At 45.0% G+C, this 288,358-nt stretch overlaps 1 protein-coding gene and 1 non-coding gene across 3 annotated transcripts; one reads left to right on the top strand and one right to left on the bottom strand.

The window, feature by feature from the left end:
• Positions 1-79,988: 79,988 nt before the first annotated feature.
• Positions 79,989-247,635, bottom strand: LOC121571628 (unconventional myosin-XVI-like). Of its 2 annotated transcripts, XM_041883206.2 has the most exons (36): positions 247,351-247,635; positions 230,153-230,425; positions 208,512-208,582; positions 208,005-208,148; positions 195,785-195,893; positions 186,041-186,165; positions 185,573-185,698; positions 179,793-179,868; positions 176,868-177,018; positions 176,575-176,719; positions 176,290-176,400; positions 173,602-173,667; positions 170,806-170,933; positions 168,371-168,476; positions 166,915-167,032; positions 165,652-165,799; positions 163,947-164,067; positions 161,646-161,763; positions 160,418-160,489; positions 160,125-160,266; positions 157,985-158,057; positions 155,005-155,157; positions 154,482-154,682; positions 154,261-154,336; positions 149,908-150,095; positions 136,392-136,472; positions 134,342-134,547; positions 114,172-114,274; positions 111,979-112,075; positions 111,632-111,893; positions 106,562-106,941; positions 104,932-106,203; positions 102,708-102,863; positions 99,860-99,945; positions 97,107-97,196; positions 82,981-83,067 (listed from the first exon to the last, which is right to left on the bottom strand). In XM_041883206.2, exons 1-35 carry the CDS (start codon positions 247,376-247,378, stop codon positions 97,149-97,151), a joined length of 5,760 nt encoding a protein of 1,919 aa, XP_041739140.1. In that variant the 5' UTR covers positions 247,379-247,635; the 3' UTR covers positions 82,981-83,067; positions 97,107-97,148. The 2 variants fall into 2 exon arrangements, with proteins under 2 accessions (XP_041739139.1, XP_041739140.1); XM_041883205.2 differs by lacking the exon at positions 97,107-97,196 and having other exon boundaries at positions 79,989-83,067.
• trnac-gca lies at positions 110,615-110,690 on the top strand. The gene has a single exon. It is a non-coding gene; the product is annotated as a tRNA-Cys (tRNA).
• Positions 247,636-288,358: the final 40,723 nt, after the last annotated feature.

Raw genomic sequence — 288,358 nt, 5'->3', positions numbered from 1 at the left:
CGTCTGATGTGGGAGTTGGCGCCATCCTGTCGCAGCGATGCTCCACGGACAGTAAACTCCATCCCTGCGCCTACTACTCTCGTCGCCTTTCGCCTGCGGAGAGGAATTACGATGTGGGTAACCGGGAGCTTCTCGCGGTGAAACTTGCCTTGGAGGAGTGGCGCCACTGGTTGGAGGGGGCGGAGCAACCGTTTATTGTCTGGACTGACCACAAGAATCTTGCTTACGTGCAATCGGCTAGACGTCTCAACTCCCGTCAGGCCAGGTGGTCGTTGTTTTTCGGACGATTCAATTTTTCCCTGACGTTCCGACCTGGATCTAAGAACGGCAAGGCGGACGCCTTGTCTCGGATGTTCTCCAAGACGGAGGAGAGTGGGTCCAAGACCGAGACAATTCTCCCCCGGAACTGCGTCGTGGGAGCTGTTAGGTGGAAGATTGAGGAGGAGGTGATGGCGGCTCTTCGGACGCAGCCCGGTCCCGGTAACGGTCCACCCGGTCGGTTGTTTGTGCCTGAGTCGGTTCGTCCTGCGGTCCTCAAATGGTCCCACGCCAGCAAGATGGCTTGTCACCCTGGCGTGGCTCGGACGATGGCGTTTCTTCGCAGACGTTTTGGTGGCCTGCCATGGCCGAGATACTCGGGGTTATGTTGCTGCCTGTCCAGTGTGTGCGCAGAATAAGGGTACCAATCGGCCCAGCTCTGGACTACTTCACCCCCCTTCCTATTCCCCGGCGACCATGGTCGCATCTGGCCCTGGACTTTGTCACTGGGTTGCCCGCTTCTGAGGGGAACACGGTCGTTCTGACTATCGTGGACAGATTCAGCAAGTTCGCCCACTTTGTGCCAATTGCCAAGCTTCCCTCTGCCTCGGAGACGTCCGAGATCCTGGTTAGGGAGGTTTTCAGGGTCCACGGGTTGCCCAGTGATATCGTTTCCGACCGTGGCCCTCAGTTTACCTCTGCTGTCTGGAAGTCCTTCTGTTTGGCCATTGGAGCTACAGTCAGTCTCACATCTGGTTTTCACCCCCAGTCTAATGGTCAGGCGGAGAGAGCCAACCAGAAGATGGAATCCACGCTACGCTGCCTGGCCTCTTCCAACCCCACCTCCTGGGTCTCTCAGTTGCCTTGGGTTGAGTATGCCCACAATACTCTCCCTACATCTGCCACTGGGATGTCTCCCTTCCAGTGCCTGTATGGCTACCAACCTCCCTTGTTCCCTTCTCAGGAGAAGGAGCTCTCAGTGCCTTCTGTTCAGGCCCATATTCGTCGTTGCCACCGGACCTGGCATCGGGCCAGAAAGGCACTCCTTAGGAGTTTCGGACCGGTATCAGCTCCAGGCGAATCGTCGCCGGATCCCCGCTCCCACCTACACCATCGGAGATAGGGTCTGGTTGGCCACACGGGATCTTCCTTTACGGACTGAGTCTAGGAAGTTGTTACCGAAGTTCATTGGTCCGTTTGTGGTGGAGAAGGTGATCAATCCGGTGGCAGTTCGACTCAAACTCCCGAGGACGCTCAGAGTCCATCCCACCTTTCATGTCTCCTGCCTCAAGCCTGTTTTCCTCAGTCCTCTGTTGCCTCCTCCGCCTCCTCCTCCTCCTCCTCGGATGATCGGAGGTGGTCCTGCCTACACGGTGCGGCGCATCATGGATTCCAGACGGCGGGGCCGGGGTTTCCAGTATCTCGTGGACTGGGAGGGGTATGGTCCTGAAGAGAGGAGTTGGATTCCGCGGCGACAGATCCTAGATGCTGACCTCATCCGTGACTTCTACCGCCTCCATCCTGGCGCTCGGGAGTCCGCCCGGTGGCGTTCGGTCGGAGGGGGGTACTGTAACGATCCCGGCAGTCTGAGTCGGGTCCTGTCTGTGGACTAGTCTTTCTGCTCGGGATCTCCAGTTTCCCGAGGGTTCTGGAACGCTCCGGGGAGCTCTCTTGATTTCCGCACCTGCATCCCATCAGCAATCTGCACACCTGGTCCTGATCATCACCCTTCTTAGGCTCTGGCCTAACATCCATTCCCTGCCGGATCGTTAGCCATGAACAGTAGGTTTACCAGAGTATCAGTCTTAGAGCTTCTAGCGTTAGTTTTGTTGTTTTTGCACCTTGTTGGTTTGTTGTTTACTTACCTCCGTTTTGTTCCATCTGCAGTCACTCGTCCGGAACCTTCATCCAACCTCTGCCTGGTGGTCGGCGGCTGCCGAGCCATGATGGGATCAACCACTGCACCCCCAACAACTAATCAACGCCGCCCGCTCTGTTCCCTGGATTATTCAGCATCACTCTTGAATTTGTAAATAAACACTCACCTTCGTATCAACTTACCTTGTCCTGGTCTGCTTCTGGGTTCTGGCTTTGTAACTCGTGACACTTCTCTCTCGTCTCTTTCGCTCTCTCTCTCTCTCTTTCCCTCCAATCAGTCCCTATCTCTCCTCTCTTCTACTTTCAATTAAGACACTACCTCACCTGTTAATTAGATCCCTCACGACTCCTAGCTGGGAAAATTAGGAGATTTAATTAAACTAGGGAATCATGGAGATCTGTGGATCTTCATATTCTATGTTGGGGAAGGTGTTTGTTGATGGAGCCTCATTCAACCATATAGAGCCTGGTCTAATCCAGTCAGACAGGCCTTATCAAACCCAGCATCTATACATATAGAATGTGGCAGAGGAATGCAACCAATTCAATGCAAGGGTGTTTCCCACAAATTTCTACTTCTCATCTCAGAAAATGTGGCTTGATTGCAGCCTTGTCGGGAAACTGAAGGAGAGAGATGCTGCTTATAAGCACGGCAACGAGACCGGGGACAATTGTATGGTTAAACCGTACACATACGACCTACGCAGATCGATCAAGATGGTGAAACACAAGTATACAATAGGGACAAAGTGGAGGAGCAATTCAGCAATTCAATGGGTCGGACACAAGGCGTATGTGGCAGGGATTACAAAAAGAAAGCCTGTCACATCACAGACACCAAAGCCGCCCTACCGGATGAGCTAAATACCTTTTTCTCCCACTTCGATCATTACAACTCTGAGCTGCCGAGGAGAGCCCCTGAGGACAATGAGGGCTATGTGCTTACGGTCTCCACGGAGGACGTATGGAAGTCATTCAAGCATGTTAATCCTCGCAAGGCTGTAGGCCCAGACGGTATCCCTAGCAGCGCCCTCAGAGCATGATTCAGATGATTCAGATGACCATCCTACCCATGCTAGATTACGGAGACGTAATTTATAGATCGGCAGGTAAGGGTGCTCTCGAGCGGCTAGATGTTCGGCCATCAGATTTGCCACCAATGCTCCTTATAGGACACATCACTGCACTCTATACTCCTCTGTAAACTGGTCATCTCTGTATACCCGTCGCAAGACCCACTGGTTGAAGCTTATTTATAAAACCCTCTTAGGCCTCACTCCCCCTATCTGAGATAACTACTGCAGCCCTCATCCTCCACTTACAACACCCGTTCTGCCAGTCACATTCTGTTAAAGGTCCCCAAAACACACACAACCCTGGGTCGCTCCTCTTTTCAGTTCGCGGCAGCTAGCGACTGGAACGATCTGCAAAAAGCACACAAACTGGACAGTTTATCTCCATCTCTTCATTCAAAGACTCAGTCATGGACACTCTTACTGACAGTTGTGGCTGCTTCGCGTGATGTATTGTTGTCTCTACCTTCTTGCCCTTTGTGCTGTTGTCTATGCCCAATAATGTTTGTACCATGTTTTGCGCTGCTACCATGTTGTGCTGCTGCCATGTTGTGTTGCTACCATGCAGTGTTTTCATGTGTTGCTGCCATGCTATGTTGTTGTCTTAGGTCTCTCTTTATGTAGTGTTGTGGTTTCTCTCTTGTCTTGATTTGTGTTTTGACCTATATTTTATTTAGTTATTTTTAATCCCAGCCCCCGTCCCCGCAGGAGGCCTTTTGCCTTTTGGTAGGCCGTCATTGTCAATGAGAATTTGTTCTTATCTGACTTGCCTAGTTAAATAAAGGTTAAATAAAAATTAATAATTAAATAATACAGCCTCCTCGTCCTCCTCCTTCTCCTCCCTCTCATCATCATCATCATTAACATCATCTTCACCACCCTTCCATGCTCATGTCATAATGCCATATTAAGTCAGTTTGTCCTCAGGGTCCTGCAGACCAGCTGTGTTTTCTCTAGCTCAGGCTGTTATCCCCACCTGCTTCAAGATGTCCACTATCATCCCCGTGCCCAAGAAAGGAAAGTAACTGAACTGAATGACTACCGACCCTTAGCACTCACTTCCGTCATCATTAAGTGATTCAAGAGGCTAGTCAAAGACCATATCACCTCCTCTCTCCCCGACACATTTGACCCTCTCCAGTTCACCTACCGCCTTGACAGATCCACGGACGACGCAATCCCCAATGCACTGCACACTGCCCTCACCAACCTGGACAAAGGAATGCATATGTGAGGATGCTGTTCATCGACTACAGCTCGGCCTTCAATACCATAGTGCCCTCTAAGCTCATCACGAACTCATGGCCCTGGGTCTGAACTCCTCCCTATGCAACTGGGTCCTGGACTTCCAGAAAGGCCTTCCCCAGGGGGTGAAGATAGGCAACATTACCTCCTCCACACAGGGTCCCATAAGGTTGCGTACTCAGTCTCTGCTGTACTCCCTGTATATCCACAACTGCGTGGCCTCACACAGTTCCAACTCCATCATCAAGTTCGCTGACGAGACGACAGTAGTAGGCCTGATTACCTACAACGATGAGACAGCCTACAGAGAGGAGGTAGGCACACTGATGGTGTGGTGCCAGGTAAACATCCTCTCCCTCAATGTCAGCAAAATAAATTAGCTGATTGTGGACTTCAGGAGGAAACAGGTTGGGCACGCCCCCATCCTCATCAACGGGGCCACCGTGGAGACGGTCAAAAACTTCAAGTTCCTTGGTGTACACATCTCCGATGAGCTGAAATGGTCAAACCACACGGACACCATGGTGAAGAAGGCACGGTAGCGACTCTAAACCCTCAGGAAGCTGAAGAAATTCAACCTGTCCCCAGGGGCCCCCAATATTCTACAGAAGCACCATCGAGATCATACTGTCGGGCTTTATCACGGCCTGGTACGGCTCTACAGAGGGGTGGTACGCTCAGCCGAACGCACTATTGGGTACTCATTGCCTGCCCTTCAGAACACCTACAACACTAGGTGTCGCAGGAAGGCCAAGAACATCATGAAGGACCTCAGCCACCTGAGCCACGGCCTGTTCTCCCCGCATCCATCATTCAGACCCGGCCGGTATAGGATTATCATGGCAAAAACTGTCAGACTTGCCAATAGCTTCTACACCCAGACTGTCAGGCTGCTGAATAGCCACTAGGCAGCTACCTGCTCCCTCTGTCCCCTTCCTTCCCCCTGGACTTCATACCCCCCCTTGCTGCTCCTCCTATGGATATTCTATCCCCCTCCTCCCAACAAACATTTGCATTGCCCCCACCACCAATGGACATTTATCATGTTACAGCTGTAAATATGTATATATTATTATTTTGTATTATTGTTTCATTCACTTCCCCCTGCTGCTCCCCCTATGGACATTCCACACCCCTCTTTTTTTTCCTGCACTGTTGGAGCTCGGAGCATAAGAATTTCACTGTACCCTGCGATTACATCTGCGACCCTGTGCATGTGACTAATAAATTCATCTAATCTAATCTAAATCTCATATTTACATTACTCCACTCCCCCAACTCATGATTGACAGTTGATGTAAGAGCAAACCTTTCAGATTACATCTGACAGTGTAGACGAATGTAAAAAGAGTATTTACAGAAGCTATACAGAAGCACAAAGATCTTAACTGTGTGTCTTTGACAAACTGTTTTGCTTGCAAAGCGTTTCCACATTGCCATGATTTTATAAAACAAACCCGGCAAAGATATGCACAATGAATCATATTTCCAATGCATGGGTTCTACTGTAGTAAAATCTCTACCCTGCTGAAAATGTATAATCTGGAATGATTTCTGGCATTTCTGCCAGGAATACTCCTTTGGAATATTGGACATGGAATATAGCACCGTGTGTGTGTCTGTGTGTTTGTGTGTGTGCATTATGATATACCTCATACAGTAAATCCATATAGTGAAATGCCATAGGAAAGAAAAACAACATTGCTATACAAAGGCTACACAGCACGCAATATAATTCCAGTTGCCAAGGAAATTACATTGTTATTGACATTATTTATTATAATTCCCAGATATGTTTTTTTCCATAGATTCCCATGTCCTGACTCGCTGAACAGCAAACCAGGAGGAAGCTGACTACCTGAGACATTCCCTTTTATTCAGCAACCGTTTTAGCTTGACAGTATAGAGACCATTGGAGGCTGCTGAGGGGAGGATGGCTCATAATAATGGCTGGAATGGAGTCAATGGAATGGTATAAAATACATAAAACAAGTGGTTTCCATGTGGTTGATACCATTCCACTGACTCCATATCCAGCCATTATTATGAGTAGTCTTCCCCTCAGCAGCCTACACTGGTAGAGACATTTTAGTAAAATCAGGCATCAGACACTCTTTCACCTTTTTTTTCTTTTTCTCTCTCTCTCTCTCTCTCTCTCTCTCTCTCTCTCTCTCTCTCTCTCTCTCTCTCTCTCTCTCTCTCTCTCTCTCTCTCTCTCTCTCTCTCTCTCTCTCGCTCTCTCTCTCTCTCTGACAGTACTAGACAGCTGCAGGTGTTATCTCAGCCAAGTATGTGTCTGCAATCACAGGAACATTCTCCCGTCATGTTTTAACTAATTACTGCACACATTAGCATCACAGGGTTCCTAGTGTGTGTGTGTGTGTGTGTATGTGTGGGTGTGTGTGTATGTGTGGGTGAGAAACATGTGTGTCTGCATGTTTGAAACATTAGTGTGTGTGTCTGTGTGTGTGTGTGTCTCTGTCCGCCTGGTCAGCAGTATAGAATCTCGTTAATTGCTGTGTTAATTAGCTTCATTATCAGACTCGCCCTCTCTTTCTCCAGACCTGCTGACCAAATGAAGAAGGGGTGAAAAGAGGAGTATTTGCTGTGTTTCTACCATTCCAGCCGAGGTTAGGAGTGTAGCACGGGTTCATCTGTTTCCACTGTGCAGTCTTTGATTTATCACTCTGTTTTTCTATCTGAAAAGCACAAGAAAGCTCTGCATTGACATACAGTATATCAAGACAGGGGGGAGGGGAGGATTGGATTGGTGTTTGTAGGCAGTTAGGGGATACGTGTGTGTGACGGTGTGCAGAGTGTTTGTGTAGAATGTTGAAGGGTGTATTTTATAAGGGTATGTCTGAGTGTGGGGAGGGGATATTGGAGGAGTGTGTGAGTCTGTGTGTAGAGTGTCAGGTGGAAGTGTCTTCATGTGTCTGTCTGTATGTGTCTGCGTCTCTGTGTGTGTTGTAGCAGTCTGGTCCGTGGTGATGGATCTGTCTGGAGAGACAGCCCTGCTAGGGAGAGACAGCCCTGCTAGGGAGAGACAGCCCTGCTAGGGAGATATGGCCCTGCTAGGGAGAGACAGCCCTGCTAGGGAGAGACAGCCCTGCTAGGGAGAGACAGCCCTGCTAGGGAGAGACAGCCCTGCTAGGGAGAGACAGCCCTGCCAGGGAGAGACAGCCCTGCTAGGGAGAGACAGCCCTGCTAGGGAGAGACAGCCCTGCTAGGGAGATACGGTCCTGCTAGGGAGATACGGTCCTGCTAGGGAGAGACAGCCCTGCCAGGGAGAGACAGCCCTGCTAGGGAGAGACAGCCTGCTGATCTCTAGTTGAAAATTGAGACAGTGCTGAGATGAAATGATTGATTTCCACCACGCTGCTATCCCAAGCAACACCCTGGGTGGCCCGTAGGATTTGGGGAAATGGGAAGAGAGGAAACGAGAACTGGGTTAGTAGAGGGACGGAGGGACGGAGGGATGGATGGATGGATGGATGGATAAAGGCAGTCTGTGTGTGGTGATGGGGTTATGGGTGTGTGGGGGGTGGTGGGGGGTGAGGACACTGAAAAGGGCAGTAAATGTGGGGTGGAGAGGGGGACATTAATGTGCCTCTATAAAGGGGTGGATTGGGTGGGGAAAGGATATGGCTCTGGATTAGTGATCCTCGCATATGGCCCCAACCATGTTAAGAGCCTATAACCCTAACCCTCTTATAAATCCTGTACGAAAAACTACTAAAGAAGAATTTATGTAGTCTTTTCAACACAGCATTTCCAAGGAACATCTATTGAACAATCCAGATGAATAGCAGTGAAATACACCAGTAGCCAAGCAGCTTTTAAACTGGCACACTGGTAAACCCTGAAACCAGTTACACAAGTAAACCCTGAAACCAGTTACACCAGTAAATGGCTGTAGTAAACCTGCATTTCATGGCTTCTGTAACATTTATTCAAGGGAACCTCTCTCTCAGACACTCAAGCACACATCGTGTACACACACACACGCACGCACATATGCAGGATATTAATTTGATCACCCTGTTGCAAGAGAGTTTCCTGCAATGTAAAACATTTACAACTTGTAGTGCAGTTGAGGTTTAAACAGGCTTCTGCAGTTTGTAATTTCCACTTTGAAATTTCAGACTTGATTTTCCCTTTTCGAAAAATGTATCGACCCCTACAAAAATGTCCGCAAATAATATTCCACATAATAATTATAATTTCCTCCAACTTTATTGAAGGGATGCGACACCATACTTCCGCAAGATCGTAAACATAGAAATAATAACATAGAACTTCCACACCCTGACTCAACTAACAAGAGTTCTATACGTCAGGGCGTGACAGGATGCGACACCATACTTCCACAAGAAATTCCATAATTTGGTGTTTTGTTGATCGTGGTGGAAAAAGCTGGCTCCACAATCTCCCATAAGTGTTCAATTGGGTTGAGATCTGGTGGCTGACACGCACATACACATGCACACCATTTAAACACCCTATGCTTCTTTGAGACCCCTCTTTGAATGTCACTGAGATCGCTTCTTCTAGCCTGGTGGCCAAAATAATGGGCAACAGGGCATTTTTATACATGACCCTAAGAATGATAGGATGTTAATTGCTTAATTAACTCAGGAACCACACCTGTTTTGAAGCACCTGCTTTCAATATAATTTGTATCCCTCATTTACTCAAGTGTTTCCTTTATGTTGTAAGTTACATGTATATCTGTATGTCATGTGGTAGTAGTAAACGTTGTTTATAGACCAAAACAGGGGTGCTTATGATCCGTATCTGTTCCCCTAATTTCATCGCTTCCTCCTCTTTGCAGGTAGCCCCCCCTCTCTCTCTCTCTCTCTCTCTCTCTCATTTCCTTAATTATATTTCAAGGAAAACAGACTTGTTTTGATCCAGCATCCGTGTTAGTCAGAGAAAACACTTGTTAATCAAACAGGATAGAAACATGTTATGCCAATATGGCAAGTGTGAATCCCACATGTTCCCTGTGCTTACCATGTGCATGCAAGCATAGGGACTTTCTGACAAAATCAATGACAACTGTTGCTCTTCATTGAATCTGCCTCAGGTACATCTAAAAGCCGTTAGAAATATGTAACATTTCTTCCTGGGGAAATCCTCTAGAAGTTATTTCTCTAGTCAAACATCAAAGTTCATAATACATTCTCTGTGGTGCTAGAGCCTTAGGATCTGAGAAGGGCATATTTATGTGCTCCGTTGCGTGCTATTCTGTTCTCACATGAACATGTAATATAGTGTGTGTGTGCGTGTGTGTGTGTGTGTATATGTATGTATGTATGTGTGTGTGTGTGTGTGTGTGTGTGTGTGTGTGTGTTGCACGGCCATCTGCGGGTGGTCCTCTCTAAGTGGAAAGGATGTCCCTGTTGTGACAGTGATGATACAATAGGGACATTGTTCACCACACACCTATTACCCTGAGTGGTGTCATGTCACAATCATCACTATCATCTTCGTCACACTTTCCTCACAGGCCAAAGTGGGCCATCCATCCTATACACAAACTTCTACACCATCATGGTCTGGGTGAAAACTACTCCTCAAAGTAGTGCTTGGGGAGTGATGGAGGGAACCAGGAGATTTGGGGAATATATGGCAAAGGTGACCGACATGCAAGAATAGGAGAGGGGGAGAGAGGGGTTGGACATTGCCTCAGCATCAGGAGGCAGTCAGGGCCAAATTACCCCCTTGGTCTGTAACCCCCACCCTCTGTCATGCTCTTTGTAATGGTGGACCTCTCAACGCAGACAAACTGACTGGATGACCCCTCTGCCATAGTCAAACTGGGGATAAATCAGGAGGAGGAGCCAGCCCATAAGGCCTCAGCTCTCGATTAGAGGAGAGGATATGGATTAGGGCTTGGAGTGGGGTCAAACAGTATGGAGTGGGGCAATGTTTTTGTGATAGTATTGGCAAACTGGTAAACCCTGAAATCAGTTACACCAGTAAACCCTGAAACCAGTTACACCAGTAAATGGCTGTAGTAAGCCTGCATTTCATGGCTTCTGTAACATTTATTCAATGGAACCTCTCTCAGACACTCAAGCACACACCGCGTACACACACACAATAAGGGTACAGATGTAGGATCTTAATTTGATCACCCTGTTGCAAGAGAGCTTTCCTGCAATGTAAAACATTTACAACTTGTAGTGCAGTTGAGGTTTAAACAGGCCTCTGCAGTTTGTAATTTCCACTTTGAAATTTCAGACTTGATTTTCCCTTTTCGAAAAATGTATCGACCCCTACAAAAATGTCCATTAATTATATTCCACATAATAATTATAATTTCCTCCAACTTTATTGGAGGGATGTGTCACGATCGTTGAGAGACGGGTCAGACCAAGGTGCAGCGTGCGATGTGAACATGTTTATTTAACTCAAATAAACTCACGACAAAACAACGTAACGTGAAGTCCAAGGCTATACACAATACAAGCCTAACACAGGAACAAGATACCCACAAACATAGTAGGCAACTGGGCTACCTAAATATGATCCCCAATCAGAGACAACGAGCGACAGCTGCCTCTGATTGGGAACCATACCTGGCCAAGCATAGAAATATACATCCTAGATCGTAAACATAGAAATAATAACATAGAACTTCCACACCCTGACTCAACTAACAAGAGTTCTATACGTCAGGGCGTGACAGTACCCCCTGGACTGGAAACCGGTGGAGCGGACTGCTCTGACTCCGGAATGGATCCGCTGACCGGGGCTGGATTGGGCACCGGTGGAGCGGACTGCTCTGGCTCCGGAGTGGAGCCGCTGACCGGAGCTAGACTGGAAACCGGTGGAGCGGACTCATCTGGCTCCGGAATGGATCCGCTGACCGGGGCTGGATTGGGCACTGGTGGAGCGGACTGCTCTGGCTCCGGAGTGGAGCAGCTGACTGGAGCTGGACTAGACCTCGGTGGAGCGGACTGCTCTGGCTCCGGAGTGGAGCAGCTGACCGATGCTGGACCAGGCACCGGTGGAACGGGCACGGGCCGTGCCGGACTGGGAACACGCACCACTGGTCTGGTGCGAGGAGCAAGAACAGGCCGGGCCGGACTGGAGACACGCACCACAGGTCTGGTGCGAGGAGCAGGCACGGGCTGGGCCGGACTGGGGACACGCACCACTGGTCTGATGCGAGGAGCAGGCACAGGCCGTACCGGACTGGGAACACGCACCACTGGCTTGATGCGAGGTGCAGGCACGGGCCGGGCCGGACTGGGAACACGCACCACTGGCCTGGTGCGGGGAGCAGGGTACGGGGCGTACCGGGCTGGCGACACGCACCACTGGTTTGGTGCGAGGAGCAGGGACGGGCCGTACTGGACTGGGAACACGCACCACTGGCCTGGAGCGGGGGCAGGTACGGGGCGTACCGGGCTGGCGACACGCACCACTGGTTTGGTGCGAGGAGCAGGCACGAGGCGTACCGGACTGGGAACCGGCGCTGGAGGTCTACGACTGTACCAGTCCTTTACTCTCCACGCCCAGCCCTCCTCCAGTGAGGACTCCTCCTTGAGCCCCCACGAATGCAGTGGTCGGGACTCTTCTCTATCGATCCCCGACCACCCTTTTAGCCCCCTCAATTTTTTTTTATTGGGGCTGTCTCGTGGGCTTCCTCCTCGGCCGACGCCTTCTGTATTCCTCTCCTGCCTGGGCCTCCTCCTTCGCCCAGGGTCCTTTTCCTGCCAAAATCTCCTCCCATGTCCAAAAACTCTTCCCCACCTGTGTCCAGGGTGTCTGCTGCTCCTGGGCACGCTGCTTGGTCCTCGTTTGGTGGGATCTTCTGTCACAATCGTTGAGAGACGGGTCAGACCAAGGTGCAGCGTGCGATGTGAACATGTTTATTTAACTCAAATAAACTCACGACAAAACAACGTAACGTGACGTCCAAGGCTATACGCAATGCAACGCAACGCAACGCAACGCTAACACAGGAACAAGATCACACAAACATAGTAGGCAACTGGGCTACCTAAATAGGATCCCCAATCAGAGACAACGAGCGACAGCTGCCTCTGATTGGGAACCATACCTGGCCAAGCATAGAAATATACATCCTAGATTGTAAACATAGAAATAATAACATAGAACTTCCACACCCTGACTCAACTAACAATAGTTCTATACGTCAGGGCGTGACAGGATGCGACACCATACTTCCACAAGAAATTCCATAATTTGGTGTTTTGTTGATCGTGGTGGAAAAAGCTGGATCCACAATCTCCCATAAGTGTTCAATTGGGTTGAGATCTGGTGGCTGACACGCACATACACATGCACACCATTTAAACACCCTATGCTTCTTTGAGACCCCTCTTTGAATGTCACTGAGATCGCTTCTTCTAGCCTGGTGGCCAAAATAATGGGCAACAGGGCATTTTTTGCCAAGATGGCGTAGTAGTGCAGTCCTGTTTTTGTCTGAATCCTGGCTTAGGAAGGCCACCAAAAATTCTGAAATTTCCATCCCCAACAACAACATTTTCCGTCTAGATAGAACTGCCAAAGGGGGTGGAGTTGCAATCAACTGTAGAGATAGCCTGCAGAGCTCTATAATACTATCCAGGTCTGTGCCCAAACAGTTTGAGCTTCTACTTCTAAAAATCCACCTTTCCAGAAATAAGTCTCTCACTGTTGCCGCTTGCTACAGACCCCCCTCAGCCCCCAGCTGTGCCCTGGACACCATATGTGAATTGATTGCCCCCCATTTATCCTCAGAGTTCGTACTGCTTGGTGACCTAAATTGGGATATGCTTAACACCCCGGCCATCCTACAATCCAAACTAGATGCCCTCAATCTCACACAAATTATCAACGAACCTACCAGGTACAACCCTAAATCCGTAAACATATGTACCCTCGTAGATATCATCCTGACTAACTTACCCTCTAAATACACCTCCACTGTCTTCAACCAGGATCTCAGCGATCACTGCCTTATTGCCTGCGTCCGTAACGGGTCCGCGGTCAAACGACCACCCCTCATCACTGTCAAACGCTCCCTAAAACACTTTAGCGAGCAGGCCTTCCTAATTGACCTGGCCCAGGTATCCTGGATGGATATAGATCTCATTCCGTCAGTAGAGGATGCCTGGATGTTCTTTAAAAATAATTTCCTCTCAATCTTAAATAAACATGCCCCATTCAAAAAATACAGAACTAAGAACAGATATAGCCCCTGGTTCTCCTCAGACTTGACTGCCCTTGACCAGCACAAAAACATCCTGTGGCATACTGCATTAGCATCAAATAGCCCCCGCGATATGCAACTTTTCAGGGAAGTTAGGAACCAATATACACAAGCAGTCAGGAAAGCAAAGGCTAACTTTTTCAAACAGAAATTTGCATCCTGTAGCACTAACTCCAAATAGTTTTGGGACACTGTAAAGTCCAAGTCCGGTAAGAGAATAAGAGCACTTCCTCCCAGCTGCCCACTGCACTGAGGCTAGGAAACACTATCACCACCGATAAATCTACAATAATCGAGAATTTCAACAAGCATTTTGCTACGGCTGGCCATGCTTTCCACCTGGCTACCACTACCCCGGCCACCAACTCTGCACCCTCCGCTGCAACTTGCCCATGCCCCCCCCCGCTTCTCCTTCACACAAATTCAGACAGCTGATGTTCTGAAAGAGCTGCAAAATCTGGACCCCTACAAATCAGCTGGGCTAGACAATCTGGACCCTTTCTTTCTAAAACTATCCGCCGAAATTGTCGCAACCCCTATTACTAGCCTGTTCAACCTCTCTTTCGTAACGTCTGAGATCCCCATAGATTGGAAAGCTGCCGCGGTCATCCCCCTCTTCAAACGGGGTGACACTCTAGATCCAAACTGTTACAGACCTATATACATCCTGCCCTGCCTTTCGAAAGTATTTGAAAGCCAAGTTAACAAACAGATCACCGACCATTTCGAATCCCACCGTACCTTCTCCGCTATGCAATCCGGTTTCCGAGCTGGTCATGGGTGCACTTCAGCCACGCTCAAGGTCCTAAACGATATTATAACCGCGATCGATAATAGACAGTACTGTGCAGCCGTCTTCATCGACCTGGCCAAGGATTTCGACTCTGTCAACCACCGCATTCTTATTGGCAGACTAAATAGCCTTGGTTTCTCAAATGACTGCCTCGCCTGGTTCACCAACTACTTCTCAGATAGAGTTCAATGTGTCAAATCGGAGGGCCTGTTGTCTGGACCTATGGCAGTCTCTATGGGGGTGCCACAGGGTTCAATTCTTGGGCCGACTCTTTTCTCCGTGTATATCAATGATGTCGCTCTTGCTGCTGGTGACTCTCAGATCCACCTCTACGCAGACGACACCATTTTGTATACATCTGGCCCTTCATTGGACACTGTGTTAACAAACCTCCAAACGAGCTTCAATGCCATACAACACTCCTTCAGTAGCCTCCAACTGCTCTTAAACACTAGTAAAACTAAATGCATGCTCTTCAATCGAACGCTGCTGGCACCCGCCCACCCGACTAGAATCACCACTCTCGACGGGTCTGACCTAGAGTATGTGGACAACTACAAATACCTAGGTGTCTGGTTAGACTGTAAACTCTCCTTCCAGACTCACATTAAGAATCTCCAATCCAAAGTTAAATCTAGAATCGGCTTCCTATTTCGCAACAAGGCCTCCTTCACTCATGCTGCCAAACATGCCCTCGTAAAACTGACTATCCTACCGATCCTTGACTTCGGCAATGTCATTTACAAAATAGCCTCCAACACTCTACTCAGCAAATTGGATGTAGTCTATCACAGTGCCATCCGTTTTGTCTCCAAAGCCCCATACACTACCCACCACTGTGACCTGTACGCTCTTGTTGGCTGGTCCTCACTACATGTTCGTCGTCAAACCCACTGGCTCCAGGCCATCTATAAATCACTGCTAGGCAAATCCCCGCCTTATCTTAGCTCATTGGTCACCATAGCAGCACCCACCCGTAGTCTGCGCTCCAGCAGGTATATCTCACTGGTCATTCCCAAAGCCAACACCTCCTTTGGCCGCCATTCCTTCCAGTTCTCTGCTGCCAATGACTGGAACGAATTGCAAAAATCTCTGAAGCTGGAGACTCTTATCTCCCTCACTAACTTTAAGTATCAGTTGTCAGAGCACCTTACCGATCACTGCACCTGTACACAGCCCATCTGAAATTAGCCCACCCAACTACCTCATCCCTATATTGTTATTTATTTTGCTCTTTTGCACCCCAGTATCTCTATTTGCACATAATCTCTTGCACATCTAGCATTCCAGTGTTAATACTAATTGTAATTATTTTGCACTATAGCCCCAGATGCCTTACCTCCATAACTTGCTACATTTGCACACACTGTATATTTTCTGTTGTATTTTTTTGACTTTATGTTTTTTTACCCCATATGTAACTCTGTGTTGTTGTTTTTATCGCACTGCTTTGCTTTATCTTGGCCAGGTCGCAGTTGTAAATGAGAACTTGTTCTCAACTGGCTTACCTGGTTAAATAAAGGTGAAATAAAAAAATACTTTTTTTTTATACATGACCCTAAGAATGATAGGATGTGAATTGCTTAATTAACTCAGGAACCACACCTGTTTTGAAGCACCTGCTTTCAATATAATTTGTATCCCTCATTTACTCAAGTGTTTCCTTTATGTTGTAAGTTACATGTATATCTGTATGTCATGTGGTAGTAGTAAACGTTGTTTATAGACCAAAACAGGGTGCTTATGATCCGTATCTGTTCCCCTAATTTCATCGCTTCCTCCTCTTTGCAGGTAGCCCCCCTCTCTCTCTCTCTCTCTCTCTCTCTCTCATTTCCTTAATTATATTTCAAGGAAAACAGACTTGTTTTGATCCAGCATCCGTGTTAGTCAGAGAAAACACTTGTTAATCAAACAGGATAGAAACATGTTATGCCAATATGGCAAGTGTGAATCCCACATTACCATGTGCATGCAAGCATAGGAACTTTCTGACAAAATCAATAACAACTGTTGCTCTCCATTGAATCTGCCTCAGGTACATCTAAAAGCCGTTAGAAATATGTAAAATTTATTCCTGGGGAAATCCTCTAGAAGTTATTTCTCTAGTCAAACATCAAAGTTCATAATACATTCTCTGTGGTGCTAGAGCCTTAGGATCTGAGAAGGGCATATTTATGTTCTCCGTTTGCGTGCTATTCTGTTCTCACATGAACATGTAATATAGTGTGTGTGTGTGTGTGTGTGTGTGTGTTGCACGGCCATCTGCGGGTGGTCCTCTCTAAGTGGAAAGGATGTCCCTGTTGTGACACAGGTAGCTTAGTGGTTAAGAGCGTTGTGCCAGTAACCAAAAGGTCGCTGGTTCTAATCCCCGAGCCGACTAGGTGAAAATCTGTCGATGTGCCCTTGAGCAAGGCACTTAACCCTAATTGCTCCTGTAAGTCACTCTGGATAAGAGCGTCTGCTAAATGACTAAAATATAATGATACAATAGGGACATTGTTCACCACACACCTATTAACCTGAGTGGTGTCATGTCACAATCATTAATCCTATACACACACTTCTACACCAGCATGGTGTGGGTGAAAACTACTCCTCAAAGTAGTGCTTGGGGAGTGATGGAGGGAACCAGGAGATTTGGGGAATATATGGCAAAGGTGACCGACATGCGAGAGGGGGAGAGAGGGGTTGGACATTGCATCAGGAGGCAGTTAGGGCCAGTTATAACCCGCACGCTCTTTGTAATGGTGGACCTCTCAACCCAGACAAACTGACTGGATGACCCCTGCCATAGTCAAACTGGGGATAAATCAGGAGGAGGAGCCAGCCCATAAAGCCTCAGCTCTCGACTAGAGGAGAGGATTTGGAGTGGGGTCAAACAGTATGTGTGTTTGGGGCAATGTTTTTGTGAGTGTATTAGGGGGGTTGCTAAATACTGTGTGTGTGTGTGTGTGTTTGCATGCTGATGAGGTATGTATGGTCAAATGCAGGTGAAGGGATAAGCACAGGTCACAGTCGTTGTTAGATGGAGGGCTGAATTGTGTTTCGCCCCTTCCCCCTCCTCTTCTTCCCCACCCCCTCACTGTCAATACAGCAACCACATGTCTGGAGTTTTTAGCTCTTAGTGCTCGGTGTAAGTAGTTGTGTGAGATACCTCTCCATTCCAGACATTATTATGAGCTGTCCTCCCCTCACCAGCCTCCTGTGTTGTGTGTGTACGTGTGTGTGTGTTTGTGAGAGAGAGACTGCGTGTTTGTGTGTTCCTAATGATGGCCCAAAAAAGGTTTATGGATTTTTCCAGGGACTTCGTGCTTGTTTACCCTCGTTCAGTGTGTCCCTGGACAGTATATCAAATGCTACCTCCTTCCTCCCTCCCCCTCCCTGTCTATCTCCCTCTCCTCTCTCATTTCTCTCTCTTCAGGGAACAACAAAGAGAACAACAGCTAGACACTTAACTAACCCCCCCCCCACACACACACACACACACACACACACACACACACACACGTGCAGGCACTCCTCTAAATGTAATCTGCCCACAGCTCCTGAAGGTAAACACCTGCATAGGTTTCTTCGCTCGTAAAGAAAAAACACCTTTAGGACGACACAGAGCAAACAAAGACTCACTCACACTCTAAGCTGAGGCCCTGTGGTAGTGTAACACTCACATTCCTTCCACGCTACTCTTGCTTGTTTGCATATACACTCTTAGACAAAAAGGTGCTATCTAGTATGAAAATGTATGCACTCACTAACTGTAAGTCGCTTTGGATAAGAGCGTCTGCTAAATGACTAAAATGTAATCTAGAATCTAAAATGGTTCTTCGGTCGTCCCCATAGGAGAACCCTTTGAATAACCTTTTTTGGTTCCAGGTAGAACCCTTTTGGGTTCCATGTAGGACCCTTTCCACAAAGGGTTCTACATAGAACCCAAACGGGCTCTACTGGATCCAAAAAGGGTTCTCCCTGAAACCAAAAAGGGTCCTCTTATGGGGACAGCCGAAAATCCTTTGTTCTAAGAGTGTAGTGAGAGATGTAAATAAGTATCTTCAATGTGGGAAGCAAACTGCGGTCTCTCCCACCTGCCTGCTGTGACCTGAATGTGCTACAGAAACTACCTACATCTCAAATACCTGGCAGGTCACTTACTTATCCCTGTAAATGTCACCATCAGAGAGAGAGACTCCAGGCAATGTTGATAGTATAGAGGCCTGGCACCTGGGGGAGGGGGATGGCTACTCACGCAAATGTCATGGATAATAATCTGTGAATGAATGTGCTGCAGGGAAAATCCCTTCTCTCCTTCGTGACCACAGGGAAAACGGCTGCTTCTGAGCAAATACACAGATCACGCTCTCTCTATGTCTCCCTTCTCTCACTCTCATTCTGCTATTCATGGGTTGCGCGTTTCATCACAATATCGCTTGAATGATCATTCTACTTAATACATCCTTAGTAGGCGCTGATTTGGTCTAAAGTGCATTACTGTGGTTTGAAAACACAATGCCATTTCTAAAGAAGGTAAAATATTAGTAGCAAAACCTTTTGTCATCATTTTGATGTCTCTAGATTGACTTTAGTTGCAGTATAACGTTAGCTAGCTAGTTAAGACTGAGGGGAGACAACCAGATTTTAGCTAGCTAAAGTTAGGATTTCTAGTTATTTTTGCTAGCTAATGTCCACATTGCCATTTGTCTAAAGTAAATGTGACAACAAGATGATGATGGTAAAGTTGTTTCCTACTAAATGCCTACTTTAGCAAAGTAATCGTATTTCCAAGCCACTATAGTGTAATTTAGGCGAAACAGTCATAGCTCCCATTCAAAGTCAATAGCCCCTGTTGTACTTTTGGTGGTCAATGTAGCTGTGGCGTCTGTAGAACGTTGATAACAATGGCAACGAGATGAAAGCCATGAATAGGCTACACATATAAATGCATTCATGTACAGTACACATGCTAGACACACACACATACATGCACAATAATAATAATGGTGGCAGAGGGAATGGCAGACATTTTACGGGTTCCCGACCATTTGTGCTATTTTGTGTCTTTTTTTGCACTGATCTTAACTTTTTTTGTACATATTGTTTCTGCCATCGTTTCCTATGACCGCAGGGCCCAGATGGATTACCAGGATGCGTTCTCAGAGCATGCGCTGACCAGCTGGCAAGTGTCTTCACTGACACTTTCAACCTCTCCCTTATCCAGTCTGTAATACCTACATGTTTCAAGCAGACCACCATGGTCCCTGTACCCAAGAATGCCAAGGTAACCTGTAGCACTCACATCTGTAGCAATGAATGGGTCACATCAACACCATTATCCCACACACCCTGGACCCCACTCCAATTCGCATACCGCCCCAACAGATCCACAGATGACGCAATCTCTATTGCACTATTGGACAAAAGGAACACCTACGTGAGAATGCTGTTCATTGACTACAGCTCAGCGTTCAACATCATTGTGCCCTCCAAGCTCATCCCTAAGATTAAACACCTCCTTCTGCAACTGGATTCTGGACTTCCTGACGGGTCGCCCCCAGGTGGTGAGGGTAGGCAACAACACATCCGACGCGCTGACCCTCAACACGGGGGCCCCTCAGGGGTGCGTGCTTAGTCCCCTCCTGAACTCCCTGTTCACCCACGACTGCGTGGCCGCGCATGACTCCAACACCATCATTAAGTTTGCAGATTACACGACGGTGGTAGGCCTGATTACCGATGACGATGAGACAGCCTACAGGGAGGAGGTCAGAGATCTGTCAGTGTGGTGCCAAGACAACAACCTCTCCCTCAATGTCAGCAAGACAAAGGAGCTGATCGTGGACTACAGGAATTGGAGTGCCGAGCACGCCCCCATCCACATCGACTGGGCTGTTGTGGGAGAGGTCGAGAGCTTCAAGTTCCTCGGTGTCCACATCACTAAGGAACTATCATGGTCCACACACATCAACACAGTCGTGAAGAGGGCACATTTACATTTACATTTAAGTCATTTAGCAGACGCTCTTGTCCAGAGCGACTTACAAATTGGTGCATTCAATTTAGGATAGCTTGTGGGACAACCACTCCTTTTTTTTCCTTTTTAATTTTTAATTTTTATTACAATAATGCCTCTTCCCCCTCAGGAGGCTGAAAAGATTTGGCATGGGCCCTCAGATCCTCAAAATGTTCTACAGCTGCACCATTGAGAGCATCTTTATTGGCTGCATCACTGCTTGGTATGGCAACTGTTTGGCATCTGAACGGAAGGCGCTACAGAGCATAGTGCATATGGCCCGGTGCATCACTGGGGCTGTGCTCCCTGCCATCCAGGACCTCTATACCAGGCGGTGTCAGGGGAAGGCCCTAAAAATGGTCAAAGACTCCAGCCACCCATGTCATAGACTGTTCTCTCTGCTACCGCACGGCAAGCAATACCGATGCACCAAGTCTGGAACCAACAGGACCCTGAACAGCTTCTACCCTAAAGTTATAAGACTGCTAAATAGTTGGTTAAATAGTTAACCAATAGCTACACGGAATATCTCTTTTGACTCATGACATACGCTGCTGTTACTGTTTATTATCTATCCCGTTGCCAAGTCACTTTATCCCTACCTATTTGTACATATCTACCTCAATTACCTCGTACCACTGCACATCGACTCGGTACTGTTACCCTGTGTATAAAGCCAAGTTATCGCCACTCATTGTGTATTTATTCCTTATATTATTATTGTCGTGATGTGACTTTAACATTAATCTGAAAACGGTTATTATCTAATTAACTAACTATGTTTAATTTTTACCCGATTAAATTAATCATGTAACAATTAACTCATTAGGATCTGGGGCACCACGAGAGCGGTTCTTAAAGAGTAACCATCTCCCGAATTAAACTCTAAAAGGTCTTCACCTATCACATCTATAAACAATCAACTTATAAATCATAACCTCGTATCATATCATCATTCTGAACGTCGTAACCTCCTTGCATCTGCAAAAACCCGAGCCGTACTTATGATTCAGTACTACACAAATTGGTTTAATTATTTATTTACTAGCTAATTAAATGGAAAAACAGGATAAACATACACACTCTGCACATGTTATTGACTGGAGAAAACAGGTCCCTAGCGGAATGACAACAACATAGCTGCTTGTTAACAAGAAGAGATGGAGAGGGAGCGCGAGAGAGGGACAGAGATAATACTTCGATACATTCAGAAACTACGCTCACCTACAGTACCCATATACAGTTGAAGATGGAATTTTGCATACACCTTAGCCAAAAACTAAGTTTTTCACAATTCCTGACATTTAATCCTAGTAAAAATGCCCTGTTTTAGGTCAGTTAGGATAACCACTTTATTTTAAGAATGTGAAATGTCGGAATAATAGTAGAGAGAATGATTTATTTCAGCTTTTATTTCTTTCATCACATTCCCAGTGGGTCAGAAGTTTACATACACGCAATTAGTATTTGATAGCATTGCCTTTAAATTGTTTAACTTTGGTCAAACGTTTCGGGAAGCCTTCCACAAGCTTCCCACAATAAGTTGGGTGAATTTTGGCCCATTCCTCCTGACAGAGCTGGTGTAACTGAGTCAGGTTTGTAGGCCTCCTTGCTCGCAAACACTTTTTCAGTTCTGCCCACACATTTTCTATAGGACTGAGGTCAGGGCTTTGTGATGGCCACTCCAATACCTTGACTTTGTTGTCCTTAAGCCATTCTGCCACAACTTTGGATGTATGCTTGGGGTCATTGTCCATTTGGAAGACCCATTTGCGACCAAGCTTTAACTTCCTGACTGATGTCTTGAGATGTTGCTTCAATATATACACATAATTTTCCTTCCTCATGATAGCATCTATTTTGTGAAGTGCACCAGTCCCTCCTGCAGCAAAGCACCGCCACAGCATGATGCTGCCACCCCCGTGCTTCACGTTTGGGATGGTGTCCTTCGGCTTGCAAGCTACCCCCTTTTCCTCCAAACATAATGATGGTCATTATGGCCAAACAGTTACATTATGGCCCAACGCACTAGAAGACCAGTTCTTAAAGCCTTTAGCCGTATCCTTATTCTAGTCCTCCTCTGTTCCTCTGGTGATGTAGAGGCTAACCCAGGCCCTGCAGCCCTCAGTATCACTCCTACTCCCCAGGCGCTATCATTTGCTGACTTCTGTAATCGCAAAAGTCTTGGTTTCTTGCACGTAAACATCAGAAGTCTACTTCCTAAGTTTGAGTTATTCACTGCGTTAGCACACTCCGCCAACCCTGATGTTCTAGCAGTGTCTGAATCCTGGCTCAGGAAGGCCACCAAAAATTCTGAAATTTCCATCCCCAACTATAACATTTTCCGTCTAGATAGAACTGCCAAAGGGGGTGGAGTTGCAATCTACTGTAGAGATAGCCTGCAGAGCTCTATCATACTATCCAGGTCTGTGCCCAAACAGTTTGAGCTTCTACTTCTAAAAATCCACCTTTCCAGAAATAAGTCTCTCACTGTTGCCACTTGCTACAGACCCCCCTCAGCCCCCAGATGTGCCCTGGACACCATATGTGAATTGATTGCCCTCCATTTATCCTCAGAGTTCGTACTGCTTGGTGACCTAAATTGGGATATGCTTAATACCCCGGCCATCCTACAATCCAAACTAGATGCCCTCAACCTCACGCAAATTATCAACGAACCTACCAGGTACAACCCTAAATCCGTAAACATGGGTACCCTCATAGATATCATCCTGACTAACATACCCTCTAAATACACCTCAGCTGTCTTCAACCAGGATCTCAGCGATCACTGCCTTATTGCCTGCGTCCGTAACGGGTCCGCGGTCAAACGACCACCCCTCATCACTGTCAAACGCTCCCTAAAACACTTTAGCGAGCAGGCCTTCCCTAATTGACCTGGCCCAGGTATCCTGGATGGATATAGATCTCATTCCGTCAGTAGAGGATGCCTGGTTGTTCCTTAAAAGTAATTTCCTCTAAATCTTAAATAAACATGCCCCATTCAAAAATACAGAACTAAGAACCGATATAGCCCCTGGTTCTCCTCAGACTTGACTGCCCTTGACCAGCACAAAAACATCCTGTGGCGTACTGCATTAGCATCAAATAGCCCCCGCGATATGCAACTTTTCAGGGAAGTTAGGAACCAATATACACAAGCAGTCAGGAAAGCAAAGGCAAACTTTTTCAAACAGAAATTTGCATCCTGTAGCACTAACTCCAAATAGTTTTGGGACACTGTAAAGTCCATGGAGAATAAGAGCACTTCCTCCCAGTTGCCCACTGCACTGAGGCTAGGAAACACTATCACCACCGATAAATCTACAATAATCGAGAATTTCAACAAGCATTTTGCTACAGCTGGCCATGCTTTCCATCTGGCTACCACTACCCCGGCCACCAACTCTGCACCCTCCGCTGAAACTTGCCCATGCCCCCCCGCTTCTCCTTCACACAAATTCAGACAGCTGACGTTTTGAAAGAGCTGCAAAATCTGGACCCCTACAAATCAGCTGGGCTAGACAATCTGGACCCTTTCTTTCTAAAACTAGCCGCCGAAATTGTCGCAACCCCTAATACTAGTCTGTTCAACCTCTCTTTCATAACGTCTGAGATCCCCAGAGATTGGAAAGCTGCCGCGGTCATCCCCCTCTTCAAAGGGGGTTGACACTCTAGATCCAAACTGCTACAGACCTATATCCATCCTGCCCTGCCTTTCGAAAGTATTTGAAAGCCAAGTTAACAAACAGATCACCGACCATTTTGAATACCACCGTACCTTCTCCGCTATGCAATCCGGTTTCCGAGCTGGTCATGGGTGCACTTCAGCCACGCTCAAGGTCCTAAACGATATTATAACCGCGATTGATAATAGACAGTACTGTGCAGCCGTCTTCATCGACCTGGCCAAGGCTTTCGACTCTGTCAACCACCGCATTCTTATTGGCAGACTAAATAGCCTTGGTTTCTCAAATGACTGCCTCGCCTGGTTCACCAACTACTTCTCAAATAGAGTTCTGAGTGTGACAAATCGGAGGGCCTGTTGTCTGGACCTATGGCAGTCTCTATGGGGGTGCCACAGGGTTCAATTCTTGGGCCGACTCTTTTCTCCGTGTATATCAATGATGTCGCTCTTGCTGCTGGTGACTCTCAGATCCACCTCTACGCAGACGACACCATTTTGTATACATCTGGCCCTTCATTGGACACTGTGTTAACAAACCTCCAAACGAGCTTCAATGCCTACAACACTCCTTCAGTAGCCTCCAACTGCTCTTAAACACTAGTAAAACTAAATGCATGCTTTTCAATCGAACGGTGCTGGCACCCGCCCACCCGACTAGAATCACCACTCTTGACGGGTCTGACCTAGAGTATGTGGACAACTACAAATACCTAGGTGTCTGGTTAGACTGTAAACTCTCCTTCCAGACTCACATAAAGAATCTCCAATCCAAAGTTAAATCTAGAATCGGCTTCCTATTTCGCAACAAAGCCTCCTTCACTCATGCTGCCAAACATGCCCTCGTAAAACTGACTATCCTACCGATCCTTGACTTCGGCAATGTCATTTACAAAATAGCCTCCAACACTCTACTCAGCAAATTGGATGTAGTCTATCACAGTGCCATCCGTTTTGTCTCCAAAGCCCCATACGCTACCCACCACTGTGACCTGTACGCTCTTGTTGGCTGGTCCTCACTACATGTTTGTCGTCAAACCCACTGGCTCCAGGCCATCTATAAATCACTGCTAGGCAAATCCCCGCCTTATCTTAGCTCATTGGTCACCATAGCAGCACCCACCCGTAGTCTGCGCTCCAGCAGGTATATCTCACTGGTCATTCCCAAAGCCAACACCTCCTTTGGCCGCCATTCCTTCCAGTTCTCTGCTGCCAATGACTGGAACGAATTGCAAAAATCTCTGAAGCTGGAGACTCTTATCTCCCTGACTAACTTTAAGCATCAGTTGTCAGAGCACCTTACCGATCACTGCACCTGTACACAGCCCATCTGAAATTAGCCCACCCAACTACCTCATCCCTATATTGTTATTTATTTTGCTCTTTTGCACCCCAGTATCTCTATTTGCACATAATCTCTTGCACATCTAGCATTCCAGTGTTAATACTATTGTAATTATTTTGCACTATAGCCTATTTATTGCCTTACCTCCATAACTTGCTACATTTGCACACACTGTATATATATTTTCTGTTGTATTTTTGACTTTATGTTTTTTACCCCATATGTAACTCTGTGTTGTTTTTATCGCACTGCTTTGCTTTATCTTGGCCAGGTCGCAGTTGTAAATGAGAACTTGTTCTCAACTGGCTTACCTGGTTAAATAAAGGTGAAATAAAATAAAAAATAAATAAATAAATAAAACAGTGAGGGAAAAAAGTATTTGATCCCCTGCTGATGCTGATTTTGTACATTTGCCCACTGACAAAGTAATGATCAGTCTATAATTTTAATGGTAGGTTTATTTGAACAGTGAGAGACAGAATAACAACAAATTAATCCAGAAAAACGCATGTCAAAAATGTAAGAAATTGATTTGCATTTTAATGACGGAAATACGTATTTGACCCTCTCTCAATCAGAAAGATTTCTGGCTCCCAGGTGTCTTTTATACAGGTAACGAGCTGAGATTAGGAGCACACTCTTAAAGGGAGTGCTCCTAATCTCAGTTTGTTACCTGTATAAAAGACACCTGTCCACAGAAGCAATCAATCAATCAGATTCCAAACTCTCCACCATGGCCAAGACCAAAGAGCTCTCCAAGGATGTCAGGGACAAGATTGTAGACCTACACAAGGCTGGAATGGGCTACAAGACCATCGCCAAGCAGCTTGGTGAGAAGGTGACAACAGTTGGTGCGATTATTTGCAAATGGAAGAAACACAAAAGAACTGTCAATCTCCCTCGGCCTGGGGCGCCATGCAAGATCTCACCTCGTGGAGTTGCAATGATCATGAGAACGGTGAGTAATCAGCCCAGAACTACACGGGAGGATCTTGTCAATGATCTCAAGGCAGCTGGGACCATAGTCACCAAGAAAACAATTGGTAACACACTATGCCGTGAAGGACTGAAATCCTGCAGCGCCCGCAAGGTCCCCCTGCTCAAGAAAGCACATATACATGCCCATCTGAAGTTTGCCCATGAAAATCTGAATGATTCAGAGGAGAACTGGGTGAAAGTGTTGTGGTCAGATGAGACAGAAATCAAGCTCTTTGGCATCAACTCAACTCGCCATGTTTGGAGGAGGAGGAATGCTGCCTATGACCCCAAGAACACCATCCCCACCGTCAAACATGGAGGTGGAAACATTATGCTTTGGGGGTGTTTTTCTGCTAAGGGGACAGGACAACTTCACCGAATCAAAGGGACGATGGACGGGGCCATGTACCGTCAAATCTTGGGTGAGAACCTCCTTCCCTCAGCCAGGGCATTGAAAATGGGTCGTGGGTGGGTATTCCAGCATGACAATGACCCAAAACACACGGCCAAGGCAACAAAGGAATGGCTCAAGAAGAAGCACATTAAGGTCCTGGAGTGGCCTAGCCAGTCTCCAGACCTTAATCCCATAGAAAATCTGTGGAGGGAGCTGAAGTTTTGAGTTGCCAAACGTCAGGCTCGAAACCTTAATGACTTGGACAAGATCTGCGAAGAGGAGTGGGACAAAATCCCTCCTAAGATGTGTGCAAACCTGGTGGCCAACTACAAGAAACGTCTGACCTCTGTGATTTCCAACAAGGGTTTTGCCACCAAGTCATGTTTTGCAGAGGGGTCAAATACTTATTTCCTTCATTAAAATGCAAATCAATTAATAACATTTTTGACATGCGTTTTTCTGGATTTTGTTGTTGTTATTCTGTCTCTACCTGTTCAAATAAACCTACAATTAAAATGGTAGACTGAGCATTTCTTTGTCAGTGGGCAAACGTACAAAATCAGCAGGGGATCAAATACTTTTTTCCCTCACTGTATATTTTGTTTCATCAGACCAGAGGACATTTCTCCAAAAAGTACGATCTTTGTCCCCATGTGCAGTTGCAAACCGTAGTCTGGCTTTTTTATGGCGATTTTGGAGCAGTGGCTTCTTCCTTGTTAAACGGCCTTTCAGGTTATGTCGATATAGGACTCATTTTACTGTGGATATAGATACTTTTGTACCTGTTTCCTCCAGCATCTTCACAAGGTCCTTTCCTGTTGTTCTGGGATTGATTTGCACTTCTCGCACCAAAGTGCGTTCATCTCTAGGAGACAGAACGCGTCTCCTTCCTGAGCGGTATGATGGCTGCGTGGTCCCATGGTGTTTATACTTGCGTACTAATGTTTGTACAGATGAACGTGGTACCTTCAGGCATTTAGAAATTGCTCCCAAGAATGAACCAGACTTGTGGAGGTCTACAATTTTTTTCGGAGGTCTTGGCTGATTTCTTTTGATTTTCACATGATGTCATGTAAAGAGGCACTGAGTTTGAAGGTAGGCCTTGAAATACATCCACAGGTACACCTCCAATTGACTCAAATGATGTCAATTAGCCTTTCAGAAGCTTCTAAAGCCATGACATCATTTTCTGGAATTTTCCAAGCTGTTTAAAGGCACAGTCAACTTAGTGTATGTAAACTTCTGACCCACTGGAATTGTGATACAGCAAATTATAAGTGAAATAATCTGTCTGTAAACAATTGTTGGAAAAATTACTTGTGTCACGCACAAAGTAGATGTCCTAACCGACTTGCCAAAACTATAGTTTGTTAACAAGAAATTTGTGGAGTGGTTGAAAAACGAGTTTTAATGACTCCAACCTAAGTGTATGTAAACTTCCGACTTAAACTGTACTTTGCACACAAACCGCTGCCCCCTTTGAGTAAGAAATCATGAATGTATTTATTGAAATGTCTGGTTCGCCGTGTATCTCTCGGTGGACAGGACCGCCCTCGAAAGGGAGTTGGGCCTTCTCGCGGCCCGCTTGTAAGGCTCTGATTGTCCAAAAAGTTCCAACAAGTCTTCTACTATTGTTCTCCTCTGTAGTTGTCCGGTATTCGGTGACTTGTCATGTAGTCCTGAACAGAACTACAGAATGGATTTTCCTTCCATTCGCTCTTGAAGTTGCTTCTTTGAATATAGGCTAGCCAGCCGTATCGATGGTCCCCAGTTGGGTGATGAGAGCAGCATAACACGATGGCTTGAACAGAGTAACAGACGATGGTCCTACTTAAATTCGCTTTCGAAGATACTTTACTTAGGACAGCTAATCAGCCGTACCAGTGATTGTCCGGGAGGTGAGTTTATTATCTCCACCTCGTGTTGCGATTCAAAGTTCCAACCATTTTAAACGTGTGCCTGCCGCCTCACGCTTTTCTGGTCTGATATGTTAATTCATAACACATCCTTTTATACACTCTGCTCGAAAGGGGGTGGTTCCGTCAGGCTGACATGCTTTCTGATCTCACTTTGGGCGGTGACTACTAACTGTGCCAAGTTATGAAAACAATTATCTCTTATGGCTCCTAAAATCACATCCCTCTCTTAACATATTACATGCACAACTCATCATATGGAAACTTCGCATATGTAGGGGTATACTTTCCAAGTTACAGTATTTCCTTTATAACATTTTTAATGACATCACAAAATAACAACCCAATTGACATTAGTGTCCTATAGATCGCCTCTGACCATTCCCCACGTTCTATGTTAATAATATTGTTACAGTATTCGCTTTAGAACGTATTAGAGTTTAGGCGGGAAATGTTTGTGGAAACAAAGGCACATTCCTCTGGTGAACATTGGAGAATCGTCTCTCCTTGATTTACAACAGGGCGTGAGGTGTCAACCCCTCCACCAGTTCCCTCCCTTCTGTGGGTGAGAGGGGGACTGGTTGAAGTTATTCATTGCAAACCTGATATGACCTAATTTATTTGGATCCTCACAGGACAGTCATTACTTTTTCTTTCTCTGCATTGTTGGGAAAGGCCCGTAAGTAAATATTTCACTATTAGTCTACACCTGTTGTTTACGAAGCATGTGACAAATAAAAATGTGTTTGATTTGAACATACACACTTTTATGTGTGTGAGACGTTCTGTGAGAAAACAGGTGATCAGTTCACAACCTTGTTTGTTTTTCTCATATTTACGTTCCCGGACAATAAGGACCAATATTACACAACCAGCTACACCTTACCACAAACAGCCTCTGTTATCACCGCCTAGTCAGGCTGTGTGTGTATGTGTGTGTGTGTGTGTGTGTGTGTGTGTTAATGTGTGTACCTGTTTACAGCACTGTAAATACATGGCTGCCTTTGATGTTCTTTGAACAGTCTTTAACGCTGGGTTAAGTTCCCATGAATCCTTGAGGCAATGTCTTACTTGACGTGAGGAGAGATGGCAATGTGGGCGCGTTTTTGTGTGACAGAGTGAGTGTGTGTGTGTAACTGAGTGTGTATTTCTGTCAATTGCTGTATTTCTGGCAACCTCGAACAGGTAATGACGCTGATGGTGTAACCCGCGGTAACCTGCCGAAAACCAAAAATCACCTGCATGCTGGTGGCTGTGTCACAACGTGCTAATCTCTCTTTTACCTTCTGTAATGTATACACAACAATGAGCTGGTTAATATTGTCATGGTAGAGGGTCTGCCTACAAACACACAAACATAAGTACATGGATTCAAACAAGCGAGCAGGTGCACACACGCACACAGACACCCACACCTCTGAGAATTAAAAGATGTACAATACAGAAACATATGTAGCAACACCCAAACACAAGACTTAGTCAGGTCAATACCCGTAAGGCCCAATGGTATTCCAGGGCGCGTTCTCAGAGTATGCGCAGAACAGCTGGCAGGCATATTTACGGTAACTGTCAACCTCTCCTTGTCCCAGTCTGTAATCCCCACAGGTTTTAAGATGACCACCATCATTCCTGTTCCCATGAACTTTAAGGCTTTGTGCCACAATGACTACCGCCCTGTAGCACTCACATCTGTAATCATGAAGTGCTTTGAGAGGCTGGTTATGGCACACATCAACTCCATCATCCCAGACACCCTAGACCCACTCCAATTTGCATACCGCCCCAACAGATCCATAGACGGCACAATCTCAATTGCACTCCACACTGCCCTCACCCACCTAGATAAGAGGAATACCCATGTGAGAATGCTGTTCCCTCCAAGCTCGTCACCAAGCTTAGGACCCTGGGACTGAACACCTCCCTCTGCAACTGGATCCTGGACTTCCTGACAGGCCGACCCCAGGTTGTGAGGGTAGGCAACATCTTATTAATTTTTTTATTGTCCTATCATGATGGAACGGTACCCAACCCTATACCCTAGACACCCAACTGAGCGACCCATGCACCAAAGAGAAGTCCTTATCTGTTTTATGGGCCTGCTGTAAGTTGCCTATATGCAGCCAAAACAGAAAGATAAATGTGGTCAGAGACCTACTAGAGCAGCACCGCACCCTCAGGATTCTGAGGCTGTCTGGCAGGGTTGGTCCTACACAGCCAGAGCCCCCTGATGGGAGAGCATAATATACAAGGAAATTCTCAAAGCTGCTAATGAGAACCTTGACAACCTTGTATCTAGCAGGTGGGGATTCCGGTGGGGTACCCCCACCCAGGAAGTGGCAGTGCTGGCAACACTGGCTGCAGTAACCCATGGGGAGGGGATCACACTCAGACAATCAGAGAGGGGGCATATTATTGTGGCCCTGGTGGAACAAAATAATCAAAGGTCTGACTGCACAGAGATGCTTGGGAAAATGGTCACAACAGGGGACCAGCGTGTATGTGTTTCAGGGGAAGGGGAAGGATCTGATCTCCTTCACCTAGGACTTGACATCAAATCTCACATTTTTGCCAATTTTAGCTCAATCTTGCATGCTTTCTCAAACAGCTGTGACTGTATATGTACTCGTAAATCAGGTCCTTTCTTGAGTTGGGCTCTGGGATGTAACAACCGTTGAGCATCTGAGCTTATGGTTGATTGTGGGGGAAAGGGGTTGAGTGTGTAAGAGTATGTGTGTGTGTGTGTATGTGTCCCACATCTGTTGCAAGGGGGTAAGGATGTTATGGACAATATAGGATTAATCACAATAATTGCTTGCTACAATAATAATTGCTTGACAAAAATGTAATGTAATGCAATGGCAATCCTGGTTATAGGTAACAATCATTTGCATGAACTGCCGACATTATTACGCATATTAATTGTTAATGATGGAAATTAAGATAAGCAAGATATTTGAATAGATACACTACCGTTAAAAAGTTTGGGGTCACTTATAAATGTCCTTGTTTTTGAAAAAAAAACAATATTTTTGTCCATTAAAATAACATCAAATTGATCAGAAATACAGTGTAGACATTGTTAATGTTGTAAATGGCTATTGTAGCTGGAAACGGCTGATTTTTTATGGAATATCTATAATATAATAATAATATAATATAATAATATAATATAATAATAATAATATGCCATTTAGCAGACGCTTTTATCCAAAGCGACTTACAGTCGTGCGTGCATACATTTTTGTGTATGGGTGGTCCCGGGGATCGAACCCACTACCTTGGCGTTACAAGCGCCGTGCTCTACCAGCTGAGCTACAGAGGACCACCATCTACATAGGCGTACAGAGGCCCCATTATCAGCAACCATCAGTACTGTGTTCCAATGGCACGTTGTGTTTGCTATTCCAAGTTTATCATTTTAAAAGGCTAATTGATCATTAGAAAACCCTTTATGTTAGCACAGCTGAAAACTGTTGTGCTGATTAAAGAACAATAAAACTGGCCTTCTTGAGACTAGTTGAGTATCTGGAGCATCAGCAATTGTGGGATCGATTACAGGCTCAAAATGGCCAGAAACAAATAACTTTCTTCTGGAACTCGTCAGTCTATTCTTGTTCTGAGAAATGGAGGCTATTCCATGCGAGAAATTGCCAAGACACTGAACATCTCGTACAACGCTGTGTACCCGCAAAACACCAGTCTCAACGTCAACAGTGAAGAGGCGACTCCGGGATGCTGACCTTCTAGGCAGAGTTGCAAAGAAAAAGCCATATCTCAGACTGCCCATCTTAATCTTTTCTTTTTATTGGCCAGTCTGAGATATGGCTTTTTCGCCTCTTCACTGTTGATGTTGAAAACTGGTGTTTTGCGGGTACTTTTTAATGAAGCTGCCAGTTGAGGACCTGTGAGGCGTCTGTTTCTCAAACTAGACACTCTAATGTATTTGTCCTCTTGCTCAGTTGTGCACCACTGTATTTGTCCTCTTGCTCAGTCATTTCTCCCACTCCTCTTTCTATTCTGGTTAGAACCAGTTTGCGCTGTTCTGTGAAGGGAGTAGTACACAGCGTTGTACGAGATCTTCAGTGTCTTGGCAATTTCTCGTATAGAATAGCCTTCATTTCTCAGACCAAGAATAGACTGACGAGTTTCAGAAGAAAGTTATTTGTTTCTGGCCATCTTGATCCTGTAATCGAACCCAAAATTGCTGATGCTCCAGATACTCAACTAGTCTCAAGAAGGCCAGTTTTATTGCTTCTTTAATCAGCTCAACAGTTTTCAGCTGTGCTAACATAATTGCAAAAGGGTTTTCTATTGATCAATTAGCCTTTTAAAATAATGAACAAGGATTAGCAAACACAAGGTGCCATTGGAACACAGGACTGATGGTTGCTGATAATGGGCCTCTGTACGCCTATGTAGATATTCCATTAAAAATCAGCCGTTTCCAGCTACAATAGCCATTTACAACATTAACAATATCTACACTGTATTTCTGATCAATGTGATGTTATTTTCATGGACAAAAAATGTGCTTTTCTTTCGAAAAAAAAAAAAAATTCTAAGTGACCCCAAACTTTTGAACGGTAGTATATACATTTGTAATCGTTTTATATGAAGGAATTTGAGGTAAGAGCATTGGAAATACTTTTAGCGGTTGATCTGCTTCTGTTCTGTGGGTGGCATTGTGTGCTGTTTTCGAAGTATGGGTCCTGGCCTCTCGGGGGGCCTAGGGATCCAGGGGGATGGGGTGGTCTGCCGGTCACTGGGATGACAACCCAACTTGGGATGGGGAGGGGCTTTAGTGGGTGGAATAGTGGAGAACAATTGTAGGGTTACTTAGTAGCAATGCAAATATCATGGTACAGCTATATGGACACTCAATCACTTTTTTATGGTAAATTTACAAATATATATCATGATAGATAGATTTGAAACTTGTATCTCATTATGGTAAATGGTGAAATAAGTATAGCCAGTTATAATTGTAATGGCTTAGCAGATAATAAGAAAAGAAGAACAATATTTACCTGGCTAAAAGTGAAGGAATATAATATACACTGCTCAAAAAAATAAAGGGAACACTAAAATAACACATCCTAGATCTGAATGAATGAAATTATCTTATTAAATACGTTTTTCTTTACATAGTTGAATGTGCTGACAACAAAATCACACAAAAATGATCAATGGAAATCAAATGTATCAACCCATGGAGGTCTGGATTTGGAGTCACCCTCAAAATTAAAGTGGAAAACCACACTACAGGCTGATCCAACTTTGATGTAATGTCCTTAAAACAAGTCAAAATTAGGCTCAGTAGTGTGTGTGGCCTCCACGTGCCTGTATGACCTCCCTACAATGCCTGGGCATGCTCCTGATGAGGTGGCGGATGGTCTCCTGAGGGATCTCCTCCCAGACCTGGACTAAAGCATCTGCCAACTCCTGGACAGTCTGTGGTGCAATGTGGCGTTGGAGGATGGAGCGAGACATGATGTCCCAGATGTGCTCAATTGGATTCAGGTCTGGGGAATGGGCGGGCCAGTCCATAGCATCAATGCCTTCCTCTTGCAGGAACTGCTGACACACTCCAGCCACATGAGGTGTAGAATTGTCTTGCATTAGGAGGAACCCAGGGCCAACCGCACCATCATATGGTCTCACAAGGGGTCTGAGGATCTCATCTCGGTACCTAATGGCAGTCAGGCTACCTCTGGCGAGCACATGGAGGGCTGTGCGGCCCCCCAAAGAAATGCCACCCCACACCATGACTGACCCACTGCCAAACCGGTCATGCTGGAGGATGTTGCAGGCAGCAGAAGGTTCTCCACGGCGTCTCCAGACTCTGTCACGTCTGTCACGTGCTCAGTGTGAACCTGCTTTCATCTGTGAAGAGCACAGGGCGCCAGTGGCGAATTTGTCAATCTTGGTGTTCTCTGGCAAATGCCAAACGTCCTGCATGGTGTTGGGCTGTAAGCACAACCCCCACCTGTGGACATCGGGCCCTCATACCACCCTCATGGAGTCTGTTTCTGACCATTTGAGCAGACACATGCACATTTGTGGCCTGCTGGAGGTCATTTTGCAGGGCTCTGGCAGTGCTCCTCCTGCTCCTCCTTGCACAAAGGTGGAGGTAGCAGTCCTGCTGCTGGGTTGTTGCCCTCCTACGGCCTCCTCCACGTCTCCTGATGTACTGGCCTGTCTCCTGGTAGCGCCTCCATGCTCTGGACACTATGCTGACAGACACAGCAAACCTTCTTGCCACAGCTCGCATTGATGTGCCATCCTGGATGAGCTCCACTACCTGAGCCACTTGTGTGGGTTGTAGACTCCGTCTCATGCTACCACTAGAGTGAAAGCACCGGCAGCATTCAAAAGTGACAAAAACATCAGCCAAGAAGCATAGGAACTGAGAAGTGGTCTGTGGTCACCACCTGCAAAACCAGTCCTTTATTGGGGGTGTCTTGCTAATTGCCTATAATTTCCACCTGTTGTCTATTCCATTTGCACAACAGCATATGAAATTTATTGTCAATCAGTGTTGCTTCCTAAGAGGACAGTTTGATTTCACAGAAGTGTGATTGACTTGGAGTTGCATTGTGTTGTTTAAGTGTTCCTTTATTTTTTTGAGCAGTGTATATTGTTTACAGGAAACTCATTCAACAATTTTAGATGAAGTTGTGTGGAAAAAGGACTGGGGGGGAGGAATATACGAAATATACTTCTCCCATGGGCAAAGAAACTCAAAAGGGGTGATGATGTTAATGAACAGTCATTTTGACCCGAATGTGCAAATTGTCCAAACAGATCCGCAAGGTAGATGGATGATTTTAAATATGTTATTGGACCATAAACAGATATGGCTCATTAAACTTTATGGACCAAATAATGATGATCCGCGCTTCTTTGAAAAAATATATAATAACTGATCAACCCTGAAAGCAATACAAGACTCGATTATTATTATTATGGTGTGTTACGACTTCCTCCGAGGCTGCCTCCTCTCCTTGTTCGGGCAGGCTTCTGCGTTCGTCGTCACCGGTCTTCTAGCCACTGCCGCTCCTAATCTCATCATTCCATTTGTTTTGTCTTGTTTATTACACACACCTGGTTCATATCCCCTCATCAGTACCTGTATAAGTGTTCCTTCTGCCCCCTTGTCTTTGTGTGTGATTGTTTATTGTGAGGTTAGTGAAGCTCGGTGGAGCTCCTTTATTTTGTATCGCCGGGGTTATTTTCCCCATGTGCCTTGTTGGTTTCAGTGCGCCTGTTTTGCGCACTGGACTGTTGTGACGTTTGTTGCGTAACTCTGTATTCTGGAATAAATCAAGTTATTCTGTGATTTACCCTCCTGCGCCTGACTCCTTCAAATGACCCATCACAGAATCACACACCCGCCATGGAGTCAGCAGGAGAGGAGCACATGCCTGGAGTCGTAGTACGGGTCCGGGAGCATTAGACGATGCTAGCCAGCTTGGGAGAAGCGATGGATCAGGTTCTCCAGGTCGTCCAATGCCTGGAGAGGAGAGGACCCGATCTGTCGGGACCAGCTGGGTGACCGGATCCAGCCACCCACACCCCAGCACCCAGAGGGATCCATATATCCCGACCACGGGATTTCGACGGGACAGCTGTTCTCTGCCAGGGATTCCTCCTACAACTGGAGCTATATTATTCAAACATCAGCCCGGCTCCATCGGAGTGGGAGGAGGTGTCCGCCCTCGTCTCCTGTCTCTCGGGGAAATCTCTGGAGTAGGCCAATGCAGTTTGGAGTGAAGGAGGAGCCGCGCAGGACTTCGCCCTGGAGTTTCGGCTGGGTCCAGGTGGAACAAGCGGGCCCTCATCGACCACTTCCGGTGCCATCAGCGAGAGGACATCCGAAGGGAGCTAGCCTGCCGGGACACCATGTTGTCCTTCAACCAACTGGTGGACATGGCCATCCGGTTGGATAACCTGCTGGCTGCTAGAAGACATCCTGGAGGGGGCCTGCCCGTCCCGTCCCCCCCCCCCCCAACCCGGATCACAAGATGATGGAGCTGGGTGGAGCGGCGATCCGGGAGAGCGGAGGACGACAGTGCCAGTGTCACTCTCATGGCGCAAGAGGAAATTCTCCTTCATGATGTCTTCAGCGTTCTTTTGAGTCTGGAGGCGGCAGGCAGGGCACTCTCGCGTCACCCTAGGTATCGAACACCCACACTTGTTCAGAGCCCTGTGCTGCGCACTGTACCCTACCCATCCACTTTCCTGAACACATTGAAATTCCCCAGTGTGAGACGCTGGTCGATTCAGGCGCAGCTGGGAACTTTATGGACAGGGCGTTTTCACATAGTCGAGGCATAACATTGGTTCCCCTATCCATTCCACTCCCCATCAGAGCACTTGATAGTCGACCATTAGGGTCCGGGTTCGTTAGGGAAGTTACAGCACCAGTCACTATGGTTACGCACAAGACTCATTGAGAGCAAGTCTGAAAGGAGGCTATGGAGACATACGTCTCCGAGTCCCTGCGCTAGGGGTTCATACGTCCCTCCACTTCACCCCCCTCCTCTAGTTTTTGTGAAGAAGAAAGACGGAGGTCTGCGCCCTTGCATTGATTACTGAGCACTGAACAAGGGGACAATATGTTATAGTTATCCTATACCCATCATTCCATCTGTGATCGAGTCAATGCATTGGGAGCGCTTCTTCACAAAATTTGATCTCTGGAGTGCGTACAACCTGCTGCGTGTCCGAGAGGGGGACGAGTGGAAGACAGCATTCAACGCCTCCACGGGGCATTACGATTACCTGGTGATGCCTTACGGTTTGATGAATGTTCCACCCGTCTTCGAGTCCTTTGTGAACGAGGTGTTTCGGGACATGCTTGGTCGCGGTGTAGTCGTCTAAATCGATGACATTCTGGTGTATTCCGCTACGCGCGCCGAGCATGTGTCCCTGGTTCGAAAAGTGCTGGCCCGACTGTTGGAAAATCACCTTTATGCCAAGGCAGAGAAGTGTATGTTTTTCCAGCAGTCCGTCTCCTTCCTCGGATACCGCATTACCACCTCAGGTGTGGAGATGGAGGGGGATCGTATTTCAGCCGTGTGTAATTGGCCGACTCCCACCACGGTTAAGGAGGTGCAACGCTTTCTGGGCTTTGCCAACTTCTATCGGAGGTTTATCCAGGGCTTTGGCAAGGTCACAGCTCCCATCACATCACTACCGTATTTTAGTGGAGGTGGATGCATCCGAGGTAGGGATAGGCGCTGTCCTATCTCAACGCTCGGGCACACCACCCAAGCTCCACCCCTGTGCCTTCTTCTCCAAGAAGCTCAGCCCGGCGGAGCAGAACTACGACGTTGGTGATCGGTAGCTGTTGGCTGTTGTCCGAGACCTGACCGTGTGGAAGCACTGGCTCGAGGGGGCGAAACACCCTTTCCTCATCTGGACGGACTACCGTAACCTGGAGTACATCCGGGCAGCGAGGAGGCTGAATACTCGCCAGGCCAGGTGGGCCTTATTCTTCACCCGGTTTGATTTTACACTATCTTACATCCCGGGTATGAAGAACGTGAAGTCAGATGCACTGTCACGGCTGTATGACCCAGAGGAGAGGCCCATAGACAACACCCCCATTCTCCCCGCCTCCTGCATTATGGCGCCGGTAGTATGGATGATGGACGCGGACATAGAGCGGGCGTTACGCACAGAGCCATCTCCACGTCAGTTTCCAGCTGGTCTGATCTATTGGGCACACACGTCCCCCTCCTCTGGTCACCCAGGTATCGGTCGTACAGTGCGCTGCCTGACCGGAAAGTACTGGTGGCCTACCTTGGCTAAGGACGCGAGGGTGTGTGTCTCCTCCTGCTCGGTGTGCGCCCAGAGTAAGGCACCTAGGCACCTCACAGCGGGTAAGTTACAGCCCTTACCAGTTCCACAATGGCCATGGTCCCACTTGTGTATTGACTTCCTTACTGATCTTCCCCTCTCTCAAGGTAACACCACCATCCTGGTCGTTGTGGACCGCTTTTCCAAAGCCTGCCGCCTCCTTCCTCTGCCCGGTCTCCCAACATCCCTGCAGACTGCGGAGGCCCTGTTTACACACATCTTCTGGCACTACGGGGTGCCAGAGGACATAGTGTCTGACCGGGGTCCCCAGTTCAAATCCAGGGTCTGGAAGGCGTTCATGGAACGTCTGGAAATCACACTACAAACTATCTCCCTAATGCTCTTAAGGAAATCATGAATGTCATGGATATATTGGAACTAGTGGATGTTTGGAGGCTTAAATATCCTGACCTTTTGAGATATACATGGCGGAGGCTCAATCAAGCTAGTCGTCTTGACTTCTTTCTTATGTCATTCTCGTTGGCACCAAAAGTTTAAAAAGTGTTGATAGGGGACAGAATGCGGTCGGACCATCAGATAATTGGCATATACATTACTCTTACTGAATTTCCACGTGGGCGAGGATATTGGACATTTAATCAAAGCCTATTGGATGATAACTTGGACAGAGGAATTTATAACTGAAATTTTCCTACATAACATACAGTGGGGAAAAAAAGTATTTAGTCAGCCACCAATTGTGCATGTTCTCCCACTTAAAAAGATGAGAGAGGCCTGTAATTTTCGTCATAGGTACACGTCAACTATGACAGACAAAATTAGATTTTTTTTCTCCAGAAAATCATATTGTAAAATTTTTAATGAATTTATTTGCAAATTATGGTGGAAAATAAGTATTTGGTCAATAACAAAAGTTTCTCAATACTTTGTTATATACCCTTTGTTGGCAATGACACAGGTCAAACGTTTTCTGTAAGTCTTCACAAGGTTTTCACACACTGTTGCTGGTATTTTGGCCCATTCCTCCATGCAGATCTCCTCTAGAGCAGTGATGTTTTGGGGCTGTCGCTGGGCAACACGGACTTTCAACTCCCTCCAAAGATTTTCTATGGGGTTGAGATCTGGAGACTGGCTAGGCCACTCCAGGACCTTGAAATGCTTCTCAAGAAGCCACTCCTTCGTTGCCCGGGCGGTGTGTTTGGGATCATTGTCATGCTGAAAGACCCAGCCACGTTTCATCTTCAATGCCCTTGCTGATGGAAGGAGGTTTTCACTCAAAATCTCACGATACATGGCCCCATTCATACTTTCCTTTACACGGATCAGTCGTCCTGGTCCCTTTGCAGAAAAACAGCCCCAAAGCATGATGTTTCCACCCCCATGCTTCACAGTAGGTATGGTGTTCTTTGGATGCAACTCAGCATTCAAACACGACGAGTTGAGTTTTTACCAAAAAGTTCTATTTTGGTTTCATCTGACCATATGACATTCTCCCAATCCTCTTCTGGATCATCCAAATGCACTCTAGCAAACTTCAGACGGGCCTGGACATGTACTGGCTTAAGCAGGGGGACACGTCTGGCACTGCAGGATTTGAGTCCCTGGCGGCGTAATGTGTTACTGATGGTAGGCTTTGTTACTTTGGTCCCAGCTCTCTGCAGGTCATTCACTAGGTCCCCCCCGTGTGGTTCTGGGATTTTTGCTCACCGTTCTTGTGATCATTTTGACCCCACAGGGTGAGATCTTGCGTGGAGCCCCAGATCGAGGGAGATTATCAGTGGTCTTGTATGTCTTCCATTTCCTAATAATTGCTCCCACAGTTGATTTCTTCAGACCAAGCTGCTTACCTATTGCAGATTCAGTCTTCCCAGCCTGGTGCAGGTCTACAATTTTGTTTCTGGTGTCCTTTGACAGCTCTTTGGTGTTGGCCATAGTGGAGATTGGAGTGTGACTGTTTGAGGTTGTGGACAGGTGTATTTTATACTGATAACAAGTTCAAACAGGTGCCATTAATACAGGTAACGAGTGGAGGACAGAGGAGCCTCTTAAAGAAGAAGTTACAGGTCTGTGAGAGCCAGAAATCTTGCTTGTTTGTAGGTGACCAAATACTTATTTTCCACCATAATTTGCAAATAAATTCATTAAAAATCCTACAATGTGATTTTCTGGATTTTTTTCCTCAATTTGTCTGTCATAGTTGACGTGTACCTATGATGAAAATTACAGGCCTCTCTCATCTTTTTAAGTGGGAGAACTTGCACAATTGGTGGCTGACTAAATACTTTTTTTCCCCACTGTAGGTACAGCAAATCCCATTTATGTATGGGACACTTTTAAATTTACCTTTAGAGGCCATGTAATTCAGTACTCATCTCTAAAACAAAAGCAATTTAGGTCAAAAGAGTCCATACTAACAAAATAGAAGGTCTAACAGAACAGATAGATAGCAATATAAACTGTACCATAGAGGCTCAGAATAAGTTAGAGGAAAAACAAAAATAAATGGAGGAACTTATTCAAGAAAGATCAAGTGAATATATATTATATAAAATAAAGCAAACTGGATGGAATATGGGGGGAAATGCACCAAATTCCTTTTTAATCTTCATCATAGAAATGCTACCAAAAATAATTTACTGAAACTGGTTACAAATGACAGTCACCCATGATTCACCAAATTATATTTTGAAAGAGGAAGCAAAGTACTTTAAGCATATGTTTTCGTTTCAGTCTCCTCCATCTCCTGTAACCGAAACTAATTGTATGGATTTGTTTTCTATTGATAATGTAAAATTAACAGCCATACAGAAAGATTCATGTGAAGGCAAAATTATAGAAGAGGAACTTTTTGATGCAATTAAAGCCTTTAAGTCTGGGAAAACTCCAGGGCTGGATGGCATGCCAGTTGAGGTATACCAAACCTTTTTTTATATACTCAGAGGACCGTTATTAGCATGTTTTAACCACTCCTATGTAAATGGTAGATTATCAGACACTCAACAAGAAGGTCTGATTTCATTATTACTGAAACAGGATAGAAGTGGGAAATATAAAGATCCAGTCCATAAAAAATTGGAGGCCCCTAACACTTCAACATTCTAGCAAAATGTATAACGCATAGAATTAAAAAGGTATTGTTGGAAATTATTCATTCTAATCAGACAGGTTTTTTACATGGATGATAGATTGGAGATAATATATGGCAAGTACTGGAAACATTAGAACACCATGAGAAATCTTAAAAACAAAGGTGTCATTGTACGCTGATGATTCATGTTTTCTTTTAAATCCACAACATGGATCTCTCCACAGCCTCATAGAGGATCTAGATAATTTTTCTAACCTCTCTGGATTACAACCAAATCATGATAAGTGTACTATATTACGTATTGGATCACTAAAAAATACAACTTGTACATTACCGTGTAGTTTACCAATAAAATGGTCTGATGGTGATGTGGATATACTCGATATACATATCCCTAAATAAATACATGATCTCACTCCAATACATTTTAATAGAAAGTTAGCAAAAATAGATAAGATCTTCCTTCCATGGAAATGTAAATTGTAACGATCCCGGCAGTCTGAGTCGGGTCCTGTCTGTGGACTAGTTTTTCTGTTCGTGATCTCCAGTTTCCCGAGGGTTCGGGAACGCTCCGGGGAGCTCTCTTGATTTCCGCACCTGCATCCCATCAGCAATCTGCACACCTGGTCCTGATCATCACCCTTCTTAGGCTCTGGCCTAACATCCATTCCCTGCCGGATCGTTAGCCATGAACAGTAGGTTTACCAGAGTATCAGTCTTAGAGCCTAGCGTTAGTTTTGTTGTTTTTGCACCTTGTTGGTTTGTTGCTTACTTACCCCCGTTTTGTTCCATCTGCAGTCACCCGTCCGGAACCTTCATCCAACCTCTGCCTGGTGGTCGGCGGCTGCCGACCCAGGATGGGATCAACCACTGCACCCCCAACAACTAATCAACGCCGCCCGCTCTGTTCCCTGGATTATTCAGCATCACTCTTGAATTTGTAATAAACACTCACCTTCGTTTCAACTTACCTTGTCCTGGTCTGCTTCTGGGTTCTGGCTTAGCAACTCGTGACAGAACGATCCGGCCAGTAATGAACCCAGCGGACCTGGACTCTGTTCGCCATGCCATTACCCATCAGGAGAAGATGTTGGGCCATCATAGCACGGTACTACAGGAGATCGCGTTGTCAGTTCGGAACCTTTCTACCGGTCTGACGGAGGTCCAGAACCAACGCAAGTTTCCGGTGGAGGATTCACTACCGGTTTCACCCATCTCGCCTGCCGCTTCTGGAGCTGTGTCCTTCCGTGAGCCCAAGGTTCCGACGCCGGATAAATATGAGGGGGAGCTGGGAAGATGCCGTTCCTTCCTTATGCAGTGTGGATTAGTGTTCGATCTACAGCCCTACTCTTATGCCACAGACAAGGCTAGGATAGCCTTTGTGATTGCGTTGCTGCGTGGTCGAGCGCTGGAGTGGGCTTCAGCCGTTTGGGAACGACAAGACCCCTGCATGGCTTCATACCAGGGGTTCACGGCCGAGATGAGGAAGCTCTTCGACCATTCCGTCCGAGGGAGGGACGCAGCTAGGCGCCTGTTTTCGCTTCACCAAGGAACTCGCAGCGTGGCCGACTTCGTGATCGAGTTCAAGACGTTGGCTGTGGAGAGTGGGTGGAACGAGGAGTCTCTGCAAGCGGTCTTTTACCAGGGTCTGTCGGAGCAGCTCAAGGATGAGTTGATCTCCTATCCGGAGCCTAGTGACCTGGACAGCTTGGTAGCCTTGTCTATTCGGGTGGATAATCGAGTCCGAGAGCGAAGGAGGGAGAAGCAATGGGGTCCGTCCAATCGATCAGCTTCTCAGTTCCCAGTCGGGTCGGGTGGTGGACCAGAACACGTCGATCATTCTCCACCACAAAGGATTAGTGGAGAGGTCCTCTCTCCCGATTCTGAACCCATGCAAGTGGGGCGGCACGGGTTAACCAAGGAGGAGCGTCAACATAGACGTAAGACCAACTGCTGCCTCTACTGTGGTAGCTCGGGACATTACATCTCCACTTGTTCCCGGCGGTCGTCAAACTGCCCGGCTCGCTAAAGTTGGGAGGACTTTTAGCGAGCCAGTTTCAACCTCTCAGTACCTCTGTCAGACCCCGTTTCCCGGCTACCCTTGTGAACAGGAATCAGAGCTTAGCGATTAACGCTTTTATCGATTCAGGTGCCGATGGAAGCTTTCTTGATGCCGAGTTGGTGGAACAGCTGGGGCTTTCCAAGGAGCAATTGCCGGAAGCCATTGAAGCGACCACTCTGAACGGCAGTAGTCTGGCACGTATCACGATGAGGACTGAACCGGTTAAGATGCGGTTGTCGGGGAATCATTCTGAGATGATTTCATTCTTCATTCTGCCGTCTTCCCATGTTCCTCTGGTCCTTGGATACCCCTGGCTGAAGGAACACAATCCCACGTTCGATTGGGTGACGGGCAAGGTAACGAGTTGGAGCCTTGATTGTCATGCTAACTGTCTCAAGACTGCCTGCCCCCATTCGGTTCCCAGTCAGGTGATTGAGGCTAAACCCCCAGATTTGTCCCTGGTTCCCGAGACATATCACGATTTGGGGGAAGTTTTCAGTAAGCAGAAGGCTCTGTCACTCCCTCCCCACCGACCATATGATTGTGCCATCAACCTGTTCCCTGGAGCTGTCAAATAAAATTACCTGCTGTCTACCCCAAGGGAAGGTTATACAGTATCTCCCGACCTGAACGTGAGGCTTTGGAGACCTACATCAAGGAGTCCCTAGCTGCTGGTCTCGTTCGTCCCTCGTCATCACCCCTGGGGGGCAGGATTCTTCTTTGTGGGTAAGAAGGATGGCTCTCTTCGACCGTGTATTGATTATCGGGGGTTGAATGACATCACGGTCAAGAACAAGTATCCCCTGCCCTTGATGAGTTCTGCCTTCGACTCCTTACAGGGTGCTACGGTGTTCACCAAGCTAGACCTACGTAATGTCGTATCACATGGTCCGGATCAGAGAGGGGGACGAGTGGTTGACGGGTTTCAATACACCGATGGGTCACTTCGAGTATCAGGTGATGCCGTTTGGACTGACCAATGCTCCAGCGGTATTCCAGAGTATGGTGAACGACGTCCTGAGAGATATGATCGGTCTCTTTGTGTTTGTTTACCTGGATGACATTCTGATCTTCTCGAAGGAACCTTCCGACCACGTCCAGCATGTCCGGCAGGTTCTGCAGCGATTGTTGGAGAATCGCCTGTTCGTGAAGGCCGAGAAGTGCGAGTTTCACGCCCACACGACATCCTTTCTCGGGTACATCATCTCCAGGGGAGAGATTAGGATGGACCAGGAGAAGGTTAGAGCGGTTCTGGAATGGGCCCAGCCCGGCACGAGATTGCAGCTCCAGAGATTTTTGGGGTTTGCGAATTTCTACCGCAGATTCATCCGGGATTACAGCCGTGTGGCCGCTCCGTTAACTGCCTTGACTTCCAGTATCAGGACCTTCAAGTGAAATCCGGAGGCGGATCGAGCGTTTCTGGATTTGAAGAGGCGATTCACCAACGCACCGATTCTCTCTCAACCGGACACGGCCCGTCAGTTCGTCGTTGAAGTGGGACGCGTCTGATGTGGGAGTTGGCGCCATCCTGTCGCAGCGATGCTCCACGGACAGTAAACTCCATCCCTGCGCCTACTACTCGTCGCCTTTCGCCTGCGGAGAGGAATTACGATGTGGGTAACCGGGAGCTTCTCGCGGTGAAACTTGCCTTGGAGGAGTGGCGCCACTGGTTGGAGGGGCGGAGCAACCGTTTATTGTCTGGACTGACCACAAGAATCTTGCTTACGTGCAATCGGCTAAACGTCTCAACTCCCGTCAGGCCAGGTGGGCGTTGTTTTTCGGACGATTCAAGTTTTCCCTGACGTTCCGACCTGGATCTAAGAACGGCAAGGCGGACGCCTTGTCCCGGATGTTCTCCAAGACGGAGGAGAGTGGGTCCAAGACCGAGACAATTCTCCCCCGGAACTGCGTCGTGGGAGCAGTTCTGTGGAAGATTGAGGAGGAGGTGCTGGCGGCCCTTCGGACTCAGCCCGGTCCCGGTAACGGTCCACCCGGTCGGTTGTTTGTGCCTGAGTCGGTTCGTCCTGCTGTCCTCAAATGGTCCCACGCCAGCAAGATGGCTTGTCACCCTGGCGTGGCTCGGACAATGGCGTTTCTTCGCAGACGTTTTTGGTGGCCTGCCATGGCCGAGGATACTCGGGGTTTTGTTGCTGCCTGTCCAGTGTGTGCGCAGAATAAGAGTACCAATCGGCCCAGCTCTGGACTACTTCACCCCCTTCCTATTCCCCGGCGACCATGGTCGCATCTGGCCCTGGACTTCGTCACTGGGTTGCCCGCTTCTGAGGGGAACACGGTCGTTCTGACTATCGTGGACAGATTCAGCAAGTTCGCCCACTTTGTGCCAATTGCCAAGCTTCCCTCTGCCTCGGAGACGTCCGAGATCCTGGTTAGGGAGGTTTTCAGGGTCCACGGTTTGCCCAGTGATATCGTTTCCGACCGTGGCCCTCAGTTTACCTCTGCTGTCTGGAAGTCCTTCTGTTTGGCCATTGGAGCTACAGTCAGTCTCACATCTGGTTTTCACCCCCAATCCAATGGTCAGGCGGAGAGAGCCAACCAGAAGATGGAATCCACGCTACGCTGTCTGGTCTCTTCCAACCCCACCTCCTGGGTCTCTCAGTTGCCTTGGGTTGAGTATGCCCACAATACTCTCCCTACATCTGCCACTGGGATGTCTCCCTTCCAGTGCCTGTATGGCTACCAACCTCCCCTGTTCCCTTCTCAGGAGTGTCACGAACCGGCTCAAGTTCGTAACAAAAGGGAGACACGTGGAGACAAGGAGTACTCAAAGTATATATTTATTAATTAAAGTAAACTAACTGAAATAACAATGGGGTGTGTAATCAGTAATCAGTAGTGTAAGTGAGTGTTTGCTTGCATAAATGTAATATAGAAAAGTGTTGAGAAGTGCCAAAGCAAACAACCCAAAAAGGCCACAAAAATATCACAACCAAAATCAAAGTATCTGCCTGGAGAGAGTCTCCTCAATGAATGTGGAAGAGGTCCATTTATGCTGGGACACACCCGGCCCAGGTGTTTCCCATGTAGCTGATGACCCTCCCAACTCCGCCCACCGGCATCCTAATAAGGAAACAAGAGCAAAGAGAGAATACGGCAGACAGAGTGGGAGGGTCGTCACACCCCCCCCCATAAGACCGGGGACCAACAAGGACCCCGGACCAACGTACCAGCCCCTGCGTCCCAAACCGACAAATTGTACATGTTCACACCTCCACTTGCCCCACCCATCATCCTCCTCTCCAGACCTCAGCAACCTTTAAACAGGAAGCAACCTTTAAGAGGAAAGAAGAACACAAGACTAGGAGGGGACAAACAGGAAAGATAGAACATGACAAAATCAAACAATGGTCGGTCACATCAATATTCATGAACAGGGCGCACGTCACCCTGCCCAACCACCTTTCCAAGGTATGCAACAGTCGCCTGAGCAAACTCACATTCAGCCAAATTCATCGTGAGGCGACCCGCAGCCAGACGTCCGAACAAGGCCTGAATACGGGACAGATGCTCCTCCCAAGCATCTGCATATATCACTACATCGTCCAGATAAACAGCGCACCCGGCCAGACCAGAGACAACCCTGTTCATAAGTCGCTGAAAAGTTGCAGGCGCATTACGCAGCCCGAAACTCATAACCGAATACGAGTACAGACCAAAAGGTGTAATAAAGGCAGAGATTTCACGTGCCCTACTCGTCAGTGGCACCTGCCAATAGCCCTTTAACAGGTCAAATTTGCTCACAAACTTAGCTGCGCCGACTTGATCAACGCAGTCCTCCATCCGAGGAAGAGGAAATGAATCCGGCTTAGTGACATCGTTTACCTTACGGTAGTCCGTACAAAATCTGTTTGTTCCATCCGATTTACTGACCAAGATACAGGGAGAAGCCCAACTGGAGAAAGAAGGCTCTGCTATTTTACTCTCCAGCATGTACCTGACCTCAGCATCCAGACAACACAGTTTCTCTGAAGAAACTCTATAGAACCGTTGACGAATGGGGTCAGCATCTCTAATGTCAATATCATGTTCTATTAAGTTTGTACGTGTTGGTGTATCAGAAAACAACCCTGGAAATCTCCGAATCAGACCCACCATCTCTTTCCGCCCATCAACAGGTAGATGAGTAAGAAGACTATCTAAAATCTCCAGTGTCTCTGAATTCTTCAATCTACCCTGCAGTATGCAATCGTCAGGACCAGAAACATCTTCCTGCTCCTGCACAGACCTAGCATGACCAGAATCCAGGGAATAAACAGTATCAGCCAAAAGAACAGCCTTACCGTCCTCTGTAGACTCCCCCTGTTCATTCTCAGAGGAACGTGCATAATAGGGTTTTAACAAATTTATATGGCACAGTTGGTGTGCTTTCCTCCGTTCTGGTGGCAACTAGATAATTTTGCTCAGTGTACTGGCGCACCACTGTATATGGACCTTGAAACTTGGCTTGAAAAGGAGAACCAACAATTGGCAGCAGAGCCAGAACCTGATCACCTGGACTAAAGTGACGAGGCTCAGCTCGCCGATCATATATGCTCTTCATCCTGTCCTGTGAAGATGATAGCTTCTCTTTAGCCATTTCACCAGCGGCATACAAGCGTCGCCGAAAATCACACACATATGATAACAGGGACTGAGGAGGCTCGGGAGACTTCCAGTCATCCTGGAGAACAGATAAAAGCCCACGCACCCTATGTCCAAACACTAGGTCATTTGGGCTAAAACCTGTGCTCTCCTGTGAAACCTCCCTAGCAGCTAACAGTAACCAAGGCAACCCCTCCTCCCAATCCTTATCCATCTCAGTACAATAAGCTCTCAACAAAGACTTAAGCGTTTGATGGAAACGTTCCAGTGCTCCTTGACTTTGGGCATGATAAGCGCTAGACAAGTTGTGTTTAATATGGAGTTGTTGGAGAACCTGTCCAAAGAGATTAGAGGTGAAATTAGATCCTTGATCACTTTGAATGACCTTAGGGATTCCAAACAGTGAGAAAAACTGAGTCAAAGCTTTTAACACAGACTTAGTCGTGATAGACCGGAGAGGATAGGCAACAGGAAACCTAGTGGTCTGACACATCACAGTCAACAAATAATTACTACCCTTTCTGGAACGAGGCAGAGGACCAACACAGTCAATAATCAGATACTCAAAAGGTTTACTGAGTACAGGAATAGGGAACAGTGGTACCGGCTTAATAGCTTGATTAGGTTTACCAGTTAATTGACAGGTGTGACAAGTTTTGATGAAATCAGAAACATCCCTCTTTAATCTTGGCCAAAAAAAATGTCGTAATATGCGATTGTAGGTTTTTCTCACACCCATATGCCCAGCAACGTCGTTGTGAGAAGTTGTCAGCACCAACTCACGAAGCCTAACTGGTACCACAACCTGACTAATCGCCTCCCCCAGAAAACAACTACCATGAGACATCCACTTTCTCATCAGGACCTCCTCTTGGAGAAAATAGCCCTGTGCGACATCTCCCAACTGTTCCACAGGCACAATTTGGTCCCGCAACTCTTCTAATGTAGGGTCAGCCCGTTGCGCCTCGATTAAATCGGAGCGGGATACAGATAACGGGATAACAGGGAAAACAGTAACAGACTTCTTTATGGTATTCTCGTTAGCCAGTTCCGTGACCAAGTCATCAGGGATCATAGAACGCGTCACTGCACACGCAGAAAACACCTCTGGGAAATTCTGCGCACTCTCATCAGGAATCCCTACAATTGAAGGCTTAGTAGAAACCACTAAAGATGGAAACACGATAGGCCACACACGCTCCCCAGCCAAGTTATTTCCAAGGATCATGTCAATACCCTCAATAGGCAATGAAGGACGCACACCCACAACAACCTCACCTTTCACCAGTCCACAATCCAACATCAGTTTATGCAATGGAACTGACAGAGTGTTCAAACCTATTCCCCTAATTAGAACACTATTCCCCGAATCAGTCTCCGCAGAGAAGGGTAACACAGATTCCAACACAAATGATTCAGAGGCACCTGTATCTCTTAGGATCTTTACTGGCACTAGGTTCTTACTTCCTACCATAGACACAAAACCCTCCGTAACAAAAGGTAAATAGTCGGGATCAATATAGCCCTTCACATGGCTCTGGGCATGAGACAATGCGTCAGGAGTGAACTGATGTGGAACAGGCGCTGCTAACGCTATAGGCCTCGATTTACCATAAGCACCTGTACTGAATTTACCCCTAGACCTAAGAATCGGACATTCATTTTTCCAATGACCTAATTCTCGACAGTAGTGACACTCTTGACCAAAGTCAGTTTTACCACGGGTATCAGGCTCAACCCCAGTTGAATGAAACTCTGCCCGGGAACCGAAGTATCTCGGCGAGCGAGGCCCAAATCTCTGCGAACACCCCCACTCACTCCGAATACGGGGTTCTGCAAAAAAATGTGTGTGAGTCAACACATATTCATCTGCCAAAACCGCAGCTTCAGCGACAGTCTTTATTTTTCGTTCGTTAATGTACGTCGCTATACGATCAGGGATTGTGTCCTTAAATTGTTCTAACATAATCAGATCACACAGCCCTTGGAAAGTCATAACTGCAGAGGCAGAACACCAGCGATTGAACTGTGAAGATAATATTCGCGCAAACTCAACATGAGTCTGCTGATCATCCCTTTTTAAAGTTCTAAATCGTTGGCGGTAAGCCTCAGGGACCAATTCGTAACTCTGTAACACAGCCGTTTTAACCTTCTCATAACTAACACTGTCTGCTACGCTAAGAGCTGAATATGCTTCTTGCGCTTTACCAGTCAGCACACACTGCAACATCAAAGTGCGATCAGAATCAGGCCAACTCCTAGCATCAGCAACACGCTCAAACAACGAAAAGAATGTCTCCGGGTCCTTTTCATTAAACTGGGGCAACAACCGTAAATTCCCAACAATATCAAATGTGTCTGGATTACGACCAAAAGAGGAACGACCCCTAGGTAACTCTGGGTCACCTTCCCAGAGCAAACTCTCCCCTGAGAGCTTTCCTTCCCTAACCAACTCTAGTCGCTCTTGTTGCAGCTTGATTTTAGCACGCTCCATATCCTGTTTAAATTCCAATTCCCTTTCATATTTTACACGATCATGCTCCATTTTAGCTTGTTCATGCTCCATTTTAGCTCTCTGTCCATTTCGTTCATGCTCCATTTTAGCTTGTTCATACTCCATTTTAGCTCTTTGTCCATGCTCTAGCTGTAACAGAAGCAGTTCTTTCTGCTGTTCAAAAAGAAGACTACTATGACTAACCGATGGAGCGGTCATTGTAACATATCGGGGAGACAACGTGTCCTCAGCAGAGGCTGCCCTAGTGGCAACATCCAGAATACCACTCTCCATCAAATTGGCCTTCAATATTAACCTAATAGAATTTTTTAGGCGTTTATCACTAATTTCAACCTTGTAGTGTTCAGCAACCTTCAACAGCTGTTCTTTAGTACATAATTCTAACAGTTCTTCTGATGGAAAGCGAATGAACTCATCTACATTAGACGCCATAATCAGAAAAAAAAAAAAATATATATATATATATAAAAAAAAAAAAAAATGCTGTTTTCCCTGTTATCCCGTTATCCGTATCCCGCTCCGATTTAATCGAGGCGCAACGGGCTGACCCTACATTAGAAGAGTTGCGGGACCAAATTGTGCCTGTAGAACAGTTGGGAGATGTCGCACAGGGCTATTTTCTCCAAGAGGAGGTCCTGATGAGGAAGTGGATGTCTCATGGTAGTTGTTTTCTGGGGGAGGCGATTAGTCAGGTTGTGGTACCAGTTAGGCTTCGTGAGTTGGTGCTGACAACTTCTCACAACGACGTTGCTGGGCATATGGGTGTGAGAAAAACCTACAATCGCATATTACGACATTTTTTTTGGCCAAGATTAAAGAGGGATGTTTCTGATTTCATCAAAACTTGTCACACCTGTCAATTAACTGGTAAACCTAATCAAGCTATTAAGCCGGTACCACTGTTCCCTATTCCTGTACTCAGTAAACCTTTTGAGTATTTGATTATTGACTGTGTTGGTCCTCTGCCTCGTTCTAGAAAGGGTAGTAATTATTTGTTGACTGTGATGTGTCAGACCACTAGGTTTCCTGTTGCCTACCCTCTCCGGTCTATCACGACTAAGGCTGTGTTAAAAGCTTTGACTCAGTTTCTCTCACTGTTTGGAATCTCTAAGGTCATTCAAAGTGATCAAGGATCTAATTTCACCTCTAATCTCTTTGGACAGGTTCTCAAAGAACTCCATATTAAACACAACTTGTCTAGCGCTTATCATGCCCAAAGTCAAGGAGCACTGGAACGTTTCCATCAAACACTTAAGTCTTTGTTGAGAGCTTATTGTACTGAGATGGATAAGGATTGGGAGGAGGGGTTGCCTTGGTTACTGTTAGCTGCTAGGGAGGTTTCACAGGAGAGCACGGGTTTTAGCCCAAATGACCTAGTGTTTGGACATCGGGTGCGTGGGCTTTTATCTGTTCTCCAGGATGACTGGAAGTCTCCCGAGCCTCCTCAGTCCCTGTTATCATATGTGGGTGATTTTCGGCGACGCTTGTATGCCGCTGGTGAAATGGCTAAAGAGGAGCTATCATCTTCACAGGACAGGATGAAGAGCATATATGATCGCCGAGCTGAGACTCATCACTTTAGTCCAGATGATCAGGTTCTGGCTCTGCTGCCAATTGTTGGTTCTCCTTTTCAAGCCAAGTTTCAAGGTTCATATACAGTGGTGCGCCAGTACACTGAGCAAAATTATTTAGTTGCCACTCCAGAACGGAGGAAAGCACACCAACTGTGCCATGTAAATTTGTTAAAACCCTATTATGCACGTTCCTCTGAGACTGAACAGGGGGAGTCTACAGAGGACGGTAAGGCTGTTCTTTTGGCTGATATTGTTTATTCCCTGAGTTCTGGTCATGCTAGGTCTGTGCAGGAGCAGGAAGATGTTTCTGGTCCTGACGATTGCATACTGCAGGGTAGATTGAAAAATTCAGAGACACTGGAGATTGTAGATAGCCTTCTTACTCATCTACCGGTTGATGAGCGGAAAGAGAGGGTTGGTTTGATTCGGAGATTTCCAGGGTTGTTTTCGGATACACCTACACGTACAAACTTAATAGAACATGATATTGACATTGGAGATGCTGACCCCATTCGTCAACGGTTCTATAGAGTTTCTTCAGAGGAACTGCGTTGTCTGGATGCTGAGGTCAGGTACATGCTGGAGAGTAAAATAGCAGATCCTTCTTTCTCCAGTTGGGCTTCTCCCTGTATCTTGGGCAGTAAATCGGATGGAACAAATAGATTTTGTACGGACTACCGTAAGGTAAACGATGTCACTGGGCCGGATTCATTTCCTCTTCCTCGGATGGAGGACTGCGTTGGTCAAGTCGGCGCAGTTACGTTTGTGAGCAAATTCGACCTGTTAAAGGGGTATTGGCAGGTGCCACTGATGAGTAGGGCACGTGAAATCTCTGCCTTTATTACACCTTTTGGTCTGTACTCGTATTCGGTTATGAGTTTCGGACTGCGTAATGCGCCTGCCACTTTTCAGCGATTTATGAACAGGGTTGTCTCTGGTCTGGCCGGTTGCGCTGTTTATCTGGACGATGTAGTGATATATGCAGATGCTTGGGAGGAGCATCTGTCCCGTATTCAGGCCTTGTTCGGAATTCTGGCTGCGGGTTGCCTCACGATGAATTTGGCTGAATGTGAGTTTGCTCAGGCGACGGTTGTATACCTTGGAAAGGTGGTTGGGCAGGGTGACGTGCGCCCTGTTCATGAATATTGATGTGACCGACCATTGTTTGATTTTGTCATGTTCTATCCTTCCTGTTTGTCCCCTCCTAGTCTTGTGTTCTTCTTTCCTCTTAAAGGTTGCTTCCTGTGTAAAGGTTGCTGAGGTCTGGAGAGGAGGATGATGGGTGGGGCAAGTGGAGGTGTGAACATGTACAATTTGTCGGTTTGGGACGCAGGGGCTGGTACGTTGGTCCGGGGTCCTTGTTGGTCCCCGGTCTTATGGGGGGGGTGTGACGACCACTCCCACTCTGTCTGCCGTATTCTCTCTTTGTTCTTGTTTCCTTGTTAGGATGCCGGTGGGCGGAGTTGGGAGGGTCGTCAGCTACATGGGAAACACCTGGGCCGGGTGTGTCCCAGGATAAATGGACCTCTTCCACATTCATTAGGGAGACTCTCTCCAGGCAGATACTTTGATTTTGGTTGTGATATTTTTGTGGCCTTTTTTGGGTTGTTTGCTTTGGCACTTATCAACACTTTTCTATATTACATTTATGCAAGCAAACACTCACTTACACTACTTATTACTGATTACACACCCCATAGTTATTTCAGTTAGTTACTTTAATTAATAAATATATACTTTGAGTACTCCTTGTCTCCACGTGTCTCCCTTTTGTTACGAACTTGAGCCGGTTCGTGACAAGTAACCGGCTCAAGTTCGTAACAAAAGGGAGACACGTGGAGACAAGGAGTACTCAAAGTATATATTTATTAATTAAAGTAACTAACTGAAATAACAATGGGGTGTGTAATCAGTAATCAGTAGTGTAAGTGAGTGTTTGCTTGCATAAATGTAATATAGAAAAGTGTTGATAAGTGCCAACGCAAACAACCCAAAAAAGGCCACAAAAATATCACAACAAAAATCAAAGTATCTGCCTGGAGAGAGTCTCCTCAATGACTGTGGAAGAGTTCCATTTATGCTGGGACACACCCGGCCAAGGTGTTTCCCATGTAGCTGACGACCCTCCCAACTCCGCCCACCGGCATCCTAATAAGGAAACAAGAGCAAAGAGAGAATACGGCAGACAGAGTGGGAGGGTCGTCACACCCCCCCCCCATAAGACCGGGGACCAACAAGGACCCCGGACCAACCCCTGCGTCCCAAACCGACAATTTGTACATGTTCACCCCTCCACTTGCCCCACCCATCATCCTCCTCTCCAGACCTCAGCAACCTTTACACAGGAAGCAACCTTTAAGAGGAAAGAAAAACACAAGACTAGGAGGGGACAAACAGGAAAGATAGAACATGACAAAATCAAACACTGGTCGCCCATCAACAGGTAGATGAGTAAGAAGACTATCTAAAATCTCCAGTGTCTCTGAATTCTTCAATCTACCCTGCAGTATGCAATCGTCGGGACCAGAAACATCTTCCTGCTCCTGCACAGACCTAGCATGACCAGAATCCAGGGAATAAACAGTATCAGCCAAAAGAACAGCCTTACCGTCCTCTGTAGACTCCCCCTGTTCAGTCTCAGAGGAACGTGCATAATAGGGTTTTAACAAATTTATATGGCACAGTTGGTGTGCTTTCCTCCGTTCTGGAGTGGCAACTAGATAATTTTGCTCAGTGTACTGGCGCACCACTGTATATGGACCTTGAAACTTGGCTTGAAAAGGAGAACCAACAATTGGCAGCAGAGCCAGAACCTGATCACCTGGACTAAAGTGACGAGGCTCAGCTCGCCGATCATATATGCTCTTCATCCTGTCCTGTGAAGATGATAGCTTCTCTTTAGCCATTTCACCAGCGGCATACAAGCGTCGCCGAAAATCACACACATATGATAACAGGGACTGAGGAGGCTCGGGAGACTTCCAGTCATCCTGGAGAACAGATAAAAGCCCACGCACCTTATGTCCAAACACTAGGTCATTTGGGCTAAAACCTGTGCTCTCCTGTGAAACCTCCCTAGCAGCTAACAGTAACCAAGGCAACCCCTCCTCCCAATCCTTATCCATCTCAGTACAATAAGATCTCAACAAAGACTTAAGCGTTTGATGGAAACGTTCCAGTGCTCCTTGACTTTGGGCATGATAAGCGCTAGACAAGTTGTGTTTAATATGGAGTTGTTGGAGAACCTGTCCAAAGAGATTAGAGGTGAAATTAGATCCTTGATCACTTTGAATGACCTTAGGGATTCCAAACAGTGAGAAAAACTGAGTCAAAGCTTTTAACACAGACTTAGTCGTGATAGACCGGAGAGGATAGGCAGCAGGAAACCTAGTGGTCTGACACATCACCGTCAACAAATAATTACTACCCTTTCTGGAACGAGGCAGAGGACCAACACAGTCAATAATCAGATACTCAAAAGGTTTACTGAGTACAGGAATAGGGAACAGTGGTACCGGCTTAATAGCTTGATTAGGTTTACCAGTTAATTGACAGGTGTGACAAGTTTTGATGAAATCAGAAACATCCCTCTTTAATCTTGGCCAAAAAAATGTCGTAATATGCGATTGTAGGTTTTTCTCACACCCATATGCCCAGCAACGTCGTTGTGAGAAGTTGTCAGCACCAACTCACGAAGCTTAACTGGTACCACAACCTGACTAATCGCCTCCCCCAGAAAACAACTACCATGAGACATCCACTTTCTCATCAGGACCTCCTCTTGGAGAAAATAGCCCTGTGCGACATCTCCCAACTGTTCCACAGACACAATTTGGTCCCGCAACTCTTCTAATGTAGGGTCAGTCCGTTGCGCCTCGATTAAATCGGAGCGGGATACAGATAACGGGATAACAGGGAAAACAGTAACAGACTTCTTTATGGTATTCTCGTTAGCCAGCTCCGTGACCAGGTCGTCCTGTATCATAGAACGCGTCACTGCACACGCAGAAAACACCTCTGGGAAATTCTGCGCACTCTCATCAGGAATCCCTACAATTGACGGCTTAGTGGAAACCACTAAAGATGGAGACATGATAGGCCACACACGCTCCCCAGCCAAGTTATTTCCAAGGATCACGTCAATACCCTCAATAGGCAATGAAGGACGCACCCCCACAACAACCTCACCTTTCACCAGTCCACAATCCAACATCAGTTTATGCAATGGAACTGACAGAGTGTTCAAACCTATTCCCCTAATTAGAACACTATTCCCCGAATCAGTCTCCGCAGAGAAGGGTAACACAGATTCCAACACAAATGATTCAGAGGCACCTGTGTCTCTTAGGATCTTTACTGGCACTAGGTTCTTACTTCCTACCATAGACACAAAACCCTCCGTAACGAAAGGTAAATAGTCGGGATCAATATAACCCTTCACCTGGCTCCGGGCATGAGACAATGCGTCATGAGTGAACTGATGTGGAACAGGCGCGGCTAACGCTGCAGGCCTCGATTTACCATAAGCACCTGTACTGAATTTACCCCTAGACCTAAGAATCGGACATTCATTTTTCCAATGACCTAATTCTTGACAGTAGTGACACTCTTGACCAACGTCAGTTTTACCACGGGTATCAGGCTCAACCCTATTTGAATGAAACTCTGCCCGGGAACCGAAGTATCTCGGCGAGCGAGGCCCAAATCTCTGCGAACGCCCCCACTCACTCCGAATACGGGGTTCTGCAAAAACATTTTTGTGAGTCAACACATATTCATCTGCCAAAACCGCAGCTTCAGCAACAGTCTTTATTTTTCGTTCGTTAATGTACGTCGCTATACGATCAGGGATTGTGTCCTTAAATTGTTCTAACATAATCAGATCACACAGCCCTTGGAAAGTCATAACTGCAGAGGCAGAACACCAGCGATTGAACTGTGAAGATAATATTCGCGCAAACTCAACATGAGTCTGCTGATCATCCCTTTTTAAAGTTCTAAATCGTTGGCGGTAAGCCTCAGGGACCAATTCGTAACTCTGTAACACAGCCGTTTTAACCTTCTCATAACTAACACTGTCTGCTACGCTAAGAGCTGAATATGCTTCTTGCGCTTTACCAGTCAGCACACACTGCAACATCAAAGTGCGATCAGAATCAGGCCAACTCCTAGCGTCAGCAACACGCTCAAACAACGAAAAGAATGTCTCCGGGTCCTTTTCATTAAACTGGGGCAACAACCGTAAATTCCCTACAACATCAAATGTCTCTGGATTACGACCAAAAGAGGAACGACCCCTAGGTAACTCTGGGTCACCTTCCCAGAGCAAACTCTCCCCCTGAGAGCTTTCCTTCCCTAACCAACTCTAGTCGCTCTTGTTGCAGCTTGATTTTAGCACGCTCCATATCCTGTTTAAATTCCAATTCCCTTTCATATTTTACACGATCATGCTCCATTTTAGCTTGTTCATGCTCTAGCTGTAACAGAAGCAGTTCTTTCTGCTGTTCAAAAAGAAGACCACCATGACTAACCGATGGAGCGGTCATTGTAACATATCGGGGAGACAACGTGTCCTCAGCAGAGGCTGCCCCAGTGGTAACATCCAGAATACCACTCTCCATCAAATTGGCCTTCAATATTAACCTAATAGAATTTTTTTAGGCGTTTATCACTAATTTCAACCTTGTAGTGTTCAGCAACCTTCAACAGCTGTTCTTTAGTACATAATTCTAACAGTTCTTCTGATGGAAAGCGAATGAACTCATCTACATTAGACGCCATAATCAAGAAAAAAAAAATATATATATATAGATCATAATAATCTTGCTCAACCCCTCTGCTGAGCACACCAGACACAAGAGAAATGACAATCACACCGAGCACCACAGAAGAGAGCTGGGATATGGAGCTTCCCCAACCTACAATACCTCAACCCTAGTCTTCGTGCAGATTCGCGGTGGGTAATTACGCACTGTAGCCCACTGGCAAGGAATTAAACCCCCCAGCACGCTGGTAGATTTCCCCAAGCCACGGATGTGCCCCCGAGACAACTGCTCAGTCCACTGACACCACACAAAAATAACAAACATTTAACCATGCCCAACGTATCCCAAACAAAACACGTCACTAAGCCTATCAGGGGAAAAAGCTATAGCTCCGGGTAGCAAATGTCACTACCCTACCCAATCTCCCACTGAGGTACACAGCCGATTGTACTCACCTCAGACCGATGTCCCAACAGCGAGTAGAGCAAGAGTTTCCAAGGGCTTTCCAAGGGCTGTGTGATCTGATTATGTTAGAACAATTTAAGGACACAATCCCTGATCGTATAGCGACGTACATTAACGAACGAAAAATAAAGACTGTCGCTGAAGCTGCGGTTTTGGCAGATGAATATGTGTTGACTCACACACATTTTTTTGCAGAACCCCGTATTCGGAGTGAGTGGGGGTGTTTGCAGAGATTTGGGCCTCGCTCGCCGAGATACTTCGGTTCCCGGGCAGAGTTTCATTCAACTGGGGTTGAGCCTGATACCCGTGGTAAAACTGACTTTGGTCAAGAGTGTCACTACTGTCGAGAATTAGGTCATTGGAAAAATGAATGTCCGATTCTTAGGTCTAGGGGTAAATTCAGTACAGGTGCTTATGGTAAATCGAGGCCTATAGCGTTAGCAGCGCCTGTTCCACATCAGTTCACTCCTGACGCATTGTCTCATGCTCAGAGCCATGTGAAGGGCTATATTGATCCCGACTATTTACCTTTTGTTACGGAGGGTTTTGTGTCTATGGTAGGAAGTAAGAACCTAGTGCCAGTAAAGATCCTAAGAGATACAGGTGCCTCTGAATCATTTGTGTTGGAATCTGTGTTACCCTTCTCTGCGGAGACTGATTCGGGGAATAGTGTTCTAATTAGGGGAATAGGTTTGAACACTCTGTCAGTTCCATTGCATAAACTGATGTTGGATTGTGGACTGGTGAAAGGTGAGGTTGTTGTGGGGGTGCGTCCTTCATTGCCTATTGAGGGTGTTGACGTGATCCTTGGAAATAACTTGGCTGGGGAGCGTGTGTGGCCTATCGTGTTTCCATCTTTAGCGGTTTCTACTAAGCCTTCAATTGTAGGGATTCCTGATGAGAGTGCGCAGAATTTCCCAGAGGTGTTTTCTGCGTGTGCAGTGACGCGTTCTATGATCCCTGATGACTTGGTCACGGAACTGGCTAACGAGAATACCATAAAGAAGTCTGTTACTGTTTTCCCTGTTATCCCGTTATCCGTATCCCGCTCCGATTTAATCGAGGCGCAACGGGCTGACCCTACATTAGAAGAGTTGCGGGACCAGATTGTGCCTGTAGAACAGTTGGGAGATGTCGCACAGGGCTATTTTCTCCAAGAGGAGGTCCTGATGAGGAAGTGGATGTCTCATGGTAGTTGTTTTCTGGGGAGGCGATTAGTCAGGTTGTGGTACCAGTTAGGCTTCGTGAGTTGGTGCTGACAACTTCTCACAACGACGTTGCTGGGCATATGGGTGTGAGAAAAACCTACAATCGCATATTACGACATTTTTTTTGGCCAAGATTAAAGAGGGATGTTTCTGATTTCATCAAAACTTGTCACACCTGTCAATTAACTGGTAAACCTAATCAAGCTATTAAGCCGGTACCACTGTTCCCTATTCCTGTACTCAGTAAACCTTTTGAGTATTTGATTATTGACTGTGTTGGTCCTCTGCCTCGTTCTAGAAAGGGTAGTAATTATTTGTTGACTGTGATGTGTCAGACCACTAGGTTTCCTGTTGCCTACCCTCTCCGGTCTATCACGACTAAGGCTGTGTTAAAAGCTTTGACTCAGTTTCTCTCACTGTTTGGAATCCCTAAGGTCATTCAAAGTGATCAAGGATCTAATTTCACCTCTAATCTCTTTGGACAGGTTCTCCAACAACTCCATATTAAACACAACTTGTCTAGCGCTTATCATGCCCAAAGTCAAGGAGCACTGGAACGTTTCCATCAAACACTTAAGTCTTTGTTGAGAGCTTATTGTACTGAGATGGATAAGGATTGGGAGGAGGGGTTGCCTTGGTTACTGTTAGCTGCTAGGGAGGTTTCACAGGAGAGCACGGGTTTTAGCCCAAATGACCTAGTGTTTGGACATCGGGTGCGTGGGCTTTTATCTGTTCTCCAGGATGACTGGAAGTCTCCCGAGCCTCCTCAGTCCCTGTTATCATATGTGGGTGATTTTCGGCGACGCTTGTATGCCGCTGGTGAAATGGCTAAAGAGGAGCTATCATCTTCACAGGACAGGATGAAGAGCATATATGATCGCCGAGCTGAGCCTCATCACTTTAGTCCAGGTGATCAGGTTCTGGCTCTGCTGCCAATTGTTGGTTCTCCTTTTCAAGCCAAGTTTCAAGGTTCATATACAGTGGTGCGCCAGTACACTGAGCAAAATTATCTAGTTGCCACTCCAGAACGGAGGAAAGCACACCAACTGTGCCATGTAAATTTGTTAAAACCCTATTATGCACGTTCCTCTGAGACTGAACAGGGGGAGTCTACAGAGGACGGTAAGGCTGTTCTTTTGGCTGATATTGTTTATTCCCTGAGTTCTGGTCATGCTAGGTCTGTGCAGGAGCAGGAAGATGTTTCTGGTCCTGACGATTGCATACTGCAGGGTAGATTGAAAAATTCAGAGACACTGGAGATTGTAGATAGCCTTCTTACTCATCTACCTGTTGATGAGCGGAAAGAGAGGGTTGGTTTGATTCGGAGATTTCCAGGGTTGTTTTCGGATACACCTACACGTACAAACTTAATAGAACATGATATTGACATTGGAGATGCTGACCCCATTCGTCAACGGTTCTATAGAGTTTCTTCAGAGAAACTGCGTTGTCTGGATGCTGAGGTCAGGTACATGCTGGAGAGTAAAATAGCAGATCCTTCTTTCTCCAGTTGGGCTTCTCCCTGTATCTTGGGCAGTAAATCGGATGGAACAAATAGATTTTGTACGGACTACCGTAAGGTAAACGATGTCACTGGGCCGGATTCATTTCCTCTTCCTCGGATGGAGGACTACGTTGGTCAAGTCGGCGCAGCTACGTTTGAACAAATTTGACCTGTTAAAGGGGTATTGGCAGGTGCCACTGATGAGTAGGGCACGTGAAATCTCTGCCTTTATTACACCTGTTGGTCTGTACTCGTATTCGGTTATGAGTTTCGGACTGCGTAATGCGCCTGCCACTTTTCAGCGATTTATGAACAGGGTTGTCTCTGGTCTGGCCGGTTGCGCTGTTTATCTGGACGATGTAGTGATATATGCAGATGCTTGGGAGGAGCATCTGTCCCGTATTCAGGCCTTGTTCGGACGTCTGGCTGCGGGTCGCCTCACGATGAATTTGGCTGAATGTGAGTTTGCTCAGGCGACTGTGGTATACCTTGGAAAGGTGGTTGGGCAGGGTGACGTGCGCCCTGTTCATGAATATTGATGTGACCGACCATTGTTTGATTTTGTCATGTTCTATCTTTCCTGTTTGTCCCCTCCTAGTCTTGTGTTCTTCTTTCCTCTTAAAGGTTGCTTCCTGTGTAAAGGTTGCTGAGGTCTGGAGAGGAGGATGATGGGTGGGGCAAGTGGAGGTGTGAACATGTACAATTTGTCAGTTTGGGACGCAGGGGCTGGTACGTTGGTCCGGGGTCCTTGTTGGTCCCCGGTCTTATGGGGGGGGGTGTGACGACCCTCCCACTCTGTCTGCCGTATTCTCTCTTTGTTCTTGTTTCCTTGTTAGGATGCCGGTGGGCGGAGTTGGGAGGGTCGTCAGCTACATGGGAAACACCTGGGCCGGGTGTGTCCCAGGATAAATGGACCTCTTCCACATTCATTAGGGAGACTCTCTCCAGGCAGTTACTTTGATCTTGGTTGTGATATTTTTGAGGCCTTTTTGGGTTGTTTGCTTTGGCACTTTTCAACACTTTTCCATATTACATTTATGCATGCAAACACTCACGTACACTACTGATTACTGATTACACACACCATTGTTATTTGATTTAGTTTACTTTAATTAATAAATATATACTTTGAGTACTCCTTGTCTCCACGTGTCTCCCTTTTGTTACGAACTTGAGCCGGTTCGCAACCGTCACATAGTAGTCTTCTTTTTGAACAGCAGAAAGAACTGCTTCTGTTACAGCTAGAGCATGGACAAAGATCTAAAATGGAGTATGAACAAGCTAAAATGGAGCATGAACAAGCTAAAATGGAGCATGAACGAAATGGACAAAGAGCTAAAATGGAGCATGAACAAGCTAAAATGGAGCATGATCGTGTAAAATATGAAAGGGAATTGGAATTTAAACAGGATATGGAGCGTGCTAAAATCAAGCTGCAACAAGAGCGACTAGAGTTGGTTAGGGAAGGAAAGCTCTCAGGGGAGAGTTTGCTCTGGGAAGGTGACCCAGAGTTACCTAGGGGTCGTTCCTCTTTTGGTCGTAATCCAGACACATTTGATATTGTTGGGAATTTACGGTTGTTGCCCCAGTTTAATGAAAAGGACCCGGAGACTCTCTCCAGGCAGATACTTTGATTTTGGTTGTGATATTTTTGTGGCCTTTTTGGGTTGTTTGCTTTGGCACTTATCAACACTTTTCTATATTACATTTATGCAAGCAAACACTCACTTACACTACTGATTACTGATTACACACCCCATTGTTATTTCAGTTAGTTACTTTAATTAATAAATATATACTTTGAGTACTCCTTGTCTCCACGTGTCTCCCTTTTGTTACGAACTTGAGCCGGTTCGTGACAAGTGGTTCGCAACTTGTCACGAACCGGCTCAAGTTCGTAACAAAAGGGAGACACGTGGAGACAAGGAGTACTCAAAGTATATATTTATTAATTAAAGTAACTAACTGAAATAACAATGGGGTGTGTAATCAGTAATCAGTAGTGTAAGTGAGTGTTTGCTTGCATAAATGTAATATAGAAAAGTGTTGATAAGTGCCAAAGCAAACAACCCAAAAAAGGCCACAAAAATATCACAACCAAAATCAAAGTATCTGCCTGGAGAGAGACTCCCTAATGAATGTGGAAGAGGTCCATTTATCCTGGGACACACCCGGCCCAGGTGTTTCCCATGTAGCTGACGACCCTCCCAACTCCGCCCACCGGCATCCTAACAAGGAAACAAGAACAAAGAGAGAATACGGCAGACAGAGTGGGAGGGTCGTCACACCCCCCCATAAGACCGGGGACCAACAAGGACCCCCGGACCAACGTACCAGCCCCTGCGTCCCAAACCGACAAATTGTACATGTTCACACCTCCACTTGCCCCACCCATCATCCTCCTCTCCAGACCTCAGCAACCTTTACACAGGAAGCAACCTTTAAGAGGAAAGAAGAACACAAGACTAGGAGGGGACAAACAGGAAGGATAGAACATGACAAAATCAAACAATGGTCGGTCACATCAATATTCATGAACAGGGCGCACGTCACCCTGCCCAACCACCTTTCCAAGGTATACAACAGTCGCCTGAGCAAACTCACATTCAGCCAAATTCATCGTGAGGCGACCCGCAGCCAGACGTCCGAACAAGGCCTGAATACGGGACAGATGCTCCTCCCAAGCATCTGCATATATCACTACATCGTCCAGATAAACAGCGCAACCGGCCAGACCAGAGACAACCCTGTTCATAAATCGCTGAAAAGTGGCAGGCGCATTACGCAGTCCGAAACTCATAACCGAATACGAGTACAGACCAAAAGGTGTAATAAAGGCAGAGATTTCACGTGCCCTACTCATCAGTGGCACCTGCCAATACCCCTTTAACAGGTCGAATTTGCTCACAAACGTAACTGCGCCCGACTTGACCAACGCAGTCCTCCATCCGAGGAAGAGGAAATGAATCCGGCCCAGTGACATCGTTTACCTTACGGTAGTCCGTACAAAATCTATTTGTTCCATCCGATTTACTGCCCAAGATACAGGGAGAAGCCCAACTGGAGAAAGAAGGATCTGCTATTTTACTCTCCAGCATGTACCTGACCTCAGCATCCAGACAACGCAGTTTCTCTGAAGAAACTCTATAGAACCGTTGACGAATGGGGTCAGCATCTCCAATGTCAATATCATGTTCTATTAAGTTTGTACGTGTAGGTGTATCCGAAAACAACCCTGGAAATCTCCGAATCAAACCAACCCTCTCTTTCCGCTCATCAACCGGTAGATGAGTAAGAAGGCTATCTACAATCTCCAGTGTCTCTGAATTTTTCAATCTACCCTGCAGTATGCAATCGTCAGGACCAGAAACATCTTCCTGCTCCTGCACAGACCTAGCATGACCAGAACTCAGGGAATAAACAATATCAGCCAAAAGAACAGCCTTACCGTCCTCTGTAGACTCCCCCTGTTCAGTCTCAGAGGAACGTGCATAATAGGGTTTTAACAAATTTACATGGCACAGTTGATGTGCTTTCCTCCGTTCTGGAGTGGCAACTAAATAATTTTGCTCAGTGTACTGGCGCACCACTGTATATGAACCTTGAAACTTGGCTTGAAAAGGAGAACCAACAATTGGCAGCAGAGCCAGAACCTGATCATCTGGACTAAAGTGATGAGGCTCAGCTCGGCGATCATATATGCTCTTCATCCTGTCCTGTGAAGATGATAGCTCCTCTTTAGCCATTTCACCAGCGGCATACAAGCGTCGCCGAAAATCACCCACATATGATAACAGGGACTGAGGAGGCTCGGGAGACTTCCAGTCATCCTGGAGAACAGATAAAAGCCCACGCACCCGATGTCCAAACACTAGGTCATTTGGGCTAAAACCCGTGCTCTCCTGTGAAACCTCCCTAGCAGCTAACAGTAACCAAGGCAACCCCTCCTCCCAATCCTTATCCATCTCAGTACAATAAGCTCTCAACAAAGACTTAAGTGTTTGATGGAAACGTTCCAGTGCTCCTTGACTTTGGGCATGATAAGCGCTAGACAAGTTGTGTTTAATATGGAGTTGTTGGAGAACCTGTCCAAAGAGATTAGAGGTGAAATTAGATCCTTGATCACTTTGAATGACCTTAGAGATTCCAAACAGTGAGAAAAACTGAGTCAAAGCTTTTAACACAGACTTAGTCGTGATAGACCTGAGAGGATAGGCAGCAGGAAACCTAGTGGTCTGACACATCACAGTCAACAAATAATTACTACCCTTTCTGGAACGAGGCAGAGGACCAACACAGTCAATAATCAGATACTCAAAAGGGTTACTGAGTACAGGAATAGGGAACAGTGGTACCGGCTTAATAGCTTGATTAGGTTTACCAGTTAATTGACAGGTGTGACAAGTTTTGATGAAATCAGAAACATCCCTTTTTAATCTTGGCCAAAAAAATTTCGTAATATGCGATTGTAGGTTTTTCTCACACCCATATGCCCAGCAACGTCGTTGTGAGAAGTTGTCAGCACCAACTCACGAAGCTTAACTGGTACCACAACCTGACTAATCGCCTCCCCCAGAAAACAACTACCATGAGACATCCACTTTCTCATCAGGACCTCCTCTTGGAGAAAATAGCCCTGTGCGACATCTCCCAACTGTTCCACAGACACAATTTGGTCCCGCAACTCTTCTAATGTAGGGTCAGTCCGTTGCGCCTCGATTAAATCGGAGCGGGATACAGATAACGGGATAACAGGGAAAACAGTAACAGACTTCTTTATGGTATTCTCGTTAGCCAGCTCCGTGACCAGGTCGTCATGGATCATAGAACGCGTCACTGCACACGCAGAAAACACCTCTGGGAAATCCTGCGCACTCTCATCAGGAATCCCTACAATTGACGGCTTAGTGGAAACCACTAAAGATGGAGACACGATAGGCCACACACGCTCCCCAGCCAAGTTATTTCCAAGGATCACGTCAATACCCTCAATAGGCAATGAAGGACGCACCCCCACAACAACCTCACCTTTCACCAGTCCACAATCCAACATCAGTTTATGCAATGGAACTGACAGAGTGTTCAAACCTATTCCCCTGATTAGAACACTATTCCCCGAATCAGTCTCCGCAGAGAAGGGTAACACAGACTCCAACACAAATGATTCAGAGGCACCTGTGTCTCTTAGGATCTTTACTGGCACTCGGTTCTTACTTCCTACCATAGACACAAAACCCTCCGTAACGAAAGGTAAATACTCGGGATCAATATAGCCCTTCACATGGCTCTGGGCATGAGACAATGCGTCAGGAGTGAACTGATGTGGAACAAGCGCTGCTAACGCTATAGGCCTCGATTTACCATAAGCACCTGTACTGAATTTACCCCTAGACCTAAGAATCGGACATTCATTTTTCCAATGACCTAATTCTCGACAGTAGTGACACTCTTGACCAAAGTCAGTTTTACCACGGGTATCAGGCTCAACCCCAGTTGAATGAAACTCTGCCCGGGAACCGAAGTATCTCGGCGAGCGAGGCCCAAATCTCTGCAAACACCCCCACTCACTCCGAATACGGGGTTCTGCAAAAAAATGTGTGTGAGTCAACACATATTCATCTGCCAAAACCGCAGCTTCAGCGACAGTCTTTATTTTTCGTTCGTTAATGTACGTCGCTATACGATCAGGGATTGTGTCCTTAAATTGTTCTAACATAATCAGATCACACAGCCCTTGGAAAGTCATAACTGCAGAGGCGGAACACCAGCGATTGAACTGTGAAGATAATATTCGCGCAAACTCAACATGAGTCTGCTGATCATCCCTTTTTAAAGTTCTAAATCGTTGGCGGTAAGCCTCAGGAACCAATTCATAACTCTGTAACACAGCCGTTTTAACCTTCTCATAACTAACACTGTCTGCTACGCTAAGAGCTGAATATGCTTCTTGCGCTTTACCAGTCAGCACACACTGCAACATCAAAGTGCGATCAGAATCAGGCCAACTCCTAGCGTCAGCAACACGCTCAAACAATGAAAAGAATGTCTCCGGGTCCTTTTCATTAAACTGGGGCAACAACCGTAAATTCCCAACAATATCAAATGTGTCTGGATTACGACCAAAAGAGGAACGACCCTAGGTAACTCTGGGTCACCTTCCCAGAGCAAACTCTCCCCTGAGAGCTTTCCTTCCCTAACCAACTCTAGTCGCTCTTGTTGCAGCTTGATTTTAGCACGCTCCATATCCTGTTTAAATTCCAATTCCCTTTCATATTTTACACGATCATGCTCCATTTTAGCTTGTTCATGCTCCATTTTAGCTCTTTGTCCATTTCGTTCATGCTCCATTTTAGCTTGTTCATGCTCCATTTTAGCTTGTTCATACTCCATTTTAGATCTTTGTCCATGCTCTAGCTGTAACAGAAGCAGTTCTTTCTGCTGTTCAAAAAGAAGACTACTATGACTAACCGATGGAACGGTCATTGTAACATATCGGGGAGACAACGTGTCCTCAGCAGAGGCTGCCCCAGTGGTAACATCCAGAATACCACTCTCCATCAAATTGGCCTTCAATATTAACCTAATAGAATTTTTTAGACGTTTATCACTAATTTCAACCTTGTAGTGTTCAGCAACCTTCAACAGCTGTTCTTTAGTACATAATTCTAACAGTTCTTCTGATGGAAAGCGAATGAACTCGTCTACATTAGACGCCATAATCAGGGAAAAAAAAAATTAAATATATATAGATCATAATAATCTTTCTCAACCCCTCTGCTGAGCACACCAGACACAAGAGAAATACAATCACACCGAGCACCACAGAAAAGAGCTGGGATATGGAGCTTCCCCAAAACCTACAATAACTCAACCCTAGTCTTCGTGCAGATTTGCGGTGGGTAATTACGCACTGTAGCCCGCTGGCAAGGAATTAAACCCCCAGCACGCTGGTAGATTTCCCCAAGCCACGGATGTGCCCCCCGAGACAACTGCTCAGTCCACTGACACCACACAAAAATAACAAACATTTAACCATGCCCACGTATCCCAAAACAAAACACGTCACTAAGCCTATCAGGGGAAAAAGCTATAGCTCCGGGTAGCAAATGTCACTACCCTACCCAATCTCCCACTGAGGTACACAGCCGATTGTACTCACCTCAGACCGATGTCCCAACAGCGAGTAGAGCAAGAGTTTCCAGGCTGGGCAGGGACTGGAAACTAACCAATGTACTCTCTCCAACGCAGTACAAAACCCAAAGGCAACCAATAAAGGCCTATCAAACTCAAACAAACTAACAAAATTTACAAAGAAAAACCCTACAGAATTGGACATTAACTCCACGTTCTCCCAAACACAACCAGTTCAAGATCCCGGACGAACCCCCACATTTTTTTTTCCCTGATTATGGCGTCTAATGTAGACGAGTTCATTCGCTTTCCATCAGAAGAACTGTTAGAATTATGTACTAAAGAACAGCTGTTGAAGGTTGCTGAACACTACAAGGTTGAAATTAGTGATAAACGTCTAAAAAATTCTATTAGGTTAATATTGAAGGCCAATTTGATGGAGAGTGGTATTCTGGATGTTACCACTGGGGCAGCCTCTGCTGAGGACACGTTGTCTCCCCGATATGTTACAATGACCGTTCCATCGGTTAGTCATAGTAGTCTTCTTTTTGAACAGCAGAAAGAACTGCTTCTGTTACAGCTAGAGCATGGACAAAGATCTAAAATGGAGTATGAACAAGCTAAAATGGAGCATGATCGTGTAAAATATGAAAGGGAATTGGAATTTAAACAGGATATGGAGCGTGCTAAAATCAAGCTGCAACAAGAGCGACTAGAGTTGGTTAGGGAAGGAAAGCTCTCAGGGGAGAGTTTGCTCTGGGAAGGTGACCCAGAGTTACCTAGGGGTCGTTCCTCTTTTGGTCGTAATCCAGACACATTTGATATTGTTGGGAATTTACGGTTGTTGCCCCAGTTTAATGAAAAGGACCCGGAGACATTCTTTTCATTGTTTGAGCGTGTTGCTGACGCTAGGAGTTGGCCTGATTCTGATCGCACTTTGATGTTGCAGTGTGTGCTGACTGGTAAAGCGCAAGAAGCATATTCAGCTCTTAGCGTAGCAGACAGTGTTAGTTATGAGAAGGTTAAAACGGCTGTGTTACAGAGTTATGAATTGGTTCCTGAGGCTTACCGCCAACGATTTAGAACTTTAAAAAGGGATGATCAGCAGACTCATGTTGAGTTTGCGCGAATATTATCTTCACAGTTCAATCGCTGGTGTTCCGCCTCTGCAGTTATGACTTTCCAAGGGCTGTGTGATCTGATTATGTTAGAACAATTTAAGGACACAATCCCTGATCGTATAGCGACGTACATTAACGAACAAAAAATAAAGACTGTCGCTGAAGCTGCGGTTTTGGCAGATGAATATGTGTTGACTCACACACATTTTTTTGCAGAACCCCGTATTCGGAGTGAGTGGGGGTGTTTGCAGAGATTTGGGCCTCGCTCGCCGAGATATTTCGGTTCCCGGGCAGAGTTTCATTCAACTGGGGTTGAGCCTGATACCCGTGGTAAAACTGACTTTGGTCAAGAGTGTCACTACTGTCGAGAATTAGGTCATTGGAAAAATGAATGTCCGATTCTTAGGTCTAGGGGTAAATTCAGTACAGGTGCTTATGGTAAATCGAGGCCTATAGCGTTAGCAGCGCTTGTTCCACATCAGTTCACTCCTGACGCATTGTCTCATGCCCAGAGCCATGTGAAGGGCTATATTGATCCCGAGTATTTACCTTTTTGTTACGGAGGGTTTTGTGTCTATGGTAGGAAGTAAGAACCTAGTGCCAGTAAAGATCCTAAGAGATACAGGTGCCTCTGAATCATTTGTGTTGGAATCTGTGTTACCCTTCTCTGCGGAGACTGATTCGGGGAATAGTGTTCTAATTAGGGGAATAGGTTTGAACACTCTGTCAGTTCCATTGCATAAACTGATGTTGGATTGTGGACTGGTGAAAGGTGAGGTTGTTGTGGGGGGTGCGTCCTTCATTGCCTATTGAGGGTGTTGACGTGATCCTTGGAAATAACTTGGCTGGGGAGCGTGTGTGGCCTATCGTGTTTCCATCTTTAGCGGTTTCTACTAAGCCTTCAATTGTAGGGATTCCTGATGAGAGTGCGCAGAATTTCCCAGAGGTGTTTTCTGCGTGTGCAGTGACGCGTTCTATGATCCCTGATGACTTGGTCACGGAACTGGCTAACGAGAATACCATAAAGAAGTCTGTTACTGTTTTCCCTGTTATCCCGTTATCCGTATCCCGCTCCGATTTAATCGAGGCGCAACGGGCTGACCCTACATTAGAAGAGTTGCGGGACCAAATTGTGCCTGTAGAACAGTTGGGAGATGTCGCACAGGGCTATTTTCTCCAAGAGGAGGTCCTGATGAGGAAGTGGATGTCTCATGGTAGTTGTTTTCTGGGGGAGGCGATTAGTCAGGTTGTGGTACCAGTTAGGCTTCGTGAGTTGGTGCTGACAACTTCTCACAACGACGTTGCTGGGCATATGGGTGTGAGAAAAACCTACAATCGCATATTACGACATTTTTTTGGCCAAGATTAAAGAGGGATGTTTCTGATTTCATCAAAACTTGTCACACCTGTCAATTAACTGGTAAACCTAATCAAGCTATTAAGCCGGTACCACTGTTCCCTATTCCTGTACTCAGTAAACCTTTTGAGTATTTGATTATTGACTGTGTTGGTCCTCTGCCTCGTTCTAGAAAGGGTAGTAATTATTTGTTGACTGTGATGTGTCAGACCACTAGGTTTCCTGTTGCCTACCCTCTCCGGTCTATCACGACTAAGGCTGTGTTAAAAGCTTTGACTCAGTTTCTCTCACTGTTTGGAATCTCTAAGGTCATTCAAAGTGATCAAGGATCTAATTTCACCTCTAATCTCTTTGGACAGGTTCTCAAAGAACTCCATATTAAACACAACTTGTCTAGCGCTTATCATGCCCAAAGTCAAGGAGCACTGGAACGTTTCCATCAAACACTTAAGTCTTTGTTGAGAGCTTATTGTACTGAGATGGATAAGGATTGGGAGGAGGGGTTGCCTTGGTTACTGTTAGCTGCTAGGGAGCTTTCACAGGAGAGCACGGGTTTTAGCCCAAATGACCTAGTGTTTGGACATCGGGTGCGTGGGCTTTTATCTGTTCTCCAGGATGACTGGAAGTCTCCCGAGCCTCCTCAGTCCCTGTTATCATATGTGGGTGATTTTCGGCGACGCTTGTATGCCGCTGGTGAAATGGCTAAAGAGGAGCTATCATCTTCACAGGACAGGATGAAGAGCATATATGATCGCCGAGCTGAGACTCATCACTTTAGTCCAGATGATCAGGTTCTGGCTCTGCTGCCAATTGTTGGTTCTCCTTTTCAAGCCAAGTTTCAAGGTTCATATACAGTGGTGCGCCAGTACACTGAGCAAAATTATTTAGTTGCCACTCCAGAACGGAGGAAAGCACACCAACTGTGCCATGTAAATTTGTTAAAACCCTATTATGCACGTTCCTCTGAGACTGAACAGGGGGAGTCTACAGAGGACGGTAAGGCTGTTCTTTTGGCTGATATTGTTTATTCCCTGAGTTCTGGTCATGCTAGGTCTGTGCAGGAGCAGGAAGATGTTTCTGGTCCTGACGATTGCATACTGCAGGGTAGATTGAAAAATTCAGAGACACTGGAGATTGTAGATAGCCTTCTTACTCATCTACCGGTTGATGAGCGGAAAGAGAGGGTTGGTTTGATTCGGAGATTTCCAGGGTTGTTTTCGGATACACCTACACGTACAAACTTAATAGAACATGATATTGACATTGGAGATGCTGACCCCATTCGTCAACGGTTCTATAGAGTTTCTTCAGAGGAACTGCGTTGTCTGGATGCTGAGGTCAGGTACATGCTGGAGAGTAAAATAGCAGATCCTTCTTTCTCCAGTTGGGCTTCTCCCTGTATCTTGGGCAGTAAATCGGATGGAACAAATAGATTTTGTACGGACTACCGTAAGGTAAACGATGTCACTGGGCCGGATTCATTTCCTCTTCCTCGGATGGAGGACTGCGTTGGTCAAGTCGGCGCAGTTACGTTTGTGAGCAAATTCGACCTGTTAAAGGGGTATTGGCAGGTGCCACTGATGAGTAGGGCACGTGAAATCTCTGCCTTTATTACACCTTTTGGTCTGTACTCGTATTCGGTTATGAGTTTCGGACTGCGTAATGCGCCTGCCACTTTTCAGCGATTTATGAACAGGGTTGTCTCTGGTCTGGCCGGTTGCGCTGTTTATCTGGACGATGTAGTGATATATGCAGATGCTTGGGAGGAGCATCTGTCCCGTATTCAGGCCTTGTTCGGACGTCTGGCTGCGGGTCGCCTCACGATGAATTTGGCTGAATGTGAGTTTGCTCAGGCGACTGTTGTATACCTTGGAAAGGTGGTTGGGCAGGGTGACGTGCGCCCTGTTCATGAATATTGATGTGACCGACCATTGTTTGATTTTGTCATGTTCTATCCTTCCTGTTTGTCCCCTCCTAGTCTTGTGTTCTTCTTTCCTCTTAAAGGTTGCTTCCTGTGTAAAGGTTGCTGAGGTCTGGAGAGGAGGATGATGGGTGGGGCAAGTGGAGGTGTGAACATGTACAATTTGTCGGTTTGGGACGCAGGGGCTGGATACGTTGGTCCGGGGTCCTTGTTGGTCCCCGGTCTTATGGGGGGTGTGACGACCCTCCCACTCTGTCTGCCGTATTCTCTCTTTGTTCTTGTTTCCTTGTTAGGATGCCGGTGGGCGGAGTTGGGAGGGTCGTCAGCTACATGGGAAACACCTGGGCCGGGTGTGTCCCAGGATAAATGGACCTCTTCCACATTCATTAGGGAGACTCTCTCCAGGCAGATACTTTGATTTTGGTTGTGATATTTTTGTGGCCTTTTTTGGGTTGTTTGCTTTGGCACTTATCAACACTTTTCTATATTACATTTATGCAAGCAAACACTCACTTACACTACTTATTACTGATTACACACCCCATAGTTATTTCAGTTAGTTACTTTAATTAATAAATATATACTTTGAGTACTCCTTGTCTCCACGTGTCTCCCTTTTGTTACGAACTTGAGCCGGTTGCAAGTAAGAGTGGGAGGGTCGTCACAGGAGAAGGAGCTCTCAGTGCCTTCTGTTCAGGCCCATATTCGTCGTTGCCACCGGACCTGGCATCGGGCCAGAAAGGCACTCCTTAGAGTTTCGGACCGGTATCAGCTCCAGGCGAATCGTCGCCGGATCCCCGCTCCCACCTATACCATCGGAGATAGGGTTTGGTTGGCCACACGGGATCTTCCGTTACGGACTGAGTCTAGGAAGTTGTTACCGAAGTTCATTGGTCCGTTTGTGGTGGAGAAGGTGATCAATCCAGTGGCAGTTCGACTCAAACTACCGAGGACGCTCAGAGTCCATCCCACCTTTCATGTCTCCTGCCTCAAGCCTGTTTTCCTCAGTCCTCTGTTGCCTCCTCCGCCTCCCCCTCCTCCTCCTCGGATGATCGGAGGTGGTCCTGCCTACACGGTGCGACGCATCATGGATTCCAGACGGCGGGGCCGGGGTTTCCAGTATCTCGTGGACTGGGAGGGGTATGGTCCTGAAGAGAGGAGTTGGATTCCGCGGCGACAGATCCTAGATGCTGACCTCATCCGTGACTTCTACCGCCTCCATCCTGGCGCTCCGGGAGTCCGCCCGGTGGCGTTCGTCGGAGGGGGGGTACTGTAACGATCCCGGCAGTCTGAGTCGGGTCCTGTCTGTGGACTAGTTTTTCTGTTCGTGATCTCCAGTTTCCCGAGGGTTCGGGAACGCTCCGGGGAGCTCTCTTGATTTCCGCACCTGCATCCCATCAGCAATCTGCACACCTGGTCCTGATCATCACCCTTCTTAGGCTCTGGCCTAACATCCATTCCCTGCCGGATCGTTAGCCATGAACAGTAGGTTTACCAGAGTATCAGTCTTAGAGCCTAGCGTTAGTTTTGTTGTTTTTGCACCTTGTTGGTTTGTTGCTTACTTACCCCCGTTTTGTTCCATCTGCAGTCACCCGTCCGGAACCTTCATCCAACCTCTGCCTGGTGGTCGGCGGCTGCCGACCCAGGATGGGATCAACCACTGCACCCCCAACAACTAATCAACGCCGCCCGCTCTGTTCCCTGGATTATTCAGCATCACTCTTGAATTTGTAATAAACACTCACCTTCGTTTCAACTTACCTTGTCCTGGTCTGCTTCTGGGTTCTGGCTTAGCAACTCGTGACATAAATACCTGTCTAATTGTGGAAAAATCACCCTGATGAACTCTTTAGTAATATCCCAGTTTACCTATTTGCTTATGGTCTTGCCTACACCTAGCGAACAGTTTTTTTTTTATTATATGAGAAAAAAATATTCCATTTTATTTGGAATGGCAAGCCAGACAAAATAAAACGGGCCTATTTATATAATGAATATGAATTCGAAGGGCAGAAATGATTAAATATTAAAGCGTTAGACCTCTCACTAAAGGCTTCAGTCATACAAAAGTTATACTTAAATCCGAACTGGATCTCTAGCAAATTAGTAAGAATGTCTCACCCCAATGTCAAGAATGGCCTTTTTCCCTTTATTCAGATTACAACCTCTCACTTTCAGTTATTTGAAAAGGAAATAATCTCCCAAATATCACTATTTTTAAAACAAGCCATAGAATGTTGGTTGCAATTTAAATTTAATCCACCAGAAAGGACAGAACAAATAATGCCACAAATATTGTGGTTAAACTCAAATATACTTATTGATTAAAAAAAACATTATTTCTTGAAAGAATGTTTTAAAAAGGTATAATCTTCGTAAATGATATCATAGGTAGGACTGGTGGAGTTATGTCGCACATGATGCTAACACAAACATATGCTTTACCCAAAATTACAACAAACTAATTGCAGCATTACCGCAAAAATGGAAGGGGAAAGTAGAAGGGTGAAAAAGTAAGAAACTTGTCTGTCGGCCCTGCATTAAAGACCATAATTGGTTAAAGAAAATTGTGATAAATAAAAAAGTATACCAGTTTCATTTAAGGACCAAAAAATTGACAGCAGCGCTGTATAGATTGCAAAATAGTTCTGAAGAGATTTTTGACGTACCGATTCCATGGCACATACGCAAAACGACACCGGATTCAAAACTTACAATTTTTCAATTTAAATGATTATACAAAATTCTTGCAACCAATAGAATGTTATTTATATGGGGGATACAACCTTCCCAGCTCTGCATTATTTCTTGCGAAGAGACAGAATCATTAGATCATTTGTTTTGGTACTGTCCATACTGTATGTAGCTTGTTTTTGGTCACAGGTCCAGGAATGGCTGAAGAATTGCAATATTCACCTGGAGCTAACCCTGCAGATAGCACTACTGGGTGATCTGAAAAGTCATAGTCAATCGATCAATAATATAATAATACTTTTAGCAAAAATGTTTATTTTCAATTTACAATCTGTAGAAACAATGAGAATAGAAAGGTTCAGAACTTTTGTTAAACATCACAGCACAGCCAATATATGGCAAATAGAAATCCAATATGCATGGTGTTAAGAGATAGATGGGAGGGGTTGAATAGAGCTGAAGGTTGGGACTAATAACAACTAATAACAACAAGATAACTAATGTAAAACGTAAAACGTATATAGGTTATAGGTTAATTTTGTGAAAGAGCACAGTTTGAAAGATATGTGTCACAACTTCGGCCGAGGCTGCCTCCCCTCCTTGTTCGGGAAGGCTTCGGCGTTCATCGTCACCGGCTTACTAACCACTGCCGCCCCCATCATCATCACATTTGTCTTGTCAATCGCACACACCTGGTTCTAATCCCCTCATTAGTCCGTATATAAGTGTTCCCTCTGCCCCCTTGTCCTTGTGGGTGATTGTTATTTGTGAGAGTAGTGTAGCTTGGTGGAGCTACTCGTAACATTGTGTTGCCAGGGTAGATTTTCCCCTGTGCCTATGTATTATTGGATATTCGTTACAGTGTATTTGCCAGGGATGATAGTTTCCCCTGTGCCTGTTTCGTTGATCGCTATTTGAGCGCATGTGTGTGTCTATGAAGGAATAAACTCTGTATTCGGTGATTTCCCTCCTGCGCCTGACTCCTTTCCATCACACACATCACAATATGGCAAGTTGAAATCAAATTGGATTGACATCAGAAATAGATGGGAGAGGTTGAGGGTAGAGGAAGGACAGGAGTAAAAACAAACAAAATATAACTATTGTTAAATAGACTGTGTCCATAAAACGCACACCGATACTCCAACACACATACAAATTCTAACTCCATAATATTCACATACAGTTATACTGACTCTACACACACCAACTCAAATAAAATCATCATATACGCTGCTGCTACTCTTTTTATCATATATCCTGATGCCTAGTCACCTTACCCCTATACATATCTACCTCTAACAATCCAGTATCCCTGCACATTGTATATATGGTACTGGAACTGTCCCTGTATATAGTATGCTTACTTACCTTATCGTGTTCTTCTTATTTCTTATTTTTACATCTCATGTGTTTTTGTTCTACCTTGTTATTTTTAGTATGACATTGTCATTGATCACTGCATTGATGGGGTTAGAAAGGCATTTCACTGTACTTGTGCATGTGACATTTAAACTTGAAACACACACACTCACACTGCAGGTAGCCTAGTGTGGGCCAGTAATTTAAAGGTTGCTAGTTCGAATCGCTTATCCCGAATTGCTCCAGGGTCAATGTCAATAATGGCTGATCCCTGGCCGTGAACCCACTCTCCGAGGGTGTCTCAGGGGGAGTGGGATATGCAAAAAACACATTTCCATTTCACACCACACACCCCTATTTGTCCTTCCACACACACACACACACACACACACACACACACACACACACACACACACACACACACACACACACACACACACACACACACACACACACACACACACACACACACACAAACAGATAGATAGAGGACAAGGGAATGGACACAATTGTGCTTTATTGCTGTACAGGTATTTATAAAACATTGGAAACAAAACATGAAACAACACATTTATAATTTTTTTTTTTCTTATTTTATCCACAAACACAATGTATGCAGGTAAAATATACTGTATGTCTGACAAAAAGAGGGGGAAGAAACAGGAAAACAACAACAACTATGAAAACAAGGCAGTGATATGCCTATGTGCTAAAATATACAGTGTGTCATTGGAATACTGTACATGGACTGGGAACCGTAAAATACCCCTTCTGCACTGGCTGCAGCACCAGACATCTGATCTAGGAACATTATGATAAAGGGATACCTGACTATGAATGAAAAATGGCAGTGTCTAGTTCTGTAGGTCAGTTGTGAAATCAGAAAACACATTGGGGATCGGGGGGGGGGGCAGTGTGAAATGGCAGTGTGAAATGTAAGTGTGACATGGCAGTGTGAGACAGTGCAGTGATTCACAGTGTAAAGGGTAAAAGGATATTCAAATATAAAGTGTTAATTGCCGTGCATCGGTGGGCAGGAGGAAATGATGAGTGGTCAGATCATGCAGAGACAAAGCACTAACATCCTGTCTAAATGCCTTAAAAAAGTATCCATACCTCTTCATCCTCATCATGTTTTCATTGCGTTACTAAATAAATCATAGTAGTATGGGATAAATAAACACAATACATATATGACAAACCTTAACCCTGTTTAGTGGTGGACCTCAGCACATTAGAGTAGGAGTGGTATACCTACCTATATTAATTGATTTATTTTGTGTGTACGATACTGGTATTGACTGGTACTTTCTCAATGTAAGTACTGTATACTGTGTGCACTGTTGCAGCTCTGTCCAATAGTCATATGTACATGATGTAGAACTACAGTGTGACCAACTGTATTGTTCTTTCCAGACGTGATGTTTCACCTCAGTTCCAATCCTAAAGCATCGTCCAATCACATACAGTGAGGGAAAAAAGTATTTGATCCCCTGCTGATTTTGTACGTTTGCCCACTGACAAAGACATGATCAGTCTATAATAATTTTAATGGTAGGTTTATTTGAACAGTGAGAGACAGAATAACAACAAATTAATCCAGAAAAACGCATGTAAAAAAATGTTATAAATTGATTTGCATTTTAATGAGGGAAATAAGTATTTGACCCCTCTGCAAAATATGACTTAGTACTTGGTGGCAAAACCCGTGTTGGCAATCACAGAGGTCAGACGTTTCTTGTAGTTGGCCACCAGGTTTGCACACATCTCAGGAGGGATTTTGTTCCACTCCTCTTTGCAGATCTTCTCCAAGTCATTAAGGTTTCAAGGCTGACGTTTGGCAACTCGAACCTTCAGCTCCCTCCACAGATTTTCTATGGGATTAAAGGTCTGGAGACTGGCTAGGCAACACTTCTTCTTGAGCCACTCCTTTGTTGCCTTGGCCGTGTGTTTTGGGTCATTGTCATGCTGGAATACCCATCCACGACCCATTTTCAATGCCCTGGCTGAGGGAAGGAGGTTCTAACCCAAGATTTGACGGTACATGGCCCCGTCCATCGTCCCTTTGATGCGGTGAAGTTGTCCTTTCCCCTTAGCAGAAAAACACCCCCAAAGCATAATGTTTCCACCTCCATGTTTGATGGTGGGGATGGTGTTCTTGGGGTCATAGGCAGCATTCCTCCTCCTCCAAACACGGCGAGTTGAGTTGATGCCAAAGAGCTCGATTTTGGTCTCATCTGACCACAACACTTTCACCCAGTTCTCCTCTGAATCATTCAGATGTTCATTGGCAAACTTCAGACGGGCCTGTATATGTGCTTCTTGAGCAGGGGGACCTTGCCGGCGCTGCAGGATTTCAGTCCTTCACGGCGTAGTGTGTTACCAATTGTTTTCTTGGTGACTATGGTCCCAGCTGCCTTGAGATCATTGACAAGATCCTCCCGTGTAGTTCTGGGCTGATTCCTCACCATTCTCATGATCATTGCAACTCCACGAGGTGAGATCTTGCATGGAGCCCCAGGCCGAGGGAGATTGACAGTTCTTTTGTGTTTCTTCCATTTGCGAATAATCGCACCAACTGTTGTTACCTTCTCACCAAGCTGCTTGGCGATGGTCTTGTAGCCCTTTCCAGTCTTGTGTAGGTCTACAATCTTGTCCCTGACATCCTTGGAGAGCTCTTTGGTCTTGGCCATGGTGGAGAGTTTGGAAGCTGATTGATTGATTGCTTCTGTGGACAGGTGTCTTTTATACAGGTAATAAACTGAGATTAGGAGCACTCCCTTTAAGAGTGTGCTCCTAATCTCAGCTCGTTACCTGTATAAAAGACACTTGGGAGCCAGAAATATTTCAGATTGAGAAGGGGTCAAATACTTATTTCCCTCATTAAAATGCAAATCAATTTATAACATTTTTGACATGCGTTTTATTGGATTTTGTTGTTGTTATTCTGTCTCTCACGGTTCAAATAAACCTACCATTAAAATTATAGACTGATAATTTCTTTGTCAGTGGGCAAACGTACAAAATCAGCAGGGGATCAAATTATGTTTTCCCTCACTGTATAGACATGATACCTTAACGCTATCACTTTGAAGTACTGTATTCCATTGTCGTTAGCAGTTTGGACGGTTCCATCTATACATTCACACTGTCAGTCAGTCAAATGCAGAGCTTGGGTGTTCAGAAGGTTTGGTTGAGTGGCTCAATGTTTGATGTGGTTTTTGCCCAATTTCTGTAGAACATTTAGTGTTTCTTATCACACTCACACACACTCATACGCACACACACGGCTCAATCAACAACCAAGGACGCGCTTGTGATGGCGTTGCTAATTCCTAATACAGGATCAATCAGACTGTTGGAGGGTGATCAGTGTAAATGAGAAATCAATCAGCGCTATTGATACTTCCTGGCTTTTACAGTCAAACCAATCTTCTAAGATACATCAGCTTGCAGAGGCACACTCATCCAATTTACCATGGCCAGTGTAGCCCCTTAGCACAGATCTAGGATCAGATTACCCTCCTCCAATCATAACCGTAACCATTAGGGGGATGTTAAAATATCTGATCCTATATCAGTGGTTAGGGGCAACTTCCAGCTACTCCTTTACAATGTGGACACAACACCACACATCAATATTGTGCAATTTAACATCCAAACAACCATCAGACAAATAATGGAAACATCAGTCTTTCTTCACTGGAATATTGACAGTCTTACAATGGTGTTGCAGGGAAACAAACAAACAAACTCAATAAATACAGTATAAAGAAGTTTCATATTAGTAGAGAATCATTCTGCAAAAAAGGTGTTCACATTATAAAATAAACCTCTTCTCTTTGCCTCAGTCATTGCATTAAACCCAAGACATTCATATAATTCTCCATCTGCCATATAGACAATTCTCCAGTTCCCTATTCATCTTCCCATTTCTGTGCTATTCTGCTATAGTAAATTAAACAATTTGAACATTAAACATAGGCCATTATTTACAGGGAGATTACCCTGGCAACTCCCTCTGACCCCTACAGCATCTTGGAGGGGGTATTGGGATATTGGAGGGGTTGGGAGGGAAATAAAGAGAGGGATTGAGTAGGATGGGGTAGCTTTACATGAGAACTCAGTTGTGCTCGAGTTGCATCCTTGAATTCTACAGAAAAGTGTATAGGCTCCTAACATTGATTTACACAAGATAGAACATATCAAATAATTCAGGTGCCTATGGGACACTAATATGAAGAAAGTACCATTGTGGTTTAGAGCTTATTTCTCTGAGATGTTTGAAGAAGAAATCTAGATAAGTAGTTCATTGAGGGACTGCGAGAGATAGTTGTGCGTTGGTCATGTACACTCTTCTTTATTCAGTCTGTTTGTGTGCTCTACACAAACACATCAGTAAAATACATCAGCCATAGCTGAGGTTGACTGGCCTCGAGTCCCGTTGTATGGCACTAAGCCCAGTAAAAACCTTACAGGACATTGATACCATCTGATCACAGGTGTTCTAGCTACATGAACTAGCTACTATGGCCATTGTTGTAAAATACAGCTCTGTTATTGTCTTGCCTAGTCAGTAATATCTTTACAGTGTTTTTTTACTGTTGTGGCTGTTCCATTCAGTTTGCGCTAAAGCGAACGGCTAGTGGCTAGCTGGGGATGAAACAAGTGCAGCATGGGATATCGCTGAGGTTTCCCTGACCTCTGAGCTATTGTTGCCAGGGTTACAGAAGCACCTGAAGCACCTAGTAGCGTGAGGCTAAAGCGGTAGCTAATACCTGAAGGAGTCCAGAAGACTAGAGACAGGAGTTTTCCCTGGTCAGATCACATGGTCAGGAAAACCTCCTGGTCATAGAGATGATGACTGGTCTGTAAGCCAGAGCAGTGAGGTTCAACAGAGGATATGTTAAAAGGCCTTGGCTCGCTTGTAAACTTCAGACATGTCTGGAGGGGAGGGTACACACATGTTCTGATCTGCCCATAGGCACAGATCTAGGATCAAATTACCTTCCCCATGCGCATCAGAGGGGAAAGACAAAAACAGACCCTAGATCAGTGTCTAGGCCGGGGCAGCTTCATCCAACTGTATATCACACCTGACACATGTAACATCACACAGAGTGACATCAGCACCATGTTTTGGGGTTTGGGCTGGGAGATGTTGCGTATGCAGTAACAGCATGGTAGGCTTTGATAGAGAGAGAACATGCACCAGATTTAATACAGACAGAAAACACACAGGCAAACCTCATTCCACATAGCAACTATTGTATGTACAGTCCTCTCCTCTGTTAGCCTACATCCATCTAGTGTCTGTAGATTTCAGCTGGTCAATGTAATTTAGTAGTTCAGTAAACACCCTTGAGTGAGCTTTGGATCTGGAATAGCTGTCTGGTTTTTTGTCTCTGGGTTTTTGTAGAGCAGGAGGCTGGGTTCAGTAGGAGGGGGGTGTGTTGGTACATTCAGCCCAATGATGAGGGTCCCTCTCTGGGGTCTGAGCTAGAGGAGAGTCCCTTGGCCTCCAGTCTTCTTGGTCCCTTTTGGCTGTGTTCTCAGAATCTCTGCAGTCCCTATCCTGTCATGCCCCCCTGCCCCCCGCCCACTATCGGATGTGAAAGAGAGAAATGGGGGGATATCAGTCAGTCTATCAGCGGAGAGAGAGAGAGAGAGAGAGAGAGAGAGAGAGAGAGAGAGAGAGAGAGAGAGAGAAAATAAAATGGATCCTGATTGCTATTCCCTTTCTCCCTGCTTTATCTGTTTATGCTCTTGTGGGTTGGGCAGTCCTAGCCAATTAAATGCCTCTCTCTCTGACCTGTCCTTTGCCGAATGGGGTGACAGACATGGGCAGGAGGGCAGGGCAGGAGGCAGGGTGCAGACTAGAAAGGCATCCTCCCACTATGGAGAAGACTTCCTATTGGCCCAGACCAGCGTGGTGGGTGGGGTTTGTGGTGTTCCGTTGGCGTCCCGTTGGTGCCTCCAGTCGGCCCGCCCCTCACACAGTGTCCTGCGCCAGCGGAGCAACTCCCCTAGGGCGGCGGCCTCGTCCCCCCCACACCCACGCAGACGCTGGATCACCTGGCGGAAGGAGAGGGGTTAATTAAATAATGTAAAAAATGTACTAATGATCTCCTATCAATCTCATCCTATAGAAAGCAATAAACAGACAGTATAGAGTACAATACAGTACAGTACATATGGCCAGGGTGAGTATGACCCAGAAAGATGCTGAGTGGTCTGTAATGACCAACAGTGTGGTGATGGAGCAGGATAGGGAAGACTAAAAAACCTCATTTTATCTCATATCTCAATGGGTCTCAATGGGTCTCTAAAAGAGCTGGAGGAATAACTCTGTCATATGTCATATAATCATATTCTGATCATGATCTGTTTGGCGCAAGTCTCCACATCAGCTGAAAAGAAATAGGTCACAACGAAAGAGTAATCTGGGCCTGATCCATCATTCTGAAAGGAGCCATAATCATTGAGCTGATTCCCTCTGCTCACTCTCAGTGGGCCAGTTCCCTTCCAGGCCCATTAGAACAGAGGCAGAGGAAATAAACCTGTGCTCATCAACTGTGGCCCACTTTGATTGAAGATTTAATGATAAATCATTTCCATATACTGCTTCTGGAGAGTCTATATATCAACACTAACAGGGACAAACACAAGGTGTGTGTGTTTGTGTGTGTGCACACTAGTGTGTTTGTGAGATGGCAATGGGCTCTGACAGAATGGTGGCATGAAGCAGCAACCCCTCACACACTTGCTTCAACCTTAACCCCCTTAACCACCCCCCACCCCCAGCCTCCCGTCAGTGTCTGTGCAGTACGTCATCAGTCATCAGCCAGTCAATACGCAGGCAGATCAATCAGACAGGAATTCCAATCATCCACAGCCACTTAATGCCAGCGACCGACCAGCAACCAGCCGATTGTTGCTAAGGGCAGAAACTGAAACTCACTCCTCATATAGCTTTAACACTGTATAAACTGGAGTTGAGTGGTGTCCAAAAATGGTTGGTCTAACCCCTTTCCCCCGGTTACAAACTCACTGTTTCACTGACTTGGGAATAGAAGTGAACCTGTTGGGTTACTGCAGTAAACAGAAGCTAAGACACAGATATGCACACACAGTCCGTGTTGTGGTTAAGCTATTGCTGCTATGCTGATGATGTTGAGGTGATGGCGATTCCTGTCTGTGTTTTCCATCTCTGTTCTATTCAGAAGGGGAGCAGAGCGTCACGGCTAAATAAAACCACAGCAGGGACTCATACCGCAACATTTTCCCTGCACTCCGCCAAGCACACAGTACAGCACTGACGCACTCTAGGAATCCAGGCCACACACACACACGCACGCACACAGACACACACAAATGCACAGTAATGCGCGCACACATCGACAGACACAAGCACATGCACACACACACATATTGATAGCCTGTACCAGCACAGTGCTCAGTGACCTAATCCATAATTTACACATCCCTGCCAGGCTATTCTGAGCCCTGATGCCAGGAACACCGGCTACTGGAACAGCAGACAGGCACACTGTGTCCTACTGCCGTATGCACGTTAGGGCTGGGCGATATGGAAGAAATATCATGTCATTACATTTTTGACGGTATTTGTCAGTATTTTATGTTTTTGAATAATGAAAGTTCTAAATATGCTTTATGATTAGTTCATGACCCTTGGGTGGCAACACATACATTATAAGTGATTTCAATTGTGTTTTCTCCATTTATACTGTTCAATTCAACTCCAAACAATTTTTTTTTTGTTGCATTTTCATCCATTTCTGCATTTCCTGCACATTTATTACATTTCCAAAATGTGCCACGCAGCATGATATGGGCAAGTACTATAGGCCTAGTTAATTGTTAACTGTTGGAATCATGGAAATATAATGATTATTCAAATTATACAGTTGGAATATAGTGGGCAGCACCTTGAACACATTGTTGTTTGACATTACAACAAATTAATAAACCAGGGAGGAATTAACTGACAGGGTAGGAACCAAAGTGTTGGTCAGTGTTTTCAGGTGACCCTAATTAGATGTTACATTACATGTTTTCTTACTCATGTAGCTAGCTAGCCAACATATTAATGTTTTGCCTATTCCTCTCTGACAAGATACCGTTGCACAAACATGCTTATCTAGGCCTACACAAGCACTGGTACCAGGCAGTATTAGCTAGCTAGCTATGTTTGCTCTGACTCTTAGTACATTTAGCAACTAACTAGCGGTTAGTATTAGCGGCTAACACTAATTATTTTAGCAACACCTTGCTAAAAAAAGACAAATTAGCAGATAGTAGTTTGCAGACAGTAAGATACACAAACTAATAGTGTATAGAACACTTGTGGAAAGCAGCATGTCACCAACATTATTACATTCATCTGACCATGGAGAGTGAACGGCAAGAAAGTACTTGTGACTCAGTGGTCAAGCAACTGCTCTCTCCTTGAGTGAGAGGGGCAGGGTTTGGTGTGGTTAGCAGCATCCAGCAGCAGGACGAGAGGGAGAGAGATTACTAGTAGTAGCAAAGAGAGTAAACTATAAAAATTGGCATTATTTGCACCGAAGTTGCGTATCACATTTAACAACCTAAATATTGAAATAGCATTATAGAAGGTAAAGTAAAAACTCAAACTGGTCTGTGCATCAATACCGATATACACTACCAGTCAAAGGTTTGGACAAACCTATTCATTCAAGGGTTTTTCTTAATTTTTACTATTTTGTACATTGTAGAATAATAGGGAAGACATCAAAACTATGAAATAACACATATGGAATCATGTAGTAACCAAAAAAGTGTTAAACATATATATTTTATATTTGAGATTCTACAAATAGTCACCCTTTGCCTTGATGACAGCTTTGCACACTCTTGGCATTCTCTCAACCAGCTTCATGAGGTAGTCACCTGGAATTCATTTCAATTAACAGGTGTGCCTTCTTAAGTTAATTTGTGGAATTTCTTTCCTTCTTAATGCGTTTGAGCCAATCAGTTGTTTTGTGATAAGGTAGGGGGTGTACAGAAGATAGCCCTATTTGGTAAAAGACCAAGTCCATATTATGGCAAGAACAGCTCAAATAAGCAAAGAGAAATTACAGTCCATCATTACTTTAAGACATGAAGGTCATTCAATATGGAACATTTCATGAACTTTGAAAGTTTCTTAAAGTGCAGTCGCAAAAACCATCATGTGCTATGATGAAACTGGCTCTCATGAGGACCTCCACAGGAAAGGAAGACCCAGAGTTACCTCTGCTGCAGAGGATAAGTTAATTGGAGTTACTAGCCTCAGAACTTGCAGCCCAAATAAATGCTTCACAGAGTTCAAGTCACAGACACATCTCCACATCAACTGTTCAGAGGAGACAGTGTGATTCAGGCCTTCATGGTCGAATTGCTGCAAAGAAACCACTACTAAAGGAAACCAATAATAAGAAGAGACCTGCTTGGGCCAAGAAACACAAGCAATGGACATTAGACCGGTGGAAATGTGTCCTTTGGTCTGGAGTCCAAATTTGAGATTTTTGGTTCCAACTGCCGTGTCTTTGTGAGATGCGGTGTGGGTGAACTGATGATCTCCGCATGTGTAGTTCCCACCGTAAAGCATGGAGGAGGAGGTGTTATGGTGTGTGGGTGCTGTTCTAGTGAAACTGTCAGTGATTTATTTAGAATTCAAGGCACACTTAACCAGCATGGTTACCACAGCATTCTGCAGCGATACGCCATACCATCTGGTTTGGGCTTAGTGGGACTATCATTTGTTTTTCAACAGGACAATGACCCAACACAACTCCAGGCTGTATAAGGGCTATTTTACCAAGATGGAGAGTGATGGAGTGTTGCATCAGATGACCTGGCCACAATCCCCCGACCTCAACCCAACTGAGATGGTTTGGGATGAGTCGGACGGCAGAGTGAAGGAAAAGTAGCCAACAAGTGCTCAGCATATGTGGGAACTCCTTCAAGACTGTTGGAAAAGCATTCCAGATGAAGCTGGTCGAGAAAATGCCAAGAGTGTGCAAAGCTATCATCAAGGCAAAGGGTGGCTATTTGAAGAATCTCCAATATAAAACATATTTTCATTTGTTTAACACTTTTTTGGTTACTACATGATTCCATAGGTGTTATTTAATAGTTTTGATGTCTTCACTATTATTCTACAATGTAGAAAATAGTAAAAAATAAAGAAAACCTCTTGAATGAGTAGGTTTGTCCAAACTTTTGACTGGTACTGTATAGTAAATTACGGCATACAGCCCAGCCCTAATGCGCATGCACGTACCCACGCACACACGTGCACACACGCACGCACACACAAGACAGAGGTGAATGGAGACCCACAAACAAACAAACCCAATGACATTATGCTATTCACATAGACACATTCAGTAGTCCACAGTGACTGATTGTGATTCTATGACTTTCTCTACTCCTTAATGCGTACCATCAACCACATCTGGTAGTCTGATGTTACAGTAGCCACTGTAAAGATGATGTAATTAATTTACACCTACACACAGCCAACACAGACAGATAGACAGACAGACAGACAGACAGACAGACAGACAGACAGACAGACAGACAGAGAGACAGACAGAGAGACAGACAGACAGACAGCTCATTCACTCTATTGATGGAATATTGAGTCATTTTGTTTTTGCAATTCAAATGAGACAAACGATCAATTGCCACAACTGGCAAGCACACATACAAACATGTTCAATCGAACACACGCATACACTCAGACAGACACGCACACATGACTGCAAGCGCTCGCTCGAACACAAACAAACACACACACACTCTCTCTTTCTAGCTTAATATTTATCTCTCTCTCTCTCTCTTAAATGACTCCTCCGCTAGCGAGAGACGGGTATGAAGCAATATGGTAATAGTATGGTAATGATATGGTAATAAAATAATAATCTGGGATGAACAGTGGTCATTTTCAACTGTCAATCAAAGGTTAGTGGTGACCACCTCCCACTGGGGTAAAACACTTGGGGAGCAGATAGAACAGCAAAGTCATGGTGGGAAATCAGAAAGAACAACATAGACCAGTACACATCAACACACCCTGGGATTTAGAAAACTGAGAGGGTATGGTGAAGACAGTCAAATAGGTTGAACAGTGTTTTTTATTTTACCTAGCCATTTAATATGTGCTTGTATCTCAGGGATTCTTGAAAGTTGGGACAATCCTGTCCGGCAAGGAAACTGATGATTTTGTTTAATTATTTTAGCATAACGTTTATATTTAGGGGAAATGTATAAGGAAAAATATTTGTTTTTATAATTTCCTAAATATTTTCAATATTATTCATTTCCATGTCAGCTCTGTGCCAGGAAACATTCTTGTCCAGAGCAAATGATCACAATTTCAAACTCCCTAAAAAAGTGTTTAAAATTCTAAAAACGGTCAAAAAAGAATAATGACTGATAAAGGATCTCATGTAGTTTCTTGCAATAGCCCTCTCTGACTTTAAATAATATTTCTCTCAAAACTGTGATTCCTAAAAAGTGTGGTCAATTCCGTCAGATTTGTCTAAAATCCTAAATGAATCAGAAATTTGCAGGGTCAGCTATACTATGACAACCTGTTCTTCATATCCTGATTACATGTAGTGCAACAAGACAATGCATGGTCCTGAAAGTCCTCTACTTTGATTGATTTAAACAAACAATATTGAAATCACCATGGTCACAACCATAATCTGTCAACTCCATCTCCCTTATAAATTAAAATAGAATATGAGGTATGGTTCAAATATGTTACATTTAATTAGGTTTTAGAGTCATAAAACAACTGAGGAAAAGCAACATTGATACTAATTTGTCAGCTCCGTAAGATTTTTACTAACGTCAACTCCGTCAGAGTGCTGTAAGATCTAATAGAATGCTTATTTTTATTGGGGTTTTCAAATGAATCATTTTCCATATTTTACAAATGTTTGTATTAAACTTAACTTTAGAGGCAAAAATGTGTTTCAAATCAAATCAAATCAAATTGTATTGGTCACATGCGCCGAATACAACAGGTGCAGACATTACAGTGAAATGCTTACTTACAGCCCTTAACCAACAGTGCAGTGCATTTATTTTTAACAAAGAAAGTAAAAATAAAACAACAACAAAAAAAGTGTTGAGAAAAAAAAGAGCAGAAGTAAAATAAAGTAACAGTAGGGAGGCTATATATACAGGGGGGTACCGGTGCAGAGTCAATGTGCGGGGGCACCGGCTAGTTGAGGTAGTTGAAGTAATATGTACATGTGGGTAGAGTTAAAGTGACTATGCATAAATAATTAACATAGTAGTAGCAGCGTAAAAAGGATGGGGAGGGGGGGCAGTGCAAATAGTCCGGGTAGCCATGATTAGCTGTTCAGGAGTCTTATGGCTTGGGGGTAGAAGCTGTTGAGAAGTCTTTTGGACCTAGACTTGGCACTCCGGTACCGCTTGCCGTGCGGTAGCAGAGAGAACAGTCTATGACTAGGGGGGCTGGAGTCTTTCACAATTTTGAGGGCCTTCCTCTGACACCGCCTGGTATAGAGGTCCTGGATGGCAGGAAGCTTGGCCCCAGTGATGTACTGGGCCGTACGCACTACCCTCTGTAGTGCCTTGCGGTCGGAGGCCAAGCAGTTGCCATACCAGGCGGTAATGCAATCAGTCAGGATGCTCTCGATGGTGCAGCTGTAGAATTTTTTGAGGATCTGAGGACCCATGCCAAATCTTTTCAGTCTCCTGAGGGGGAATAGGCTTTGTCGTGCCCTCTTCACGACTGTCTTGGTGTGTTTGGACCATGATAGTTCGTTGGTGATGTGGACACCAAGGAACTTGAAGCTCTCAACCTGTTCCACTACAGCCCCGTCGATGAGAATGAGGGCGTGCTCAGTCCTCTTTTTTTTCCTGTAGTCCACGATCATCTCCTTTGTCTTGGTCACGTTGAGGGAGAGGTTGTTGTCCTGGCACCACACGGCCAGGTCTCTGACCTCCTCCCTATAGGCTGTCTCATCGTTGTCGGTGATCAGGCCTACCACTGTTGTGTCGTCGGCAAACTTAATGATGGTGTTGGAGTCGTGCCTGGCCATGCAGTCATGGGTGAACAGAGAGTACAGGAGGGGACTGAGCACGCACCCCTGAGGGGCCCCCGTGTTGAGGATCAGTGTGGCAGATGTGTTATTACCTACCCTTACCACCTGGGGGCGGCCCGTCAGGAAGTCCAGGATCCAGTTGCAGAGGGAGGTGTTTAGTCCCAGGATCCTTAGCTTATTGATGAGCTTAGAGGGCACTATGGTGTTGAATGCTGAGCTGTAGTCAATGAATAGCATTCTCACGTAGGTGTTCCTCTTGTCCAGGTGGGAAAGGTTAGTGTGGAGTGCAATAGAGATTGCATCATCTGTGGATCTGTTGGGGCGGTATGCAAATTGGAGTGGGTCTAGTGTTTCTGGGATAATGCTGTTGATGTGAGCCATGACCAGCCTTTCAAAGCACTTCATGGCTACAGACGTCAGTGCTACGGGTCGGTAGTCATTTAGGCAGGTTATCTTAGAGTCCTTGGGCACGGGGACTATGGTGGTCTGCTTGAAACATGTTGGTATTACAGACTCAGTCAGGGACATGTTGAAAATGTCAGTGAAGACACTTGCCAGTTGGTCAGCACATGCTCAGAGTACACGTCCTGGTAATCCGTCTGGCCTGCGGCCTTGTGAATGTTGACCTGCTTAAAAGTCTTACTCACATCGGCTACGGAGAGCGTGATCACATAGTCATCCGGAACAGCTGGTGCTCTCATGCATGCTTCAGTGTTGCTTGCCTCGGGCGAGCATAGAAGTGGTTTAGCTCGTCTGGTAGGCTTGTGTCACTGGGCAGCTCGCGGCTGTGCTTCCCTTTGTAGTCTGTAATAGTTTTCAAGCCCTGCCACATCCGACGAGCGTCAGAGCCAGTGTAGTACGATTCAATCTTAGTCCTGTATTGACTCTTTGCCTGTTTGATGGTTCGTCGGAGGGCATAGCGGGATTTCTTATAAGCGTCCGGGTTAGAGTCCCGTTCCTTGAAAGCGGCAACTCTACGCTTTAGCTCAGTGCGGATGTTTCCTGTAATCCATGGCTTCTGGTTGGAGTATGTACGTACGGTCACTGTGGGTACGACGTCTTCGATGCACTTATTGATGAAGCCAGTGACTGATGTGGTGTACTCCTCAATGCTGTCTGAAGAATCCCGGAGCATGTTCCAGTCTGTGCTAGCAAAACAGTCCTGTAGCTTAGCATCTGCGTCATCTGACCACTTTTTTATTAACCGAGTCACTGGTGCTTCCTGCTTTAGTTTTTGCTTATAAGCAGGAATCAGGAGGATAGAGTTATGGTCAGATTTGCCAAATGGAGGGCGAGGGAGAGCTTTGTATGCGTCTCTGTGTGTGGAGTAAAGGTGGTCTAGAGTTTTTTTTCCTCTGGTTGCACATTTAACATGCTGGTAGAAATTAGGTAGAACGGATTTAAGTTTCCCTGCATTAAAGTCCCCGGCCACTAGGAGCGCTGCGTCTGGATGAGCGTTTTCCTGTTGATTTATGGCCTTGTACAACTCATTCAGTGCAATCTTAATGCCAGCATTGGTTTGTGGTGTTAAATAGATAGCTATGAAAAATATAGATGAAAACTCTCTTGGTAAATAGTGTGGTCTACAGCTTATCATAAGATACTCTACCTCAGGCGAGCAAAACCTCGAGACTTCCTTAGTATTTGATTTTGTGCACCAGCTGTTGTTTACAAATATACACAGACCGCCACCCCTTGTCTTACCGGAGTCAGCCGTTCTATCCTGCCGATGTAGCGTATAGCCCGCTAGCTGTATGTTATCCATGTCGTCGTTCAGCCACGACTCGGTGAAACATAAGATATTACAGTTTTTAATGTCCCGTTGGTAGGATAACCGTAAACTTAGGTCATCCAATTTGTTATCCAATGATTGAAGATTGGCTAATAGGATTGATGGAAGAGGCAGTTTACTCGCTCGCCGTCGGATCCTTACAAGGCACCCGGATCTACGTCCACGATATCTCCGTCTCTTCCTCACGCGAATGACGGGGATTTGGGCCTTGTCGGGTGTCTGTATGATATCCTTCGCGGCCGCCTCGTTGAAGAAAAAAGATTTGTCCAATACGAGGTGAGTAATCGCTGTCCTGATATCCAGAAGCTCTTTTTGGTTATAAGAGATGATGGCAGAAACATTATGTACAAAATAAATTACAAATAACGCGGAAAAACACACATAATAGTACAATTGGTTAGAGGGCTGTGAAACGGCAGCCATCTTCTCCGGCGCTGTTACTGAGATCAATTTTTATGTCAATATTCTGAATAAATATTTCAATCACTGTTCTGCAACATATGCTTAAACTATTGAAGTATTTGCTGTGCTAGAACTAAGGGATAATGTTTGCTTTATAAATGTTGTTTTATGTTATGAATCTAGAAAAACATACCAAAATGCTAGCGAAATTAGCCCTGAAGCATTATATAGTGCTATAAAACAAACAAAAATAAGTTTGGAGATTTATATTACATATTTGAATAATCTGATGTTAGAATGAAACAATGACATATTTCAAAAATCCCTGATGTGTATTTGGTATACTGTATATATCTGTATCTATACTATGCTGATATGTTCAAAGCATTACACGACAGAGACAAAATAACAGAAATACAGCTATGAGCAAGATGAGTCTGGAGGAAAATCTATAGTCCACAGGCGGGACACCCACACCAGTGGAGGCTCCTCAGAGGAGAAAGGGTAGGACCATCCTCCTCAGTGAATTTCATTTTTTTTATTTTTATGTAAAGCATTGAAAAAGTTATCCTTTTTAGATAAAACTATACTAAATATATTCACATGTCACCAAACAATTGATTAAAACACACTGTTTTGCAATGAAGGTCTACAGTAGCCTCAACAGCACTCTGTAGGGTAGCACCATGGTGTAGCCGGAGGACAGCTAGCTTCCGTCCTTCTCTTGGTACATTGACTTCAATACCAAACCTAGGAGGCTCTTGGTTCTCACCCCCTTCCATAGACTTACACAGTAATTAGGACAACTTCCGGAGGACTTCCTCCAACCTATCAGAGCTCTTGCAGCATGAACTGACATGTTGTTCACCCAATCAAAGGATCAGAGAATGAATCTAGTACTAAAAGCATAAGCTACAGCTAGCTAGCACTGCAGTGCATAAAATGTGGTGAGTAGTTGACTCAAAGAGAGAGAAAGACAATAGTTGAACAGTTTTCAACAAATGAATTTCTTCAGAAATGAAGGAGAAGCAAGAGAAGGAGAGAGAGAGATAGAGAGAGAGAGAGATTGTCTTTTTTTTCAGTTTCACTTACTTAGCTAGCAAATGCAGCTGGCTAGTTTAGCCTACTCAAACACCCGGCTCAAACAGAGGGATGCTATGTTAGTTAGCTGGCTATGACTATCCAACACAATACTGGAACTCTTCCAAGTCAAGGTAAGCTTTTGGTTTTATTAATTTATTGCCACCAGCGCCTGCTGGTGTAACTGCTTACTGACTATGCACTGTAACGTTACTGTGTAGCGGGTTTACTTATGCATTAGTTTTATTAGCTATGTTGACTGGGATGTTACTTTAGCTAATAGGCTGTGTGTAGCGGTTATGACATGGTTTGGCTTGGAAAGGTTTTTCACATACAGCTGATGTGTTGTGCATTTAAGTCCACAAACGAAGGGAAAATGTGAGGGGAAGAGAGTGCATAGAGGCGAGGAGGAATACAACGTGGCTGCTATGAAAGTGAACTGTGTTTACACGTGATCAGGTGTGTATTCATTCCGCCGATTCGGTTGAAAAACATTTCTTAAACGGAAGCAAACGAAACAGGGATAAAAATACCTGAATTTGCCTAATAGAAACTCTCGTTTGCAACTGTTGGACTAATAATTACAGCCTAGATAAGCTAGATACTGGCAAGAGTGTGCAAGGCGGTATTGAATGTGTCACTCTCTGTCCATGTGTCACTGTATGTCATTTCTAATTCTTCTCTCGACCTGTGTGCACCTACATTGTAAACTTTCATTCATAGGCTAGGCTGTAGCAAACTCATGATGGGTGTAGGGAAAATTTGAGTATCATATAGTAGCCTAAACCTATTGATGTTACATTGAACTGGGTGAATGGAACATGAATGACACTCATCCAACATGCTGTAATAGAAATAAGGCCATGCTCATGAAAAAAAAATGTGTCCTCCCTCATCATAAACGGCACTGACCACCACTGACCCACACACAGACTGTGTCCCAGAGTAATAATCCTAATAACAGAAAGGATAAGGGCCTTGCTTATATTCTCTCTAAATAACACACACATACACACAAGAGAGAACGAGTGACCGCTAATGACCTGCATGTGTGGCCTCCCTGCTCCACACGCATGGCTTAGGGAAACAGAGATATTTCAGGGAACCCAGCAGGACACAATCACACACACACTTCAATTCTGAGAAAGCTCTGTGTGCGACAGGTCAACAACACCAGACCTGCATATACACACAAACATACACATACAAACATACACACACAAACAAGCATACACACACAAACATACACACACAAACATACACACATAAACATACACACACAAACATACACACACAAACACACACAAACAACACACACTCTCATGTAAGACTGGGATTATCCTGAGTGGATTGGATGTGGGGAGACAAGCTCTCATGCCTTTCCGCCCCATCCTCTCCATACCTCTTTCAATCACTCTCTTTATCCCTCTCTCTATTCTTCCCTCCCTCCTTTCTGTCCCGTTCCATGCCTTGGGAGAAGAACCAGAATACCCTTTGGGTGCCTCCTAATCCCTCTCTATTGGTCAATCACTCTACTGAACTGACCAATGGGAGAAAACAAACAAACAATCATGTGTTTCCTTATGAGATCAGTGCAGAGCACCACTGTCTACACGCACTCAACTAAAGCCCACCCATTCATTACCAATTAAAAGCTATCCATCCCCCTCTTCCCTCTCTTCCCCATTTATCCCTCCTTCTCTTCCCCCGCTCTTCTGATCTGCTAATCCTACATAAACACAGTTTGGAATGCGGCTAATAGAATGGGATTCTGGGTCGCGGAGTCTTTCGCACCTCTTCAATGAACTCATCATAATGGAACTGGGACCGGGTTCCAACCATCCAGAGAGGCAGGCCTGATTAGATAGGGGATGGAGAATGAAGTCACTTCAGTCCCTATTGAGTTTTCAACACCAGTTAACTTATCATAGGAATAATGAGTTCCCAAGGTTTAAAATGAAGGGCTTTTCAGGGCAATGCTAAATGAATCTTTTGTTGCGTTGTTACAAAGACAGCAGGTGCCCTGAGGGATATCCATGGAGGATACAGGAGCTACTTTAATCTAGAACTATATGACTGTGGTGTACCAGTCTCTGTTACATTTTAATGGTGAATGGAAATTCACTATGGATGCTTTCATGATCCCGGGAACAATGCTAGGCTGTCTTTTGAAATATACAGTATAACCCAATTCTCAATGATAATGCATTTGTCCATAGTCGCCCTACATTCGTCTTTGTGCTCATTTGCGTGAATTGCAGCAAACTTATTTTTATTTTTATACTGAAACAGAAATCAAGGGTTATCAAAGAGACAGAGATGTAGGTTAAGGTCCTCCATATCACCTCCATCACATAGAAGCAATGTATCAATCACAAGCAATTTCCATCATGAAATAATCTACGCCAATCCTTTCAACAATTGTTTTTCAATCATAGTCAAAGAAAATAAAGCGATTGATGAATGCCACTGAGAAGGAAAAGGAGAAGCTCCATGAATTCAGCATCAAACAGAAATAATCCAGCAGATGAGCGGAGAAACTGCAGCTCTCTGTTTGAGAAGATTCCGGACGTGGACAGGAATATACACCCACCTTTAGCACACTGTTGTGAATGAGTGTGTGTGTGTGTTTGTCTGTGCTTGTGTGAGTGTGTGTGTGTATGTGGTCCAAGGACAACCTCCAAGAGCATCCCTCACCCAAGGACGTCTGACAGAGAAGCTGAGAACCAAGGTCTTCACCCAAACATATGTTTAACGTTCTCCAAACGTCCGTCTTTGAGTGGGGCCTGTCCACATATTTACTGAGGCTGTGATTATGTGGAGGCAACTCCCTAAGCTACTTATATTGAGGTTAGCCTGGGGTCACTCCACTGAGCAGTACGACAGGTTGGTTTACACCTCAACTCTCACTGACCTGCTCTCTAGGATAGAACCACTCACTGACAAACTACCTAATCTAAACTCTACGTAATGCTAGCCATTTATCTCCACCACCTAATAATCTAACCCCACCTCACCAACTGGGAGAATTTATACCATTAACTCTCTCACTACCCTTTCCTGGCTTACCCTATAGACTTTACCCACTACGGGCCACTTCTCTGCACACTTCTCTACTCTGCATGTGTGACCTTCACTAACTAACTCCACCTCATCTTTCTACCTAACTCTACACACTTCCTTCTCTAATTCATGCCCTAAAACATGAGTAATAATTTACCCCCTCCCCCATAGGAATTTCATGGAATTAACAATACAGTAATTGCTTTAGCTTTCCCTCCTATTGGCTTGGTGGAGTTTTCGCCATATTGCATAAACCTGTCCAATCCTTTCAGATTAACATATTGTAGTAGGTGACTGAGGGTTAGGGGTTTAACTAGGGATCACTCCCCCCCCCACCCCCACCCCCACCCCTTAGCTCAGACCAGAGAGTGGAGCACATAGTCTAAACCCAGAGCTGCAGTTTCCTTTCTGAGCGATGAGCGGAAGAGAGTAGGATGAAGTTGCCCCTTATACACGCTGATTCAAGATCAGTTTTCCCCTCCTAATGGTTAAGATTAGGATTACAGGGATGACAGTCTGATCTTAGATCTGTGGTTAGGGATAACTTATCCTGGGAGCAGGGTGACAGGATACAGGAAGTGGGTTGTACAAGAAGAGGAAGTGTGGAAGGGAGAGGGAGGGAGAGCAGCGAGGTAGGGTACGATACGGTCAACCACACTCACCCCTTCCCTAATGTGAGGGGTGCTCCCCGTGCCTGCCCTGCCTTAGAGTGCAGCCCCCGCACCGAAGGGCGAGAAGTTGAGATGACCCCTCTGGAAGAAGATAAAGAGAGAAAGACAGCCATATCCTTTAGTAGGGAGGAGAGAGAGAGAGAGAGAGAGAGAGAGAGAGAGAGAGAGAGAGAGAGAGAGAGAGAGAGAGAGAGAGAGAGAGAGAGAGAGAGAGAGAGAGAGAGAGAGAGAGAGAGAGAGAGAGAGAGAGAGAGAGAGAGAGAGAGAGAGAGAGAGAGAGAGAGCAGAATTCCCCAATACACTCCAGTCAAGATTCAATGGGGCCAAAGACCCATTGAGGACATACAGTAAGAGCAGTAAGCACTGCATGGCACCTGACATATGCTGAATGCATACCGTGTTCTTTGACTATCACATGCCGGTGTCATGGAATGCTTCCGTGGATTTGTACCATGGCATATTCCAGTCATAAAAAAGGGAATGCATGTTCCACATGACACCATGTTAGGGAGACATTCAATGTTCAGAGAAGGAAAGAATACATGTTTAGAGACACCAGAGAGTAGCTTAGAGAGTGAAAGAGAGTACTTCCAGAATGAATCCGTCTAGAGAGTGCTACTCTGTCAGGAGCTGTTTTAAGCCAGAGTAAGAATAACTAAAAGGGCAATCTGCAGTTGCCACATCCATTTTTGGACATGTACACATTGATTCTTGAAGAATATAACTTGTAAATATAAGCTTGTTTTACTCCAATGTTTATAAACGAAGTAAATGTAAACAAACACTATAAAACCTCAAAACATGGTTAAAAGTATAATTTTGATATCATGGATGGTCAGTCCTTGCATCCATAGCTCTTTCCATGAATTATAGAGTGGTTACGTTTTTCCAGCCCATCCCTAAGCTTTTTACCAAAACAGGGGCGGGGATTATGCCTTGTTATTGTTTCAACAGCTGCTTTAACAGAATGTGCTGGAACATCAATCTTTTACACTACACACTAAGGAGCTCCATAGATCTAGTCAGTGATGCCCCTGTCTCTCTCAGTCATACAAAACTCGCATCCCTCTCTCACACAAGACAGGGGGCATCTTCCAGCCTTTTCAGGAGCAATCACTCTGTGTGTATCTCTATAATGGATAGAGCCCATACTCCATTAGCTATCACAGGGAACGGGAACATCGTGTGCCTCCTCAGCATTCCAGGGAATCTCATGGGAATACTGTGCCCTGAGCCGTTCGGAATGCCGCTAGGAATATTCTTGTTCGCTTCCTAGCTATGTGCACCTAATCTTAACTCGCATTTTAATCCCTATCAGATCCAATCAATAATTATGTAGAATGATTTTCCCTGTGTTTTAACAATGTGGATTATGGGGAGTGGTTGCATCCTGGAATCTCCTGATGAGGACACATTGAGGACAGGTTGAGAACAGGTTGAGGACAGGTTGAGGACAGGTTGAGAACAGATTGAGAACAGGTTGAGGACAGGTTGAGGACAGGTTGAGGACAGGTTGAGAACAGATTGAGAACAGGTTGAGGACAGGTTGAGGACAGGTTGAGAACAGGTTGAGGACAGGTTGAGGACAGGTTGAGGACAGGTTGAGGACAGGTTGAGGACAGGTTGAGTACAGGTTGAGGACAGGTTGAGGAAAGGTTGAGGCAGACAATGTCAGGGTAAACCGGAGGAAAGATGAAATATTGGTCGGTTTTAACTGATGTCCATTATATTAAATTGAAATCTTGTCATTATGACTTGAGTCCTGCTCTACATCAGCCTATGGATTTGACCTTGGCTATGTGAGAAGTCAGTCAGAGAGGACAGTTACAGTGATGTGGGTTATGTGGAGCCAGGAGTCTTCCCTCCTGAACATGTAACCTGACCAGGAAACTCTCTGGGTCCTGGTCAGGTTTACATTGTCAGGAAAAATACATGTATCCTCCACTAGTTTGTGGTGGTGGTAGTAGTGGTGTGTGTGTGTGTGTGTGTGTGTGTGTGTGTGTGTGTGTGTGTGTGTGTGTGTGTATGTGTGTGTGTGTGTGTGTGTGTGTGTGTGTGTGTGTGTGTGTGTGTGTGTGTGTGTGTGTGTGTGTGTGTGTGTGTGTGTGTGTGTGTGTGTGTGTGTGTGTGTGTGTGTGTGTGTGTGTGTGTGTGTGTGTGTGTGTGTGTGTGTTTATTAAGAGAACTGGTTTGGGATAGTTGTAGTGGTAGAAAAGAGAGTTAGTCCAGGATCTGGTGTCAGGGAGTAAGGTTGTGTCTTGTTTACTGCCTAGGTGTTATTGGTGTTGCGATCGTCTCTCGCAGTAGGATTGATTCTGTCTCAGTGAATATTTCATGCCCTACTTGAATTATTAAGTCTCACAGCGCAGGTGTGTGTGGGTGTGTGTGTGTTTATCAACTGTCAAGGCGCTTCATGGTTTCCGCTTGGTTATGTGACCTTGATCCTAGGGGAACTAGGATACTGCTACTGTTACTCTTACTGGAAAACAACAACACCCAAAACAGACAAGCGGGCCTGACACACATCCCAAGTGTGAGTGTGTGTGTGTGGGGCAGGCAGGTCAGTTTCACTCTCCACAATGAAAGGGCAGTGCTGTAATGCCAGCATATTCACAGAGAGTAAATCCTAAATAAGGTTACACAACAGAAGGGCCAGGGCTACTGTAACCACCAATACAGTAAGGAGGAGAACCTCAGTCTCACAAACAGTGTGTTTGCGCCTGTAAGTGTGTGTGTGTGCTTACCTGAGTGTGATGGCTGTCCATATGCCTGTGCAGAGACGATGAGCTGGAAGAGTTTGACTTGGTGTGACCCTCATCTTCCATTGACCCTGAACAGACAACAAGTACACACACACACACAAACAAACGTAAAACACACACACACACACACACACAGGAGAGAAAGCCATCAGCCAGTGGAGCCACTATGTAAGACAGAAGTGGAGAGATGGATAAACAGACTGCCTGAGGAAGGAAACAGCCGTACAGTGGAGGGGAGGAAAGTACTCTGTCACTCTAGACTTACACTGTAATACTGAATCACTCTCAGCTTCTGGGTCAACCCATTTAATACCTCCTGTCTACTCTCTTGTATCTATCTCCTCCCTTCATCTTTGTCTGTCTGTCTGTCTCTCATTCTTCATCTCCCAGCATCCACTCTATCTCTCCTCCCACCCCTCTCCCTCCTGCCTTTTCTCACTCACTCACTCAATCACTCACTCACTCACTCACTCACTCACTCACTCACTCACTCACTCACTCACTCACTCACTCACTCACTCACTCACTCACTCACTCAATTTAAATTCAAAGGGCTTTATTGGCATGGGAAACATGTTTACATTGCCAAAGCAAGTGAAATTGATAATAAACAAAAGTTAAATAAACAATCAAAAATAAACAGTAAACATTACACTCACAAAAGTTCCAAAGGAATAGAGACATTTCAAATGTCATATTATGGCTATATACAGTTTTGTAACGATGTGCAAATAGTTAAAGTACAAAAGGGTGTTACAATGGTGTTTGTTCTTCACTGGTTGCCCTTTTCTTGTGACAAAAGGTCACACATCTTGCTGTTGTGATGGCACACTTTGGTATTTCACCTAATAGATATGGGAGTTTATCAAAATTGAATTAGTTTTCAAATGTTTTGTGGGTCTGTGTAATCTGAGGGAAATATGTGTCTCTAATATGGTCATACATTTGGCAGGAGGTTAGGAAGTGCAGCTCAGTTTCCACCTAATTTTGTGGGCAGTGTGCACATAGCATCTCTTGAGAGCAAGGTCTGCCTACGGCGGCCTCTCTCAATAGCAAGGCTATGCTCACTGAGTCTGAGTCTGTACATAGTGAAAGCTTTCCTTAATTTTGGGTCAGTCACAGTGGTCAGGTACTCTGTCACTGTGTGCTCTCTGTTTAGGGCCAAATAGCATTCTAGTTTGCTTCGTTTTTTTGTTAATTCTTTCAAATGTGTCAAGTCATTGTCTTTTTGTTTTCTCATGATTTGGTTGTGTCTAATTGTGTTGCTGTCCTGGGGCTCTATGGGGTCTGTTTGTGTTTGTGAACAGAGCCCCAGGACCAGCTTGCTTAGGGGACTCTTCACCAGGTTAATCTCTCTGTAGGTGATGGCTTCGTTATGGAAGGTTTGAGAATCACTTATTTTTAGGTGGTTGTAGAATTTAATTGCTCTTTTCTGGATTTTGATCATTAGCGGGTATCGTCCTAATTCTGCTCTGCATGCATTATTTGGTGTTTTACATTGTACACAGAGGATGTTTTTGCAGAATTCTACATGCTGAGTCTCAATTTGGTGTTTGTCTCATTTAGTGAATTCCTGGTTGGTGAGCGGACCCCAGACCTCACAACCATAAAGGGCAATCGGTTCTCTCTCTCTCTCTCTCTCTCTCTCTCTCTCTCTCTCTCTCTCTCTCTCTCTCTCTCTCTCTCTCTCTCTCTCTCTCTCTCTCTCTCTCTCTCTCTCTCTCTCTCTCTCTCTCTCTCTCTCTCTCTCTCTCTCAGTGTTGTGGTGTTAGGGCTGACTCGTCTAAGGTTAAACAGTGATCATATGACCCTCAATTGTCTCTTATAAACAACCACCCTCCTCCCTTCATCCTCCCTCCATCCTCCCTTCATCCTCCCTTCATCCTCCCTTCATCCTCCCTCCATCCTCCCTTCATCCTCCCTCCATCCTCCCTCCATCCTCCCTTCATCCTCCCTCCATCCTCCCTACATCCTCCCTTCATCCTCCCTTCATCCTCCCTCCATCCTCCCTTCATCCTCCCTCCATCCTCCCTCCATCTTCCCTCCATCCTCCCTTCATCCTCCCTCCATCCTCCCTCCATCCTCCCTTCATCCTCCCTCCATCCTCCCTACATCCTCCCTTCATCCTCCCTTCATCCTCCCTCCATCCTCCCTTCATCCTCCCTCCATCCTCCCTCCATCCTCCCTTCATCCTCCCTTCATCCTCCCTCCATCCTCCCTCCATCCTCCCTTCATTCTCCCTTCATCCTCCCTTCATCCTCCCTCCATTACAGACTCCAGGTGGGCTGGTGGCTTCATCACACTCATAACTCCAGAGTTAGTGTCTAGTATGGCCTAGACCTCCTACTCATCATATCCTATATGTCTATGGTCTCTTACCTTATACACCCCTCAATCCCCCGGGTCATATTCCAATAGTATTTTTAACAGATTCCTCTCCTCATCTCCTCTTCATGGTTATCACCAGTCTGAGAGGCCAGATATGGCCCATATGTGATAGAAGCAATATGCAATAACATAAGATCTATGTGATTTAGTACGCTACTACACATCCTGAAAAAGACCGGTGGTCGTGTCCCAATAGTCTTAAAGTGTCCCCTTTATGTCCCTGTGGGTTCACCAATGTGACCTTGCTGGCTAATGTAGGTGACAGAAGTCATATTGGTATCACCCCTCAGTGATCATGAGGGAGAGGAGAGGAGACGAGGAGGAACCAAAGGAATTATTGGGATCGTTCTCCTCTCTTCTCTTCTCCTCCTCCTCTTTACCCCCTACCGTTCACCGCTTCACCTGACCCCACCATGACCCCAACCCCTCCATCGGCGCTTACCGTTGGACAGCCGGTTGCCGTTCTCAATGGGGGTGGGGCTTGGGGAGGGGGGGGCGTGGTTGTTGGCGTTCTTGTCCTGTAGCTGCGGAGACGAGGAGGTGGGGGTGGAGCCTGGGTGCTCCTCTCTACCTGGCAGGTTGATGTTGGAGTTGAACCCTGGGAGGAGACACGCGCACACACACACACACACACACACACACACACACATACACACGCATGCATGCACATTACACTTTTACTGCCATTGGTTTGTTTCCATGCATTTAATTGGATGTTTAATATTAAACTGTAAGTCTAGTCTAGTCTAAAGCCCCCCAAAAGCCCATGCCTCTTCTGCATCCCAGAATCCGTGGACGATAATCCAGAATCAACTGCCCCCCTACCAGGCCCACCAGCTCAGAGGACCCTCTCAGACAGAATGTGTGTGTGTTTGTCGTGTGTATGTGTGTTGTGTGTGTTTGTGTGTCTGTGTGATGGGAATTCTGCCAACCCATATTGGGAATGCCTGACTCCTGGTCACAAGAGGACTAAATATAACCACCAGAATTCTCCCACAAAACAGGTGCCACTGTGTGTGTGTGTGTGTGTGTGTGTGTGTGTGTGTGTGTGTGTGTGTGTGTGTGTGTGTGTGTGTAGGGGATGAGGAGAGAGAGAGAGAGAGAGAGAGAGACAGAGAGAGAGAGAGAGAGGTGTGTGAGTGAAAAGTTAAATGAAAGAGTGGTATGTGTTTGTTTAATTGTGTGTAAGTGTGTGCATAAATCGAAGGGAATGTTTCTCCTGAGACAGAAGATTCTTTGGGAATGCCCCGTCGCCACCTGCCCTTTCCCCATGGCATTCCTGCAGCGTTCCTATATCTCCCAGGAGGAGCAGGCAGGGGGGAAACAGCTGCTTGTCACAGGCATGGCTGGGATACTTCCCCTAATCCCTGGGGCCACCCCGGAGCGTCGGGTATCACAGATAACTGTTTAGCGCAGGGGAGGGAACGGAAGCAGGCTGTCCCGTTAAGCCCAGCGGCATCTCCCGTTCTCAGATCCCCCGCCATCACTCCTCAAAATAACACAGGGGTCAAGACCCTGACTACCAGCCTCCTCTTGCATGCAGACTGTTTCCATGACGCCAGGGGTTTCACTGGACAGATGAAGGGTTAGGGCCCTAATGTAGACCACTACCGGAAGTAATCACATGACCACAGAGAAATAATAACTATAACAGGCATCCCCATTCAGGTCAATTTGCCTTGATGGTTCATTCTATTTCTATGTATGTGACATTGAGCGGGAAAGAAGTGACACGTCAGCCTGTGTGTTTCTGTTTCTATCTGGGTTCTAAGGCCCAAAGCATTCTGGGGGATATCTCATAAGTAGAGTTAGTGCCATTCTTCAAGTCCTCAATTACTTATTTAGATTAAAGAAGGATATCTCTGCTACACTGTATTCTGTCCTCAAGTCATCTCCCCCTTCATTGTGTGAGGAGTGACTACAGTAGTGAGTGTATTCCTGTGTCCAGAGTGTTAACAATGAGAAAGAGTCTAATGTTTCTTAATGATCTAACAGTTATGGCTTGTGTTCATAAATCATATCATATTTAGTGTTGAAGGGAAGAGTTTGAACATACGTTTGTTTTGTAAAATTGTCTCTTTAAATCACTGCAGTTATAGGCAAAGTACGAACACATTGTACTCATTTCAAAATGGAGGGTGGCAAAAAGGGGCGGTCCCAGGGGAATGGGATGGGGTTCGGGGAGGTGCCAACCTATCAACACTTCTGTTCTGCCCCCTATTTGAGAGGGATTGCTCTGTTGCCTTTACACACATACACACACACACATGGTTCTGGGGTGTTCTGGGTCAGATGTGTATGTGTGTGTGTATAGGCCGGGGGGGAGGGTCAGGAGGAGTATGAGACAGTGTGTGAGTGATTACATAGAGAGGTAGAGGAAATCTGTCTGCCTCCCCCTTTCTCCCTTCCTTACGGTGGGGCAGTGTCCAGGCGTGGTCAGGGTCGGCCCAATGCTGCCTCATAAATCTGACTGATGGAGCACCTTCAATGAAAAACAAAGGTTAACGCCGGGAAAGCAGAGAGGAGAGAGGGACGGGGAGAGCTTCTCGCTGTTAAAGAACTGTTGGGATACGCTCTACGTTATGTAGCTACCTTTTAGGCTCAGGAGAAGTGTGAGAAGCAATGGAAAGAGCTTGAGAGTGTGTGTGTGTTACATTCTGACTCACCTCCCTCCCTCATCTTGCGTCCTGTAGTGGTCTTCTTGAGCAGGCTGCGTCCGGAGCTGAACAGTGTGTTGAGCTCGTCCAGGGCTGGCTGAGGGCTGGTCAGGGGTCTCCCGTTGGCTGGGTTGAACAGCAGGGGCGAGGAGGAGCAGGAGTGGGCGCGGCGTGGCTCTGGACGGGTGGACTTGGCCGGAGAGTAGGGAGGGGGCTTTTCCCCTCCTGCCCTATGAGAAGAGGAGGAAGAGGAGGAGGAGTAGGAGGGTTTGGGAGAGTCCGAGCTGCCACTGCCCGTGACGGAAGCAGCCCGGGTAAGGGAGAGGATGCTGGACTCTGGGGGGAAAGGGAAGTGGGAGGGTGGGCGGTAGGGGGGAGGCAGGGCGTTGGGGAGAGGAGGAGGAGGGGTGAGAGGAGGAGTGGGCTTGTCTGGGAGGAGGAGGGAGAGAGAGGGGGAGGAGTCAGCGCGCTGGCGGGAGTACTGGGGGGAGAGGGGGCTGTCTGGGCCGACGTAGTTCAGGTTGGTCTCAAACACAGGCAGCTTCTTCACCTCCAGCGGGGTGAGGGGCGACTCGTCAGACGCAGGGGAGCAGGTGACGGGGGAGGGGGGGAACACCAGGAGAGGGGGGCGGTGTGGGAGCAGGTTGGGGAAGGGTGCAGGGATATTGCTGGCCCCTCCGGTGGCTGATGTTTGGGCCTCCATAGTGGTGGCTACACCCCCCAACGCTGACCTCTTCCCCTCCCCACTCTGAGGGGGAGACAAGCCCAACCCTAACCCTCCTAACATCAACCCTAACACCTCCAGATTCCCAGCGGCCGTCGCCACGGCAACCGCGCCTCGCACAGGAAGTCCCACCGGAAGTCCCACCTCCTCGGGCAGGAAGTACTTCATCTCCTCGTAGACGGCCTCGGCATCTCCCTGCTGGGGGCTGTCGGGGGGGTCCTGGTGGCCCCCTCCCAGACTGTAACTCCTGGCATGAGCCCCCACCATCTCTATGTACACATCCTCCTCATCATGGTACAGGCTCAGTGTCACCCCCTGTGGGCCATCCACAGACGCTGTGCGTTGCATCAACCCCCCCAGACCCCCCAGACCCCCAGCGCGGGACAGTAGGGCCAGTTTGACATCGGCAGGGCGCAGCTGGAGGAGGTTAATGCCGGCAGCGTTGATCTCTTCGTAGGAGCCTGTGAGCTTGGTGTTTGGGCTCCTCTTGGGCTTGGGAGGAGGCACCTTCCTCATGGTGGTGTAGTCATCACTGTGGGGCCGCGGCTTGGACAGAGCTGGGGAGAGATGAGAGGAGAAACAGTTCACAACAGTCACACTGACAGCTGTGTTTTGGGGTTCAAAGAAGCTTAGATTATATGAGTTGGGCTGTTGGAGTGTGTATATGTACCATCAGTAGGTGACAGCTGTGTTTTGAGGTTCAAAGAAGTTTAGATTATATGAGTTGGGCTGTTGGAGTGTGTATATGTACCATCAGTAGGTGACAGCTGTGTTTTGGGGTACATAAAGGCTGAGGTAATAATAGTTGAGAAGTATGTCAGAATTGTGTTTACCATCCGTAGGTGACAGCTGTGTTTTGGGGTACATAAAGGCTGAGGTAATGATAGTGGAGAAGTATGTTAGAATTGTGTTTACCATCCGTAGGTGACAGCTGTGTTTTGGGGGGGCTCCCTGCAGGCGACCCATAGTTCTCGGGGGTGGGACTCTCTCTCGAGGGTCCCAGGGTCAGTCCGGCACTGACCGCCTCGTACGACGCACTCAGACGAGTGTTGGGGTCCCGCTTGGGTTTGGGGGGAGGTTGTTTCCGTGGCGACGCCAGGCCCCCACCTCCTCCCCCGTCCTCAGTGTTATAGACCGCCTGCTGCAGGGCTGTTTTGATGGATGGGCCAGGGCTGGAATGTACCAAGTTCTCCATAGCCAGGGGGATGGGCACCGAGCTGGAGCGGAAGTGGCCGGTAGTCCGGCTCCCCCCACTAACCGAGCCATCTTGGTTTCTCCCGCTCTTCTCCACAACCCTATTGGAGGGGAGCAGGAAATCATATCCACATGATAAATAAATGAACATAAATGAAAAAAAAAATCAATTTTCAACACCATTGCTTTCTTTCCCTCTATTGCTCAATTTCTCTCTCTTCCTCTCTTTCTTTCCATCCCATCTCATTATATCTCTCCACCTCTCTCTCCTTCCCCTCACCATGGACCAACACACCTTCTGGTGATGTTTGATCCTGGTTCCAAACCAAACATTACATGCTGTAATATTGGACGAAGATTTTTCGCGAAGGATATCATACAGATACCCGACAAGGCCCAAATCCCCGTCATTCGCGTGAGGAAGAGACGGAGATATCGTGGACGTAGATCGGGGTGCCTTGTAAGGATCCGACGGCGAGCGAGTAAACTGCCTCTTCCATCAATCCTATTAGCCAATCTTCAATCATTGGATAACAAATTGGATGACCTAAGATTACGGTTATCCTACCAACGGGACATTAAAAACTGTAATATCTTATGTTTCACCGAGTCGTGGCTGAATGATGACATGGATAACATACAGCTAGCGGGCTATACGCTACATCGGCAGGATAGAACGGCTGACTCCGGTAAGACAAGGGGTGGCGGTCTGTGTATATTTGTAAACAACAGCTGGTGCACAAAATCAAATACTAAGGAAGTCTCGAGGTTTTGCTCGCCTGAGGTAGAGTATCTTATGATAAGCTGTAGACCAAACTATTTACCAAGAGAGTTTTCATCTATATTTTTCATAGCTATCTATTTACCGCCACAAACCAATGCTGGCATTAAGATTGCACTGAATGAGTTGTACAAGGCCATAAATCAACAGGAAAACGCTCATCCAGATGCAGCGCTCCTAGTGGCCGGGGACTTTAATGCAGGGAAACTTAAATCCGTTCTACCTAATTTCTACCAGCATGTTAAATGTGCAACCAGAGGAAAAAAAACTCTAGACCACCTTTACTCCACACACAGAGACGCATACAAAGCTCTCCCTCGCCCTCCATTTGGCAAATCTGACCATAACTCTATCCTCCTGATTCCTGCTTATAAGCAAAAACTAAAGCAGGAAGCACCAGTGACTCGGTTAATTAAAAAGTGGTCAGATGACGCAGATGCTAAGCTACAGGACTGTTTTGCTAGCACAGACTGGAACATGTTCCGGGATTCTTCAGACAGCATTGAGGAGTACACCACATCAGTCACTGGCTTCATCAATAAGTGCATCGATGATGTCGTCCCCACAGTGACCGTACGTAAATACCCCAACCAGAAGCCATGGATTACAGGAAACATCCGCACTGAGCTAAAGGGCAGAGCTGCCGCTTTCAAGGAACGGGACTCTAACCCGGACGCTTATAAGAAATCCCGCTATGCCCTCAGACGAACCATCAAACAGGCAAAGAGTCAATACAGGACTAAGATTGAATCGTACTACATTGGCTCTGATGCTCGTCGGATGTGGCAGGGCTTGAAAACTATTACAGACTACAAAGGGAAGCACAGCCGCGAGCTGCCCAGTGAAACAAGCCTACCAGACGAGCTAAACCACTTATATGCTCGCTTCGAGGCAAGCAACACTGAAGCATGCATGACAGCACCAGCTGTTCCGGATGACTATGTGATCACGCTCTCCGTAGCCGATGTGAGTAAGACTTTTAAGCAGGTCAACATTCACAAGGCCGCAGGGCCAGACGGATTACCAGGACGTGTACTCCGAGCATGTGCTGACCAACTGGCAAGTGTCTTCACTGACATTTTCAACATGTCCCTGACTGAGTCTGTAATACCAACATGTTTCAAGCAGACCACCATAGTCCCCGTGCCAAGGACTCTAAGATAACCTGCCTAAATGACTACCGACCCGTAGCACTGACGTCTGTAGCCATGAAGTGCTTTGAAAGGCTGGTCATGGCTCACATCAACAGCATTATCCCAGAAACCCTAGACCCACTCCAATTTGCATACCGCCCCAACAGATCCACAGATGATGCAATCTCTATTGCACTCCACACTGACCTTTCCCACCTGGACAAGAGGAACACCTACGTGAGAATGCTATTCATTGACTACAGCTCAGCATTCAACACCATAGTGCCCTCTAAGCTCATCACTAAGCTAAGGATCCTGGGACTAAACACCCCCCTCTGCAACTGGATCCTGGACTTCCAGACGGGCCGCCCCCAGGTAGTAAGGGTAGGTAACAACACATCTGCCACACTGATCCTCAACACGGGGGCCCCTCAGGGGTGCGTGCTCAGTCCCCTCCTGTACTCTCTGTTCACCCATGACTGCATGGCCAGGCACGACTCCAACACCATCATTAAGTTTGCCGACGACACAACAGTGGTAGGCCTGATCACCGACAACGATGAGACAGCCTATAGGGAGGAGGTCAGAGACCTGGCCGTGTGGTGCCAGGACAACAACCTCTCCCTCAACGTGACCAAGACAAAGGAGATGATCGTGGACTACAGGAAAAAAAGAGGACTGAGCACGCCCCCATTCTCATCGACGGGGCTGTAGTGGAACAGGTTGAGAGCTTCAAGTTCCTTGGTTTCCACATCACCAACGAACTATCATGGTCCAAACACACCAAGACAGTCGTGAAGAGGGCACGACAAAGCCTATTCCCCCTCAGGAGACAGAAAAGATTTGGCATGGGTCCTCAGATTCTCAAAAAATTCTACAGCTGCACCATCGAGAGCATCCTGACTGGTTGCATCACCGCCTGGTATGGCAACTGCTTGGCCTCCGACCGCAAGGCACTACAGAGGGTAGTGCGTACGGCCCAGTACATCACTGGGGCCAAGCTTCCTACCATCCAGGACCTCTATACCAGGCGGTGTCAGAGGAAGGCCCTCAAAATTGTCAAAGACTCCAGCCACCCTAGTCATAGACTGTTCTCTCTGCTACCGCACGGCAAGCGGTACCGGAGTGCCAAGTCTAGGTCCAAAAGACTTCTCAACAGCTTCTACCCCCAAGCCATAAGACTCCTGAACAGCTAATCATGGCTACCCAGACTATTTGCACTGCCCCCCACCCCATCCTTTTTACGCTGCTGCTACTCTGTTAATTATTTATGCATAGTCACTTTAACTCTACCCACATGTACATATTACTTCAACTACCTCAACTAGCCGGTGCCCCCGCACATTGACTCTGCACCGGTACCCCCCTGTATATATAGCCTCCCTACTGTTATTTTATTTTACTTCTGCTCTTTTTTTCTCAACACTTTTTTTGTTGTTGTTTTATTTTTACTTTCTTTGTTAAAAATAAATGCACTGTTGGTTAAGGGCTGTAAGTAAGCATTTCACTGTAATGTCTGCACCTGTTGTATTCGGCGCATGTGACCAATAAAATTTGATTTGATTTGATTTGATATGATATTCACTCTGGAGTTTGATATTTCCTTCTATAATCTGGAGGAAGCCATCTGTTGGTCCCTCTGGACCATGTGGGGGTGGGGGGGTCTGTCTGTCTGTGTGTAAAAGTGGGAGTAGCGTAGTAATCTGGCATGGGACACTCCCACAGGGATCCCAGCGAACCCCCCACCCCTCCCCTCCCCACCATACCCCCCTTCCCCCACACCTTCTCTCCCCATAACCCCCTTCCTCCTCTCCACATACCATCCCTCCCTCACCTGTTCACCCCTGATACTCCCACAGGGGTCCCATGTAGCTCAGTTGGTAGAGCATGGCGCTGCAAGCGCCAGGGTTGTGGGTTTGATTCCCACGGGGGACCAGTACAAAAAAGTATGAAAATGTATGAACTCACTACTGTAAGTTGCTCTGGATAAGACTGTCTGCTAAAATGTAAATGTAATACTGATGATGACAGAATGAGTGAGAGAGAAAATGATGCCTGAAAGGGGGGGTTACCAGTTGTGTCTGTGTTTCCTTCCTCTTTCTGCAGGATGTACACCTCAGTGTTAAATTGTATTTTCAAACACAATCAGACAGGCCAATTGGAGGCTTATCTCTGTCTTATTACCATGTTCAGAAGGAATACAGGAATATATTCTAAAATGACAGCCTCTCTCCTTCCCTACTGCCTAGACTTGAGAAAATGGCCACCAAGCTTTAAACGATGGTTGCCATGCCAACTAAAAGCTGTATAATGCAAGGAGGCCAGAATGTCGTCACGGCGACAGAGTTGAAACATTACCACATGCTGATGGTTTATCTCATTATCCTACTATCAATCATCATATGCAATTAAAGCCACCAGCCAGCACAGGCTCAATGACACCATTACTCACATCACATGACACACACATTGTACACACACACAGGCACATAGACACACATTTAACACACACATGCACACACGCACACACCTTGTGACCTTGAAATCCTTACAGTGTCTGTGAAGGTTTGGAATTACTTACATTGATGCAACAGCTACAGAACATAGTCTAAATCATTATATTACATGATACAATTAGAGTGGTCCTCTGTAGCTCAATTGGTAGAGCATGGCGCTTGTAACGCCAGGGTAGTGGGTTCGATCCCCGGGACCACCCATACGTAAAAATGTATGCGCACATGACTGGAAGTCGCTTTGGATAAAAGCATCTGCTAAATGGCATATTATATTATTATACAATTAGCTTCAAACCAATGAAGAAACACAAAACCACCACAAGCAACTTCTCTACAAGGGGCGAAAGGGTTGGTCTCCTACCTCTTGGGTGTGTCCCCCTCTTTCCCAACTGGCTCGGGCCTCTCCCCAAGGGGTGGGCTGTTGCCGTGTGACCCATTGCCATGGCAGCACTGGTGGTCGCTTTTGCGGGAGATGTTGGAGGCGTTCTGGATGACCAGGTGGTCGTAGGTGTGCAGGCCCTGGTCTTCTGCCCCCTGGAGGAACCTCTGGACACTGCAGTCCTCCGTCTGTTGGGATGACAGTCTACGACGCACACGCTGCTTGGCAAGCCAACCACGGATCACTGACAGAGGATAGGGGGAGAGAGGGGTTAATAATACATACGCACATGTACACACACACACACAGGGATACAAGTTGTGTTGTACCTTTCTGGCAGGTGATGATCTTCCTGTGTAGTTGGTGGCAGCGGTCGTTGAGATGGTCAGCCTGCCAGTACCTCAGAAACACCTTTCTACTGCTCATCTGAGACAGAGAGAGAGAGAGAGAGAGAGAGAGAGAGAGAGAGAGAGAGAGAGAGAGAGAGAGAGAGAGAAAGAGAGAGAGAGAGAGAGCGAGAGAGAGAGAGAGAAAGACAGAGAGACAGACAGACAGAAAGAGAGAGAGAGAGAGAGAGAGAGAGAGAGAGAGAGAGAGAGAGAGAGAGAGAGAGAGAGACAGACAGACACAGCGAGAGAGAGAGAGAGTGAGCGAAAGAGAGACAGACAGAGAGAGAGAGAGAGAGAGAGAGAGAGAGACAGACAGACAGACAGACAGACAGACAGATAGAGAGAGAGGTGGAGGGTTGGGGTTCAGTCAGTTCCAGGATTAATTACGTTTGTTTTAGTTATCCATGTGTCCCGACAGGTGCACAGGCCAAGGGGCCGACATGCTCCAACACACCCAGACTATTCATTCCTATACTCACCACTTCTCAGAAATGTTTGTGTGTGGGTCTGGCCTGGGTACGAGTGAGAAAGTGTCTGGGAGGCATTGTGAGAGAACGTGTGCGTTTGCGTGTGTGTGAACCGGAGCCACCATGACCCAAAGAGGTCACACACACAGGGAATGGAGGGGGGAGATGCCATTGGCCGCTCCAGACTGCTTATTGGTGTGTGTGTGTGTTAGAGTCCTGCATCCGTTCGGATACCCACTGTTCCCCGTGGGTCACCCGCAAAAAAAATCAGATGGCGGGTGGAATGAAAACATTATTTTAAAACCGCGGGTCAGCTCGAAATGTTTTAAAACAAGATAACAGGGCCTACACTTTTTACAAACCGAGGAGCTTGTTGTGTTGCAAATTCCATTCTGTGAGCGGCAAGGCTACTAGCCACACACGCGTTGAGAGAGTGTGGAGCAGGAAACTGTCCATTATTTGTGTGTCTTGAAACATTCTAATTGTCCACGTGGAGAGCTTATGTTCCCTCCCCCCGTGTGAGAATAGGCAACGACACATAGCCAAGTTTACTTTCCCTGGCTAGCCTACCTCACGTCAAAATGGCTAATGTAGGCCTAACTAGAGAAATCAAAAGAGAGGTTATGATGGGGGAATAGGCTATACCATTTTTTGGAAAATCCCCGGTTTGGAAGGACAACAAGACAGTAGATGGATACACAGCCTGCAAAAAGTGCAAGCAGGTATTTATTTATGATATGTAATTTAGTTAATTATCAGTTAATTATTAGCCTACGTTATTCAGGCTTTCGTTCATTTAGACCATAGCAGGCCATATAAAGTGTAAACCGGTGCGGCTGGTTAAAGTTTGAGTAGGCCTATATGCTACTAAATAAAAGTAGCCTATTTTTGCAGCCTATATTCAATTCTGGGAATTGTTCATTTAAATTGAACTTTATGATTATCTAAATAATATTGAATGTAAAGATATTGTTGTGTTATGTCGCCTATATGCTTTCATTAGGTAAGAAGGCTAATTGGAAGGCTATTTTTCTTAAAGCGATTTAAGTTGTCAATGTGACGCATTGCATTGTGAAAATAAAAAAGATAGCCTATCGTTCTTAATTCATGGCATGGTTTACTTTTATCCAAATGTTGAATAGACATGCAGACAAATTAATTCATGCAGGGAAGGGGAAACATAGCCTACTACTCAGGAATCATGATAACAATTAAATAAATTGATGTTTGTCATATGGCTGGTAATAGATTGGCTCTTAGAACAGTTCCATGCGGGTGTGACGGGTTGCGGAGAAAAATCTATCCTGATGTCGGGTATCGGGTGGGGCTTGGAATTGATGTGGCCGGGTGCGGCTCCAAAAAACTTACCCATGCAGGACTCTAGTTTGTGTCTGTGTGTGAAGGCTAGTGGGGTTGGTTGCGGGGCAGCTGTAATAGGATTTAATGAGGAGTCCATGGGATTTCAAAGTATTTCATTCTGGGCTCAAATTATTTATCTTCCCATACTATGTTTTTGAGCAGAGAGTGTGGAGAGAGAGAATGTGAAGAGAGAGAGAGAGAGAGAGAGAGAGAGAGAGAGAGAGAGAGAGAGAGAGAGAGAGAGAGAGAGAGAGACAGAGAGAGAGACAGAGACAGAGAATAGGGGAGCAGTGACACCAGTATGCACCTGCCATCCTTGGAGTTTGCACTGCTGCAGAACAAAGCGACATTTCTCCTCCGAGGACAGCTTCTTGTTGTCAGCTAGAGTGGTGTCCACTAGGTCTCTGTACCTGTGACACACACAATAGAGAAACCATCAGCACACAGGAAGTACACATCTTATTACATCGGATCAATGCATCCATAACATCTGGAGGGGAAGGATTTCAGTGTGACACGGCCTTTGTGTTTGTGAGAAGTAGGCTGTAAGTCTCCGGCCACCCTAACAGAAAAAACACTAATTTTGTTGTGATCACATGTGATCTTATGTGAAGTTAATGTGATAACATGTGACAACATAAAACTGAGAGTTAGATTTTCACATGTGAAAGTTATTCATGTGTTAATGCAAATCCGATTTTCACATGTGAATGTTTTTCACGTGAAAACGCAATTCTACATATGAGAGTTAGATGTGAAAGTTTGTCAAATTTGAAATGGTATGGGGGTTTTAAGGTAAGTGGTACGCTGTTCAGCCAAAATAGTGTAAACATCTTTAATCAACATGATTACTTAGTGCTGCCTTTTCAATATGACCCCACCTGGGATTTGAACTCACAACCTCAATATTTAGGCGTATGCTGATCTTTCTGCTGCACCACAAAGTCTGTAACATTCTCAGAAGTACATAGTCATTACTTATAATACATCTCTGCATTTAGCAAAAGAGTGCCATCTGCACTGCTATTTTAGTTATCAGTTAATCTGACTATTCTCTCATCATTGATTTCATTTACTTATTTCTGCAATTTTAGTTTTTTTTGTATTATTCTGTTTTCATATTACTCCTGAATCACTATGACAAATATAATAGTTTTTCTTGAGTGTATTTTTAACAAAGCTGAGATTTACTTTGAAGTCCAAAGTATAGGAATACAGGTGAAATCAGTTATTGATCAGAGTAGCAGGAAGATCAGAATGCCGTGAACCAAGAGGTTTTGAGTTCAAATCCCAGGTGAGGAAATGTTGAATAATAATTACTGTATAAATAAACATAAACAATGTAATCATGTGTGTCAAATATGTATGATGTTCCAGGGACATCCTAACAACTAATTTTTGTTTGCAGGGCATCAAATGAAATAATTATCTCATATGAGGTGTTCCAAAACCACATGGTTTCACATGATTTCACCTGTGAAATTCAATTTTACATGTTTAAATTTCACATGTAAAATAATGTGATTTTTCCGTAAGGACAGTCATTTCCATAATCCCATTTATAGTAAGGCTAGGATTGGAGCCGGGGAAATCTGATCCTAGATTTGTGGTTCAAAACGAGCCCTAATTCAGGCAGTTTGTGAGGCCCAGAAACTCTATATGGTTCTGGTGGCGCATATCGGATGACCCGTCCATTCACAAACAAGAGGGTTCATAGGTCAATGGGGGTCAAAAGGCGGGCCAGCCCCACAGCATCTGTTCCTATTGGTGTTGCCAGGGGCTACTGCTGATATAAGAGGTCAGTTGGAAGAGGGGGAGGGGTGGTTTTGGTAGAAGAGGAGAGGGACAGAGGGTCAGCTTCATTGTGTGGTTTGAGACAGTCTTTGATCCTTTGTGTTTGGGTGGAGTGAACGCTGGTAAGAGATGTCTGGACAACTTTAACAACATGAATAACATATATCAACATTGGCTTGAATAATGATGGACATTTTATGGAAATAACTTGTGGGTTGAATAATTTGTGGGGCCTTATGTCATTGGAAAACACCACAGAAAAGGGCGTGCATACCAATACTCAACAGATGTGTGGTGATCATTCTAGCAATAAACAGCTGATGTGCATTGTTTGGAGTCAGGTAGTACACTGCTCTTAGGTCAGTTTTGCACTTTCTCCCCTAAAGTTAAGATGTAGTGAAGGTAAGCTCAGCTGATCCTAGATCAGTGGTTAAGGTTGACTTCTACCCAGAGCACATTTTCCATGTGGGTGCTATATATTAGTGTAGGCCCTAAGGTCTAATGACAAGTTAACAGGAGTCTTTATCCAATTACAATTCTTTGTTCGTCTGACTTCTCTGTGTGATCTGAAGTACTGAGACATCCAGAGTGCACAGACAGACACACAGACAGACTGACAGTCTGACAGACAGACTGTCCCTGTGTAATGATGTCACAGAGCGTCCCTGTTAAATGAGGCAAACCTAATGAGCAGATGGTCAGAGATATAAACCACTTGTGTTGTTAATGGTGTGTGTGTGTGTGTGGGGGGAGTTGTATGAGTGGCATAGGGCGGTTTAGAGTAGTCTGGAGAGGTTCTGTCAAGACAAACCTGCTGTGTACACATCTCTACTGTGTTTATGTGTGTGTGTGTGTGTGTGTGTGTGTGTGTTGGTGTGTATATTTCAGTGTGTGTTTGATTTAGAGAAGTGGGTTCTCTCTGAACTCTGCCTAACCCTCTCTCTGTAAGCTAATGTCCAGGCCCACAGACAGCGCTACGGTGTCCCCGAGGACCCATAAAACACAACAGCACTCTGTAAACTCACAACCTCTCCTGTAAGAATATGAAAACTATTGATGGTCCTACGTTTTACAAGACCCAGGGGGACCGTGTTGAATGGAGTCAACAAAGTGAAATAGCACCTCTGATAAGAGTTTAAACATCGGGCCGAGTGGGGCTGAGGGGGCCCCTATGTGACCAAGGGCCCATCAGCGGCCCCCAAATACTGACTGTCACAAAACCAATAAAATCAGGATGGTGATTTCTGGACTCTAACTCACTCTCTTCCTCTCTAAAGCCATAATCACATTAATCACATGACACTTCACATGACATCAGTGTAGCTTACAGGCTTTGCTTACTAGGCAATAGTTCTTCATCCACAGTGAGTTCAGTTGGAATTTAATGATATTGGTCACCGATTACGCAAAACGGACAATAGCGCTATGTTCTGATTTTGGTTTCAACCAGAAACCTTAGAAGAATAGGTACAGCTTGACTAAAGTAAATCCAATAATACTAATTTTACTTCCACATTCCAATAACTAACTCCTGACCTGAGGAAGTGTTTGCTTGCAAAAAACATCTCAGAAAGCAAAACAACAGACATCCATGAAACGGGGAGGGTTTACAAGTGCAAAGTGCAAAGTTCAAGTGATATTTCCTGACCTTACACAGTTCTGGAATAGAAATCTGTCCACAAAACACATACTTTATCATAAATGACAAATAAAAGCAACAATAAAATAGATTTAGTCATATATCACTACAGCTGAGCAGTCTAGTCTAATGCAATTGGCCCCTGGCGAACACCGCGACTTAGTGGTGCGACCTGCATGACTCAGAAGAAGAATGTGTGTAAGTATGTGCGTTTGTTTGTGTGTTGTGTGTGTGTGTGTGTGTGTGTGTGTGTGTGTGTGTGTGTGTGTGTGTGTGTGTGTGTGTGACGGCATGTTGGCCTCAGGATCAACGATTGATTTATAAGCTTGTCATCTTGATTAAAGAAGGGCCAGGGTGAGGGAGAGATGGCGCAAAGAAGAGAGGGAGAGGGAGAAAGGCAGTGGAAAGACAGAAAAACTGAGAATGAGTGAGAGGAGAGGAGAGGATGAGAGAGAGTGAGAGAGAAAGAGATTAGAGAAAAACACTGATAGAGAAAAACTGAGACAGAGAGAGAGAGAGAGAGAGAGAGAGAGAGAGAGAGAGAGAGTGCACACTGCCCACAAAATGAGGTGGAAACTGAGCTGCACTTCCTAACCTCCTGCCAAATGTATGACCATATTAGAGACACATATTTCCCTCAGATTACAGCGATCCACAAAGAATTAGAAAACAAACCCAATTTTGATAAACTCCCTTATCTACTGGGTGAAAAACCATAGTGTGCCATCACAGCTGCAAGATTTGTGACCTGTTGCCACAAGAAAAGGGCAACCAGTGAAGAACAAACACTATTGTAAATACAACCCATATTTATGTTTATTTATTTTCCCATTTGTACTTTAACTATTTGCACATTGTTACAACACTGTATATATACATAATATGACATTTGAAATGTCTTTATTCTTTTGAAACTTCTGAGTGTAATGTTTACTGTTAATATTTATTGTTTATTTCACTTTTGTTTACTATCTACTTCACTTGCTTTGGCAATGTTAACATACGTTTCCCATGCCAATAAAGCCCTTAAATTGATTAAATTGAATTGATTGAGAGAGAGAGAAGCTGAGGGGAAGAATGAGAGAGATCTCTGAAGTCTGCATTGTAGTCCACCCCGACATCCAGACAATGCTAGTGGGCTGGACAGACCATAACATTGTGACCATAACCATGAACACCAAGGTTCCAAAGAAACCCCCAAGGATTGTGGTCAAGAGAAATGTTAAAACATTTCTTCATGAGCTATTTCAAAATGATTTGACTGCTGTACCCTGGGAGCTGATTTATCTAGAGGATGATTTAAATCACGCTACAGAATGTTTTATTGATTTGCTCACTGAGGTAATGGACCATCATGCCCCAGTAAGAAAGAGTACAGTTGGGGCTCGTCCATCTCCATGGATTGATGATGAACTGGGTGAGGCATTTTCTGAAATAAATATGGCAAAAGTCTTAGCTGCCAAATCTAATTATAGAACACGACACAATTATGCAGTTAAATTAAATCGCAAGAAAATAATTTAATTTTAAAAAATGCTTTTATTGATTGTAAAAAATTATTCAAAAAAGGTATGGAATACAGTTAAGGGCTTACTGTCTCATCATGCCCATCTAGTGTGGAGGTTGACTGGAGAACAATAACAAAACCAACTGATATTGCCAATCATTTTGCTGATTTTATTTACAAAGAAAACAAATTTACTGAGCGATAATGTAAACACCCATTCTTCCAAACAAGCTATTGTTCAATGGATTGATGATCATATTATTACTATTTTAGTTTACAAATGGTGTCAGTAGAAGAGGTATTAAACCTATTGAAGGCATTACCCAATGGTAAATCTACAGGTTATGATCTTATGGATAATTTTTTACTTTGCTATGCTGCTCCCCAGATTGCAGCTCCACTGAAATACATATTTAATTGGTCACTGGAAAAGGGGACCTTTCCAAATGTATGGAAGCATGCTAAACTGTGTTCAATCCCGAAAGACAGCAAAGAACCCATTACTCCTGCCAACAGTCGACCAATTAGTCTACTCCCTTCACTCAGTAAGATATTGGAGGGTATTGTAAGTAGACAAATATTGAGTACATGGAAAATAATGATCTGATCACAGCCAATCAGCATGCTTATCGCAAAAAACATTCCACTACCACTGCATTGGTTGACATGACTGACCAGTGGCTCAATGCTATGGATAATGGCAGGTTTGTGGATGTACAATTTTTAGATTTTAGTGCAGCATTTGATTTAATGGACCATTAAATAATTTAGACAAAATTATTGCATTATGGGTTTACGGAGGCAGCATTGAATTGGGTACAGTCATATCTAACTGACAGGAAACAGTCCACCTATATCAATGGGTTGTTTTCTTCCCCTCATGCTTTAAACTGTGGAATACCACAGGGCAGCTGCCTTGGGCCACTTCTTTACTTAATATATACCAACCACCTTCCTTATGCCTTATCTGAAACTCAAGCTACTATATTTGCAGATTATACTACAATTTATACAGCAAGACAATTGTTTCAACAGGTACAGCAAGCTCTACAGGTAGATCTGGGAAATAACAGGGAGTGGGTTTGCCGGTACAAACTTGTTTTAAACACCAAGAAAACCAAGGTTATGTTGGTCTGTTCCACCAGGAAAAGGCCAACACAGCATGGGATGCAATTAAGTATGGGGGAGTACAAATTGAGGAAGTGGCTGAAACCAAACTACTAGGGGTGCAGCTAGACAACTGCTTATCATAGTCGTCTCAAATAACTCATCTATGTAAAAAATAAAATTAATCTGCATGCATGATCAGAAGGATAGCTAAATATTTACTGGGAAACATTCTTAAGCAAAGAACCCAAGCATATGGTTCTTCTGTTGTAGTCATGCACAATGCCCTTGATTGGTCATCAATCAACAAGATATTTGAAAAAAACATGCTTATTTTATTTCACAATGTACACCATTTAAAACGGCCAAACTCCATTCACAACAGTATTCAGGTGGTAAGTGTCACGATCGTCATACACAGAGGACCAAGGCGCAGCGTGGAATGCGAACATACTTTTAATTTGAATGATCACACGAACAAAACAACAAACGATACGAAACGTGAAGTCCTACGGTTACACAAACCAAACAGACAAGATCCCTGTCACACCCTGGCTCGGGGACTCATTATGTTGAGCCAGGGTGTGTTCATTCTATGTTTTCCGTTTCTTTGGTGGGTGTTCTAGGTTGTCTATTTTCTATGTTTGCCGGTGTGACTCCCAATCAGAGGCAACGAGTGTCAGCTGTCGGCTGGTTGTCTCTGATTGGGAGCCATATTTAATCTGTCTGTTTTTCTTTCGGGTTGTGGGATTTTGTTCGTGTGTGTTCGTGTTGTACCATAGACGTCACGCATTCGTTGTTTATTTGTTTTGGTTCGTGTGATCATTTAAATAAATAGAATATGTTCACTCGCAACGCTGCGCCTTGGTCTCCCTCATTAGACGATCGTGACAATCCCACAACACACTGTGGAAAACAGGCTGCCTAAGTATGGTTCCCAATCAGAGACAACAAGCAACAGCTGATTCACGTTGCCTCTGATTGAGAACCACACCGGCCAACATAGAAACAAATGAACTAGAATATCACCCTAGCACACAAAACACAAAGAAACAACACACCCTGGCTCAACATAACAGAGTCCCAGAGCCAGGGCGTGACAGTACCCCCGCAAAGGCGCGGACTGCGACCGCGCCAAACATAAACCGAACAGGGGAGGGCCGGGTGGGCATTCCTCCTCGGAGGCGGTTCCGGCTCCAGGCATGACCCCCACTCCCTCTCTAACCCCCCAAAGCGCCCCTGGTCCGGTCTGGCCCTGATGGCCGGAGCTGGACTGAACACTGGTGGAGCGGATTGCTCTAGCTCCGGAGTGGAGCAGCTGACCGGTGCCGGACCAGGCACAGGTGGAACAGGCACGGGCTGTGCCGGACTGACGACGCGCACAACAGGCTTGGTGCGGGGAGCAGGGACGGGCCGGACCGGGCTGACGACACGCACCATTGGCTTGGTGCGGGGAGCAGGGACGGGCCGAACCGGGCTGATGAAGTGCACCACTGGTTTGGTGCGGGGAGCAGGAACAGGCCGGACCGGGCTGACGACGCGCACCATTGGCTTGGTGCGGGGAGCAGGGACGGGCCGGACCATACTGGGGACACACACCACTGGCCCTACGCGGGGATCAGGAACGGGCCGGACCGGACTGGCAACACACCCCAGTACCTCTCGCCGTGCCTCTACATCCTCCTTCCCCCTGGTGACCAGTGACTCCCGTAACCTGGCGGCCTCCTGCTACCCCGTCGTCCACGGCGTGAGCCCCACCCTAAAATTTTTCTGGCCGTCTCTCCTCCCCGTGGGCCAGGCCTCCATGGCTCTTGCCAGACTCTTGCTCCTCTGCTCCCAAGTCCAGCCTCTCTCCTCCTCCCGCGGCTTGACCCAGTCGAGGTTGATGTTCGTTAGAGTCCTCTCTGGCGTTGGCTCCTGGACACGCTGCTTGGTCCAGTTAAGGTGGGATCTTCTGTCACGATCGTCATACACAGAGGACCAAGGCGCAGCGTGGAATGCGAACATACTTTTAATTTGAATGATCACACGAACAAAACAACAAACGATACGAAACGTGAAGTCCTACGGTTACACAAACCAAACGGAACAAGATCCCACAACACACTGTGGAAAACAGGCTGCCTAAGTATGGTTCCCAATCAGAGACAACAAGCAACAGCTGATTCACATTGCCTCTGATTGAGAACCACACCGGCCAACATAGAAACAAATGAACTAGAATATCACCCTAGCACACAAAACACAAAGAAACAACACACCCTGGCTCAACATAACAGAGTCCCAGAGCCAGGGTGTGACAGTAAGAGACAGACATTCAGTCAATAGCAGGATTAGATTGTCCACCATCTATATGATATCCAGACAGAAAAGAGAAATAGGCAAAATAACATTTAGATTCAGAGCAATAAAGAAATTGAATAATGTATCTGAGCAAACCAGAAACCTTTCAATATATAAATTCAAACAATACTTTAGAACCATTTAAATATAGTAAATCGGAAGGTTGTGCAGGACTATGGTAGATGAAGGAATCAATCTATATTTTCAGACTGTTAGAGTATTTATCTGGTCAATATGTCAGTGTATTATGTCTGTTTGTAACAGTGTGTTCTTTGTGAAAATTTGATCGTATTATAAATTGTATTTTAATGTTTAAGGACTCTTGGAAAATTAATCCAAATGAGGACTAAAATAGATCCTAATAAAATAAAATAAAATAATATCCCTCCCTCCATCCCTCCCTTCATAGCTGTATCCATTAATTAATTCTAAACGTATATATGTTGAGACCCAGAGGAGAGAGAGAGAGAAAGAGAGAGAGAGAGAGAGAGAGAGAGAGAGAGAGAGAGAGAGAGAGAGAGAGAGAGAGAGAGAGAGAGAGAGAGAGAGAGAGAGAGAGAGAGAGAGAGAGAGAGAGAGAGAGAGAGAGAGAGAGAGAGAGAGAGAGAGAAATGAATGGCACAGGCCAGGGTGAATGGACTCTGTGATAGGCAGCTCCTCTTTCTATGTTTAAGTGAACATGGCCTTGGAGTATAAACACACACGTGCGCAAAGACAAAGACACACAAAAACATGCACGGCTGCACGCATGCACACATACACACACACACACACACACACACACACACACACACACACACACACACACACACACACACACACACACACACACACACACACACACGGCTAAACAGGCACAAAACATGCTCAAAAAGCAACAAGTAACAGGAATAGAGGAGATTCCAAATCAGGTCCTAAAGTCTCCTAGGTTACTGCAGACTTTATTCTGTCTTTTCCAAGTAAATTTGTCCAAATACTTTCAAATGGGGGGACTAGATACATAAAGTCCATTCATTTCTAAACGGTAAAACAGATATGTATGAAAATACCCTCAAATAAAAGGTGACATTCTGTGCTGTCACATTATATAAAACATTTGATCTCAAATACTGGAGTATAGAGCCAAATTAAACGTTTTAGCTTCACTGTCCAACTAAATACTTGATTTTGTGGCCAATTAACCTTTTCTTTGTGGATTTTGATGTGTGCTTGGGGTTGTCTTGATGGAAGATCTACTAGCGGCCAAGTTTCAGCCTCCTGGCAGAGGCAACCAGGTTTTTGGCCAAAATGTCCTGGTACTGGGTAAAGTTAATGATGCCATTGACCTTAACAAGATCCCCAAGACCAGTGGAAGCAAAATATCCCGATAACATAAAGGATCCACCACTATATTTTATAGTATGTATGGGGTTCTTTTCTGCTTATGCATTCTCATTTCGACCCCAAACCCACCATTGGTGTGCGTGGCCAAATAGCTCTATTTTTGTGTAATCTGACCAAAGCACCGGTTCCTATCGAAGTTGCAATGCCATTTATCAAACTCCAGACGTTTACATTTGTTGGATGACATGAAAATAGAGCTCTTTAGCCACACACACCAGTATTAGTATTTATTGGGATCACCATTAGCAGCTACTCTTCCTGGGTTCCAAACAGGACACCAGGGGTGGGTTTGGGGTCGAAATGAGGACGAGCAGAAAGAACCCCATATCTACTGTAAAATATGCTGGTGGGTCCTTTATGTTATGGGGATATTTGGCTTCCACTGGTCCTGGTGCCATTATTTTTTTTAGTTTTTATACTTTTTACCCCTTTTTCTCCCCATTTGGTAGTTACAGTCTTGTCCCATCGCTGCAACTCCCGTATGGACTCGGGAGAGGCGAAGGTCGAGAGCCATGCGTCCTCCAAAACACGACCCTGCCAAGCTTCTTGACGCACTGCTCGCTTAACCCGGAAGCCAGCCACACCAATGTTTCGGAGGAAACGCTATACAACTGCTGACATGAGTCAGCGTGCATGCGCCCGGCCCTAGAGCACGATGGGACAAGGACATCCCGGCCGGCCAAACCCTCCCCTAACCTGGCCGACGCTGGGCCAATTGTGCGCCGTCTCATGGGTCTCCCGGTCGCGACCGGCTGCGACACAGCCTGGGATCAAACCCTGGTCTGTAGTGACACCTCTAGCACTGTGATGCAGTGCCTTAGACCACTGCGCCACTTGGGAGGCCCCTGGGGCCATTGTTAAGGTCAATGGCATCATGAACTTTACCCAGTACCAGGATATTTTAGCCAAACACCTGGTTGCTTCTGCCAGGAGGCTGAAACTTGGCCGCAAGTGGATCTTCCCGTAAGACAATAACTCCAAGCACACATCAAAATCCACAACGAAATGGTTAATTGGACACAAAATCAACATTTTGCAGTGGCCATCTCAGTCTTTATCAAGGGTGTCAATTATTTCAGACCCCACTGTACATATCTTCACAGGGATAAACAAACAGACATACACAAGAGACTGAAAACCCAGACAAGCATGAATATACATGCACACACACGCACATATGAGCAAATGCACAGCACACACACACACACACACACACACACACACACACACACACACACACACACACACACACACACACACACACAAACGGAGTGATTGAGAATGATGATTAACATACAGAGCAAACAGTTTATTCAGAGCCAAACTCTACAAAAGTCATGCAAATTGGCCTGGCGCTCAGACAAGCAGCCAATGGCTAGTATATTACCATCACAATCAGTCTGACCAACCACCAATGCCGGACACCAACACACAGACTCAGACGTACAGAAACAGACACCCCAGCGCCAGACAACCCAACTTCACCGGGGGGCTGGCACCCCTTTGTGATGCTAACCTAACTGTCGACCATACACCCAATCACCCCCCCCCAAGCAACACACCACTTTGTATCCCATGTCTCCCTACACCCACTGCTCTTCATACAGTCACACCCCTCTTTACACACACCAGTACAACACAAACGACACACACACACCGATCAGGCATCATTCAATTACAGCTCTGCCAACAACAGATTAGATTCTACAATGGACCTCCATCAAAACAACTGTGGTGGTACAGAGTAGAGACTGGCTGCATACAGATCTGTCTATTATCCCACCATCCATATCCATTCACTGTTCATCCAATCAACCAGCCGTTCTCTGCATCCTTTCTTTCAGTTGTCCCTCAACTCAGCGTGACTGGAGTGTTTAAATATGTTATTAGCATTACGTTGTTTATAACAATGAGCTAACAATAAGACACTTAGTTATAAGTAATAACGTACTTAGTTAATCTGGCAGTAACCATTAGCTAATCAGCATTCCACGGTTTTAAGAGGAAAACCTAGTCTATCATCAAAGACTAACATTCCACCATTAGACACCAGGGGGAAATGTGTGTGTGTGTCTGCGTACAATGTTATTACTTTAGACAGGGTGTGAAGTGTGTGTGTGTATGTGTTTCTGCATGCATGAGAGAGAGAGTGTGTGTGTGAGTGTGTGCGTGAGTGTGTGTGTGTGCATGGATTGTGTGTGTGAGCGTTTAAGTGTGTCCTGGCAGGACTTCTGAGAGCACAATGGTGTTTACTCCGTCAGGGGTAGTGGAACATTTTGAGAGGTCATGTGACCAGTGTGTGTGTGTGTCCTCTCTCATTATCTGGCAGGAATGTACTCGGTAATCCCTTTATCCTCAGAGAGAGAGAGCGAGAGAGGGAGAGAGAGAGGGAGAGAGAGTGGGAGAGACAGAGAGTGATATGCACCTAGATCTTCTGCACAGATTATGTCAGACTTGGCCCCTAACAGTTAATCTCAGTAAGACAAAAAATAATGGTGTTCCAAAAAAGGTCCAGTTGCCAGGACCATAAATACAAATTCCACATAGACACTGCCATAGAGCACACAAAAAACTATACCTACCTCTGCCTAAACATCAGCAGCATAGGTAACTTCCACAAAGCTGTGGATGATCTGAGAAACAAGGCAAGAAGGGCCTTCTACACCATCAAAAGGAACATAACATTTGACATCCCAATTAGGATCTGGCTTAAAATACTTGAATCAGTTATAGAACCCATTGCCCTTTATGGTTGTGAGGTCTGCGGTCCATTCACCAACCAAGAATTCACAAAATGGGACAAACACCAAATTGAGACTCTGCATGCAGAATTCTGCAAAAACATCCTCCGTGTACAATATAAAACACCAAATAATGCATGAATTATTTGAGCAGAATTAGGACGATTCCTGCTAATTATCAAAATCCAGAAAAGAGAAATTACATTCTACATCCACCTAAAAATAAGTGATTCTCAAACCTTCCATAACAAAGCCCTCACCTACAGAGAGATGGACCTGGAGAAGAGTCCTCTGCCAGCTGGTACTGGGACTCTGCTCACAAACACAAACAGACCCCACAGAGCCCCAGGACAGAAACACAATTAGACCCAACCTAATCATGAGAAAACAAAAAGATAATTACTTGACCCATTGGAAAGAATCAACACAAAACCAGAGCAAACTGGAATGTTATTTGGCCCTGAACAAAGAGTACACAGTGGCAGAATACCTGACCCAAACTTAAGGAAAGCTTTGACTATGTACAGACTCAGTGAGCATGGCCTTGCTATCGAGAGAGGCTGCCATCGGCAAACCTGGCTCTCAAGATAAGACAGGCTATGTGCCCACTGCCCACAAAATGAGGTGGAAACCGAGATGCACTTCCTAAACCCCTGCCAACTGTATGAACATATCAGAGGCACATATTTCCCTCAGATTACACAGATCCACAAAGAATTTGAAAACAAATCCAATCTTGATAAACTCCCTCTATTAGGTGAAATATCACAGTGTACCACCACAGCAGCAAGATGTGTGACCTGTTGCCACGAGAAAAGGGCAACCAGTGGAGCACAAACCCCATTGTAAATAAAACCTATATTTATCTGTTTATTTATTTTCCCTTTCATACTTCAACTATTTGCACATTGTCACAACATTGCCAATAATATAACATTTGAAATGTCTATATTCTTTTAACATTTCTGTGAGTGTAAAGTTTACTGTTAATTTTTTATTGTTTATTTCCCTTGCTTATTTCCCTTTCATTTCTTGTCTATTTCACGTGCTTTAGCAATGTAAACATATGTTTCCCATGACAATAAAGCCCTTTGAATTGAATTGAATTTATATGGTGAGGGAGAGATGGGGAGAGGATGGAGAGGGGAGAGAGAGAGACATGGCGGACAGAAAGAGAGAGAGAGAGAGAAGAGAGAGAGAGAGAGAGAGAGAGAGAGAGAGAGAGAGAGAGAGAGAGAGAGAGGGGTGAATGAGAGAGACAAAGAGAGATGAAGGGAGCTCAACCATAAGGAAGAAAAACTCTCTCCCTCTATCACAAAGACTAAAATACATGTACAGTATATCCAAGAAGCAGACAGGAATACCCAGTAATAACGGAGAGATTATGTGTTATAGAAGGAATGAAGGGGATTTCAGATAAAAGGAAGAACAAAAGAGAGAAATAATGATCAAGTTTAGTGGAGGACACTATGAACCTCTTCAGAAGTTACTCTGACATGTTACAGACTTGCACGTGTATGTGTGTGTGTGTCAGGGTCTGTGTGTCAGGGTGACATTTGGGAGATGGTGATGTGTATTTAACAGGTACAGCAGGCTTGCACCCATCCAGTGTTCATTTTGGCAGCTATTTTAGATTTCGTTTTAGTCTTAAAATATATTTTAGTCTCAGTCACATTTTAGTAATTTCATCCTTCGTTAATTTGAGTTATTATCAGTTGACGAAAACACTGGACAATTTTAGTCTAGTTTTAGTCACGTTTTAGTCAGTACATTGTTTGCATTCTTGCATCAGATGCACATTCAGATAGCCTAGGCCTGCTATCACCTAGTATACCTTAGCTGGAAACATGTTAACCAATGCCATCCATAATTAACCATAGGCTATAGGATACAAAGCCTGCAGGTTAAACCATTTAACTCTGATTTTCTCCCCATCATAACTGTCAGAGGGGGGTAAATAACAGTGATTTCCTTGAAAAGGGGAGAATATTAGCTTTCCAACAATGCCAGAAGTATTATACTCCTAATGTTCAGCAAAAAGCATTTGTTTTTCCAATTGGAAAAAAGCAACAACAACTTGCTATTGCTAACAGCAAGAGGGCCAAACAAAAGACAGCACACATGGCAAAATAGAGCTTCTGATGTGATCAGAGCAAAAATTACCTATATGAAAGCAAAGATTATCAAAGACATTGTTGTTTCTAACTGAGGTTAGTTTGTTACAATTGAAGTGTCCTGGCTGCGCATCAGTTCAAAAGAGAGACCGAGATAAGTGACCGGGAATCTGTGTGGGAGAGCCAGATCAACTCAATTAGCCTGCGCAACAGAAAGAAGTTATCGGCAAATGAGAGGATTGCATTATATATTCTGCAAAGGGATGCATGCGTATGATTGGACAAAACTGATGAAAAGGAGCTCCATGTCAAATTTAATGTCCATTACTCTCACGTGGAATCATCGTCTTGACACATTTTCGTCAGCTAAAATGAAATGTAATTGGTAATAGTTACTGTTTTTTTCAAGGCATCTCGTCTCGTTATCGTCATTAGGTTTCGATAGGAAAAATAGGTAGCTGATGAGAATTTATCATTGTAGTTATTGTTGACGAAATTAACACTGCACCCATCACACACAAGCCGATACCCACGACGGCCCTCAAAGAACTTCACTGCACTTTATGCAAACTGGAAACCACATATCCTGAGGCTGCATTTATTGTAGCCGGGGATTTTAACAAAGCAAATTTGAGGACTAGGCTGCCGAAGTTCTACCAACATATCGACTGTTGTACTCGCGCTGCCAAAACCCTCGACCATTGCAATTCGAACTTCCGGGATTGTTATAAGGCCCTCCCTTGCCCTCCTTTCGGCAAATCTGACCGTGACTCCATTTTGCTTCTCCCTTCCTATAGGCAGAAACTCAAACAGGAAATACCCGTGCTAAGGACTATTCAACGCTGGTCTGACCAATCGGAATACACGCTTCAAGATTGTTTTGATCACGCGGACTGGGATATGTTCCGAGTAGCTTCCGAAAATAATTTAGATGAATACACTGAAACGGTGACTGAGTTTATCAGGAAGTGTATAGGTGATGTTGTGCCGACAGTGACTATTAAAACCTACCCTAACCAGAAACCATGGATAGATGGCAGCATTCGCACCAATCTGAAAGCGCGAACCACCGCATTCAACCATGGCAAGGTGACTGGAAATTTGGCAGAATACAAATAGTGTAGATACTCACTCCGCAAGGCAATTAAACTGGCAAAACATCAGTATAGACACAAAGTGGAGTCGCATTTCAATAGCTCAGACACGAGACGTATGTGACAGGGTCTACAGACAATCACGGACTACAAAAGGAAAACCAGCCACGTCGCCGACACCAACGTCTCAATTCCAGACAAGCTAAACACCTTCTTCGCCAGCTTTGAGGATAACACAGTGCCACTGACGAGGCCCACTACCAAGGACTGTGGCCTCTCCTTCTCCGTGGCTGAGGTGATTAAGACATTTAAGCATGTTAACCCCCGCAAGGCTGCCGGCCCAGACGGCATTCCTAGCCACGTCCTCAGAGCATGCGCAGACCAGCTTGCTGGTGTGTTTATGGACATATTCAATCTCTCCCTTTCCCAGTCTGCTGTTCCCACATGCTTCAAGATGGCCACCATTGTTCCTGTACCCAAGAAAGCAAAGGTAACTGAACTAAATGACTATCGCCCTGTAGCACTCACCTCTGTCATCATAAAGTGCTTTGAGAGACTAGTCAAGGATCATATCACCTCTACCCTACCTGTCACCCTAGACCCACTTCAATTTGTTTACCGCCCCAATAGATCCACAGACGATGCAATCGCCATCACACTGCACACTGCCCTATCCCATCTGGACAAGAGGAATACCTATGTAAGAATGCTGTTCATTGACTATAGCTCAGCATTCAACACCATAGTACTCTCCAAGCTCATCATCAAGCTCGAGGCCCTGGGTCTGAACCCCGCCCTGTGCAACTGGGTCCTGGACTTCCTGACGGGCCGACCCCAGGTGGTGGAGGTAGGAAACAACATCTCCACTTCGCTGATCCACAAGGGTGCGTGCTCAGCCCCCTCCTGTACTCCCTGTTCACCCATGACTGCGTGGCCAAGCACGCCTCCAACTCAATCATCAAGTTTGCAGATGACACAACAGTAGTAGGCTTGATTACCAACAATGACGAGACCGCCTACAGGGAGGAGGTGAGGCCACTGGGAATGTGGTGCCAGGAAAATAACCTCTCACTCAACGTCAACAAAACAAAGGAGATGATCGTGGACTTCAGGAAACAGCAGTGGGTGCACCCCCCTATCCATATCGACGGGGCCGCAGTGGAGAAGGTGGAAAGCTTCAGGTTCCTTGGTGTACACATCACCGACAAACTGAAATGGTCCACCCACGCAGACAGTGTGGGAAGAAGGCGCAACAGAGCCTCTTCAATCTCAGGAGGCTAAATAAATTCAGCTTGGCACCTAAAACCCACACAAACTTTTACAGATGCACAATTGAGAGCATCCTGTCGGGCTGTATCACCACCTGGTACGGCAACTGCACCGCCCGCAACCGCAGGGCTCTCCAGAGGGTGGCGTGGTCTGCCGAACACATTATCGGGGGCAAACTACCCGCCCTCCAAGACACATACAGCAGCCGATGTCACAGGAAGGCCAAAAAGATCATCAAGGACATCAACCACCCGAGCCACTGCCTGTTTACCCCGCTATCATACTACAGGTGCATCAAAGCTGGGACCGAGAGAATGAAAAACAGCTTCTATCTCAATGCCATCAGACTGTTAAATAGCCATCAATAGCACATTAGAGGATGCTGCTGCCTATTTAAATCACTGGCCACTTTAAGAAATGGAACACTTTAATAATGTTTACAGTCACTTGAATAATGTTTACATATCTTGCACTACTCATCTCATATGTATATACTGCATTCTATTCTATGATATTCTACTGTATCTTAGTCCATGCCGCTCTGTGATTGCTTGTCCATATACAGTGGGGAGAACAAGTATTTGATACACTGCCGATTTTGCAGGTTTTCCTACTTACAAAGCATGTAGAGGTCTGTGATTTTTATCATAGGTACACTTCAACTGTGAGAGACGGAATCTAAAACAAAAATCCAGAAAATCACATTGTATGATTTTTAAGTAATTAATTTGTATTTTATTGCATGACATAAGTATTTGATCACCTACCAACCAGTAAGAATTCCGGCTCTCACAGACCTGTTAGTTTTTCTTTAAGAAGCCCTCCTGTTCTCCACTCATTACCTGTATTAACTGCACCTGTTTGAACTCGTTACCTGAATAAAAGACACCTGTCCACACACTCAATCAAACAGACTCCAACCTCTCCACAATGGCCAAGACCAGAGAGCTGTGTAAGGACATCAGGGATAAAATTGTAGACCTGCACAAGGCTGGGATGGGCTACAGGACAATAGGCAAGCAGCTTGGTGAGAAGGCAACAACTGTTGGCGCAATTATTAGAAAATGGAAGAAGTTCAAGATGACGGTCAATCACCCTCGGTCTGGGGCTCCATGCAAGATCTCAACTCGTGGGGCATCAATGATCATGAGGAAGGTGAGGGATCAGCCCAGAACTACATGGCAGGACCTGGTCAATGACCTGAAGAGAGCTGGAACCACAGTCTCAAAGAAAACCATTAGTAACACACTACGCCGTCATGGATTAAAATCCTGCAGCGCACGCAAGGTCCCCCTGCTCAAGCCAGCGCATGTCCAGGCCCGTCTGAAGTTTGCCAATGACCATCTGGATGATCCAGAGGAGGAATGGGAGAAGGTCATGTGGTCTGATGAGACAAAAATAGAGCTTTTTGGTCTAAACTCCACTCGCCGTGTTTGGAGGAAGAAGAAGGATGAGTACAACCCCAAGAACACCATCCCAACCATGAAGCATGGAGGTGGAAACATCATTCTTTGGGGATGCTTTTCTGCAAAGGGGACAGGACGACTGCACCGTATTGAGGGGAGGATGGATGGGGCCATGTATCGCGAGATCTTGGCCAACAACCTCCTTCCCTCAGTAAGAGCATTGAAGACGGGTCGTGGCTGGGTCTTCCAGCATGACAACAACCCAAAACACACAGCCAGGGCAACTAAGGAGTGGCTCCGTAAGAAGCATCTCAAGGTCCTGGAGTGGCCTAGCCAGTCTCCAGACCTGAACCCAATAGAAAATCTTTGGAGGGAGCTGAAAGTCCGTATTGCCCAGCGACAGCCCCGAAACATGAAGGATCTGGAGAAGGTCTGTATGGAGGAGTGGGCCAAAATCCCTGCTGTGTTTGTGCAAACCTGGTCAAGACCTATAGGAAACGTATGATCTCTGTAATTGCAAACAAAGGTTTCTGTACCAAATATTAAGTTCTGCTTTTCTGATGTATCAAATACTTATGTCATGCAATAAAATGCTAATTAATTACTTAAAAATCATACAATTTTAGATTCCGTCTCTCACAGTTTAAGTGTACCTATGATAAAAATGACAGACCTCTACATGCTTTGTAAGTAGGAAAACCTGCAAAATCGGCATTGTATCAAATACTTGCTCTCCCCACTGTATGTATATTTTCTTAAATTCCATTCCTTACTAGTTTTGTGTTTATTAGGTATATGTTGTGAAATTGTTAGATATTACTTGTTAGATATTAACGTACTGTCGGAGCTTGAAGCACAAGCATTTCACAAGCACCTCTGTAGCTCAATTGGTAGAGCATGGCGCTTGTAACGCCAGGGAAGTGGGTCCGATCCCTGGGACCACCCATACGTAAAAATGTATGCACACATGACTGTAAGTCGCTTTGGACAAAAGCATCTGCTAAATGGCATATTATTATTATAACATCTGCTAAACACGTGTATGTGACAAATAAAATGTTATTTTATTTGACACACACTCACTATTTCCCATCTCCTCAAGACATCCTTTATGAGATTAGTGTTATTGATTGAGACCACTTTGTGCTTGCTACATTAAGGATCACAGTGACCTGTCGGTTAGCTATGAAAGAAAGAGAGTGAGAGAGAGAGAGAGAGAGAGAGAGAGAGAGAGAGAGAGAGAGAGAGATATGTTGACTCTATGTAAAGATGGACTGTACTTCTGTCCTGGTCACACAGACCTGAAGAACTACTAAGTAGGTCACTTCCACCTAACCATTGTATGTGTCTGTGTTTGTGCGTGCGTGCATTTGTGCATGTGTGCTTGTTTGGAGGGGAACCCAACAAGAGTAAAACGTGTGCCATAAAAGGGGCTCCCGAGTGGCGCAGTGGTCTATGGCACTTCAGACCCTGATTCGATTCCAGGCTGTATCACAATCCGGCTGTGATTGGGAGTCCCATAGGGCGGCACACAATTGGCCCAGCGTAGTCTGGGTTTGGCCGGGGTAGGCCGTCATTGTAAATAAGAATTTGTTCTTAACTGACTTGCCTAGTTAACAAAAACAAACAAAAAAGGCCTGTGAGAAGGCAGAGAGAAGGCAGAGTCTTTATGATCCTCCCTATGGTGCTACCATCCCCCCTATCACACAGAGGCCACAGTGACCCACCATACTCACAGGCCTGGATCCATTTCAGCCCATATCCCTTTCCTCTAGCCTCTACCCCTTCAGTCTTCACAGATCTGAAAAGACTGGATAAGTGGAAGCATATGGTGGAACCTTCCCAAGTCCTATTGCAAGGCAAGGTGGACCCATAAACATCTTGTTTACACCTTTTAGATTTATACAGATTTTCAGACAATTTCCCCATCGCCGTTGTTTAGAGATCTAAAGGGATAGGATAGGGGCCTAAATGGAATCTCAGCACAGAGGCCAGGATAAATCCATTATGGATCATTGTAATATATTTTCTACTAACTCTAGTTCAACAGGAGCAGCCTGTAGTGTATTGTGCCACCTACCTGGTGAGGAAGCCGTTGAAGGGCAGGCGTACAGGGTAGCCATAGCGGATCATCCGGACCATCTCCAGCACCCCTACATACTGCAGCTGGGTAGACACGTGGAAACTGTCAAAGCAGTCTGCCGTGCCACTGCTGTTGGGACGCACACACTCCACAAAGTGAGGGGTACACGACTGTAGCTTACTGACCACCTCTGACAGAGCGTTCTGAAAAGGGGGGGGGATGGCGAGATAGAGGGAGAGAGAGATTGTTTCATGTTAAAATTCATGTTCCTTAAGCACTTGGCAATTGAGTTGACCCGATTCCTCACTCCCTTGTCACCTTCACACATGTGAAAGCAATGGTGTTGGTATCAGATTCATGGCAATATGGTTCCATTTATCCCTCTAGAGGGCTAGTTCCTCAACCTGGGCTAGTTCCTCATCCTGGGCTAGTACCTCAACCTGAGCTAGTTCCTCAACCTGAGCTAGTTCCTCATCCTGGGTTAGTTCCTCAACCTGGTATAAATTACTCAACCTGGTCTAGTTCATCAACATGGGTTAGTTTCTCAACCTGGGCCAGTTCCTCAACCTGGGCCAGTACCTCAACCTGGGCTAGTTCCTCAATCTGGGTTAGTTCCTCATCCTGGGTTAGTTCCTCAACCTGGTATAAATTCCTCAACCTGGTATAAATTCCTCAACCTGGCTTAGTTCCTCAACCTGGGTTATTTCCTCAACCTGGGTTAGTTCCTCAACCTGGGCTAATTCCTCGACCTGGGTTAGTTCCTCAATCTGGGATAGTTCCTCAATCTGGGTTAGTTCCTCAGCCTGGGCTAGTTCCTGAAGCTGGGATAGTTCCTCAACCTGGTAAAGTTCTTCAACCATATCATGCCATACTATATGGCCTACAGAGACATGTAGGCCTGGTCCTCGGTGTACAGTACTCTCCGTGGAGCTCTTAAGACTGGATTTAGCTGGATACATAACAACTTCTCCACACAGATGAGTGTGAAGGTGTTTGTGTGTGTGTGTGTGTGGGGGGGTCAGCGGTCGCCAAGACAACAGTGAGTGAGGAGTGAGTTCACGTCATGTGTGTGATGAAGTGGTCTGATTGGTTAGGGTGTGTTGTCTCTGTAGGGACCAGCAATACAAATACTTCTCCTGACTAAGGCTGTGAGAGTGTGTCAGAGTGTGTTTCTCAGATATACACATACACCGGCGTCACTCGATCATGCTTCTTACCACTCCCTAATGACGTGGCTCTCTACTGTAATTGTGTGTGTGTGAGTAGGCTACTGCACTGTACTGAGAGCCGTGACATCAGAAACTTACAGTATCTCCAACACACGCGCACGCACGCACGCACGCACACACACACACACACACACACACACACACACACACACACACACACACACACACACACACACACACACAGAGCCCATTGTTCATTGTTCATTCATACATTCAGAGGGCTTTATACTTGGGTGGATACAGCGTCATTCTTCAGCCCACACTCACCTTCTCTCCTCTCTCCTTCTCCCCCTCTCCTTCTCTCCATTCCTTGTAAGACCGCAGCTCCTGCCTGCAGGCAGCACACTGCCCTCATTCAAACCACCAACCATCACTCACACCAAAGCTACATCCATGTTACGCCACCATCACATCACATTGGATTTAGTGGTGTGGAAATTGGAATGCGATCTGCCTTTGTTTTGCACTTGTGGGGTAGAGATCCATCTAAATGAATAGTGTTGTTTCATTTGGATCAACTACAGATTACTACCACATTTTATAGACTTCAGTTTTTGGTTGTGGTTCAGAGATATGGGTCAGGGGTTGCATCCAAAATGGCACCCTAGTCCCTATAGCGTGCATTACGTTTGACCAGAGGAAAGTAGTGCACTCCATGCAGCCAGGGTCATGGTTAGGGTCAGCTACAGAAGTTCAATGACTTCAGTGTTTGGGTTGAGGTGAGTGTTAGGATTAGGGTTAGGATCCCTACTGGGTAAAGTGCTTGGGTTATTATGGTTGTGGTTTGGTCCATTGTTGTGCTACTGCTTAATGCTTACCCTCAGCTGCACAGCAACTGTAACAGGACCACACCTCTCCAGCCTCTGCAGGAAAGATGTTGCTCCCTTCTTCTTCAAGAGCTGAGAGAGAGAAAGAGGAGGGGAAGAGGGCGAGAGAGAGAGAGAGAGACAGAGACAGAGACAGAGACAGAGACAGAGAGAGAGAGAGAGAGAGAGAGAGAGAGAGAGAGAGAGAGAGAGAGAGATACACAGAGAGAGAGAGAGAGACAGAGAGAGAGAGAGATACACAGAGAGAGAGAGAGAGAAGGGAGGAGGGAGGAGGGGGATGGTGTTATTAGAGAGCTATGAATATTGTATATTAACAATACTAGTTGGTTGACTGTGCTCTGGAGACACCACGTGATGCAGTCCTATGAATACGGTCAAACCCTAACCATGGTTGAGGTAGAGGAGGAGGACAATGAAAAAATAAATAAATGAATATGGTCATGACTAGATCTATAAAGCCAATTTGCCATTACGGTCATACATCTATACACTATTCAATGTCCTCCTCCTATACCTCAACCATTCAGTACTATACAACAATGTACTGTACCATATCATATTATCATATTATCATTATTACAATTCTGCATTATAATTTATTTGATGATGGATATAAATCCATGAGCTTCTTTATAACCGTGTTTAACTACAGTGCAGTAATATTGTGCAATGTTATGTCCTGTTATTATAAAGGTCTTTGTTAGCATGGGGAAAGAGTGAAGGTCTTGTGTAAGCCTTTCCTCTATATGTTTAATGAGGAGGGCCATGGGGTTCAGCCTTCAGCAGGTTATGCAATGCAGAGGCTATTATAGTGTACATACACACACGCATGCACACAGACACACACACACACACACACACACACACACACACGCACACGCACACACAAAAACACACACAAACACACGTGCACAGACACACACTCAGCGAGTCCTACTATTTACTGCCCTATTAGATTTGACCTGAATACAGAGACAGAGCGAGAGGGGGAGAGAGAGAGAGAGAGAGAGACAGAGAGACAGAGAGACAGAGAGACAGAGAGAGACAGAGAGACAGAGAGACAGAGAGAGAGAGAGAGAGAGAGAGAGAGAGAGAGAGAGAGTTCATCTGCCTTTGGACTAAAGAGCACGAACCCACCAAAGAAATCGGAAATAGAGACAAAATAAATAAGGAAATCATCTTAGCAGAGAAAAATGTCCTCCTATCTGCTAACTATATCCCCCCACTAGAATCCCCATACTTTAATGAAGACAGCTTCTTCATCCTAGAGGGGGAGATCAATCATTTCCAGACCTAGGGACATGTACTAGTCTGTGGCGACCTAAACGCCAGAACCTGACACCTTTAGCACGCAGGGGGACAAACACCTACCTAGAGGTGACAGCAATACCCTCCCCAATATGCCCCCCTAGGTACAACTACGACAAAACAAACAACAAAAACGGGTGACAACTCCTGCAGCTCTGTCACACGCTGGGTTTGTACATAGTCAATGGTAGGCTTCGAGGGGACTCCTACGGTTGTACACCTACATCTCATCTCTTGGTAGCAGTATTGTAGACTATTTTACCAATGACCTCAACCTAGAGTCTCTCACAGCGTTCAGTCAGCCTACTGACACCCTTATCAGATCACAGCAAAAAAAAAAAACTACCTACTTGAACAGAGCAATACTCAATCACAAGGTATAAAAGCTGAACAAACTGCATACTATTAAGTAATGCTATAGATGGAAGGAAAGTAGTGTAGAAATCTACCACAAAACAATTAGCCAACAACAGATTCCTTTAAGACAACTTTCTGGACAAAACGTTTCACTGCAATAGTGAAGATATAAACTTGGCAGTAGAAAGCCTTAACAGTATATTTGACCTCTCTGCTTCCCTTATCAAATCTAAACATTTCAATCAGAGAAAATTAACAACAATGAAAAATTGTTTGATGAAGAATGCAAAAACCTAAGAAAGAAATTGAGGAGCCTATTCAACCAACAACACAGAGACCGAGAAAAACTGAGCCTACGCCTTCACTATGGTGAAACACTAAAAGAGTGCAGAAATAAAATTAGGAAAAATAAAGAACAGCACGTCAGAAATCAGCTCAATGTAATTGAATAATCCATAGATTCTAACCACTTCTGGGAAAATTGGAACACACTAAACAACAACATGAATAGCTATCTATCCAAAATGGAGATGTATGGATAAACTACTTCTCCAATATATTTGGCCCTATAACAAAGAACAAACAGCAAAAAAATATACAGTGGGGAGAACAAGTATTTGATACACTGCCAATTTTGCAGGTTTTCCAACTTACAAAGCATGTAGAGGTCTGTCATTTTTATCATAAGTACACTTCAACTGTGAGAGACGGAATCTAAAACAAAAATCCAGAAAATCACATTGTATGATTTTAAAGTAATTAATTTGCATTTTATTGCATGACATAAGTATTTGATACATCAGAAAAGCAGAACTTAATATTTGGTACAGAAACCTTTGTTTGCAATTAAAGAGATCATACGTTTACTGTAGGTCTTGACCAGGTTTGCACACACTGCAGCAGGGATTTTGGCCCACTCCTCCATACAGACCTCCAGATCCTTCAGGTTTCCGGGCTGTCGCTGGGCAATACGGACTTTCAGCTCCCTCCAAAGATTTTCTATTGGGTTCAGGTCTGGAGACTGGCTAGGCCACTCCAGGACCTTGAGATGCTTCTTACGGAGCAACTCCTTAGTTGCCCTGGCTGTGTGTTTCGGGTCGTTGTCATGCTGGAAGACCCAGCCACGACCCATCTTCAATACTCTTACTGAGGGAAGGAGGTTGTTGGCCAAGATCTCGCGATACATGGCCCCATCCATCCTCCCCTCAATACGGTGCAGTCGTCCTGTCCCCTTTGCAGAAAAGCATCCCCAAAGAATGATGTTCCCACCTCTATGCTTCACGGTTGGGATGGTGTTCTTGGGGTTGTACTCATCCTTCTTCTTCCTCCAAACACGGCGAGTGGAGTTTAGACCAAAAAGCTCTATTTTTGTCTCATCAGACCACATGACCTTCTCCCATTCCTCCTCTGGATCATCCAGATGGTCATTGGTAAACTTCAGACGGGCCTGGACATGCGCTGGCTTGAGCAGGGGTCCTTGCGTGCGCTGCAGGATTTTAATCCATGACGGCGTAGTGTGTTACTAATGGTTTTCTTTGAGACTGTGGTCCCAGCTCTCTTCAGGTCATTGACCAGGTCCTGCCATGTAGTTCTGGGCTGATCCCTCACCTTCCTCATGATCATTGATGCCCCACAAGGTGAGATCTTGCATGGAGCCCCAGACCGAGAGTGATTGACGTCATCTTGAACTTCTTCCATTTTCTAATAATTGCGCCAACAGTTGTTGCCTTATCACCAAGCTGCTTGCCTATTGTCCTGTAGCCCATCCCAGCCTTGTGCAGGTCTACAATTTTATCCCTGATGTCCTTACACAGCTCTCTGGTCTTGGCCATTGTGGAGTGATTGGAGTCTGTTTGATTGAGTGTGTGGACAGGTGTCTTTTATACAGGTAACGAGTTCAAACAGGTACAGTTAATACAGGTAATGAGTGGAGACAGGAGGGCTTCTTAAAGAAAAACTAACAGGTCTGTGAGAGCCGAAATTCTTACTGGTTGGTAGGTGATCAAATATTTATGTCATGCAATAAAATGCAAATGAATTACTTAAAAATCATACAATGTGATTTTCTGGATTTTTTAGATTCTGTCTCTCACAGTTAAAGTGTACCTATGATAAAAATGACAGACCTCTACATGCTTTGTAAGTAGGAAAACCTGCAAAATCGGCAGTGTATCAAATACTTGTTCTCCCCACTGTTCATGATCAATTAGAAATATTAGAGTCAGCTATTAAAGTGTACTGGAACCCACTGGATTCTCCAAATACATTGAATAAACTACAGGACAAAATACAAACCCTTCAACCCAAAAAGGCCTGTGGTGTTGATGGTATCTTAAATTATAAGATATACATACCACAAATTCCAATTGGCTGAACTTATACTCTTGAACATCATCCTCAGCTCTGGCATCTTCCAAAATACTTGGAACCAAGAACTGATCACCCCAATCCACAAAAGTGGAGACAAAATCGACCCCAATACCTACCATGGGATATGCGTCAACAGCAGCCTTGGGAAAATCCTCTGCATTATCATTAACAGCAAACTCCTACATTTCCTTAGTGAAATCATTGTCCTGAGCAAATGTCAAATTGGCTTTTTACCAAATTACCATATGACAGACCACGTATTCACCATGCACACCCTTATTGGCAAACATCCAACACAAAAGCAAAGTTTTCTCATGCTTTGTTGATTTCAAAAAAGCTTTTGACTCAATTTGGCATGAGTGTCCTGTAATCAAATTGATGGAAAGCGGTGTAGGGGGGAAAGCATACAACATTACACAAACAACAAGTGTGCAGTTAAAATTGGCAAGAAACACACAGTTTTCTTTCCTCAAAGCCATGGGGTGAGACAGGGATGTAGCTTGAGCCCCACCCTCTTCAACATTTATATTAACAAATTGGTGAGGACTCTAGAACAGTCTGAAGCACCCGGCCTCACCCTACTAGACTCTGAAGTCAAATATTTACTGTTTGCAGATGATATTGTGCTTCTGTCCCCAACCAAGGAGGGCCTACAGCAGCACCTAGATTTTCTGCACAGATTCTGTCAGACTTGGGCCCTGACAGTTCATCTCAGTAAAACAAAAAATTGTGTTCCAAAAAAGGTCCAGTTGCCAGGACCACAAATGCAAATTCCACCTAGACACTGTTGCCCTAGAGCACACAAAAAAATTATACCTACCTCGGCCTAAACATCAGCACCACAGGTAACTTCCACAAAGCTGTGAATGATCTGAGAGACAAGGCAAGAAGGGCCTTCCATGCAATCAAAAGGAACATACAATTTGACATCCAAATTAGGATCTGGCTAAAAATACTTGAATCAGTTATAGAACCCATTGCCCTCTGTGGTTGTGAGGTACACTCACCAACCAAGCATTCACAAAATGGGACAAACACCAAATTGAGCCTCTGCATGCATAATTTTGCAAAAACATCCTCTGTGTACAATGTAAAACACCAATAAATGCATGCAGAGCAGAATTAGGATGATTTCCACTAATTATCAAAATACAGAAAAGAGCAATTAAATTCTACAACCACATTAAAGGAAGTGATTCTCAAACCTTCCATAACAAAGCCCTCACCTACAGAGATATGGACCTGGAAAAGAGTCCCCTTAGCCAGCTGGTACAAACACAAACAGACCCCACAGAGCCCCAGGATAGCAACACAAATCGACACAACCAAATCATGAGAAAACAAAAATATAATTACTTGACACATTGGAAAGAATCCCCCCAAAAAAGAGCAAACTGGAATGTTATTTGGCCCTAAAAAGAAAATGCAGAGTAGCAGAATACCAGACCCTTGTGACTGACCCAATATTAAGGAAAGCTTTGACTATGTACAGACACCGTGAGCATGGCCTTGCTATCGAGAGAGGCCACCATAGGTAGACCTGGCTCTCAAGAGAAGACAGGCTATGCGCCCACTGCCCACAAAATGAGGTGGAAACCGAGCTGCACTTCCTAACCTCCTGCCAAATGTATGACCATATTAGAGACACATACAGTGCCTTCAGAAAGTATTCACACTCCTGGACTTATTCCACATTTTATTGTGTTACAGCCTGAATTCACAATGGAATACATTTATTTTTTCTCTCACCCATCTACACACAATGTCCCATAATGACAAAGTGAAAATAAAATGTTCAAATTTATTGAAAATGAAATACTTAAATATAAAATGTACATAAGTATTCACAGCCCTGAGTCAATACTTTGTAAAAGCACATTTGGCAGCGATTATAGCTGTGAGTCTTTCTGGGTAAATTTCTAAGAGCTTTCCACACCTGGATTGTCCAACATTTGCCCATTATTCTTTTCAAAATTCTTCAAGGTCTGTCAAATTGGTTGTTCATTGCTAGACAACCATTTTCAGGTCTTGAAATAGATTTTCAAGTAGATTAAGTCAAAACAGTAACTCGGACACTCAGGAACATTCACTGTCTTCGTGGTAAGCAACTCCTGTGTAGATTTGGCCTAGTGTTTTAGATGATTGTCCTGCTGAAAGGTGAATTCATCTCCCAGTGTCTGGTGGAAAGCAGACTGAACCAAGTTTTCCTCTAGAATTTTGCCTGTGCTTAGCTCCATTCCGTTTCTTTTTTATTGTGAAAAACTTCCCAGTCCTTAACGATTACAAGCATACCCATAACATGATGCATCCATCACTATGCTTGAAAATATGGAGAGTGGTACTCAGTAATGTGTTGTATTGGATTTTCCCCAAACATAACACTTTGTTTTCAGGACAAAAAGTTAATTGCTTTGCCACATTTTTTGCAGTATTACTTTAGTGCCTTGTTGCAAACAGGATGCATGTTTTGGAATATGTTTTATTCTGTACAGGCTTCCTTCTTTTCACTCTGTCAATTCAGTTAGTGTTCTGATATACAGTGGGGAAAAAAAAGTATTTAGTCAGCCACCAATTGTGCATGTTCTCCCACTTAAAAATATGAGAGAGACAAAATTAGATTTTTTTCCCCAGAAAATCACATTGTAGGATTTTTAATGAATTTATTTGCAAATTATATTGGAAAATAAGTATTTGGTCACCTACAAACAAGCAAGATTTCTGGCTCTCACAGACCTGTAACTTCTTCTTTAAGAGGCTCCTCTGTCCTCCACTCGTTACCTGTATTAATGGCACCTGTTTGAACTTGTTATCAGTATAAAAGACACCTGTCCACAACCTCAAACAGTCACACTCCAAACTCCACTATGGCCAAGACCAAAGAGCTGTCAAAGGACACCAGAAACAAAATTGTAGACCTGCACCAGGCTGGGAAGACTGAATCTGCAATAGGTAAGCAGCTTGGTTTGAAGAAATCAACTGTGGGAGCAATTATTAGGAAATGGAAGACATACAAAACCACTGATAATCTCCCTCGATCTGGGGCTCCACGCAAGATCTCACCCCGTGGGGTCAAAATTATCACAAGAACGGTGAGCAAAAATCCCAGAACCACACAGGGGGACCTAGTGAATGACCTGCAGAGAGCTGGGACCAAAGTAACAAAGCCTACCATCAGTAACACATTACGCCGCCAGGGACTCAAATCCTGCAGTGCCAGATGTGTCCCCCTGCTTAAGCCAGTACATGTCCAGGCCCGTCTGAAGTTTGCTAGAGTGCATTTGGATGATCCAGAAGAGGATTGGGAGAATGTCATATGGTCAGATGAAACCAAAATAGAACTTTTTGGTAAAAACTCAACTCGTCGTGTTTGGAGGACAATGAATGCTGAGTTGCATCCAAAGAACACCATACCTACTGTGAAGCATGGGGGTGGAAACATCATGCTTTGGGGCTGTTTTTCTGCAAAGGGACCAGGACGACTGATCCGTGTAAAGGAAAGAATGAATGGGGCCATGTATCGTGAGATTTTGAGTGAAAACCTCCTTCCATCAGCAAGGGCATTGAAGATGAAACGTGGCTGGGTCTTTCAGCATGACAATGATTCCAAACACACCGCCCGGGCAACGAAGGAGTGGCTTCGTAAGAAGCATTTCAAGGTCCTGGAGTGGCCTAGCCAGTCTCCAGATCTCAACACCATAGAAAATCTTTGGAGGGAGTTGAAAGTCTGTGTTGCCCAGCGACAGCCCCAAAACATCACTGCTCTAGAGGAGATCTGCATGGAGGAATGGGCCAAAATACCAGCAACAGTGTGTGAAAACCTTGTGAAGACTTACAGAAAACGTTTGACCTGTGTCATTGCCAACAAAGGGTATATAACAAAGTATTGAGAAACTTTTGTTATTGACCAAATACTTATTTTTCACCATAATTTGCAAATAAATTCATTAAAAATCCTACAATGTGATTTTCTGGGAAAAAAAATATCTCATTTTGTCTGTCATAGTTGACGTGTACCTATGATGAAAATTACAGGCCTCTCTCATCTTTTTAAGTGGGAGAACTAGCACAATTGGTGGCTGACTAAATACTTTTTTCCCCCACTGTAACTACAAGGTTGTTGATTCATCCTCAGTTTTCTCCTATCACAGCCATTAAACTCTCTAACGGTTTTAAAGTCACCATTGGCCTCATGGTGAAATCCCTAAGCTTTTTCCTTCCTCTCAGGCAACTGAGTTAGGAAGGACACCTGTGTCTTTGTAGTGACTGGGTGTATTGATATACCATCCAAAGTGTAATTAATAACTTCACCATGCTCAAAGGGATATTCAATGTCTGCTTTTTTTATTTTACCCATCTAGCGATAGGTGCCCTTCTTTGCGAGGCATTGGAAAACCTCCCTGGTCTTTGTGGTTTAATCTGTTTTTTGAAATTCACTGCTCAACTGAGGGACCTTACAGATAATTGTATGTATTGGGTACAGAGATGAGGTAGTCATTCAAAAATCATGTTAAACACTATTATTGCACACAGAGTGAGTCCATGCAACTTATTATGTGAATTGTTAAGCACATTTTTACTCCTGAACTTATTTAGGTTTGCCATAAAAAAGGGGTTGGATACTTATTCACTGAATACTGCTTTTCATTTGTAATTAATTTGTTTAAAAAATTGAAAAACATAATTCCGCTTTGACATTATGTGTTATTGTGTGTAGGCCAGTGACAAAAAAATCTCAATGTATTCCATTTTAAATTCAGGCCGTAACACAACAAAATGTGGAAAAAGTAAAGGTGTGTGAATACTTCCTGAAGGTACTGTATTTTCCTGAGATTACACAGACCCACAAAGAATTTGAAACAAATCCAATCTTGATAAACTCCCCTATCTATTTGGTGAAATACCACAATGTACCACCACAGCAGCAAGATATGTTACCTGTTGCCACAAGAAAAGGGTAACCAGTGGAAACAAACCCCATTGTAAATAAAACCTACATTTATCTGTTTATTTATTTTCCCTTTCATACTTCAACTATTTGCACATTGTTACAACACTTTACATAGCCAATAATATAACATTTGAAATGTATATATTCTTATAAAACTTCTGTGACTGTAATGTTTACTTTTATCTTCTGATTGTTTATTTCACTTGTTTATTTCCCTTTTGTATATTGTCTATTTCACTTCAAATAAAATCAAATCCAATGTTATTTGTCACATACACGTGTTTAGCAGATGTTATAGCGGGTGTAGTGAAATGCTTGTGCTTCTAGCTCCGACAGTGCAGTAATATCTAACAAGTAATATCTAACAATTTCACAACATATACCTAATACACACAAAATTAGTAAGGATTGGAATTTAAAGAAAATATATATATATGGACAAGCAATGACAGAGCGGCATGGACAAGATACAGTAGAATGTCATAGAATAGAATGCAGTATGTACATATGAGATGAGTAGTGCAAGATATGTAAACATTATTAAAGTGACTGTAAACATTATTAAAGTGACTAGTGTTCCATTTCTTAAAGTGGCCAGTGATTTCAATAGGCAGCAGCAGCCTCTAATGTGCTAGTGATGGCTATTTAACAGTCTGATGGCATTGAGATAGAAGCTGTTTTTCATTCTCTCGGTCCCAGCTTTGATGCACCTGTACTGACCTCACCTTCTGGATGATAGCGGGGTGAACAAGCAGTGGCTCGGGTGGCTGATGTCCTTGATTATCTTTTTGGCCTTCCTGTGACATCGGCTGCTGTATGTGTCTTGGAGGGCGGGTAGTTTACCCCCGATAATGTGTTCGGCAGACCGCACTACCCTCTGGAGAGCCCTGCGGTTGCGGGCGGTGCAGTTGCCATACCAGGTGGTGATACAGACCGACAGGATGCTCTCAATTGTGCATCTGTAAAAGTTTGTGAGGGTTTTAGGTGCCAAACCAAATTTCTTCAGCCTCCTGAGGTTGAAGAGGCTCTGTTGCACCTTCTTTTTTCTTTTATTTTTTATATATTTTTTTATATATATATATATATTTTTATATATATATATATATATATATATATATTTTGTCATTTAGCAGACGCTCTTATCCAGAGCGACTTACAGGAGCAATTAGGGTTAAGTGCCTTGCTCAAGGGCACATCGACAGATTTTTCACCTAGTCGGCTCGGGGATTAGAACCAGCGACCTTTCGGTTACTGGCACAACGCTCTTAACCACTAAGCTACCTGCCGCCCCGACTTCACCACACTGTCTGCGTGGGTGGACCATTTCAGTTTGTCGGTGATGTGTACGCCAAGGAACTTGAAGCTTTCAACCTTCTCCACTGTGGTCCTGTCTGTGGATAGGGGGGTGCACCCTCTGCTGTTTCCTGAAGTCCACGATCATCTCCTTTGTTTTGTTGATGTTGAGTGAGAGGTTATTTTCCTGGCACCACACTGCCAGAGCCCTCACCTCCTCCCTGTAGGCGGTCTCGTCATTGTTGGTAATCAAGCCTATTACTGTTGTGTCGTCTGCAAACTGATGATTGAGTTGGAGGCGTGCTTTGCCACACAGTCATGGGTGAACAGGGAGTATAGGAGGGGGCTGAGCACGCATCCTTGTGGGGCCCCAGTGTTGAGAATCAGCGAAGTGGAGATGTTGTTTCCTACCTTCACCACCTGGGGGCGGCCCATCAGGAAGTCCAGGACCCAGTTGCACAGGGCGGGGTTCAGACCCAGGGCCTCGAGCTTGATGATGAGCTTGGTCTAGGGTGACAGGTAAGGTAGAGGTCATATTATCCTTGACTAGTCTCTCAAAGCACTTCATGATGTTCAGTTACCTTTACTTTCTTGGGTACAGGAACAATGGTGGCCATCTTGAAGCATGTGGGAACAGCAGACTGGGAAAGGGAGAGATTGAATATGTCCATAAACACACCAGCCAGCTGGTCTGCGCATGCTCTGAGGACGCGGCTAGGGATGCCGTCTGGGCCGGCAGCCTTGCGGGGGTTAACATGCTTAAATGTCTTAATCACGTCGGCCACGGAGAAGGAGAGGCCACAGTCCTTGGTAGTGGGCCTCGACAGTGGCATTGTGTTATCCTCAAAGCGGGCGAAGAAGGTGTTTAGCTTGTCTGGAAGCGAGACGTCAGTGTCGGCGACGTGGCTGGTTTTCCTTTTGTAGTCTGTGACTTGCTTTGTAATGTAAACATATGTTTCCCATTATGAAGGGAGGTCTTCACGGGATGCCTGCCATCTCTGTCTAGATGGGAGGGATAAGTATGAGAGAGTGGAAATATGGATGTGTTTGTCCTTTGATATACTGTCCAGTGTCGTTGTCCATATTTCATCAACTTAGTTATATGCATACTTTCATCATTACACCCTGATCCATTATTCTTAAGTAGTTGTGTGAATGAGAGTAGGTGATGTCATTTTGTTGCACTATCATTTTGTTATTTTTGCTCCCTCTCTCTCCTCTCCTCCTTTTATCTCTGATCACAGGTGATGAGCTGCACCTGTGACAGAGGGGAGGTGTATTTATTTGGGTGCTATGGGGTGGGGCTTAATGTCTCGTGGGTTCTGGGGCTGGGAGAACATGTGAGAGGGTGTGTCCGTGATATATTGCCATCCGTACCATGATTTGTTTGTTTGTTATTTCCAGCCTGAGGGCCATGTAAGAAGCTTTATTAAGTGTCCCTTTACTTTTCCTATGATACAACGTGGTCCTGAGTTTCATTCAATACGGTTCAGGCAACGGCCTGTTTGTGACACCCATGCCAATAAAGCCCTTTGAATTGAGAGAGAGAGAGAGAGAGAGAGAGATAGAGAGAGAGAGATAGCTGAAGTTATGCCATCCTCTAGCTGAAGTTATGAAATTATCTAGTTGAAGTTATGAAATTCTCTAGCAGAAGTTGTGAAATCCTCTAGCAGAAGTTGTGAAATCCTCTAGCAGAAGTTATGAAATCCTCTAGCTCAGGGTTTCACAAACTTAGCCCTGGGCCCCCCCACGTTTAGTTTTTTTGCCCTAGCACTACACAGCTGATTCAAATAATCAAAGCTTGATGATGAGTTGGTTATTTGAATCATCTGTCTTGTGCTAGGGAGGCAGGACCAAGTTTGGGAAACCATGTTCTAGCTTAAGTTATGAAATCTAGCATAATTGTGAGAACACAATGTTTATAGCAGAGGGGTGTATGGTTTGTGAACCCTTAAAATGTCATGAGAAACATTCATGTTGACACTCTCTTACCACATATTTGAGTGTATATGTGTGTATCTGTGTGTGTGTGTGTGAAGTACTCTATCATCTGGCAGTACAGGACAAACAAAGCTATTCCCAGAGGTCTATATTTAACAGTCTGGTGGGAAGTGGCCTAATTTGGGAAACGTTCTTTCCAAACACACACTCCTTGCTTTTCCAATCAGCACACCCAGCTTCCGACTAAGTGTGTCACAGATATGGACACAGCTTGCTTTCACCATTGGTGATTCTCACCTCCCTTAACCACCAATCAACATAAGGGGGGTGCCAATATTTAGAACGTTCTGATGAGGGATGCTTTGAGCTGTTTGTCATTTCTATTGATCATGACGGTGAACACATAATTGTATTAATTCATTTATATTTATTCATTTTGATGTATTACCACACTGATTGTGGTACTTTATTGAGGTCGTATTGATTTTACCTGGAAAAGTTACAATGATAAGTACTAAATAAATACCATACTGACTGTTTGGATAGGTTGTGGTTTAGGTATGACTCATGAGTTAGGGGTATCACCCTCTTGTTTATGGTACCTTAGTGAGTCACTCAGAGTGTATGTCTGTATATGGTATGCTATACAGTACATGTCATATGGTACATAAGCCTCTTTGCTCCCGGAGACCTGTACACATTGGGCTCCCGTCGCTGAAGGCTACATCCCGTATCCCAAAAAACATATTTACCAGCCTTTCTGTTGCTGAATGAGAATCTATAATCTGGAATGCCTTACCAGTCGATAGGGGTTATTTAATGTGTGCACTACGGTAAAATAAACCTTTATATCAAACTTTTCTGAAGCGCACTCCCTAGTCCGCATACTCCGTAGTAGTTGCCATGCGAGATTACCGTGTGATCTCAGATGCAAGAGCACCTTTAGGGAGATACAGAATGAATTTGGTAAACTCAGGAAAACTTTTATTTTCATACATTTAATAACCCATACCAACTGGTAAGGCATTCCAGATGATAGATTTACCTTCGGTGATGGGAAATGTTTATTGGAAATAGATATATCGGAGGGCTGGTGAAAATGTTTTTGGGTTCTGTGTTCAGGTCTCCCGGAGCGAAGAGGCTAACGTACCATATGACATGTACTGTATAGCATACACTCTGAGTGACTCGCTATGGTGATGGTTATGTCACTTAGTCCGCCGTACCTTGGTGAGTGTATGTGCTATGGTATGCTACACAGTATATGGTTTACCAGCCATTGTCCAGTACCTTGGTGAGGTCCAGGTACCTCCGAGGCTCGCAGCCTGCAGGGGTCAGGGTGGTGGGGGATGACATCCTGTTTAGGAGCAGGGCTGCTTTGGGCCCTCTCAGAGCCATCCTGGCCTGGCTCGGTACCAGAGACCCAGTCTGGGTCAGCTTGGATTGGAACAACTGCTGCACCAACACACTCTCACTGGCTGTACAGGGGAATCACACACAGAGAGAGAGAGGGAGGGAAGGGAGTGGAGAGGGAAGAGGGAGGAAGACAATTGGAGAGAGTGGATTGGAGGAGAGGATCAGTGGGAGCAGGAGAGGAGGAAGGAAGGAGAGAGATAGAGAGAGAGAGAGAGAGAGAGAGAGAGAGAGAGGAGCAGACAGGAGGCATGAGGGGATTAAGAGGAGAAGGATGGATGGAAGGAGGGAAGGAAGGAAAGAGAGGAGAAGTGAGGGGGAGGCAATGGAGCAATAATAGCCATGTAAACAATCAGCTCCATAAGAGAGTAGGCTGAGCATGCTGCCACAGAACACATGAAGCAGCCCTCGAAAACAATGAGATCTTTGAGAGAGGCATGTGTGTGTGGGAGGGGAGTGTGTGGTGTGGTGGTGAGAGAGAGAGAGAGAGAGAGAGATAGAGAGAGAGAGAGAGAGAGAGAGAGAGAGAGAGAGAGAGAGAGAGAGAGAGAGAGAGAGAGAGAGAGAGAGAGAGAGAGCTAGAAGGCAGAGAGAAAGAGAGAGAGAAAGAGAGAGCTCTTGAAAGGAAAACTAAACAAGAGTCCTAGACTGGTTGTAGGGAGTAATGACTGTGGGCTCCAGAGGTAATTGTCTCTCCAATGATGTAATCACAATCCCCCAAACCCCCACCACCACCACCTGACGACTGAGGCCCACAAAGAAATCTCCATACATACCGCTCAGCCCATCCTCAGCCCCCGCCCTCACACACCCTTCAGTCTGAACTCACCTTTACCCTTTGGTATATAGGAAATGGATGGGAAGGATGGGCTGAGATGTATCCACAGGAGGCTGCTGAGGGGAGGACAACTAATAATAATGGAGTGAATGGAATGGTATCAAACACATGGAAACCATGTGTTTGATGTGTTCGATACCATTCCATAAGTCCGTTCCAGCCAGTACTATGAGCCCGTCCTCCCCAATTAAGTTGCAACCGGCCACCTGTGGCTGTATCATATTATCTGAGCTGGAAGTATTTGTGGGTATGTATGTTTCTGTCCAAAGGGAGAGAAACAGGAATGTATGTGTGTGTCATAATGTGTGTGCATGTGTGTCTTTATGTGTGTACATTGTGCGTATGTGCACAAAGGAACAAAAACAAGAGAGCGGGACAGAGAGAGGTACAAAAGCCAACTCTGAAGGGGTAGCCTTGATTAGGCGCATCATGTAAATTACAGCAAACCACAGTAATTAGCCCTATAGACGCTAAGCTAGCTGCTCCTGGCTCTTACACAAGGTCTGCCTGTGTCCTGCTATGCTTGGCTCACAACTACACCAGCACACATCTGGCCATGCTCAATAGACTATATACCCACTACTGCTGCTAACAACACACCCATCATTAAGAGACCTCTTGCTGTGTGTATGAGTTTGGATGAGTGCTCTGGACGGGTTGTGTGTGGGTCATTCCATATTAATTCAATCACTTTCTGACAGCACCCCTTCCAGACATGTTTGCCCATGGTAGAAGTGGTCAGAAAGTGACTTTTTGGACCTGAATGCCAAAACATTCAGAAGGTAGAGGTGCTCAAAGTTGACCCATTTTGCATACCCCATCCTACCGTGAGACATCAATGTCTTCATCACTTTAAAAGATAAATGGTTGAGTTTGATATCATTTGAAAGATTACCAACAGGATTGTCAAACTATTTGATCATTTATTGAAAAAAAAGTTTTTTAATAAAAATGATTAAATGTTTTACTTTTAACGTCAATTATCTAAAAACGTGTATACTCAGTGTTTTCTCATTTTCACATATGTTGTAGCTTAGACCCTATTTTCCATTGTCTGAGGTGTTTGTGTTTTGCCTGTCATCGGTTGAGACACATCATTCTCTTGAATACTGGGTGGGTGTCATTTCAATCATAGAAACATAATTTTGGAACAGACCTATCCCTTCAAACCACTACAATTTAACTGGTACACCATTGACATTTAATTGAATTTTTACGTTTTAATTACTATCAGGAAGATGGCCACCAGTCCACCCACCATCGAATGACAACTTGAATTGGAATGTCTATTTTCGTATTTATATTTAGATGATTTCAATAGGTTTCCTATGGAAGATTGACAGTTTAATATAAAACAATGGATATTTCCACTCAAGCCAACATTCTTTGAAGTGTGGACCTCCAACCATCTTGTGGACCATTTGAAATTAGAAAATTTGATTTAATTTATCAGCCAAAACATGACACCCACCCTGTATTCAAGAGCATGCTGTGTCTCAACCGATGGCCGTCACAACACAAACACCTCAGATGATTTGAAATAGGGTGTAAGCTACAACATACACTACCGGTCAAAAGTTTTAGAACACCTACTCATTCAAGTGTTTTTCTTAATTTTTTACTATTTGTAGAATAATAGTGAAGACATCAAAACTATGAAATAACACACATGGAGTCATGTAGTAACCAACATTTTTTTAAACAAATCAAAATATGTTTTATATTTCAGATAGTTCAAATAGCCACCCTTCGCCTTGATGACAGCTTTGCACACTCTTGGGATTCTCTCAACCAGCTTCACCTGTAATGCTTTTCCAACAGTCTTGAAGGAGTTCCCACATATGCTGAGCACTTGTTGGCTGCTTTTCCTTCACTCTGCGGTCCGACTCATCCCAAACCATCTCAATTTGGTTGAGGTCGGGGGATTGTGGAGGCCAGGTCATCTGATGCAGCACTCCATCACTCTCCTTCTTGGTAAAATAGCCCTTACAGAGCCAGTAGATGTGTTGGGTCATTGTAATGTCATTGTAATGTTGAAAAACAAATGATAGTCCCACTAAGCCCAAACCAGATGGGATGGTGTATAGCTGCAGAATGCTGTGGTAGCAATGCTGGTTAAGTGTGCCTTGAATTCTAAATAAATCACAGACAGTGTCACCAGCAAAGCACCCCCACACCATCACACCTCCTCCTCCATGCTTTACGGTGGGAAATACACATGCAGAGATCATCCGTTCACCCTCACAAAGACACGGCGGTTGGAACCAAACATTTCCACTGGTCTAATGTCCATTGCTCGTGTTTTTGGCCCAAGCAAGTCTCTTCTTCTTATTGGTGTCTTTTAGTAGTGGTTTCTTTGCAGCAATTCGACCATGAAGGCCTGAATCACACTGTCTCCTCTGAACAGTTGATGTAGAGATGTTTCTGTTACTTGAACTTTGTGAAGTATTTATTTGAGCTGCAATATCTGAGGCTGGTAACTCTAATGAACTTATCCTCTGCAGCAGAGGTAACTCTGGGTCTTCCATTCCTGTGGCGGTCCTCATGAGAGCAAGTTTCATCATAGCGCATGATGGTTTTTGCAACTGCACTTGAAGAAACTTTCAAAGTTCTTGAAATGTTCCGTATTGACTGACCTTCATGTCTTAAAGTAATGATAGACTGTCCTTTCTCTTTTCTTATTTGAGCTGTTCTTGCCATAATATGGACTTGGTCTTTTACACAATAGGGCTATCTTCTGTATACCCCCTACCTTGTCACAACACAACTGATAGGCTTAAACGCATTAAGAAGGAAAGAAATTACACAAATAAACTTTTAAGAAGGCACACCTGTTAATTGAAATGCATTCCAGGTGACTACCTCATGAAGCAGGTTGAGAGAATCATCAAGGCAAAGGGTGGCTATTTGAAGAATCTCAAATATAAAATATATTTTGATTTCTTTAACACTTTTTTGTTTACTACATGATTCCATATGTTTTGATGTCTTCACTATTATTCTACAATATAGAAAATAGTAAAAATAAAGAAAAAACCTTGAATGAGTTGGTGTTCTAAAACTTTTGACCGGTAGTGTATATGAACATGAACAAAACTGGAGTTTATGCGTGTTTAGATCACATATGTTAAAGGTAAAAAAAAATACAATTTTATTTAAAATGGTTTTTTTTTCAATAAATAACCAAATAGTTTGACAACCCTGTTTGTAAGCTTGCAAATGATATCAAACTCAACTATTTATCTTTTTCAGAGATGAAGACATGAATGTCTCATGGTAGGGTGGGGTATGCAAAATGGTCAAGGTTTCATTCAAATCAAAAGGGGTACAGTCAGAAATTGATTGAAATTAAATGGAACGACCCTTGTGTGTGTGTATTGAGTGATACTCACACTTCAGAACCATTAGCAGGTTTTGGGGGAGGGAGTCCTTGTTTTTCACCAGGGATCCTGTGAGGTCATAGGCCATCTACCAATCAGAAAACAGATATACAACAACATGTTAAAGGTCCACCTTTAAAATGCCAGATACACTCACCTGGTCTACGTTGTGTGTGAGTATGTTGCTGTGTGTGTCTTTGTGTGTGTGTGTGAGTGAGTGAACACATACTCACTTGGCCTGTGTAGTGTTTCACAGTGAAGGCAGGACCCTGGTCTATGGGTGGGGGGTTTCCATTGCCGTCCTTGGTTGTCAGGGAGATGCCGTGAGTGGGTGAGTTGTCGAGGTGTGTCTGTAGTCTCTTATAGAGGGTCTGTTCTGTAGGCCTCAGCGACTGACTCTCCTCATCCATCACAGACAGCAGACCTTGAGGCTTCTAGGGAAGATGGAGGACAGGGGTCACAGACATAGATATAGAATGCATAGAACCACGGTACACATGAACCTCTATATTTCATGGAGTGCAATGATGCAGGGTCAGATATTTTTCTGCTCCCTAATGTTTCAGGTTAAGATCGGAGGTAGTGTAATCTGATCCTAGATGTGTGATTGAGGGCACCTTTGTACCTCAAAATCTATTTAACCACACCCAAAACCAAAGCCTTTTTTAGAATGAGATATGTGTTGTTTTTCAAGTGGTTATCACAGTTCTTAAAGGGGCAGTGGTGCGGTGGGGACCACAGACACCAAAACATTACCTGGAAGAAGAAGTCTATAATGGCGGGCTGGTTGCCAGGCGACCGGAGTGTCTCCATGGCGACGGCCTCCTGTAGACACTCGGCCTGCTCCTGCTGGAACAGAACCTCGGAGACATACTGCCTCACACGCTCGTTGGTCATGTTCACACACAGCTGGGAAGACACACACAAGTTAACATGCAAGTAAATGGTGTGTGGCAGATTCACATTAACATTACGGATGTGGTGTTTTGTGCTTGTGCACGTAATTACATTACCCGACCCCCAGTAAAACCAATGCCGTCTGAAAAGGGCTACAGTAACATGTAGGCATAATATCCTAAAAAAGGGTTTCAGCATAGGCCTAGGCTACTACCCATAGATGTATAGGCCTATGCAATCACCGCAAATGGCTGACGAGCACTTCCCGTGCTGCTCACATGCCTATCTCAAATCCATACGAATATTGTGGTTAAAAAAGTGCTAAAACAGTGAATATTGAGAGTTGAGAAATAATAATAATAATAATATTAAAGGAGCAATCAGCAGTTGCTACATCAATTTTTCAACTTAGAAATAATTTATATGTACCCATTGATTCTTAAAGAATATAACTTATAAATTCCATCATTTCGTGTTTTGTTGATGGAAAACACAGTCTCAGGCGCCACTCCAGAATCTCCCACAAGTGTTCAATTGAGTTGAGATCTGGTGGCTGAGATGGCCATGGCATATGGTTTACATCGTTTTCATGCTCATCAAACCATTCAGTGACCACTTGTGCCCTGTGGATGGGGGCATAGTCATCCTATGGGGACATAGCCATGGTAGCAAAATAATGGCCTGCCCAGAATTTTTATACATGACCCTAAGCATGATGGCATGTTCATTGCTGAATTAACTCAGGATCCACACCTGTGTGGAAGCACCTGCTTTCAATATACTTTGTATCCCTCATTTACTCAAGTGTTTCCATTATTTTGGCAGTTACTTGTATATTGCACAATGGGCATTAAGCATTCAATGCAAATACTCTTGCATTTCATAGTCAATTTGCTTAATACTGGGACAGGAGAGCTGTCACTCCCGTTACTGTACGCAATCATAAATCAACCTGCCAAATATTTCTGTCCAGTCAATGACGTTGCAGCTCGTGTCGTTACCATGCCAATTTTAATGGTGGCGCCCAGTCCCAAATAAACATTGGCTCTGAAATCAAAATATTCAAAGTTATGCAAAGTAGCAATTTCTGTATGACAAACACCCAAAACATGTATTTAGGGTTTGTTTAGATTGTTTTATAAGACCTAGCTTGTAAAATGGTTTCATTCCCGTTTAAGATGTATTGGATATCACAATGATATGTGAGAATCAACAGAAATAATTCAGTTGTGGGATATTTAATTTACAATTTACATTTGATTTAGTCTTTGTACTTTAATTGCATTTTAGACAAATTCTACTCTCTTGTCCTTAAGTGCCGTATATGACAGCGTCAGTCAGTCAGTCAGTCCCAGCAGATGTTGATGTCTGTAAAGCATGAGCTCATTAAGGAAATGCTTAGCAGGTACAATACAGCTCTGATGAACAAACTCTAATTAACAAGCCCAGGCCACATTAATGACCCTGATCGGTGTGTGTGTGCATCGTGTGTGTGTGTGTGCCATGCACACTGTAAATTATCCTGCTTGTTTAGTTGGCACCTGCCCCTCCCCTATCTCTCCAGAGTGTAATGTGTAATCTAGTGATTAGCTGTCTTCAATAACAGACAGGGTCTCCTCAAACATGGACCTGAACACTGGAACACACTGGGGGAAGGAGGGATGAGGGAGGAATGGGGGTGAAGTGGCCGAATGGGGGAAGAGGGATGTTTAATCCCCAATAAATGTCTACCCGTCTCTATCTTTTCATTCTCTCTCTCTCTTTCTCTCGCTCTCTCGCTCTCTCGCTCTCTCGCTCTGGTTAGATCAGTGAATCCCCCTCTTCTGCTCGGATTAAAGAACATCCTGAGAGGAAAGCAATTGACACCTTACCACTTCCAACACAAACACACACAAACACACGGTTTGATCAGGGGTGGTCCCAAGGGGAGTGTGGCCCAGGGCAGCATGGGTAATCACTTATTTGCTTGAACACCTCCAATGTTCCGCTCGGATTAAAGAACATTCTGAGAGAAAAGCAATTGACATCTTACCACTTCCAACACACACACACAGTGATATTGAGACTGCCAGCTAAACTCTCTGATCCTTGTTCATACAGAGGAGAAGTCCATAAGACCTAGAGACCAAGGCTTTACACACAAGATTTATGAACGAGAGAACAGAGGGAGCGAGAGATGGCTGAAAGAAAGACATGGGCAGTGACAATAAAATGCTGTTGTGAATCATTAACACACACAGGCTATTTGTTGTGGCCGTAATCCAGGGGATTAGGCCCACAGTTCAGCTGAGGACAGGACGACATCAGAGCACTGAATAATAACATACCTCATCTCATTAATTTACTATAAGAAACACTACAGCTCACACATAATCACTATACAACTGAATCAGCAATGCAATCATATTATATGTTAATATATATTACATTTTGCAGACTATTTTTTATCCAAAGCAACTTTTAGTCATGCATACTGGTGTTCCTGGGAATCAAACCCACTATTCTGGCTTTTGCAAGCACCATGCTCTACTAACTGAGCTACAGAGGACCATAAAATAAACACTGCCCTGTTGTTCTGGTCTGAAAGGGTTAACCTAGACCTGGTATACAGTTAGCTGGTTGATACCTCTAAAACCTTCTCCACAGCAAGAAAAGATGACAGTAGCTCAGTCTGGCCTTGACGTTCGCTCTATGTCTTTGACTTGAGAACACATCAGGCATACTAGAGCCATAGAATAAGACTCAACAAGATTGGAAGGAGTGGAAACACACATATAATAGGAGGTGTGGGGGGATGTGTGTGTTGTGAAATAATGTGTGTGTTGTGAAATTAAAGTACCTGCTCAAATCCATTCCTCTGGAATTCCTCAAATCCAAAGATGTCCAGGATTCCAATCTCAAGGGCAGGATCTCTGTGGGAGAGGTATGGAGGAGGGGAAAGATCAGAGAAGGAATTCATACACAGTGTGACACATCCTCAGAGGCCAGGTTGGTGTATGTCTCTGTTTGTATGAATGTTTGATTTGGAGTGGTGTGGCTAGTATGAATGGAAAAGGGTGTGTGTTCGCTCAAGTATATACAGTGCATTCGGAAAGTATTCAGACCCCGTGACTTTTTCCACATTTTGATACATTACAGCCTTATTCTAAAATTGATTAAATTGCTTTTTTTTCCCCTCATCAATCTACACACAATATCCCATAATGACAAAGCAAAAACAGGTTTTTAGATTTTTTTGTAAATGTATTCAACATAAAAACCAGAAATATCAAATTTACATAAGTATTCAGACCTTTTACTCAGTACTTTGTTGAAGGACCTTTGGCAGCGATTACAGCCTGAATCTTCTTGGGTATGACGCTAAAAGCTTGGCACACCTGTATTTGGGGATTTTCGTTCATTCTTCTCTGCAGATCCTCTCAAGCTCTGTCAGGTTGGATGGGGAGCGTCGCTGCACAGCTATTTTCAGGTCTCTCCAGAGATGTTCGATCGGGTTCAAGTCCGGGCTCTGGCTGGGCCACTCAAGGACATTCAGAGACTTGTCCCGAAGCCACTCCTGCGTTGTCTTGGCTGTGTGCTTAGGGTCATTGTCCTGTTGGAAGGTGAACCTTCGCCCCAGTCTGAGGTCCTGAGCGCTCTGGAGCAGGTTTTCATCAAGGATCTCTCTGTACTTTGCGCCGTTCATCTTTCCCTCGATCCTGACTAGTCTCCCAGTCCCTGCCGCTAAAAAACATCCCCACAGAATGATGATGCCACCACCATGCTTCACCATAGGGATGGTGCCAGGTTTCCTCCAGACGTGACGCTTGGCATTCAGGCCAAAGAGTTCAATCTTGGTTTCATCAGACCAGATGAGAGTTCTTTAGGTGTCTTTTAGCAAACTCCAAGTGGGCTGTCATGTGCCTTTTACTGAGGAGTGGTTTCCGTCTGGCCACTCTACCATAAAGGCCTGATTGGTGGAGTGCTGCAGAGATGGTTGTCCTTCTGGAAGGTTCTCCCATCTCCACAGAGGAACTCTGGAGTTCTGTCATCGGGTTCTTGGTCACCTCCCTGGCCAAGGCCCTTCTACCCCCGATTGCTCAGTTTGGCCAGGCTCCCATCTCTAGAAAGAGTCTTGGTGGTTCCAAATTTCTTCCATTTAAGAATGATGGAGGCCACTGTGTTCTTGGGGACCTTCAATGCTGCAGAAATGTTTTGGTACCGTTCTCCAGATCTGTGCCTCGACACAATCCTGTCTCGGAGCTAATATATATTTAAAGAAAACGTTTTCTCTTTGTCATTATGGTGTATTGTGTGTAGATTGAGGAGGATATATTTTTTTATTGATTCATTTTAGAATAAGGCTGTAACATAACAAAATGTGGAAAAACTCAAGGGGTCTGAATACTTTCCGAATGCACTGTATATATTTTAATTATTTCATATTTTGGTTGATGTGTTTGTGTGTGTGAGTGAGTGAGTGAGTGAGTGAGTGAGTGAGTGAGTGAGTGAGTGAGTGAATGAGTGAGTGAGTGAGAGAGAGAGAGATTGTCAATGCAATAACACATTCCAGAAGATAATAGTGCTTATCTGACATGACGATGAGGCTGAAAAACATCAACACACCAAGACCAAGGATCCACTGGCCTCCACCTCAATGCTGTGTGTATGTGTGTGTGTGTGTGTGTGTCTGTGTGTACGTGCGTGTGTGTGGCCTCCAAGTCAACTCTGCGTGTTTTAGTACATAAAATGTAAACTATTCCAACTCTCCAGTGTAAACAATATGTTATGAGTGATAGTATCAGTGTTGTCTTTCTGACGGGCTTGTATGTGCTGTTGTTGAGTCTGTGATGATGGACATATGACAGAGGGGTTTTAATGGGTATCTGTGCTGGCTGTCAATAAATTCCTTGTAGTGTTTACAATGAAACATTTACATATCTGTGATACACATGCAGACAGACGCACGCACACACGCACACACACACACGTAGCCCTACCCCGTGCTGTCGTCCTGTCCCTGTAGGTAGTAGTTGCTGTTGTTGACCAGGTAGCTGAAGAGGCGTCCGTACAGGGCCTTAGCCAGCTGGTCTCTGAAGTGCTGTGACATCTCCACCGTGTGGCGCCGTGTGATGACATCACCTGAAGGAAACAAGAGGGTAGACACCATGGTGACCTGGGCCTGACATCCAAACTGTTACCATAGAAATCCTACAGATGGGAGGTATGTTTGGGGTATTGTGAAGTAAGTCAATGTTTGGGGAAATGATGAGGACAGAGGGTGAGTGATTACCTTTGAAGTACTGCACATCAGAGGTGAGGGCAGAACTCAGGTCATCAGAACACACCTGTAGCATTCCAGACACTGGAGAGACAGAAAGGGGGAAAAATAGAAAAAATAGTAAGAGAGAGAGAGAGAAAAGAGAACGTGAATAAGTAAAGTGATAAAAGAACAGAAAACAGAGATAGGGAGGGGGTGAAAAGGTCATACTCAGTTCAAGCCTAACCTTCAGTCACTCACAGAGAGACAAAAACAGTTTAAAATATGACGTGTCACACTCTGACTAGTTCTGATGGTGCTTTCAAGACAACTGAGAACTCTGAAAAAAAACTAGGTCAAATCATGACGTCAGTGATTTCAGGTCGGGAAGTCGGAGCTCTAGCGTGATGCCCGAGTTTCCGACTTGGAATTCCAAGTTCAATGACCGTTCAAAACTATTTTTCCCAGTCGGAGCTCATTTTTTTCTGAGTTCCCAGACAACTCGAACACACTGAAGTCGGAAGTCGGAGATTTCAGAGTTCCCAGTTCCCAGTTGTTTTGAACAAAGCAACACTTCTCGATCCAGCCTACATGATTAATTCTGATATCACTGAGCTGACATGACGAGTCAATCTCCGCTAAAACTCATCACCACTTATATGCTGGCAGCGCTTAGTCATCCCTGGACTCAGGGCATATGAACGAGCACAAAAACAGGGTGACAGGAACTCAGAATCCCAATGACCTCACGTCTCCTTGAGAGGGCCCTGTTTTGGTGTGGGGGATGACATCATTTGTCTACCCTCTCTGTGAGGTCAGGGTAACACATGTGTGTAGTTCTGTTGTGTAATGTAATGACGTAAATGTAAATGTAATGTAAATGGGTAATGGGTCCTCTTCTCACAATGGTAACAGCATGAGAGGGAACAGGACTCGCTCACCAAACAGGTGACTATAGCAGACTGGCTGAAACACCAACAGCAAATATATAACAGAATGGGAGAGAGTCTGTGTGTGTATGTGTGTGAGAGAGAGAGAAAGAGAGAGAGAGTGGGAGGAGAGCGAGAGAACAGGGAGGGGAGGAGAGTGCAAGGAGGAGACTGCAGCAAAGCTGATGTAAACAAGAAGATGGATAGTGACACAATTACTACTGCGTAGCGCTCCCCCCCCACCCCCCTCCTCCCCTCCCCTCTCCCTCTGCTGTCAGCCTGGTGTCAGTGCATAGTGTTGGCCCAGGTCACGTGACGGGGGTGATGCTGACCTCGCTCCAGCAGCTGCAGATTGGAGGGGTAGGCGGTCTCAGCATCTGTCAGTGATATGAAGCTCAGGTCCCCAACTTGCAGCACCACTGACAGCAGCATAAACACACTGTCCACCTCCTGATGGAGAGAGAGAGAGAGAGAGAGAGAGAGAGAGAGAGAGAGAGAGAGAGAGAGAGAGAGAGAGAGAGAGAGAGAGAGAGAGAGAGAGAGAGAGATGCGGCGGTGTGGAGGGAGGAGGGGAAGAGAGAAGGAGAGCGAGAGAGGTGTTATTGTTTTTATTCATGAAGTTGTGAAATCATACATATACTGTAAACCCCCACCCCCTAGTCTCCTCCCAAAGAGTCAACTCCCATCTTTTGAGCGAACATATATTCTCCAAACCCCTGAATCCCTCTCCCCCTTATCCCTAAACCTCTCCTCTCTCTCCGATCTCCTTATCTAACCTCTCCTTTCCCCTCTTTATCCCTCCTCCCTCTGATCCCTCTATACCCTTCCCCCCACCTCTCTCTCTCTCTCTCTCTCTCTGTCTCTCTCTCTCACTCTCTCTCTCTCTCTCTCTCTCTCTCTCTCTCTCTCTCTCTCTTTCTCTCTCTCTCACTCTCTCTCTCTGTCTCTGTCCTTGAGTAGAGGACGATTAATGGTATCCCCCATTACCCAACCCAGACCCTTCAACCCTACTGGACAGTGTGTGTGTGTGTGTGTTATAGGAGCTGTTTCAGTGAGATAAACAGTGTTATTAGTCTCTGTCTGACACTGCAGTAGCAGAGGAGAAGAAAGAGAGTGGGAGAGAAAGGAGCGATTGAGGTTCTTCATGAGTCATCCCCAATGAGAGCTTAGGGAGGCACCGATGGGTAGTCTCTCTCTCAGGAAGTACTCTTGCCCCCATCACCCCCTCCCCTCCTCCCTCCTACAGTATCGGCTGCTGGCTGTGGGAGGGATTAAAAGCTGACTTGGTGGTCACTCAGTGCTGACAGATGCTGACTGCAGCCTATACATAGACTGTGATAATGTGCTGAGAACACTCATTCTGTACACACACACCAGACAAGGTACAGTACAGTACAGTCTGTACGTATAGCTAGTATACTAACATGCAGAACCCCACATGACCATCACATGCAAGCATGCTCACAAGCAGGGTGGGAAATTAACTTTTTGGTCAATCAGCCACCTTGGCAGGTAGATTACATTTTTTACCCATCAAAATATTGTTTTCACCGTAATTACATCAAAATTACAACAACAAAAAAACAGATGAGCATGCTTTGTAATGTTTCAAAAACAAGAAAAGTATTACTATTAAGAAGTAATGTGGTATATTGCTTCATTTCATTTCATATTTATGATCTGCATATTTTAACCAATTTATGTTACAAACATATAAACTGTTCTACAACTGAACATCAAGAATCAACAAAGTGCCTGCCCTGCCACAAAATGCTGAGTGATACGGCTTATTTATTATTAGAGTTCAGGGCCCTATGCTGACATTTTTTACAAGGAGTTCATGATGTGCTCCTAAGTAGAAAGGTACTGTAGAAGCACACAGATAAATCTAGGAAAACAATGTTCATGAATAAAAGTTTTTGGGAGTGATCCATGCTCAATCAAGCACAATCATTATGTGTGAGAAACATTTTCAGCTGCCCTTTTAAGGGACGGGCCGTTACCGTGGTAACTTGGGTACTTGCTTTGCTATGTCTTCCTAGCAGCAGACAGTTGCAGCAAACTCAAACTAACATTGAAAAACAACCTAGTGTGTGAAAAACTCAAACTAACATTGAAAAACAACCTAGCGTGTGAACAAACTGATGTAACTGGCAAATAAAATCTAGGACAACGTCACACTTTAGTAGCCTTTCTTGTCAATTCGACCAATTTAAACATGTGGGCTTTTGATTTTTTTTTTTTACTGTTCCCAAATGCACTGTGTGACCACCAGCCAACATGGCTGGAGAAATAGACATTCTTAATGTCCAACCCTGCTCACAAGCTACAGTATGTGTACCCACCAGTGGAGGCTGGTGGGAGGAGCTATAGGAGGACTGGCTCATTTTATTGGCTAGAATTGAATAAATGGAACGGTATTAAGCACATCAAACATAGAGAAACTACATGTTTGACTCCATTCCATTAATTCCATCCCAGCCATTACAATGAGCTTGTCCTCCTGTAGCTCCTCCCACCAACCACCTCTGGTACCAACTGACCCTATAGACTCATAGACATACACACAGCCATATGTGTGGCAAATAACACATGCAGACTCACGCACGCACACACACAGTGTGTTATCGTACCAGTTTGTTGAAGCCCAGTGCTCTGAGGGCCTGTTTGATTGCAATGAGACAGTTTCTACTCTGATTTGAGGCTGAGGCCACAGGAGGGGAGTCTCCTGCTGGAACACCTGCACTCAGGTACCTAGATAGACACAGACAGAGACCAGTGAGAGACAGCTATCATACTATACACCACAGACATGATCAACTACACTACAGAGAAGAGCAGCAGGGAACAACACTCAGACAGACAGAAACCAGGGAGAGAGTTCACACTACAGACCGCACTGACTAGATATCACTGAGGGACTACAGACATAATATGGTACCCTGAAACAAAAAAGCATATTTTTAGAGCATGTCAAAAAGTCATTTAAAGCATGGTGGTTGAGCAGGTATTCTCAAGCTGAGTAGTTTTTAACCAGTCAGAGCAATCTCCTGCTGAGAAAGCGAGGGTGGGGAGGGGGGAGAGAGAAGGGGTCCCCAAATGGGCTAGTATCGGAGGGCTTTTGATCACGCACTCGCAGCATTGAATCAGAGGCTATAGCGTGTTTACCAGGCTCCAAAACCCCCATCCAGGTCACTGGATATCAGACAGACTTTCCAGGGGGGGTTCATGGAATACTGTCACGCATTACACGCGCACACACACACACGCACACACACACACACATTTTACAAACTCAGCATGAGAGTGAAAGAGTTACCAAACATGTTTGGTAACTCATGTTTGGTAACTCTTTCACTCACTCTCATGCTGAGTTTGTAAAATGTTTTAACATTTTGGGAAGGAAATGGGGTCAATCTGGGTGAGAGGCAGAAATATGTGAATTTCCCCCCCTCAGTCACCTGCTAGCAAGAGGAAGGGATGGGGTGTATGTGTATATCTTCCTATATTACTGTAATCTGCATGGCCTTATTACCTGTGAGACAGGATGTTGTTGAGGTACAGACCTGTGAGATAGGACGTTGTTGAGGTACAGACCTATAATATAATAATATAATATAATAATAATATGCCATTTAGCAGACGCTTTTATCCAAAGTGACTTACAGTCATGCGTGCATACATATTTTTTTTGTGTATGGGTGGTCCCGGGGATCGAACCCACTACCTTAGCGTTACAAGCGCCGTACTCCTGAGTGGTGCAGTGGTCTAAGACACTGCATCGCAGTGCTAACTGTGCCACTAGAGATCCTGGTTCGAATCCAGGCTATGTCGCAGCCGGCCGCGACCGGGAGACTCATGGGCGGCGCACAATTGGCCCAGCGTCGTCCAGGGTAGGGGAGGGAATGGCCGGCATGGATGTAGCTCAGTTGATAGAGCATGGTGTTTGCAATGCGAGGGTTGTGGGTTCGATTCCCACGGGGGGCCAGTATAAAAAAAATATGTATTCACTAACTGTAAGTCGCTCTGGATAAGAGCGTCTGCTAAATGACTAAAATGTAAATGTAAATGTGCTCTACCAGCTGAGGACCACAGAGATAGGACGTTTTTGAGGCACAGACCTGTGAGACAGGACGTTGTTGAGGTACAGACCTGTGAGATAGGACGTTGTTGAGGTACAGACCTGTGAGATAGGACATTTTTGAGGCACAGACCTGTGAGACAGGACGTTGTTGAGGTACAGGCCTGTGAGACAGGACTTTGTTGAGGTACAGATCTGTGAGACAGGACGTTGTTGAGGCACAGACCTGTGAGATAGGACGTTGTTGAGGTACAGACCTGTGAGACAGGACGTTGTTGAGGTACAGGGCACTCTTCTCTTCAGGCGACAGGCCCTCAGCCATCAGGTAAAATATGTTGAAGTTGTGTTGCTGACGAGGCAGGTAGGCCACACGGGACTTCTCCAACATGTATGTGTATATCCGTGCTAAACACACACACACACACACACACACACACACACACACACACACACACACACACACACACACACACACACACACACACACACACACACACACACATGTAATCCACATAATAACACATGCTCTGTCAATAAACTTTAAACCATATGTAACCAGTAGTACAGGAACACACCTACTGTAAAAACACTTATAAACCTACACGCACACATGATAATCTTAACAGAATTATCCATTAAGATACCAATGTGTACTCTCAAGATTCTTAAATACAGGACACAGACCAAATTATCAAACAAAAAACCTGAGTGTCCTTAAGTCAAATTCATATTTCATACACTGCCATTACGTATGAGTAAATCAATTTATCTGTCTCAATGTGGTTCAGTAGGAATGACAGACATTGAAGCCTGACAGGTTTACTCATAGAGTTATACTCCCCCCTGCTGGCCATACATCAAAATGCCTTTTAATTACTACAAGTACATGGACCCTATGAGCACAGATAGAACAATGAGACAGATATTTCACTGGATGTATAAATGTGAAGCATCCGCTTGGTGTTTCCACTCACTATCAAAAATGGTAGGTGAGAGGAAGCCCAGTGGCCGGCAGTGGGAGAAGAAAGAAGGAGATGTATTTTGTCCAACATTCTGCACATTTTCTCATCGATGAAACATTTTATCTCAATACAGTTTTCTGTTCCCAAAACTAGAATCTGTTATGATTGAACTAAGGTTTGTAGACTTTACCCTTTGCCAAAGTTTTAAAAAATCACATTATTTTGAAGGAGTGCAAAGGCGAATTGAGTTATTGCACACGCGCACTTCACAGAGTAGGCGTTCCCTAACAGAAATATACAGATACATGCTAGAACGGGCCAATAGGATCTCGCAAGCTCGTGCTTGGCTCTGCCCGCCTCCTAGCTTGTTCTGCCCACTATGACTCATTTGTTTCCATTGGAAATGACAGGCTGTGGTCTATCTTGGTTTAGTTATACAAATCTTTGCTATGAGGGTGTAGTGGTGTATTCATCTGAGTAGACATTGAGTGGTGTAGTTAGTAAGTCCCTTTGTTAGTTATAGAACAACCCCCTGAGTAAAGGTGTAGTAGTGTGTACCTCTGAGTAGTGTCTTTCTCTTGTCACAGTACTGCAAGCTGAGGAGTTTGATGAAGCGACTGGAGTTGTCATTCATGGGAGTCTTGGCATGACCAAATGCCTCCAGGATACAGTTCACCTATAAGCCACCACATAATATAGAGAGAGACAGTGTAATATACTGTACAATACAACCATCCATGCATGTCTTAGCTGTATAAAAATGTATTCTCTAAAAACATTATGAATATGTCCAGCCCAGAAAGTGACACTTTCTGGGCTGGACATATTCATTATGTTTTTAGAGAATAAATTTTTATACAGCTAAGACATGCATTGGTGATGGCATGTTCATAGATGCACAATTTGTTAATGTGAACTAATATACCTAGGTAATTTGATTCACTGAAGTTTACTGAAGCAGGTGCATGAGTGTGAATTACTGACTGTCGCAATTCGACATCTCTTCACCATGGGACAATATAGCCCCACTGACTGATTGTCACACTCATCTGTCGCTCTGTGCTCTCTAAGTGTTGACCCAGATATGTTATCTAGCACCAACCCATGACTTCATCTGTGTAGATACAGCTCCACTATAGCCAAGCAAGAGCTTTTCTCTCCTCCCTGTTCAACAATGGTGCTATGTATGTTAAGGTCATAACAGTAAGTCTAATGAAAAGGTGTTTGGTTTATAATAAGGAGCACTGCTAGGACTATAAAATAGCAAGAAAGTGTTCATCTTCAGTCATTCAGTGTAATAATACTTCCCTAGCATGCTAGACAACAAGAAAACCATTAGATTTCTGACAAAATGTCGATGTAAGGTTGAATGCAGTAGTCCTTGCTCATACTAAAGGGCTCTTTTAATCCGCTGCTTCCAGACAAGACTGGTTTAATACCATATCATTGCAATTGATCACTGCATATAAAACATTCTCACACAATGTCCTAATCATAACAGCTTTTCATATAATGGTTGCTATGGTAATTTTGTGTGCCATTGTACTCCTCTATGTTCTCCTTCAATGGGTCTCACCAGTATGCTTTGAGTCCACTGCCAGAAACGATCGCTAAGCACATCTCACTGTCTCACCGTCCGAGGTGAGAGGAGTCATAAGAGAACCGACAGCATTTAGATGCTATGGCTTTCTCTCAGGGACAAATGGGCCAATCACAAACACAATGGGCCTGAGTCATCATACAGAACCTAGCGATGGCTATGAAGGAAATAAAGGAACCTGTAAAACCTAGGGGTTTGATGTAAAGACCAGTGCGCTAACACAGATCATTTGGTCCATGAATCCATATCTCAAACCACTACACAACAGGGACTCTGTAACACTGGACTGAACACCCACTGAGCTTGTCTGTCTGTCATTTTCTATTCAACTTCCATTGTCCTCCAAGAGTGGATTCATCTTTTTAGGACAATCAGGGTCAGGGGCTCTGTATGTAAATGGTAACCCAGACTCACATGCTTCATCCTGGGCTCAAGAGAGAAGCCTTTGGGGCTGGACCTCACTGCCAGGTGTCTCACTATGTGTTTACAAGCCTCTGTCTTCCCAGAACCACTCTCCCCACTGCACAGAGAGAGAGAAACACAGAGAGAGAGAGAGAGAGAGAGAGAGAGAGAGAGAGAGAGAGAGAGAGAGAGAGAGAGAGAGAGAGAGAGAGAGAGAGAGAGAGAGAGAGAGAGAGAGAGAGAGAGAGAGAGAGAGAGAGAGAGAGAAAGAGAGATAGGCTTGTTAAGGTAGTAAGGGTGAGAGAGAGAGAGAGAGAGAGAGAGAGAGAGAGAGAGAGAGAGAGAGAGAGAGAGAGAGAGAGAGAGAGAGAGAGAGAGAGAGAGAGAGAGAGAGAGAAAGAGATATAGGCTTGTTAAGGTAGTAAGGGTGATTAGACATAAGTAGCAATAAAAATGACAGTTGTTTGTGTCTGTGTGTGTCCATGCAAGGGTGTGAATATATGTGTCTTTGAGTATGTCCATGAGTGTCCATATTGTTCCTGGTCTCAGATTAATGGGTGTGTTGAGTGGCGTGAGTAATCAGGGTGTAGCCTAGAATACTATCTGTCACCTCCGTCACACTCCCCCACCCGCCTGACATCCCCCCATCCCATTCACTCCTCTGTTCACAATCCTGCAGCTAGCCATTACAATGGTATTGTTTATCGAGTGGACACTATCATATCAACCTAGCCTATGGCTATAATGCTCTGTGACTTTTTAGAAACATTTTGTTATTCCATTTCTTTCTTTATTCTAGTGAAGGACACTGAAAGTGAAGACCTGTGGAAGTTTCTTTGGGTTAGTGGAGATGGCAAGTGGAGCTCATGGTCATGTGTACTCTTCATCTAGGTGCTCATCTAGCATCCACCCACTGGGCATCTCACTGAGATTATTCAGGTTAGGTTGATCCATTCGCCTGGCATCTCACTGAGGTTATGCAGGTTAGGTTGATCCATCCACCTGGCATCTGACTGAGGTCATTCAGGTTAGGTTGATCCATTCACCTGGCAGAACACTGAGATTTTTCAGGTTAGGTTGATCCATCCACCTGGCATCTCACTGAAGTCATTCAGGTTAGGTAGATCCACCCACTGGCATCTCACTGACGTCAATCCGGTAAGGTTGACTGTGGCGAACTACATTACTCTGCTCCATGGGGGACTTAAACTAACAGTTGGACATACTGTAAGATCTGTCTAACTGCACAACTTGGACACACACACACACACACACACACACACACACACAGACACAGACACAGACACAGACACAGACACAGACACAGCACACACACACACACACACACACACACACACACACACACACACACACACACACACACACACACACACACACACACACACACACACACACACACACACAGAGCAGAGACCAGCTACGTTACACTTAGCAGATGGCTTTAGAAGGTAATTTAAGCCCCAACTAATGACAGCGCTGTGTGTATGTGTGTGTGTGTGTATGTGATTTTGTCCTCCTATTAATGACCCTGCTAAGAGTGTGAACACAGCAGGTTACCTCTCTTTTCATTTACAGGGCTTTATTCGAATTGAAGGGCGTTTTGTGCTTCTGGGTATGTGTCTATACCCTGGCCTCCAGGGATCATGTGTACTGAATGTATATGATTGTGTAGGTACCCTGCCCCTGAGGCACCTAACATTTTGACTGCCTCCAGCCCAGTGGAGCATGGAAGACTGCATATGAGGTGTGTGTGTGTGTGTGTGTGTGCATGTGTGTGATGAATAGCCAGCGGCCAAAGTGCATTAACTCGCTGCCAGATCTGCTACGACTCAGCGTGAACGTCGGTGGAGAGCCATAACGGGTTTAATTGCAATCAGGAAGCTGCCTCCATCCAGCCAGGCCCCCAGAGCCATTCATCTCTCTGCGATCATTTAACAGGTCTGGGCTGAGACTAAGGCTCATTAATCTCTCTGGGAGCATTTAACTGACCTGCAGGGGTGGGTTTGGACAAACTGGGCAGTGGTCCTCACCTCAACATTCACCTACTCTAAATAATTTACTGATGCTGAGTTAATGATCTACATTTACATTTGAGTCATTTAGCAGATGCTCTTATCCAGAGCGACTTACAATTAGTGCATTCATCTAGGTGAGACAAAAACATATTGCAATCATGTCAAGTACATTTTCCCTCAACAAAGTATTTATCAGCAAAGTCAGTGCTAGTAGGAAAAGGGGGGGGGGGGTGAGAGTTATTTAAGATACTCTTCAAAGAGGTAGGGTTTCAGATCTGAATTAAATACTAATGCTTTCTCACAGAGGCGATATTGGCATGTATTTAGTGAGTGTGTGTGTGTGTGTGTGTGTGTGTGCGCATCTGTGCATGCATTTGAATGTGTGTGTGTTTTTTCTCTTTCTGTGTGTACCTGAGGATGAAGAATTGCGGGCGTCGCTCCTGCAGCATCATGTGGTAGGCCCTCTCTGCTGAGGAGAAGATGTGAGGAGGCAGAGAGGAGCACAGACGCCCAGAAGAACTCAGATACAACTGACTCACCTGACAGAGCGAGAGAGCGTGAGAGACAGAGAAAGAGGGATAGAGAGAGAATATGAGTGTTATAATCCTTAACAGTTACTTAGAGAGAATAGTTAAAGCCCATTGTTACATAACACACTGAAACACACACACGCATGTCCACACGCACACCACTTGGGTTCATCCTTACACAGATCTAACTTGGGTATACGTTTACAAGTGTGTGTGTCAGAGGAGGCTGGTGAGGGGAGCTATAGGAGGACGGGCTCATTGAAATGGCTGGAATTGAATTATTGGTCAAGTTTGTGGTTTCCATAAGTTGATGTGTTTGATAACGTTCCATTTATTCCATTTCAGCCATTACAATGAGCCCGTCCTCCTATAGCTCCTCCAACCAGCCTCCTCTGGTGTGTGTGTGTAACACAGCACTCTGACAAAGTGTGGCTTACCACTCACCAGTCCTGTACTATGGCCACGTAAAAACCAAGACAGTCAGAAACACACAGAGCAATTAGTGGTTAGTGGAAACTGTCTGACTCAGTGTGTTGAGGTGGAGTTTTAAAAGGCAGTGTTTCAAAGACTGTTTCATGCTGCTAGTCTACTAGTGTTAAACTAATCTATTCTCATAGGCTGCACTGTACAGATATAAACAGTAGTACACATTGTGTGCCATGCCTCGGCCTGTACCACTGACTGAACACATTGATTTAGCAGAACATCCAATAGACTAATAGCTGAATGCTGACATTGGGCTTGGCTGTGTCTGACTGACTGACTTTCACTGAGATCAGACGGGCAAAAAAATAGAAAATACACACAGAAAATATACACATCTGCCACCCTGCCACTTGATTGCCATACAGAGAACACACACACCTACATATTGCCCTGAAGCCTTACATAACAGCGATTAAATCCTCCCCCACACCTGGTGTAGTATGTTTCAAGGGTCTCTGTGGCACTAATCATGTACCGTTACAGCGTGGCTTCTCTCCACTCCTGTACAAGCCTGAGACACATCAAACACTATATTCAATGCCCATAAGCTCCGTATACCATCCCAGCCCCAAAAACCCTACCCCTAAAAACCCGTTCCCCAGTCCAGCAACCCCCCCAAAACCCAGCTTCAAATACCACACTACCCTTCCCAGCCATTGCCACAGTACCAAACCCAGCCTCTGATCCCTTTCTCAAGTCAGACTCAATCAAGCCCCAGGCAGTCCCCAACCCCAAATGTCTGCCCCATCACCCAGCAGATGTGTGGTGTTGGAGGGGAGGAGAGGAGAGGAAGGGGGGTGTTTTTGGTGGAGGGGGTAGAGAGACAGACATCAGAGGGTGACAGCCTGTTAGCAGCAGATCACACATGTTGTGACATATGTCTCTTTCACTCTCTCAGGTGGAGTGTGTGTGCAAGACCTGGGTGTGTATTCAATTCTGCCAGATTTTAGGTACAGATATGGGGGGCGATGGAACTGGCATCTGTCCGAACCAAGCTAGAGGTACCCCACCCCCTCCACACACACACACACACACACACACACCTCCTAAACCCCCGTTTCATGGGCAATCTCTCAGTTGCCATTAGGGCAGTGGGCTGAGTGATGATGGTCATCTTGTCATATTGTATTTCTTCAGCCAGTGAGCACAGCTTGTCCCACTAATGTGACTGTTCAGCTGTCATTGCTATTGTAGACACACAAGGCATGGTATGGCAAATACACCACATGTGAGGTACGGCAAACATAGCCTAATATAGATTAAACCTGTGTCAGACATAGCTAAGAGGGATTAGATGTGTACTTGACTGAAAGAGACATGTTTCTGTCAGCGTTATGTAAATGCATGTCTGATAGAGTAAGATATGTGTATGCATTACATAAATGCCTGTCTAGGCTACGGCCCAGCAGATATACAGTGTGTGTGTGTGTGTGTGTGTGTGTGTGTGTGTTTCTGAACAGGATCTCTCCCTGGCCTGGCTAGTGTATAGTGCAGAGTCAGCCCTCCACTGTGTATCACTGACAGGAAGACTGCATTATTAATGGACCACATCAAGCCCCATTTCATCCATTCATAATACACTAATTATACACACAACAGGAAACTCAATACACACACACACACACCACATACTGTTAACATATTCTCTGTGTTATTTTGACAAGATACATTATAGAGGATATACAAATAAAAAACATAAAGCTACACCCTAGCTAGAGGAAAATAAAGAGAAAATGTACTGTATGTGTTACTGTCAGCCTAAACACTAGAAATAGACCAACGTCGATATACAGTATGCCTTCCTTGGTGCAATCTTTTTTTTTTAAATAAAAAATCCCAGCACTGGGCACAAACTCATGATGCTCGGATCTGAAGCACGCTGCTCAGACCACTGCGCTATGGCATTTTACAATGCTCTAGCAAGTCGTGAGAATACTTGATGACACTTGATGGTATGAAGTCAGTTGGTTTGCAGAGCCTTCCCCAAACCATCGGCCTAACCTTAACCACTAGGAATTAATGCCTAAACTGTTAACCTTTGAGTTGTTTCTGTTTTAACCCTGTAACCACATGGAATTAACCCTGTAACCACCCAGAATTAATGTGTCAAAAATAGACGTTCATCCATAATACGTCGAATTTCGAAAGGAAACTATGAGATCTTGTTGGTTACTGTATAATGTGTGCTCACCAGTGTAGAGTAGATGGGGAGCTCTTTGTTAGGATTGACCAGGAGGAGAATGTGCCCGATGTAGGTCTGAAAAAAAAAGGATTTGCATTACTTCTTTAACCATAGAGACATACAGTGAGTGAAGTGCATCTCGTCCATAAAATAATGGATTATTACAGTTGAAATATTGTAACATCAGGGGTATACATCTCATCCTGATATATTGGCGTTGAGGCATCTTGTCTTGACCTGAAGCACGGTCAAACTACCAGCCACTAAACTCCTGGGGTAAACACAGAAGTCCATATAGACCCATACCGTCTTTAATGTTGAAGCACAAAGCCCCATCCCTTTCACAGAGCCTGAAGGTCACCTTAGCACTAACTAAATCCCTTCCCCAAACACACCGAGGGATGGGAGAGGCCTGTGTCAGCACTAGTGCTATGGCAAACATGACAACAAACACTATTATGAGAATTAAAAACTCTTCTCAAAAGCATTCTCCCCCACTGCCACGGCAGATGGATATGCTCATTCCCAAATACACGCTCCTGGTGCATGCATGCGCCTTGGCAAGCCCTGCGCAACCCCTGGAGAACAAGGAAGTGTAATAGAGGTAAGAAATGCTTTTCTAATGATAACTCAAATTACTCAAAGGCAGGGAAAACATAGTCAACAACGTTAATGTAATGAGCTTCAGGGGATATGGCTGAGACATATGAATAGAATATGTTGCCAAATAGTGGTCTGCTCGGACATCAGTCCTTGTCAGCGTTTGCAAAATCAATGCGACATGTAATCAACTTGACATTTAACGGCAATTAACGCTGCAAATCACTTAAACAACATTACCACCAAAACCCATTTTATAAACAGAAATAGCAAAAACTGCACGGAGATAGACAGGTATTCTTCTTCTATTTCAATAGATATTCCTTCTTCCCACGCACAGACCCTGAGGCTGTTTAGATAGGCTACTAACAGCCAAAATCCCTTCCTCTGACTGAGACATACAGTAAACCCTAACCCCTACTAGTGTACAGTTACTAGTTGCTAGCCCTCCTTCCCACACACATACCCTGAGGTTGGCTAATTGCTAAACGCTCTGTCCCCTCGGAGTGCCTTGCTGGGGCTGAATAGGATGTGTTATCACTAAAACGCTAACATGCTGCTCTGCCTGTCCTCAGGCCTGGGCTGAAGGTTAATGAGCTTCAATGTTACCCCCAGAAACTGTTCTAAGGTCAGTTTTGCATTTTAACCCCTAATGGCAGGGTTAGATGATTCTAGATCTGTGCCAGAGGGTAACTTTAATGCTCTCAATCTCGTATAGTAGGATCAAGACCAAAACTCAAATTACACTCCCCCACAACCACCATCAGATCCTCCCAACTGTCATGCATCCCTCCCACAACCCTCTGTCCTCTCCTCCAGTCTCTGGGCTTGGCTGTGTACCATCCCTCCATCCCAGTACAAAGCAGCAGGCTGGAGCCGTCATCAAAGTCCCAGTCTCTGACCACCCTGCTGGGGAGCATATGGACCATTACAATGCCTTTGTCCTCCCTCTCCTCCATCTCTTCCCTCTCTCCCTGGTTTCCTCTCTCTCTCTCCCTCCTCCACCTCATGCTCCTCTCTCGTTTTCTCCTCCTCCTTCTCGCTCCATGCTCTCTTCTTCCTCCTCCTCCTCCTCATCCTCAACCTTCTCCTCACCCAATCGCCTTATCTTTACCCATCATCTCTTTTTTTCTTTTCTTCTCCTCATCTCATTCTTTCCCCCTCTTCTCTGTCCTCTCTCAATCTACCTCCTTCCCTCTTCCCTCCCCTCCATATCCAACCAGCCAGTCTCTTCCCCATCTGTAGTTCAGTAACAACAGGCTATTGAAGCCTCTTCACACATAGTGATGAGAATAACCAGGCTGTTCCACATTGATCTGGCTCCAGTCTTTATACAGCACAGTCCCTCATGCTAAGCTATAGACCAGGCAATAGACTCAGGGAGATGGGGACAATGAAAGTGGTTAAATTGACCTGAAACCAAAAGGAACAGGGATGTACAGTATTTCTCATAAATGCAGTCATGGATTTCTTCCATCGAACCAAACCAGCATTGATTCTCCAACATAGGACATTTCTCTTTTGTGTGTGTGTGTGTGTGTGAATTTGTGTATTAATGTGGGTGTCTGTGTATCTGTGCGTGTACATGTGGCTCTTAGTGGTTATATTCATCCCCCAGCCATGGCTCAAAGTCCCTGGCCAGCAGACAGTGAGTCTCATGGGCCACCTTCCAGACCTCCCACACAAACCCCTCACACAACAGCCACTGTCCCAGAACAGAGAGCTGAGAGGGGGTTGGAAGACTGACTCAAAGAGCGTACCACCCCTACAACTCGCACTAGCACAGTTACCATTGCCTGGCCTGGCAACAGAGAAACCAAAAAACAGGACTCCCACCCCTGTCCCAGCCACTGGCAATAACACCCATCTCTGTCACTGGCCTGCTGGGCAGAGGGTGCTGGTTTCCCTCCCCAGCTCTGAATCTGGGCACAGTCAAGGGGAAAGACTGCCCATTGTCCAAGCTGACATCTCAGGATCAATACATCACTCCAATTGTATGTCAGTGTGTCCATGTGTGAGTGAGTGTGTGTGTGTGTGTGTGTGTGTGTGTGTGTTTGTGTATGTTTGTGTGCATGTTTGTGTGTGTGTTCTACCTACATAAATCTGGTCATTGCCAAAGCGTTTCTGCATCTCGTAGAGCAGGCTACTGTTTGTGAGTTCACTGAGAGACGCCAGGTCATCATTAGGCGCCGGAGGCATCAGCTTCACCTGCAACACAACACCACACAGGTTACCATAGCAACCACACATGGATTTGGTGCATGTGCACACTTTCTCATACTGTACGTGTAAAATGTTCTGTAGTAGAGATGTGACGTATATAGCAGTAGTGCACATATTGAGTGTACACTTTGTTGTAGTGCAGATGTTGAGTGTACTTGCCTGCTCCAGTTTGCTGGGTGCTGTGGGTCCGTTCAGACCGCTGTCCAGTGAGAGTTGTCTGCTCAGCCCCACTCCCACCTCCCTGAACATGGCACACTTCTCCAACAGACTGTCCCTCTTAGAGAGGGACATGGATAGGGGGGTGCTACAGGGTAGGGGCGGGGGTTACAGGATTACTAAGGGTATCATTTGCTTTGAATACTGATATTGAAACACACTTAAATTATAATTAATGCATAATATAGATAAGTGAGGTCATTTGATCATTTAATGAATTGATAATAAAAACTCACAGGTTCTTGACGGGGATGGTGTGGTCGTGTGCGCCTCCATCGTAGCGCTCGTCTGTAGGGGGCGGGGGGACAGAGGGGTCCTTCAGTCTCTCTACCCAGCATTCCTCTGCTCTCAGCAGCATAGCCATGATGGGGTCGGATGCTGCTATGGCTGTAACCAGGACAGCGAGCAAAGGGGGTTAAGAGGGTAACCACTAAGAGTTAACAATGAGAAAGACTGTTTTCACCTCTCTGTCAGACTGTTACAGATGTATTAGTTAGTAAGCATTATAAACTGGGTAGTTTGGGTCCTATATGCTAATTGGCTGAAACAGCATTTTAGCTGTGTATATCAGACAATAATATACCACGGCTATGACTCAAAAAGACTTGTTTACTGTTCTATTGATGTTGGTAAACAGTTTATAATAGCATAATGGCACATCAGAGGTTTGTGGTATATAAACTTGCTTAAAGAAGCAGTCTGGGATCTTAAGAACTTATAAATTCATAACATATTGTATGAATTTGAATTAGTAACATATCATACGAATTGCAACAAAAAAAGAAAAGGTAACATATCATAAGAAATTGATGACATAATACACAATTTTCAGGGACCCGTTTTGGCTCGTGAGCACTACTTTCAATATTACTGGCTGAAATGATACAAAAGCTCTGGAGCATCACTTTAATTATAGTGGTCATAAGACATTTAAGTCACTGATGGTTACTTTCAGTACAAAAGGGGGCTTTAAATTAGCCTCTACCTAGCAAAGATGTGGAATGTTGCATAGACATTGACTTTGGACACCAGCCAATCAACCAGACACATAAAATGTCCTCCAAGATCAATACGTTGAACATTAATGACAAGTAATATAGACGTACCATCCAAAGCTCTGAATCATTCTAGGCTAATTCACCAAGGGCTTCATCCTAAAAAACTGACCCCCCTCACATCCATATGGATGTGCCTGTGCAGAGTGCGAACCCCACGGAGGACTGATCCATCTGAGCTTCAGAGACAGGGGGAGTTAAGATACCCTCAGTCTTTAATGAGGTCTAAAAGGGCACAGGGGAGGAGTACGGCTATATCCCCTCTACTATTTCATAGAGAATGACAACCCCCTAGACTCTCTCTCTCTCTCTCTCTCTCTCTCTCTCTCTCTCTCTCTCTCTCTCTCTCTCTCTCTCTCTCTCTCTCTCTCTCTCTCTCTCTCTCTCTCTCTCTCTCTCTCTCTCTCTCTCTCTCTCTCTCTCTCTCTCTCTCTCTCTCTCTCTCTCTCTCTCTCTCTCTCTCTCTCTCTCTCTCTCTCTCTTCTCTCTGTCTCTTCTCTCTGTCTCCCTGGGGTGTCACATATATCCCTAAGTTAAGCTTACATGTTACAATGGACTATTGATTACTGCTAGAGGGAGTGTGTGGTGTGATTACGCTAGGGGATGGGTGGAGTAAGGAGGAGGCTCTAATAGGCCTATAGTATCTCACACTATGATTGGGAGGTCGGTATGGAGAACATGAGTCTCTCTCCTCCTCTGCTTCCACAAGTGAGGTACACTGACGTTCAACGCTTTGGACAGTCTTTACATTACTCACTACAATTAGAAAGTTTCATTTTCCATTCTCTGAGGGTTTCAAAGGCATTACACTTCAACATTGCTGTGGCATTTCTGCTAACCCATTTGGTTGCTAAGAAGCAGCTCTTGTAGTATGTTGTCCGTAGTAGGGCAGGAACGATACCAGTATTGCGATACTAGTTAGTATCGTGGCAAGGGAACAAAAGACAAAGCTGATTTTACTTCTTTAGAAAAACAGCCCTAATGTTGGAAACAAACATCATTTATTTATTTATTTTCCAAGCTATAGCACACAATATCTTACATACAGCAGGTTTTTAAGGACCAAAGAGTTTGGTCTGCTATGTGTTTTCATTTTTGCCATATAAAAAATAATTTGATAATGGTATCGTCACAGACCTAGTCCACAGCAGCTCAAAGAACAAAGTATATTTTCCCCTGTGGAGTTTTATGCTAGTGTTGTTCAGCTAGGGAGCCCAGGGGAACAGACAGGTAAGGAAAACATCAGTATCCGCAGGAGAGTGTCTGTTAATAGATGCATCTCTGTAGACAGAGGAAATAGAACCCAAATGAGCTCTAGTGTCTGTGTGTTATTTCAAACAGCGACAAGGAGCTGTCTCTCAACTCCTCACACATACACACACACGGCACATAGGCACCCATGCATACACACACACACTTAGATTAAATGAGAAGGAATTATGTTAGTGTGGACATGCTCTGATAGTCTCTTCTGATTCTATACATAAATGAAAGATAATGCACTTGAGTAATGATATTCTACCCATTATGGAATTAATCAAATCAGCTCTGATGATTAATTCTGAACACCTTTATTCTCTCAGTGTGTGTGTGTGTGTGTATGTGTGTGTGTGTGTGTGTGTGTGTGTGTGTGTGTGTGTGTGTGTGTGTGTGTGTGTGTGTGTGTGTCCAGAGAAAGAATCAGGCAGAGTGTGAAGTGTTAATTTTATGTTTGGTTAATGGATGAGCTTGTCCTCATGGGGCAATGACATATAACCTCCACCCGCACGCACGCTCTCACTCACACACAGACACACACAGACACACTCAGACACACACAGACACACACAGACACACACAGACACACACAGACACACACACACACACACACACACACACACACACACACACACACACACACACACACACACACACACACACACACACACACACACAGGCTTGTGGAAATGAATGGGTTAGGTTGTGTGTGTTGGATCTGTTTTATCAGAGTGATCACTGGAACAGTAGGCTAGGCAGACACAGCTCAGCTGGACCAATCAAAAGTAATTTATTTGTTCCAATACCACATGCTTAAATTGAGTGTGTGTGTATGTCAGTGTGTTATACCTGAGGGCTTGTCTTGGTTGCAGTTCAGGAGAGTTGGGTCTGCTCTGTGCTTCAGCAGCTGGCTAACAATGCTTATCTGCAGGGAGAGATGGACAGACAGAGACACACACCTTCATTATTTTAGAGAAAATAAAAAAAGACATGGGATTGCGTTAGATCACATTTTGCATGCCTTTCTCCCCAAATGTCCTTGCCGTGGCCCATATCTACAAAAACAGTTGTCTGATATGTAGCTGTCATCATCTCCTCTCGCCCCCAGCCTCACCCTTCCTTCTTTCTGCCTTTGATCTCTTTATCTTCCTCTGTTGCCCTATATTTCTTTCTGTCACTACAATATATAGCCCTCTTCCTCTTTCCCCCTATTTCTCTCTCTCTGTCTCTCTCTCTCTCTGTCTCTCTCTGTCAATATCAATAACATTCAATTCAAAGGGCTTTATTGCCATGGGAAACATATGTTTACATTGCCAAAGCAAGTGAAATAGATAATAAACAAAAGTGAAACAAACAATAAAAAATGAACAGTAAAGTTCCAAAGGAATAGAGACATTTCAAATAGTTAAAGTACAAAAGGGAAAATACATAAACATAAATATCGGTTGTATTTACAATGGTGTTTGTTCTTCACTGGTTGCCCTTTTCTTGTGGCATCATGTCATAAATCTTGCTGCTGTGATGGAACACTGTGGTATTTCACCCAGTAGATAAGGGAGTTTATCTGTCTCTCTCTCTGTCTCTCACAAAGCCTTTTAATCTCCACCCCTCTCTTTTTTCCTCCTCCCCTCAATCTCCCCCCTCTCCTTCTTCTTACCCCAAGGGTTGTGACTAGAGACACCTGTGTGATATGTGAGGTTGGAGATGTGTGATCTGTGATGTGTATGTGTGTGTTACATGAAGTAGGCGTGATGTGTGTAATGTGTGTGATTGTTGATTTGTGGTGAGACATGCCAATGGATGGCATGCCAAGGCAGCATGTGAGAGATTGTCTTTCAATGCCTGATCCACACACACACACTTGCACACACACCCACACACACACCCACACAAACAAATCACAATGAGATGAAAATGACTAAGATCTATGCACACACCCACTCAGATGTGGCCATCCATCAGAATGACACTGATCTGTTAGAGCAGTGGTTCCCAAACTGTAGGGGGGTCACGAGGAGTTGGCAGGGGTTGGCAGGGGGGGAAATTGTTTTTATAGGAACTCAGTCTGGCTTTAAACTTGCTCTTGAATGTTGTAATAGTAGAATGCACAAGGTGCAATTTCGAAATTGGGTAGTGCATCATCAGTTCCTCTTGTCATGTTAGTCATTGCATACCTTAGAGAGCTACAGTGAGTGAAAAAAATATTTGATCCCCTACTGATTTTGTACGTTTGCCCACTGACAAAGACATGATCAGTCTATAATTTTAATGGTAGGTTTATTTGAACAGTGAGAGACAGACTAACAACAAAAAAATCCAGAAAGAAGCATGTCAAAAATGTTATTAATTGATTTGCATTTTAATGAGGAAAATAAGTATTTGACCCCTCTGCAAAACATGACTTAGTACTTGGTGGCAAAACCCTTGTTGGCAATCACAGAGGCCAGACGTTTCTTGTAGTTGGCCACCAGGTTTGCAAACATCTCAGGAGGGATTTTGTCCCACTGCTCTTTGCAGATCTTCTCCAAGTCATTAAGGTTTTGAGCATGACGTTTGGCAACTCGAACCTTCAGCTCCCTCCACAGATGTTCTATGGGATTAAGATCTGGAGACTGGCTAGGCCACTCCAGGAATTTAATGTGCTTCTTCTTGAGCCACTCCTTTGTTGCCTTGGCCGTGTGTTTTGGGTCATTGTCATGCTGGAATACATATCTACAACCCATTTTCAATGCCCTGGCTGAGGGAAGGAGTTTCTCACCCAAGAGTTGACGGTACATGGCGCCGTCCATCGTCCCTTTGATGTGGTGAAGTTGTCCTGTCCCCTTAGCAGAAAAACACCCCCAAAGCATAATGTTTCCACCTCCATGTTTGACGGTGGGGATGGTGTTCTTGGGGTCATAGGCTGCATTCCTCCTCCTCCAAACACGGCGAGTTGAGTTGATGCCAAAGAGCTCAATTTTGGTCTCATCTGACCACAACATTTTCACCCAGTTCTCCTCTGAATCATTCTGATGTTCATTGGCAAACTTCAGACGGGCCTGTATATGCACTTTCTTGAGCAGGGGGACCTTGCGGGTGCTGCAGGATTTCAGTCCTTCACGGCGTTGTGTGTTACCAATTGTTTTCTTGGTGACTATGGTCCCAGTTGCCTTGAGATCATTGACAAGATCCTCCCGTGTAGTTCTGGGCTGATTACTCACCGTTCTCATGATCATTGCAACTCCACGAGGTGAGATCTTGCATGGAGCCCCAGGCCGAGGGAGATTGACAGTTCTTTGTGTTTCTTCCATTTGCGAATAATCGCACCAACTGTTGTCATCTTCTCACCAAGCTGCTTGGCGATGGTCTTGTAGCCCATTCCAGCCTGGGGGGGCGGGTTCCCCAATGCCGGAAGGGGGGCCCGAGAGAAACAGTTTGGGAACCCCTGTTAGAGTATGCATCATAGCTCTGTGCTGTATTGACTTGCTACAGTACATCCTCCTCTACTCCCTCTCTGCACTACTAGAGGTCAAAGGTACATGAGAGTGTTTCTTTTATTAAACATATTACTTATGGTCTCACTAGTGAGGAAATGGAGATACCAAAATTGATTTTATAGCATGATAGCAATAAATAGATAGAATGAGAGAGAGAAGGCAAGACAGAGAGATAAAGAGAGTGAGATAGGGAGAGTTAAAGGGACAGTGTAGTAAAGTATAGAGAGTGACTTAGCATATTCTACCATAGCCTAACCCATGACTGTTACAGGCCACAGCATGTCCACAAGGCACACCCTCACATACTCCACTCAACACTTTATAAATACACCCCCACCACTTCACTATTGCCACGGTAATGACCCCCTGGCTGGGGTCAAATGTCAGATGGGAACCAGGAAAATGTCAGGAAGACATGAAAGCGAGTGAAGGAGAAACAGAAGCCTAATAAGCTACAGTAATACGCTACAGTCCATGGGAGTCATTTACGCAGGATAGTGAAATATTAGCCTATTACGTGTGCCAGTGAAATACCAGCTATGGGTACACAGGGTTTACTGAGTTTACTGTATGACAGTATGAGCTAATGTTACTGTGACTCAAGCAAACAGCACCTAGCAACAGTATGACCCATAAACAACTGAACACTACTGACCTCCATACAGTACTAATGGGGGAGTAGAGGTGGAATCAAGAAATGCATGAAACACAACTCTACTTATAGGGTACTGTTTTACGTACTTTTTAGTTTTTAATTAGTTTACCTAGTCTAATTACATAACCATTTTATTTCAACTAAAAAACATACTTGTAATATAAAGTGTTGCAGAGATGGGGAGATGAGGCTGTCCCCTGCTCTCTGAATGTGCCTGTTGATGCTAAAGTATGTGACAATGCTGCAGGTATACAGTATGTGTCCGTGTGTAGTTGGTATGCAGAGTGCCAGAGCCAGGCTCCAGTGGGTAGGGCTCCAGTGGGTAGGGCTCCAGTGGGTAGTCAAGTGTTGAGTCTTGACATGATTCATTACTGCAGAGGAAGCCTAATCGACTCTCTACTTCTCCCCTCCACTGTCACTCTGCACTCAAATTCACTTATGTATGCACTCAAATACACTGTGGAGTTTGTGAAAGAGAGGGATGAGGTATCGCACGGCAAGCGGTACCGATGCACCAAGCCTGGAACTGACAGGACCCTGAGCAGCTTCTACCCTCAAGTTCTAAGACTGCTAAATAGTTTGTTAAATAGTTAACCAATAGCTACACGGAATATCTGCATTGACCCTTTTTGCACTAATCTCTTTTGACTCATCACGTAAGCTGCTGTTACTGTTTATTATCTATCCCGTTGCCTAGTCACGTTATCCCTACCTATATGTACATATCTACCTCAATTAGGCATCCTTGTAGCTCAGCTGGTAGAGCATGGCGCTTGCAACGCCAGGGTTGTGGGTTCGATTCCCACGGGGGGCCAGTATGAAAATGTATGCACTCACTAACTGTAAGTCGCTCTGGATAAGAGCGTCTGCTAAAATGTCAAATGTAATTACCTTGTATTTTTCAACTAAATCCTTGTGTTATTGTTTTTCAACTTATTCATCGTGTTATTATTTTTCAACTTATTCCTCGTTATTATTTTTCAACTTATTCCTTGTGTTATTATTTTTCAACTTATTCCACTGTATTATTTTTCAATTTATTCCTTGTGTTATTATTTTTCAACTTATTCATCGTGTTATTAGTTTTCAACTTATTCCTCGTTATTATTTTTCAACTTATTCCTTGTGATATTATTTTTCAATTTATTCCACGGTATTATTTTTCAACTTATTCCTTGTGTTATAATTTTTCTACTTATTCCTTGTGTTATTATTTTTCAATTTATTCCTTATGTTATTATTTTTCAACTTATTCCTCATGTTATTATTTTTCAACTTAGTCCACGTTATTATTTTTCAACTTATTCCTTGTGCTATTATTTTTCAACTAATTCCTCGTGTTATTTTTTTTCTCATACTGGCCCCCCGTGGGAAACGAACCCACAACCCTAGCGTTGCAAACACCATGCTCTACCAACTGAGCTACACGGGGCCTATTCCTTGTGTTATTATTTTATTATTTTTCAACTTATTCCTCGTGTTATTATTTTTCAACTTATTCCTCGTGTTATTATTTTTCAACTTATTCCTTGTGTTAATATTTTTCAATACTGTCTACTATTCATATTTTTCTTTCTTTCTGCATTTCACTGTTAGTCTACACCTGTTGTTTACGAAGCATGTGACAAATACAATTTGATTTCATTTGAGATAGTGAGGGTTAAGAGGTAACAGAAAGGAAGAGAGACTTTACTGTAAAACACACATTAGAGAAGAAACCTGGCCCGGGGGTAGTAGAGGAACAAATAAGTAAAATAGCTGTTCTAAATATGAATACATTCTCTTTGTCAGCACCCCAACCATGCAGCCCCAGAAATGTAATTAAATGTTGGACCATGTCAGCAAGATTTTAACGCGACCGCTTCCCTTTCTCTCAAAGCCCCCTATCCGTCTACCCAAATCTCCCTCTTCCCCACCTGCCCCCCATCCATATCCTGAAATCAATCTCCTTCCCTGTGAGAAACACCATGAAATCGCTAATCTAAAAGGCATTAATTAATACATGCAGTGCCGTGCCAGCACTTTGAGCTAGTCTGCTCGATAGCCCCTAAAATACCTGTTTATCAGCAGAGATAAGGACAGAGGAGATTTCTGTTATACGTCTCATAATGAGACTAGACAAGGTAAAGGAATAAAAAAGCCAGTAGCCAATACTGGTCTATAAACTAGCCAGCCAAAACTGGTCTATAAACTAGCCAGCCAATTCTGGTCTATAAACTAGCCAGCCAAAACTGGTCTATAAACTAGCCAGCCAAAACTGGTCTATAAACTAGCCAGCCAATTCTGGTCTATAAACTAGCCAGCCAATTCTGGTCTATAAACTAGCCAGCCAATTCTGGTCTATAAACTAGCCATTATTGATGCCAAGCCAATTCGTAAACATTTTACATTCCCATAGGTCTTTAGAACGTTTTTCCTTCGCTAAACAACGTTTGTTCATTTTCACTCCATGGATCTGACACGACTGGATTGGTGAATGTACAGTGATATGACAGTACCTGTCCATATTTGGCAGCCAGGTGGAGAGGTGTCCAATAGCCATTGTCGGAGGGCTGAGGGTCCGCCCCGTTCTCCAGCAGCACAGACACCACCTCCCTGTAGCCACTAGCACAAGCTATGTGGAGCTAGAGAGAGAAGGAGAGAGAGACAGGGAGAGAGGGTTAAAGAAACACATTACACAGACACATCTACTGTATACAGCGATTGGTATAGAGTGAGAGAGCAAGAGAGGGAGAGCAAGATAGAGAGAGAGAGAGTGGTAGATAATAGAGGAGTACAGGTAGGTACCACAGGAGGTTGGTGGCACCTTAATTGGGGAGGACAGGCTTGTGGTAATGGCTGGAGCGTTATAAGTGGAATGGTATCAAATACATAAAACTCATGGTTTGATGCCATTCCATTGGTTCCGTTCCAGCCATTATTATGAGCCGTCCTCCACTCAGCAGCCTCCACTGGTAGGTACTCACCAGAGTGACCCCGTCGTTGTTGCATTGGTTGAGACTGCCCCCGCTGGAGACCAGCTGTCGAACATCAGACAACATGGTGCTGGGCCTCTGGGTACGCATGGTGTGCATGGACGTCACATCTACACCTGGAACAACACAACAACACACACACGTTAGTACAGCACACACACACCCCATGTGCAAACACACACATTACATTAATGATGTCTCTGTAGTCTGTACCAATCACAATTATCATGGGAGCCATTTTGGTTCTGTGTGTAATGTCTCCTTGAGAATCCTTAGTCTCCTTTTCAAAGTCACCAGACTGTCTTGGAGACTGACAGACAGACAGAGGTCTAAGAGAGGATGGAGGTCTAGCAGTGCAGTCTATCCCTGGCTAAAGGGGATCGATGGTCTGCTCTGATCTCCTCCACCCTCAAATACTCACAGGGGACCATTGTTTTGGTTGCCGAAGTGATAGCTATTGATTATAGATTGGTCTGTGTTTCTCTCTAACGATCACTGAATATAGAATGTTTTTGTCCCTTGGGCTTTGATTACTATAGGCAGTTATGTCTTATACGGTATGCTCAATTCTAATTAGTGGAGTGCATATAGGAATGGACAGGGAGAGTCCATAGGGTATGTGCCCTGTACGAGAGACTGTAAGAGAGACTTGAGACATAGCCATGTTACTGAGGCACCATAGACTTATAGAGTTTGACATGTTAATGTGCCACAGCAGGAAGAGGAGAGAGAGGCTGGACCTGAGCATGAGGGGATAGACACCACCTATAGGGGGTTTCGGATGAGGGGAGGGACGGTGATGCCATGGCAAGGCACTCCCCACCAGATCTGGGTTATTTGTTATTTAAATACATTTTTCTGTGTATTTGAGTATTTTCAAATACACAGCCAAAAACAAGTACTTTCATTAGAGTATTTGAATGGTTATTTGTAAAAACCAAATAGTCGACCAAATTGTATTTGAAATTGTGTGTGTGTGTTTGTGTGTGTGTGTGCGTGCGTGCATGCGCGTGTGTTTGTGGTGAGGTGTAGAGTGATATCTGTTTGGACCTCTGAGGTCCCATCCATCATGTTATCTCATGCGCCTAAAGATGGATTGGCATGCGGGATCTTTCTGTCATTCCTTCTTATCATTCTCTGTCGCTCTCACTCTCTCTCTCTCTCCCTCCTCTTTTTCTGTAGTTCAGTCTGTACTGTCTCATGTATTTCTTTTTTTGTCTTTTTTTGCCTCTGCCATTTTCTGTCTCATCTCTTGTTCTTTCTCTCCATCTCTGTTGACCTTCTCCATTCCCTGCTGGAGTGAGGTACTCCACTACCAGTTAGCCTGAGGGGGCACCTGACCTTCACACACACACATGCATGTGCAAACACACACCCACCCACTTGTACACCCACTCACTCACACACCCACACCCACCCACCCACACACACACACACAGCCACACACACACACACACACACACACACACACACACACACAATGCCTCACAGGAGGAGTGATGACCGTAGCTCGTTGGGACATGACAGGTGGGTCAGAATTACAAGACAGGGGAAGTTAACTGAAAGGACAGAGATTAATATCAGAGTATACTGTAAGCTAAAGTTAAGTTTATACTGAGGTATTTGCTAAATAAAGTTAGCATCATTGTCATCACAAGATGACGAGTGCCGGAAAACATCTGGACTACTGTAAGAACGGATGACAATCTAACTGTTATTTTTATTCAGTAGCACATTGTCAGACATGAGTATGTGTGACAGTTTGCCTGTGTGTGTGTGTGTGTGTGTGTGTGTGTGTGTGTGTGTGTGTGTGTGTGTGTGTATGTGTATGTGTATGTGTATGTGTATGTGTGTGTGTGTGTGTGTGTCTGTGTGCATGTGTGCATGTGTGCATGTGTACAGTACCAGTCAAAGTTTGGACACACCTACTCATTCAAGTCTTTATTTTTACTATTTTCTACATTTTAGAATAATAGTGAAGACATCAAAACTATGAAATAACAACTATGGAATCATGTAGTAACCAAAAAAGTGTTAAACAAATCTAAATATATTTGAGATTTGAGATTCTTCAAAGTAGCCACCCTTTGCCTCGATGACAGCTTTGCACACTCTTGGCATTCTCTCAACCAGCCTCATGAGGTAGTCACCTGAAATGCTTTTCCAACAGTCTTGAAGGAGTTCCCACATATGCTGAGCACTTGTTGGCTGCTTTTCCTTCATTCTGCGGTCCGACTCATCCCAAACCATCTCAATTGGGTTGAGGTCAGGTGATTGTGGAGGCCAGGTCAAACTACTGATGTCTTCACTATTATTCTACAATGTAGAAAATAGTAAAAAATAAAGAAAAACCCTTGAATGAGTAGGTGTGTCCAAACGTTTGACTGGTACTGTATATGTGTATGGGCTTGTGGGTATGTGACAATAAAACATACACTGAGTACACCAAACATTAGAGACACCTTCCTAATATAAGTTGCACCCCTGCCTTTTGCCCTCAGAACAGCCTCAATTCGTCAGGGCATGGACTCTACAAGGTGTCAAAACCGTTCAACAGGGATGCTGGCCCATGTTGACTTCAATGCTTCCTAACTGTAAGTCGCTCTGGATAAGAGCGTCTGCTAAATGACTAAAATGTAAATGTAAGTTGGCTGGATGTCCTTTGGGTGGTGGACCATTCTTGATATACACGGGACACTGTTGAGCATGAAAAACCCAGCAGCATTACAGTTCTTGACACAAACCTGTGCGCCTGGCACCTACTACCATACCCCGTTCAAAGGCACTTAAATATTTTGTCTTACCCATTCACCATCTGAATGGCACACATACACAATCCATGTCTCAATTGTCTCAAGGCTTAAAAATCATTCATAACTTGTCTCCTCCCCTTCATCTACACTGATTGACATCAATAAGGGGTCATAGCTTTCACCTGGATTCACCTGGTCAGTCTATGTCATGAAAAGAGCAGGTGTTCTTAATGTTTTGTACACTCAGTGTATATACAGTATATGTGTGTGTGTGTGTGTATGTTTGACTTCCTCTGTCTGACCCCATGTGCATTAAGTGAGAGGGACAGAGAGGACACAGTGTAGTAGTAGTAGTGGTTGGGAGAGAGACGATACAGTGTAGTAGTAGTGGTTGGGACAGAGAGGATACAGTGTAGTAGTAGTAGTGGTTGGGACAGAGAGGACACAGTGTAGTAGTAGTAGTGGTTGGGACAGAGGGGATACAGTGTAGTAGTAGTAGTGGTTGGGACAGAGAGGATACAGTGTAGTAGTAGTAGTGGTTGGGACAGAGAGGATACAGTGTAGTAGTAGTAGTGGTTGGGACAGAGAGGACACAGTGTAGTAGTAGTAGTGGTTGGGACAGAGAGGATACAGTGTAGTAGTAGTGGCTGGGACAGAGAGGATACAGTGTAGTAGTAGTAGTGGTTGGGCCAGAGAGGATACAGTGTAGTAGTAGTGGTTGGGACAGAGAGGATACAGTGTAGTAGTAGTGGTTGGGACAGAGAGGACACAGTGTAGTAGTAGTAGTGGTTGGGACAGAGAGGATACAGTGTAGTAGTAGTGGTTGGGACAGAGAGGATACAGTGTAGTAGTAGTTGTAGTGGTTGGGACAGAGAGGATACAGTGTAGTAGTAGTGGTTGGGACAGAGAGGACACAGTGTAGTAGTAGTAGTAGTGGTTGGGACAGAGAGGATACAGTGTAGTAGTAGTGGTTGGGACAGAGAGTATACAGTGTAGTAGTAGTAGTAGTGGTTTGGACAGAGAGGATACAGTGTAGTAGTAGTGGTTGGGACAGAGAGGACACAGTGTAGTAGTAGTGGTTGGGACAGAGGGAGAGACTAAGGGAGAGAGGGAGAATGGGGGTTGAGGAGGAACACTTCAACACACTGTAATGATAAATCACCATACGCCTGATGCCATGCCAGGGATGGAGGGACAGGGGGAGGATGGTATGGTCCCCCCTCCATCAGGCTATAATCCCCCTCTCTCCGTGCTGATGTATTGATGGCTATATGGTTTTTACTCTGAGGCAGATGGATGGTCTAAGTGGGATGGTCTCAGGGCCAACAGTGATATTACTGCTGTTAACACATTAGCATGCTAGTGCCTCCACCACCCTGCCAGGGAGCTGGACCATAACCATCAGTCTGAGTTGAGTTGAGCTAGTTAGATTATGGACACAGTGTTCTGGTGTTAGACGGGCCGGGCTGGATTGGATTGGATTGGGCTGGGGCCAGGCTAGGTTAAGTTAGGCTAGATAGGGCTAGGTTGTGGTGGCCTCCTGTAGCTCAGTTGGTAGAGCATGGCGCTTGCAACGCCAGGGTTGTGGGTTTGATTCCCATGGGGGGCCAGTATGAAAAATATATGCACTCACTAACTGTAAGTCGCTCTGGATAAGAGTGTCTGCTAAATGACTAAAATGTAAATGTAAAAATGTTGTGCTGGGGTTAATGCGAAGCTTCTTTGGACTGGTGAGAGCTACAGTAGGTACTGTACGGGTTCTATCTTACTGTTCTTCAACACCTTGTACAGCATACACACACTTACCCACATACAGTGCATTCCCGAAAGTATTGAGACCCCTTCACTTTTTCCACATTTTCTTACGTTACAGCCTTATTCTAAAATGGATTACATTATTTCCCCCCTCATTAATCTACACACAATACCTCATAATAACAAAGCAAAAACAGGTTTTTAGACATTTTTGCAAAAACTGAAATATCAAATTTACTTAAGTATTCAGACCCTTTACTCAGTACTTTGTTGAAGCACCTTTGGCAGTGATTACAGCCTCAAGTCTTCTTGGGTATGACGCTACAAGCTTGGCACACCTGTATTTGGGGAGTTTCTCCCATTCTTCTCTGCAGATCCTCTCAAGCTCTGTCAGGTTGGATGGGGAGCGTTGCTGCACAGCTATTTTCAGGTCTCTCCAGAGATGTTAGATCGGGTTAAAGTCTGGGCTCTGGCTGGGCCACTCAAAGTCATTCAGATATTTGTCCCGAAGCCACTCCTGCGTTCTCTTGGCTGTGTGCTTAGGGTCATTGTCCAGTTGGAAGGTGAACCTTCGCCCCAGTCTGGAGCAGGTTTTATCAAGGATCTCTCTGTACTTTGCTCCGTTCATCTTTCCCTCGATCCTGACTAGTCTCCCAGTCCCTGCCGCTGAAAAACATCCCCACAGCATGATGCTTCCACCACCATGCTTCACCGTAGGGATGGTGCCAGGTTTCCTCCAGACGTGACGCTTGGCATTCAGGCCAAAGAGTTAAATCTTGGATTCATCAGATCAGAGAATCTTGTTTCTCATGGTCTGAGAGTCCTTTAGGTGCCTTTTGGCAAACTCAAAGCGGGCAGTCATGTACCTTTTACTGAGGAGTGGCTTCCGTCTGGCCACTCTATCATAAAGGCCTGATTGGTGGAGTGCTGTAGAGATGGTTGTCCTTCTGGAAGGTTCTCACATCTCCACAGAGGAACTCTGGAGCTCTGTCAGAGTGACCATCGGGTTGTTGTTCACCTGCCTGACCAAGGCCCTTCTCCCCCTATTGCTCAGTTTGGCCGGGCGGCCAGCTCTAGGCAGAGTCTTGGTGGTTCCAAACTTCTTCCATTTAAGAATGATGGAGGCCACTGTGTTCTTGGGGGCCTTCAATGCTGCAGACAGTTTTTGGTAACCTTTCCCAGATCTGTGCCTCGACACAATCCTGTCTCTGAGCTCTACGGACAATTCTTTCGACCTTATGGCTTGGTTTTTGCTCTGACATACACTGTCAACTGTAGGACCTTATACAGTATAGACAGGTGTGTGCCTTTCCAAATCATGTCCAATCAACTGAATTTACCACAGGTGGACTCCAATCAAGTTGTAGAAACATCTCAAGGATGATCAATGGAAACAGGATGCACCTGAGTCTCATAGCAAAGGGTCTGAATAAATCAAATCACATTTTATTTGCCACATGCGTCGAATACAACAGGTGTAGACATTACAGTGAAATGCTTACTTACAAGCCCTTAACCAACAATGCAAATAGTCTGGGTAGCCATGAGTAGCTGTTCAGGAGTCTTATGGCTCGGGGGTAGAAGCTGTTAAGACGCCTTTTGGACCTAGACTTGGCGCTCCGGTACCGCTTGCCGTGCGGTAGAAGAGAGTCTATGACTAGGGTGGCTGAAGTCTTTGATAATTTTTAGGGCTTTCCTCTGACACCGCCTGGTTTAGAGGTCCTGGATGGCAGGAAACTTGGCCCCAGTGATGTACTGGGCCGTACGCACTACCCTCTGTAGTGCCTTGCGGTCGGAGGCTGAGCAGTTGCCATACAAGGCAGTGATGCAACCAGTCAGGATGCTCTCAATGGTGCAGCTGTAGAACTTTTTGAGGATCTGAGGACCCATGCCAAATCTTTTCAAACTCCTGAGGGGGAACAGGCTTTGCCCTCTTCCCTACTGTCTTGGTGTGTTTGGACCATAATACTTTGTGGACACCAAGGAACTTGAAGCTCTCAACCTGTTCCACTACAGCCCCATCGATGAGAATGGGGGCATGCTCAGTCCTCTTTTATTTCCTGTAGTCCACAGTTATCTCCTTTGTCTTGATCACGTTGGAGAGGTTGTTATCCTAGCACCACACAGCCAGGTCTCTGACCTCCTCCCTATAGGCTGTCTCATTGTTGTCTGTGATCAGGCCTACCACTGTTGTGTCGTCGGCAAACTTAATGATGGTGTTGGAGTCGTGCCTGGCCATGCAGTCATGGGTGAACAGGGAGTACAGGAGGGGACTGAGCATGCACAACTGAGGGGCCCCCGTGTTGAGGATCAGCGTGGTAGATGTGTTGTTGTTACCTACCCTTACCACCTGGGGGCGGCCCGTCAGGAGTCCAGGATCCAGTTGCAGAGGGAGGTGTTTGTCCCAGGGTCCTTAGCTTAGTGATGAGCTTTGAGGGCACTATGGTGTTGAACGCTGAGCTGTAGTCAATGAATAGCATTCTCACGTAGGTGTTCCTCTTGTCCAGGTGGGAAAGGGCAGTGTGGAGTGCAATAGAGATTGCATCATCTGTGGATATGTTGGGGTGGTATGCAAATTGGAGTGGGTCTAGGGTTTCTGGGATAATGTTGTTGATGTGAGCCATGACCAGCCTTTCAAAGCACTTCATGGCTACAGACGTGAGTGCTACCGGTCGGTAGTCATTTAGGCAGGTTATCTTAGTGTTCTTGGGCACAGGGACTATGGTAGTCTGCTTGAAACATGTTGGTATTACAGACTCAGTCAGGGACATGTTGAAAATGTCAGTGAAGACACTTGCCAGTTGGTCAGCGCATGCTTGGAGTACACGTCCTGGTAATCTGTCTGGCCCTGTGGTCTTGTGAATGTTGACCTGCTTAAAAGTCTTACTCACATCGGCTACAGAGAGCGTGATCACATAGTCATCCGGAACAGCTGATGTTCTCATGCATGCTTCAGTGTTGCTTGCCTCGAAGTGAGCATAGAAGTGATTTAGCTCGTCTGGTTGGCTTGTGTCGCTGGGGAGCTCGTGGCTGTGCTTCCCTTTGTAGTCTGTAATAGTTTTCAAGCCCTGCCACATCCGACGAGCGTCCGAGCTGGTGTAGTATGATTCAATTTTAGTCCTAAATTGACTCTTTGCCTGTTTGATGGTTCGTCGGAGGGCATTGCGGTCAAGGTCCCGCTCCTTGAAAGCGGCAGCTCTACCCTTTAGCTCAGTGCGGATGTTGCCTGTAATCCATGGCTTCTGGTTGGGGTATGTACGTACGGTCACTGTCGGGACGACATCATCGATGCACTTGTTGATGAAGCCAGTGACTGATGTGGTGTACTCCTCAATGCTATCAGAAGAATCCCGGAACATATTCCAGTCTGTGCTAGCAAAACAGTCCTGTAGCTTAGCATCTGTGTCATCTGACCACTTCCTTATTAACTGAGTCACTGGTGCTTCCTGCTTTAGTTTTTGCTCATAAACAGGAATCAGGAGGATAGAGTTATGGTCAGATTTGCCAAATGGAGGGCGAGGGAGAGCTTTGTACGCGTCTCTGTGTGTGGAGTAAAGGTGGTCTAGAGTTTTTTTCCCTCTGGTTGCACATTTAACATGCTGGTATTTCTTTTATTTCACCTTTATTTAACCAGGTAGGCCAGTTGAGAACAAGTTCTCAATTACAACTGGTAAAAATGAGGTAGAACGGATTTAAGTTTCCCTGCATTAAAGTCCCCGGCCACAAGATGCGCTGCCTCTGGATGAGCGTTTTCCTGTTTACTTATGGCCTTATACAGCTCATTGAGTGCAATCTTAGTGCCAGCATCGGCTTTTGGTGGTAAATAGACAGCTACGAGAAATATAGATGAAAACTCTCTTGGTAAATAGTGTGGTCTATAGCTTATCATGAGATACTCTACCTTAGGCGAGCAAAACCTTGAGACTTCCTTGGTATTAGATTTTATGCACCAGCTGTTGTTTACAAATATACACAGACCGCCACCAGCCGTTCTATCCTGCCGATGTAGCGTCTATCCCGCCAGCTGTATGTTATCCATGTCATCGTTCAGCCACGACTCGGTGAAACATAAGATATTACAGTTTTTAATTTCCCGTTGGTAGGATAACCTTAATCTTAGGTCGTCCAATTTATTTTCAAATGATTGAACATTGGCTAATAGGATTGATGGAAGAGGCAGTTTACTCGCTCGTCGTCGGATCCTTACAAGGCAACCCGACCTACGTCCACGATATCTCCGTCTCTTTCTCATGAGAATGACGGGGATTTGGGACTTTTTGGGTGTCTGTAGGATATCCTTCGCGTCCGACTCGTTGAAGAAAACATATTAGTCCAATATGAGGTGAGTAATCGCTGTCCTGATATCCAGAAGCTCTTTTTGGTCATAAGAGACAGTGGCAGAAACATTATGTACAGAATAAATTACAAATAACGTGAAAAAACACACATAATAGTACAATTGGTTAGAGGGCTGTAAAACGGCAGCCATCTTCTCCGGCTCCATTCTATACTTATTTATATAAGGTATTTCTGTTTTTGATTTTGTATAAATTTGCAAACATTTGTAAAAACCTGTTTTCGCTTTGTCATTATTGTGTGTAGATTGATGAGGGGGAAAAATTATTCAATCCATTTCAGAATAAGGCTGTAATGTAACAAAATGTGGAAAAGGTGAAGAGGTCTGAATACTTTCCGAATGCACTGTATATACAGTATCAATACCTTTTCCTCAGGCAATATGGCAGCCAACCATCCATGGGACCATTCCTTATAATTAAGTATTTCAGTCTGTCTCCTCACCTCACGTCATACATTTTTGCAGACATAACTTATGATCCGTTGAATGTCATTTTTTCAAATTAAGCCATTATCTCACGCATTCAGTAATATCTCACTTTATTTAGTTTTCTATTCAGTCTCCTTTAACTGCTGTGAAAAAAGAATGAACATTGAAGCGGGCAGTATAGTAACACATAGAGATGTTATATGGACTAGAACAAAATGTCATACTCCCGGGATAATAGACAGGTCTTCAACCAGAGTAATTGTGTGTGGGTGGAACATGGCAAAGATTGGAAAACGTTTCACAAAATACAAATATTATTTACAAAGGGAAAGTGTTTAGGTGAACATTTATATGGCTGGTTGGTGCACAATTAACACATATAGGCCTACAATATAACACAACACGACATGACACACCACATAAAGCAGAGTTTTGTGTTACCGTTTTCCTCCAGGTGTTTTCGGAGGATGTAGCTGGTCTCGGTTCCCTCAGTGGCGTAGTCCAGCGGAATGTTTCCGTTCACATCCTGAAGTAGAACATTCACCCCAGTCTTCCAGAAAACACAGAACATACCCAAAATAGAATGAAGAGAGGAGGGGAGGGGGGAGGGAGACACAAAGAAATTGAGTGGTTTCTCAGGCCATTCATCAGAGGGGAATCGATGATAAAGTAGGCCCAATTATCAGGCCCTCCCAGCAGTGTGTACCTGAGAAGAACCACAGGGACATTAACACTCAATGAAGTGAATTAAACAACTCATTACATATGGGACTGTGGGGGCCCCAGGGCAGGGACACGTGTGTGTGTGTCTGTGTGTGTGTTGATGGGACCTTGGGATCATCGGGGGGTGACAAGATTAATGGGTGTTTACTCAGTGGAGAGACCTACCAGTGCTGCCTTCTCTTGGTGTGTGAGATAACAACCTACCCCCAGGCAGACTACACTTGGACTGTGTAATGACTGCTGTTTGTCTAAACATACACTAGTAAAACATGGTTGGGATTCAACATTCCTCCCACCACTACCCTCGGGAACTACTCTGTGATTTGTCACCTCTGTTGTAACTTCACTCCTTTCTTCCTTGCCTCACTTCCTCTCTTTACCTTTTTTTCTCCCCTCTCTTTTATTTCTCTCTCTCTTTCTCTCTCTTTCCCTCTCTCTGTATCTCTCTCCCCTCTCTATAATATACTTAAACTAACACATTTCCTTTCACGTCACCATTGTCAGTCGTTCCCCATAAATCGCTGCTTGTCGTTTGCCTAAACAATAAAAGAGGTTGCAGTGTAATGATCATGGCTGGGCTGCAGCTGATAAGAGGGACAGGGCCTTTAAGTGAGGCTCCTTATTGAATATATACAGCTAATAGAATTCTAACGACCATGTTAGGATGCAGCCCAAGATTAATGGGCTAGTCCTCAAGCAGACAGAGAAAAGTGTGTGTGTGTGTGTGCATGGGGGGGAGGGGTTTGTGTGTCTTCGTGTGTGTGTGTGTGTGGGGGGGGGGCTTTACAGATTATAGAGAACGGAGGAAGAGGAATACCTAGCCGATGGATATAGGCTAGAGAGCAACCTACAAATGCTGAACCCCAATCCCCAAAATCGAAAGTCCAAACCCTTATATCTCAGAGCCCTGGACCCTAAAATTCAAACCTCAAAAACCAGGAAAATAAACAATCTGCAATCTCTAAACATTAGGGAAACATCAGAGATGATGTATCTACCTCTGTCATCAATGCCAAGCAATTAAAAAGGCAATTAATTTAGTTCAACTGATGTTATTGTTATGTAGTGGAGAGGTCTGCGTTTGGGGTTTGCCCCTTTGTTTCTTTGGGTAAAGTGCCTACCAATCTGTATGGTCTGGTCTAGCAGAAGCTGTTGTCACTCATTAGCAGGGTTAGTTAGGGGTTAATGAATGTCTTACTTAACATTCAACATCAGCTGGTGCTTTGTATCTATTCATGAGGAAGGGCTCATCGCTGTAAGAAGGAGAGCAGGGGGTGCGAGAAAGGAAGAGAGAGAGAGAAAGTGAGAGAGAGAGAGCGCACCTACCACCTGTCTATTTTCATACTTTTTTCATCCAGTCCAAATCTGCCAATCAAACAGCCTTTCTGCAGGTTTCAGAAAACCAGAGAGTGGCGAGGGACAGTTATCGACTTATCCACAGAATGTCACACACACACTCGGGACAATGAGTGTGTGCATATGTGTGTGCGTGTGTGTAGAGTAGAGTAGATAGGGGAGCAGTGGTGTCCCTGACCTGTCATTCTGAGCTCCCAGGTCAATAGGGGACTGTCCTAATGAAGACATCAGCTGACACAGCCTGGTCTGACTCTACAGTCAGACTACAGTAGGCTACACATTACTCTACCTACTGGACTGGTTCTCCTGAGGAAAACAACTGGGACCTCTGGAGTATGGCTGCTGATGTATGCATTGTGTTATTTATTTATTGTAGTTTATACCTAGCTGACATCTACCATTATGTCAAACTTTACAGTCAATCACGCAGTGAGAGAGACCTTCACATCTACAGATGTGAATACAAAGCGGCAGACAAATGTAATGGTATAAAATAATACAAGGAGCAGTATGAGTTTGACCACCTCTTTAATCCTAATGTAATCCTTGATCATAATAGTAACAATGTTAGATACAATATATGAAAGTATACGATTTGATTTGATTTGATATGACTACTATATCCCGGGGCAGGGAGCCTTTGGTGTCTGCCATCCCATCGATCGAGAGAGAGCATCATCTGTCTGATTACAGATAATAACCGCTGACACGTAGAAACGAGTGGCGTCCAGTTGTCTCCAGGGTGCCACACGTGCAACGGGGGTTAACAAGCTGAACTCGACACCCTCAGCTCTCACCGCCACATTATGATGGATCAGTGTTCATTGCCCTGACGACAGGATGCGCAACGTGCCCACAGTGGGATCAATACCAACAACAACTAAGATGTAGGACTGTCCCATGGGATGGCTGTAGGGACAGTAGCCCACTGGAGAGGAGCTAAACACATTATACATGTCCCTAAAGTTAGGTGAATGAGCTTAGAATTGACTAGCTATACACTCAAGGAGTGATCCACTATCACCCATGTGAACTAGTCCCCTACGCTAAAACAACTTACATCACAGTTTTCAGATTTATGGAAGGAGTCAGGATCAGGACAGAAGAGAATACTAGGTTCCACTATTTTACAAGAGTTCAGACATGGCCATGTTGTTAGGTATTAAAAGACCAAAGGAGCTGATCATTTTCAAATGTCAAAAGTGGGTCAGTCTTCTACTGTAGTTTCAGAGGGACTTATACGACTCAGGCTAAACCAATCTAAAAGGAAGTTTCATAACAACAGAAGATCTCAGGAGAACCATTTAATCACAATCTCCCATCTTAAGCCATGAGGAGTTTAATGAAGCCAGTAATATTAAGATGATTGCTGTAAGCCGTACCATCAACACCCAGCAACAGACAGTCAGGAGTTACACCATAGTAAGCACAAACTTCAGCGTTCACGCATAACTTTCAGACGTGTTCAGACTAAGTGTGTTTGAGAGGTCGGTGAAAGACTCAAAGTGACACATCAGAGGAGCACTCCAGACAGACCAGGCAGAGAAACCTCCAACGATCCACTGATATAACAGCATTACAGTGACATGAGAGAACTGATATCATGGTAGTATTCACAGTGATGGGGAGTAGTGAACTTCATGTAGTTCAACTAGTAATATAATACTGTACCTAGTTAGCTAGCTGAATAAACTAAGTTAGTCTATTCCTAGAAAACATTGAACCGCTGTAGTTTACAACAATTATAGTTTCTGAGGTGGAAGTTGGGAGAGTTATATTTGGGAGTTGTGGTGAGGGAGGCCCCGCTCTCTCCTTTCCCAGATGTTTAGTTCATTTCATTCCGATCTCCTCTGCATTATTGTAGCCATTTGCTGCAGCCTGTCAACTATGCCTCTGCCTATCCCTGTTCTCTCCTCTCCGCACAGGCTATACAAACGCCTCACACCGCGTGGCTGCTGCCTCTCTAACCTGGTGGTCCCTAAACGCACCACCCACGTGGAGTTCCAGGTCTCAGGCAGCCTCTGGAACTGCCGTTCTGCTGCCAACAAGGCAGAGTTCATCTCAGCCTATGCTACCCTCCAGTCCCTCGACTTCTTGGCGCTGACGGAAACATGGATTACCACTGAAAACACTGCTACTCCTACTGCTCTCTCCTCGTCTGACCATGTGTTCTCGCATACCCCGAGAGCATCTGGTCAGCGGGGTGGTGGCACAGGAATCCTCATCTCTCCCAAGTGGACATTCTCAATTTTTCCCCTGACCCATCTGTCTATCTCCTCATTTGAATTCCATGCTGTCACAGTCACTAGCCCATTTAAGCTTAATATCCTTGTCATCTATCGCCCTCCAGGTTCCCTTGGAGAGTTCATCAATGAGCTTGACGCCTTGATAAGTTCCTTTCCTGAGGATGGCTCACCCCTCACAGTTCTGGGAGATTTCAACCTCCCTACGTCTACATTTGACTAATTTCTCTCTGCCTCCTTCTTTCCACTCCTCTCCTCTTTTGACCTCACCCTCTCACCGTCCCCCCCTACTCACAAGGCAGGCAATACGCTTGACCTCATGCTAGATGCTGTTGTTCTACTAATCTCACTGCAACTCCCCTCCATGTCTCCGACCACTACTTTGTATCCTTTTCTCTCTCGCTCTCCTCCAACACTACTCACTCTGCCCCTACACAGATGGTAATGCGCCGTCGCAACCTTCGCTCTCTCTCTCCCGCTACTCTCTCCTCTTCCATCCTATCATCTCTTCCCGCTGCTCAATCCTTCTCCCTCCAATCTCCTGATTCTGCCTCCTCAACCCTCCTCTCCTCCCTTTCTGCATCCTTTGACTCTCTATGTCCCCTATCCTCCCGGCCGGCTCGGTCCTCCCCTCCAGCTCCGTGGCTTGATGACTCATTGCGAGCTCACAGAACAGAGCTCCGGGCAGCTGAGCGGAAATGGAAGAAAACTAGACTCCCTGTGGACCTGGCATCTTTTCACTCCCTCCTCTCTACGTTTTCTTCATCTGTTTCTGCTGCTAAGGCCACTTTCTACCACTCTAAATTCCAAGCATCTGCCTCTAACCCTAGGAAGCTCTTTGCCACATTCTCCTCCCTGCTGAATCCTCCACCCTCCCCTCCTCCCTCTCTGTGGATGACTTCGTCAACCATTTTGAAAAGAAGGTTGACGACATCCGACCCTCGTTTGTTAAGTCAAATGACACTGCTGGTCCTGCTCACACTGCCCTACCCTATGCTTTGACTTCTTTCTCCCCTCTCTCTCCAGATAAAATCTTGCGACTTGTGACGGCAGGCCGCCCAACAACCTGCCCGCTTGACCCTATCCCCTCCTCTCTTCTCCAGACCATCTCCGGTGACCTTCTCCCTTACCTCACCTCGCTGATCAACTCATCCTTGACCGCTGGCTATGTCCCTTCTGTCTTCAAGAGAGCGAGAGTTGCACCCCTTCTCAAAAAACCATCACTCAATCCCTTTGATGTCAACAACTACAGACCAGTATCCCTTCTTTCTTTTCTCTCCAAAACTATTGAGCGTGCCGTCTTTAGCCAACTCTCTTGCTATCTTTCTCAGAATGACCTTCTTGATTCAAACCAGTCAGGTTTCAAGACTGGTCATTCAACTGAGACTGCTCTTCTCTGTGTCACGGAGGCTCTCCGCACTGCTAAAGCTAACTCTCTCTCCTCTGCTCTTGTCCTTCTAGACCTGTCTGCTGCCTTTGATACTGTGAACCATCAGATCCTCCTCTCCACCCTCTCCGAGCTGGGCATCTCCGGCGCGGCTCACTCTTGGATTGCATCCTACCTGACCGGTCGCTCCTACCAAGTGCCGTGGCGAGAAGCTGTCTCCGCACCATGTGCTCTCACCACTGGTGTCCCGCAGGGCTCAGTTCTAGGCCCTCTCCTATTCTCGCTATACACCAAGTCACTTGGCTCTGTCATATCCTCACATGGCCTCTCCTATCATTGCTACGCAGACGACACACAACTAATCTTCTCCTTTCCCCCTTCTGATAACCAGGTGGCGAATCGCATCTCTGCATGTCTGGCAGACATATCAGTATGGATGACGGATCACCACCTCAAGCTGAACCTTGGCAAGACGGAGCTGCTCTTCCTCCCGGGGAAGGACTGCCTGTTCCATGATCTCGCCATCACGGTTGACAACTCCGTTGTGTCCTCCTCCCAGAATGCGAAGAGCCTTGGCGTGACCCTGGACAACACCCTGTCATTCTCCGCTAACATCAAGGCGGTGACCCGATCCTGTAGGTTCATGCTCTACAACATTCGGAGAGTACGACCCTGCCTTACACAGGAAGCGGCACAGGTCCTAATCCAGGCACTTGTCATCTCCCCGTCTGGATTACTGCAACTCGCTGTTAGCTGGGCTCCCTGCCTGTGCCATTAAACCCCCTACAACTCATCCAGAATGCCGCAGCCCGTCTGGTGTTCAACCTTCCCAAGTTCTCTCACGTCACCCCGCTCCTCCGCACACTCCACTGGCTTCCAGTTGAAGCTCGCATCTGCTACAAGACCATGGTGCTTGCCTACGGAGCTGTGAGGGGAACGGCACCTCCGTACCTTCAGGCTCTGATCAGTCCCTACACCCAAACGAGGGCATTGCGTTCATCCACCTCTGGCCTGCTGGCTCCCTACCTCTGCGGAAGCATAGTTCCCGCTCAGCCCAGTCAAAACTGTTCGCTGCTCTGGCACCCCAATGGTGGAACAAGCTCCCTCACGACGCCAGGACAGCGGAGTCACTCACCACCTTCCGGAGACATTTGAAACCCCACCTCTTTAAGGAATACCTGGGATAGGATAAAGTAATCCTTCTACCCCCAAAAAAAAAAAAAAAACATTGTAAAGTGGTTGTCCCACTGGCTATAAGGTGAATGCACCAATTTGTAATTCTGGATAAGAGCGTCTGCTAAATGACGTAAATGTAAATGTAATTTAATTACATTTTGCTGTAGCTTGGTGGTAGTTGACAAAGCCCAAGAGACTTGCAGCTGTAATTGCTGCAAAAGGTGGCTCTACAAAGTATTGACTTTGGGGGGGTGAATAGTTATGCATGCTCAAGTTTTCTGTTTTTTTTGTCTTATTTCTTGTTTTTTTCACACAAAAAAATATTTTGCATCTTCAAAGTGATAGGCATGTTGTGTAAATCAAAAGATACAAACCCCTAAAAAATCAATTTTAATTCCAGGTTGTAAGGCAACAAAATAGGAAAAATGCCAAGGGGGAGGTAGCTCAGTTGGTAGAGCATGGCGTTTGCAACACCAGGGTTGTGGGTTCGATTCCCACGGGGGGCCAGTATGAAACAAATAAAATAAATAATTAAAATAAACAAACAAAAAATTACAATAAAAAATAAATAAAAATGTAGCCCTAGAATCATGCCTCAGGATTACCTGGCCTGATGACTCCTGGCTGTCCCCAGTCCACCTGGTCATGCTGCTGCTCCAGTTTCAACTGTTCTGCCTGTGGCTAGGGAACCCTGACCTGTTCATCGGACGTGCTACGTTATCACGGACCTGCTGTTTTCGACTCTATCTCTCTCTCTCTACCGAACCTGCTGTCTCGACCTTTGAATGCTCAGCTATGAAAAGCTAACTGACATTTACTCCTGAGGTACTGACCTGTTGCACCCTCTACAACCACATATTATTATTTGACCCTGCTGGTGATCTATGAACGTTTAAACATCTTGAAGAACAATCTGACCTTAAATGGCCATGTACTCTGAAAATCTCCACCTGGCACAGCCAGAAGAGGACTGGCCACCCCTCAGAGCCTGGTTCCTCTCTAGGTTTCTTCCTAGGTTCCTGCCTTTCAAGGGAGTTTTCCCTAGCGACCGTGCTTCTACATCTGCATTGCTTGCTGTTTGGGGTTTTAGGCTGGGTTTCTGTATAGCACTTTGTGACATCTGCTGATGTAAAAAGGGCTTTATAAATAAATGTGATTGATTGATTGATAGTTAACTACTTTTTTGCTATGTAGCGGTGTAGCTAACTACTGGAACTACACACCACACTGGGTAGAGTAGGCAATAATGTCCTTTTTGTTTGACCATATGTTTATTAAGGGTAGCTTTAGTGTAGCTTAACTTCTTCCAGTGTGAAGTAATTGGTAGCTTGGTAAACAATATTTTCAGAGTAGCTTCCCTAGCACTGAGTATTCATTAGGGCATGCAACGGTAAACCTAAAACAAGCGTTTCTTATTGGACGAGTTAAATTAATACCTCCTTGTTTCGTCAAGTTTTTTCCCATTTGGACCAATCACTTCCTCTGGGAGATGTTAGAACAGAATTAAGGACAACTTGCCAATTAGCCGCTAATCGCGAATCACTTATCTAATCGCTGCCTGCATGGCCCTCGTTAGCCATGCAAATCAGGGGAACCTAATTGGTACTGTCAAATTAAATCAAATATGATAACGGACCGATGCCACGATGGGTTCTAGGCTTTGATTAGGGAGCTATGGTGATGCTATGGTAAACAGAGATTGTTTCTATTGTCTAGTCTAGTCGAGTAGCCATCTCTTCATAGTTGTTATTGTGTATGGGGGGTGTTTGATCGTACAGGATAAGTATCCTCAAATGGGGTACCAACATGGAGGAGTTGTAAATTAATGATGAATACCTTGAAGGAAATAACTCACTATGGCTGCATTTAGACAGGCAGCACAATTCTGATTTTTTTTCCACTAATTGGACTTTTGACCAATCAGATCAGCTCTGAAGAACATCTGACGTAAAAAGATCTTGATGAGTTTGGCAAAAGACCAACTGGTGGAAAAAATATAAGAATTGGCCGGACTGTCGAAACGCAGTCGAAACGCAGCCTTTAAACCGACTCACATTTAAGGCCAGGCTAGGTTTAGCATGGAGAAACACTACTCTGTTGTTGCCTATTGGCTCCTATCATAGTTTTATAACTAAACTGAACATTTCCATGACTAAAATCCCCTCCTCTCCTCTGGCAGAGGCTTTACCAGTCACACAGAGAGGCTACATCCTGCCAGAAAGATGTTGGGAGATGGAGCAGTACCCGGAGCTGGGAATGGGGGTTGGAATGGGGTTAGGAACAGGGTTGGGAATGTGATGGAGGGTATTGTGAGTGCATGGAAAATTGGGAAGCTCCCTCCCACGCCAGCTGTTTGCAACGTGGAGATAAGATAATTAGCATTAGCACTAGCACTAGCAAACATAGAGAGGGGGAGAGACAATAATGTTACCCCCTCCTCCCCAATCAGCAAACCCCCTCCCTCCCAGTGGATACAGCCACTGTGTCATCTCCGTCAGCACAAACACTGTCCTCTATTTAGGATGAAAGAATGGAAACCCAAGGACAGAGATGGAGAGGAGGAGGAGGAGGAGGAGGAGGAGGAGGAGGAGGAGGAGGAGAGGAAAGGAATGACACAATGGATAACTGCATGAATGAGCTGGACATTATTGTTTGCATATCTTCACATGTCAATCAAAGGTAAGCATGTTATCATTCTGTTATGGTGTATCACTCTGAAAATACTACATTTCTCCACTTTAGACCCAGCACATTGTTTGGGAAATTCCATGAAATACTTCCTTGTATGAGTACTGTATATGTACAGTGCATTCTGAAAATATTCAGACCCCTTCACTTTCTCCACATTTTATTAAGTTACAGCATTATTCTAAAATTGATTAAACCGTTTTTTCCCCTCATCAATCTACACACAATACCCCATAATGACAAAGCAAAAACAGGTTTTTAGAAATTTTAGCAAATGTACGTATAAAAAAACGGAAATATCACATTTACGTAAGTATTCAGACCCTTTACTCAGTACTTTGTTGAAGCACCATTGGCAGCAATTACAGTCTTGAGTCTTCTTGGGTAAGATGCTACAAGCTTGGCACACCTGTATTTGGGGAGTTTCTCCAATTCTTCTCTGCATATCCTCTCAAACTCTGTCAGGTTGGATGGGGAGCGTTGCTGCACAGCTATTTTCAGGTCTCTCCAGAGATGTTAGATCGGGTTCAAGTCCGGGCTCTGGCAGGCCACTCAAGGACATTCAGAGACTTGTCTCGAAGCCACTCCTGCGTTGTCTTGGCTGTGTGCTTAGGGTCATTGTCCTGTTGGAAGGTGAACCTTTGCCCCAGTCTGAGGTCCTGAGCACTCTGGAGCAGGTTTTCATCAAGTATCTGTCTGTACTTTGCTCCGTTCATCTTTCCCTCGATCCTGACTAGTCTCCCAGTCCCTGCTGCTGCAAAACATCCCCACAGCATGATGCTGCCCCCACCATGCTTCACCGTAGGGATGGTATTGGTGAGGAGATGAGCGGTGCCTGGTTTCCTCCAGACGTAAAGCTTGACATTCAGGCCAAAGTGTTCAATCTTGGTTTCATCAGACCAGAAAATCTTGTTTCTCATGGTCTGAGAGTGCTCCAAGTGGGCTGTCATGTGCCTTTTACTGAGGAGTGGCTCCGTCTGGCCACTCTACCATAAACGCCTGATTGGTGGAGTGCTGCAGAGATGGTTGTCCTTTTGGAAGGTTCTCCCATCTCCACAGATGAACTCTGGAGTTCTGTCAGAGTGACTATCATGTTCTTGGTCACCTCCCTGACCAAGGCCCTTCTCCCCCGATTGCTCAGTTTGGCCGGACGGACAGTATTGGTGGTTCCAAACTTCTTCCGTTTAAGAATGATGGAGGCCACTCTGTTCTTGGGGACCTTCAATGCTGCAGAAGTTTTTTGTACCCTTCCCCAGATCTGTGCCTCGACACAATGAGCTCTATGGACAATTCCTTTGACCTCATGGTTTGGTTTTGCTCTGACATGCACTGTCAACTGTGGGACCTTATATAGACAGGTGTGTGCCTTTCCAAATCATGTCCAATCAATTGAATTTACCACAGGTGGACTCCAATCAAGTTGTAGAAACATCTCAAGTAGGATCAATAGAAACAGGATGCACCTGAGCTCAATTTCGAGTGTCATAGCAAAGGGTCTAAATACTTAAGTAAATAAGGTACATATATATATATTTTTTTTGTTATAGATTTGCTATATTTCTGAAAACCTGTTTTCACTTTGTCATTATGGGGTGTTGCGTGTAGATCGATGAAGAAAAATATTTATTTTAGAATAAGGCTGTAATGTAACAAAAAAAGGGAAAAAGTGAAGGGGTGTAACAAAAAATGTGAAAAAGTGAAGGGGTCTGAATATTTTCTGAATGCACTGTATTTCAAGAGCATCTATAATAATTTTATAATGCCTTAGAATGAACAACATAAGCACTAATAGCATAAACACTCACTATAAAACACTAAAAATCTCTCTCCTTACCCCTCTCTCACCCTAACTTTCCATACCTCTCTATGAATCATGTGTGAGTAATGTAGATGTGACCTCATTAGCTAGAAAGTGATCTCAGTTGAAAGTGAACGGAAGACATTTTGTCACTGCCTCACAAAGTACAAAAAGTCTCTCTCTCTCTCTCTCTCTCTCTCTCTCTCTCTCTCTCTCTCTCTCTCTCTCTCTCTCTCTCTCTCTCTCTCTCTCTCTCTCTCTCTCTCTCTCTCTCTCTCTCTCTCTCTCTCTCTCTCTCTCTCTCTCTCTCTCTCTCTCTCTCTCTCTCTCTCTCTCATGTAAGTGGTCCCCTTGGCAGGAGTATTGTTTGGCATATTTATATCACACACAGACCCACTGATGCAGCTCTCCTCTTGCAGCTCTGCTTTAGGGAAATCAAACACTGCTCTGATAGAAAGAGGAGGAGGGGGGAATACACAGACACGCATAGTCTCTCTCTCGCTCTTTCTGGCAGCTCTTCAAACACAGCCACATCTCCACTGAGTGTATCTCAAGCCCACCCCACCATACAGGGTCTGCTGCCACACTACCACACCAGACCGAATCAACAGAACCGGAATAGGACCTAACACCAACCCAAACACAGCCCAACCTCCATCCCTCCACCTCTGCCTGCTCCTGTCCCCTCCTTTAAGGCTGTTCCTCTTTCACTCTGGAACTAATCAGCAGAACACCAGACCTGACCCAAACCCCTCTGATAGTCTAATACTGCAGACACCAGACCTGACCCAAACCCCTCTGATAGTCTAATACTGCAGACACCAGACCTGACCCAAACCCCTCTGATAGTCTAATACTGCAGACACCAGACCTGACCCAAACCCCTCTGATAGTCTAATACTGCAGACACCAGACCTGACCCAAACCCCTCTGATAGTCTAACACTGCAGACACCACACCAGACCTGACCCAAACCCCTCTGATAGTCTAATACTGCAGACACCACACCAGACCTGACCCAAACCCCTCTGATAGTCTAATACTGCAGACACCAGACACCAGACCTGACCCAAACCCCTCTGATAGTCTAATGCTGCAGACACCAGACACCAGACCTGACCCAAACCCCTCTGATAGTCTAATACTGCAGACACCAGACCTGACCCAAACCCCTCTGATACTGCAAGGACTGACTCTCCATAGGACCATCTCTTTTTTATCCATACGTACTACGTGTGTGTATACGTGTATATGTGTGTGTGTGTGTGTGTGTGTGTGTGTATTTCTCACCAGCAATAGCAGCAGCACCATGTCGGCGTGGTCACACACACACGCTGTGTGCAGGGCTGTCCAGAGGTCCTCATCCTGCAGGTTGACGTTTAACCCTTGCTCAATCAGAACCTCCGCCGCAAACACGTTGTCATGACGAGCACACTATGGGATAAAGAGAGAGAGAGCGAAAGAGAGAGCGAAAGAGAGAGAGAGGAAGAGAGAGGGGTGGTTGGATAATGGTGAGCCAATTGAAAATGTTGATTGTTTTTCAATTACAGTACCATTTCTGCTGTGGCATGGTTAGTTATACGGTCACATGTTCTACGGTCCAGTGAACACTGAATATTTTTTTGCATGCATGGATGAAATGTGTAATACATGTAATTCAAATCTCATGTTGCTATGGTGGCCATCACATTTTATTATGATAATGTGTACAGAATAGGAACAATCTATGTGCTGAAAAACAGCAGGTGGATGTGGTTGTGTGTGTGTTTGTGCGTGTGTGTGTGCGTGTATTCTTACCAGATGTAGAAGAGATCCTCCAGAGGAAATAGGAGTGTTGGGGTCAGCTCTCTCCTTCAGTACACGCAGCACTGCAACATAGAACAGAGAGAGAGAGAAATATTAGTCCCATTGATACAATGCTCACTCAAAAACACACAAAGGCCTACCCTAGCGTGTGAACACGTGTGGATGTAGAAACAACAGATATAGGCAGGACATCAGGAGAAAATAACCCAGATAAACAACGTTGGTAAAGAACGCTTCATTACAAAAACCCACAGTGTATTTTTCCAATATAAGTGCAAGCGCAAATGCACACACGCACACAGCACACACACACACTACAGCTTCCTACTCTCCAGTAAAATCCCCCTGTGTGTGGCTTGTTCTCTGTGTGCCCTTGAGGAGTCAGTCAGTCATTCAGTCAGTCAGTGTGTATTATAGCAGTGTTTTCCAACTCCAGTCCTCCAATACACCCAATAGCACCCATTTTTGTTGTAGCCCCAGACAAACTCACTTGATTCAACTCATTGAGGGCTTGATGATTAGTTGATAAGTTGAATGAGGCATGCTTGTCCAGGACTACAACAAAAATGTGTGCTGTTGGGGGTACTGGAGGATTAGAGTTGGGAAACACTGTATTAGGCTATAAGGTGAATGCACCAATTTGTAAGTCGCTCTGGATAAGAGAGTCTGCTAAATGACGTAAATGTAAATGTAATTAGCGTGTAGGACCTCACTACTACTGCCACAGCAGCAGGTCTGAAAGGTGGAGCGCCTGCCTGGAAACACACAGCTCACTTACTCACTCACATCACATCAGCTCTACTGAGCCACAGTGCACTGCACTTACACACTGCCACAGATCTGCACTACAAATATAGTATCCACAGCACTGACATACTGACACAGATTACCTGGTAATTCTCTACAAACCATTCTACTGTACTCACACGTAGACATACAGTGGGGAGAACAAGTTTTTGATACACTGCCGATTTTGCAGGTTTTCCTACTTACAAAGCATGTAGAGGTCTGTAATTTTTATCATAGGTACACTTCAACTGTGAGAGACGGAATCTAAAACAAAAATCCAGAAAATCACATTGTATGATTTTTAAGTAATTAATTTGCATTTTATTGCATGACATAAGTATTTGATACATCAGAAAAGCAGAACTTTTGTACAGAAACCTTTGTTTGCAATTATAGAGATCATACGTTTCCTGTAGGTCTTGACCAGGTTTGCACACACTGCAGCAGGGATTTTGGCCCACTCCTCCATACAGACCTTCTCCAGATCCTTCAGGTTTCAAGGCTGTCGCTGGGCAATACAGACTTTCAGCTCCCTCCAAAGATGTTCTATTGGGTTCAGGTCTGGAGACTGGCTAGGCCACTCCAGGACCTTGAGATGCTTCTTACGGAGCCACTCCTTAGTTGCCCTGGCTGTGTGTTTCGGGTCGTTGTCATGCTGGAAGACCCAGCCACGACCCATCTTCAATGCTCTTACTGAGGGAAGGAGGTTGTTGGCCAAGATCTCGCGATACATGGCCCCATCCATCCTCCACTCAATACGGTGCAGTCGTCCTGTCCCCTTTGCAGAAAAGCATCCCCAAAGAATGATGTTTCCACCTCCATGCTTCACGGTTGGGATGGTGTTCTTGGGGTTGTACTCATCCTTCTTCTTCCTCTAAACACGGCGAGTGGAGTTTAGACCAAAAAGCTATACAAAGATCAGTACTCATGCACCAATATCTATTATTCACAAAGCGACACTGAACGGCTGACCCTTTACTCACAGGCTCACTCAGATCTGCCCTAACCACTATGCTCAAACTAAATCATTAATGCTTCTACATGAAAGAGATAAACGCAGAAGGAAATTATCGAGGGAGAGTATTAGACACAGAGAGCATGAGGGCAGAGTGACTCAACACAATCAACGGTGGCCCACTGGGGGTTGAGGCTCCTGGTCACATAATCTGGCCTTGATAACTACAAGATTTAGATAGCTGGTTTGCCTAATTTAGGCCTAGCTACCATGGGCTAGTTGATCAACTGGAAATGTACAGGTTATAAATAGCTTTCTAAGGTCTGTCAGTGAATGTGATAACAACCTGCCCAATGTCCAAATTGAACACAAAAGAAAATATATACAGTACCAGTCAAAGGTTTGGACATACCTACTCATTCTACATTGTAGAATAATAGTGAAGACATCAAAACTATGAAATAACACATATGGAATCATGTAGTAACCAAAAAAGTGTTAAATAAATCAACATATATTTTATATTTGAGATTCTTCAAATAGCCACCCTTTGCCTTGATGACAGCTTTGCACACTCTTAGCATTCTCTCAACCTGCTTCACCTGGAATGCTTTTCCAACAGTCTTGAAAGAGTTCCCACATATGCTGAGCACTTGTTGGATTCATTTCTTTCACTCTGCCGTCCGACTCATCCCAAACCATGTTATTTGGTTTGAGGTCGGGGGATTGTGGAGGCCAGGTCATCTGATGCAGCACTCCATCAGTCCCCTTCTTACACCGCCTGGAGGTGTTAGGTCATTGTCCTGTTGAAAAACAAATGATAGTCCCACTAAGCCCAAACAAGATGGGATGGCGTACCGCTGCAGAATGCTGTGGTAGCCATGCTGGTTAAGTGTGCCTTGAATTCTAAATAAATCACAGACAGTGTCACCAGCAAAGCACCCCCACACCATAACACCTCCTCCTCCATGCTTCAAGGTGGGAATTACACATTCGGAGATCATCCGTTCACTCAAACTGCGTCTCACAAAGACACGGCGGTTGGAACCAAAAATCTCAAATTTGGACTCCAGACGAAAGGACACATTTCCATCGGTCTAATGTCCATTGCTCGTGTTTCTTGGACCAAGCAGGTCTCTTCTTCTTATTGGTGTCCCTTAGTTGTGGTTTCTTTGCAGAAATTCGACCATGAAGGCCTGATTCACACAGTCCCCTCTGAACAGTTGATGTTGAGATGTTTCTGTGACTTGAACTCTGTGAAGCATTTATTTTTGCTGCAGTTTCTGAGGCTGGTAACTCTAATGAACTTATCCTCTGCAGCAGAGGTAACTCTGGGTCTTCCATTTCTGTGGCGGTCCTCATGAGAGCCAGTTTCATCATAGCGCTTGATGGTTTTTGCGACTGCACTTGAAGAAACTTTCAAAGTTCTTGAAATGTTCCGTATTGACTGACCTTCAAGTCTTAAAGCTTATTTGAGCTGTTCTTGCCATAATATGGACTTGGACTTTTACCAAATAGGGCTATCTTCTGTATACCCCCCCCCACACACACACACACACACACCTTGTCACAACACAACTGATTGGCTCAAACGCATTAAGAAGGAAAGAAATTCCCCAAATTAACTTTTAAGAAGGCACACCTGTTAATTGAAATGCATTCCAGGTGACTACCTCATGAAGCTGGTTGAGAGAATGCCAAGAGTGTGCAAAACTGTCATCAAGGCAAAGGGTGGCTATTTGAAGAATCTCAAATATAAAATATATATTTTGATTTGTTTAACACCTTTTTATTACTACATGTACTACATTATTACTACATATTGCTATATGTGTTATTTCATAGTTTTGATGTCTTAACTATTACTCTACAATGTAAAAAAATGTTTAAACACTTGAATGAGTAGATGTGTCCAAACTTTTCACTGGTACTGTTTATGTTTTATTGTCACATACACCAGATTGATGCAGTGAGATATGTTGTTTTACAGGCTAGTACGGCGCCCCTGGAGTAAATTAGGGTTAAGTGCCTTGCTCAAATAACAGCAAAAAGTTTAAAGCCCAACTTGATTTCATAAAATTAAATGTTTTACTCTAATTCTGGGTCCGTATCCGGACCGTTGTCTGCCTATTGAGGATGGCTGACCTCAGTGGTCATTATCTAAATAGATGTGTGTGTAATGACAACACACACACACAGCTGGTTAGGGCGTATACATGTCAGGCTGAGCTAGGACATGGCACCACTGTAACAATGATGTATCAGTTTTACTGCAGTAGAGTTTGACCATGCAGTGTGTGTTTCAGTAGAGCCAGTGGCATCACTTGTTAGTGATTGTTAATCAGTCAGATTCTCAGGTATTACAGGCCGCTCCATTCATTTCCCTATAGGTCATACAGTGAGGGAAAAAAGTATTTGATCCCCTGCTGATTTTGTACGTTTGCCCACTGACAAAGACATGATCAGTCTATAATTTTAATGGTAGGTTTATTTGAACAGTGAGAGACAGAATAACAACCAAAAAATCCAGAAAAACGCATGTCAAAAATTTTATAAATTGATTTGCATTTTAATGAGGGAAATAAGTATTTGACCCCTCTGCAAAACATGACTTAGTACTTGGTGGCAAAACCCTTGTTGGCAATCACAGAGGTCAGACGTTTCTTGTAGTTGGCCACCAGGTTTGCACACATCTCAGGAGGGATTTTGTCCCACTCCTCTTTGCAGATCTTCTCCAAGTCATTAAGGTTTCGAGGCTGACGATTGGCAACTCGAACCTTCAGCTCCCTCCATAGATTTTCTATGGGATTAAGGTCTGGAGACTGGCAAGGCCACTTCTTCTTCTTGAGCCACTCCTTTGTTGCCTTGGCCGTGTGTTTTGGGTCATTGTCATGCTGGAATACCCACCCACGACCCATTTTCAATGCCTTGGCTGAGGGAAGGAGGTTCTCACCCAAGATTTGATGGTACATGGCCCCGTCCATCGTCCCTTTGATGCGGTAAAGTTGTCCTGTCCCCTTAGCAGAAAAACACCCCCAATGTTTCCACCTCCATGTTTGACGGTGGGGATGGTGTTCTTGGGGTCATAGGCAGCATTCCTCCTCCTCCAAACACGGTGAGTTGAGTTGAAGCCAAAGAGCTCAATTTTGGTCTCATCTGACCACAACACTTTCACCCAGTTCTCCTCTGAATCATTCAGATGTTCATTAGCAAACTTCAGACGGGCCTGTATATGTGCTTTCTTGAGCAGGGGGACCTTGCGGGTGCTGCAGGATTTCAGTCCTTCATGGCGTAGTGTGTTACCAATTGTTTTCTTGGTGACTATGGTCCCAGCTGCCTTGAGATCATTGACAAGATCCTCCCGTGTAGTTCTGGGCTGATTCCTCACCGTTCTCATGATCATTTCAACTCCACGAGGTGAGATCTTGCATGGAGCCCCAGGCCGAGGGAGATTGACAGTTATTTTGTGTTTCTTCCATTTGAGAATAATCGCACCAGTTGCTTGGCGATGGTCTTGTAGCCCATTCCAGCCTTGTGTAGGTCTACAATCTTGTCCCTGACATCCTTGGAGAGCTCTTTGGTCTTGGCCATGGTGGAGAGTTTGGAATCTGATTGATTGATTGCTTCTGTGGACAGGTGTCTTTTATACAGGTAACAAACTGAGATTACGAGCACTCCCTTTAAGAGTGTGCTCCTAATCTCAGCTCGTTACCTGTATAAAAGACACCTGGGAGCCAGAAATCTTTCTGATTGAGAGGGGGTCAAATACATATTTCCCTCATTAAAATGCAAATCAATTTTTAACATTTGTTTTTCTGGATTTTTTGTTGTTATTCTGTCTCTCACTGTTCAAATAAACCTACTATTAAAATTATAGACTGATAATTTCTTTGTCAGTGGGCAAACGTACAAAATCAGCAGGGGATCAAATACTTTTTTCCCTCACTGTATACCGTAAGGACCCCATTTATCAACCAACCAATCTTTGCTTTGTCCTGATAATGGAAGATCCTCATTGTTTATGGATGGATGTATTATAAACACACGAGTACACAGTCACTGAAACACACACACATTTACATATGCACGCACACAGTCTTCTAATGGTCCTCGGTGCTTAATGGAGCTTAAATGGTTGATGAGGACGAACATAGCCTTCCTAAAGTCAATCAACACAATTCCCTCTCTCTCTCTCTCTCTCACACACACACACACACACACACCTTTCTCTCTCTCCCGCCTAAAATCTCAGGAATATAACCCCAACTAGGTTAGTAATTAAGGCTAATTGAACAACATTGGCTACAGTGCTTTAGTAGAATGGTGGATATCCCTGGATAGCATTGTCTGCTAAATGATTAAACTGTCAAATCTAAACACTATATTTTAAATTCATCAGTTACAGTGGGGAAAGAAAGTATTTAGTCAGCCACCAATTGTGCAAGTTCTCCCACTTAAAAAGATGAGAGAGGCCTGTAATTTTCATCATAGGTACACGTCAACTATGACAGACAAATTTAGAAAACAAAATCCAGAAAATCACATTGTAGGATTTTTAATGAATTTATTTGCAAATTATGGTGGAAAATAAGTATTTGGTCACCTACAAACAAGCAAGATTTCTGGCTCTCACAGACCTGTAACTTCTTCTTTAAGAGGCTCCTCTGTCCTCCACTGTTACCTGTATTAATGGCACCTGTTTGAACTTGTTATCAGTATAAAAGACACCTGTCCACAACCTCAAACAGTCACACTCCAAACTCCACTATGGCCAAGACCAAAGAGCTGTCAAAGGACACCAGAAACAAAATTGTAGACCTGCAACAGGCTGGGAAGACTGAATCTGCAATAGGTAAGCAGCTTGGTTTGAAGAAATCAACTGTGGGAGCAATTATTAGAAAATGGAAGACATACAAGACCACTGATAATCTCCCTCGATCTGAGGCTCCACGCAAGATCTCACCCCGTGGGGTCAAAATGATCACAAGAACGGTGAGCAAAAATCCCAGAACCACACGGGGGGACCTAGTGAATGACCTGCAGAGAGCTGGGACCAAAGTAACAAAGCCTACCATCAGTAACACACTACGCCGCCAGGGACTCAAATCCTGCTGCACCAGACGTGTCCCCTGCTTAAGCCAGTACATGTCCAGGCCCGTCTGAAGTGTGCTAGAGTGCATTTGGATGATCCAGAAGAGGATTGGGAGAATGTCATATGGTCAGATGAAACCAAAATATAACTTTTTGGTAAAAAACTCAACTCGTCGTGTTTGGAGGACAAAGAATGCTGAGTTGCATCCAAAGAACACCATACCTACTGTGAAGTATGGGGGTGGAAACATCATGCTTTGGGGCTGTTTTTCTGCAAAGGGACCAGGACGACTGATCCGTGTAAAGGAAAGAATGAATGGGGCCATATATCGTGAATTTTTAAGTGAAAACCTCCTTCCATCAGCAAGGGCATTGAAGATGAAACGTGGCTGGGTCTTTCAGCATGACAATGATCCCAAACACACCGCCCGGGCAACGAAGGAGTGGCTTCGTAAGAAGCATTTCAAGGTCCTGGAGTGGCCTAGCCAGTCTCCAGATCTCAACCCCATAGAAAATCTTTGGAGGGAGTTGAAAGTCCGTGTTGCCCAGCGACAGCCCCAAAACATCACTGCTCTAGAGGAGATCTGCATGGAGGAATGGGCCAAAATTGGGCCAGCAACAGTGTGTGAAAACCTTGTGAAGACTTACAGAAAATGTTTGACCTGTGTCATTGCCAACAAAGGGTATATAACAAAGTATTGAGAAACTTTTGTTATTGACCAAATACTTATTTTCCACCATAATTTGCAAATCAATTCATAAATAATCCTACAATGTGATTTTCTGGATTTTTTTTTCTCATTTTGTCTGTCATAGTTGACGTGTACCTATGATGAAAATTACAGGCCTCTCTCATCTTTTTAAGTGGGAGAACTTGCACAATTGGTGGTTGACTAAATACTTTTTTTCCCCACTGTATAATAGACTGATACAGACAGGCATCAGTCTGGAAAGCATCAGGTCTGTTTGACCTTCCATCTGTTAGCTCCAGTTAGCGTTAGCCATACACCAGAAGGACCCATCTATGTGTTTTTATAGGGCATTGTTGAGCCTGACTGAACAGAGGTCAGAAGTCAAGAGCTATGTAATGACCCTAAGGCAATCAAACAGAAGTGCTGTATGCTGTACCATATGGCTGATGTTCCGTTTCTGTTCTATTCGATCATGACAACACTTTCCAGTGTTCTGGTTCTCTATTGGTCCATACGTTTACACTGCCCACTGTTCTGCTGTTCTATTGGTCCATAAGTCAACACTGTCCTCTGTCCTGCTCTACTATTGGTTCATATGCCAACGCTACCCACTGTCCTGTTCTATTGAATTGATTGACAGGTACTATCCAGTATTGCTGTGGACCATTACATCTCTACACACTATAAGATCATGTCTTTTCCATCTCCAATACACAGTACAACCACCCAGCTCATATTCTACTCATGGCAAACCAACGGATACCCTGTTTTCAGGATTAGTATTATTATTACTACTATGCATACTACCTTCTTACTTACTTTTTATTTGATTATGATTGATAATGATATTGTACTGTACTGTTGATTGAGCTCGCAAGTATTTCACTGCACCTTTTATACCTAATGTAAACTGTGTACGCGTCGAATAAAACTTGATTTGATTTGATCAGTGCTAACTCAGTGAGTGTTTTGGCAGCAGTGTAAATGAATGCAAATGAGGTTGTTGCTCTTTTGTCCTGTGTTAGTGTGTTTATCTGTGTGCTCTTTTTCATCAGGCTGTTTGACCGTGAAGAGACAGAGGGATAGTGGGCGAGAAAGAGAGAGAAAACAACCAGCTGTCATTTTGGGGAAAACTGAAAAACAGCTGTGGGAGACATATGTGGAGTTTCCATGGCAACCAGATGGGAGCCGTTGTGGGGAGAGGGAAAGAGAGATGGAGGGAGAGAGCGAGAGCTGGAGAGAAGAGGCGGGCGGAATAATGACATAGAGGAAAGGAGAGCGAGAAAGAGAGGACTGATGTTCTCTGTTCGTCCCAGACCACCCCTACAGACTCAAGTCTTTCATCCACCCTTCTTTCCAAGAAAAGATTACGCTATCCTCCCCATCGGCATATTCCACTCTTCAGCCATCCAAAAGATGACCACATTCTGCTTCTCATACAGACCCTGTAGCCAAACTAACCAGATGCAACCAGAATGCAAACACTGAATGGAATGCACTATGAAGCCTATCAGTTATAGAAGTCAAATCAAATCAAATCACATTTTATTTGTCACATGCGCCGAATACAACAGGTGTAGTAGACCTTACAGTGAAATACTTACTTACAAGCCCTTAACCAACAATGCAATTTTAAGAAAGAATACAAAAAAAAAAACAATTGGACCACACAGCCGTCATACCGCTCAGGAAGGAGATGCGTTCTGTCTCCTAGAGATGAACGTACTTTAGTGCGAAAAGTGCAAATCAATCCCAGAACAACAGCAAAGGACCTTGTGAAGATGCTGGAGGAAGCAGGTACAAAAGTATCTATATCCACAGTAAAACGAGTCCTATATCGACATAACCTGAAAGGCCGCTCAGCAAGGAAGAAGCCACTGCTCCAAAACCACCATAAAAAAGCCAAACAAAAATAGAACTGTTTTGCCATAATGACCATAGTTATATTTGGAGGAAAAAGGGGAATGCTTGCAAGCCGAAGAACACCATCCCAACCGTGAAGCACGGGCGTGGCAGCATCATGCTGTGGGGATACTTTGCTGCAGGAGGGACTGGTGCACTTCACAAAATAGATGGCATCATGAGGAAGGAAAATGATGTGGATATATTGAAGCAACATCTCATGACATCAGTCAGGAAGTTAAAGCTTGGTCGCAAATGGTTATTCCAAATGGACAATGACCCCAAGCATTCTTCCAAAGTTGTGGCAAATGGCTTAAGGACAACAAAGTCAAGGTATTGGAGTGGCCATCACAAAGCCCTGACCTCAATCCTATAGAAAATGTGTGGGCAGAACTGAAAAAGCGTGTGCGAACAAGGAGGCCAACAAATCTGACTCAGTTACACCAGCTCTGTCAGGAGGAATGGGCCAAAATTCACCAGTCCCTCCTGCAGCAAAGCACCCCCACAGCATGACGCTGCCACACCCGTGCTTCACGGTTGGGATGGTGTTCTTCGGCTTGCAAGCATTCCCCTTTTTCCTCCAAATATAACTATGGTCATTATGGCCAAACAGTTCTATTTTTGTTTCATCAGACCAGAGGACATTTCTCCAGAAAGTATGATCTTTGTCCCCATGTGCAGTTGCAAACTGTAGTCTGGCTTTTTTATGGTGGTTTTGGAGCAGTGGCTTCTTCCTTGCTGAGCGGCCTTTCAGGTTATGTCGATATACGACTCGTTTTACTGTGGATATAGATACTTTGTACCTGTTTCCTCCAGCATCTTCACAAGTTCCTTTGCTGTTGTTCTGGGATTGATTTGCACTTTACGCACCAAAGTACGTTAATCTCTAGGAGACAGAACGCGTCTCCTTCCTGAGCGGTATGACGACTGCGTGGTTCCATGGTGTTTATACTTGCATACAATTGTTTGTACAGATGAACGTGGTACCTTCAGGCGTTTTGAAATTGCTCCCAAGGATGAACCAGACTTGTGGAGGTCTACACATTTTTTTCTGAGGTCTTGTCTGATTTCTTTTGATTTTCCCATGAGGTCAAGCAAAGAGGCACTGAGTTTGAAGGTAGGCCTTGAAATACATCCACAGGTACACCTCCAATTGACTCAAATGATGTCAATTAGCCTATCAGAAGCTTCTAAAGCCATGACATAATTTTCTGGAATTTTCCAAGCTGTTTAAAGGCACAGTCAACTTAGAGTATGTAAACTTCTGACCCACTGGAATTGTGATACAGTGAATTATAAGTTAAATAATCTCTCTGTAAACAATAGTTGGAAAAATTACTTGTGTCATGCACAAAGTAGATGTCCTAACCGACTTGCCAAAACTTTAGTTTGTTAACAAGAAATTAGTGGAGTGGTTGAAAAACGAGTTTTAATGACTCCAACCTAAATGTATGTAAACTTCCGACTTCAACTGTAGGTAGAGTTATTAAAGTGACTATGCATAGACAATAAACAGCAAGTAGCAGCAGCGTAAAAGGGGGGCAATGCAAATAGACTGGGTAGCCATTTGATTAGATATTCAGGAGTCTTATGGTTTGGGGGTAGAAGCTGTTTAGAAGCCTCTTGGACCTAGACTTGGCACTCCGGTACTGCTTGCCGTGCGGTAGCAGAGAGAACAGTCTATGACTAGGGTGGCTGGAGTCTTTCACAATTTTTAGGGCCTTCCTCTGACACCACCTGGTATAGAGGTCCTGGATGGCAGGAAGCTTGGCCCCAGGGATGTACTGGGCCATACGCACTACCCTCTGTAGTGCCTTGTGGTCGGAGGCCGAGCAGTTGCCATACCAAGCAGTGATGCATCCAGTCAGGATGCTCTCAATGGTGCAGCTCCACTCCTTCAAGTGGAGTCAGATCATACATATTTCTATGGATGTAGATGCAAAGGCAGACTCATTCCAGTTAGGGAAACGTGTTTCCATTCTGACCTTGTACTATTGTCAGACCTGGCAGAGGCACTCCAGTCTCTCTTGCATAACATATAAATTACATTATGTACGACGTCACTAACAGGTAGCCACTCCAAAACATTAGCGAGTCGCTGGTGTACAGTTGCAGTACGCTCCACTACAGCCCTGAGAGCTATGTCAGCTGAATTAATGATATACAATAGAAGCAAGTGATGCCAACATGATATTATTGATAAGTGTCAATCTGGTATGATTCTGCAAAAATACAGACTACAAGGAACATGATGTGAATACATTGCACACACTATGGACGCCTAGAGAAAGTAAATACATTGCATTCATGCAGGGAGACGTATGCAATGGATGCAACGGGAGAAAACAGAGAGAAGTATACAGTTATACTGTAGCTTTACCTCTAGGGAGAGAGGGAGAAGGGAAGAAGGACTATTAAATAGCGGGTGAGTGGAGGGTATACCTAGGCTACTCCATAAATGGATGGAATCCAAATGCACTTGTTCAATTCCCACTCGATCCATCTCTCTCTTTCTCTCAATTTTTCTCTCTGTTCTATTCATCCTAGAGCTCCATCCTTGTGAATGTATCTTCGATTGCATTTTCAATTACATGACATACATTACCTTTCACCTTTCTCCTATCACCTATTTTTTCACCTTCCTTATCTGTCCACCATCCATATTATTCCCTGTGTGTTCCCCTATACCCCATCCCAACCCTCCAATGTTAAACCTACTGTAAGTTCTCATTCCTGTAAATGATTCCGTCTCAGTGCTTCTTATCACACATTCATAGTCACCACAATCCCTCGTCTTGCATGACTGCCCTATGTTTTCTAAAAGAGCTTTGGAGTCTTCTCTCTGTTTCTCTCCTTCAGGAAAAACAATATACACTGTTCTCAGACAAGGCACAATCCTAAGAGCACAGACTTATATGATGGGATCTGTGATGCAGAAAAAAGTTATCTAGAGGGGCGTTGGGATTTGGAATTCCACCACATAATTTGGGGAATACTTTCTGTGAACCTCTGAGTAATGCTTTATGAATACTGTTAGAGTGATTAAGCTATGCATTTATATAGGCTGTTATAAGTTGTTTTTAGAAGGATTATAGCAAGTATTAAATGCAGTATTATGTGTGGTAGTTTGAATGCATAGACAGATGGAACAATCTTGAAGCATTGAAGGACATTCAGTTGGTAGTAGTCTGTTGGAACAAGCTTCCCTAGGGTTTGACATCTTAATTAGAAAATGCTGCAAGATACTTCTGCAGCAGATTTAAGAATGAAATCTAAATTACATTTGACAACAAATGAGTTCACAAGTATGTGCTTTACTTATTAGAGTTTCTTAAGCTCCTCTAGTTTCCCAAGTAATATCTCTGGCTTAATTCACACATTGGGTTAGATAACATGTAAAATATTGATCTGTTCCCTTTTTTGGGGGACAAAGGCCACAATAATCACAAAGAGTCAGTTATTGTGTACAGATTGCTGGTTTCTCTCTCTCTTTCTCGCTCCCTCATTCAATCAACGCTGAGGATTTGGCCCAGTGTCACAGCATGACATCTACCTTGCACTGCAAAGGCCCCTGGGAAAGGGTTCGATGTGTGGCGCTGACAACAAGCTTCTAGCTCTGACAGATAGATAACTGTACCAGAGCTGTATGGGTTTGAGGACGAACTTCAAGATGGACACATAAAGCTTGCTGTACTGAACCCGTTCAGATAGGATCAGTGTTCACGCTTTGGGTATGGACATGCAATTAGCTCAACTGTGTATGTAGACATCTTGACAAAGAAGTATGTGTGTGTGCTTGCGTGTGTATGTGTGAGCTTGGTGCTAAACTCTGAGGTGAGGAAGACATGAAACCATGACAGAAGAGGCCATTAGTGCTTCTACCTCCTTCACTCAGAGAGAGCTGATTACAGACAGATAGACAGACAGGGTGTTACTGGTGCTAGGCTATTCACTGTCTGTCTGATCTATACCTGCTGATCAATAGGGGACAGACTCAAGAGGAGGAAGCGAGTAGGGAGGGAGGAGGAGGAGAAAGTGTGATTTCCCTTCTCCCGATTGTGAAAGATGTGCCACTCCTTCCTACATGTAATTACACTTGTCTTAAGTGACAGGAGGTCTCAGTTGAATGTGTAATGCATGCACGGCACGGCACCCATCCACACACTGATACTGATGCTACTGTACAGTATTTGAGTACAAACAGGGAGTTTCATAGTCAAAGAGAATCTCAACTGTTATCATTCTCTGATTTTATATGTTATGAAATCTAACTCATAAATCACAACCCAAGTCACATGATCATATCACAATGATGTATAGTAATCTGATATTAAAACACCCACTACTTTGGTTAGATGCGGAGTAATAATGGATAGATGCTAATATTAAACAAGTGTCCTAGGCATTGAGACACAATGATTAGAATAACTATATTATGATTATCAGGTTATCAAACAGCTGTGAACTGCAACTGGAGAGAGAGAGACACTCTGTCACACTCAAGTAATATCTCTTTCTACCAGACCCCTAACCTCATATAAGAGAATAAAAATCATTCATTTACAGTAGACTCAATCTCATCAAACATATGATTTTGCTGGGAACGTAACATACAATATCACCTCAATAACACAGCTATATACCAATCATACCCAAGCGTGGAATATTCCATATCATCATTCTGGAACGGTATTGGGAATTGATTTTGGGTTCCACGCATCTTGAGGGGAACAGATGCTCCGGTCACAGCCATGCCTCCCACTGATGAAGTTAAGAGACGACTTTGGAAAGGCAATTTCACCAAATGTCACTACGCATGCAAGTCCTAGTTTACATATGGCAGGGAGCAATCAAATCATTTTTTTTATCACATAGCCCTCTATTCTCTCTTTTCACATATTCCCCTTTCAATCTCTTTACCCTTCTTCACATCTCCATCACTCTCTATTTTCCTCTCTGTTTCCATCTGATTTCCTGCCAGTGATTTCTGATAAGATAAATGTGTGTACATCTCTTATTACCAGCCTGCCTCGTCAGCAGAGTGTGTTTCTAGCCTATATGTGAATCTGTCCAAAGCCAGCTCCATACTAACAAAGTTGAATTAGGATAGACACACAGACGGAGAGAGAAAGAGAGAGAGAGAGAGAGATGCCAAACACTGCATTCTTTAAATGATAATGAGTTGTGTGGGTACAAGGTGTTTTCTCATCTCGAATGGTTCAGTGGTCAATATTGTATCAATCAAGGAATGGAAATAAAAAATGAAAAATAATTACAGAGGTTGGGTGGCTATGATGAGTACCTTACACAGCTAATACATAATACATTCATACCACAGACATTACACAGTCATCCAGAATAATATCCCCATGCCTCGCTATAGCTAGATAAACCATTTGGACACAGTTTATCACTCTCATTTCATGGCTTTTCACCTCAATGAGAGATTCACCACCAGATAAGCCCTTCACAAGATAAAGCAAAGAAAAAAAACAATCTGCTACATTCATCTTTGAGAGTTGTATTTCTCCCATTATCTCCAGAACAGAGGAGCTGATTTCATCACTAATAACAACGGAATGAGATGAGATCCCCGTGGAATACCAAGCATTGATTTTCCTTCCACACATCCTCCCACCTCCTCATGATCTCCGCTGAGACCGGTTTTCCAGGGTTTGGGGAGCTTGGTAAAGGCAGAACCAACCCCAATTCCCACACGTCCCCCTAAATTACCCCCCTCTCACCCCAGATGGACCCCTAGGCCTCTTGACATGGGTGTATTTACACATATCCTCCTCTCAAGAATGATGAAGGATTTGCAGTGAATAAAATTCCAGAAATGTTCCCACATACCTCCTGGGATAAAGCAGGCCTGAGGCAACCATGTTTCCTACATGGATATGGAATGGAGTGAGATTGAGACATTCCCACACAGTAATTGGCACAGACATACACACACAGAGAGACACATAAACTGACATTGCCTCCAAGTAACATTACACACAGACAAAAAAAAGTTGACAGGCCAAAGATCAGGGTTGGGGAGTAACTGATTACATGTAATCTGATCACAAAACAACTGTAACTGTAATCGGTCACGTTACAAGCAAAGATATTGTATCAGATTACAGATACAGTGCCTTGCAAAAGTATTCATCCCCCTTGCCGTTTTTCCTATTTTGTTGCATTACAACCTGTAATTTAAATTGATTTTTATTTGGATTTCATGTAATGGACATACACAAAATAGTCAAAATTGGTGAAGTGAAATGAAAAAAATTACTTGTTCAAAAATTTCTAAAAAACAAACAACAGAAAAGTGGTGCGTGCATATGTATTCACCCCCTTCGCTATGAATCCCCTAAATAAGATCTGGTGCAACCAATTACCTTCAGAAGTCACATAATTAGTTAAATAAAGTCCACCTGTGTGCAATCTAAGTGTCACATGATCTGTCACATGATCTCAGTATACAGTGGGGGAAAAAAGTATTTAGTCAGCCACCAATTGTGCAAGTTCTCCACCTTAAAAAGATGAGAGAGGCCTGTAATTTTCATCATAGGTACACGTCAACTATGACAGACAAAATGAGAAAAAAAAATCCAGAAAATCACATTGTAGGATTTTTTATGAATTTATTTGCAAATTATGGTGGAAAATAAGTATTTGGTGAATAACAAAAGTTTCTCAATACTTTGTTATATACCCTTTGTTGGCAATGACACAGGTCAAACGTTTTCTGTAAGTCTTCACAAGGTTTTCACACAATGTTGCTGGTATTTTGGCCCATTCCTCCATGCAGATCTCCTCTAGAGCAGTGCGGTTTTGGGGCTGTCGCTGGGCAACACAGACTTTCAACTCCCTCCAAAGATTTTCTATGGGGTTGAGATCTGGAGACTGGCTAGGCCACTCCAGGACCTTGAAATGCGTCTTATTAAGCCACTCCTTCGTTGCCCGGGCGGTGTGTTTGGGATCATTGTCATGCTGAAGGACCCAGCCACGTTTCATCTTCAATGCCCTTGCTGATGGAAGGAGGTTTTCACACAAAATCTCACGATACATGGCCCCATTCATTCTTTCCTTTACACGGATAAGTCGTCCTGGTCCCTTTGCAGAAAAACAGCCCCAAAGCATGATGTTTCCACCCCCATGCTTCACAGTAGGTATGGTGTTCTTTGGATGCAACTCAGCATTCTTTGTCCTCCAAACACGACGAGTTGAGTTTTTACCAAAAAGTTATATTTTGGTTTCATCTGACCATATGACATTCTCCCAATCCTCTTCTGGATCATCCAAATGCACTCTAGCAAACTTCAGACGGGCCTGGACATGTACTGGCTTAAGCAGGGGGACACGTCTGGCACTGCAGGATTTGAGTCCCTGGCGGTGTAGTGTGTTACTGATGGTAGGTTTTGTTACTTTGGTCCCAACTCTCTGCAGGTCATTCACTAGGTCCCCCCGTGTGGTTCTGGGATTTTTGCTCACCGTTCTTGTGATCATTTTGACCCCACGGGGTGAGATCTTGCGTGGAGCCCCAGATCGAGGGAGATTATCAGTGGTCTTGCATGTCTTCCATTTCCTAATAATTGCTCCCACAGTTGATTTCTTCAAACCAAGCTGCTTACCTATTGCAGATTCAGTCTTCCCAGCCTGGTGCAGGTCTACAATTTTGTTTCTGGTGTCCTTTGACTGCTCTTTGGTCTTGGCCATAGTGGAGTTTGGAGTGTGACTGTTTGAGGTTGTGGACAGGTGTCTTTTATACTGATAACAAGTTCAAACAGGTGCCATTAATACAGGTAACGAGTGGAGGACAGAGGAGCCTCTTAAAGAAGAAGTTAAAGGTCTGTGAGAGCCAGAAATCTTGCTTGTTTGTAGGTGTCCAAATACTTATTTTCCACCATAAGTTGCAAATAAATTCATTAAAAATCCTACAATGTGATTTTCTGGAGAAAAAAAAATCTCAATTTGTCTGTCATAGTTGACGTGTACCTATGATGAAAATTACAGGCCTCTCTCATCTTTTTAAGTGGGAGAACTTGCACAATTGGTGGCTGACTAAATACTTTTTTTCCCCACTGTATATACACCTGTTCTGAAAGGCCCCAGAGTCTGCAACACCACTAAGCAAGGGGCACCATCAAGCAAGCGGCACCATGAATACCAAGGAGCTCTCCAAACAGGTCAGGGATGAAGTTGTGGAGAAGTACAGATCAGGGTTGGGTTATAAAAAATAATCAGAATCTTTGAACATCCCACGGAGCACCATTAAATCCATTATTAAAAAATGAAAAGAATATGGCACCACAACAAACCTGCCAAGAGAGGGCCGCTCACCAAAACTCACGGACCAGGCAAGGAGTGCATTAATCAGAGAGGCAACAAAGAGACCAAAGATAACCCTGAAGGAGCTGCAAAGCTCCACAGCGGAGATTGGAGTATCTGTCCATAGGACCACTTTAAGCCGTACCATCCACAAAGCTGGGCTTTACGGAAGAGTGGCCAGAAAAAAGCCATTGCTTAAAGAAAAAAATAAGCAAACACGTTTGGTGTTCGCCAAAAGTAATGTGGGAGACTCCCCAAACATATGGAAGATGGTACTCTGGTCAGATGAGACTAAAATTTAGCTTTTTGGCCATCAAGGAAAACGCTATGTCTGGCACAAACCCAACACCTCTCATCACCCCGAGAACACCATCCCCACAGTGAAGCATGGTGGTGGCAGCATCATGCTGTGGGGATGTATTTCATCGGCAGGGACTGGGAAACTGGTCAGAATTGAAGGAATGATGTAAACCTGTTTCAGTCTTTCAGAGATTTGAGACTGGGACGGAGGTTCACCTTCCAGCAGGACAATGACCCTAAGGATACTGCTAAAGCAACACTTGAGTGGTTTAAGGGGAAACATTTAAATGTCTTGGAATGGCCTAGTCAAAGACCAGACCTCAATCCAATTGAGAATCTGTGGTATGACTTAAAGATTGCTGTACACCAGCAGAACCCATCCAACTTGAAGGAGCTGGAGCAGTTTTGCCTTGAAGAATGGGCAAAAATCCCAGTGGCTAGATGTGCCAAGCTTATAGAGACATACCCCAAGAGACTTGCAGCTGTAATTGCTGCAAAAGGTGGCTCTACAAAGTATTGACTTTGGGGGGGTGAATAGTTATGCACGCTCAAGTTTTCTGTTTTTTTGTCTTATTTCTTGTTTGTTTCACAATAATCTTCAAATTGGTAGGCATGTTGTGTAAATCAAATGATGCAAACCCCCAAGTTTGTAAGGCAACAAAATAGGAAAAATGCCAAGGGGGTGAATACTTTCGCAAGCCACTGTACTTAAATAAAAAATAGATGACTACTTCTTGAATTACTCTTAAATTCAGAAAGGATGTTTGTGAGAAAAGAAAAACATTGATACCTTTCTGCTTTCTCAATGACATTCAATTCAGCATTGAAAAAAGGTGCATGTTAAAGTTTTTTCCACCTGAGCGAGCCTGAGACCACTATGATGACACAGCAAATGTGTTTGATGGATCCTTTTAGTCTTCTTCCAATGCCTCTTAAGGGAAAAGTAATTAGAAAGTAACTGAAAGTAAAGCGATTACGTTACTGAGTTTGGGTAATCCAAAAGTTACATTACTGACTACAATTTTGGATAGTTAACTAATAACTGTAGCAAGTTACATTTAGAAAGTAACCTACCCAACCCTGCCATAGGATCATCAAAGCTACACATCAATAATAGCACGAATAACAAGAAGGAAATTCAGTCAAATGGAGTCAAATTAGACTTATTATCATGTCTCCATCTACACTGTATCATGCCTATGGAACATCAAGTCTGCAGGACAACATCTTGTCCAACAACATCTTGTCCAACAACATCCAATCCAACAACATCTTATCCAGCAACATCTTGTCCAGCATAGCCTTGACAGTTCCAAGTCTAGTTAATCAGACCACTGGTTGGCTGGTGATTTTACCCACCAAACCAAAGCCAGTGGCAGTAACAGTCTTGTGCCGGTCCTGTACCATGCTGTTGCATGGGCTTCTACTCAGGGGTAAACAGCGGCCGGCCAAAGGACCAGGCTTTAGTCAGGCAGTTGCATGGGTACACCAGCTGCTCTCAAGTACCCCAGCTGAAGCTCATTGGCAGCCGTAAGGGAGGAGATTAGCATAGTGACCTGCAATGGCTGCTGGGAGGTCTGACAGATACACACAGACAGCTGGGCAAACGGCTGGCAAACAAGAGCATGGGTGGTGAGAGAGATAAGGGAGGGATGGAGAGAGAGAGAGAGAGAGAGAGAGAGAGAGAGAGAGAGAGAGAGAGAGAGAGAGAGAGAGAGAGAGAGAGAGAGAGAGAGAGAGAGAGAGAGAGAGATTCAGTATAGTATAGAGAGAGAATAGGGAGAAGGAGGGAGAGAAGAGGCCATAGTGAGATAAATACATTTCTATAGTAAAAGCACTGAGTCTCCCCTGAGCCTCATAGAGTATCCATTAGTAATGATACTTCATGAAGACATAAAGTGTGGTTGACTGCAGCTCTGTGTGTAGGGGCCTGTGGCTTTAAGGGTAGAGTTTCCAACCCTCCCTCAGATCCCTGCCTGGGGCAACAGATGATTTACAGTCAGGCTCACAAGAGCTCTCTCTCTCTCCCCTCTAAGGTCTAGGCAGAATCCCTAATGAGGAATCTCTAAGTTGATAGAATAGGGAGTTGCAGACACACGTGTGCACACACACACACACACACACACACACACACACACGGGAGCATGCACACACACACAAGCACACACACACACAACCAGTCAATCTGGTCAGCTGTCCTGGGGATAGCTCAACTGCCTTTGGCTGACTTAATATCATCCGATCCATTGCTCAAAATGGGAGAAATCTCTGAGCTCTGTAATCGTTGTGCTGTTCTGCACAACCCCTTCTTTATTAGATTACTTCTGCTTGTCTCTCAAGAGCTGCATTTCACTTTGACTATTAGCTAGGTGTGTTTGCATGAGTAAGTGTGTGTGTGTGTGTGTGTGTGTGTGTGTGTGTGTGTGTGTGTGTGTGTGTGTGCGTGCGTGTGCGTGTGTGTGCGTGCGTGCGTGTGTGTATGTGTGTGTGTGTGTGTGTGCGTATGTGTGTGTGACAGAGTGAGAGAGAGTTTGTGTCCTGACTAGCCTGTATTCAGTTTGAAGAATGAGCTAATACTGCAAAGCTAATGGCCACTCCTCACCCTTGCCACCTCCATTTGTCCTTTCCCAACTGCTGCACTAACACACACAAACACATACACATACACCCAACCACACTAAGCAGAATACTGATTAGCAGCTGAAACTCTGGAGAAGGAATAAAAAGTGAATATTGAAGTAGGAACAGAATACAAAGAGAGAGAGGAAGGGAGAGAAATAAGGAATAGAGAGAAGCTTTTTTTTTACCGCTCTGTGGGAGGCACTGACTACATTTCTTCTGTTCACTTTCAACTGAGACCCACTTTGGGATGATGATAATGCTTTGAGGTCTGTTGCATTACTGTAGGTCTGTAGGGATTGGTGTGGAGAGGGTAAACCCAAAACATGTGGACTAGGTCTGTTCACGCCAGTGTGCACTTATCCATGCAGAGAATGATGTAAGTGCTGTAAGAGTAGGGCTCATCTATGCCACTCAGTACTACTCACACACTGAACACTCCCCACTGCCTATTCTCATTGAAATGACTCAAAGTTCATAGAACGGTCAGAAGTCAATAGTTCAAATGAAGTGTTACTGAACTCAGATATGATGCCATCAGTTTGTGAATTTAAGACAGTTTTACTGAAAGATAGCCTTTACACTCTGGAAATACAGAATCACTAACATCCACATACTCACACTCTATATCTCTATAGTTACCCCCCCACACACAGGTAGACAGACAGACAGACAGACAGACAGACAGACAGACAGACAGACAGACAGACAGACAGACAGACAGACAGACAGACAGACAGACAGACAGACAGACAGACAGACAGACAGACAGACAGACAGACAGGCAGGCAGACAGGCAGACAGGCAGACAGGCAGACAGGCAGACAGACAGAGACAGAGAGACAGACAGGCAGGCAGGCAGGCAGGCAGATAGACAGAGACAGAGAGACAGACAGGCAGGCAGGCAGGCAGGCAGACATGCAGACAGGCAGACAGGCAGGCAGACATAGGTAAACACACACCTTCTTTGTCGTCATGGCGTATGATGGCATCCTGTATGATGTCACCGAGGCTGAAACGAATGCGGTGCCTCTTCCTGTGGCTGGTGGGCAGGGCTTTGACCTTGACCCCTCCTCCCGGTTTCTGCAGGGTCTTCTCCCGCTCGTAGTATGCTCTTATTTGGTCGCAGCGCATCCTCCTGACCAGCCGCTGGCGCTGGCCAAACGGGAGAGACTCCAGCAGACACTGGTCGATCTCCATGTTCTGACGAAACACGTTACATAGCTGAAAACAACCTGCAGCGAGAGGGAGGGAGGGAGGGAGGGAGAGAAGGGAAAAGGAGAGAGAAAAACATTAGCATATCATGTTTTGTGATGGAAATCTGTCTCAACAGTTTATACAAGTCAAATATAGAGTGATATTAAACATAGTTAAGCAGCTAGTGTGTGTGTGTGTGTGTGTGTGTGTGCATGTATGTGAGTGTAAGACACAGACACCGCTGTTAGATAAATAACTTGAACCACTCAATGTTTATTTAAATATAGTCTGACACTGAGCGTATAGGACAACACTTGGATGATAAAGTATATCAGTGCTGTCTGTTTCACCTACAAGCAAGTGTGTGTGTGTGTGTCTATGTGTGTTTGTGTGTGTTTATAATGGACCACACTTGCACTGCCTTTAACCTCCAGGTGTTTTTAAAAAACACACTGTTTAGTGTCTTCTCTCCTGCATCCCAATGGGCTGTAGTGAATATCATGACTTAGCATGCTGTCTGTCCCAGTGGAAGAGAGCCAGGTGTTCTGCTCACTAACCAGTCTCTGAACCTATTACGGTCTGTCTGTGTAATGCTGCTGCAGCAGAGCTAAGCCTCAATGACCGCAGTGGAATTAATCACTACACATCAGGACATAACCATGCTTACTTATGAAGATACAGTGCCTTCGGAAAGTATTCAGACCCCTTGACTTTTTCCACACTTTGTTAGGTTACAGCCTTATTCTAAAACATTTTTTTTCTAATATATAAAAATTTTAAAACAGAAATATCACGTTTACAGAAGTATTCAGACCACCTTTGGCAGCGATTACAGCCTCGAGTCTTCTTGGGTATGACGCTACAACCTTGGCACACCTGTATTTGGGGAGTTTCTCCCATTCTTCTCTGCAGATCCTCTCAAGCTCTGTCAGGTTGGATGGGGAGAGTTGTTGCACAGCTATTTTCAGGTCTCTCCAGAGATGTTAGATCGGGTTCAACTCCGGGCTCTGGCTGGGCCACCCAAGGACATTCAGAGACTTGTCCCGAAGCCACTCCTGCATTGTTTTGGCTGTGTGCTTAGGGTCGTTGTCCTGTTGGAAGGTGAACCTTCGCCCCAGTCTAAGGTCCTGAGCGCTCTGGAGCAGGTTTTCATCAAGGATCTCTCTGTACTTTGCTCCGTTCATCTTTGCCTCAAACCTGACTAGTCTCCCAGTCCCTGCCGATGTAAAACATCCCCACAGCATAATGCTGACACCACCATGCTTTACCATAGGGATGGTGCCAGGTTTCCTCCAGACGTGATTCTTGGCATTCAGGCCAAAGAGTTGATCTTGGTTTCATCAGACCAGAGAATCTTGTTTCGCATGGTCTGAGAGTCTTTAGGTGCCTTTTGGCAAACTCCAAGCAGGCTGTCATATGCCTTTTACTGAGGAGTGGCTTCCGTCTGGCCACTCTACCATAAAGGACTGATTGGTGGAGTGCTGCAGAGATGGTTGTCCTTCTGGAAGGTTCTCCCATCTCCTCAGAGGAACTCTAGAGCTCTGTCAGTGTGACCATCAGGTTGTTGGTCACCTCCCTGACCAAGGCCCTTCTCCCCCGATTGCTCAGTTTGGCCGGGCAGCTCTAGAAAGAGTCTTGGAGGTTCCAAACTTCTTCCATTTAAGAATGATGGAGGCCACTATGTTCTTGGGGACCTTCAATGCTGCAGACATTTTTTGGTACCCTTCCCCAGATCTGTGCCTCGACACAATCCTGTCTTGGAGCTCTACGGACAATTCCTTCGACCTCATGGCTTGGTTTTTTCTCTGACATGCACTGTCAACTGTGGAACCTTATATAGACAGGTGTGTGCCTTTCCAAATCATGTACAATCAATTCAATTTACCACAGGTGGACTCCAATCAAGTTGTAGAAACATCTCAAGGATGATCAATGGAAACAGGATGCACCTGAGCTCAACTTCGAGTCTCATAGCAAAGGGTTTGAATACTTATGTAAATAAGGTTATTTTTTAAATTTACAAACATTTCTAAAAACCTGTTTTCGCTTTGTCATTATGGGGTATTGTGTGTAGATTTTAGAATAAGGCTTTATCGTAAATGTGGAAAAAGTCAAGGGGTCTGAATACTTTCCGAATGTACAGTTCCAGACTTATAAAATGGTAAATATTCATTGCATTGTTCAGTGTTGAAGGCTGAGAATCAGACCAACCAGAAATAAAGTTGCAATTCATAGGCGATCAGAGACCATGATGCTTCCAAGTGCATAAAAAAGTAATCAGCGGGAATTTAATTCCAGACAATCTAATACCCAAAGTCTGCCCCCGGATGCAATACAGAAAGTTTTCAATGATGTGGTGATTGCAAAGTTTGAAATGATGTGGTGTGTGTGTGTGTGTGTGCTGTAATGAGAGTGTGTGGCTGTGTCTATGAGACAAAGACGGCAGTGATTAGTATAGTAATTCAGGTCACTGTTAGACCACAGGGGAGGGAAAGAGAACTTTGGAAAGGCTGCCTTTGCAGATCAATTACTGACAGTGGCTTTTTTCCTCCTCTCTCTGACTCACACACTCTTCTTCTATTCGCCTCCATCCATGTCTGCTTGTCTATCTGTCTACTTGTCTATCTGTCTGCCCTCTTTACCTCTCCTTTTAACCCACTCCAATTCTCTTTTTCAGTTTATCTTCTTCCTCATCCCTCTCTCTCCTTTCCTCCTCGCCCTCCCTCTGTCACTTTGTCTGTCTGACTGTCTTTCACCTCTCTCTCCTTTTAAGCCCTCTCCACATCACTCTCACTCTCCACATCACTCTCCCCCCCCCTCTCTCTCTCTCTCTCTCTCTCTCTCTCTCTCTCTCTCTCTCTCTCTCTCTCTCTCCCTCCCGCCCTCCGTGTGTGTGATTCAGTAGACTGGTGCAGCAGGCTGCTGGCGAGGTTTAAACCACTGACAGTGGGATGCCTTTGAAGTATTGCAGCCTTTTTAAATGGCCCTCTTCCCATCTCTCCCGCTCTCTCTTCTCTCTCCCTTAATTTCTCTATTTTCTCTCCTCTCTGCCTGTTACGCTTTTTAAAGAGGACCAGGAATCACTGCAGTTCATTTTGTCATGCAGCTATGGAAATGAGAGCTGCGGTGTGTGAGTGTGTCAGTGTGTGTGTGTGTGTGTGTCTTTTCTCTGAAGTTGTTCACATTATAATCTCTTCAGAGACCCATAAGCACCTACACAGACCTGAACACACACACATGCAAAAAAGAGACACATTTGTAACCATAACAGACATGGCACGGGTATTGAGAGGTGGTTAACCCCCAGTATGATGTCTCTACTTGAAACAGTGTTTATGTGAATCTGTATATGCTGTAGATCCTTATCAAGCTGTTGAGTGATGTTACTGTGTCTTTAACTGCTTCTGCATTAGATAATCATCTACACACTCAACACCACACCTGCCTGCCGGCCTCCCAGACAGACAGTAGGGCCAAAATGCCCATCTGTTATCTGCCTGGGCTGACAACATGAAAATTATCTTTATCTTTGGGTTTGAGACAATGAGGAGGTGATTAGAATATTGTTAAAACCAGGTGTCTGCCTCAATGTTTTCAGTTAGGGAACTCAGGTACTGGTCTACACACACAGGCTCGCACTTTCACACGCATGCATACACACACAAACACGCACATGATTGTGCATATGTTTGAGCACTCTCTACCAGTGTACTCCCTTTCTACTCTCGCTCCCTCCCCCCTTCTCTACTATACTTCCCCCTTCTCCTTTTACTTTCTCTCACCCCTTCTATTTCCCTACTCTCTTCGTCTCCCTCTCCCTCCTGACCCTGTCTCTGGGCTCTGATAAGCCAGGATGCAGATTAAAGACACTTTAGAAATGCTGCAGTGAAGTAAGATGCTGCCAGGCGCAGAAACCAATGACCCTATTAAAACAAGACCTGCTCTGTGTGCCCAGCTCTGTGTCAGTACACACACCACCATCCTCACTATACCCCTCACTACTGCTTAGCTTCTACAGCCTCTTAAGCTGACTAGGCAGAGTTAGAGAGGCAGTACACCCTGATAACCAGGAAACTAGTGACCCTACCCACCTCTCCCCTCCCCTTCCCCAAACACGACTCTCTCCAAAGTCTAATATCACAACGCCCCTGATAGACCTGGGTGATATGCACAAAAATCCATGTTGCGATAAATTGCCTGAATTGATTCGATGAATAGAACGATACGTTTATAACATTAATGTGCACCACAGTTTTTTAAATATTATCCTTTAAACTACTACTACTAGTTTGATGGTTGTATCCATCAATTGTCCCATTAACAATCACACATTTTATCAAAGTTATTTCATTTCACATTTCTCTAGTTTAGGCTTCTTATCGTAATGAACGAAATCAGCAAGATGCCTGCGAAAAGTGATCGGTATGGTTGGTGTCGATCATTTTCGGTTTATCGGCCCAGCTCAAGCCCCTGAGTCTTGGAGGATTTTGAAAGAAGTGCAGCCAACCACTGTTGTGACAAGAGGAGGAGGACATTATTCTCATGACACATCCACACAAGTGCTGCAGCTGGCAGAGCACATGTACATTACACAAGCACATACACTACAGCCCTTCAATTGAAATTACACATAGCCTAATCCAAAGCCAAGCCCCAACCAGAGGAGGCTAGCTCCTACCCTATACGGACAGACTACAGCTGGTTATAAACTCAGCAAAAAAAGAAACGTTTTCAGGACCCTGTCTTTCAAAGATCATTTGTGAAAATCCAAATAACTTCACAGATCTTCATTGTAAAGGGTTTAAACACTGTTTCCCATGCTTGTTCAATGAACCATAAACAATTAATGAACATGCACCTGTGGAACGGTCATTAAGACACTAACAATTAAGGTCACAGTTAAGGTCACAGTTATGAAAACTTAGGACACTAAAGAGGCCTTTCTACTGACTCTGAAAAACACCAAAAGAAAGATGCCCAGGGTCCCTGCTCATATCCGTGAACGTGCCTTAGGCATGCTGCAAGGAGGCATGAGGACTGCAGATGTGGCCAGGGCAATAAATAGCAATGTCCGTACTGTGAGACGCCTAAGACAGCGCTACAGGGAGACAGGACGGACAGCTGATCGTTCTCGCAGTGGCAGACCACGTGTAACAACACCTGCACAGGATCGGTACATCCGAACATCACACCTGCGGGTCAGGTACAGGATGGCAACAACAACTGCCCGAGTTACACCAGGAACGCACAATCCCTCCATCAGTGCTCTGACTGTCCGCAATAGGCAGAGAGAGGCTGGACTGAGGGCTTGTAGGCCTGTTGTAAAGCACGTCCTCACTAGACATCACCGGCAACAATGTCGCCTATGGGCACAAACCCACCATCGCTGGACCAGACAGGACTGGCAAAAAGTGCTCTTCACTGACGAGTTGCGGTTTTGTCTCACCAGGGGTGATTGCCGGATTCGCGTTTATCATTGAAGAAATGAGCGTTACACCAAGGCCTGTACTCTGGAGCGGGATCGTTTTAAAGGTGGAGGGTCTATCATGGTCTGGTGCGGTGTGTCACAGCATCATCGGACTGAGCTTGTTATCATTGCAGGCAATCTCAACGCTGTGCGTTACAGGGAAGACATCCTCCTCCCTCATGTGGTACCCTTCCTGCAGGCTCATCCTGACATGACCCTCCAGCATTACAATGCCACCAGCCATACTGCTCGTTCTGTGCAATTTTATTTAGAATGGACGACCAGTCCTTTGCATAGCAACTATGCAAAAATAATTAAAGACTGGGTCGCTTCTGTAGCAACATGGCCAAAAGAACTAACAGCCAGATTTTTGTCCGGACTATATCCTCTGGTGTAATAATTAAATTGTATGAATTTACTTATCAAAATAACGTTTTAATTAAAATATGTAATTAATTGTTATTTTAATATGTTGGTAACAGTTTTATAAAAGCCATAAGGCATGCGAGGCAGTGCTACCGCGTCGGGCCAAACAACGCCATTTACCTGTGACTGTATTCATGATACAGCACTGCCTCTTGTGTATTATTACTTAAGTATATCTGTGTCTATAGACTATAGATGGGTATATGTGCCCTAGGCTGGCTAGCTGTGTCAAAATGCCTTAAACTGAGAATTCCATCCAGGGACACAGGAAACAATGGAGAATTACCACTGCTGGGTATAGACGGTGGCACTACTGGGAACAATCAGACAGTGGCAACTGAGATAGATTGCATAATAGAGGGATGGAGAGGGGGGCTATATATACCAGACAGAGGGAAGAACAGAAAGAAGTAGAGAGGGAGAAAAAGAGGAAAGGCAGTTCAGACAGTGGAATAAATAGAGTAGTAACCAGAGTGGGCCAGTGGGTTAGTGGAAGTAAAACAAAGTCACTAGCTTAATGGGTTGTGTGTGTGCATGCCAAGTATAACACACATAGCATGGGAGGATATGAACCTGGGGTGAACTCAATATGTCAATACAGGACTAAGATTGAATCGTACTACACTGGCTCTGACGCTCGTCGGATGTGGCAGGGCTTGAAAACTATTACAGACTACAAAGGGAAGCACAGCCGCGAGCTGCCCAGTGACACAAGCCTACCAGACGAGCTAAACCACTTCTATGCTCGCTTCGAGGCAAGCAACACTGAAGCATGCATGAGAGCACCAGCTGTTCCGGATGACTATGTGATCACGCTCTCCGTAGCCGATGTGAGTAAGACTTTTAAGCAGGTCAACATTCACAAGGCCGCAGGGCCAGACAGATTACCAGGACGTGTACACCGAGCATGTGCTGACCAACTGGCAAGTGTCTTCACTGACATTTTCAACATGTCCCTGACTGAGTCTGTAATACCAACATGTTTCAAGCAGACCACCATAGTCCCCGTGCCCAAGGACTCTAAGATAACCTGCCTAAATGACTACCGACCCGTAGCACTGACGTCTGTAGCCATGAAGTGCTTTGAAAGGCTGGTCATGGCTCACATCAACAGCATTATCCCAGAAACCCTAGACCCACTCCAATTTGCATACCGCCCCAACAGATCCACAGATGATGCAATCTCTATTGAACTCCACACTGCCCTTTCCCACCTGGACAAGAGGAACACCTACGTGAGAATGCTATTCATTGACTACAGCTTAGCATTCAACACCATAGTGCCCTCTAAGCTCATCACTAAGCTAAGGATCCTGGGACTAAACACCTCCCTCTGCAACTGGATCCTGGACTTCCTGACGGGCCGCCCCCAGGTGGTAAGGGTAGGTAACAACACATCTCCCACACTGATCCTCAACACGGGGGCCCCTCAGGGGTGCGTGCTCAGTCCCCTCCTGTACTCTCTGTTCACCCATGACTGCACGGCCAGGCACGACTCCAACACCATCATTAAGTTTGCCGACGACACAACAGTGGTAGGCCTGATCACCGACAACGATGAGACAGCCTATAGGGAGGAGGTCAGAGACCTGGCCGTGTGGTGCCAGGACAACAACCTCTCCCTCAACGTGACCAAGACAAAGGAGATGATTGTGGACTACAGGAAAAAAAAGAGGACTGAGCACGAACTATCATGGTCCAAACACACCAAGACAGTCGTGAAGAGGGCACGACAAAGCCTATTCCCCCTCAGGAGACTGAAAAGATTTGGCATGGGTCCTCAGATCCTCAAAATATTATACAGTTGCACCATCGAGAGCATCCTGACTGCTTGGCCTCCGACCGCAAGGCACTACAGAGGGTAGTGCGTACGGCCCAGTACATCACTGGGGCCAAGCTTCCTGCCATCCAGGACCTCTATACCAGGCGGTGTCAGAGGAAGGCCCTCAAAATTGTCAAAGACTCCAGCCACCCTAGTCATAGACTGTTCTCTCTGCTACCGCACGGCAAGCGGTACCGGAGTGCCAAGTCTAGGTCCAGAAGACTTCTCAACAGCTTCTACCCCCAAGCCATAAGACTCCTGAACAGCTAATCAAGGCTACCCGGACTATTTGCACTGCCCCCCCACCCCATCCTTTTTACGCTGCTGCTACTCTGTTAATTATTTATGCATAGTCACTTTAACTCTACCCACATGTACATATTACTTCAACTACCTCAACTAGCCGGTGCCCCCGCACATTGACTCTGCACCGGTACCCCCCTGTATATATAGCCTCCCTACTGTTATTTTATTTTACTTCTGCTCTTTTTTTCTCAACACTTTTTTGTTGTTGTTTTATTTTTACTTTTTTTGTTAAAAATAAATGCACTGTTGGTTAAGGGCTGTAAGTAAGCATTTCACTGTAATGTCTGCACCTGTTGTATTCGGCGCATGTGACCAATAAAATTTGATTTGATTTGATTTGATTTGATATGTGTCCAGCTAAGAAAACGCTGTCTCTCTTTCTCTCCTTTTCATCCTCTCTTCCTCTCCTCTACTCATTCCCGTTAGTACCACTCCTTTCTGTCACACCCCTACCACTCATTACTCACTGTCCTATACTGAATCTCTCTCTCTCTCTCTCTCTTTCTCTCTCTCTCTATCTCTCTCTCTCTCTCTCTCTACCTGTCTATCCCTCTCTTTCTAAAGCTCTCTCAATTGCTTTCTACCCTTTGCTTCCTCCTTTTTCGTTCTCCCTCTTTCTCCTCTCCTTATCTATCCTCTCTCTCTCTCTCTTATGCAGGAGTTAATGGTTGTGTCACATAGCCTACACCAAATAGAAAGAGAGCGAGAGAGAGTTTGAATTATTGTGTTGCTTCAAAGGCTGCAGACACAGCATCACAGGCCTAAACTAAAAGGGAAACATCTTCATCAAAAAATTGGTTGCGCCCCCGATTCTCCTCAGACAGAATTATTGCATCACAAATGGTGTCAAAACCCAAAGGATTGTTCATTTGAAGAACAATTCTTGACTTCATCAGTCCTTTTGAAAACCAACCAGAGAGAGAGAAAGATAGAGGGATAGAGAGATAGAAAAAGAGAGAGGGAGAGAGAGAGAGAGAGAGGTGGGGGGTGCTCTCCACGGTTCTGAAAGCATCAGACCTAGAGCTCTTTCCTCCCCACCTCTCTCTCTCTCTCTCTCTCTCTCTCTCTCTCTCTCTCTCTCTCTCTCTCTCTCTCTCTCTCTCTCTCTCTCTCTCTCTCTCTCTCTCTCTCTCTCTCTCTCTCTCTCTCTGCTGTGGATTTTTTATGAAGGAGTTAATGATTGTGTCACATAGCCTACAGCAAACAGAAAGAGAGAGAGAGAGAGAGAGAGAGTTTGAATTATTGTGTTGCTTCAAAGGCTGCAGACACAGCTTCACAAGCCTAAACTAAAAGGGAAACATCTTCATCAAAAAATTGGTTGCGCCACCGATTCTGCTTACAGAGACAGAATTATTGCATAACAAATGGTGTCAAAACCCAAAGGATTGTTCATTTGAAGACCAATTATTGACTTCATCAATCCTTTTGAAAACCAACCAGAGAGAGAGAAAGATAGAGAGATAGAGAGATAGAGAGAGAGAGAGAGAGAGAGAGAGAGAGGGGGAGGGGGGAACGGGGGGGTTCTCCATGGTTCTGAAAGCATCAGACCTAGAGCTCTGTCCTCCTCCCCACCACTCTCACTCTCTCTCTCTCTCTCCCTCCCACCTCTCTCTCTCTCTCTCTCTCTCTCTCTTCGCTCTCACTCTCTCACTCTCTCTCTCCCCCTCTCTCTCTCTCTCTCGCTCTCTCTGTGCTGTTCTCAACTGTGGTAGGTTTATGGCAGACTCAGGGAGACATCATAACTGACTTTATGGAGGAGGGTCACAGGACAGATGAGTCCTCCTTCAGGAGTCTTAACTCACAGCAACACACACACACACCATCGTCACTCTTGCCATGAGCAATAACTCGCCTTCTGTCAAGTCGCTCACGCAGTCTCAAACACACACACACACAAACAAACACGCACACACACACACACACACAAACACACACACATACACTCCACCGCTACCAGAATACTTTATTTATCACCAGCAAACTCTATTTAACTGCTCTGTCAGTGTTATAAATCAGGCATCATAAACAGCCAGACAGAGACAAACCAACATAGTCTGGCCATAAACACAGATGTTATATGACACATATCACACGTGTCACTTCTGACATATGTCACCCATAAAGATTTACAGCATCTCAGACTGATCCAACTGAACGGTCTAGCCTCTCGAAATGTGATGCTAATGTAAAACCATATTCTTCATATCCGCTGAGCAAGGCAATAAAGATGAAGTGAACGAGAGAGGGTGTGTGAGAGAGAAAGAGAGAAAGAAAGGTAAAGGGACAGCTGGAAATTGAGAGTAAGTGAATGACAGACAGGAAAGGTCAGAGAGATTAAGAGGGACCGGCAGAGGTCAGGATGGAGATATAGGGAAGAGAGAGAAAGTAGAAGGGAGGGAGGGAGAGAGAGAGCAGGGGAGAGAGAGCAGGGGGAGAGAGAGATAGTTGTCATGCTTGAGAAACTCCTGCTTTCCCATCTCCTGGCTGTCAGATATTGATTTACTGGGGAATATCCCTCATATGCTCTAGTTAATAACACTGACAGCACTGCACTGGGCTGTGAATTAGCCCGCAGCATCCACATAGACACACATGTAGAGTATACAGTGGGGAGAACAAGTATTTGATACACTGCCGATTTTGCAGGTTTTCCTACTTACAAAGCATGTAGAGGTCTGTAATTTTTATCATAGGTACACTTCAACTGTGAGAGACGGAATCTAAAACAAAAATCCAGAAAATCACATTGTATGATTTTTAAGTAATTAATTTGCATTTTATTGCATGACATAAGTATTTGATACATCAGAAAAGCAGAACTTAATATTTGGTACAGAAACCTTTGTTTGTAATTACAGAGATCATAGGTTTCCTGTAGGTCTTGACCAGGTTTGCACACACTGCAGCAGGGATTTTGGCCCACTCCTCCATACAGACCTTCTTCAGATCCTTCAGGTTTCGGGGCTGTCGCTGGGCAATACGGAATTTCAGCTCCCTCCAAAGATTTTCTATTGGGTTCAGGTCTGGAGACTGGCTAGGCCACTCCAGGGCCTTGAGATGCTTCTTACGGAGCCACTCCTTAGTTGCCCTGGCTATGTGTTTTGGGTCGTTGTCATGCTGGAAGACCCAGCCACGACCCATCTTCAATGCTCTTACTGAGGGAAGGAGGTTGTTGGCCAAGATCTCGCGATACATGGCCCCATCCATCCTCCCCTCAATACGGTGCAGTCGTCATGTCCCCTTTGCAGAAAAGCATCCCCAAAGAATGATGTTTCCACCTCCATACTTCACGGATGGGATGGTGTTCTTGGGGTTGTACTCATCCTTCTTCTTCCTCCAAACAAGGCGAGTGGAGTTTAGAACAAAAAGCTATATTTTTGTCTCATCAGACCACATGACCTTCTCCCATTCCTCCTCTGGATCATCCAGATGGTCATTGGCAAACTTCAGACGGGCCTGGACATGCGCTGGCTTGAGCAGGGGGACCTTGTGTGCGCTGCAGGATTTTAATCCATGACGGCGTAGTGTGTTACTAATGGTTTTCTTTGAGACTGTGGTCCCAGCTCTCTTCAGGTCATTGACCAGGTCCTGCCGTGTAGTTCTGGGCTGATCCCTCACCTTCCTCATGATCATTGATGCCCCACGAGGTGAGATCTTGCATGGAGCCCCAGACCGAGGTTGATTGACCGTCATCTTGAACTTCTTCCATTTTCTAATAATTGCGCCAACAGTTGTTGCCGTCTCACCAAGCTGCTTGCCTATTGTCCTGTAGCCCATCCCAGCCTTGTGCAGGTCTACAATTTTATCCCTGATGTCCTTACACAGCTCTCTAGTCTTGGCCATTGTGGAGAGGTTGGAGTCTGTTTGATTGAGTGTGTGGACAGGTGTCTTTTATACAGGTAACGAGTTCAAACAGGTGCAGTTAATACAGGTAATGAGTGGAGAACAGGAGGGCTTCTTAAAGAAAAACCAACAGGTCTGTGAGAGCCGGAATTCTTACAGGTTGGTAGGTGATCAAATATTTATGTCATGCAATAAAATGCAAATTAATTACTTAAAAATCATACAATGTGATTTTCTGGATTTTTGTTATAGATTCCGTCTCTCACAGTTGAAGTGTACCTATGATAAAAATTACAGATCTCTACATGCTTTGTAAGTAGGAAAACCTGCAAAATCGGCAGTGTATCAAATACTTGTTCCCCCCACTGTATATACTGTACACACACACACACACACACACACACACACACACACACACACACACATTTGCATGCACACGTACACACAGCTTGACATGTTGACCACACTGTTAGACATTTTTTGTAATTTTATCAGTAACTTACTGTATTAATCAACATAAACTGAATACAGTAGATTAATGAAGAATGCACAATAAAATACCTATAATACCAGTAAAACACTGTAGAATGCACAGTAAAATACTTTGAATGTGTTTTACATTATAAATGATGGTGCATTGTGGGAAACTGTTGTGGGCGGGGAAATAGTCTCTGGCTCGTTAATATATTTTAACGGGTGCCTTGTAAGAGGCTATATTTGTTTTACCCGTGAGTGACAATGGTGTACCCCCGTAGAATACCGTAATATACTGTAATTTAGGAACTTGTCCTGAAACTCTACAGTAACTAACTGGCCAATTGCTGTTAGTAATTTACTGTAATTCAAAATACAGTACCATACTGCATTTTTGGGGCACCAAAAATCTTTTGAACACTTGTGGGTGGATGTTATTGTTGTTTCTCTTGTAAGAGGCTGTATTTGTTGCACCCGTTAGTGAGAGTGCTGTACCAATTTAAGTGATATGTGGTAGTAGTTCCCTAACAATTGAATGTATATAGGGAATAGATCAGACCTTTTAATGGTTGAATATTTACCCATGTCCATTTGATCTGTTTTGCCCTGTAATCACAGCCAGTTTGGAAGCCTTTGTTTAGGCCTCAAGAAGTGCAAGTGATATAAAACACCTAGTACTCATTAATATGCTGTAATATGCAAATGACTACAGCCAACCTGCTTGCTCTAATCCCTTGTAATTACAGTAGAATACTGTAGAAATCATTTTCTTAAAGTTTAATAGCGAAGTTACGTTAGATAACGGCGCTCCAAGGCATGAGTCGAAATCACTAAGCAGCTAAATTTGAAGCAGTGTGCTGATGTGTGTATCACTTTATCAGAAGTAGGTCATCAATGACGTACAAAGCTTTGTTTGATCACATGCTTTTTCAAACCGTGTGTTGCAAAATGCAAGATCCCACTGATTTTGCTGTGGTTCCGGTGCTTTCTTCCATTCCAAGCTGCTTTCAAACACCGACCTCTACTGGACACTGCACTTACAAATATAGTTAGGATTTTGTACATGTAGTTTTACCTGACCGGTAGCTTAACAGGTAGTGTAGGGAACTATGAAACATTCAAGGACGTGAGGTTAGTGGTCAAATCCTGTTGAAGGCACATTATTTTGATTTAAAAAAAAAATTAAACCACAATTTCTGTACTGTTGTTCAAATAATTTGTTTTATTTAGTATAGTATAAGCTTCTGTCTTAAGCATCCTAAATAATGCCATAGATTCCGTTTTTGAAAAATAGTAAACTTAAAGGCAAAACAGGGGAAAATGATGTAAGATGCAAACCTGGTATTCCAACTGATTATAAGCTAACAAAGCCATTGACTTACTGCTGCAACACAGAGTTTTGATGAAAACAGAGGAGAAAAAAATGTATATATTTTCCACATGTTGTTGTTTTACAGCCTGAATTTAAAACGGATAAAATTGAGATTTTGTGTCACTGGCCTACACACAATACCCCATAATGTCAAAGTGGAATTATGTTTTTATACATTTTGACAAATTAATTCAAATGAAAAGCTGAAATGTTTTGAGTCAATAAGTAAGTTCAAGAATAAAAATGTGCTTAACAAGTCACATAATAAGTTGGACTTACTCTATGTGCAATAATAGTGTTTAACATGATTTTTGAATAACTACCTAATCTCTGTACCCCACACATGTAAGGTCCCTCAGTCGAGCAGTGAATTTCAAACACAGATTCAACCACAAAGACCAGGGAGGTTTTCAAACACACAGACGTCCTTCCTAACTCAGTGGCTGGAGAGGAAGGAAACCACTCAGGGATTTCACCATGAGGCCAATGGTGACTTTAAAACATTTACAGAGTTTAATGGCTAGATACAACATAGGAGTAACGTCTTGATATGAAACACAGAAACAATACTGCCTGGGGAAAGAACCTAAGGGAGTGCCAGATAAAGGGGAGGTAATGAGTAAGGTAATGGAGTCCAGGTGTGCCTCATGATGAAGCGCATGTGCGCGTAATAACTGATGCCAGGTGCGCGTAATGATGGTTACCAGGACCGGTGGTTAGTAAACCAGCAATGTCGAACACCGGAGGGGAGGAGCGGGAGTAGACGTGACACACTCTTCATATTTTCAAGTATGGTGGTGGCTGCATCATATTATGGGTATGCTTGTAATCGGCAAGGGAGTTTTTTAGGATAAAAATAAACAGAATAGAGCTAAGCACAGGCAAACTCCTAGAGGAAAACCTGGTTGTCCTTTACTACTATAGCCCATAGAAACACATTGAATAACACATTCATAAATGGCAAAACAGAGGTATACGGTTTTGAAGTGTCTGTCCTATTTCTATAAGATATAAGAAAGCTCAGGAAGTATTTCATTTTTTTGGGACACATATTTAACCCTATTTTTTTGTTGGCACAAAACTACTTCCATACTTCCATTCATTTTTTTAACCGGTAAAGGGTTAGCTTCAGACGAAGCCCGTGACACTTGTGGGGATCGTAAAGCAAAACAGAGAACACCATCGTGTTTGTGAGTGTCATCTCTTCATAGGCTAAACCGTTTTGGACCCCAGGAAGAGTAGCTGTTGCCTTGGCAGCAGCTAATGGGGATCCAGAATAAATACAAATACATTCGGACGCTAAAGACGTTTTCGTCAGAAGACTGATTTTCAGGATGTCTCCTGGTCTGAAAAAAACCCCGGTAGCTCTGCCACTTTCCACCGCAGATGCGGAAGTCCGACATAGGTGGAAGCAGTGGATTGATATCTCTAGTTTAAACAGACAGATTTTGATATTTGATATTATATCAAATATTATGTTAATGCTCGATCGACTCTTAAGGACTAACTCCAACAAAATGTTCTGTTACGGTTACATAAACTTTTTACTTGCTATAACTGTGATATGTAATTTTTTATCAACCTTGGTTGAATGCACTGACTGTAATTTACTAAGGACAAGAGCACCCGCTAAATGACCAAAATGTAAATATAAATGTACAAATGAAAACTTACAAAGAATACTGGGTAATATGTTGCTGTAGCCAGTAATATACTGTAAATTATATTACAGTAAAACAAATAATACCGTAAAATGGATTACAGTAGCTGTACTGTAAAACAAATTGCAGTAAATTACTTACATTAAATGTTTTACAGTGCCTATTCATGCACGCATACACAGTTATGTGTATTACTGTTCCACTGACCTACAGTATGAGCCCACTCATTTGTCCTTGTCTGCTTCAGTACACATCAAACGTGAGAACACATACATCTGCCTCATTCATATCCCTCTCGCTCTCTCTCTCCTTTTTCCTCCATTTATCTCTCTCTTTTCTTTCTATCTGCCCTTTGAGTTCACCTTCAGCCCGAATCTGAACTCTCTCTCTCACACACACACTCACTCGCACGCACACACACACAAACTTGTTAAATAACCAATGCATTTCAGCCCTATGCCTTTGAGAAAATAAAAATTCAGAGAGGAAGGAAAGGAGAAAAAGCAGGGGAAAGAAACAACAGGGAAATAGAGGAGCGAGAGGTATAGATCAGGGAAATTATTCACCAATCATCCTTCCTGGCTCCCTCTGTCTCCTAATCTCTTGGTCATGCACCATCATCCGTTCTCTCACTCTCTTTTTATCTCCTTTATTCACCTTCTCATAATCTGTCCCTCTCCCTCCTCTCCTCAACTGTCACTTATCCTCCTTTCCTTGTGTCCACATTCCTGCTCTTCCTGTCCCCATCCTCAAATTTCTCTCTCAATATTGCCTCTCTCTCTCCATCTTTCTCGATTACTCTTTCCATTCCTCTCTTTCACTCTTTCTCTCATCTCTCTCTCTTCATCTCTCTCTTTCACTCTTCTCTCTCTCCAGCCGTTCCTCTCTTTTCCCATCTCTCAATCTCTCTCCCTGCTGTTCTGCTCTCTGCCTGTCTGTCTGTCACTCTAGCTGAATTACCCAGAGCCTCCCACTACCTGCCGCATTCACCGGTCAACTTCACACAGCTACAGCAGTCTGTCTGCAGCAAGCTCACACACACACCCACCCACAGTACACACGTTACCCACATTACTCTCACACACACACACACACAAACACACACACAAACACATTGCACAGACACATACGCAAAAACACAATTGCACACACCCACTACACACCCACTGCACACAGACACCTACACACACAGACACCTACACACACACAGGCAAGAACCACTCTCTCTCCCACACACAACTACACACACACAAATGACACACGCTGGCTACAGCAGAATATAATATCAGAGACATGTTGGCTCACTATTACTATGCAAGACACTATCGTACCAAATGTTACACAGCTACATTACATTATAAACTGCTATAGAGATAGTGACATCATGCTCTCATACACACGACACTGGCATGAGCATGAGCTAATACAGGCACACCTCTCACTCTCTCTCTCTCACTTTCTCTCTCACACACACACACACACATGCATCGGCTACACGCTGACATAAACGACAGTAGCAACTACTAGACAAATAGAGAGAGAAAAAGATAGAAAGACAGAAAAGGGAGGACAGCTGTCTAGAGCTTACTTACAGCATTTGAGAAAATGGTAGTGGGACATATTCTCCTTGTACCAGTCAGTCAGTCAGATAGTCAGAGCCAGTGAGACTGACAGAGGCAGCCACAGGTTCCTTCCTTCCAGCTCTAGCTAAGCTAACAGCAGCGCTAGTAAACTTGCACAATGCATTATTCATTCAGCTGCTATCCACACTGCTCTGCTCTGCTCTGCATTATTCACTATAGGACTCAGGTTGCAGATGAGCACACAGACACACTCAGCAGGCACACACACCATCGCAGGGCTGCAACGCTTGCAGCTCTCCCAGCCATCGGCCAGATAACCACCACACAACATCTCCCCAACCATGACCGGCGCACGTGCTCAGTGTGCGTCACTGACTGACAGCACGGTAGACCCGCCCCCAGTGCAACACACCCCCCTGATGCAATGCTCCACACATTCAGAGAGATACACACCACAGACATGCACGCAATGTGCCTGACACACACACACACACACACCTCCTTCTGCTTTTCCTGAGCTGAAAGCAACAGAGATGGAATTAATTGCTGTGCCTCTTCACTCTGGAGAATGAGAGAGAGAGAGAGAGAGAGAGAGAGAGAGAGAGAGAGAGAGAGAGAGAGAGAGAGAGAGAGAGAGAGAGAGAGAGAGAGAGAGGGGAGAGAGAGAGAGAGAGAGAGAGAGAGAGAGGGGGGGGAGAGAGAGAGAGAGAGAGAGTGAGACAGAGACAGAGACAGAGACAGAGACAGAGACAGAGACAGAGACAGAGAGGATAGATAAGGAGAGGAGAAAGAGGGAGAACGGAAAAGGAGGAAGCAAAGGGTAGAAAGCAATTGAGAGAGCTTTAGAAAGAGAGGGATAGACAGGTAGAGTGTGAAACAATAGGGAAAGGAGGGGAAATAGAGAGAGATATAGGTGCAAAGATGACGAGAGAGGGAGGAAGCAAGCTAGAGAGGAAACGATAGAGGGAGGCATAGAGAGATAGAGAAAGAGAACGAACGATAGAGGGAGGTAGAGAGAAAGGGATGTTCAGCTGCTGCAGTGCGGCTCTGCTCTGTTCTCAGTGCTGTGACAGGTTAAGTGTTCACCAATGGTTCTTTAACTGGCCACAAATTTGCTCTAGATAAGCCTGGTTGCCATTTAACAACAGGTCACACAACCTCCATCACATCTGTCACCCCCTCTCTCACACAGCACCATCAAGGCAGTGTGTTTTTGTGTGTGTGTATGCCTGTACATTTACTGTGAATATATGTGCCTCATAATGTATGTGACTGTGTGATATTTTAGCCGGTGAGGAGAGACTGATTTGCATGTATGAATATGTTAGCTGCAACATAGCAAAGAGGCTTTGTGTGTGTGTGTGTGTGTGTGTCTATCTGTGTGTGTGTCTATCTGTGTGTGTGTACGTGTGTGTGTGTGTGTGTGTGTACGTGTGTGTGTGTGTGTGTGTGTGTGTGTGTATGTGTGTGTGTGTACGTGTGTGTGTGTGTGTGTGTGTGTGTGTGTGTGTGTGTGTGTGTGTGTGTGTGTGTGTGTGTGTGTGTGTGTGTGTGTGTGTGTGCATATGTGTCAGTGTGGGTGTCTCTGTGTTTGTGCAGCTTCCATAGTGTAAAAGTTTATTTAAGTGTGGATTGTGTGATTGAAGCTGGATTTTGACACACATTTTGAATCAGCGTCTGCAGGTGTATCTGTGTGTGTATGTGTGTGTGTGTGTGTGTGTGTGTGTGTGTGTGTGTGTGTGTGTGTGTGTGTGTGTGTGTGTGTGTGTGTGTGTGTGTGTGTGTGTCTGCTTTCGTGCATCTGTGTGCAGGGGCTGGTATATCGTGAGAGTGATCGTTTTTCTTCTACCATCCTGTCAACTTCTGCTACTCCAACCTACATGAAACACACCTGACAGATGGAGAGAGAGAGGGACATAGGAGGGGGAGTAAGAATGACAGAATAGTGACAGTAAGAACAATGGAGCTGGGTAGAAAGACAAAGAGAGAGATAGAGAGAGAGAGAGAGAGAGAGAGAGAGAGAGAGAGAGAGAGCGACAGAGAGAGAGAGAGAGAGAGAGAGAGAGAGAGAGAGAGAGAGAGAGAGAGAGAGAGAGAGAGAGAGAGAGAGAGAGAGAGAGAGAGAGAGAGAGAGAGAGAGAGAGAGAGAGAGAGAGAGAAAGAGAGAGAGAGAGAGGGAAAGAGAGAGCGATAGAGAGAGAGAGAGAGAGAGAGGGGGGGGAGCGACAAATAGAGAGAGAGAGAGAGAGAGAGAGAGAGAGAGCGAGAGAGAGAGAGAGAGAGAGAGGGAGAGAGAGAGAGAGAGAGAGAGAGCGAGAGAGAGAGAGAGAGAGAGAGGAAGAGGAAGCATCTGAGACATGCTAGAGTAAATCCTGTCATATGAAATCAGGTCACAAACTCTTTCCTTCTCCTCCAACACAGGAGCCAAAAACAGCAGCCACAACATACCTTCAACATCCAACACATCACCCTTAGAGAGTAGCATGTGTCTATGTGCTTGTGTGCTTGTAGTAAATTAATGATGAATATCAACAACCCAGTTATATATATATAGAGAGAGAGAGGAATGGGGGAGTGATGGATAAGGAGGTAGAGAGATGAAAGGAAGAATAGAAGAATATAGGAGAGGTGGTGACACCGTTTGTCTGATCTACTCTCTGTCAGTCTGTTGAGAAGGTCAGCCCACAGAGCGGGCCAGTGGTGATCACCTGATTCTCTGGAGGGTAACAACATGCCCCTACCCTCCCCAAGAAACCCCTGTCTATGTTTGTTTACATGCACACTAATCATTCGATATTAAACTGATTACGGCAGTAGGCCGAGTATGAAAATAATAATGTAAACACCTTACTCTACTTATCTTAATTGGCTTAAGGTCAAAATCGAAGTAAGCATACTCGTTTTCTGAGCAGCCTTTCGAGTTATTAGGACATGTAAACAGCTTAATCGGCATTCCAGTGGTGTATTAGATCTGTGCATGTGCCAGCACCTGTAGCAAGCCTCCCTCTTACGCGCAAGTGAAGTGAGTTCGGAAAAACTGAAAGTATGCATCTTAGAAATAGTTTTCACATACACATTTTAGATGTCCGAACTCAGAATCAAAAAGGTTTCGCAAAAATAACACGGTCACGGTGGTAGAACTTTTATTTTGATTGCCGATTTTCTGCATTTATCCAAAGTCCGATCAGTAGCCTGATTTTAGATGTGTCCATGTAAACAGGATTATTAGGGAAATCGTTATTTTTGCAAAGCGTGTAAACATTTAAAACAAACTATAATACTAATCTGACTATCCACAATAATCATATTCTTGTGTGCATGTAAACTGTGTCTAAAGGCCGATACACAGATCACTTCGTCATTTACTGTGTGTGTGTGCTTGGGTGGAGTCTGAACTTTTGGTAACATGATACCTCACCAGGCCATGCATTTCTAGACTGCCAAATAACAACATTCACAAGGGGGCGATAGCAGATATTTTCTTGTTGTTGTCGTCTTCCCATTTGTGGGAAGGCTCTGTCGTAGCTGGCCGTGACTGGGAGACCCATGGGGTGGCGCACAATTGGCCCAGCGTCGTCCAGGGTAGGGGAGGGAATGGCCAGCAGGGATGTAGCTCTGTTGGTAGAGCATGGCGTTTGCAACGCCAGGGTTGTGGGTTCGATTCCCACGGGGGCCAGTATGAAAAATGAATTAAATAAATAATGTATGCACTTACTAACTGTAAGTTGCTCTGGATAAGAGCGTCTGCTAAATGACTAAAATGTAAAATAAATGTGGTAAAGGCAAAGAATAATCAATTTTAAAGAAAACCAACTGCATATTTAAATAATAGCTACATGTAATGAAAGTTTAGGTTTGTTTTACATTACCTCATTGTGTGCCTGCCATAGGCTATAGGCTACTCCACTAGCAGTTTGCTAGCTAGCTGGCTAAAAAAAGCAAGCAAGCCAGCCTTTTAGCTTCCTACATCTCCTCCATAATTAGATTTATAAATAATATGCCCTGGTATACATTTGTATACTTGCCAATGTAACCTACAACATTATCCAAGTGTGATATGCTGCTTGAATGTATTCGCTGTAGGGGTGTGAACCTTTAAACGACATTGGGATCGTTAACGTTGAGAAAAGATCCCTAACCTAAAAACTTTTTTTATATATTTTTTTATCACAGTGCAGTTATCACAAAACTAGCACTAACAGGTCCCGATCATCATCATAAAGGGAATCTTTTTTATTTAACAAATACCTAGTGCAACAATGCTGTAACGTTTGTAGGAGGAGATATGCATCTTTCAAGTTATTTGCCATGGATATAAAGCACTCCGCACCTCATCGTTGTTAACAGTTGGAAAAATGGCAGAGTGAGACAGGGAAAAGACAGCAGCGAAGTCCTGTATGGCAACAGTTTGAGAAGTTAAATGAGAAGCTGGTGAATTAAATGCAAACTTTGCAAGGTGGAATTGAGCTACAGTGGCAGTACAGGTGCAATGCTTAACCATCTGAAAAGGAGGCACCATGACCCAACCCTTTGCTGGCAGCAGTGCGATAAGGGACGAAGTGAGAAAATCACAGAAATGATTGCAGGTGATATGCAGCTATTGTTAATGGTAGAGGATGTCGGCTTCACTGCCCTGATGGCATTTTAGAAACAGACTACAAAATGCCATGTCGAAAAACCGTGACAGCCTGGATGGAGAAATTGCTCTGCAAGTACAAAGTGCGAGCTCTCAAACACCATATGTGGCGTTAACAACAGAATGTTGGATGTCTATGAACATGCTGTCATACATCACTGCAACTAGCCATCACATGAATGAGAAGTGGGACATGAAGTCCCATGTACTGACAACTGAGAACATGGAGGAGAGGGGCACAGCAGAGAACCTAAAATGGTATTAACTACCATTGTTGGTGAGTGGGTGGGGGACAGCAGTAAGGTAAGCACCGTCTGGTAAGTAGACAGGACTGCAGTAGATTGAACTGCATTGCCCCCTAGCGGTCATACGCAGGATCATATCTGAATTGTGAATTCACTGAATTTTATGATTTTTCTTATTGTTTAAACAATAAAAAAAAAATGATTAAACATTAAGAACAATTGTACATTCGTCACATCCCTAATTCGCTCCCTTATCAGATAAAAATATAATGTCATTATTTTTTCTCACTGAAATGTCATAATTTTTTCTCATGGCTACAACAGTTTGTACCATTTCAAAATAGCAGAGAATCACGTAGTTATAACTTCTAAACAAAATACATTTTTCGGGGATTCTAATAAGGCTACAATTTTGTTTGGTTTATTGAGATTATATTTGGTTATCAATGCAAAAATAGACTGCTTATTTGATGCATATACTGCTTATTCGACCACTTCCTATGTCTCTGTGTGAGACTCCTTTCAGTAAGTGTCTGTCGGTCGGTTGGTCTCTAAGCTGACATTGACCCCTGACCCTGTCAGTGTTGGTTATCCTGTAGAGGACAGATGTGTAGACGGCTGTCAGGGGAAGGCTCTGTACCTGTCACTTAACACAGAGACAGGAGGCCAGTGTCACTCTGCTAGACCCCAGAGGAGGAGGTGTACTACTACACACTGTCACACCGCACCATGGAAGATGTTTACTCAGAAGCATCCAAACAATACACTTCTGTCATATAAAAGGAGTAGATATTACACATAACCACAAAGCATCTATACACACCAGCATCCAAACACGACATCATAAATGTCATATAATTTGGAGTAAGAAGTCATATTTTATTAACGCTCTTACAGTCTCATGTCAGAATTAGACATTCATCCATGTTTCTCAAACGTCAAATTTCGAAGTTGTTCCGAACTTCAAATTTCAAGGTGCTTAATGTTAAGTTTAGGCATTAACTCCACATTTTTAAGGTTAGGGTTACATTTAGGCATTAACTCCGAATTCTTAAGGTTGGGCATTAACTCCGAATGGTTAAGGTAAGGTTTAAGGTTTGGACAGGCTTGAAACAAAAATATCAAGAACAACTGTCACGCTCTGGCTCCGGGACTCTGTATGTTGAGCCAGGGTGTGTTCGTTCTGTGTGGGTTGTTTCTAGGTTGGGTGTTCTAGGTTGTTGTTTTCTGTGTTGGCCTAAGTGACTCCCAATCAGAGGCAACGAGTGTCAGCTGTTTGCTGGTTGTCTCTGATTGGGAGCCATACTTAACTGTCTGTGTTTCACTTTGTGTTGGTGGGTTTTTGTTCCGTGTCGGTATGTTTAACTGTGGACTTCACGAATCGTGTTTTGTTTGTTACTTTAATTAAATAAAGTCATGTTTGGTTCACACGCTGCGCCTTGGTCTACTTCGCCTTCCCACGATCGTGACAGAAAAACCCACCATACAACGACCAAGCAGCGTGTCCAGGAACACACGCAGGAGGTGACTCTGGTGGATGTCCTCCTCGGTTGGGGGCAGATTACCGAGGAGGAAGCCGTCCGGTACCGGAGGGCAATGAAGGGGGAGACCCAGGCAGGAGAGGAGCAGCGGCGTCAGCAGTGCCATCGTCGGACGGACGAGAGGCACCCCCAAGAATTTTTTAGGGGGGGGCACACGGCATGGGCGACTGGGCAGCAGGAGGCTGCCACAGGGCGAAATAGGAGAAGAGGAGAGAAGGCCACCGGGTTTTGGGGGCCAGAAGGCAGGTTGGCGGAGCCTGGATGGAGAGCAGAGCCAACTCCCGTACTCAGGCATGGCAGCATGAGACTGGGCAGGTTCCGCGGTATGCGGAGCTGCGCACTGTGCCACGAGTGGTCCGGCATAGTCCGGTACGTCCTGTGCGAGCACCCCGCACGTGTTGTGCGAAGGTGGGCATGCAGCCAGGACGGAGTGTGCCGGCTCAGCGCTCGGGGCCTCCAGTGCCTCTCCTCGGTCCCGGATATCCTGCGCCAGTATCACGTGCTGTTATGCCAGTACGGGTACACAGCCCTGTACGTCCTGTGCGGATGCCTCACACAGAGTGTGTGAAGGTAGGCATTCAGCCAGGACGGGTTGTGGCAGCTCTTCACTCCAGGTCTCCTATCCGTCTCCATAGCCCTGTCCGGCCTGTCCCTGCTCCACGCACCAAACCTACGGTGTGCGCCGTCAGCCCAGCCCGGCCTGTCCCTGCTCCACGCACCAAGCCTACGGGGTGCGTCGCCAGCCCTGTCCGGCCTGTCCCTGCTCCACGCACTAAGTCTACGGGGTGCGTCGCCAGCCCAGCCCGGCCTGTCCCTGCTCCACGCACTAAGCCTACGGTGTGCGTCGTCAGCCCAGCCCGGCCTGTCCCTGCTCCACGCACCAAGCCTACGGGGTGCGTCGCCAGCCCTGTCCGGCCTGTCCCTGCTCCACGCACTAAGCCTACGGTGTGCGTCGTCAGCCTGGTCCAGCCCGTTCCTGCCACTCGCACCAAGCCAGGGGTGCGAGTCGTCAGCCTGGTCCAGCCCGTTCCTGCCACTCGCACCAAGCCAGGGTTGCGAGTCGTCAGCCTGGTTCAGCCCGTTCCTGCTACTCGCACCAAGCCCGGGGTGCGAGTCGTCAGCCTGGTAAGACCGGTCAGCTGCTCCACAACGGAGCGTAAGCAATCCGCTCCGTCAATGTCCAGTCCAGATCCAGCCAGCGGGGTCAGACCGGACCAGGGGCGCTACGGGGGGTTGATTGGAGGGTGGTGGGCAAGGCCGGAGCCAGAACCGCCGCCGAGGGGAGGTATGCCCACCCAGCCCTCCCTTGTTTAGCCCTTATTGAGGCGCGGTCGCAGTCCGCGCCTTTAGGGGGTACTGTCACGCTCTGGCTCCGGGACTCTGTATGTTGAGCCAGGGTGTGTTCGTTCTGTGTGGGTTGTTTCTAGGTTGGGTGTTCTAGGTTGTTGTTTTCTGTGTTGGCCTAAGTGACTCCCAATCAGAGGCAACAAGTGTCAGCTGTTTGCTGGTTGTCTCTGATTGGGAGCCATACTTAACTGTCTGTGTTTCACTTTGTGTTGGTGGGTTTTTGTTCCGTGTCGGTATGTTTAACTGTGGACTTCACGAATCGTGTTTTGTTTGTTACTTTAATTAAATAAAGTCATGTTTGGTTCACACGCTGCGCCTTGGTCTACTTCGCCTTCTTACGATCGTGACAACAACTTTGTATTGCTGGATTTGAACATGCAACCTTCGGATTCACTTACACCCATTCGCCATCCCTGTCAACAACACCCTAGCAAAATCTAAACCTACTTGAAGGTAACAGTGCTCACAGTTGCCCCTAGTGGCCGGATGGATGTCGAACACTGACTTGTATCATGGGTGACCTGCCTGGTTTATTCACACTCTTTATTCCTCCTCCACTCTTAACATCCACGCTCACATACACATAGTAAGCTGATGAGGATCCACTGCATTCTACTTTGGTCAATACAAATACAGCACACACAAACCTTTACATTTGCCATTGATGCTGCTATTCATCAATAACACACTATAGTGGTAATGTCAAAAGACCCAATCATGTACAACTTCTTAATGTGTCTTAGTGACAGTAACACTAGTAATGGAACATGTCACAGTAGAGTTAGTAACATAACGACAATGAGACTAATTGTAACAGTATGACAAATTGTGAAATTTGGTCCCAATTTAGACTAATCTATGAATCTGTGTTGCTATGCAGGCATATCCTGACATTTGAGTCTCAGTCTAATGGGCTCTCTCTGTAATCAGGTCAAGTACTGAGAGAAAGAACTACTGTGCTGTATTAACCAGCTAGAATCACATCTTACATTTGCATGAAAATACTACAGTAAAACATAGGAAGAGTATGCCATGTGTGTGTGTGTGTGTGTGTGTGTGTGTGTGTGTGTGTGTGTGTGTGTGTGTGTGTGTGTGAGAGAGAGAGAGAGAGAGCTTGCGTGAGTGAGTGCATGTGTGTTTGAGAATGCATGCTTTCTATGCGGGGTGAGAGTTTGCACCTCCAACAGGTTTAGTATCAGACGGCTGTCAACTGATGCTCCTGCTGACACACATTAATATCACCATATTATCACCACATCAACACCTTCCTTCTGATGGGAATCAATACTGAGACAACCTTATCCTGACAACAAAAGACAGGGCTCCACCTGTGCAGAGTACATGCCCCTATGCCCTTCAAGTCTCCAAAGTAGCCTTTTTAGTGGTGGTATAATTCCCCTCGTCTATGCTTCAGAACCAAAACGTTGTGCGTCTTGATTGATGCCCAAAGGCCAGTCATCAGCATTGGCGCACATGGGCAGGTGCACATATCCAGATTAGTGACCAAAATAACTAGTTTCATTTCCTACAGCTTTGCCTGGCAAAAACAGAGTAGGCCTACGTTTGTCATCCATATAAAATACAGTTTAGCAATCTACTACTGACTCATCTTTGCCAGAACAATATGGCTACCTGGCGATTTGATTGATAATTTTCATATTTCAGATAGGACTAGTTTGGGTGGCTACTGGCTATATGTCTAAAGATAAGCAGCTGTAACATCGCACCTCCTTCAATATTATGAGATGACGATGTAACATATTCTGGCAAATGTATTAAGATATTTGTGAGGAAGAACAGGGCTACCCGGCTGGCAACGAGCACTCTGCAAGCAGGCTGCCCTCCAAAGTAATGGCACGGTGCAGCCAGAACATGCTTTCCATCTGATCCTGCAACCTCTGCTACAAAGAGGCCGTATGATTTTACTCTGGACTCCAGAGAAGTGACAAGATATATCCCTAATTGATATTGGCTGCTAACATAAATTACTTACAGCTCAAAATGCAGGTGTAAAACGCAGTTTATTTTTGTAACCTATGTTGCGTTTTGAAAATGCATCACCGTTTATGGCTGTAATGACAGGCTATATTGAGATTGTGTGTGTATGTTCATGTGTGCACACATGCATGTGTGTGCGCGGGGGGTTGCAAGTTTTGTACCAGTACTTTTTCGGGGTTGCAGGTCAAAAGGTTTTAAAACCACTGGGATATATGATAGTGGCAACGAATGGAGTTGGGTTGGATAGAGTTATGGTAGGCTACAGTATTTCTAACAATTTTCTATTTTGACTGGAATTGTGTTGGTCATTATTAATGAGTGCAGCATTTATTCCAATTCAAAATAGTTTAGCAAAATACTTTCCTCATCAGATTGTGCTGCTTTCCCCTCTTCTTGTAATAATTGCTCAACGAATCTGTGACCACAGTTGCTGGAAATATTTTTTGGGGTTTGAGCTCATGCCCATCAAAGGTCTATGCACGGCCCTGTGTGTGTGTATGTGTATGTGTGGTTGTCATTTCAAAAGTTAGACGAGTTCTAATACAGATTAATGTGGCCAAGTAATACATTGTGTTCTTGCCCTGATGAACCAACGCTCGCAATTAACTCTTTCTTCCCGTGGCCCTGGGAATGTTGGGCTACATTAATGAATGAACCATGAGGTGGGAACTCCTTAAATCAATTATTCATCTGGTGTGATATATTTACATAAATAATTATATATTAGTTTTACAACCCAAATTTCCAATTTCCAAATGTTGAATATGATTAGCATATTTTAGGGTTTGGCTGTTTGAATTGTGGATAGGCAAACAAACCAATTGGCTAAATCTCCATTTATATAGAATTAAATGCATACAGGGGTGTTTCCTAAAAACTAATTCAGGGAGAATAAGACACACTTTCTGGTTAATACTGTATTCATACAAACTCTCTCTCGTGTCCATCTGGACTGGTCTGATTAGAGCTTCTCTCTGTTAATGAGAAATTCCAAACACACATACATATGTACACACACACGCACGCACGCACGCACGCACGCACGCACGCACGCACACACACACACACACACACACACACACACACACACACACACACACACACACACACACACACACACACACACACACCTCTCTAAATCCAATGCTCTATTATTCACTGGATTAAGTGTTATCTTCCCCCCTCTCTTCCTCACTCACTGACTCTCCATCACTCTCTCCCTCTGTTTCCATCCACTCTTCCACTCTTCCTCATTCTCCATCATCCCCCTCTCTCTCCCTCTCTCCCCTCTCTTCCTCACTCTCACTGACTCTCCTTCACTCTCACCTACATACTGAAGGTCATATTAAAGGGATACTTCGGCAATGAGCCTCTGTAGCTCAATTGGTAGAGCATGGCGCTTGTAACGCCAGGGTAGTGGGTTTGATCCTCGGGACCACCCATACGTAAAAATGTATGCACACATGACTGTAAGTCGCTTTGGATAAAAGCGTCTGCTAAATGGCATATTATTATTATTATCTACTTCCCCCAGAGTCAGAAGAACTTGCGGATTCCATTTTTATGTCTCTGCATGCAGTTTGAAGGAAGTTGCTAACTAGCGCTAGCGCAATTGCTAACATTGGCTCGCGAAACAACCACTAACTTCCTTCATACTGGACACAGAGACATAAAAATTTCATTTTTGTCCAACAAAGTACACTATATATACAAAAGTATGTGGACACCCCTTCAACTTAGTGGATTCGGCTATTTAAGCCACACCCGTTGCTGACAGGTGTATAAAATTGAGCACACAGCCATGCAATATCCATAGACAAACATTGGCAGTAGAATGGCCTTACTGAAGAGCTCAGTGACTTTTAACGTGGCACCGTCATAGGATGCCACAGGTTTCAACACTCACTACTGAGTTCCAAACTGCTTCTGGAAGCAACGTCAGCACAAGAACTGTTCGTCTGGAGCTTCATGAAATGGGTTTCCATGGCCGAGCAGCTGCACACAAGCCTAAGATCACCATGCGCAATGCCAAGCGTCGGGTGGAGAGGTGTAAAGCGCGCCGCCATTGGACTCTGGAGCAGTGGAAACGTTCTCTGGAGTGATGAATCACGCTCCACCGTATGGCAGTCCAACGGACAAATCTGGGTTTGGCGGATGCCAGGAGAACGCTACCTGCCCGAATGCATAGTGCCAACTGCACAGTTTGGTGGAGGATGAATAATGGTCTGGGGCTGTTCATGGTTTCGGGCTACGCCACTTAGTGAAGGGAAAGCTTAACGCTACAGCATAAAATTACATTCTAGACGATTCTGTGCTTCTGACTTTGTGGCAGAAGCATGACAATGCCCCCGTGCACAAAGCGAGGTCCATACAGAAATGGTTTGCCGAGATCGTTGTGGAAGAACTTGACTGGCCTGCACAGAGCACTGACCTCAACCCCATCGAACACCTTTGGGATGAATTAGAACGTCGACTGCGAGCCAAGCCTAATCGCCCAACATCAGTGCCCGACCTCACTAATGCTCTTGTGGCTGAATGGAAGCAAGTCCCCGCAGCAATGTTCCAACGTCTAGTGGAAAGCCTTCCCAGAAGAGTGGAGGCAAAGGGGGGACCAACTCCATATTAATGCCCATGATTTTGGAATGAGATGTTCGACAAGCAGGTGTCCACATACCTTTGTTCATATATTGTACCTACGCGCGCGCGTGTGTGTGTATGTTCGCATTTGTGTGTGTGTAGGTGGCTGTTATTGTGGAATATTTGGTGCATGAGTGCATGTCTAAGTGAGTGAGTGTTTTGGAGGTTGTGTACTATGTAAGGAGAGAGAGCCCACTAAAGACTTGATGTTGTTCCCTGGGCTGAGATGAGGGAGAGAGTGTTCTTGTATCAGAGCGTGTTACGCTTCACAGCATAGCAGAGCAACAACAGGCAGAATAATCATCCAGCTTCCTCTAGCTCCCTCCATTTGCTCTCCTCTGAGAAATAAACTCCAGCAAAGCACGAACTGCTCACACATTTGACAAGAGATAGAACCAAGCTAGTCGAATACACACACACACACACACACACACACATACACAGATGCACGCAAACAGATGCACTCGTATACACAGTTACTGCACACACTTTTATGTGCACACACACACACACACACACACATTCACACACACACACACACACACACACACACACACACACACACACACACACACACACACACACACACACACACACACACACACACACACACACACACACAGATACCTGGTCTAAATCCACAGATCTCCTCAGTGTGTTTGTAATCTGTTTTAATCTCAGTATCATCCTGGATTACAACCTATAATCCCACCATTTTCCCCTCCAAAAGACCAGCTCAACCCTGGGTTCCACTGAACTGGAGGCATAAATAATAGATCATAGGCATAATACTACATATGAGCTTCTACTAATGGTGATATTGACCCAGTTCAGACAAGGTAGACTGTTGTAGGTCAACATCTAAAGAAAATGAACACACGCATGCACGCACACACGCACACACACACACTCATATTTATTCATAGAAAAAACTAGGACCAACATGTTTGCACAGATATGCAAATATGCACACACATGCACAGACAAACCAACAAACACACAAACCATACAGTAACTCCAGTCTGATAAAGTGCTCCAGGAAAGTGCCCTGCCACTTCCCACTATGTGCCAGTCTGCCAGTCTCCAGTGTGGCATCAGAGGAACCAATTAGACCATTCCTGAGTGTTCCTGTCCATGTCAGAGTAGACAGCTAGGAGTCTACAGGCTGCCAGGCTGCTGCCAGGGACAGAGACAGCTACAGCTCACAGATACAGATACAGCTCCACTCCAATCCAGTATGTCTGCTGAATGTTTGATGAGACCACCTCACTATGAGGAGACAATGATCAGCTACAGCCAGGGGCTCGGACTAGAAATCTAACCTGACAGAGGGTTCAGAGGTCAATTGAAACTAAAAACTACATTCTGAGAATGTGAGACTGATTTTTTTTTTTTTTTTTTTATCTATCTATCACATTTACAGGAATGCTGATTGATGTGCATTGTCCCCGTCAAATAAATAAATTGTGCCACTATTAGCATCATGCTAATCTGAGTGAGAATGCTACATTCAAGGCGTTAGCATTACGTTAAACACGGATCAACAGGTAATATCCCACTGTTGACTAAATAGCCCTGGAAACCAAACAGTTTACACATTTTGCCAAACAGTATCTTTGACTTCCAAACCCAAACTATACTAACCCAACTAAAGGAGATCAAGTCTATAATTTGCTAATGTTCCCGATGCCATTCTGCCTGGTAAAGCAGGAGCAAAAACAGGCCATCAAATCAAATCAAATTTGATTTGCCACATGCGCCGAATACATGCTTACTTACTTAACCAACTTAACCAACAATGCAGTTTTTAGAAAATAAAAGTAAAAAATAGATAAGTATTTTTTTTTTATAGCAAATAATTAAAGAGCAGCAGTAAAAGAAAGTAACAGTAGCGAGGTTATATACAGGGGGTACCGGTACAGAGGCAATGTGCGGGGGCACCGGTTAGTCGAGGTAATTGAGGGTAGAGTTAAAGTGACTATGCATAGATAATAAACAGAGTAGCAGCAGCGACAATTTTTAGGGCCTTCCTCTGACACCGCCTGGTATAGAGGTCCTGGATGGCAGGAAGCTTGGCCCCAGTGATGTACTGGGCCGTACGCACTACCCTCTGTAGTGCCTTGCGGTCGGAGTCTGAGCAGTTGCCATACCAGGCGGTGATGCAACCAGTCAGGATGCTGTCAATGGTGCAGCTGTATAACTTTTTGAGGATCTGAGGACCCATGCGAAATCTTTTCAGTCTCCTGAGGGGGAATAGGCTTTGTCGTGACCTCTTCACGACTGTCTTGGCGTGTTTGGACCATGATAGTTTGTTGGTGATGTAGACACCAAAGAACTTGAAGCTCTCAACCTGTAGTGTAGCACACAGGGGAGAGTGCAGCAGAGCAGCAATGACAGAGAGGAGAATGATTCAGCTCATTACCACTGATAGCTGAGGGGAGGGAGAGAGGGGAGAGAAGGGAGGGAGAGGGGAGGGAGGGAGAGAGGAAAGAGAAGGGAGGGAGAGGGGAGGGAGGGAGAGAGAGAAGGGTGGGAGAGAGTGGAGTCAGGGTTGAAGGGTAGAGATAAGGGGGAAAGGGGAGAAAGAAAATGAGAGAACGAGAGAGAGAGAGAAGAAAAGAGAGATAGAGAAAGAAAGAGACAGAAAAACCAGAAGAGTACATAACTTTAAAGCAGCACCCACCAGTAACTAGCCATCTTTCTATCTCCATCGCTCCTTTTCCGTTCTACCTTCTTCACTCCACTCCGGCAACAACCAGTTACACTCTTTCTCCACACATTTTTCTTTCTCTCTGTCTGCCACAAACCCCCTCCCTCCCTCCATGAACTGCCAGCCAGTACAATGGACAGTTGAGAATAGAGGAGGTGACACATCCTGGGCCAGAGACAATCAATAACCAACCACACAAAGGAACAACGCAATCCCACAAGCCCCTGACACAGTCCCACAATGCAGAATTCTGAGTGGAGCGACCTCCTTGACTTACCTTCCCCTGCCCCAGCCCGTCTCCGACTGAGATCCATGACCGCTGCTGCTACCCACTGATGCTTACTTACTCACACACACACATACCTACTGATAGACACACACTCTCTCTCAATGTAACACACACTGACTCTCGAACACACTCACAAGCAAATGCTAGCACAAACCCACATATCCCCACTCACACTGACTAACAAACAAACACACTGAGTCACAAGCAAACTCTTAACACACTCGCACACCACCCCTCACACAGTGAGAATTACACATGGCAGGAATGCAGATGATGTTGGTTATGTTGTGAGGCCACTATGTCAGCTGTTACAGCTGAAGTCATAACATTCCCAAAACTTCCCCCAAAACTTCCCCCATCCCAGCTCATTCAGCTGTCAGATCAGAGCTGGCCATGAAAAACCAGACAGAGGGAGAGGGCGAGGGAGGGAGTGAGGGAGGTAGGGAGAAGGGCTGTTGAGCCAACTGATCTGTGGGTTTCATTCTAAATGACTCTAGTCTAATACCAGGACTGTGTCCAAGTTGTTCTGCGAATCAGCCAGACCTACATGTCACTCCAAAGCATTACAGGCATCCAAATATACAGCTTTTCCCTGCTTAACACACTCTACACATGCACATGTAAATGTACATGAACACACACACACACACACACAAACAAACACACATGTTCCAACAGCACAAACGTGCAGCTCCTCTCCATTAGAGGCTTGACTACGCTGGCGTGTGTGTGTCTCCAGAGAGACAGACAGTCTATCTGACCACAACCATGCAGACCAGATGACAGGGCGTAAATACACACACACACACATACACACCTAAATCTATTCTCTATCCCGCCCCTGCTGACCTCATTGTAGTGTAAACAAACTTCTCTGGTCGCTAAGTAACCAGCTACAACCACCTCCTCTTCAGCAGGCATGGAAAGAGGACAGGGGAAGGGGGAAGTACAGAAGAAGAGAGATGGAGAGGGAGATCAGCTAGAGAATGACAGAGGAGAGACAGAATGACAGAGATGGAGGCAAAGAGTGTGAAGCCAAGAGAAGGAGAGGGGGGAAGAGAGCAAGCTAAAGTGGCAAAGCTTAAATAATTACCTACTCCTCTGATCCTTCTGGAAATCCAATATACATGTTTAGTGTGAGCATAGCGCTACAACTGTATAAATCTCTGAGTGTGGAGGGTTACTCTCACTGAGCTGGGCTGCAGGGATGACGAGAAGAGACCTGGTATACATTACTACACTACTGACCCATTTGTGGCTCGAACCATGGCATCCAGTACACTGAGACAGACATAGTCAGCCCTCTCCTCATCGATTTAGATAGATATACTTTATTAGATAGACTTTATTGTCCTCAAACACCACCTTTCTCTTCAATTACCATCTTTTTAGTTATTCAATTATATTAGCTAGCCAGATAATCATTCAAAATATCTTTCAAATGGGACCTTTCTCCAAACCACTTACTGGCTCTTCATGTGAACTTGACACATACACACACACCCTCCTACCCAATACCTATCATTGACTGGGACTATCTGCTATAACTTCAATTTAAACTGCCAGAAATGGCCCCATGTATATTCATGCAGAACACTAATATTGAATAAGAGAAGCCTTAGGGGTTGAGTCTGGATAGATCTGTCTCGCTCGTCACACCACCACAGGCTGGTTCTAGAACATTCTCATAATGTTCCATAACGTTCCATAATAATAACAAGCTTTTCAGAATGTTCTTGAAACCTAAACCTAAAACAAAAGCATCAGAACCCTTGAAGCTGCCAGCATATCTTTACATTATAGCATTTGATCAACACACGAACATGGCACACCAATGGAATGTTATGTTTGTTCCTGCATAGCATAACATACACAGCACTGAGAAATGTATGGACTAAAAACTGTTCCAAAATAGCCCACAGAGATGTTCATGTAGCTGTATGGTGACTTTCAGGTGTGATGTCCCTTCTGTTTTGTTTCCATCATCTGAGCCATGTTGTGTTTCCCCTACATAGATTGAGCATTTTGGTTTAACCATGACCTCTAACCCCTAACCTATAACCCTGATTGGCAGTCTGTCTGGGGTCAAAGCAGGCCAGGCTAGTCATCAATTGGAGGTCAGCGACTCTATATAAAATTAAACTCTCATTGTGGTGTTGTTGTTGCTATTGAATGTCAGCGGGATGTTTGCATCAAAGCACCAGCAAACCAGCTTCATTTTACCCCATTTTATACACTTTAAATCAGTGTAATTGCTAACAGACTCCCATGTACTGATCTGTGTATCTTTCTATCTAATCGCGGACCCAATTTTTTCTTATTTTTTTCTGCTGAGACACGCTTTTAAAATTGTGCATTTAAGACCCACCCCCCACCGCTGCTGAAAAAAGTCCTAGGGGAAACACTGCACAGCACACACACCCTTAGTATTTCATGGTATATTTAGAACCATGACAACTGCACAGCACATTTGCCTGCCCCCCCCCTCCTCTCTGGTCAGGCATGTTCTCTAAGAAACTCCCAAACACTTGCTCTAATGAAAGAAGGAAAGAAAGAAAGACAGACAGAGAAAAGGACCTCCACCATTCACCCTACATGATCTGAGAAAAACAGGAACATTTACATCAAATGAAGAAAGAAAGAAAGAGAAAAACCAGAGCCCTACCGGAGGAGCCCGTCCACGGGGAACAAGGGATGAAGCAAGGAGAGAAAATGTGTCTGTCCACCAAACGAATGAAACGCCCGCCTCCCACACTCTTCCACCGAATCAATTTCACACTCTCTCACCTCCCCGCCACTGTGATGTCACTCATTCATCCGTTTCCCCGTTGCTATGGCAACGCCGCCGCTTGGAGCGTCGGTTCTTTATGTTATTCTCCCTACTCTCTTTTACTTCTCCCCCCTCTCTCTGTCCAACCCCCACCTCCCCTACCAACCCATTCTGAGGGGTGCAGAAACGTCCCCCCCAGAAGCCCCCCTCCCCTCATCATTTCTGTCCTGTCCTAGAGCAGGGGTAGGGGTACAGGTTTGGAGGGATGGGGGGGTAAGAGTGTCTGTTAAATGATGTAAATGTAAATGTAAATGTAAGTCAGAACAGGGAAGGGGGAGTCACCTTCACTAGAGGTTCAGCTAACTGTGCCTGTGTCCTAAGGATTATCACTAACATACAGGACATACTGTATATGCCAGACACAAACAAACAAAGAAACCACCTGTGTCTTCCACAGCTCTTGCCACCTACACACAAAACAAAACACACACACACCCTGCAGTATTGTCTGATTGGAGCCCTGTGTCAGTCCAACCCAGGTACTAATGAATAGTTAATGGTAAACCCCCTCCCCCCATCTTTACTATGTTCCCTGTGTTAATCCTAATGTTGACCTTGGGGACCCTCCTCATTCAGCCGCACACGCAAGCGCACGAACACAAACCCCTGTCCGGGCTCCCCCGTTATTTAATTACGAGCCCCAGCCACCCCACCCACCCCAACACCCCCCTCCATCTCCCCCAGACTAGTCTGTGATCTTCATTATAATCATCTACCCCCCCCCCCCATCTACATACACCCTACACCCCCCACACCTCACCCAAAGACATATTGGTCCATACGCTACTTAATCACTAACCACCCCTTATACCCACCCCCCTTATCTAGCAGATGAGGGGTACTGGCCTGGCAAGGGGTATTGTATTAGGGAGAGAAAGAAGAAATGTGTGTTCAGGATATACAGACAGAGAGACAGACAGACAAACAGACAGAGAGAGAAACAGACAGAGACAGACAGACAGACAGACAGACAGACAGACAGACAGACAGACAGACAGACAGACAGACAGACAGACAGACAGACAGACAGACAGACAGACAGACAGACAGACAGACAGACAGAGAGAGAGAGAGAGAGAGAGAGAAGGAGAGAAGGAGAGAGGGAGAGAGAGAGAGAGAGAGAGAGAGAGAGAGAGAGAGAGAGAGAGAGAGAGAGAGAGAGAGAGAGAGAGAGAGAGAGAGAGAGAGAGAGAGAGAGAGAGAGAGAGAGAGAGAGAGAGAGAGAGAGAGAGAGAGAGAGAGAGCGAGAGCGAGAGCGAGAGAGACAGACAGACAGACAGACAGACAAACAGACAGAGAGAAACAGACAGACAAAGAGACAGACAGAGCGAGACAGACAGAACGACAAACAAACAAACAGGGGATACAGGGTGAGTAAAGGGGATACATGGAGAATAAAGGGGAGGGGGCAGGGAGGTAAGGAATAACAGATTGAGCCAAATAATGGAACAAAACAATGTGTGATGGAATCTCCAATGTCACATCTTTCTTCACCTTTCTCTCTCTTTCTCTTACTGAATATCTCACCATCTCTCCTGATTTTTCTCTCACCATATCCATCTCTCTTTTATTGTTTCAATCACTCCTCATTCCCTTCGTCTCCCTACCTCATCATTAATCAATCGCTTCTGACTGTGATGGCTTATGTGTGATCAGTTTTTCCTGATGCTGTCCGTGTTACAGCTTATATTAACACATGGAGCTATAGCTGTGACATGGTGGCAAGATTTCACAGATTGGGAACTAATCTAACATTTATCTGTCTGTTTTCCAGATAGTATTGAATCTATCATATACTCTACTGTTTTGAGGATATAGGGTATGGAATTCAATCAAATGCGGAAAAACCAGGATGCCAGGAAAATAACACGTACTGGAGAGAAGGGGAGATGGGGGAAGGTGAGGAGAAGGAAGACAAGAGAGGTATGGAGAGGTGGAGGGGAAGAAGTGAAGAAAGGAGAAGAGAGAGAGGTTAAGGTTGAGTGGGTACTTAACCTTGGGAATTTGGTCTATCAGAAGCATGAAATTACAGGACTAGAGATAGTAGAGAGAGGTCAGAGCTCTGACCCTGCAAAATGGAGGTGCTCCCGACTGGTTCAACACACAGGTAACTGCCAAAATAATAATAATAATAAAATAATGGAAACAAATGACCCTTACAGAAAAACCATGTAAACACGTGACCTCATGTGATCTCATGTGATTTAATGTGAAGTTAACGTGATAACATATGACAGCGTGGGAAGCAACATATGACGAAATGTGAAACAACATGTGATAACATAAAACTACACATGTGACAACGTGAGCACATGTGAGAACATGATCTCATGTGATATTAATGCGAAATAAATGTGACAACATGGTGATGCAAAAATCCAACATGTGATAACATGAAACTACACGTGACAACATGTGAGTACATGTGAAAATACGATCTCATGTGAAATACACTACATGACCAAAACCGAACAGCTCATTCCAAAATCATGGGCATTAATATGGAGTTGGTCCCCCCTTTGCTGCTATAACAGCCTCCACTCTTCTGGGAAGGCTTTCCACTAGATGTTTGAACATTGCTGCGGGTGTCACGACTTCCGCCGAAGGCTGCCCCCCTGGTTCGGGCAGGCTTCGGCGTTCGTCGTCACCGGAGTACTAGCTACTGCCGATCCCATTCTCATCACTCCACTTGTCATGTCTTGTCAATCACACACACCTGGTGCTCATTCCCCTAATTAGTATGTGTATAAGTGTTCCCTCTTTGTGGGTGATTGTTTGTTGTGAGAGCGTGTAGCTCGGTTGAGCTACTATTCACTGTGTTTATGCCAAGGTGGATGTTTTCCCTTGTAATAGTATCGTTTGACGCTTTGGGCGTTTGATTTATGTAAACTGAATAAACTCTGGCCTTCGGTATTTTACCTCCTGCGCCTGACTCCTTCATTCACACCTCGTCACAGAATCACTCCTCACACCTGATCTGATATGGAGTCAGCAGGAGAAGACCGCATGCCTGGAGTTGTGGCAAGGGTCCAGGAGCATTCCTCAATGTTGGCCAGCTTGGGGGAAGCGATGGATCGGGTTCTTCAGATGGTACAATGCCTGGAGAGGAGAGGATCTGATCTATCGAGACCAGCTGGTCAACCGGATCCAGCCACTTACACCCCAGCCCCTGGAGGGATCCAGATATCCTGTCCACCGGCATTTGATGGGACAGCAGCACGATGTAAGGGATTCCTACTCCAACTGGAGATGTACTTCCCCAGCATCAGGCCGGCGCCCCGGGAGCAGGAGAAGGTATCCGTCCTCGTTTTCTGCCTTTGTGGGAGAGCCCTGGAGTGGGCCAATGCGGTGTGGAACGAGTGAGGTACCGCGTTGGAGGGAGTTTGCTCGCCTCTTTCGGGCCGTTTTTGATCACCCACCTGAGGGTCGAGAGGCGGGCGAACGACTGGTTCATCTGAGGCAGGGAACGAGGACCGCTCAGGACTGCCGGGATGCCATGCTATCGTTCTCCCAACTGGTGGACATGGCCATCCGGCTGGACAATCTGCTAGCAGCCAGAGGACGTCCTGGTAGGGGTCTGCCCGTTCCCACTCCGGATGACTCTGACCCCAAGTAGATGGAGCTGGGGGGAGCCGCCGGTCGAGAGAGCGCAGGAGGACAGCGACAGTGCCACTCTGGTGGCATGAAGAGACAATCCACCTCACGTCGCAGTCAACGTTCTTTTGGGTCTGGAGGCGGTAGGCAGGGTACTCACGCATCACCGCAGGTAATGAACACCCAAACGTGTTCAGAGCCCTTTGCGGCGCACTGTACTTTATCCATCTCCTTTCCCGATCACTTCAAATCAAATCAAATCAAATTTTATTGGTCACATGCACCGAATACAACAGGTGCAGACATTACAGTGAAATGCTTACTTACAGCCCTTAACCAACAGTGCATTTATTTTAAACAAAAAAAGTAAAAATAAAACAACAACAAAAAAGTGTTGAGAAAAAAAAGAGCAGCAGTAAAATAAAGTGACAGTAGGGAGGCTATATATACAGGGGGGTACCGTTGCAGAGTCAATGTGCGGGGGCACCGGCTAGTTGAGGTAGTTGAGGTAATATGTACATGTGGGTAGAGTTAAAGTGACTATGCATAAATACTTAACAGAGTAGCAGCAGCGTAAAAAGGATGGGGTGGGGGGGCAGTGCAAATAGTCCGGGTAGCCATGATTAGCTGTTCAGGAGTCTTATGGCTTGGGGGTAGAAGCTGTTGAGAAGTCTTTTGGACCTAGACTTGGCACTCCGGTACCGCTTGCCGTGCGGTAGCAGAGAGAACAGTCTATGACTAGGGGTGGCTGGAGTCTTTGACAATTTTGAGGGCCTTCCTCTGACACCGCCTGGTATAGAGGTCCTGGATGGCAGGAAGCTTTGCCCCAGTGATGTACTGGGCCGTACGCACTACCCTCTGTAGTGCCTTGCGGTCGGAGGCCAAGCAGTTGCCATACCAGGCGGTGATGCAACCAGTCAGGATGCTCTCGATGGTGCAGCTGTAGAATTTTTTGAGGATCTGAGGACCCATGCCAAATCTTTTTAGTCTCCTGAGGGGGAATAGGCTTTGTCGTGCCCTCTTCACGACTGTCTTGGTGTGTTTGGACCATGATAGTTCGTTGGTGATGTGGACACCAAGGAACTTGAAGCTCTCAACCTGTTCCACTACAGCCCCGTCGATGAGAATGGGGGTGTGCTCAGTCCTCTTTTTTTTCCTGTAGTCCACAATCATCTCCTTTGTCTTGGTCACGTTGAGGGAGAGGTTGTTGTCCTGGCACCACACGGCCAGATCTCTGACCTCCTCCCCTATAGGCTGTCTCATCGTTGTCGGTGATCAGGCCTACCACTGTTGTGTCGTCGGCAAACTTAATGATGGTGTTGGAGTCGTGCCTGGCCATGCAGTCATGGGTGAACAGAGAGTACAGGAGGGGACTGAGCACGCACCCCTGAGGGGCCCCCGTGTTGAGGATCAGTGTGGCAGATGTGTTGTTACCTACCCTTACCACCTGGGGGCGGCCCGTCAGGAAGTCCAGGATCCAGTTGCAGAGGGAGGTGTTTAGTCCCAGGATCCTTAGCTTAGTGATGAGCTTAGAGGGCACTATGGTGTTGAATGCTGAGCTGGTTGAATGCACTTGGTAGGTTCCCAGTGTAAGGCGCTAGTCGATTCAGGCGCAGCTGGGAATTTTATGGACAGGGCATTTGCATGCCGTCAAGGCATTTCATTGGTTCCACTAACCATTCCACTCCTCATCAAAGCACTTGATAGTCGACAATTAGGGTCCGAGTTGGTTAAGGAAGTTACGTTAGCAGTCACCATGATTACGCAGGAGACGCATGTTGAGCAGATCACCTTTATGATTATTGAGTCTCCTGCTTACCCTGTAGTCTTGGGTATCCCGTGGTTAGCCCTTCACAACCCCAATTTCTCATGGCCGCAGAGGGTTCTGACGGGGTGGTCGCGTGAGTGTCCGGGTAGGTGTCTAGGTGTTTCCATTGGTGCGACCAAAGTCCAGACGGTACCCCCACCGTGCGCATTCCCCCCGAATACCATGATCTGGCGCTCGCGTTTTCCAAGACACAAGCGACTAAATTACCACCTCATCGGGAGGGGGATTGCGCAATAAACCTTTGGGTAGACGCTGTACCTCCCAGGAGTCATGTGTATCCCCTATCGCAGGCTGAAACGGAGGCTATGGAAACATACGTCACGAGTCCCTGCGCCAGGGGTATATACGTCCCTCCAGTTCGCCTGCCTCCTCGAGTTTTTTCTTTGTGAAGAAGAAAGATTGCGGTTTACGCCCGTGCATTGATTATCGACCACTGAATAATGTGACGGTACGATTTAGTTATCCTCTTCCCCTCATTCCTTCAGTGATTGAGTCAATGCATGGGGCCCACTTTTTCACCAAATTAGACCTCAGGAGTGCCTACAACCTGGTGCGTATTCGGGAAGGGGATGAGTGGAAAACAGCATTCAGCACAACCTCGGGGCATTATGAATACGTGGTGATGCCCTACAGTTTGATGAATGCTCCATCCGTTTTCCAGTCCTTTGTGAACTAGGTGTTTCGGGACATGCTTGGTCGTGGTGTGGTGGTCTACATTTTTTTACATTTACATTTAAGTCAATTAGCAGACGCTCTTATCCAGAGCGACTTACAAATTGGTGCTTTCAATTTAGGATAGCCAGTGGGACAACCACATCTTGATCACAGTAAGTACACTTCTTCAAACAAGCAGCTGTGAGCAAAGTCAGTGCAATCAGGGACAACTACATCTCGATCACAATAAGTACATTTCTTTAAACAAGTCAGTGCTAGCAGGTGAAATAAGTCAGGTGTTAGCTTAGACAAATGACAGTGGTAGTAAAGGGGGGGGTAGAAGGATTAATATTATGCTATTCCAGGTATTCCTTAAAGAGGTAGGGTTTCAAGAGTCTCCGGAAGGTGGTCAGGGACTCCGCTGTCCTGGCGTCGTGGGGGAGCTTGTTCCACCATTGGGGTGCCAGAGCAGCGAATAGCTTTAACTGGGCTGAGCGGGAACTGTGCTTCCGTAGAGATAGGGGGGCTAGCAGGCCAGAGGTGGATGAACGTAGTGACCTCGTTTGGGTGTAGGTTCTGATCAGAGCCTGAAGGTAAGGAGGTGCCGTTCCCCTCACAGCTCCATAGGCAAGCACCATGGTTTTGTAGTACATGTGAGCTTCAACTGGAAGCCAGTGGAGTGTGAGGAGGAGCGGGGTGACGTGAGAGAACTTGGGAAGGTTGAACACCAGACGGGCTGCAGCATTCTGTATAAGTTGCAGGGGTTTAATGGCACAGGCAGGGAGCCCAGCCAACAGCGAGTTGCAGTAATCCAGACGGGAGATGACAAGTGCCTGGATTAGGACCTGTGCCTCTTTCTGTGTAAGGTAGGGTCGTACTCTGCGAATGTTGTAGAGCATGAACCTGCAGGATCGGGTCACCGCTTTGATGTTACCAGAGAATGACAGGGTGTTGTCCAGGGTCACGCCAAGGTTCTTTGCACTCTGGGAGGAGGACACAATAGAGTTGTCAACCGTGATGGCGAGATCATGGAGCGGGCAGTCCTTCCCCAGGAGGAAGAGCAGCTCCGTCTTGCCGAGGTTCAGCATGAGGTGGTGATCCGACATCCACACTGATATGTCTGCCAGACATGCAGAGATGCGATTCGCCACCTGGTTATCAGAAGGGGGAAAGGAGAAAATGTATTGTATGTCGTCTGCGTAGCAATGATAGTAAAGATAATGTGAGGATATGACAGAGCCAAGTGACTTGATGACACACATCGATTACATCCTGGTGTATTCCGCTACGTGCTCCGAGCATGTGTCCCTGGTTCGCAAGGTACTGGTCCGACTCCTGGTAAATTATCTTTATGCCAAGGCAGAGAAGTGTGAGTTTTTCCAGCAGTCAATCTCCTTCCTCGGATATCGCATTACCACCACAGGTGTGGAGATGGAGGGAGACCGCATTACAGCCGTGCGTATTTGGCCGATTCCAACCACGGTAAAGGAGGTGCAGCACTTCCTTGGCTTTGCCAACTACTATTGAAGGTTTATTTGGGGCTTTGGCAAGGCCGCAGCTCCCATTACCTCCTTGTTGAAGGGTGGGCTGTCCCGGCTCCGCTGGTCTGCTGAGGCTGATTTGGCCTTCAGTAGATTGCGGGGTCTGTTCACCTCAGCCCCGGTACTGGCTCACCCCGATCCATCACTACCGTTCGTAGTGGAGGTGGAAGCGTCCGAGGTAGGGATAGGAGCTGTCTTATCCCAACGCTCGGGCACGCCACCCAAGCTCCGCCCTTGTGCCTTCTTTTCTAAGAATCTCAGCTCGACCGGCGTTGGTGATCGGGAGCTGCTGGCTGTTGTCCGAGCTTTGATGGTGTGGAGACATTGGCTCGAAGGGGCAAAACACCCTTTCCTCATCTGGACAGACCACCGTAACCTGGAGTACATTCGGGCAGCGAGGAGGCTGAATCCTCGCCAGGCCAGGTGGGCACTCTTCTTCACCCGGTTTGATTTCACACTCTCATACATTCCGGGTACGAAGAACGTGAAGGCAGACACACTGTCTCGGCTGTATGACACAGAGGAGAGGACCAGAGACAACACCCCCATACTCCTGGCCTCATGCATTGTGGCGCCGGTAGTATGGGCGATGGATGCAGATATAGCGCAGGCATTACGCACAGGTCCATCTCCACCACAGTGTCCAGCTGGGCTGCAGTACGTGCCTGCGCTTATCCGTGATCGTCTGATCTACTGGGCACACACGTCACCCTCCTCTTGTCATCCAGGTATCGGTCATACAATGCGCTGCCTGACCGAGAAGTACTGGTGGCCTACCTTGGCTAAGGATGTGAGGGTGTATGTTTCCTCATGCTCAGTGTGCGCACAGAGTAAGGCACCTAGGCACCTCCCAGCGGGTAAGCTACAACCTTTACCAGTTCCACAACGACCATGGTCTCACCTGAGTATTGATTTTCTCACTGATCTTCCCCCTCCCAAGGTAACACCACTATCCTGGTCGTTGTGGACCGCTTTTCAAAGTCCTGCCGCCTCCTTCCACTGCCCGGTCTCCCCACGGCCCTACAAACTGCGGAGGCTCTGTTTACTCACGTCTTCCGGCACTACGGGGTACCAGAGGATATAGTGTCCGACCGAAGTCCCCAGTTCCCATGTCTAGAGTCTGGAAGGCATTCATGGAACGTCTGGGGGTCTCGGTCAGCCTGACCTCTGGATTTCACCCCGAGAGTAATGGGCAGATGGAAAGGGTGAATCAAGATGTGGGTAGGTTCCTGCGGGCCTACTGCCAGGACCGGCCGGGGGAGTGGTCGGTGTTCCTTCCATGGGCAGAATATGCTCAGAACTCTCTCCGCCACTCCTCCACTAACCTAACACCCTTCCAATGTGTTTTAGGTTACCAACCGGTCCTGGCACTGTGGTACCAGAGCCAGACCGAGGCTCCTGCGGTGCATGACTGGTTTTGGCGTGCGGAGGAGACTTGGGATGCTGCTCACATTTGCCTCCAGTGCGCCGTGTGTCGTCAGAAGGCCAACGCTGACCGCCACCGCATGGAGGCCCCGGTGTTCGTACCGGGGGATTGGGTCTGGCTCTCGACCCGGAATCTGCCCCTCCGCCTCTCCTGCCAGAAGCTGAGCCCATAGTTTGTGGGGCCGTTTAAAGTCCTGAGGAGAATAAATGAGGTGACATACAGGTTGTTACTCCCCCTGATTACCGTATTAACCCCTCGTTTCATGTGTCTCTCCTCAGGGCGGTGGTAGCTGGTCCGCTCCAGGAGTCTGAGGTGCGGGAGGTTCCTCCACCTCCTCTGGACATTGAGGGGCCCCGGCGTACTCGGTCCGTTCCATCCTGGATTCGAGGCGTTGGGTGGGGGGCCTTCAGTATCTCGTGGAGTGGGAGGGGTACGGTCCGGAGGAACGGTGCTGGGTCCCAAGACGGGACATCCTCGATTCCCTCCCTGTTGAGGGATTTCCACCGTCGCCATCCAACTCGCCCTGCTCCGCGTCCTCCTGGCCGTCCCTGAGGCTGGGGTCGGCACACTGCTGGAACCGCGTGTCGGGGGGTACTGTCACGACTTCCGCCGAGGCTGCCCCCCCCTCCTGGTTCGGGCAGGCTTCGGTGTTCGTCGTCACCGGAGTACTAGCTACTGTCGATCCCATTCTCATCACTCCACTTGTCATGTCTTGTCAATCACACACACCTGGTGCTCATTCCCCTAATTAGTATGTGTATAAGTGTTCCCTCTGTTCCCCTTGTATTTGTGAGCGATTGTTTGTTGTGAGAGTGTGTAGCTCGGTTGAGCTACTATTCACTGTGTATATGCTAAGGTGGATGTAATATTTTCATTTGATGCTTTCGGCGTTTGATTTATGTAAACGGAATAAACTCTGGACTTCGGTATTTTACCTCCTGCGCCTGACTCCTTCATTTACACCACTCCAGCCGATGCTTGGCATTGCACATGGTGATCTTAGGCTTGTGTGTGGCTGCTCGGCCATGGAAACCCATTTCATGAAGCTCCCGACAAACAGTTATTGTGCTGACATTGCTTCCAGCGGCAGTTTGGAACTCGGTAGTGAGTGTTGCAACCTAGGACAGACGATTTTTACGTGCTACGCACTTCAGCACTCGGCGGTCCCGTTCTGTGAACATGTGTGGCCTACCACTTAGCGGCTGAGCCGTTGTTGCATCTAGATGTTTCCACTTCACAATAACAGGACTTACAGTTGACCGGGCAGCTCTAACAGAGCAAAACATTTGACAAACTGACTTCTACTGCCAATGTTTGTCCATGGAGATTGTATGGCTGTGTGCTCGATTTTATACACCTGTTAGCAACTGGTGTGGCTGAAATAGGAGAATCCACACATTTGAAGGGGTGTCCACATAACTTTGTATATATAGTGTAAATGTGACAACATGGGGATGCAAAATGTCAAAATGGGATACCATGACACTACACATGTGCAACATTTGAGCATGTGTCAAATGTAATTTAGAATATTTTACCCAATTCCTACTTTTAATTGAATTAGAATTAGAATTTTTGTGTACTTCCTGAGTACAGTTTATGTTGTATATTTACTGGCAAAATACAGTTCAGCTGTAGAAATACATTAAACGTTGGTTCCACTATTTTCACTGCAACTCAGTAGCCAGTGACTTACTATAAAATTACAGGAAGGTTTTTTAACAGTTTGTGCCATAAGTACATCTAAAGTATCCTATAAGTTTAAATGCAATTGCAAGTGAAGCATGCCAAGTTAATTTGCAGGACGGGCCAAAAAGTAGCCAAGTGCATTGCGATTGACAGTATCCTATTACTGTAGAAATGTACTGTATAATGACTGTAAAATGTACCACAAAATTAACAGCAATGGCTAACAGTGTAGTTTCATGTTAATACATGTTGAACCACATGATTTCACATGTAGAAAATCACAAGATTTCACACGTGACACATGAAATTTCACATGTGAAATCATGTGAAAACATGTGTTTTTAGAACACTTCACGTGACATATCACATGTTGTCACGACTCCCTCCGAAGCTGCCACCTCTACTTGTTCAGGCAGGCTTCGGCATTCATTTCATCATTCCATTGGTTTTGTCTGGTTCATTACACACACCTGGTTCATATCCCCTCATCAGTACCTGTATAAGTGTTCCCTCTTCCCCTTTGTCTTTGTGTGTGATTGTTTATTGTGAGGATAGTGAAGCTCGGTTGAGCTCCTTGTATTTTGTATCGCCGGGTTATTTTCCCTGTGTGCCTTGTTGGTTCCAGTGTGCCTGTTTTGCGCACTGGACGGTTTTGACGCATTACTGCGTAATACTGTATTCCGGAATAGATCCTGTTATTCTGTGATTTAACCTCCTGCGCCTGACTCCTTCAAATCACCCATCACACATGTGAAAACATGTGTTTTTGGAACACTTTACATGTGACATTTCCATCTGAAAACGTGTTTTTGGAACATTTTACATGTGACATACAGTGGGGAGAACAAGTATTTGATACACTGCTGATTTTGCAGGTTTTCCTACTTACAAAGCATGTAGAGGTCTGTAATTTTTATCATAGGTACACTTCAACTGTGAGAGACGGAATCTAAAACAAAAATCCAGAAAATCACATTGTATGATTTTTAAGTAATTAATTTGCATTTTATTGCATGACAGAAGTATTTGATCACCTACCAACCAGTAAGAATTCCAGCTCTCACAGACCTGTCAGTTTTTCTTTAAGAAGCCCTCCTGTTCTCCACTCATTACCTGTATTAACTGCACCTGTTTGAACTAGTTACCTGTATAAAAGACACCTGTCACGATCGTCGTAAAGGAGAGTAGACCAAGGCGCAGCGTGTGAAATGAACATGACTTTATTATATTAAAGTATCTAAATAACAAACAAAACACGACTCGTGAAGTCCACGGTTACACTGACCGCATAAGGAACAAAAACCCACAAACACAAGGTGAAGACACACAGTTTAAATATGGCTCCCAATCAGAGATAACGAGCCGACAGCTGACACTCGTTACCTCCGATTGGGAGTCACTCAATACAAACATAGACATCGACAACCTAGACACCCAACATAGAACATGAACACATAGAATGCACACACCCTGGCTCAACATAATGAGTCCCAGAGCCAGGGTGTGACAGTACCCCCCCCTAAAGGCGCGGACTGCGACCGCGCCTCAAAAACCCCAAACAGGGGAGGGCTGGGCGGGCATACCTCCTCGGTGGCGGTTCTGGCTCCGGCCTTGACCACCACCCTACAATACACCCCCCAATGCGCCCCTGGTCCAGTCTGTCGACTCGCACCCCTGGCCTGGTGCGTGGAGGAGGAACGGGCCTTACCAGGCTGACGACGCGCACCCCTGGCCTGGTGCGTGGAGGAGGAATGGGCCTTACCAGGCTGACGACTCGCACCCCTGGCTTGGTGCGTGGACGAGACGGGCCGGACCGGGCTGGCGAGCGCACCGTAGGTTTGGTGCGAGTGGCAGGAACAGGCCGGGTCGGGCTGGCGACGCGCACCGTAGACTTGGTGCGGGTGGCAGGAACAGGCCGGACCGGGCTGGCGACGCGCACCGTAGGTTTGGTGCGAGTGGCAGGAACAGGCCGGGTCGGGCTGGCGACGCGCACCGTAGACTTGGTGCGGGTGGCAGGAACAGGCCGGACCGGGCTGGCGACGCGCACCGTAGGTTTGGTGCGGGTGGCAGGAACAGGCCGGACCGGGCTGGCGACGCGCACCGTAGGTTTGGTGCGAGTGGCAGGAACAGGCCGGGTCGGGCTGGCGACGCGCACCGTAGACTTGGTGCGGGTGGCAGGAACAGGCCGGACCGGGCTGGCGACGCACATCGTAGGCTTGCTGCGTGGAGCAGGGACAGGCCGGACCGGGCTGGCGACGCGCACCGTAGGTTTGGTGCGGGTGGCAGGAACAGGCCGGACCGGGCTGGCGACGCGCACCGTAGACTTGGTGCGGGTGGCAGGAACAGGCCGGACCGGGCTGGCGACGCGCACCGTAGGTTTGGTGCGGGTGGCAGGAACAGGCCGAACCGGGCTGTGGAGACGGATAGGAGGCCTGGAGTGAACAGCGGCCACCACCCGTCCTGGCTGAATGCCTACCCTCACACACTCTGTGTGAGGCATCCGCACAGGACGTACAGGGCGGTGTACCCCTGGCCTGGTGGCCTCCTGGATTCGCCCCATCTTTGCCTCCGTCAGCCCCGTCGTCCATGCCGTGTGCCCCCCCCTAAAAATTTCTTGGGGTTGCCTCTCGACCCTCCGACGCTGCTCCCACGTCCAGGTTGCCTGTTCCTGGACACGCTGCTTGGTCCTGGTATGGTGGGTTTTTCTGTCACGATCGTCGTAAAGGAGAGTAGACCAAGGCGCAGCGTGTGAAATGAACATGACTTTATTATATTAAAGTATCTAAATAACAAACAAAACACGACTCGTGAAGTCCACGGTTACACTGACCGCATAAGGAACAAAAACCCACAAACACAAGGTGAAGACACACAGTTTAAATATGGCTCCCAATCAGAGATAACGAGCCGACAGCTGACACTCGTTACCTCCGATTGGGAGTCACTCAATACAAACATAGACATCGACAACCTAGACACCCAACATAGAACATGAACACATAGAATGCACACACCCTGGCTCAACATAATGAGTCCCAGAGCCAGGGTGTGACAACACCTGTCCACACACTCAATCAAACAGACTCCAACCTCTCCACAATGGCCAAGACCAGAGAGCTGTGTAAGGACATCAGGGATAAAATTGTAGACCTGCACAAGGCTGGGATGGGCTACAGGACAATAGACAAGCAGCTTGGTGAGAAGGCAACAACTGTTGGCGCAATTATTAGAAAATGGAAGAAGTTCAAGATGACGGTCAATCACCCTCGGTCTGGGGCTCCATGCAAGATCTCACCTCGTGGGGCATCAATGATCATGAGGAAGGTGAGGGATCAGCCCAGAACTACACGGCAGGACCTGGTCAATGACCTGAAGAGAGCAGAGACCACAGTCTCAAAGAAAACCATTAGTAACACACTACGCCGTCATGGATTAAAATCCTGCAGCGCACGCAAGGTCCTCCTGCTCAAGCCAGCGCATGTCCAGGCCCGTCTAAAGTTTGCCAATGACCATCTGGATGATCCAGAGGAGGAATGGGAGAAGGTCATGTGGTCTGATGAGACAAAAATAGAGCTTTTTGGTCTAAACTCCACTCGCCATTTTTGGAGGAAGAAGAAGGATGAGTACAACCCCAAGAACACCATCCCAACCGTGAAGCATGGAGGTGGGAACATCATTCTTTGGGGATGCTTTTCTGCAAAGTGGACAGCACAACTGCACCGTATTGAGGGGAGGATGGATGGGGCCATGTATCGCGAGATCTTGGCCAACAACCTCCTTCCCTCAGTAAGAGCATTGAAGATGGGTCGTGGCTGGGTCTTCCAGCATGACAACGACCCGAAACACACAGCCAGGGCAACTAAGGAGTGGCTCCGTAAGAAGCATCTCAAGGTCCTGGAGTGGCCTAGCCAGTCTCCAGACCTGAACCCAATAGAAAATCTTTGCAGGGAGCTGAAAGTCCGTATTGCCCAGCGACAGCCCCGAAACTTGAAGGATCTGGAGAAGGTCTGTATGGAGGAGTGGGCCAAAATCCCTGCTGCAGTGTGTGCAAACCTGGTCAAGACCTACAGGAAACGTATGATCTCTGTAATTGCAAACAAAGGTTTCTGTACCAAATATTAAGTTCTGTTTTTCTGATGTATCAAATACTTATGTCATGCAATAAAATGCAAATTAATTACTTTAAAATCATACAATGTGATTTTCTGGATTTTTGTTTTAGATTCCGTCTCTCACAGTTGAAGTGTACCTATGATAAAAATTACAGACCTCTACATGCTTTGTAAGTAAGAAAACCTGCAAAATCGGCAGTGTATCAAATACTTGTTCTCCCCACTGTATCACATGTGAAATCATGTGAAAGAATGTGAAATCATGTGTAAACGTGTTTTTAGAACACTTCACATGTGACATATCACATGTGAAAACATGTATTTTTGGAACACTTCACATGTGACGTGCGAACAGGTATTTTTGGAACACTTCACGTGACGTGCGAACATGTCTTTTTGGAACATTTCTCATGAATATATGTTTTTGAAACACTTCACACGTGGAATTTCACATGTGAAAACATGTTTTTTGGAATACTTTACATGTGACGTTACCATGTGAAAACGTGTTTTTGGAACATTTCACATGAACATATGTTTTTGAAACACTTCACACGTGGCATTTCACATGTGAAAACGTGTTTTTTGAAACACTTTACATCTGGTCACGTTTTCAAATGTGCAATTCCATGTGTTATTGTTGTTCAGCTAAAATATGACATCTCCTGGGATTCAAACTCACAAACTCTGGTTTTGATGTACATTGATCTTTCTTCTGCACCACAAAGTCTGTAGCTTTCCCCAAAACATTAATTACCTACAGTGTAATACATCTCTGCACTTAGCAAAAAGAGTGCCATCTGCACTGGTATTTTAGTTATCAGTTATTCTGACTATTCTCTAATCATTGATTTAAATTACTTATTTCAGCAATTTTAGGGTGTTCTGTATAGTTGTCTAATGTTGGTGGGGCATATTATTCTGTTTTGATGTTACATCTGAATCACTATGATGAATCTAATAGTTTTCTTGAGTGTATTTTCCACAAGGCTGACACTTACTTTGAAGTCCAAAGTGTAGGTATAAAGGTGAAATCAGTTACTGACACAGACAGATGAGGTTTTTAGTTAAAATCCCAGGTAAGGACATGTTGAATAATAATTACTGTATAAATAAACATATGCAATGTAGTCAAAATGTGTCAAATATTTCAGTTGAAAGCACTGTATGATAAAAGCACTGTTTGTGTATCATAATGACTCATTTTTCCTTGGTTTCTCAAATGACTGCCTCGCCTGGTTCACCAACTACTTCCCAGATAGAGTTCAGTGTGTCAAATCGGAGGGCCTGTTGTCTGGACCTATGGCAGTCTCTATGGGGTTGCCACAGGGTTCAATTCTTGGGCCGACTCTTTTCTCCGTGTATATCAATGATGTCGCTCTTGCTGCTGGTGACTCTCAGATCCACCTCTACGCAGACGACACCATTTTGTATACATCTGGCCCTTCATTGGACACTGTGTTAACAAACCTCCAAACGAGCTTCAATGCCATACAACACTCCTTCAGTAGCCTCCAACTGCTCTTAAACACTAGTAAAACTAAATGCATGCTCTTCAATCGAACGCTGCTGGCACCCGCCCACCCGACTAGAATCACCACTCTCGACGGGTCTGACCTAGAGTATGTGGACAACTACAAATACCTAGGTGTCTGGTTAGACTGTAAACTCTCCTTCCAGATTCACATTAAGAATCTCCAATCCAAAGTTAAATCTAGAATCGGCTTCCTATTTCGCAACAAAGCCTCCTTCAATCATGCTGCCAAACATGCCCTCGTAAAACTGACTATCCTACTGATCCTTGACTTTGGCGATGTCATTTACAAAATAGCCTCCAACACTCTACTCAGCAAATTGGATGTAGTCTATCACAGTGCCATCCGTTTTGTCTCCAAAGCCCCATACACTACCCACCACTGTGACCTGTACGCTCTTGTTGGCTGGTCCTCACTACATGTTCGTTGTCAAACCCACTGGCTCCAGGCTCTCTATAAATCACTGCTAGGCAAATCCCCGCCTTATCTTAGCTCATTGGTCACCATAGCAGCACCCACCCGTAGTCTGCGCTCCAGCAGGTATATCTCATTGGTCATTCCCAAAGCCAACACCTCCTTGGCCGCCATTCCTTCCAGTTCTCTGCTGCCAATGATTGGAACGAATTGCAAAAATCTCTGAAGCTGGAGACTCTTATCCCCCTCACTAACTTTAAGCATCAGTTGTCAGAGCACCTTACCGATCACTGCACCTGTACACAGCCCATCTGAAATTAGCCCACCCAACTACCTCATCCCTATATTGTTATTTATTTTGCTCTTTTGCACCCCAGTATCTCTATTTGCACATAATCTCTTGCACATCTAGCATTCCAGTGTTAATACTAATTGTAATTATTTTGCACTATAGCCTATTTATTGCCTTACCTCCATAACTTGCTACATTTGCACACACTGTATATATATTTTCTGTTGTATTTTTTGACTTTATGTTTTTTTACCCCATATGTAACTCTGTGTTGTTGTTTTTATCGCACTACTATGCTTTATCTTGGCCAGGTCGCAGTTGTAAATGAGAACTTGTTCTCAACTGGCTTACCTGGTTAAATAAAGGTGAAATAAAATAAAAAATTTGTTTGCAGGTCATCAGTGTGAAATCTCGTGAAATTTGATCACGTGAAAATCCACATGTAAAACTTCATGTGAAATATCATCACATGTGAAATGTGAAGTGTTCCAAAAACACATGGGTACACATGATTCCACATGTGAAACTTCATGTGAAATATCATCACATGGTTTCACGTGCAAAATGTGAAAATGTCATGTGAAATCATGTGGTTTTTCCGTAAGGAGATGGATACAAAGTGTATTGAAAGCAGATTCTTCCACACAGGTGTGGTTCCTGAGTTCATTAAGCAGTTAACATCCCATTATGCTTAGGTCATGTATATAAATACTGGGCAGGCCATTATGTTGGCAATTGTTTTGGCTACCATGGCTATGCCCCAATAGGATGACAATTCCCCCATCCACAGGACATGAGTGGTCACTGAATGGTTTGATGAGCATGAAAATTATGTAAACCATATGCCATGGCCATCTCAGTCACCAGATCTCAACCCAATTGAACACTTCTGGGAGATTCTGGAGCAGCGCCTTAGATAGCGTTTTCTACCACCAACAACAAAACACCAAATTAGGACATTTCTCATCGAAGAACGGTGTCGAATCCCTCAAATAGAGTTCAAGACATTTGTAGAATCTATGCCAAGGTACATTGAAACTGTTCTAGCTTGTGGTGGCCCAACGCCCCATTAAGACACTTTATGTTGATCTTTCCTTCCCTTGGCAGTTACCTGTATATGGGACTGACTAGTGGAGAGCCACTGATAGAACTATGTCTGTAAATGAATAAAACAGCAGTGGACTCAAACCCATTGTTTGGAACCTGGTGGGTTTCCAACAGACTCCTGCTGTGACCTGAAAAATATTATGCAAATCTCTCTCCTTCTCTCTCTCTGCCTGTCTATGCCCCACATCCTTTCTTCATCTCACTCTTCATCTTCATCTCACAACTCCTTGTTCCTTCCTCTTCATAATTTTCTACCCTCTCCTATTTGTTCCGTGTATCAGTGACGATGACTCCCTCTACATACTGTAGCTAAGTAGGTTAAGCTACCGGATCATTCCATTTGATTTCAATCACTTTTTGACCGCACCTCTGATTTGAACGATTTGAAGCTAAATTGCAGGAGTCTGAAGAGATAGGTTCATTCTGTAAATCCAATTTCTATGATTGAAATGACACCCACCCTGTATTCAAGAGTATGCTATGTCTCAACCAATGTCGGGCGCAACACAAACACCTCCGATTATCTTAATTAGGGTCCAAGACAGAAGATTTGCGAAAATGAACAAAATCTGAGTTCACACGTTTTAAGTTAATTGTTGTTAATGGTAAATAAATGCAATTTTTTATTTTTTTGAAATAATAAAATATTTTGACAAACCTGTTTGTTAGCTTTGAAATTATATCAATCTAAACCGTTAATCTTTTCCCGTGATGAAGACATGGGAAAACAAAATGGGTACATTTTGATCAACTCTAGCTCCTGAATGTTTTGTCATTAAGGTTCAAAAAGTCACATTTATGACGACTTCTTTCATGGGCAAATATGATCAAATCAAATGGGGTGCAGTCAAAAAGTGATTGAAATCAAACGGAACGATCCTTCTGTCTTTCAGATTCCCCACATCTCATTCCCCTCTCTCAACCCTTTTTCTCTCTCTCTCTCTCTCTCTCTCTCTCTCTCTCTCTCTCTCTCTCTCTCTCTCTCTCTCTCTCTCTCTCTCTCTCTCTCTCTCTCTCTCTCTCTCTCTCTCTCTCTCTCTCTCTCTCTCTCTCTCTCTCTCTCTCTCTCTCTCTCTCTTTAAATGATTATGTTAAAGCAGTTAGAGAGAAAGAGAGGAGATAAAACTAGGTTTTGTTTGAGGCGAAATTCACTCTGACTTTGTATATTATATTTCAAGTATTGGCTCACCAAAATGAAATGTTAAAAGATGTTGTATATAAATTGAAATGTCCAGTATAATGAATTGAAATAAATATGCATTAATTTAAAATGTATTATTTAAAAATCTTATTTTTTAACTGACACAAAAAATTGTGTCATGTCCCCCAGGTGTTTCACTTAATTTTTACTTGGGAAATTAATATAAAAATGTGCACATAATTAATAACTTTTGCCATTAATGCAAACATATATTTGTGTTATTTTGTTGAGAAAGTATTTTTATCAAATAAATGGATTAGTAATTAAAATCACACAATTTAGTACTGTCCCTCAGTCTACACTCAACCCCGTCACGCCAACCAAACTCTGCCAATAAAAATGGCCAGTCCACCCTTATGTGCCATCATTAACAGGAAGTGACATCATTCAACAATTTTCAACTGCATGGTACAGAAACAGGCAAGTAATCACCACTCTACATACTGGGGTAGGGTACTGTATGTTGGCCAACAGGAGCCTATATGCTTCACAACAATCTCCCCCTCTAGGCACAAAGGCCCTCCTGCTATATGTAAACACCTCGATCCAGTGCTAGACTACCTTCAGGCCACACATCCACAAGTGTCTGTATTGCACTTTTTTAGTGATGGGCCTTGCACACAATATAAGCAGAGAGGCAACTTCCTGCTTTTCACAACAGAATTACACAAACATGGATTCAAAGCTGGTACATGGAACTTTTTTAAGTCAAGCCATGGAAAAGGGGCTCCTGATGGTGTGGGAGGAACATTGAAGAGAACGGCGGACAGGTTGGTGGCTAAGGGCCGTGATATCAGTGATGCACAGGTGCTTTACAAAGCCCTCCATGAGACAAACACGTCAGTGAAGCTGTTCTTTGTGAAGAATGCCGATTTTGAACGTGCAATGGAGATGATGCCAAGTCTGATAAAAGCGGTGTCCTGCACTATGAGAATACACCAGGTCATCACCCTTGCTCCTGGTGAGCTGATGTCTCGTGATGTCAGCTGCCTTTGTTCAACAAAGAAGGACCTAAACTGTACATGCTTTAACACACAGCACTTCAGTTTCAGGCAGAAGGTCCTGGCTCCTCCAGAACAGCCAGCCAATGAGGAAACCTGTGGACGAAATCCAGTGGGGAAATACAGGTCTTCTTGGGCAGTGGTGTGTAGTGGAATATGATGATGACCTTTATCCAAGCATCATCCTCGGCACGGATTAAATAAGTGTTCAAGTGAAATGTACGCATCGTGTAGGACCAAACAGATTTTTCTGGCCTTCTCGAGACGACATCCACTGGTATCAGAAAACCATGAATGTATGAATATGGTACTCCTGAGAAAAAGGATAGTCATGCTGACACTAGTGCTGTAGTTACAGCTGTTCTAGTATTCTAATTGCCCTTGAAAAATTATCCTACAGTTTGATGACACGTTGAACTTTTCTGATGAAACCTGTTGAATGTTATTAATTATCCTAATGCCTGATGTGCTTTTATTTGTTTCGATATTTACTGCAGTTTGGTTAATAAAACCCAGATTATTCTAAATATATCTAATGTCCTTATTACATGGTTGCATACAATTAAAATAAATGTTTTGGGGTAAATCTTGGAGGGATTTTGATAGTAAACTAAACTAGTTTATATGGAAACCGATGTGTCTCTTCAACCCTGTTACAGTGTTAAACCCTGTCACCCTAGTCTCAACCTCGTCACATTACAATATTTGTTAAATAAAATGGCAAAGATGAATAAATATGAATTAATTTTTTTCTGAGCTCAGTCTGAAATGTTAAGGACAATCCTAAGAAGATTAGATTCATGTTAAAATTCTGAATTGAAAGCATTTTTTTGTTTTTTATGATGAGCCAGCTGACACAATGTGTCAATTTCAGGGTTTAATATAGCATAATTCTGAGATTTTACATGCATTTTATATTTATAATAATTTAATTGGTTTGGGGAACACATGAGCATTAGGTAAATGTTGATTTTATAACAAGTATATTTTATAATCATATTCAGACAACTTCCATATTGTCTGTAACGGGGTTGAAGATAAATGGTGTCCATATCAGACAAAAAATTGACAATAATAATGCCTGAGGTGGGAAAATATCTTTTCTTGAAGGTTTAATATGTACTTAATGTTGTGAGGTGTTCAGAAAATGAATTTATTCTAGTAAAAAAAAAAATACCGCAGCCCAAGAATGACCCAGGTACAATCATTGCGCTAACGCTAGTTACCATTGGCTCGCACTACCATTAACTTCCTTCATACTGCACACAGGGACATAAACATTAAAAAGCCCTTTGAAAAAGCCCCTTGTGAATCCAATCCATCAACATTATCATCACTCCTGGATAATGTGCTAATGTGAATTCCCAGTCCAAACACAGGGTAAGGAGCAGGTTTTCATGGCAGTATTCCGGACACGGTATTCCCCTTCTTCTTATTTCATCTGTCTGTCCCCTCAGCTGTCAGCCCTCTGACGTCAGCCACATGAAATGGATCCATATCTTGTGTGTGTGAGTGTCTTTGCAGAGATTCTAGACAAATCTCTCAGGAAATCCAGTAAGTGTGTTAACCCTGCCAGCCGTCTGATCTAATAATAAACCTATAGACCTGGCAGGCTTGAGATACAGTAGACCCAGACTTAGGCTTGGGCAGTATACCGAATATACCGTATACCGGGGTATTCAGAAATAGCCACAGGATGGTTTTTCAATACCGTTAATTTTTCTTTGAAGTTTTTCAAAAGAAAATCATATTGGTAGCTACTTTTTAAGTAAATACCTGCAGTCAACTTGTGCAATATGTTAGGATATAAAGCAGATTGCGTTCTTCATTTCACCTGCCACATTATTTTCCATTATGAAGCTTATCATAGTTCCCCAGAACAGTTGAGCCAGTCAAGTGTTTGTTTGGAAATAGCACAACAGGAGAAAGCGGGAGCAGGTGAGTCCAGCAGTGTATCAACAGGGGTCACATTTTATATTGAAAGTCAACAGTGTTTTTTTGCTTCAATAGAGTGACCAGGGGCATGCAACTATAGTTTTTCTTCACAGAAAATATATTAGTGCAACATATTCAACAGAAGTGCAACGCTATTTGGCTGGCAGCCACACAAGTAAAAAAGTATTTTTTGGAAAAAAATTGTCATCATATTTCTAATGTTTATCATAGAAAGAAGGTAGCCAGCTACATTTCCTAATGTTTTGCTTAAAGTTAATCTTGCATTTTACCGGAGAAAAGTAGTAGGCTATAGGGCTGTTACGGTGACCATATTACCGCCACACCGGCGGTCACGAGTCATAAAGGCAGTCAAATTCCACGTGACCGTTTAGTCACGGTAATTAGGCTTTTCCAAGCTGATGCTGCTGATGGTCATTAGTACCCTACCAAACTTG

Source organism: Coregonus clupeaformis, chromosome 40 (assembly GCF_020615455.1).
Source record: "Coregonus clupeaformis isolate EN_2021a chromosome 40, ASM2061545v1, whole genome shotgun sequence".
NCBI classification, from domain to species: domain Eukaryota; kingdom Metazoa; phylum Chordata; class Actinopteri; order Salmoniformes; family Salmonidae; genus Coregonus; species Coregonus clupeaformis.
The sequence above is the reverse complement of the archived record's forward strand: the minus strand, read 5'-3'. Positions and strand labels throughout refer to the sequence as shown.

Excerpts from the sequence above, each read along its gene's own strand:
- LOC121571628 (XM_041883205.2), bottom strand. The coding sequence starts at position 247,378 with ATGTCCCACTACCATTTTCTCAAATGCT. Across the intron at positions 165,800-166,914 it reads GAGAAAGACACTACTCAGAG|CACGGATATACACATACATG; the intron begins GTACACACTACT and ends GTGTGTGTTTAG. Across the intron at positions 111,894-111,978 it reads GATCATCACCTGCCAGAAAG|TGATCCGTGGTTGGCTTGCC; the intron begins GTACAACACAAC and ends ATCCTCTGTCAG.